Source organism: Perognathus longimembris, chromosome 1 (assembly GCF_023159225.1).
Source record: "Perognathus longimembris pacificus isolate PPM17 chromosome 1, ASM2315922v1, whole genome shotgun sequence".
NCBI classification, from domain to species: Eukaryota; Metazoa; Chordata; class Mammalia; order Rodentia; family Heteromyidae; genus Perognathus; species Perognathus longimembris.
The window spans coordinates 1,522,013-1,801,691 of record NC_063161.1 but is presented as its reverse complement, the minus strand read 5'-3'; the positions used below and the strand labels follow the sequence as shown (position 1 = coordinate 1,801,691).

At 61.5% G+C, this 279,679-nt stretch overlaps 1 protein-coding gene across 1 annotated transcript; it reads left to right on the top strand.

The window, feature by feature from the left end:
- Positions 1–63,474: 63,474 nt before the first annotated feature.
- Tafa5 (TAFA chemokine like family member 5) lies at positions 63,475–227,708 on the top strand. The gene is made up of 4 exons (XM_048349267.1): positions 63,475–63,586; positions 168,032–168,181; positions 216,115–216,242; positions 226,746–227,708. The coding sequence occupies exons 1-4, from the start codon at positions 63,475–63,477 to the stop codon at positions 226,752–226,754; spliced, it is 399 nt and encodes a 132-aa protein (XP_048205224.1). The 3' UTR covers positions 226,755–227,708.
- Positions 227,709–279,679: the final 51,971 nt, after the last annotated feature.

The following is a 279,679-nucleotide window of genomic DNA, read 5'->3' as shown; positions in this document are numbered from 1 at the left end:
CCCTAATCGTCTAACACTTGACAATTCGAGAAGTGCTTTCACATGGAATAACTCATTAAGCAAAGCAACCTTTCAGGCTAAGATCCCTCTCGGATGCCTCAGAAATGCCAGGGCTCCAGGAAACCACGTGACTTGATTAGAATCATTGAATATTTAAGGAAGAGCTAAACTAACAAAAGACAGCTTTCGGGGTGTAAGCTGTTACACACGCGCGCCGCGCACACACACACAGAGTTACCAGGGAAACTCTGTGTATATTCAAACGTGTGAGCATGAGGCGCAGACCTCTCCAGGATCTGGCCTTCGTTGGCCTCCGCTTTTCTTCTGCAGCATCAGAGTGTCCTCAAGACAAGGAACAGAACGAGGAGGATGAGAATCAAATCTGGAAGGCCGGCATGCCACCCTGCTCATCTTGGTTGTTCCTTGGCTTGGGTTGCCAGGGCGCTCAGTAGTTTAACTGTAGCTCGGCCTCCGCAGGGCAGGCCTCCGTGCCCTGCTTTGTAAACTTCCCTCTCCCTGTGCTTGGACTTTTATTCCTCGCTGCGTTCCCCATCATCCTTGCACTGTGTTCACGTAGCACCTAAGTGATGGGTTTTGCCTCTTTTGCTTTCTGGTGAATTCCCGGAGCCTGCAGCTGGGCCAGAATAGAGCTGGCGGACTGACACTGTGTCAGTCGCTTCTCCTCGTTGTGTGCATTGTGGAAGCACCTATGAAACCAGCTCAGAAATGCTGGCCCTGAAAAAACAGATAGTATGAGACACCGTCTGAAAAAAAATTACAAGAGAGTTCGGAGTGTGGCTCAAGTGGAAGAGTTCCCGCCTATCAAACATGAGGACCTGGGGCTGGGAATGTTGGCCCAGTGGTAAAGTGCTCGCCTCGTACACATGAAGCCCTGGGTTCGATTCCTCAGTACCACATATATAGAAAAAGCCAGAAGCGGCGCTGTGGCTCAAGTGGCAGAGTGCTAGCCTTGAGCAAAAAGAAGCCAGGGACAGTGCTCAGGCCCTGAGTCCAGGGCCCAGGACTGGCAAAAAGAAAAAAAAAAATGAGGACCTGAAATCAAACCTCAGTACCATCACAAGAAAAGAAAGAAAGGGAAAAGGAGGAAAGAAAGAAAGAGGAAGGGAGGGAGGGAGGAGGGACGGGGTGGGCAGGCAGGCAGGCAGGAAGGAAGGAAGGAGAAAGAAAGCAAGCGACTTAGCTATCTCTGTAAACAAAATTCAGGAGGATCTCACTTTCCATAAGTCCAGGATGAAAATATGTTCTAAGCAAATGTCAAGGTGGAAAATCTTAAGAAAACAGCTAAATTACACTATGGTGTACATGAACACTTCTCTGTTACATAATTGCACAAGTTGCATTTGTGTGCGTGTTACATGTGTCCTAAGTTCTAACGGAGATGCACGTTTGTAATATATGGTTCACAACATTAGGAAACGTGAGTTTCAATTCAGAGTACGCATAGACATTCATAAAATTTTGGAAATAGTATCACTACAATATACTTTCAAAAATCTGAAGAAAACATGATCCAGAGATTAAAAGTGGTGACACAATCAATGCCCCAACGCGAATATCCGAAGGAGAGGGTCAGTGGATTCAGAATACGTCCTGCTTGGCTCCCCCACGGCCCCCGGCCGCGAGAAGAGGCCCCCCGCCACTGAGGGGCGGCGGGCACCCCCGGTGGGCTGGCTGAGGCCGCGGGGGCTCTGCTCTGGAGGGGCTACGGCCTTCCCTGTATTATGGTTCCAAACCGATTGTGACAGCCAGCCCGGGGAAAGGGAGATGCCATGCGGCCCATGCGGCCGGCCCAAAGGCGACCCCCGTGAACGGGGCCGTGGGCGGGCGGGCGGGGGTGGGCGGGCGGGCGGTTCTGGGTTCTGCCGTCGCGGGGGAGGGCAGGCGTGCTGGCGGGGCGGAGGCAGAGGCGGAGGGGAAGGAGCGGGCTCGGCATCCGATCAACTCGGTGTAGGGCTGACACAGCAAGGGCGGCGGCCGCTTGGCAGGAGAGCTGTGTCAGGGAGCGCACCGCACCCGACAAGCAGCCTTGGAAGCAGAACCCGCACCTGGGTCTGACGGAAGCTTCCGGGCTCTGGTCCCGCTCCCCAGGGACACACGGCTGAGACTCAAGACAGATGTCGGTTGGAAGGCACAGACATGTGCAGCCGGGGACGAGCACCTGGCGAGGGGTGGGGGCCTTGGCCGGAGCGGGAAGGCCGGACCTGCAGCGGCCTCCCTTAGATCAGGCCTGGAAACTTCTGTAGGTGGGAATTAGGTCTGCTGTGCTCCTGGATATCTCATCAATGGATAAGGAAAGGAAAGAAGGGGTGCCCCGTTCCGGTGGCTCTCACCTCCCATCCTAGCTTCTCAGGAGGCTGAGATCTGGGGGACCACGGCAAGAAGACAGCCGGCAGGAAAGTCCACAGGCTCCATCTCCAAGCCCAGCAAGCAAGCAAGTGGCTCACAAACACCCCAGACTTCAAAACCTGGCACCCCACATGCATACAATTGGGGTCCTCTGAATGAATGGATGCATGGAAGGAACTTCTCCAGGGATCACCCAGGAGAGGAAAGCAGGGGGGCCTGCAAGCCAAGGAGCTCCCTCCCCCTGCCCCCCCCAAAGATGTGGGACACTGAGGGACAGGAGAGGCCTGAGCACCTGCGGCCTCCGAGAAGAGCTGAGGAACCAAGAGGATGACTGTTCCCGGATCGGGCCTTCCCGTGTCCCCACGGCTCCGGGGCCCCGTGGCTGGGCAGGGCCGCCCGTGGCCTCTGCTGCCTGGCCCTTCCCTGGCTGCGTGGGCTCCGGCCCCCCGTAGCTCCCCGAGGCGAGGCTTCGTTCTCACAGTCCACGTCCGGGTGGGCACACGCAGGTGACAGCTCCTGGCAGGTGCGTGTCGACACACACGCGTGGTGGGCAGGCAGGTGCGTGTCGGTGGGAGGCCCCTGGACGCAGGCTGTGAGCTGCGGAACGGCGCCAGGACCTCACCAGCGGCTGCTCGATGACGTTCATCTGGAAGAGGGTGCGGCCCCGCCTCGCACCCAGACCCAGGGAGCCGGCCGGAGCCGGCTGGAAGCCTCCCCTGGGGCTCAGGGGTGGAGGAGGCCTGGAGCAAGCTCACACAGGGACCTGCCACGAAGCAGGCCACGGGAGAGAGGCACCGGAGGGGGTTACCAGAGGGTGATGGGGACGAAGAGCGTTCCGTTCCGTTCCCATGATCCCCAAATTAGTCACCGGAACCATGTGGCTCTCCCTTTGTTGTAGACACAGGCACTCTGAAAAGTACGGCAGGATATTAAAATCACTTGCTGTGTCTCAGAGCCCTAATTTCTGTGATTAAACCTAATGAGCCTGAGTCACCTGAGCTGGAGGGCGTGGGAGAGCAGGGCTTTCCTGGGGAACTGTCCCTGGAAGCCAGGCTGGACCAAGGCAGGGATGGCTGCCGGCCCTGACCACAGCGGGGACGCCCCCTCCCCCCACCACAGCGGGGACCCCCCTCCCCCCACCACAGCGGGGATGCCCCCTCCCCCCACCACAGCGGGACGCCCTCCTCCCACCACAGCGGGGACCCCCTCCCCCCACCGCAGCGGGGACCCCCTCCCCCCACCACAGCGGGGACCCCCCTCCCCCCACCACAGCGGGGACCCCCCTCCCCCCACCACAGCGGGGACCCCCCTCCTCCCCACAGCGGGGACCCCCTCCCCCCACCACAGCGGAGACCCCCCTCCCCCCCAGCACAGCGGGGACCCCTTCCCCCACCACAGCGGGGACCCCCTCCCCCCACCACAGTGGGGACGCCCCCTCCCACCACCACAGCGGGGACCCCCCTCCCCCCACCACAGCAGGGACGCCCTCCTCCCACCACAGCGGGGACCCCTCCCCCCACCCACAGCGGGGACCCCTCCCCCCACCACAGCGGGGACCCCCTCTGAGCTGCAAGGATCTGAGGGGCTGATGAAAGGAAGCATGGAGATCTATAATGCCTATAAAAGTCGCAGCGACCTGCATGGCACACCTGGCATCCTGCATCCTCAGGAGGCTGAGATCTAGAGGGTGGCACCCAGGGCTTCAATGAGCAACCAGAACGCTGGACTGGAGGTGCAGCTCGGGTGATAGAGCGCTGGCCAAGCAAGCAAGCTGATCAGCAATCAAGAGGCCCTGAGTGCAAAAGCTAACTGCAGGGGGGGGAGGGGGCGGGGGGGGGAGAGAGGGAGAGAGGAAGGGGGAGGGAGAGAGGAAGGGGGAGGGGGGAGAGAGGAAGGGGGAGGGAGAGAGAAAGGGGGAGGGGGAGAGGGGAGGGCGCCGTGGCCCTCGGACGGACGCCGCGGGCCTGCAGTGTGGACGGGCGCCGTGGCCCTCGGGGGCCCGCAGTGTGGATGGGCACCGTGGCCCTCGGGGGCCTGCAGTGTGGACGGGCGCCGTGGCCCTCCGGGCCCGCTCCTTCCCTGACCCCGTACCGTCCAGCCACCCTGAGCAGCGGCAGCCCCACAAACTGACCCGCGTGGCGAGGGAATGCAAGCAACTCTCTAATGTGCGACACTAAAAGCACAGCCTTTTACAGCAACATTTAATAAACTCGGTATTATTAAAATGAAAGGGAAGCGGGCCTTGTGACAGTTACATTATCAACAGAATAAGAAAACACATCACAGACTGCAAGGAAGTGTTTGCTAAACACCTGTTTGCTGTCCAACGTATACAAAGAGTTCAACAATCAAAAACAACAACCACCACCACCCACGACTGAAAAGCAGCCATGAACGGGAAGGGGCCCCTCACCACGCGTGAAGAAAGCTGGACTCCTGCGTGCGAGAAAATGCCCCCTCCTCAGATGTCACCAGGAAAGGCAGGTTCAAAGAAAATCAAATACCTGAGCACACCCGCCGGAGCCGCCACCCTCGGACACCTGCGGCTGGAGACACCGTGGGAGCGAAGGAGCCCACGGGCCGCTGGCAGGCTCGCGGCGGGCCCGCCTCTGGGACGGCTCCGGGGCCAGGCATGCGCCTGACATTTACCCCAAACAGCCGCACCCACATCCATCCAAGACTGACACGCCGGTGTTCACAGGGCCTCACGCGTAGTCGCCCACGTCGGAAGCCATTTAGAGGGGGCTGAGGATGGGGGGTGGGGTGCGGTTCGGGCCAAGCAGGCTGCTCGGCCAGGGACCCCACCCCACCCTGGGGTCAGCAGAGCGGCGAAAGGAGGGACACCCCGAGCCTGAGCATTTACACATCAAAATAGGAAAGGTGGGCAAGGCGGCAAAGACGGTAAGAAGTCCCAGGAAAGCCCGGGAAATCCTCCATCACTTTCAGAGATGCCACGCCACGCTCCCTTGCTGGCAGAGCAAACAAGCTGGCCAGCTTCTCCGACGGGACTGGGGCCCCGAGTGGCTCTGTTTCACGAGGCTTCCACCCTCGTGGCAGAGAAGGGGTTCCAAGCGGAAGGGAGGAGGGGAGACTCGAGGCGGAGCTCAGGATCAGGCCACGTGCTCAGACCGCCGAGCGCTGTCACCGGCCCCTCGGTCAGGATGGGGGCCGCTCTCGAGTTCACCTCCATCACTTTCCTTCGTGGGTGACATGGAAATGACGGCCTGTGGCGGCCTTCTACTGTCACTCCAGGACATTCCCTTCTAGAAAACACAGACGTTGCGGGACTGGGGGTGTGGCTGAAGCCGTCGGGTGCCTGCCTAGCAAGCGCAAGGCTCCCAGCTCGACCCCGGTACCGTCGAAATACGCTCAGCCCATACACAAGTAAATCGAAGCAAGGAGAACCTCGAGCTTCTGCGTCTATGGATGCACCTAGAAGAAAGCGGAGGCGGTGCCTCTACACCCTGGTCCCCTCTGGTGACATCTTGCACGAGGAGGTGTCTTTGTTCTAACAGCCGAGGGCTGCTTCCCACCCGTGTTCCCCCCCCCACCCTCCTCTGCCCCTCCCCTCCACCCCCCGCCAGGGCCCAGCGGTGGCCATGACACACCGTGTGACCCGGCTGACTTCTGACCCCGGTCACACGCCGTCGGCAGCCGGGCTCCCTCCGGACCGATTGATTCCCTAATCTCACGTGAATGAAGCGCCTCTCGGTGCTGGGACGTCTGAAGTTTTGACCAACGGACGATGCCATCCAGCCCCAGAATCCACCGTCCCCGCACGCACCTGTAACGCCATTCATGTACTGTATTATGCAGAACAGGTCCTCTGCCTCCCCTCTCCTCCACCCCCAAATCCAGCCATTGCAGCTATTTTTTAGCGTCTAGAACTGCGCCTTTCCAGATGGCCGTGGGGGTGCGACCCAACGGGGCGCCCGCCCGGGCCGGGCTTCCTCCGCGTGGCGGCGTGGGGGCCCTTGCCTTCTTCTGGCTTGTGGCTGCGTCTGCTCTCGCTGCGGCGAGATAGGGAGCGCACTGTCCGGCTGTGCAGCCCCTGGGCCCAGGCGCCAGGCGAGGCCCAGCTGATTGATGGCTCGGATCTGGGGCCAGGCTGGGCGCGGCGGTAGCCACCGCGCACGTTTGCAAGCTTCCGAACTGGCTGCGTGAATTCCTAGAAGCTCGGCTGCTGGATCACGTGGGGGGACTATGTTTTAGTGCTGTAAGAAACTGCCAAAGTGTCTTTCATCAGGCTGCGCCGCTCTGCGCTGTCCAGCAAGGAACCAGAACCCCCGGGACTCCGTGTCCTCACCCGCGTTGCATATTCATTATTTTGCTCCAGTTCTTGTGTTTTTACCACCCTCACAGGTGTGTGCCGGTGCCTATTGTTATCTTAATTTGCAGTGATCCAATGACAAGCGATGTTGGACATCTTTTTATGTGTATGTGACATCTGTCATCTAGCTTTCTCTGGCAAAGTGTCTGCTCAGATTATTTTATGTGTGTGTGTGTGTGTCTCCTTTTGAACTGCGTGGTTTTATTACTGTTGATTTCTGGTTGTTCTTTGTATATTCCAGTGCAAATCCTGTAAGAGTTACGTTACTTGACTGTGAAACACTGTACACGTGTATGGAAATGCCACAGTGAAACCGCTCGCCCCTCTCCCCCGGAGAAAATTATATACCTCAAAACCATGTTTAGAAGTCCAAGTCAGAAGACAGTCCTGTGGGCCGACTCCCCCGCCGTGCTCTGCTTTCCCATGCTCTCCGCCCGGAGACGTCTTTAAGCACACATGTGCACACCGTGTCTGCATCCTCGTGAAGAGCGAGCAGCGTGGAGAGACCCACGGGTGGGGACATTTGTTTAACTTTTCCTTCTACTGGACCTGTCTTCCCAACCGCTGTGGCCTCATGGCTGCCCCTGCAGCCCCAGGCTCGGGAAGACGCCTCTCCTCTCCTCCCACGCCACCCACCTGGGCCTTCCCACCTGGCCGTCGGTAGCAACTCGGGTCACATTTTCACAAATTCCTAAGACCCTTTTCTCGCGATTCCATTTCCCAGCTCGTTTGAAATACATGCATTCCGAGGTGATTTTTTTTTAACTTCTCCTCTGTAGCACCCCTCGACACAACGGTCCCCTCGTTAGGTCAGCGCCCTCCGTAGCAGTGCGCGGTGCAGCGTGTTGGTTGCTCTCCCTCGTGGGCACCGTCCTTGCCCCTAGAAGGGAGCTCAGAGCCTCTCACCAGATTTCCCTTCCTGGCAGCAGGTCCGTCTTGCTGCGGGGACCCACTGAAGTGGCGGGTGAGCACAGCGTGTGATCGGAGCGGACGTGGTGGAGGAGGGGGAGCGGGCTTTGGAGCATGCTGGGCCGGCTGGAAGAGAGAGCCCGGGCCCCCCGTCACTCTGGAGGCTCGAGCCGCCCCTTCAGTCAGCCCCGGTCAATCCCAGAACCGCCCGGGGAAGAGCCTCGGCGAGGAAGCCATCCCCGTCCTGACGTTCCGCTTCAAGCTCCAGAAACGGGCTGGTCTCGCCCTTCGGGCAAAACTATGTCCAACGAAATCAAGTCCCTTGCTTGAGACCAGGGAAGAGGTGGAAACACACGCACTGCGGCCTGCCCCTGCGGAGGGGATGTGGGCTCCGCGCTCCCGCGGGAGCCTGGCCCCTGCCGGGGCTCAGTGGAGACACAGAGGACGAGGACCGCCCAGCAGACCCTCGGGAGCCGCCAGCCGGGCCCCTTTCCACCACGCCCGCTCTGCGCGGCGCAGCGTGCAGCCTCCCTTCCCCCGGAGCGGGCACTTCGCCCCAGATGCCCTGGCTGACATGCCTGAGTCTTTGGGGACTTGCCTGGAGCTCCGTCCTAGTGACTTCAGCAAAAGCCCCCATGGTCCCCTTCTCCCTTCCCTCCACGCACCCAAGGGCCCAGGGCCAGTGTGGTGTGTCAGTCTGATCCAGTTGCCACAACACAGGACCACAGACGGGCAGCTTTGATCAAAGACACTCAGTTGTCACAGCCCGGTAGGCTGGATCTCCAAGACCAAGGCTTACTCAGGGCTCAGGGCTGTTTGGTTCCAAGGTCTCCTTGGCCCAGGCGAGCTGGCCTCTCCCGGTGCGGAGGTGTCCCTCTGTGTGTCTGTGTCCTTTCCTGTGGACACCACAGAAGAGAGCCCCCATTAGAGGATGGACACAGTACCTTCATTACCTTCACAGAGACGGCCTCCTTCTCCAAACACAGTGACATTCTGAGCTCTTGGGTTTAGGACATGCGGATTTAGAGCAACACAATAAATCCATGACATTCGGATGTACAATTGCTACAGTTTTAGTATTCTTGTTAAGATTATGAATTCTCCATTGGTCATCTTTTGGTGCCTTAGTCAAGAAATCATTGACTAAAAACAGACAGCAGTGGCTCACACTGAAATCCTAGCTCTTTTGGAGGTTGAGAATGGGAGGGTTACAGTTTGAGGACATGCAGAAAAGTTCAAGAGACCCGTTCTTAACTCCTAGCTGTGATGGGCAGCTGTCTGCCCCAGCTACATGCGAAGACAAGATTTGGAGGATCAGAGTTCTAGGCCAGCCAGCCAGATTCCATCTGAATGAAGAAAATCTTGACCTAGAGGCCAATGCTTCTGATCCTAGCAATCAAAAGCCTAAAGCAAGTGCATCAGGCTTGTGCCTGGGCAGGAAGCAAGACACGGCCCTGAGTTCAAGTCTCAGCGCTGCCGAACACCAGAGTGAAAACAAACCAACAAAATGTCGGAGGTGGCCGCGCTTGTACGCATCTCCCCGTGGGCTCTGCATTCCGCTCCGTTCACCGCTCACGTGAGCCCCAGAGCCGTCATGGGAGCAGGAAGCTGGGATGCCGCTTCCAGCTGATTCCTTCGGCGTCATTTTGGCATTGAGGCCTCTCATTGCTAAGCACAACTTGACATCTGCCTGACGGTATCTGCAAGATGTGTTTCTGGAGTTTGATGGGGATTGCGCTGGATAGAGATCGTTTGTTGCACATCTTTCGCTGCAGATTGCAGGCTGGAGGCTCAGGGTGTTTCACCACGATTTCCTTCCCCATACCAGGGCCTCAGGGGACCCTGTGCCCACCCTCCACCCCCCCACCCCTCCCCCCCGCCACCCACCCCGGTGAGGACCACGTTGCGCTTCCTCAGGCAGGGATCGTGAAGGTGTGCAGCACCCCTGAGAACACAGGGCCCGTAGCCACTCCCACTCACGACGTCCGCTTCGTTTCCAGTCATTTCAGGAAGCTGCCATGCGATGTTCCTTCTGGGGTCCAGCCCGGGGCTTCCGCCAGCTCAGCCCCGGTCCCCTCCAGCCCGATGGTTTTCTCGTGGTCTTTGCATGAATCTCGTTGTACAGAGTGCTGTTTGAGATATTGTTTTCTTTTTAACTTCACAAGCAATGTGTTCTGTGTGTTTTTTTTTTTTAAATGTATCTCCAGTGTGATACATTGGGACTAATCCTTGTTATTTTGTGGTTGAACGTATAATCACTACATTGCAAATGTTTTGAAAAGATCAAGTAATGCGTTCAATGATATGATGCTGAATTGGAGAGTAATAAAGCAACAATTTTCGTTAGACTCCAGCCTCATTAGGTGATTAATTTATACATTGTCTATCTGATCAAAGCCTGAGAGACACAGAAGCTGCAAATGGGTCTGCCCACTCATAATTATGGTTCTAAAGGTGTTTTATTAGTCTATTTAGATAGGTATTTAGTGTGAAATGCTCGAGACTGCTACGCTGTCCTTGAGCAAGGAAACGGCACCTGCTTCCGTCGGTCCTGTGGCTGGAGCCCGGGTTTCCGCGGTGCTTGAAGTCAGCCGGACCAGCGGCCCTGCTCCCCCGCGGCACGGGAAGCCAGCAGCACGGCCTTTCTCCTTCCTTGCAGCTGCGACGCTCGGAGCTGGGTTTTCAGATGGTGGTGGTGTTTTGTCATCCATCTGGCCCTGGCTCCCCTTCTCCTGACGCACTCAGGAGACCCAGGGCCCCGTGAAATTGTTTAACCCCTCAGAGCCCGCCTCTTCAGCTGTAAGTGGGGGTCTGTGAAAACGATTCACAGGGTTGTTGTAGCACTCAGACGAGATAATGAATCTGGAATCCATTACTGAGCAAGTCAGCGATGAAAACCACCACTGCGTGCCAGGAGCTTCGGGGCTGGCCGAGAGACAGGCAGCGAGCGCGTGCCTGCCAGGGCCGCACGAGGCGTCCCCTGCTCGAGTCCCCGTGCAAATGAGCACGCGGCCCGCGAGCGGGCAAGGGGACAGGCCGGCCGAGGGCCAGCCCTGAGCAAGCAGGTCCCGGTGCATCATGGCCATCCCCTGGCAGCTTTGTCTGTACTGTAAGTCGCAGAAAGTCACCCGTGTATTTCATGTGTGTTTCCCATCGACGGGGGCCTGATCCAGAAGTCTTTGACACTTAACAGGGAAGTTTAGCTCGCCGTTATTTACTCTCACGAAGCTGTGCTCTTGTCTTCTTCATGCCTTTAAAAGACAAAGAGGACGTGAAGGAAGATATTTGCCGACTGTACGGCAAACTCTGACTCTCCTCCACCTGTAGGGAGCCTGCCGCCACCCCGAGGAGGCCCGGTGGAGAACTGAGTCACGGGGGGGAGCACGGAACGCACACGGGAAGCGCTCGGGCACACAAGCAATTCCGCAATGCAAATGGGAGTGATTACAGCGCGCGCTCGTCCATCTTTCAAGTTGGCAGTTTAGTGAGATAATCTTCGTGGAAATAGAAACAAGAATTGCCTCTCTCCAAAGCAACGTGTAAATCTGAGGGCGGACAGTGAGAATTTTATTCTCTGCAATGCCGTAATCACGCTTCCATCCTGCTGTCCTCGGAGACGCGCAGCGAGGTGACAGGGATGGCCATGCCGAGCGTTCGCGGCGGCTGCGTGGAGGAGGGCACTGCCCCCGTCCGGAGCGGGTTGGAGAACTCTCCCTCCAGCCTCTTGGCGGGGTGTCCTAGCTGCATGTCGGGGAGCCCCTTCCTCCAAAAAGATGCCAGTGTAAGAGGCGACCCTCCAACCCTTTGTAGAACTATTATCGTCTTTAAGTAGTTGAACAAAGGAGTGTGAAGAGTGTAGATTTTCAGAGATTGCTGGGGCTTGCGTCCTCCCAGAGCCCCACCGGCCGGTGGCCTGACTGTCTCCAGGGCAGCTCCTCCACACAGACAGGCTCGCGTCCACGGCTTCCCAGGGCCATCGGAGGCTGGGCCAGCCCAAGGTTCCCCGAGCTCGGGGCTCGTGGACCACGCTAGCGCTTGCTTCTGTCTGGGATGAGCTGCTCTTCTGGTTGACGTGACTTTCTTTCACCTGTGGCATGATCAGAGGTAGGAGCAGGCCTGCCCGTGTGAACGTGGCCGAGGCTGCCCCGCCCTGCTCTGCCGCCTCCGGTGGGCACAGCTCTGCCGCCCGCCGGCCCGCGTGTGCCACGGCTCAGGCTCTTACACGCTTTGGCACCTCACACGCCTCTCTTCCCCTGAGCACAAGGACCCCTGAGGCTGCAAGGAAGAGCCACGCGTGGGACAAGCAGCAGAACAGCCCAGGGCCAGCACAGCCCGCACGGACACACTTCTGCCTCATGTCCAGGAAGACTCCAGGAGGAAGCCGGGGCCGTCTGTCGTCCGACTGTGCCTGCCAGCGAGCTGGGGGAGCCCGTGAGAGGGCCGGGCTGGACTGTGTCCCACGGAGCGGGCGCTTAGCTCAGGTATTCAGCACGGAGAGAGTGGGCCTTCTTTTGTCCTCTTCCTCCAGCTCCCCCAAATGTCAGGGCCAGGCCTGCGTGAGCTTTCCTGATAATACGAAGCCCGACACAATAGCAGACATCTACTCAGATAAAAAGATATGAAAATTAAAGATCCTTTTCTATGTCTTTGTGATAACTACATTCCAAATTGTCTGAAAGAATACGTTGCTTTCATACCCTGCATTTTGGCAAGTGGGTTCTATTTAAGCAAAGATGGAGAGCACATTCGAAATCCTTTTGTTCATCTAGAAACTTCAGGTAAAAACTGAAACGTTCAAATTATGCTTCCTGGTGGCATTCTCTCACAGTTAGCATATCGAGTTGAGATTTTTTTTTCTGAGAAGTGAAACATGAAATTCAAAATATATCTCAAGTCAGAGCGAGATTTGTTTACTGGCTAAATTGAAAGAAAGATGTCGTTCCTGTGTTTTCAGGGATTGTCTGGGGATGAACTCACCCAGACTCTGCAATAAGATCTGTGTGGACAGAAGGCCGGAAGGCCTGCTCCCCCACCCTGAACCAGAGAAGGTATGCACAGAGAGCACAGGGAGGGAATTGGGGAGCTCAGGCTGGGGTGCCCTGAACCCCATGCTAAGCCATTTGTGTCCTGGTGTTTATTCCATCTGTGGGGTTGCTGTCTGAAAAGGTTTCTTTCCCCTCTAAATATAATTTGCTATATGAATTTATGTTTTTACACTAAGTGGTCAGATTGCTAACAACACAAAGAATATGTTATGCATTTTAAAAATATTTCCCTTATGTCCCGTCAAGTGGAATTATACATTGGGCCTAGAGCCAAGGCATCTCCACAACTTGCCTTGGTTTACTCTCCCAGCCTGCCATGCACAGGCCTGGTTGTGCAACTAGTTGGCAGATTGGTTAGGTGTGAACTCCAAACTGATAGCTATTCATCACCCAGCATCACAAAACTGTATCAAAGTTCCACCTAGAACAGTGTTTTTACGCTTCTCTTCGTCTTCTTTCTTACTTCCTTGCCCCAAGAAGAAGTTTTTATCACTTCTGTAAGGATTTTAATAGCTGTGAATTACAAATCCCACGGCTCTGCATACCTGTCTTAGCATCCACTAAAGAGCCAGGTTGATTGGTTTTCTTCTGTAAATTCAATGTCAAATGTCTACCACATCTCCAGTAACCATATCAGGGCTTGAGCAGCAACACTGCGGTCTTAGGAATCCAGAGTGGATCTGGGCCTTTCGAGATTGTTTGGCAGATCCTCCAGTGCTACAACTGATGTGAACTAATACTTTAAAGGGGAAACACACACACACAAATACACACACGCATGCATGCACACTCTCACACATGCGCACACACACCATCTGACTTGCCTTGTCTGTCACTTCTCTTTCCCCAGAGAAGAGATGGGGACATAAATGGGGCATACAGCGAAGACCTCTGTGGACTGGCTACTGTCATGGGCCACTGAATAAGAGACTGAGAGGCACACGGATTTGTCTGAATACAAGTTCTAACTTAATCCCTGCCTTTTGAATAAACGCACTGAACTCATTACCTGGTTCTGGTGGTTTTATTTTGAGACCATTGAGAGCAGGCAAAGGAACAACTTTGCCTAACAAGTATGGGGAGTGCCGGGCTAGATTCACCTCCCCTGGTGGGGGGATGCTAAGCTTACTCCCTTATCAGTGCTCCCCTTTTCACCCTCTCCCCTGGGCACCCAACCCGCGGGCAGCCGAGGTGGAGCGAAGGGACACGGGCAAGCCTAAGGTGCATGCGGCCGAACAAGATCCCCTTTTCCTCCCTCCTTACCCACCAAGGAAGCCAGGCGCACACGGATCTCGGAGACGCTTCGGAGAGCAATCCGGTTTATTCAGGAGGGGCTCACAGTAATATAGTAGTGATGACGAGGATTGAGCACGAGCTGGCGATAGGCTGGCGAGCTTGTCTATCCAAGAGCAGCTCCCAACGACCTCCCTCGTGGGCTAACGTCACTTCCCATAGTACCGCCCTCTGGGCAAAGGCCACAAAAAAGGGAGCACATGTGCTCGCTGGCGCAAGGTGGGGGATGGTCTCAAAGCTACCCCTTCTGGTTCTGGACCCAGGAGGAGATAGGTGTGGCTCACTTCCACACTGCCCCAGGGCTGGGGGAAGGGCGGCATCTCGGGGGCGCTCTCCTCGCCCTTTCCCCCTTAAGGCCAAGATGAATCCCCAACAGGGGAGTCCATCAGATAAAATACCAAATCATCCACAAATTCCTTGAGTGGATCTGAGAGCCAGGCCTGCCAGTCTCCGCACTCCCCAAAATACAGCTGTGGCTCGGGCAGCTCCACAGAGCCCTGTGAGGAAACCGGGGTCCTTGTCCTGGTTTGGGGTCCAGGTCCCCCCTCACTCCCCCTGGCTGGTCACTGAAGAAAGAGGAGAAACATTTCCATGGTGCTTCACAGAACTTGGCGTAAGAGAGAAATCTTCAGAAGTGAGAGTTCTAATCGAACTGCCTGAGTTCAGGATAGCCAAGTATAATTTTAGCAACAAGAGTAGATGGTTCCAGAAAAAGCGGTGCAGGGACAGTCAAATGGAGCCGCGGTGAGATAATTGGATGCAAGGTTTGGCTCAGCAGGCTTGGAGTGCGTGGGGGGAGGGAGGGGAAGATCTTTGGGCAAAATGATTTGGTCTGTTCTAAGGAATAAGATGGGAGGAAAAGCACATTCTTAGCGTCTCAAGATCAGAAAGTGTGGGCCATCCAGAAATGAGCATGACAATGAGCACCCAGAGCTCATAGGGCCCCTCAGTTCTGGTCCCGAGGCAACTTCCTTAAAATAGATGAGGGGTGAACATCCCAGCATAAATGGCTTTATCACCAGTTTTTGTGGGGGTTTTGTTGTTGTTGTTGTTGTTCACGGTACTGGAAGAGATATTTTGTCTCCACCTATTTCTGCTTTACTCCTTTTGTCCTAGGTAAGGTTAGGAGAAGGAAATTTGCATACAGAAATCCCTAGTACATTAGCTAGAATATCTATTATTTCATGATATACGCTGTAGCAAATGTGCTGTTTCAGAAATTCCTTTGGGGTAAGTTGACATCTGGGACTGAAGGAATCCACCTTCCATCAGAAGTGATGTTGATGGAAGCAGTTATTGACACAGGGTGTGTTTTCATCTTCGGGGTCCCCACGACAAATTAAACTGTGTGGTTCTGGAGCCCGGCAGTGTAAAATCAAAGCGTTGGTGGAGTGGTTTCATGGGGAGCCCGGGACAGCCAGGCCTTGTGCTCCTCCCTGGTGTCCGCTGACTCTGTCCCTGAGCGACTTGCTTTGTAGACACGGCCCTCATCTTCATGGGGACGTTTTTCTGTGTCTCTTCTCTCCCTTCTTTCATAAGGAGTGGATTTGAGAACATGTGCAGAACCTAGCGTGACCTCGTCCTGAGATTGTTAATGACATCTGCACCAATGCTTTTCCAAATACAGCCATGTGTGCGGGTTCTGCAGGAGGCCCTTTGTGAAGGGAACTACTCGAGCCATAGGACTCATTCACTGACTAAACTGTGATTTCACAGGGCTGTCTTCCCACCACCAGGCCCCAAATGATTGCGCTCGGTGACTGGAAAGTGGGGATTACTGTCTTACCAAAGGAAAGTAATTTCACAACTATGAGCACTGTGAGCAGATCCAAAGCAGCCTTCTGACTTGTGAGCTTCCTTCATGTCCTCGCCTGCTAAGCAACGAAGTCCTTAGTACACACAGAAGAACCACTGTGGCCCATTCCAGAGGCAGTGTGGGCCCCTGGTCCGTAAAGAAGCATCATCGACGAGGGTGATTCAGACCTGAATGCCGAGCTAGGAATGAGAGGAATTACTTTTCTTTCCTACCATATCACTGTGTTGCCCCTAATACAAAGGAGAGACAGGGAGTGGCAGAGCAAGTTTGGTTCAGTAAAAGCCCAGCGTTGGGTGTGTGTCTCCAATTCGGTGTTTATCCACAAGCCCACGGCCCACTCGGCCTCCCCACTTCCCATGGTGGAACCTCTAGTGGGTGATTATTTTTTTTGGGGGGGGGGCTTGGTTTTGCCAGTCCTGGGGCTTGGACTCGGGGCCTGAGCACTGTCCCTGGCTTCTTTTTGCTCAAGGCTAGCACTCTGCCACTTGAGCCACAGAGCCACTTCTGGCCATTTTCTATGTATGTGGTGCTGGGGAATCAAACCCAGGGCTTCATGTATACGAGGCAAGCACTCTTGACACTAGGCCATATTCCCAGCCCACTGGTGGAACTTCTAATTCTCACCATGTTCCAGATCCTAACGTGCTGATCATTTAAATCCTTTCTATAGTTTTCTCCGTGGTTTCAAAGCTTTTACAGAATGAATTAAGGACTAGCTGATACATTGGATCAATAAATGGATAAATGGATGGATGGATGGATGGATGATGGATGGACAGATGGGTGGTGGAAGGATAGATGGCTAAATTGATAAATGATTGGTGGGATCAACTGATGACAAATGGGAGAACGGATGGTGACAGGGTAAATGGTTAGATGTTTGAGTAGCTTGATTAATAGTGAGCTTTTAGGATTCAGATAATTAGACTCATGTAGATACCAGACTTAAGTTAAGAAAAATTAAGAGTAGAATTATAACTATTGACCAAGGTTGGTCAACATCTGACAATTAACTTAGTATAATACCTTGACATCGTATGTGTATGTGTAGGTGTGTGTACCTGTCTTGAGGCTTGTATTTGAGACCTGGGCGCTATCCCTGACTCTTTTTGCTCCAGGCTGGTGATCTACAACTTGAACCACAGCTCCACTTTCGGCTCTTTGGTGGTTAATTGCAGATAAGAGTTTCTTGGGCTTTCCTACCCAGTCTAGCTTTGAACTGCAAGCCTCAGATCTCAGCCTCCTGAGAAGCTAGGATTACAGACACGAGCCACTTCTTTTTACTCAAATTAATTTTTCTGTGAATTATTTTACAATAAATGCCCGATTCAAGCATCAGTGTGGTTGTATCCATTTTTCTGGATTAAACCAATGATGAATGCAGCTAGCTTTCTTTTTAAGTGCAGAGATTTCTACATCGCTCCATTTTTCCTAGCTGAATTTTCCATATTTAAATCCGTGAAAATGATAATATACTTTCCCATGTGAAGTTCCCCCCCACCACATTTATTTTGTGGTATTTCTACCAGCAATATTCATCATGAAGTAAATAAAATGGATGGTCCATATGTCTCTCTTATTGTGAGAAATTTTTCTCAGATGTTCCAGCCTCAGACTTGGTTCCAGATCTATTTGCATTCTTGGAAGTTTGAGTGTAGGGAGAGTTACTTTGTTCATTTGTTTTCAGGGTTGTTTGGGGTTGTTCTGTGCCTGCTTTGAGAAGAGCAGAGAGCCAGCAGAAGAGTTCAGCTCTGGTGACGACACAGAGGGTTGAGTTTGTCTCCGGGGTCAAGGTGAGGGCCCAACAAGGATGGCTTGCTGTGGGAGGCACAGCTGTTTCTGTCTCTCCGTGCCTGGTGACCCTGCGATTATTCACGACACGGGACAGGCCACACCGCAGGGCCAGCGGCCTGGGCCCGAGCCAGTGATGGAAGCGGGCCTGGGCCCTTCAGATGGAGTGGATAATGAGCAAGGAAAAAGAGCAAGGATTTATCTCCCTCTGACTTTCCAGCGCTGTCTGGGATGAAAAGGCGCTTGGTGTGGAGCCCCTGATTCATGACTTGGCCATTCTGTAGTGGAGTTCTCTAAATATTTTGTAGCCAGCTTTGACTTGGAAATGCAGCATTTGAAATATCTTGACTTGACCAAGAGGCCCCAGGTGACATTAAAATAATGATTATCACATAGTTTGCATCTCGTTGAAAAGCGTATTGGAATCATATCCGTCGCCTCCGTCTCGCGCGTGCCAGTGATTTAGGGGGAGGCGGCGATCGGGAATAGACTGCAGAGAACCCTCCATCTACCCTCATAAAAGGCCCGCGTGGAAGGGAGCTTCGTTTTTACGGCGCAGATCTCTGTCTGGAGGGAGCCTTATTTCTACTTTACGCACTTTGAGAAAGGCTGCGGTGTGCTGGATTTATGAACTGGAGAGCGGCGGCCCGCGTGTGCGCGGAGAGGCGTGACCCCAGAGCCCCACTCTGCTGCGCGACCCGGGAGCCAGCTTTTCAATTTGCAGAAAACGTCCTGATCGCGCACGCGGAAGGGGGCTGGGGGCTGTGAGGCCGCGGCCCCCTCCACCAGCCCCCCCACCCCCGCCGTGAGCCTCCCCTCTGGGGCCTTCGCAGGTGGGAAAAGCTTTCCCGAGCAGCACAAGGCAGACCCCCAGGGCTGCTCCTGGAGCTGAGGCCGCCCTGGAGGAGAGGAGCATGAGACAGCCCTAGTCTCCGCTCTGCTGCTGGGGTGAGCCCCACAGACGGCCAGCCAGGGAAAGGAGGACTGTGCACTGGAGGTGAGGGTCTCCCAGAGGCCATGTGCCAGAGGCTTAGTCCCTGAGGAGAGCTATTGGGAGAGGAGCCAGGAGACCTCACAGGCCCCCCCTGTGGGAGGAGCCAGGAGACCTCACAGGCCCTGGGGGAGGAGCCAGGAGACCTCGCAGGCCCTGGGGGAGGAGCCAGGAGACCTCACAGGCCCTGGGGGAGGAGCCAGGAGACCTCGCAGGCCCTGGGGGAGGAGCCAGGAGACCTCGCAGGCCCCCCCTGGGGGAGGAGCCAGGAGACCTCAGAGGCCCTGGGGGAGGAGCCAGGAGACCTCGCAGGCCCTGGGGGAGGAGCCAGGAGACCTCACAGGCCCTGGGGGAGGAGCCAGGAGACCTCGCAGGCCCCCCTGGGGGAGGAGCCAGGAGACCTCACAGGCCCGGGGGGAGGAGCCAGGAGACCTCACAGGCCCTGGGGGAGGAGTCAGGTGACCTCACAGGCCCTGGGGGAGGAGTCAGGTGACCTCACAGGCCCCCCTGGGGGAGGAGCCAGGAGACCTCACAGGCCCTGGGGGAGGAGCCAGATGACCTCACAGGCTGCCCTGGGGGAGGAGCCAGGTGACCTCACAGGCCCCCCTGGGGGAGGAGCCAGGAGACCTAACAGGCCCCCCTGGGGGAGGAGCCAGATCACCTCACAAGCCCTGGGGGAGGAGCCAGCTGACCTCACAGGCCCCCCTGGGGGAGGAGCCAGGTGAGCTCACAGGCCCTGGAGGAGGAGCCAGGAGACCTCACAGGCCCCCCAGGGGGAGGAGTCAGGAGACCTCACAGGCCCCCCTGGGGGAGGAGCCAGGAGACCTCACAGGCCCAGTGGGAGGAGCCAGGTGACCTAACAGGCCCCCCCGGGGGAGGGGCCAGGAGACCTCACAGGCCCCCTGGGGGAGGAGCCAGGAGACCTCACAGGCCCGGTGGGAGGAGCCAGGTGACCTAACAGGCCCCCCCGGGGGAGGGGCCAGGAGACCTCACAGGCCCTGGGGGAGGAGCCAGGAGACCTCACAGGCCTCGGGGGAGGGGCCAGGAGACCTCACAGGCCCTGGGGGAGGAGCCAGGAGACCTCACAGGCCTCGGGGGAGGGGCCAGGAGACCTCACAGGCCTCCCTTGAGGAGGAACCAGGTGAGCTCACAGCCCTGGGGGAGGAGCCAGGAGACCTCACAGGCCCTATGGGAGGAGCCAGCTGACATCACAGGCCCTGGGGGAGGAGCCAGGAGACCTCACAGGCCTCCCTTGAGGAGGAGCCAGGTGAGCTCACAGGCCCCGGGGGAGGAGCCAGGAGACCTCACAGGCCCCCAGGGAGGAGCCGGGTGACCTCACAGGCCCGGGGGAGGAGCCAGGAGACCTCACAGGCCCCCCCTGGGGGAGGGGCCAGGAGACCTCACAGGCCCCCCCTGGGGGAGGAGCCAAGAGACCTCACAGGCCCCCCTTGAGGAGGAGCCAGGAAACCTTACAGGCCCCCAGGGAGGAGCTGGGTGACCTCACAGGCCCCGGGGGAGGAGCCAGGAGACCTCACAGGCCCTGGGGGAGGAGCTAGGAGACCTCACAGGCCCCCCCCGAGGGAGGGGCCAGGATACCTCACAGGCCCCCCCCCAGGGAAGGGCCATGTGACCTCACAGTTCCTGGGGGAGGAGTCAGGTGACCTCACAGGTCCCTAGGGAGGGGCCGGGTGACCTCACAGGCCCTGGGGGAGGGGCCAGGAGACCTCACAGGCCCCCAGGGAGGAGCTGGGTTACCTCTCAGGCCCTGAGGGAGGAGGCAGGAGACCTCATAGGCCCTGGGGGAGGGGCCAGGTGATCTCACGGGCCCTGGGGGAGGGGTCTGGTGATCTCACGGGCCCTGGGGGAGGGGCCAGGTGATCTCACGGGCCCTGGAGAAGTCAGGCAAGTCTCTGTGGGGACCCTCTGCAATCCGTTTTGCCTCTGTCCTTGTTTTCTCCCAGCTCTGCAGTGCGATGTTTATTCCCAAGACCTGCAGGGAACAGGTCAATAGATCCCTGAACAAAACCCCTTCTGATGAAGGACCAGTTTCTCTGAATCTGTGAGCACCAGGCCTGTCGAAGCCTTGGGCTCGGCAGAAGCCTGGCTTCTTGGTGAGAGTAAAGCCAGGCCCTGCGGGCTTGGAGCCAGCGTCGACACCGGGTGAGAATCACGGCACGTCGGGTGGATGGGTTTCCTGGCTCTGGGAAGGCCAGGTGGCAGGAGAGAAGTGGAGGGTGTGCTGATAGCCCCGCCATGCAAACACCTGCTTATGGGAAACAAAGGGTCTGCAGGTGCCCCCGCTCTGCCTGACGGGGGCCCTGAGCCAGGTGCCCTGGCCTTGGGGGACACTGGTCCTGGAGGACAGGCGGCCTAGTCCCAGCACTGAGGGGTGGACCTTGCCCTCTCCATAGAGAGGACCCAGCCGGCCAGGGGCACCACAGCCCTGGTCCCACACAGGGGCCGAGTGTGGAACTGCCGGGCTGGTTCTTCACGCCCACTGCCCGTCAGGACAAGAAGCAGCTGCATCTGCTTCCGCTGTGGACTCCGGGCGCCCCACGCTGCGTCAGTCACAAACACTACCCGGCTGTGCATGCCCGCCAGGGCACGGCGGGGGGGGGGGGGCACGGCGGTGTGTGCAGACAGGACGGGGAGGCCCTCGGACAAGGCCCCCAACGGGAAGGTGGAAGACGGGAGACTGAGCGCCAGTCCCACAGCCCGGCTCCCCTCCGCCAGGCCCTGGCCCTTCCCGGTGGGACCCGCGTGGAGACCACGGGAGGCGGCAGCTCCCGGCTTCCCGCCCGCCTGCAGCTCCCTGGAAGGGGGGACTCGGTCGGACCTGAGAAAGGCAAACACGGGAATGGGCCCAGATCTGTCACGCGGGGTAATGAGTTGGATTTATAGAAAGGAAACACAATATGATTCGGCGTAATGGCTGTTGACAGAGATTCAGGCTGTTTGTTCTAGGATATTAAATTGACAAACAGTGCAGGGCGCTGGGCTCCCGTCCCTGATTTGCGGGCACCTGTCAAAGGTGTGTGTTTCCCTGCTCCTGTCGGGGGCACGGAGCGTTCCAGAGATCCTGAGAACAAGCCGAGAGGGCCTGGGAGGAGCGTGGGTGACAGTGAGCTGCGCTGCCAACGTCGCCCCAGAAACCCACGCGACCCCCCGCTAATTCACGTAGGAAGTGGGGTGGAGAAACCAAGCCCACTGCTCCCAGAGAGAACATCCCACCTTTGAAAATGTTTAATTAAAGCCGCAGGTCGGGTTTGCGTAACTAAATTGAGTCAGCGGGGTGACGTCTGGGCGCCCCGTGATGTCCTGTGAAGTGAGGGGGGGATGGGGGTCCTGGCCCCCGCCAAGGAGCTCCTTGCGCCAGCGTCTGACCCGGTGGCTGGCCCCGGGTGTGCGAGGAGCCCTCGCAGGACGTGGTGGGCTTTGTCTCCTCTTCTGATCCAGCAAGGGCGTCTCTCGGGGAGCCCCCCAGAAGGGCGGCGAGCGGGTCCTCTGCGGGAGCCCTCGGCGTCCACACGGCCGCCGTTCACACTCAGCGGGGCCGGGCCGCGGGGCTGGGGCGCCCATCATCCAGGAGGGCCACCCAAGGTCTCACAGAAGGTCACCAGTCTCCTGGGGACCCCCAGCGGGCAGGGGTGTGAGCCCTGTGCCCTCAGGACCCTCTGCCCCGAGGGGAGGGCGGGCGGCCTGTGCCAGGACCCGAGGGGAGGACGGGGACGCTGCTGGAGGAGTTTGTGTCCCGTGACGAGAAGAAGACGCGCATCCGGGATTCTCCTGAGGAAACACGGCCCGCGGCTCACCACGAGGCGGGCAGGGAGGACACGGAGCAGGGGAGAGAGCTGGCCCGGGACAAGGCGGAGAGGGAAGGAAGGGGCAGCGGAGGAGGAGCAGCCCCAAGAAGAGGGGCAGCAGCTACAGAAGGCGGTGGAAGCCCCTCCGAGCAAGCGGCCCTGCCTCCTCCTCCTGCCTCCCCCTGCCTCCCCCTGCCCCCTCCTCCTGCCTTCTCCTGCCTCCCCCTGCCTCCCCCTGCCCCCTCCTCCTGCCTCCCCCTGTCCCCTCCTGCCCCCTCCCCCTGCCTCCTCCTGCCTCCCCCTGCCTCCCCCTGCCTCCCCCTGCCCCCTCCTCCTGCCTCCCCCTGCCTCCTCCTGCCTCCCCCTGCCTCCCCCTGCTCCCTCCTCCTGCCTCCCCCTGCCTCCCCCTGCCCCCTCCTCCTGCCTCCCCCTGCCTCCCCCTGCCTCCCCCTGCCCCCTCCTCCTGCCTCCCCCTGCCCCCTCCTGCCCCCTCCCCCTGCCTCCTCCTGCCTCCCCCTGCCTCCCCCTGCCTCCCCCTGCCCCCTCCTCCTGCCTCCCCCTGCCTCCTCCTGCCTCCCCTGCCTCCCCCTGCCTCCCCCTGCCTCCCCCTGCTCCCTCCTCCTGCCTCCCCCTGCCTCCCCCTGTCCCCTCCTGCCCCCTCCCCCTGCCTCCTCCTGCCTCCCCCTGTCCCCTCCTGCCCCCTCCTCCTGCCTCCCCCTGCCTCCCCCTGTCCCCTCCTGCCTCCTCCCCCTGCCTCCCCCTGCCTCCTCCCCCTGCCTCCTCCTGCCTCCCCCTGCCTCCCCCTGCCTCCTGGGCTCCCAACTGGGGAGCCCCGGAAGCACATGTTGGCATCAGACATAGGTGCCGCTGTGTGTGTGTGTAAATCCAGGGGATGCCTGGCCAAATCACAGTCAGAGACAGCCAAGCCAGGAAGGCGGGCATGAGGGAGGGCCCCACCCGGCCCCTCCGCCCGGGGGGACTTTGGCATCCTGCACAGCCCTGGAGAAGGGTGTGGAAAGCCTCGGGTAGTGGTGGCTGTGGAAGTGGCCTTCCGAAGGAGAGACGCCCACAGGGCGGTGCTGTTCCCGCCTGCAGCAAGCTGGGGGCGGGGGGGGGGGGCTCTGAGCTGGAGGAGGGCTGGGCCGCTGCCCAGGGCCGAGCGGTGATCACACCTAGAACCTCACACCTGGCCTGGGCTGCCGGCATTGCAGGGCGGCCTGTGCCTCTTGGAGAACAGGCGTCTCAACAGGCTGGGGAGGGGGACATTTGCCACACCATCGATTGAACCCCCTTCTAGAATCATCCTTAGAGCAGAAAACCCTTCAATCAAATGTAGGGGCTACATTTTCACTGCCTTGACCCGTGTCTGGAACTCACTCCCAGCCACGTTCCCCACCCCTTCTGCTCCCAGCATGCTCTGCACCCCTTCTGCTCCCAGTCATGTGCTGCACCCCTTCTGTTCCAGCACGTTCTGCACCCCTTCTCCCGCTCCAGCCCTCTCTCACCCCTGCCAACCCTGGCAAAAATCTCTCTCGGGGCTGGCGGGAGGAATAATACATTTCACGTTTTCTGGCAGAATATTCAACTGCCTGCATGTGTACTTTGGCGACAAATTTGTACCCAACAAGCAAGCTGGGCCATCAGACCCATTAATCTGCTCAACTAGACGGGGCGCTGCCTGAATGTGGGTTCCATCCTCCGCATTCTGAAGAGCACAGATAAGTAAGCAGGGGGATAGGTGGGGCCCGGCCCGGCCTGCACCGGGGAGGCGGCCGCCGTGGAGTCTGCTGTCAAGGGGCGGGATGGGCCTGGAGAGATCATCAGAGCGGGAGGTCAGTGCCTCCCCTAGGCTTCGCTTCTCTCTCTCTTCTTGCTGATTAAACTTCGTGCCAAGGTTCCTTCCCTGGCTCCGTGCCTGGATGGGTCACTTCTGGAAGGGGGACAGCCGGTGACCTGGAGCAGGAACAGCCAGGGGTGGGACCGTTTTGGATGCTCTGTATTTTCCTTTTCTACACACAAAGTGGGGATAGTTACTGGCCTTCACCACAGCAGGCTGAGTGAGGAAACCACTCCAGAGAGGACACCCCCACAGGCCCAGCCACGCAGAGATGGAGACAGGAGGACCGCAGCTTGGGGGGGGGGGGAACGGACCCACCCACAAAGCCCAAGGCCCTGTCTGAAAAGACAGTCGCAAGCAAAGCAGGCTGGAAGTGTATCTTCAGTGGTAGAACGCTTGCCCAGCAAGCTCTAGGTCTCAAGTTCAGTCCCCAGTACTGCCAGAAACATGAAAATTAAATAATTTGTGATTCTAAATTACATAATGAGAGGTGATTCACACCTGCCATCCTAGCTGCTCAGGAGGCTGAGGTCCAGAGGACCGTGGTTCAAAGTCAGATCGGGCAGAGAAAGCACAGCATCACTAAAATAAACAGCAAAAAGCTGGGCTGGAGGCATAGCTCAAGTGGTAGAAAGCCAACTGAGCAAGTGAACTGAAGACATACGAGGCCCTGAGTTCACACTCCAGTACTAGCAAAGACCAATAAGTAAGCCTAGAATCCCTCTGCCTGAGATGGCACTTTCCCCTTCTAGAAACCATGTGCCAGTTTCCTACTTAGACTGCCCCCAAGAGAGTCACTGTAAGGGTCTTGGCAGACCCTCTTTCCAGCCGACGTGCTGAGTGACTTCTTTCTCCTTCCCCCCGCGGTCCTGGGAGTCGTCGGCTTCATCTGATGCCAGCAGAGCCAGCCTCTCCTCGGAGAAGTCTGGCAGTTTCCATGGAAAGCTCGGGCCCAGGGCACAGGCAGGCAGGAGCACACGGATTCTTCCAAGAGCTGGAAGGCCGGAATCGGCCGGCCGGGCCTGGAAGCCGCCTCCCTGGTCCTCAGCTCACTCAGTTGTGGGGTGATTTATGGTTGTATTATTCATAAATCTGTTCAGAGATGTAAACAGGGTGATTGTGCCTCCATACGATATTAATAACTTAATGAGTCTGTGCTATTTGTTTATGTAATGGATAATGGGATCTCTGCAGGGGCCAGATATAATATTACAATCTGGTAATTCAATGACTGCTATTAAATACACACGCAAATAGTATGCTGCTTGAGAAACTGAGTTCAGTGCCCTGGAGAATCGTGGGTAGCACAGGCACCGCTCCTTTCCCGCTCCAGGGAGGGCCCCGTGGACCCCTGGCCAGGCCCACCACGGGGCGTGGGGGGCCGCGGGCCCCCCTCCTCCGGCCTGAGCTGGGCTCCGCCCACATCCACACCCCGGGGCTCAGGGGTGACCCGGCCGGGTGACGGTAGAGCCCACCCCGACCGCACCGCCGACTCCGGCCTGCACAGCCACAGAGCAATACATTCATGTCTTAGCAGACCATTGTTATGATTCAGTGACACAATAGTTACCATCCTGTAGCTCTAGAAATCTGTCACCTGGGAGGGTGCCAGTACCCGTGGGCTCTCCCTCCCCCCACCGCTCCCCCCCCCCCCGTGCCCGTACCCCCTCTATCTGTAGAGCTTCTTTTTTTTTTTTCTTTCCATTTTGAACATTTCACAGAGCCGAGCCCTTTGATGTGTGGCTCCTTTCAATTAGCATAATTCCAGTTGCTACACTGCTCACCTCGTTAGAGGCTCAAGGCCTGGTCCATTGTGTCAGCGCCACACACTCGCTCGGTTCATTACCAGCCCGCGAATTCATTAGCAGCTGATGAATGCTGAATTGTGTCCACTTCGGTTATTATTGATGATGTTGCTATGAATATTCACAGGCAGGCTCTGTTTGTAATTGATACAAAAAATGGTGTGTATCCCTGGGCGTGAGTATCTGTGGGCCCTGTGTAGAGAGCACATGGCCATCTCTGGTTCTTACCACTCGCTCCGGGAGCACTGGAGATGGAGAGAGAGCTCACACTGGCCAGGCAGGGCCTCGACCCCTGAGTTACGCCCCGCTCTTCCTGTGGTGTGGGAGTTACTTCCCGCAGAGCCATGGTGAACTCGGACCGCCCGTGGAGCTGGGATCGCACACGTGAGCCTCTGTAACCAGCCAGCGTGACTCACGCCCCGGCCCAGGACACAAACTCACGCCAGCCTCGCTGCCTGTGTCCGTGGTGGGCCCGTCCCTCCGCCAGGGAAGCCGGGGGAGACTGCTCAGAGACGGCGGCTGTGCGCGCAGAGCACCGGTGGGCGTCGGGCCCTGTGCAGAAGCTCACCGCGTGGTGAGGACCTCGGCCTGGACGCCGGCTGGAGGACCAGGGTCTGTCCCAAGGCGGGAGGACTGCATCAGCCAGACAAGACGGGGGACAGAGGGCCACACGGCCAAGGACCCGGCCCAGCCTGCCCAGAGCAACAGCTCTGCGAAAGGCCGGTGTGAGGAGCCCATGGTAACCACCCTACGGGAGACCCCGGGGCCACAGCGCGAACCCCGGGACCTCACGCCGGCCCCTGGGCAGATCACATGACCTCACGCCGGCCACTGGGAAGATCACATGACCTCACACCAGGACACAGTGTAAGTCAGGTGACATCACACCAGCCACCGGGAAAATCACGTGACCTCACGCCGGCCCCTGGGCAGATCACATGGCCTCACGCCGGCCCCTGGGCAGATCACGTGACCTCACGCCGGCCCCTGGGCAGATCACATGGCCTCACGCCGGCCCCTGGGCAGATCACGTGACCTCACGCCGGCCCCTGGGCAGATCACATGACCTCACACCAGGACACAGTGTAAGTCAGGTGACATCACACCAGCCACCGGGAAAATCACGTGACCTCACGCCAGCCACTGGGCAGATCACATGACCTCACACCGGCCCCTGGGCAGATCACATGACCTCACGCCAGCCACTGGGCAGATCACATGACCTCACACCAGGACACAGTGTAAGTCAGGTGACATCACACCAGCCACCGGGAAAATCACGTGACCTCACGCCAGCCACTGGGCAGATCACATGACCTCACACCGGCCCCTGGGCAGATCACATGACCTCACGCCAGCCACTGGGCAGATCACATGACCTCACACCAGGACACAGTGTAAGTCAGGTGACATCACACCAGCCACCGGGAAAATCACGTGACCTCACGCCAGCCACTGGGCAGATCACATGACCTCACACTGGGCCACTGGGCAAGTCACATGACCCCACACCAGGCTACAGCATGATCAGGTGACCTCACACCGGACACTGGACAAATCACATCACCTCAACCAGACACTGGGCAAATCACACGACCCCACACCAGGGCACAGCGTGAATCAAGTGACCTCGCACCGGCCACTGGGCAAATCACATGACCCCACACGGGGCCACACCACGGCTTTCGTAGTCTCCTGTGAAGGGCGCCGGTGGGGAGCCCGGTGCCCGCACCTCCTCCCAGCTCCACCGTCCGTCTGGGGAACGAGCCAGTCAAGTGCAAGGGCCCCGAGGTCTCGCTCCCTCCCAGAGGCCCCAGGGTCTCCCTGAGCGGCCACGGCCCCCTGGCTGCCCTGCTACCCGAAGACCCCATTGCACCGTCCCCTCCCCCTGCCCTCCCTCCACTGCCAGGGGAGAATGGCGATCCCTTCCTTCAGCTGCATTCCTCTAAAGTTAAGAAAAGAAAGGAAAGGGAAAAAAGCAGGCCCCATTCACCATTAATCTCCGAATGACAGAGCTTCTTGTAATTAAACTCTGAAGATGTGTAATTCTTTATTGAGAGAGAATCCTTCGTTGCTCAGCTGCCCCTCGTCCCTGGTGGGGGGGGCGAGCCCCTCTCCAGGTGCCCTCCCCCCCCTTGGCCTGGGCCTCCCTGCCCCCCCCCAGCAGGGCCACCTCTCCTGGGCAGGGCGGGGCGGGGGACGGGGGTCCCCGGGCTCTGCTCACTCGGTGGGCACTGGTCAGACGTGGCCCGCCGAGCTGCAGGGCACCGGTGCCTCCACGCAGCTCCGGGGTCCGGGACGTGGCTTCCCCGCCCCCCTCCTCCTGTGCTAACCGTGGGCAGGATGGGCACAGTGCCTCCTCCGCGTCCTCCGCGGTGAAGCCGGGTACGAACCTGCCCGCACACCGTGAGGCTGAGAGGACGCCGGCCGACGTCACGCTGGAACGTTCCGGATGGTAGCCGGGGGCTGTCTCGCAGGCGCTGCCCGCCCCTGCTCGCTTCGCCTTTGTATTGAAAGCCTACGGGGTGCGATGCCCCTGGGACCCAGAGCATGCTGGGAGGTGGGAAGACCCGGGCCGGGACCGGGCAGGCGGCCCCGGCCCTGTCCGGGCTGCGGTGGGCGCGCCTCTCGGGTTCTCGCTCTTCCGCCGCCCCCAGGATGACCCGGCCCCAGGACCACGAAGCCGGTGCACGAGGCCCGGCTCCTCTCCCGGCTGCCCCGCCCCGGTGCCGACGGCCAGAACCGCACGCCGCCGCCAGGGCCCTGGTCCGGGAGCCCCTCGCGTTCCCTTCCCGGTCTGGGCTGCCCGGAGCCCGATGGCTTCCTTTCACGTTGCCGCGGTGTTGTCTTCTTCCTGTTTGTTTGTGAGCTGCAGTGTGAAACAGTTACTAATTCAGATTTTTACTGTGGATAAACAAATACAGAAAATTAACAGATGTGTTTTGCAGATGTACTTAGCAAAAATAACATCCCTCCCGATGAGCAAGCATCCACGGAGGACGGAGCCCGGGAGGCGGGGAGAAACGCGGGCCTGGGCGCCGCCGTGGGAGGGAGCCACATCTGGAGGGGCCGGGGGGGGGGGGGCGGGGGGCCGCGGAGCCCCCGGGGCGGCCGTGGAGCAGGCGGCACCGCAGGGGAGGGCGGCGAGCCTCGTGCTCGTCCTCGGGCCACGTCGGGAGGACGCGGGCCACTTCAGGTGGCTTTGAGCCCAGCAGAGCACACAAGATCCCCGGCCCGGCGCTCGGGGACTCTGAGTCCGAGGAGGAGGCTGGACCACAGCTCAGGCTCCAGGCTGCCACGGGAGGCCGAGGGGAGGAGGGACGCCCACCTCGTGGAGGGACGCGGGACCAGAGGCTGGACGGCAGCAAGGGACACGGCCACGGCCACCAAACGCCGTGCGTGCCGTGGGCGAGGGAGAGCGCCGTCTGCACACCCAGACCCCCACCTGGACACCCAGACCACACCTGGACACCCAGACCACACCTGGACACCCAGACCACACCTGGACACCCAGACCCCCACCTGGACACCCAGTCCCCCACTACCTGGACATCCAGCCTCCCACTACCTGGACACCCAGTCCCCCACTACCTGGACACCCAGCCCCCCACTACCTGGACACCCAGACCCCACCATCTGAACACCCAGCCCCCCCACCTTGACATCCCAGCCCCCCACATTACTCCTACAACACCCAGCTGCCCAGCCCCCGCCCACCTCTCCACCCCAATCCTGTGTGCTCCCCCGCCCCAGCCTGAGGGGAGGAGGTGGGCGGTGGGCTCCCCGCTCCTAGGACAGAAGGCCTGCAGAGAGCCTGGCAGGCTCCCCTCGTTTACCTGGGACGTTTAGAGGTAGACTTTCGCATTTCAGTTGCATTTTTACTCTATTTTTTCAAAATGGTTATGGCCTCCCAACGTTAACCAGTAAAGGTGTAGTCTTTGGCTTTCTTGCCTGCTTACAAGAAAACAAAGGCTGTGGGGCCTGGCTCTGCTCACCAGGCGTGGATTCCTGGAGCCCCTGGCGCCCCGGAGCCCCCGAGCTGCTCCACCCGGGCTAGCTCCAGCACGCGCGCGCTCACGCGCACACACACACACACACAGAGGCGCGTGTGCAAACCCATATGGTCACACATTCCTGCTCATAGGCACATGCACACGCAGAGGTACCGTGCACACGTGCAGGCTCGCGCACGCACGCGCACGCACACGCACGGGCTTGCACACACTCCTGCACATGCTCACACACACACACAGACACACATGCAGAAGTGCTGAGCACTCATGCGGTCTCACAGGTGCGCATGCGTGCCGTCCTACGTGTGTACATGTGCAGCCGTAGAATAGAGCGGTGCTGTGCACACACGCGGACACGCGTGCTCACACGCGTGCACACCAGAGCCAAGGACACAGCCGCCCGGGGGCCGCGGTGTGCGCTGAGGGCCGGCGCGTGTGGCCTCGGAGAGGAACCGCTCCGCGCGGATCTCATCTCCTAGGGGAAGGGAGGCACGGCCTCCCGGGTGAGTTACTTTACCTTTCCTTTCAGGAGGGACTGTCGTTCGGCGGGAATTCCTCTCTCGTCTCATTCGGTTCCAGAATGAGAGGCGAGGTGCTGGGAGCATCCCAACCTTACAGGAGTCCGCCCCGGGCCCGCTGAGCCGCGCCGGGTACGGGACGCGACGCGCAGAGGGACGGTGGACGCGGCCCGTGGTCAGGACCGGGGCCGTGTCGAGAACGGGCAGCACGGCGGCTCCCGCGGGAGAACTCACGAGAAGCCCGCCGGCCTCCAGACGGGGGGACATGGGCTGCGACCTGCTCAGTGCGTCGCTGGCCTGTGGCCCGACCACAGCCTCCACGGTGCCGCGTGGGTCCCTACCTCAGGCCCACGCCCCGGCCGGAGCAGGCCCGGGGGGGCTGGATTCCGATTTCACTTGGGATGGAATGTCCCGGAGAAGAGAGGACGCCGCCACGCCAGCGCCAACGGCTTCCCAAATAGTTATTTGCCAAATAAGACAGAAATCCAGCCCTGCAGTGTGTCCTGTGAGGGTGCCTCACCCCAACACGGAAAACATCCCACGTGGCTCAGGCGGGGCCTGCAGGAGACTCCCGCCTCGGGGGGCTGCTGTCCACACAGCCAGGGTGACCCCCCGCCGCGGGCCCCGTACACTGCCGCCCTGCCAGAGAGAACCCAGGGAGGAGCAGGTGGCTGTAGTCCCGGCCTGGGTTGGGCCACGGACCCCCTCCCCGTCCCACCAATTCTCCATCGTTCCCCCACCAGGGACCACGTGCCCGGTGACGCCAGGACCAACAAGAAACAGGATTGAGGGAGGAGAGGACGCCGAGGAAGGACAAGGAGGGGAGACGGTCTGAGGGCGGGGGCCTGGCGGTCAGTCCAGCTGTGGGCGACAGGTGAGCGGAGGTGTGGTGAGCAGAGCTCTGCACGGGGCCTCGCAGGGAAGGGAGCAGGAGGGGCGCACAGAGGCCCACAGAGCCCCAGCCCCTGCTGGCGGCTTCCTCCCCCCTGCTGGCGGCTTCCTCCCCCCTGCTGGTGGCTTCCTCCCCCCTGCTGGCGGCTTCCTCCCCCCTGCTGGTGGCTTCCTCCCCCCTGCTGGCGGCTTCCTCCCCCCGGCGCCCGAGCTGGTGCTTGCCACACCCCTTTGGATCCAGGAAGCGGCTCGTGGAAAGGGCAGAAGCGCTCTCCGGAAAGAACCACGTTTCTCTGGAAAGGGAAGAAACGATTTCTCGGCTTTGAGAGGGAGAACGCGGAGATACGATTAGAGAGAAAATAGAAATATTATAGAGGGAAGCAGTCCGAGGAGAGAAGGGACGGCGGGAGAAGAAAGGGGGCGGGGCGAGGGATGGCAGGTCACATGACCAGGCCCCATGGATTGGTGGACCGGGAGCGCTGGGGGTGGCCACGCCTGGGCCTGGGCGCTGGGTTGAAGGTGGCTCCTGCCGACTGCTTGAGCTCACTGGAGCCAGAGGGGGCCAGGGCACAAAGGCGCTAAGGTCTGGGAGTTGGTGCGGGTACGGGACGGGTGTCCAGGAGACACGCGTGTTTTCTTAGTTGATGTCCGGGTCCTACAACCAGACACCCCGACTCAGCAATTGAGGAAGGCCATGGCTGGGGGATGGGCCTCACTGGCTCTCCTGTGTGCAGGGACATCTGCTGCGTTCTCGGCCTGAGGGTGGGTGGACCCCTTCCAAGGGGACCCCTCCCCCCCCCCCCCGCCATGGAGATGGTTCTCCTCCCGGGGGAGGGGGCAGGCCTGCAGGCGGGGGTGGGACGTCCAGGTGTAGGTGGTCTCCTCCTGAGCTCAGGGTCCCGGCCTGGGCTTCTCTCAAGAGCTCGGGGCCCTGTCCACAGTGCCGGGCCCCGTGGGGAAGGGCGTCTTCCCTTCCAGGAGGCAGCAAGCAGCCAGGAGAGCTGCTTCGTGGTGCCGGGAGCGGCAGGGGTGGAGCTGGTGGCCTCTCCTCGCCGCAGGACCTGCGGCGGCCAGCCGCTGAGCTTGGTCACGGATGGGGAGCAGACATGTCCGGGGCTGGGTGCGGCCCTGGTCGCTCAGCCATACACCTGGTCAGAAAGCGTTCTCGTCTTCTCTGACAATCAGCCGTCCCGCCCTGCTCCACCTCGTTTCCTGAGCACCCAGACGTAGAGGCAGTCTCCCGGTCTGCCGGGAACCACGCCGCGGAGCCTCCCGCCCTGCCCGCAGCCCTAGGCAGGTGAGCACCCAGCCCGGCGGGAGGGGGGACGACGGGGGGCCCCCGCGTGGCAAGCCGGAGACTGGTCTCCTTCCGGGATCCACATTTGTATAACATGGTAAAACGTCCCAGGCCCTGTCCCTTATCTTCGTATTAACGCAAGCTAACTTGACCTTACAATGGATGTTTAAGGTCTCCCGAAGGACAAATGGGCTGTCCGGAGGATACACGGAGAAGTTGAAACTCTGGTCCGGGTCTGGCGGCTGCTGCCCTGGAGAGAAGCACGGGAGTTCATCCTGCATTCCTCTCCAAGTGGCTCTGAAGAGTAAAACAGACACAACGTACCTGGAGTCTCGTGCACTCCCCTGCTGTTTTATGATGTTCGGACCCGGCACCCGCTGGCTGTGCTCTGTGCTGTTTTAACAGGGTCCTCGGGTGAACAGATCACTGTGACCTCCGAAGAGTAAACAGGGCTTTCGACGAGGTCAGTTCAGTGGCCCGCCTAGACCTGGCATCCTTGGGCAGACTGGCCCAGCACCTGCGGGACACGGACAGGACACGCACCCGGCCGGACCTTTCCACGGTCTCCTCGTGGGCGCCTCTCCTGGCGTGGCCTCCTCTTCGGGCTACATCGACAGCCAGCCGTCCCCTCAAGCTGCAGATCGGCCTGGCTGTGGGCTCTACACCCCTGTGGGGTACCGGACATTGTCCCCAAAGTGCCGCACCAGTGCCGGCTGCACCCACCTTCGACCTGGGAGCCCCGACTCTTGCCACCGTGTCCTAGCTGAAAACCGCATGCCTGTCCCTCTTTCCTGATGGCCCTGATGGGCCCCATCTGCACAACTTCCCACAGGGGCACCCGGCATTGGCTGCAGGATCTGCTCAGCACTGGGGCAGGCCTGTTGCCCCCTGGGCTGAGGGTGGCCAGGGCAAAGCCACCAAGGAAGGCCACGGTGCTGGTCCTCTTCCTCCCATTCTGCTCTGTCTCTGCCATCTGGGGGTGGAGGGGAGGCCCTGTGCCCGGGGGAGGGGCCAGGGCTTTAGGGACAGGTCTCCCTCTCTCTGTGCCTGATGAAGACTCAAGTGAGACCCGCAGGGCGGATTGGTGCCCCAGAGCCTGGGGCCCCCAGTAGATGCAGCTAGACTTAGGAGGCCTGGTCACTTCCTTCCCTGAGGGAAGGAGAGAAAGAGGGAGGGAGGGAGGGAGGGAGGGAGGGAGGGAGGGAGGGAGGGAGGGAGGGAGGGAGGGAGAGAGGGAGGGAGGGAGGGAGGGGGGAGAACTGAGTCTGTCTCCCAGCATTCCCTGGGTGGGGGAAGGGGTCACAGTGGCATCCACCCCCACATACACATCGCCCTCGGTGCCAGTGAGGACCCCCCCAGCCCTGCACTCCAGGTGTGGTTAGAGCCGTGGCTGATGGCAGCTCAGGCCTTATTTAAACTTTTTCCATGTAAATAACCGATAGTCATAAAAAGGAAAATTGCATTTGCTTTGAGAGGGCAGAAGATACATTTAAGTCAAAATGAGGAATATTGTGTGAGCGGGCGTCAGCCCATGAATAACAACACGGCTTACGTGTTGTCCCCTCAGGCTTCCGGCGTGGCAGTGCCATTTGTCCCCGCATACCAATGCAGCAAATTATATTATTTAATGAAAAATGGCCCAGGCATGTTTCCAGACAAGCTCACCACGACTCACTGCGGGCCACATCATCACTGGCGCGCCAGGGCCGCGAGCTCACTTCAGGTGACGTCATCGCTGATGCGCCAGGGCCGCGAGCTCACTTCAGGTGACGTCATCACTGGCGCGCCAGGGCCGCGAGCTCACTTCAGGTGACGTCATCGCTGATGCGCCAGGGCCGCGAGCTCACTTCAGGTGACGTCATCACAGATCCACAAGGACCGAGAGTTCACTTCAGGTGACGTCATCACAGATCCATGAGGACCAAGAGCTCACTTCAGGTGACATCATCGCTGATGCGCCAGGGCCGCGAGCTCACTTCAGGTGACGTCATCACTGGCACACCAGGGCCGCGAGCTCACTTCAGGTGACGTCATCACTGGCACACCAGGGCCGCGAGCTCACTTCAGGTGACGTCATCGCTGATGCGCCAGGGCCGCGAGCTCACTTCAGGTGACGTCATCACAGGCCCACGAGGACCGCGAGCTCACTTCAGGTGACGTCATCACAGATCTATGAGGACCAAGAGTTCACTTCAGGTGACGTCATCACTGACACACCAGGGCCGCGAGCTCACTTCAGGTGACATCATCACAGATCCACGAGGACCGCGAGCTCACTTCAGGTGACGTCATCACAGATCTATGAGGACCAAGAGTTCACTTCAGGTGACGTCATCACAGATCCACGAGGACCGCGAGCTCACTTCAGGTGACATCATCACTGGCACACCAGGGCCGCAAGCTCACTTCAGGGGATGTCATCACTGGCACACCAGGGCCGAGAGCTCACTTCAGGTGACGTCATCACAGATCCACGAGGACCGAGAGTTCACTTCAGGTGACGTGATCACTGGCACACCAGGGCCGCGAGCTCACTTCAGGTGACGTCATCACAGATCCACGAGGACCGCGAGCTCACTTCAGGTGACATCATCACTGGCACACCAGGGCCGAGAGCTCACTTCAGGTGACGTCATCACTGGCACACCAGGGCCGCGAGCTCACTTCAGGTGACGTCATCACTGGCACACCAGGGCCGCGAGCTCACTTCAGGTGACGTCATCACTGGCACACCAGGGCCGCGAGCTCACTTCAGGTGACGTCATCACTGGCACACCAGGGCCGCGAGCTCACTTCAGGTGACGTCATCACAGATCCACGAGGACCGCGAGCTCACTTCAGGTGACGTCATCACAGATCCACGAGGACCGCGAGCTCACTTCAGGTGACGCCATCACAGATCCACGAGGACCGCGAGCTCACTTCAGGTGACATCATCACTGGCACACCAGGGCCGAGAGCTCACTTCAGGTGACGTCATCACAGATCCACGAGGACCGCGAGCTCACTTCAGGTGACATCATCACTGGCACACCAGGGCCGCGAGCTCACTTCAGGGGATGTATGTCTTCACAGATCCCCCAGGGCCGTGGATCCCCTGCAGCCTGGCTGGGCCCCGAGGAAGGAAGGACCCCCGGTCCGCGTCCCCAGAGGACACAGTGCAGATGCGCGTGTGCACAGACCAGCTTGGAGCTGGGGGAGGAAGCAGGACTTCCTGCGCTGGAGCAGCCATCCCCCAGCCTGGGGCTCCACTCTCACTGCCCCGGAGAGGCTGTGATCAGAGCTTCCCCTGGCCACCGGGCCACCGGGCCACCGGGCCACCGGGCTCTGCCGCCAGGCTGCGCCGCCTCTCCGGCCACCACGGAGGCTCACTCTGGCGTGCAGTGCCCAGCCGCAGCTCCCTGATGCCTGCCACGATCGGGCCTTTCGCCAGACTCTGCCGGAGGACGAGTGGGCTCTCAGCCCTGGGGCGCAGAGCCCGCCTGGAGCGGCTCTGGAGGAAGAGGCCGGTCCCCACGCACAGGCCGGCCTAGCCCAGCTGCAGGGGGCTCAGGTCAGCGGCAGGCCCGGGGCAGAGCCTGCTCGGGGCGGGCAGGACAGGAGCGGCAGACGCAGCTCCGGGCACGGTGGTCCCCACACCCACAGCCCGGCCCAGGACCAGCCAGGGAGCCCTGCGCCTCGCTGTGGACGCAAATAGAAGAAGGGAGGAGAAAGGCCCAGAAGCAGACAGTGACCCCTCGGGCCACACGGGGGAGGGGGGGTGGCGTGGGGGAGGATGCCAGCCCAAGTCCTTGGAACCCATAAGCCCATCTCAAACGCCTCTCACTGCCTCCTGCAGGGAGCGCCCACAGCTCCCGTGGCAGAGAGGGCTCAGCGCCCTGTCCTGGTAACATGTCCACAGAGGATGGTGGCATGGTGACATCCCCCCTTCAGAAGGGTTGACCCCCGTTAGGCAGGCGTGAACAGAGACCCAGCACGCTTCCGATGGCAGGAGAGAGACGGGCACACCTGTCTCCAGGCAGGGGGTCTGACGGCCTGGGCACACCTCTGCCCCTCACACCTGCACTCCGAGCCGTCCGCGGGAAGGGGGCCTCCGGGACGCGCAGGAACCCAGTCCCAGGCCGATACGTGGGCCAGGCTCGCGCAGAAGCACTTAGATGGGCGCGTGGAAGTTAGACGCGACCGGGAGCCAGAGAAGCCCACACGTGTCCCGGAGAGTCCTGGAGCTTCCGGGGGCCAGACTCCAGAGCACAGCGATGCTCTCAGCCCGGGGCGCCCCTGTGCTGCGCAGGGCACAGGCCCGCGTTCCCCTCCCCACACGTGGGAGGTGCTCAGCGCCCTCGTGATGCAGGGGTGGGTGCCCACCGTCCCCTCCCTGCACACAGGAGGCGCTCACGGTGCTCCTACTGCGCTGAGACGGTGCTCCCTCTCCCCTCCCTGCGCGCAGTCACTACCCACCATCCTGACTCTGCACACAGCAGGTGCTCTCGTGACTCCTCCTCTCCAGGGGCTTTGAGAGCCCCAGTGGGGACGGGACGGAGGCCTGGGACAGAGCCCTCGCTCCCGAAAGCCAGCACCTAGAGCCGCCTCGCCATTTCCGGTCAGCAGCGGCCACCGAGCACTCGGCCCTCTTCCCCACTTGGGTCCCAGGAGCATGGCACTGCGGACACACCCACTGGAGGACAGAGCCATGTGGGGTGTCCCCGGGGAGGAAGCATGTGACCCACCAGGAAGCGGGCCCTTCCCGGAGACCTCAGCTCTGGCCGGCTGAGCCGTGGGTGACACTGTGGGCCTCCAAGGAGCTGAGCCTCCGTGTCCCCTCCAGGGGCGGGGCCTGGTCTCAATGTCCCACCCAGGGGCGGGGCCTGGTCTCCGTGTCCCCTCCAGGGGCGGGGCCTGCCCTCCGTGTCCCACCCAGGGGCGGGGCCTGGTCTCCGTGTCCCCTCCAGGGGCGGGGCCTGGTCTCAGTGTCCCACCCAGGGGCGGGGCCTGGTCTCAGTGTCCCACCCAGGGGCGGGGCCTGCCCTCCGTCCCCTCCAGGGGCGGGTGGGGCCTGCTGGCCAGCCTCCGTGTCCCCCCCCCCCAGCCTCAGTGCCACAAGGAGCTCCAGGATGGGTGGGAAAAATTTACATGGTTCATCATAAATTTCCAGCATGGCTTTTTTTTTCTTAAATAAGCATTCAAATTTATGGGTGATCATGAAAATCTCTCATCAGATATGAGGCAGAGCTACAAAAATGATTAAGCAAGAATTCTAATTTCTAATGAAACAGCTGACCCGGGCCGAGTAATAAAACCACGTGTCATCCCATCCATTTGCCTCTGCGTCTGGTGAGCGTTCTCGGCGCTGACTCCTCCGTCCTCGCCGCAGGGCCTCATGCCTCTCCGAGAGATTGCCGCCCGACCACGGAGAACCCCAGGCAGTGCGGCTGCGGGGGCTCCGGACGGCGGTGGCCTGTTGGGGGGGGGGGCTCTGCCTTTCCCCGGGGGCCTCGATGCCACGGTGGCCCGGCCCGGGAGCACGGCAGCCCGGCCGCGTCTGTTAGCCGAGCTGCGTGGGCACTGAGGAGTCCAAGCGTGCTTCCCAGGGCATAGATGGTGAATGAAGCAAGCACTCGGGCTCCAGCCCTCCCTCTCCCCTCCCTCCCTCCCTCCCTCCGCCCCACCCACCCCTTCTCTGCATCCTGTCTCCACCATTAGTGGAGATGGTGAGGCCGGTGTGCCGAGGAGTTTCTTTCTTCTCCTCGCCACTCAGCGCGCTCAGGGCGCTGCCCGGCCTCCTTCCCTCCGTCCACGGGTGACCTCGGGGTCCCCTCCTCCCCGCAAGCCCACCACCCCGCTTCTGAGAAAGCCGCGTGTTCTGCCATCGGAAGGGCACTCGGCGGGGATGCGGGCCCAGGCCCGGGGCTCGGTGAGGGACTGACGACCTCGGGAACAAATGGCGAGGGCGAACCGGATTTCCGAAGCCAGCCTGGGGAGTCCCGCTCCGACCCTGCTGCTTTCTGAGCACGGCCCGCTGTGTGTGTGCTGGCGGGGCAGGGGGGGGGCGTCCTGGGAGCAAAGGCCCCGCGGTGGGCGGGCGGGCGGGGCTGGGGAGGGTGGGCCCGCCGCGTCCAGCCCGCTCCCTGCCCACCGCCCGCCGCCCGGGAGGTGAGTCCAGCGCTGTGTGATGAATGATCAGCCACCGCGCTTATTTTTGTCCTCTCTGTTATTCCGGGAAGCAGATTCCTAGATCAGCAATTAGAAATGTCACTTGTACTTTTGGGAAGGGGGGGATAATTTGCAAAGTCTATAATTGAGCATAGTAATCAAATCCGTTGACAACTTCAATGATCCGAAGATGGTAATTAATTTTAAATTTTGATGGAATGTATAATATTTATCTATTTTTGAGCTTTTATTTTTTTTACTGAGTAGCAACAAGCTCTGCTTTATTACTTCCTTTTTATCTGGTTTCTATACTTAGCATTGGTTCCTGGCTTTGTAACATATATATATATATATACATACATATATATATATATATATATATATATATATATATATATTCTTCCATCAAAAGTTTCCTTTGGGGAAGCTAGAGGCTCCTGAAGAGTGGACATCAGGGTCAACTCTCGCTCAGCACCTAATTAGAGGATGGTGGCCCAGCCTTTGGTCTCCTGGGCCTAGGGCTCTGCGGGGGAGAGGCCCGAGACCAGCAGATGGAGGGATGAGGAGCAGCCCCGCACGGCTCGGGAGCGGCGGAGGGGCACGGGGGGGGGCCCTGCAATTTCTGGGTTCCTCCCTGCAAGCCAGTGTCCTGGTTCTAACGTCTGTCTCTCCAACTATTACCTGCCTGTCGGTCAGTCATTGCATGCACACACACACACACACAAGCACATGTGCACGTGCAGACACACCTCTGCCTTCACGCGCATGCACGCGCGCGCCCACCCTGGTCTGCCGTGGCCCTCCCTCACATGCCTCCATCTTTCTTCGCCAGTGCTTGGCTGCTCTGAGCCCAAGGGCTGAGGTTGCAGGCTGCATTCTCTGTCTCGGTCCTGGGTCCAGAACATCCCAGCCTCCTTCAGAGGCCGGGGCGAGTGCCGAGGACGGGGTTGGGGGGGGGGGGTGGGGGGCTCTGGCCGGTCCTCTGAGCTGAGGCCCCCCCGAGGGGCTTGGACAGCAGCCCAGGGCCCGTGACCGCCCGGGTCCTCCATCCCAGCCCGGGCCCTGATGGAGCCTGTGCAGTGCTGGCAGGTGGTCTCCAGGAAGGAAAGAACGAGCGCAGACGTCAGTGTGCGCACACACTCGCAGGGTGTGGCCTTTCCACCACAAGCCACGTCAAGTGGGATGTTTGAGCATCACAGGTTAACGTTTTTCTCCATCAGACTCTTAATGACGTCATCGGCTCATATCACCGGCTTCCCAACAGAAATTTGGGATCGCCGACTTTCAGCTGAGAGGAAAACCCTACTAGGGTGTGCGGGGGCCCCCAGTGCCAAGAGCCCCGTGGTCACCGCGCCCGGCGCTGCCTTTCTTCCACGTGCCCGGAGAATGGGGTCTCCTCCAGGGAGCGCCCCACAGCCCCCACGCCCTGGGACAGAGGAGGGCAGAGTCCTCCACTGGAGCTGTGGGCTGTGTGCTCCTTCCTTGCTGTCCACATGCGGGCCTTGCACATGGGTGGGGGGGGGAGAGAGTCGCCCCCCCCCACCGCAGGACGCAGGAGGCAGCCCGGCAGCCGGACAGCGCGATGAGTTCTGGCTCCTCCTGACACCGAGCTCCCGGGGGCCTGGGCCCAGGCATCCAGGCCAGTGCCAGTGCACGAGACGGGCAGAGCGGGGTCCCCTTTCTCACGCTGCAGGATGGACAACTGGTCCGAGGACGCTGGGACTTCAGTGGACACGGCTCCCCTCTGAGCCTGGGGTCGGAGCTCCTTGCACCCCCCACGAATGGCCCTCGGGGGAGGCAGAGGGGGAGACGGAGGACACACACACAGGTCCTTCCTAGCCAGGCACCCCGGCCCTTTCCAAGTGCAGAGGAAGGGGCGCTGCGACGGACTGGCTGGGGGGCGCTTGGCCTCCCCTGCTGTCCGGTGAGCCCTTCTCCGTCTGGATGCTCCCCGCCATCCCCCCACCCGGTGTCAGTGTCCCTGCCGTGTTTGCAGCCGCTGGCCACACGCGAGGTGTGACCAGGGAGAAAGGCCCTGGGCCAGTGGCTGGGCGCTCACTGGTCACGGGGAACGGCCTTGCTCGTCCCGCCGGGCAGCAGGTGGGGAGCGAATGCCCCCGGCTCCGGGCAGTGCGAACCACGGCCGCTAATCACCAGAGCCAGACCTCGTGTTCCCGCAGAGGAGCAAACACATCCTAAATCCAATTGATCAGATGTAAAACATCGCCCGCTCCACCTTCTGTGCAGTCGGGTCAGAAGTAGGTGGCGTTCATTGCATTACTTGGCATAAACATGATTTTAATAATTACCGTCAGCCAGAACCATGCCTGCTCCTGAATAATGAGCGCTGAATTCTATTATCCTTCCGCATTAAATATCTTCCAGCTCGGCTCCTTCGGCAGGCCGGTCCCACGCAACGCCCGTGGCACAAACCACCCCTCCACGGCACATCCGGTCCAAGATGAAAAATCTCCGCTGCGTCCCGAAAATCTAATCACACGGCTTTCCACAGTCGCATGGAGCCTCATCCGCCGCGAAGCCCGTATCTCATAATCAGGAGGATGGGCTTGAATCTGTTATCATTTTAGGTAGATTTCTTGTTCACTGAAGATAATAATTATTCTCCACCCAAGACCCCGTACTTGTCTTATGAAAACATCTTTGCCTTGGCAATGGTTAATTCATAGTCCTTATCTGCTCCGTCAGCACCAGGACGCTTTGCGTCTGCTCCTCCGAGGTGACCCGCGCCCCACGTCACCCCTCCTCATCTCGCACGAGGAGACGGTGAGGCCCAGAGGGGTTAATTGACTCACCCAGGGTTACCTGAATAATTGAAGAGCCTTTGGCACCACAGATCAAGCCTGCATTTCAAACGTGAGCTCCCTGGGCGGACCGCACGGCTGCGTGTGATTCAGCGCCCTGCCTTGCGCCAGAGGAGGACGAAGGGAACCAGCGGCCGGCGACAGGTAACCGGGCATCAAGCGCGTGTTGCCGGAAAGGCCCAGAGCCCTCCTCCGCCCAGCAGGAGCAAGGGCACCTCCGGGGGGATTTCAGAAACCACAGAGCAGCCTTCCCTCCCAAGCAACCACGAGGGAAGACTGCCCACGGAGACAGTCATAGGCGTGTGCAGGACTCATGAACGTGCAAACGTGCAAGCACACACATTGCAACACACAAACATGTCTACATATACATGGCTGTGTGCAAATGCACACCTTCACACACTCAGGCACAGACACGGACGTGTGCACACACAGGGACACATTGTACACACACAAATCTGTCTGCATGCACAAACACACTCACACCGAGATTCTTCCGGTCGCTTTACCTTTGACCTCAGCTACGACACTACAGTCACGTTCATATGTGATCTCAGTGGCTTCTTTTTTGGAGGTGCTGGGATTTGAACTCAGGGATTCCTAGCGCTGATTCGAGGCAGACAGAGGGATCATGTAGGTTTGCTGCTAATCCTAGACTATTGATGGGGACAGACAGGAGGAGGGTCCTGGCCCCAACCGTCGGGTTCTGAGCAGGGACTGTTGATAGTTAGAGTGGTCCCCACAAATTGGGGGGGTGGGCAGGACATGGTTACATGAGTTGGGAATTCAAGACCTGCCCTGGATCAATGCAGAGTGAAAGATACAAAGTCTGTAGTGTCAAATAGCGACGTCTCAGGGAGAGCTGACGTCCTGCTTTCTCAGATCCACGGCCTGGCTGTTTTGGGGGGAGATGGGCTTGCAAGGGGAGCCGGCGTAGGGACATCTCCAGTGTTCGGTCTCTCTGTACGTGAGACAGTACTACAGCATGGTCTGCTGCGGGTGAATCCCGCGGGGAGCACCGAGTCTCCGTCTGACCGGTGACTCTAGGTGGCACTTAGAAGCTCAGCCCCACAGGGACGCAGTTGCCGCCCTGGCGGCAGAGGTGAAGCATGTCTGACAAACCACCACCTAGACGGTTAGCAGTGTTCTCCATGAAGCACAGTAGATTGGCCGCCCACTGACTCTGCTCGGAATCTGCGGACGCGGGGCGGTTCTAGGCCAAGCGCGCACGTCTGGTTTGAATCACCGGCGGCGGCCGTCCCTCAATCGATCTGCATGCCGACCCCAGCCAGCTTCTAGACTGGGGAGGGGAGGCTTTCTACACAGGGAGGGACGGGCCGCACTGCCGGAGGGACCCGCAGCCGCCGAGGCCCCCCTCCCGCCCGCCCCCCCGCCCCGAGGGATGCGTGGGGACTGCCGGAGGCGGGCCCTGCGCTGAGCTGGGTCCCAGAGAAGCAAGCAGTCTCGGGGCCTCCAGGCGGAGTCCGGTGTGTGGCGTGACCGCCATCAAGCCTTTCAGCGCTGTATGGATACAGTGTATCCTGACCGCCATCACGCCTTTCAGTACGCTCCCCCTTCCCGCCCCTGCTCCCCCCTTCCCGCTTCCTTCTCCATCATGCAGGGCGTCCAATGAATTCCTGACGGCACCCCCACCCCTCTTTTCTCCTCATTCATCTACCACTTTCCCTTGACCGCATCCCTTCCAAGTACCCACTGGATTTGGATGTGTCTAACCAGGTGAGTTCACAAGTTCTAATCTGGAAGTAAGGTGAATGGAGAGAGACAGAGAGAGAGAGGGAGAGAGAGAGAGAGGAGAGAGAGAGAGAGAGAGCGCGCACAGGGCACAGGGCACCTGAGCTCGCCAGCGTGGGTCAGAGCAGATGTGCAGCCTTGCAGCCTTACCGCACGCGCCTGCGGCCCCCGCTGCTGCCGGCCGCTCCACAGCGCCTCCCGCAGCTCAATTGACCGGAGGTTTTAGGAGCTCGTCCTACAAATGCAACCAGAAATGCCTTTGTGGAGACTTTCTAATGGTTCATGGGTGAACCAACCTGTTTCCTCTCTGAAGTGCAGCAGCTAGATGGTTTAGAGGCTCTCAATCTTAATAAAACCCAACGTGTCCCTTTCTCTAGTGTCGGTTTTGGGTAAGGAATGTCCTACTTTAGGATCCCAAAGACGTACTCCTTGAGAACATTCTCTTTGAGAACATTCTTGTTTTCCCATTTCAACCTGTAATCCATCTGAAATTGATTTTTCCGTAAGATGACGGGAAGGAATGGAGGCGATTCTTCTCTCCATACGGATACCCAGTCGCTCTCACCCTTTGCGTCACAGTTCTTTCCTACACTTCAGTCCTGGATCTATTTAACATCTTTCTTTGGTTTAACGATCATTTATTCGGCATTTCCCCAGTCTGAAGGAAGCCTTTGCTAATATCTCACTTGGAATTCTTCCGTAACAAAGCTCTGCTTCGTTTGCCCATTTGTTTATTTTTTTCAGCCTTTATTTATATCCATATGGACTCATGCATATTTATTTCTACATTGTCAAATCTTTTTTTTAAATTCAGTATTAAAGACAGAGTCATTGCTCACTTCTGACTAGGATGGAGTAAAGGGAGTGAATTCATCCAAAGAAAGCTGCATAAGGTGTATGAAAACCTGGCTTTCTTGCTCCTGCATGTCACACAGGGTAAGACGGGGGGCTCTGGATCATCAGAGACCATGGAGGTGGACGGGACTGTCCCAACTCCACGGCCACAGAGCTGCCACGTGGAGTCCTGGACTCCAGACCCAGGGACTGGGCAGGCACCACGGAGGTCAGCGCAGGAGGAGTTTTGCAGGAAGGAGCAAGTGAGATGTCACCCCCCCTTTACACACACACACACACACACACACACTCACACGGGAGGGGGGGGGAAGTGCTCGAGGGTCTCCAGAAACCCTGCTACTCAGCACACGTTTTGTCAGTGCACAAACAGGAAGTAACCTCCCACATCAGAGAATAAATGCCCCAAAGGACGAAGAGAACAGCACCCTCCACCCACACTCCACCCACACGTACAGGCCGCCTCTTCTCACAGGAGACCTTCTGCCCTGGGGAGCTCATTCTGAACGCCAGGCCTCCCTCCACAGGAGGAGACATGAGCCTGCGTGTAAATCTTCTGTTGCTCCCTAATAGGTGTCGAAAACGCCCGAAAGGAAAGGTGAACTCTTTCCAAGCAACGTGACTGCCGGCCGCAACCCGTCTCAAGAATCATTTGCCAAACTTAAATTTTGAACACTTAGCAAGGTAAAGGTCAGAATGTCTGCTGTCCAGTCCACAAACTCACAAGGGTAGAAAGAACTGGGAAGTGAAATTTCCGACGAGGAGGGGGAAAGTATCCATTAAGTCAAGGGTGAGTACAACTGGCAGGGAAGTGAGACTTGGCAGGAAAGGACAGAACATAGTTACTACAACCACATGCCGTGTATTCACAATGCCAGAGTTGGGGTTTGTCACGTAGAGAATGAAAGCCATTTAAAATTCCAAGTGGAATTTTAAAGCTAGAGCCAGGATCTGCAGTGCAAACCACAAAAAGTATATTACATGTGATGATTGGCACCTTAGACATCGTAGAAGAGAATATTAGTGAACTCGAAGGCAGCAGAAACTATCCAAACTAAAATAAGATTTAAAATAATTGCAGATCCCTAGTGAGCTACAGAGAAAAAAATGTTTAGCACCGTGGCATATGCGTAGTTGGCTTCCCTAGAGAGGCAGAAGAGAAAGAAAAACACATTAGAACAAAAAATGCTTGAGTTGCTTGTGAACTTTATGAAAACTATAAGCCCACAAATTCAGAAAGCTCAACGAACCCCCAAGATGAGCAAATAAGAAAACTACAAGGTGCATTCTCATAAAATGGTTCAGAATCACTGATAAGGAAAAAAAATCACAGAGCTGTCAAATAAAAAGTCCTATCATATCCAGAAGAGCAGAGATAAATATGACAGCAGATTCATCACAGAACCCATCCAAGCAAGGCACAACGGGGCTTCGTCTTTAAAGGAACAGCATGTCAACAGCAATGTTTGTATTCAGAGAAAGTATCTTTCAGAACTGAAGACAAAATAAAAACTTTCCCAGACACACCAAAGTGGAAAGAATAATTATCACTATAGAAGGAATTGGTAAACAATTTTCAGTTTTACTTTGAGTAATATACAGGTCCTGCAATGTTGTGGAATGTAACACACATCTACAAAATTGGTTGTCATTCTGTACATTGGGAAAGGACAATTGGGAGTTCAAAATTTTAAATGCAACTTACCTACCCATCAAATATACAAGATGCTTAGGGCTAACAACCCATGTGATAGATATGCTATACACAGAAAACTATAAAACGATGACAACAAAGTCTGAAAACTTGAGGGCTATGCTCTGTTCACGGGGTGGATGACTTAACATGGTAAAGACATCATTTCCACCAAGGGCTCAGTTTTCTATCAAAAGATCAAGAGAGGTATTTGTACCTAATCCTAATCTTATATAAGGAAAACCAGGAATCAGAATAGCTAAAACAAAACCTGGAAGAGAATGAAAGTTGAGTAACCACAGCACCTGATTGTAAGACGTGAAGACTTGCTCTGGGGATGGGGTATTGTGTCATTGTTAGTGAATCTGGTATCTAGTCAGCACGGGGCTCTGAGTTCACACCCAAATGAAAACAAGTCACAAAACAAAATGAACTTGCCTTGTGCCTACACAGTATTGTATTTGAAAAATCATATTTAAATAGATTCGTGGAGCAGGATAAGGTCTAGAATCAGACATATGCTGCGTGTCCTTTCACTGAATTGATGGCAAAAAATGTGAAGAAGATACAATGAAGGGTATTTCTTTAATGCCACTAAATGCAAAACTTCATTTTTGTACACTATAAAGTGATAAACCATGGCAAAATACGAACAATAGAAAGGAAGTTCTTTTTTTTTCTGCAATATGAATGAAAAGCAATAGCTCACCTTAATTTACAAGAAGCTTATGTAAGTCAGAAGGGAAAACTGAACTGCCCAAAGGAACACCAGGCAGAGACATCTGACAGGGTGGTTTTCAGAAATAAGAAAAGCAAACATCCACAGAACGCAGGAAAAGGCGCGCGCTCTTATTCATGACCCAAAGAATGCAAAAAAGGAGCCACCGTGAAGCGCTGTCTCTTCAGCCTGTGAGTCTCATTTCAAGGCGCACCAGGGAAGGAGAGGACAATGGTCAGAGGAGAATCTGTGTCTGGAGGAAACCACACCCTGGGTAATCACCACTCGCTAACAGAAGGCCCGTGCTAGAGAGTGTCGTGGCAGAATTTTATTCTACTTATTCTTAAACACACAATTTAATCATTTAAAGTCGTTATACCAAGTTTCCATTCAGCATGCCCAACGCATCTCCATCGAAACCGCCCCTCCCATCATTCTCCAGAAGCTTCTTCCAACCTCACCCATCGCCCCAAGCTGCCCGTGTGCGCTTTCCAACTTCAGGAAGGTGTTTTTCTCCGAGCGGAATGCCACCTTTGTTTCTCTGCTAAGCGGACACAAGCTCAGTTCTGCACCCAGCCGTGGCCTTGCTGGAGTTGGGCTGGGCTGGGTTTGGGGTGCTGTCCCCCCGGCTGTGGATGAAATGGATTTGGGGTGCTCTTCCCCCGGGCTGTCTCCACTTGGCTGCTCCTCTCTGTGACTCCAGTCTGGCAGCCAGGGGTCCCCAGGGCTGGTTACCAATCGACAGCACTTCATCTATCTTCTTCATTGCTTCTGAAGCGTTTGTACGTGCAATTTTACCTTCAATTACCTCTTTAACCACTTCAACCTACTTATTTTGAAGCCTCTGTCTATACATAAAGACATGAACAATTTTTAGCTCGAGTCAATTTATGCTCCGAAGGATTAGTTCATCGGCTGTGTTTCTTTGAATTACCTTTACTTAGGCTTTTCTTTGTTTTGATTTCCAGGAAAAACTGGAATGTGGAGGTTTGGAGATAATTTCTCCTCATTTCTGAGGCTCTCTCTCCTTCCCTCTCTCTCTTCCTACCGCCCCTCCCTTTCTCTCTCTCTCTCCCCCCCTCTATTTCCTTCTCCCCTTCTCTCCCTCTCTCCTCTTTCCCTCCCTCCTTCTCTCTTGCTCTCTCCCTGTCTCTCACCTTCTCTCTCCTGTCTCCTGTCTCCTTCTCCCTCCTCTCTCCCCCTCTCTTTCTTTCCTATCTTCCCCTCTTCCTTCCCTCTCACTTTCTCTCCCTTCCTCATTCCCTTCTCTCTCCCTCTTTCCCCTCTCCCTCTCTCCCTCTCCCTCTCTCCCTCTCTCCCTCTCCCTCTCTCTCTCTCCTCTCTCTCTCTCTCACACTCTCCCTCCTCTTGCTCCCCCCACCCCTATGGAGGGACAGAGCCTCTGCTCCATGCTTGGCACCGTCTGGATCCACAGCACACACAGAGCCACATCCTCTCCGGAGCTGCTGGAGACGGTCCGGCCCCGGCCCCGTGAGGCCCATCTCGGGAAGGCCTGTCTCCTGTCTGCTCCGGCCTCCCAAGCGTGCGGGGCTGGTGCTCGCAGCCCGGGAGGCCTCCCCTGGCCAAAGACCAGTGACCACCTCTCTCTCTGTCTGGCAGTGCTGGCCACCCCCCCCCCCCCGGGCAGGGAGGCGTCCACCCTTCTTCCCAGACCCCCTCTGGACTCAGAGCCCCTGGCCCTGCATTCGCCGGGGTCCTGGGCGCCCAGGCCTGGCGTCCTGCTTGGGGGGACCAGGGCTGTCGCCCCCTCCCTTCCCACGCTGTTCCTTCTCCCCAGGGGCACGGGACGCAGGATCACACAGTGCCAGCTCCCGTCCCCAGCTTGCCGGGAAAATCTTGTAATTGCTTTGAACTCTGAGGGGTTTAAATAATAAATACTTTTTTGTCTTGTGAAACCCTTGTAATTGGTTTTAACTGATAGGATTTTAAATAATAAATTCTTTTTGTCTTTGGTTCAGAAATTCCAAACAAAAACAGATTACAGAGATTACTGAACAATATGCAGGATGCTTATTTTTTTTTGTTGTTCAAGTAACCAGAAAAGAATAATACAAAATTAATGTGTGAGGTCCAAAGGTCGTATGCGCAGGAAGGTAAGTGATTTAAGACAACACAGAAATTAAGACGTTTAGTTTGTAAGTATTATGAGAATCAGGGCAAATTTATCTTTGATTTTAATTTTGACTAAAGTTACAATAATCACGAGCATAGAATGGTTCGGTGGATTGAAGAGAAAAAAATGAAGTAATCATGTTTAATGATTAGGTGATTTTTTTTTTCCCCTCTGAAAAAGTAGGTCATGTTCACAGGCAATGTGGACACTGATGAAAGAATCCTAGCAGCCATGCCAAAAATAAATAAATAAGCAAATAAATTAAAACGCATTGGAAGTGTAGGGGGGTGGGGGGGACTTTCATGACCGGACCAGCAAGTGAAGCCACGGGCGTGTTTAGAAAGTGCTGGAAGGAAGCGACTGTGGGCTGCTGGACACGTCTGGCTTCACCTGGCAGGCGGGGTGAGGCCCGCAGTCTCCCTCGGACACAGACAGCCAGGGCCACCGTGTAGCCCCCCACAGGAGAGGCCACCAGGCCTGGGGGTTAGACCCACCCACACCCAGGCCCCAAGGGAGGAGGGACGGACGGACGGATGGGCGGGCGGGAAAGGCAGAGGGGTCACCGGGGAGTCAAGATTAACAACAAACCAACCTGGGTCCCTTTGACGGTGCCCCTGCCCTGGCTCGGATTCCCGTCCTCCCGCGTAGACTTGGACGCGGGGTGGGGGGGTCCCCCCCCACTTAGTAAAGGTGACTAAGGCGTCTGGCTGCGGTGAGCCGAGCCTCCAGCCCTGCCTGTCTGCCTTCCACACACCACAGGCTCCACCGGTGCTAGGGAGGACCACGGCTGCCTTTTTCACCCCTTTGTCCCATTTCTGTGCTCATCTCAACACCTTCTAGCAGGTTCCAGAGGATGCTGGGCCCCCTGGGCTGGCCCTCTGCTTTCTCGGGCTCGCTTCCCAGTGGGCTGGGGCTTCAGGTCCTGGGCTGTGGTGGGACATCTCTCCTGGCTCCTGGGTTAAGGTGCCTCGGGCAGGGAAGGGCGGGGCCTGCCAGTCCCTGCTGCTCTGCCCACGGGGCGGGGGAGGGGGGAGCCACTGGGCTCCGCGGGGCGCCTCCTCCAGGTGCTCAGTCCAGGTGGGCCGTCAGCCCCGGCGCCCAGCACCGCGCGCGTTCCCCAACAGCCTCTTCTACAGCCTTTTACAAAGACTGTTTTAGTTTTAGGGTACACTCCTATGACGAGGCTGGGATGCTGGCATCTCCCCGCACAGGCCCCGCAGGCTGGCTGCTCCCCGCACAGGCCCCGGAGGCTGCTGGCTCCCTGCACCAGCCCTGACTTCTCACGCGAGCCCCCGAGTCCAGGGGAGGCCCCCACACCAGCACTGTGCTGCGAATGCCCCGCCCAGACGGTGCAAGAGGCGGAGCTTGGAGAAGGGCCGTAGTATCTTGAGTTTCTGTGTCTGACCAGCAACCCCAGGTCACCAAGGGAGCACGGGGACACAGAGGGAGGAGCGTCAGCCAGGAAGAGAGAAGGCCCGTCACAGCTCCAGCAAAGAAAATCCGCGGGTGAGCCCGCCCTGTGTGCGCACGCGCGTCACGAGCCGCCACCTCTGCCAGCCACAGCCCCGAAATAAAGCTGGGGACCTTTTGTGTCCGATGAAAGTTGAATGGGGGGCTGGGAACGTGGCCCAGGGGTACAGTGCTCGCCTCGTATACACGAAGCCCTGGGTTCGATTCCCCAGCACCACATATACAGAAAACGGCCAGAAGTGGTGCTGTGGCTCAAGTGGCAGAGTGTTAGCCTTGAGCAAAGAGAAGCCAGGGACAGTGCTCAGGCCCTGAGTCCAAGGCCCAGGACTGGCCAAAAAAAAAAAAAAAGAAAGTTGAATGAGGCACCCCGCGGCCCCAAATGCCCCCACATCCCAACCCGGAGCCTGACGCAGGACCTCATTTGCAAAATCAGGAGCCTTCACAAATATCACGCTCACCCTTGATGGTTCAGTGGTGCCCTAAACCCAGTGCAGCACGGACAGAGGAGAGGCCACCGGGCCCCTGAATCCAACTGGAGCGGCGAGAGCACGGGCCACGGACGCCAGCAGCCTCTCAAGCAAGCTTCGCCCCGGTGGGCGCGGGCTCACCCTGGACCCGGGGTCTCAGCTGGCCCGGGAGCCCAGGCACACGGAGAGGAGGTCCGTGACCTCTCGGGCCTCGCGGGGGCCTGTGGTCGGGGTGCCGCTGGGCATGTGAGCAGCCTGGAAGTTCTAGAACTCCTGAGCTCCACGCCAGGAATGAGGGCGGCCACCATCTTCCCCGCAGTTCACGTCCCCGCTGGTGTCCTGAGGCAGGGCAGAGGTTTGTCCCTGTTCTCTAGGGAAGTGGGTTTTGTGCAGAATTCCCTACAATTTACTTGCACCACAGAAAATTAATGACCATTCATAAATTCCTTTACAGCACAAGAGGAAAAGATGCAAACAGTGATTTAATGAAGTATTCCGCTCTCCACACTGTCTCTCCCATAACAAAAGGGCGTTCCTTAGCATTCAGAAGCAGTTGGACGGAGCAGAGAAGGTTCTGTAAACGGCCATTAGCATCTTAATTACATGATAACTCAAAAGACAGCGCCACTGAAAAAGCTTCACCCACCAATCCCTGGGCCTCCACTGCAGGAAAGGAGACGGGGGTGTGGCGTGGCCTGCATGGCGGGAAGGCGGTGGGCCAGAGACCCACCGCCTGCCTCTGCCGCAGGCCTGGCCTCTCAAAGCTGTCCCCAGCGCCGCAGCCTGAGAGCTCACCCCCAGGGCTTGTCGGGGGCCGGGGGGACCTTGGGACGGAGACGGTGAGCCTGGGCCATCCTACCGCTCTCTGACCTTGAGTCACGATGGCAGCCCGAGGCCTGGTCAGGACGCCCCTGCGCCGCTCAGCTGTGGGTCTGGATACCTCTCAGAGCCACCGGGTCCCGCCAGGACCACCCTGCAACCCGGGACGGGTGTGCGTCCCTCCCCTGGGGACAGGTGCTCGTCTGTCTCACCAGAGGCCTGTCTGTCCGCCGCCCACTCCCTCGGGGCACACTCTTCTCCGGCGGTGCCCTGCTCTGCTGTGGGGGTAAGCGGCTCCCTCCACCTCTGCCAACCCCTGGCGCCCCTGGACCGGTGAACGCCACCCCTCTGTCCCCCAGCAGTCCGGACTGCTCTGGGCTCTCCCCTAGGCTGGGCTGGTCACCCGGGGCTCTGTGCCCCGTGAAGCCCATGCTGGCCCCCTGAAGACGTCCCCAGCCCTGTGGGTTCCCCAGTGCAGGTCGGGGCCGCGCCGCGTCTCCCTGAGCTTCAGCAGGGGGACAGCTGGGCCCCGTTCTCTTGGACTTGTTGGTAAGAGGATCACGTGTTACCTGCTTTACCGAGTAATGTTTGGGGACGAGAGAATTAAGGTGTTCTGCTTCCAAAGACGATGGGACACCAGTGATCAAGTACGTCCTGCACCGGAAACAACTGAACAATGGCTGTTTGTGTCTATGGAGCAATTGTTTGCCAGAGAGTGGACAGTGAAGGCAGCCGTGCGGGGCAGGGGGAAGCCTGGGATGTCAGCCTCCTCCCTAGACCGAGGGGGAGAAGAGCCGGCAGCCTGCTGGAGCCCAAGTGAGCCCCGGGTCAGGGACTGTCAGGTGGCTGTGCGTACAGACTCCAGAGAGGGAGGACGGGGGCGAGCTGGCAGAGAGGACTCAGCTCAGGCAGCAAAGGTCACGCGCCTCACCCACTGTCAGGACGCGGTGGCGCATGCCCGTTACCCAAGCCACAGAGGAGGCGAGCGCTCCGGGCCGGGCTGAGCCGCAGGTGTGAGCCCAGCCCCGGTGATCACCGACGCAGAGGGGGCGGGCATGGCTCTAGATGCGGATCGCCGGCCGGGAACGCAGGAGGTTCAATCCCGCTCCAGCCGCGTGCCACCCGGAGAAAACGATGCTCTCCGTGATAAAATGCACACAATTCTATTTGTCCATTAAAAATAAACAACACCACAGAAAGGAAGATGAAGACAACGCTCTTAAAAACAGCGAGAGGAAAAAGGGCACGTGACCTCCGGGGGACTGGCTGTCGGAAGGGCGGCAGATTCCACGCGGGAAGCGGCTCCAGATCGCGGAGAGCGGAACGGCCTCTGTGGAGTGCCGGGCAGGCCGCGCAGCTCGGGGCAGCCCCGGCCTGGCAGGGGCATCTTTCAGAAACGGGAGTGAGAGACATAATCCCTGGATAGTCGAGGGATGGAATAATTTACTACCAGAAGGGCCGCTTTTCAGGAAGCATTAAGAAGTAGTCCTTTGAGCAGGAGGAAATCTGCAAATTGGATGTTCTCAAAGGAGTGAGAATTCTCCAAACAGTTAACATAAAATTGCTTACATCTACAGTGTAAGGAAGTGGTATATTAATATAACTTTAAATGGCATGAGGGTTTGTGTTAGACAACACGAATGTGAGGGAAACAAAGGGCTCTAGCTAATAAACTATCAAAAACTCCACAAAACGGAGCCATAAAGATATTCAATTAATCCATAGGAAACCATAAAAAGTGGGTTATATTGTTATTCAATTTTGCTTTGCGATGGACTGAAATGTAGCCATACAGATAACACATTAACTGTAAATTGTTGAAACAACTCCCTAAAATGAGACCTTCACTTTAAACAGTGACCCAACTGAAACCACACCTCAAAAATAAGGGCATGGCGGCATAATAAGCACAAGGCCCTGAGCTCAAACCCTATTACAGTACTACAGAAAAGAATAACACAAGTGTGTCAAGATAATGAAAAAAGAAAAATAAGCTGTACTAATGAGGTGAATATACTAATTTAAAGAAACATTTTACAGGGCTGGGAATATGGCCTTGTGGCAAGAGCGCTTGCCTCCTACACATGAAGCTCTCGGTTCGATTCCCCAGCACCACATATATGGAAAACGGCCAGAAGGGGCGCTGTGGCTCAGGTGGCAGAGTGCTAGCCTTGAGCGGGAAGAAGCCAGGGACAGTGCTCAGGCCCTGAGTCCAAGGCCCAGGACTGGCAAAAAAAAAAAAAAGAAATAAACATTTTACAACAAACTCTGAGGGACAAACGTGGTCATTTTATAAGGATACTAGGGTCTCTTTGACAAAGGACGGGACAATTACAAGCATCAATGTACAGAACTTCAAAATATTTGGAGCAAAAGTGGATGCTATCATAGGAAAGACATAGATAAATCTGAAGCTATAGTCAAATATTGGAATGACTGTCAATGATTGACAGGACAAATAAGTGGAAGACCAGCAAGGACACTGATAAATTGAACAACACCGTCAACTATGGAGTGATAGAAACTTAAAAGACCCCCTTCCCCGAGCCTGGGTATATGGGTCACAAGCTGGGCATAAAACATCTCTGATTATTTTGAAAGTCAAGTCCCAAGTCATGCAAAGCATGTTTGTTGAGAATCAAGTTAGGAATCAGCGACAAGAAAGGCATTTCTAAAGCTTAGAGCTAAGTAACACACGTGTCTAACTCCCGAGTAAGAACAAAGCAGAAAGGAAATTAAAAGCATTTTGGATGTAATGTAAAGCGGTAATGGGTGGAACAACGTGATGATTCTCTCAGGAGATACCAGAAAAAGACATGGAAAATTCAACATTCATTTCTGAATTTTTTTCAACCCTCTCTAAAAAGAGGCAGGGAGAGGGCTGAAAGGTTAGCTCTGCAAAACCTACAGTTAGCATCATGCTGAAGGTCAAATGCCTCCTTCTGAAGCACTTTGATTTTAGTAGACTTTCTTTTCCTTCCTTCCTTCCTTCCTTCCTTCCTTCCTTCCTTCCTTCCTTCCTTCCTTCTTTTCTTCCTTTCTCTCCCTTCCTTCCTTCTTCCCTTTGTCTTTCTTCCTTCCACTTGTTCTTTCTTCTTTTCATGCTTTCTTTTTAAAGTATTTTTAAGTGGCTGAATAAAGAGATTTTATTCAACACGTCAGTTTATGAGTCCAATACATCTTGATCAAGGTCACCCCTTCCATCCTTCTCCTTGATCTCTCCCAATCACACCCATCCTCTCAAGTTACCTGTAGAAGACTTGAACTTAACCATATAAACAACCACACTAAATATAAATGGCCTAAATAACTCACTGAAGGTATTTAAAAAATGCAAGATGACCTGCGACTTCAAAATTCACCTCAGAGGACACAAACCTGTCCTTAAGTCAAGTGCTATACAGTGTCTGTTCTAATTGCTTACAGTCAGCACTGTGTGGATGGCCATGGCCAAACGATATAGCAAGAAAAAGAAATGAGATGACTCTCACTCAGGTTAGTAAGAAAGGTGCCAAACTGTTTTTATCCAGAAATATTAAGTAAGATTCTTTATGTAGAAAGCTTGATGTAATCAACACCAAAAGTACTAGGCCTAGTAGCTGAGCTAATGGGGGTTATGGGATTCAGCATGAGTTTAAAACTTTGAAGGACCCTGAACCAATGAGGACATCGGAATCTATCTCCAAGTAAGACGGGACAAGGAAAGAAGCCTGACAGCAGGTTGTCAGGTAGCGCCTAGGCAGAGACCACGGGCTTCCTCTCAATGCATGCTGGGGACTGGGCCAAGGAGTACTATCTAGAAGGGAAGCTGGCTCCTGCCCACTGCCAAGTCACACAAAGACAAAGCAAACGGAGCTCAGTGGATCATGGCTTCTATTATTTAACGGGCCAGACCCCTCTCCCTGTGGCAGGCAGTGCGAAGCAAGGAATTCTGGGAGACCAGCGCTATTTATCCAGGTGCTGCCTCTGGGCCTTCAGCTGAGGCAGGAAGGAGCAGTGTGGAGAAGACAGGTTGCTGCTGGAAATGTCGGTGAGTATTGCTTCCTGCACGTTAACTCTGGTTGTTTTCTCTGGTCTCTGGACACCCATAGCCCGGCCCTAGCACAGCTGGCCAGAACCAAACGCTGTCCTTGTGACTTCACCATTTCCATACTGGGGACAAGCCAACGTGAGGATAAGTATTCTCTAAAATAATTACAGCAATATGTTTGAAATACTGCATGCAGAAGATAGGGTAAAAATGATAAAAATTGATAAAGATTAGTAAACTACTTCTGAAATAAATGAGAGGAGAGGAACAAATGGAGATGGACGAGGCCCCAGTGAGAAGACGCAATGCTGTTAAGGCGCCATTGTTCCTGAAAGTGAGTTATATATTTAATATTCTTATATTAAACCAGCTCCCAGGAGACAACCTTGCAGCAGTTTCTTATTTATGCAAATGGACAAGCTGACTCTTAACTAAGTGTGGAAATGGAAGTAACCAAGAAAGAGCAAAAACAAGGAAAAACAGAGCATTTCAAGACTATAATCTATGATGATCATTGGCATAAAATTAGAGAACTATGCAACAGGTACAAAACAAAGAACTGAAAGCCCATCCACCTGAATTTTGATAACTCATTTTTGACAAAAGTGCAGAGACAATTCCAAGGAGAAAGCATAATCTTTCAAACAAATAATGTGGGAATGATTGAGAATCCATAACTAAAAAAAAAACACTAAACTTGAACTCACAACTCACAACAGTGCAAAAATCTGAACTCAAATAATCCTAGGCCTCAGCATGAAGCCTTGACCTATAAAACCTCCTGAAGGTACCAAATGGCTCATGCCTGTAAGTTCTAGTTACCCGAGAGACTGAGATCTGAAGACCACAGTTAGAAGCAAGCCAGGGCAAGAAAAGACTGCGAGACTCCTATCTCCACGGAAACTGCCAAACATGCTGGAAGTAGAGCTGAGGCTTGAATGGCAGAATGCTAGCCTTGAGCAAAAAGAAGATCAGGAACAGTACCCAGGCCCTGAGTTCAAGCCCCAGACCCAGCACAAAAGAAAAAACCAAAGCAAACGACAACAACAACAAAAACTCCTTGCAGAAAAACAGTCTATGATGGTTTATGCACTTTCAGACTGGGTACTTAAATAGAATGCAAACAGCATGATTTTGGACAGATAATCCAGACCTCGTGGAAATGAAAACTTCTGCTTTCCAAACGGCATTGTGAGGAGAATGAAAGAGAGCAGTCTTAGGCTGGGAGAAAACGTTTGCACATTGTATCTTTGATAAATGCCTCGTATTAAGAACACATAAGAGGGGGCTGGGGATATGGCCTAGTGGCAAGAGCATATACTTGAAGCCCTGGGTTCGATTCCCCAGCATCACATATTCAGAAAATGGCCAGAAGTGGCGCTGTGGCTCAAGTGGCAGAGTGCTAGCCTTGAGCAAAGAGAAGCCAGGGACAGTGCTCAGGCCCTGAGTCCAAGGCCCAGGACTGGCCCCCCCCCCAAAAAAAAGAATACATAAGAACGTCCTCAAAAGGAAGGAAACAACAACTCCCTCCCCCCAAAAAAACCCCTAAAAATCTGTGGGAACTTCACCATGGAAGATACAATAAGCAAATGCGCCCTGAAACCACCCTTGGTGTCATTAGTCATGGGAGAAGCGCAAGACAGGAGGGGGAACGGCTCTGAGTCCAGGACTGAGCAAAGACAGCACACCCCAGGCAGGGCAGGGCAGGGGTGTGGGGAAGGCCGCCCGCACCTCCAAGAGCTTTCGCCGATGCGTCAGGTCGGAATCCGGGGGCTGTCCGGGTGGAGCGAGCCCGCCAAGGGCCGTGCAGATCTTCCTAGTGGAGACGCGTTCCTGGTGCCCGTTGCCCTCCGAGCCCACACCATGGCCCGGTTTAAACAGGTGCCAGCTCTGCCTCTGTTCAAGGTCAACAATGTGTCAGCCTGGCCGGGGGCCTGGGGGCATGGCCCTAGGGTGTGGTCGAAGGGCAGGCAGACTCGTTGTGTCTGTGGATAGGTTTTAAAGATGCAGTTAACATTTAAATCAATGGACTATAGAATGTAGGTGGCCCCCTACATCAGGCGAAGGAGGAAAGACAGAGGTCCCCCAAGGATGGAGAGCCTTGTACTGGAGCGGTAGCACTGAGTCTAATCCTGGGGCCACCGAGTTCTGGACTTGCCAGTTCCTGCCATCATGTGAGTTCATACGCCCCCCCCCCCACTTCCTATCTCTCTCTCTCTCTCTTTCCCACCCTCTCTCTCCCTCCTCTTTTGTCCCTGTTTCTGCCTCTTAATCTCCCATCCCTCCGCAGGGAAAAATTGACACATGGTACATTCAACAAAGAAACCACTGGAAGAAAAATGACGTAAAACATGCAAAAGACTGTCCGTTCTTGTTACTGCTTAACATCTTCGATTTTTAAGGTTCCATAACACTTGAAGAAATTAATTCCAGACACTGTAACCGTTCTACTGACCGACAGGACAAAGATGTATCCATCCTCAGGAGGCGGAGGGAAGAGCGCCGGTGATTCACTGACAGCGTGAAAGGCAATGCTTGCAAGCCGTGACCTCTTGCTAGGTCACAGAAATGCAGGCGAAGACACCGCAGAACGTCGTTCACCCCTGCGACCTTGCCCACACTCTGAGCGGGTGAGGACACCCGTACCTGCAGATCGGGGAGTCCGCACTGCCTACAGCAATGCCAACTACTGTTCATGCCTTTGGAAATCTGCCTGGCACATAGACGGCCAGATCGTCAATGATGTCCTGATTTTGGCCTAATGATTCTTCTATAATTTTTGCCTATAAATAACCATAACCATACAAAGAAGGCTTACTATGAACACGCTCATTTCTGAAGTGCTTAAAAAGAGTAAAGACTAGAAATAGTCTCCACTGTCCAAAAATAAGCATCGATTAAACAGAGGGTGAGGTTGACAAGTGACAGCATCACAGATTGCCACGACAGCAAGAATGTTCTGGAAGGATGTTGACGCTCTGAAATCATGTTCACCATGCACTCACCCGCTCTGAAAAACACCTGCAGGACGAGTATGTCTAAGGAAACAGGATGGCAAGGCTATCAGTGAAACCCCACACACAAGCTGTAGCAGTGAGGGACGTCCATTTGCTTGTCTACTAGACAAGCAAACAGAAGTTAGAAAAGGGAGGCAGGAAAGCCTGGTGCTCCCAAGCACATTTCGAAAAGCCAGATGGCTTGGGTTCCAGCCAGGAATGCCACCTCCCAGCTCGAAATTCTGAGCTCCTCCACCCAGGTGTTCCCGTCTGTACACGGGCACTGGCTAGGCCGCAAGTTTGTTAGAAAGGTCAAGCCCACGCGGGGGAGAATGTCTGCACGCAGGATGGGGTACGGGTGCGGCTACAGCTTAGTACATCACTAAGACCCGACACGGGCAATGGACAATAATCACTTACAGTGTCATCCTACCTGCTCAGGAGGCGGAGGCCTGAGGATTGTGGTCTGGAGTCAACCTGGGCAGAAAAGTCTCTGAGCGTCTTATCTCTAATCAACCACCAAAAATCCAGAGGTAAAGTTGTGGTTCCAGTGGTGGAGCCCCAGCCTTGAGCAGAAACGATGAAGGGCAGCACCCAGGCCCTGAGTTCAAGACCCGGGACTGTCACACACAAAGCATCCCTTACAGGAGTACGTTTTCTGCTTTGGTGGATTCTCTGCGGGCACGGGGAGCTGGCCCCTGCCCTCCCGAAGCCTGCAGCGGAGCTCGGCGGCTCACTGCCTTGTTTCCCGGCTCTCTGCCTCCTCTCCTCCTCCGTGCTGCCCCCTTTCCCAGCCCAGGGGCTCACTGCGGATGGAGCCCATGGAGGTGGCGTCAGTCCCCGGCAGCTGGCACAGTCTCTCGAGAGACCTCCTGCTCTCCCTCCCACTGTCCGTAGCCAGAACCTTGGAGTCGTAGAAGGCAGACGTGTCAGTCATGGAAGCATCCCGGGGAAGCCGCTAGGCCCGCCCAGGCCCCACACACAACAACCGCCCCCGTCAGTCCATCCCTTGAGCAGCTCTCCATCCATAGAAGCACAGAGTCGTCACAAAACAGGAAGATGGAGAAAATAAGAAAGCCCGGGCAAAGCGCGTGTCACCTGAAGAACAGCCGGAACCTGGGAGCGGGCCTTGAGCTCAGTCTGGGCACAGTGGGCCCTGGGCGGCCTCCGGGGCACCGCTCCACGGCTGTCCGTGGCCAACCCTGGCGCCCACCGGGCAGGGCGGCCATCTCCTTCCCATGGGTGGTTAGCGAGCGGCGGACCCTTGATGGGCATTGCCCTGAACTCCGAGGATTTCCTCAGGGTTAAACTAGTGCCATCTGCAGTGCTTTTAGGTTGCTGTCAAAGAAGTGATATGATACGCAAATAAACTCCCTCGAGTCTCAAATTTTAATGTCCTACTAATTCTGGCTAGTAATCAAAACCAGCCCATCATCAACAAAAACAAATTTTGTCAATTGGTAGCACACACTGGGATCCAGAACGGAGGCTCTGTCTCCTAGCAACAGAACTAAGCGCTCTGCTCATCCCCCCCCATCCTCAATTCCACCCTGGGCCTCTCACCAGGCCCTGGAAACAAGGCCCGGATGAGGCCCGCTGGGCCCGGCACCTGCTCTTGTCTCCAGGCTGCAGCTCTATAATTGGATCAGGGCTGTGGTCCATACTGAGGAGCCCCAGCTACAGCTCCCGAGGCTTCTCCCCGACCTCCCCGCCCCCCTCTCCCTCCCCCCCCTCCCACGTGTAGCGAGGTTAGAGACTGGCTGTCTCCAGCCTCCCTGGCTCCCAGTCTCAACCACAATCGGGGTTCCAAGTCCTGCGAAGGGCTCTGTGCTCAGTCCTGTCTAGGAATGTTTGGTGCACAACACGAACTGCACTCCAGCAGACTAAGGTTCCCCCACTAAGCCCCTGGTGTCGCAGCCCAAACACTCCCATCGGGTGTGTGCTGAGATCCAGCAGGCCTTGTGCCTCACCGTGCCCTTCCACTTGTGCTTCCCCTGCTTCTGCACCGCCCCCCCACCTCTACCTTAGACAGATGACTGTAAACCGAAGTACTGAGTGGGCAAGCAGCATCTGAAGAGCTGAATTAAGACAGGAAAGAAAATATCGGAGAATGATTGCAGACAAGTGTTGTTCCGTAAAGCTTTCATTTTATGTGTGTGCATGAGTGTGTGTACATAATAATATATATGCATGAGCGTGTGTGCAAGCATGTGTGCATGAAGTGTGCAGAAACACCTGTGTGTGAACACGGGCACAAATATGTGTGAGGCTGTAGGCACGTATGTGCATGTGATCACGTGCAGGCATAGGAACACATGTGCAAACCATGCGTGCACAACGGTGTAAACAAACACGTGCGAGTGTGCAAGCATATGAGCATCTATGTATGCAAATGAGTGCGTGTGAGCTTGTTTGGAGCTGGAGTATAAATATGCATGTGACTGAGCGTGTCTGTGCACACGTGTACATGCCCACGAGAGTGAGTGTTCACTAACACGTGTGTGCATAAACTCACATGTGTGGACACATGGGTGCATGAACATACATGTCCACACAGGTGTACATGAGCGTTTGCATACGCGAGCATGTGTACTGAATGGACGTGTGGGGGTGGTCATAAGGGTGACGCCCCCAACGTGACTGGCAGCACATCTCTAGGAAGTTCCTCCGCGCGCCCTGAAGTTGGTGGGGGGGCTGGAGAGCCACGACACCCCCGGCACTGCTGGGCTTGCTTCCCTCCTGTCTGCTTCTCCGAGCACCGCAAATGTCCGGAGGGAAGGGAGCGGAAGCCACTTGGCTCTCTGGCCTCAGGGCCTGTTCTCCAGCAGGCCCTCCATACACGCACGCCACAACGCGGAGTGGTGGCGCTGCACAGAGTTCCAGAATGGACAGGTGGCAGCCTCTTCCGGAGCAAAGGCTTTGATCGCAGGACAGAAGCTGGGAAGGGAGGGTCAGGAGCTCAGGGCCAGCTCCACAGAGTCCCACGGTGAGGCAGGGACACTGTCCCCAGACCCAGGGCAGACACACTGGACTGGAATAATCAAGCGGAAGAACGCTGCCTGGGTGTCCACGTGACGGCATTGGGAGCCCCAGCCTCTGCAGAGGGGCTCCCCACAGGGGCACAGACGGGGGTGGGGGCTCCACCTCTCCACAGGGGCAAAGACAGGGGGGCCTCCGCCTCTCCACAGGGGCACAGGCCTGAGCAGCTGCCCTTCAGAAGCTAGCTGGGAGAGCCAGTGTGTTAATGAAGTAGGAGTTGAAAATGCGTGAGCCGGGGTGTGTGGGGGTAGGGAGGTGGGAGATGGGGGAGGGGAAGGGGAGGAGTCCGATGGAGACCATCATATCACAGCGAGAACCCTGCTGCCACCTAGGTGGGCCAGAGTGTGAAGCCAGTCTTCTCTGCCTCAGTTTCCCAGAACAGTTCTGGACGTGTGTGTGCTCCGTGGTCGTGTGTGTGCGTGCAGACACGTGCGCGCGTGCACACGCATCTGGGTCGGCCCCTACGCGTCCTGCCACCGCCTCAGCCCCTCAGCAGCCTTCTCCACATCCCTGGACCAGGACTGGCAAAGTGAGAAAACACCTTCCAAAGACCGGCTTGTGTACGGAGACGACGCTGCTCTGAGATGATAAATACGCAAATCAAATGAGCCGTCCTTGTCCTCCTGCTCTCGAAACCCAGCTGGATCCCTGGCCCACCTGGCTGGGGTCAGCAGCCATGGGACTGAGAGCTGGAGAGACACCACTGGGCCTTAGTTCTGCTCACCAGAGAGCAGGGCCCTAATGGGACAGTGGAGCCAGGCACCAGCCGGGCCGCCTGTGATGGGGGGGGGGGGGGGAGGATCACCGTGGGAAGCCAGCCAGGCAGGACAAATCCATGAGACTCTTATCCCCAATTAACCCCTAAAATAAAGTGGAGCTTTAAGCTTGTGCCACAGGCTTATTAAGGCTAAGGGCAGCTCCGGGGCCTTGAGTTCAAGCCCGAGAATCAGATCCCACCCCCCCCCACGCGCGCGTGCACACACACGAAGTTCTGGAGTAGGTGTGAAGCGACATCTGTGTCCGCGCTTGGAGCAGGTGCCTAGGTCCTGGGGGGAACCGCGCGGAGGGGGGCCGGACCTTTGGTGACCAGGAGCCAGGCCGCACTCCCTCCCGTGGGCCGCGGGCATCAGTGCGGCCCCGAGCTGGGAGGCCGGCGGCGCCCAGCCTCTGCTCGGCTTTCACCCCGGGTCCCAGCCCACAAGAGCCAGGCCGGATCCGGGGCCTAGGCGCCGCGGGGCTCGTCCAAGCGGGCGGGAGACGCCGAGCCCCCAAGCCCCCAAACTTCACGCTGGCCAGGCCGGCCCCGCCGTGCGGTGCCCGGGCTGCGGGCGCGCCGGGCCGTCTCTGTCGCCATCCAGAGGCGCCGCGTCCCCGTTGCCGGCCTCCCGCGCGGGTCCCAGGCCGACGCGGGGCCCCGCCGCCTCGCCGGACGCGCGCATCGGGCGCGCCCCTCGCCCTGGTGCCAGGCAGAGCGCGCCGAGCCCGGGCGCGCAGCGACGCCGGAGCCGCGGGGCCCGCGTCCCCCCCGGCAGGCAGGCGGGCGGGCGGGCGGGCGAGCCGGCGCGGACGCGGCGGGCGCGGGCGCGGGCAGCGCGGGCGCGGCGCGGGGCGGGCCGGAGCGGGGCGCAGCGGGCCGGGGCCGGGGCGCGGCGGCGGCGGCGGCGGCGGAGGAGGAGGTCGCGGAGGAGGAGGAGGAGGAGGAGGAGGAGGAGGAGGAGGAGGAGGATGGCGCGCGCGGGTCCCGCACGTGGAGGCCGGCGCGGGGGCGCGGGCAGGGCCGGCTGCTGAGACGCGCTGCTGCCCCCCGCGCGGGCGCCGCGGCTTCAATGGCGCCATCGCCCAGGACCGGCAGCCGGCAAGATGCGACCGCCCTGCCCAGCATGTCCTCAACTTTTTGGGCGTTCATGATCCTGGCCAGCCTGCTCATCGCCTACTGCAGTGAGTACCGCTCTCCCGGCCGTGCGCGGCGCCCGGGCCCGCCCGGCCCGGTCCAGCCCTCCGCCCCGGCGGGGCGCCCGCGGGGCCGGCCGGAGTCGGCGCGGAGTTGAGAGCGCCTGGCGCGCCGCCCTGGCCCCCGCGGCTCGCCCGCCCGCTCCCCGAGCCGGGAGGGCCGGGGGGCCGCGCGGCTCCGGCACTGGGGGCCGGGCGCCTCCCCTCCTGCGCCTCCCGGGCTGGGCCGGGGCCCCGGGCCCGCGGTGGCGCGGCGCATCCCGGCTCGGCGCGGCCCGCCGCTGCCCGGCGTGCGGTCGCCTCCGCCGGCCCAGGCCGGGACCCGGGACCCGGGAGCAGCCCGGCGCCGGCGGCCCAGCGCAGCGCGCCCGAGGCGGCGGCGGCGGCGGCGGCGGCGGTGTCCGGGCGGGCGGGCGGGCGGGCAGCACCTCCAGGGCTCGCGGGAGATTCCCGCCTGGGGGTCCTGGCGGGGGCCGGCGGGGGGGGGGGGTGGAGATCTCGGCGGCGGAGGAGCCTGGAGCCTGGACCCCGGCTCAGGCCAGCTCGCCCGCCGGGCGCCTTCTGAAAAGGGCGAAGTGAGGGGCGGGATGCCCGCGGAGAGCCAGCTGCGGCCGCGGGCATTTCCGGAGTGGCCCGGGGGCTGAGCTGGGGCCCCCGGCTGGGGAGGCGCGGGCGCGGCGCGCTGGCCCGGCGGCCGGGTGCCCGTGGCCGGCTCCTCCGGGCTGCCAGGGGCGGGGGCCGGGGCTCGGAGTCCCGGGCGCAGCTGGCCGGGGTGGGTGGGGGCGGGCGAGCGCCGCGGCACCGGCTCTGCCCGGAGGAGGGGGACTCGCCGGGGGCGGGCGAGGGACCCAGGGTGCCCTTCCATCGCCGCGGAAAGAGGACGGTGCGCCGGGACACCTGTCATGGAGAGCGGCCAAGGCTCGGGAGGCGGGGGCGATGGGAAAAGACGGATTCTTTACAAAAAGAGAGAAAAAGAGGCCAACGCCGAGCCCCCCCCCCCCCCCGCCTCCTCCCCTCGGCCACCCCTGGGGCCCGGCCACCCACCGGCAGCCCCTGCCCGGCCGCCTCCGGACGGGACCCGAGCCGACCCGCCGGACGGAGTCTGGGACAGCCCGGCCCCTGCCTGCCAGGAGCAGAAACCGTCCACCGCCGTGTGGGCCGGCGGGGCTCTGCGTTTCCCCACAAGAAGCCTGACCAGGCCCGGCCCCAGAGGCTGGCCGAGCCCAGCAGGGTGCTGACCGCGGGCCAGACTCCAGCCAGGGGCCTGGGCCGCCGCTGGAGCTCCTCACCCAGCCCTCCGCGCTCCCTCGCCGGCCTGCGGGTGACGAGCGCAGGGTCCATGGCAGGTAACCCGGGGCGCAGAGCACCGCCACTGGAATGCACGTACTTGCCGTGTCTCTCCCCCCCCCCCCAATCTGTGTTGGTGCTGGGGAGAGTGGGAGAAACCAGGGCTTGGGGTGGCCCTGGTCCCCACCTGGCTGCCTTACCCGGCAGAGCCTCTCCGCCAGGGAGGAGCAGCTCTGCAGGTGGACACACAACTGCTGTAGCACAGGGCTCCCAGTCCAGGAGGGCAGCACTCTGCCTGGCAGGTGGGCGGCCCCTCGCCAGCCTGCCGTCCCCGGAGCCCGGGGGCCTGTTGCTTCAGTCACTCCGCCGCCATGCCTCACACCTCCCTGGTAGGCTGCCCACTCGGCAAGTTTGGTGTTGGAGCGCAAACCTCAGCCGGGGCCCGTGGTCAGAGTTCAGATGCAGCGCAGAGCGCCCAAGCTAAGCAAGGACAGAGCCCATCCTGCCAACAGCCCCACAAGGATATTTGGAAAAGACGTCTCATCCACAAGAGTCGAAATCCTTACTAACCGAAGCTTGGGGAAGCCACATTTGCATGGCTGTTTTTGTAATGTAATAGTTGACAGTAAGATAACATTTCTAGACATACCTCATTACTCCAGAAATGCACTTGGAGAAATTAAAACATTTCACTAAAATACAAACTAGACCTCATAATAATTGATAGGTTGAAACTGAAATCCGGGCAAGGGAGGGATACTTTTTCTCAGAATTACTAAGGCAAAGTAAACAGTAATGAAGCTTTTCTTAGGATTTCCATTCTCTCTTCAGTACTTCTGGGATGAAGGACGGAATTTAGCATCCTTGCTTGTCAATTGCTTTAGTTGTCAGTGAGAATTTTTATTACCCAAGAGGGTGTGTGTGTGTGTGTGTGCGTGCGTGTGTGTGCGCACAGGTACATAGACGCAATCGTATTAATTAGGGAAAGTGGTGAGCTTCGTACAGAATTCAAGGATCCTGCCTGTCAGTTCCCTGTGTTTCTCTGCAGCCCATGGGTCTTCACTTCCTGGCACTGCTAGGAAGACACGAGATGATTTCCTGGCCTGGTTTCTGTTGGGTTCTAGGCTCTTGGCCCAGTGAGAGCCCTTCCTGTGCATGGAGCTTTCATAGTTAAGGACATGGGCTCCACCCTCTGGCTAGAGCGAGACCTGCAGTCCACCAATTAGGCTGGTTGCTATGGTGACACAGCCTTGTCATTTTCTCCTATTGGGGAAAAATTGCCAGGAAAAAAAAAAAAAAAAAAAAAAGAAGGAAGAGGGCTGTGCCTCAAGTGTCTTCTTTTAAAATGTGAGCCCCGCAGTGCCCGTGCACCTTGTGGATGGCGGAATCAGCCTCTCGGCGGCCCGGCTGCCCGCAGAGGGCTGGGCTTGGTGGTGAGGGACGAGGGGCTTCTCTGCGAAAGTTGTCACGCGCTGGAGAAGCTCCCGGGTCGTGGCTCCTGGAAGGGCTGGCGTGTCTGATTTCTTCAGGGGGGCCTGGCACCCCGCACAGGCCCACTTTAGAGCCACAAGGGCCGGGGCTGTTGTGTGCCGTGACTTCTGCACTCTGGCTGCGGCGCAAGGCGCGTCGGACGTGGAGGATGGGCGCCGGGGAATGCCTTGGGATTCCTGAGCTTTCTCCCACAGCCCTGAGTGGTAGTCAGCGCGAAGGAGAAGAAGGCTGTCCTTCAGTGCCGTGCCGAAGGGGGGCTTGGTGGGCAGAGGTGCTGGCGTCTTGGGACATAATCATTTAACTTCTGCCCCCCCCCACAATAAATCCTGACAAAACGGAACTGTGCCTTTCAGTTAAACCTCATGTCCTCCGCTGCATCTATAGGAGGAATTACAAACAACTCCTGAATTGTTTTTAATCCATTAGAATACTAACCGAGCGTAGGCCCTCTGACGCTGCATTCCTCTATAAATACAATTTATGGCACATTATAGGAGAGATTAGACTATGCTGTGTTCCTGCTGCTTAAATTTTGTATCTAGAGATCTTGGAAACGTACCAGAGGCCTAATGAAGTGATGCCATTCAGAAGTTGATTCTTTTCTTTCTTTTATTTTTTAAAATCTCTCGTGGTTTTATTTGACTAATTTCTAGCATGAGATGTGATATTCTCCCAGTGATTTAGAGTGGCCTCCACTTTCGATCATGGAGGGAGAGGCACTGCGCCCCTCCAAGGGCATGTCCAGAGGTCTCCGGGGAAGGGGCTCGGGGCTGGCTTAGGACAGCACCCCTCTCCCGGGCCGGCCAGTCCTGGGTGGGCCCCAGCTCCGCCTGGCCTCCCGGCACACCCTGCGTTTTCCACCCAGAATCTCACTCGCATCCTCTGCAGGCTGGCTGACCCGGCGCCACCCCAGGCCCCGGGGCGTGGGGAAAGGCTCCCGTCACCAGACCGTTCGGCAGGCACCTGCCAGTCCACAGCCTCCCAGTGAAATATGGGCGGCAACTTTTGTGCGTGAAGGATTTTCAGGTGACTTTTTATGGGTGTAATTATGGGAAAATGTTATGATAATGGGGCACTAGGAAAAGGAGGAAAAGCAAAACATTAACATTCCCATTCTTTTATATGGCATCCCAGCTGCTGCTTTAGAAGGGCTCTTTTTTTGGATTAAAATATGGTGCTCGGGAGTCAATGACCTCTACGGATTTCTAGCAGTGCTGGTGACACCTGTCTAGTCCTGGCAATCAGGGGAGGAGTGGGCAGGAGGACCCTGACCAGAGAACATCTAGGGCTGAGTGAGCACCCAGAAGGGAGGACTCGTGGTCCCCTGGTGTTGGGGAGATGGGAGGACTCGTGGTCCCCTGGTGTTGGGGAGATGGAAGGACTCATTGTCTGCTGGTGTTCAGGGGATGGGAGGACTCGTGGTCCGCTGGTGTTGGGGAGATGGGAGGACTCGTGGTCCCCTGGTGTTGGGGAGATGGGAGGACTGGTAGTCCCCTGGTGTTGGGGAGATGGGAGGACTCGTGGTCTGCTGGTGTTGGGGAGATGGGAGGACTCGTGGTCTGCTGGTGTTGGGGAGATGGGAGGACTCGTGGTCCCCTGGTGTTGGGGAGATGGGAGGACTCGTGGTCTGCTGAGTTGGGGAGATGGGAGGACTCGTGGTCCCCTGGTGTTGGGGAGATGGAAGGACTCATTGTCTGCTGGTGTTCAGGAGATGGGAGGACTCATGGTCTGCTGGTGTTGGGGAGATGGGAGGACTCGTGGTCCCCTGGTGTTGGGGAGATGGGAGGACTCGTGGTCTGCTGAGTTGGGGAGATGGGAGGACTCGTGGTCCCCTGGTGTTGGGGAGATGGAAGGACTCATTGTCTGCTGGTGTTCAGGAGATGGGAGGACTCATGGTCTGCTGGTGTTGGGGAGATGGGAGGACTCGTGGTCCCCTGGTGTTGGGGGGATGGGAGGACTCGTGGTCTGCTGGTGTTGGGGAGATGGGAGGACTCGTGGTCCCTGGTGTTGGGGAGATGGGAGGACTTGAGGTCCCCTGGTGTTGGGGAGATGGGAGGACTCGTGTTCCCCTGGTGTTGGGGGGATGGGAGGACTCAAGGTCCGCTGGTGTTCGGGGGATGGGAGGACTCATGATCCGCTGGTGTTCGAGAGAGAGCCGCTGTTCTCTGCCAGCTGAGGACCTGTGTGGGCCCAGGGCCAGGAGCCTGGCAGTGGCTCTTAGCATCCCTTCCCGGACACACCCTCCACAGCCCACCCACCCGCCAAGACTCCTGAGCGGCTGGGGCTCCAGGGGTTTGAGGGGAGGCCCCTTGGGTGGACTGGAGGCTGGGAGACCCTCCTCCTCCCCTTCCCTCCCTTTCCTCCCATCCTCCCATGCATAATGTCCCAGGCTCATCCTGCCTTCTAGACTTCTCTGCTCAGGACTGCACTAAGCGGAGACCAGCAGCTGCCATGAGCTGTCCAGGTGCTGAATCTTCCAGAAACAGTAGCAGACAGCTGCCGTCACCCCAGGGAGCACGGCCAGGGTCTCCCAGAGGCTTTGGGATGTGTGTACTCGTTCAAATGGCCATCAGGAATGAGAAGTGGAGTTTCTTCCATTCCCACAGAGGCCAGGCTCCTGGGGCTCCTCGGGACCGCCCTCCTGCCGCCGGCAAGGAGGCCGAGTTCTGACCGCAGTCAGCCGCCCCTCCCTGTGGTGGGCCAGCGTCTGGCCAGCGTCTTCCTGGTCCAGGCACTTCCTCGCCTTGGGGTGAGCGGCGTCAACACTCCCCTTTGCAGGGACTCTCCTCCCCTGGCTGCGTGAGGGAGGAAGTGGAGGTGGAGGACCCGTTCCAGGCTCTTTGGTGAGGGCTGGGAAGCCCCCCAGCCTGGCCCTGGGGCACAGACATGGGCAAGATGGCACTCTCCTGGAGTTTGGGAGATGGGAGATGGGAGACAGGTCTCTGTGGACCCCAGGGCTGTCCACGCTCACCTTTCTCACCCAGAGCTTGGTGTTCAGGGCCTGTTCAAGTTGATTTGGCCCATGTCGGTCTTCAGCTTGTCTGCTTATTTGAAAATCTGTGGGCTTCATTCGCCAGCTGAGCTGTAGGGAGCTCGGGGATGGGCAGATGGGAGCCATCCAGCCCTCGGGGCGCCTGGACCCAGTAGGTTGTCACAAGAAATACGGTGTCCCCAGTGATGAGCCACCGAGCGTGGGCCTGGTCCATCCTGCTGGATGAATAAACGAGGACATGGAGAGAAGCCACCCATGGCATGGCGACTGGCTGCTAAGGCCCTGCCTTCCGCTCCAGAAGCCAGGCTGGGCCCTGGCTGCCCTCCCCAGGGGCCGGGGGCCTGGAGGCCCCTTTCCAGCCAGGAGGAAGGAGGCTGGCTTCCTGGAGTGGAGCCAGGCAAGGGCTCTGCAAGTCCACCCAGCTCGGGCCGGGCTTGCCTCTCAGATGGCCACGTCCCCCCTTTAGGCTTGGGGGAAGGGTGCTCCCCACCCAGGCCCATGAAAAACCCTGCCCCGTGGGCTACTCAGGTCCTTGCTTGCCCCCTCCCATCTTCCAGAGAACATCCTTCCCCCCCGCCCCCCAGTCAGCCTTGCCGGAGATGAAGGCACGCTGCCCTCTGCCCACAGGCAGCCCCTCCACAGCACAGCACCCTGGGCTGGCCCCTCTCCCCTGCCTTGGCACTAATAGAAAATGCTAGAAGAGGCGGCATTTCTATCACAGCACAGTAAGCGAAGAGAAGCAACTGAGAGTACCCTGAATTACTCAGACAGGATGAACTGGCCAAGCTCGGTATTGAACCAGTGGCTATGGAATATCTCTGGTTCTAGGATTGGCATTGGGGCAGGGCTGGAGAGCCAGGGGCGTGGTCACAGGGCTGGGGCGGGGCTGGAGAGCCAGGGGGCGTGGTCACAGGGCCGGGGTGAGGCTGGAGAGCCAGGGGGCGTGGTCACAGGGCTGGGGTGGGGCTGGAGAGCCAGGGGCGTGGTCACAGGGGCGGGGCTGGAGAGCCAGGGGGCTTGGTCACAGGGATGGGGCTGGGCTGGAGAGCCAGGGGCGTGGCCACAGGGATGGGGCGGGGCTGGAGAGCCAGGGGCGTGGTCACAGGGGCGGGGCTGGAGAGCCAGGGGGCGTGGTCACAGGGATGGGGCGGGGCTGGAGAGCCAGGGGGCTTGGTCACAGGGGCGGGGCTGGAGAGCCAGGGGGCGTGGTCACGGCGCCGGGGCTGGGCTGGAGAGCCAGGGGGCGTGGTCACGGCGCCGGGGCTGGGCTGGAGAGCCAGGGGGCGTGGTCACAGGGATGGGGCGGGGCTGGAGAGCCAGGGGCGTGGTCACAGGGCCGGGGCAGGGCTGGAGAGCCAGGGGCGTGGTCACAGGGCCGGGGCAGGGCTGGAGAGCCAGGGGGCGTGGTCACAGGGCCGGGGCAGGGCTGGAGAGCCAGGGGGTGGTCACAGGGGCGGGGCTGGAGAGCAAGGGGGTGTGGTCACTGGGTCAGGGCGGGGCTGGAGAGCCAGGGGCGTGGTCACGGCGCCGGGGCGGGGCTGGAGAGCCAGGATGGTGCCGTGTGTACCGCGAGGACTGGGTCAGTGTCCCGGGTCTGTCCCCACTCACCCCGCTGTGCAGGGTCTGCGTGCTGGTGCGGGCGCCTCCTGCCGGCGGAGTCCAGACTCGGGCGCCGGGCCCTGGCCGTGTGACAGCGACAGGTGCGCCTCCTCCCGGTGCTTTGCTTTCGGCGCCGCCCGTGGGACTGCAGCGCGGAGAGGGGGAGGACGTGTGGAGGCGGCCCACGGCGCCCAGCCCCGTCTCCTCGCTCACCCCCTCGCCTGCCCGGGCTCACCTCTCCGCGTGCCGGTGGTGCCCGGGCATGAGCTCCATGTCTGGGGTGTTGGGAGCCCCGTACAGGAAATTTCTTCAGGCCCTTCCCCAGTACGTCCCATCCAGGCTACATTGAGATCCGTTTGCGCTGCCACCCTGGGGGAAGCCCAGCTGGAAGGCAGGCTTCTGTGGGGTCCTCTGCAGGGAGGAGGGGCCCGGGTCAGCCCTCCACGCTGTAGGACACTCAGTCCCCCCTGGGCCCCCCCGACAGGCACCGGACAGGTGGTCCACTTTCATCCTGGAGGCAGCTCCTCCTGCCCCTGGGGCTGGGCCAGGGTTCACTGCCCCTTCTCTTAGGGCAGAGATAGATCGCCCGCCTGATTTCACGCTGGGGGGGGGGCATACTTCGGGGCCTGGACTTCCTTGCTGGGAGCGACTTGAACGTTCTCCGGAGGGCTTCCGCACCATGATATTTTAGCTGTTAAAATGGTAACGACTGCTCTGGCGGTGGAGACCAGGAGGACGGCTAAGGCCCAGCCCGGGCAACAGTTAGCAAGACCCCGTATCACACCCTAGGTAAGCGCAGCACTTTGCCTCTGTAATCCAGCTACTCGAGAAGCGAGAAGAGGCGAAGCATGAACGTGATGTTCACAAAAGCAAAGTTCGAGGGCCTGTGGGTGTGGCTCAAGCGGCGGCGCACCTGCCCAGCAAGTGCAAGGCCCAGGTTTTCAGACTCCAGTGCCACAAATGAAGTACATAAATGAATAAATAAACGTGTGTCGGCAAGTTCAAATCTGCCTTGAGTGCTGTGGCCTCACAGTGGGGGAGTGATCTCAGCCTGGAGAGAGGCACTGGCTCTGTTTTTAAATTATTTATCTCTGTACCATGACGTTACCTGATAGCACTTTCCTGAATATAGTTAAATACCGTTAATGGATTCTGGACGACTTGTGTTAATTAATTGGTGCCAATTTATGTTCCCTGGCTGCTGCACCGCGGCCGTCGCGGGATGCAGGCCACCAGAGCCACACGGGATGTCCCTGGGGCCCGCTCTGCAGCCGTCTGTGTCTGTGCTCGGTGGCTCCTTTCCGGGGGCCTCCTCCAGGGGTGGGGAGCCAGCGGGCGCCCCCCGTGCCCACATCCTCAGAGCAAGGCAGCCAGAAGGGCCTGGGCTTCTGCGCCCGTCTGCCAAGAAACCCGGAGGCTCCGGCTCCTGGGGGCTGAGAGGAGCATGGTGAGATGTGTTGCGGCTGGAACCCAGCCTGGTGTGGGTGCGCACTGCCTGCTGATGACCTCGGGCCCTGGAGGGCAGGGGCTCGCACACAGTCGATGCTGGACGAGAGGACCGCCCGCCCCGGGGGAAGCCGGGATCCATAGGCTTGGGAAGGTTTCACAGTCGTGCAGCCTGGAGACTGCGCTTCCCAAGCTCAAAGGACAGCAGAGCTCCCGGTATTAGTAAGGCGATGGTGGAAAGGCTGGTGGGCCCAGGGTAGGTGTCATCCTCCCAGAGTCCACGTCTAGTTGGACTCTTGTCACGTGCTGTGCTCGCTGAGAACAGCATTTGGGAGAGAGCGTCATTCTTCGTCCTGCCTTCTTGCTTTTCTCTGTGCCCTGAGGTTCCGCAGTGGGTGGGAAGCCATCTTGAAAGCAGCTGTGAGATCCCCGAGGGGGGGAAGGAGGGAGGGAGGGAGGGAGGGAGGGAGGGAGGGAGGGCGGACCCTCCATCCAGCTTCCCGCACGGCGACTTCGAGCCAGGCCCACGGCATCGTCACCGCCTACCCTGGTCACGTGGTCTGTTACTTCCGGAAGTAGCCAGGACACTCTGGGAGACCGAGAGTGTCCACAGAACACTGAGTGCCCTGTGACCTTGACCTTGACTTTGAGCCTGTGGGGCGGAGGCTCCGTGGACCGGCGAGGATGGAAGCTGGCTGGGCCATGCTGAGGTGAGCAGGGTCCCGGTCTCTAGGCCAAGTGAACATCACAGTTAAGCCAGCGACTTAAACAGACAAGTTAAACGAACACCAACAAACAAAGCAAGTGGATGTGGGGCAAGGTCAAGGGGAAGCTCTGAGTGTCCCCCCCCCGGGGGGGGGCCTGGGGAGGAATGAGTGGATCTCCTGTTGGGATCTCCACCCTGCTCGCCTTTACTGGCTGCAGCTTCCTGGCCGGCCCTTGGCGCCTGTCCCCCAGAGCCGGCCCTTGGTGCCCCGTCCCTCCTGTCCCTCCTGTCCCCCAGAGCCGGCCCTTGGCACCCCGTCCCTCCTGTCCCCCCGGAGCCGGCGGTGTGTTGTGGGATGCTGCGGTGAAGCCGCGGAGCCGCCTTTGTGCCGCAGCCCCCGTCCACCCCTGGAAGCATGGCTGTGGGGAGCGGCTGGGCCCGGGCCGCCCCTCAGCTCTGGCGGGTCTGCCGGCCTCCCCGATGCTTTCCTGTCCGCAGATGAGGAGGCGGAGGGAGGGAGGTGCCTGTTCAGGGTCAGCCGGAGGCGGCAGACAGGGTTACGTGGGTTCCGAGCTCTGAGCCAGGACCAGCTGCCCGTCCAGAGCCTGGGCTGGGGGCTGAGCGGAAGAGGGGCTCCCAGAAGAGGGGAGCCCGAGGTGCAGCCAGCCACGGTGGACTCCGTCCTCGAGGTGTCAAGCAGGGCTGGGGACAGCTGGGTGCCCCTCAAGACCCAGGCTGGGCCCAGACCCTCCCTGCCCTGGCTCTGCTGTGGTTTCTTTTTTATTGTCAAGGGGATGTGCAGACGGGTTACAGTTACATACTTGAGGTAGTGAACGCATACACATGTCTTGTGCTTCTTACCCCCTTCCTCATTCTTCTCCCCCCTTCCCCCCCAGCCCATCCCCTCTTGCTGTCATCATTTTTTTTTTTACCTTCCGAATGATGGACATCGTCATTCTAGTCCACAGTGCATATGAACTCTGTGAATATTAACAATAGAACAATTCCAGGTCGGGTGATTTGTACATTTCTTTCCTTTTGCTTGGTGCAGTCGGCTCCTTCTTTTCCCCCCGTTTCTTCTCTCCCCCTGCTGCCCTTGGGTTGCTTCGTTTGCTCTCATCAACGTCCGCTGCAGCTATTGGGCCCCCTCTACTGTATTTATTTCCACCCATTCTGTGCCCTCCTCCCGGCCTCCCTCAGATACGCCCTACGTGAGGTAAAGAAGAGAGGGCCCTCTAAATACGCTAAGACTCATTACGAAGAGGTCCTTTGCTTCCTTGTCTTCGGGGTTCTTCTCCGTCTGAATGTTGTTTTAGGTACCCGTGTGCCGTTGTTTCTTAAAGTTCAGCCTCGTCGCTTTTAAGATCAGGATTGCCACGAGTGGTTCTCGAGGGGAAAAGGCAACGAGAGCAGACGCGGCGGCGCACCGTGGGGCCGAGGCCGGAGAGCCGCGAATCCCAGGCCGGCCCGGGCTGCGGGATGAGACCTTGTCTCAACGATCCGCAGAATCCGTGCGAAAACAAACCTCCTTGTTGACGTGATCAGTGTCAGATTTGAGAGCCATTGGCTTCCTGTGTGCTGGTAGAGCAATTCCGCCCCTTGGGAGAAAAGCACTGCCTGGCTGACTCCCGCCCCCGCCCCCATGAGGTGGGACAGGAAGCCCCTCCTCCTGGGAGTCCCGCCTTGCCCCCCCCCCCCCCCCCGTTCCCCGCTCTCCACACTGTGAGCTCCCTGGGGAGGGCGGGACTGGCTGGGGCAGGGGGCAGGAGGGGCGCTGTGTCCTCTCAGAAGGGGACCCCGTGTTTCTGGCTGTTTGTGACCCTGAGGGCTGAAAGAAGAAGCTTGGTTGCGGTCCACATCCCCTCCTTTGGGGCCCCCTCGTATCTCCCCGGCTGGGGGAAAGGGTGCTCGGGAGAGTCCTGGCCACATCGATGCCGCCTCCGTCCGTGAGGCCGCGCCCCGGTTTGGGGGTTGGACGGGAGCTCCCCATGCTCTGGGGAGGGGGGCTGCAGAGCCCCCCGAGTCCTGAGGAGGAGCCCAGGGCCCTCTGGCTGGGGGAGGAGGGGGACAAGGGGGAGTCACTGCACAGGCCTGCGGCTGGGGCTGCCCTTGGGGTCCCCAGCCGGCCCCCCGCTCCCTTGATCTGGCCCCGCAGCTGCTTCTGCGACCCGCCTGCTCCGGAGGGCGCCAGCTTCTGGCCACCCCCAGAGAAGCGGCTGGCTTCCTGGAAGAGCCCACCTTCGCTGGCCCGGTCCCCGGTGGCTTCTGCTCCCCGCACACTGGCTCCGGTGGCTCTGCTTCCCGGAGGGGCTGAAAGGCAGCCGCCGCCACCCCCTTGAGCCCCTCCTGCTTGTCCCTCGCTCTCCTCCCCGGCTTCCTCCCCGCCCCCTCCTCCGCACTGGTGCCTGGACGGAGGGTACCTGTGTCGGTCAGTTTCGACAGCGGCGGACGGCTTCAGGGGGGAGGGATTTGCTGTGCCACAGTCTCGGGGTTCGGGGTTCCGGTCCACAGACCCTGCGTCCTGGGCCTATGGCAAGGCAGCGCAGCCGGGGGGGGGGGGGAGGGGAGCATGCGGCCCAGGCTGCTCCCCTCTGGAGGCCGGGAAGAAGGAGAATGCAGGAAGGGGCCCGGCAAGGCCAGGCCCCCCCTTCCCCAGGGCCACCGCCTCCCGGAAGAGCATCATCAGGTCATGAACTTGCGCAGTGACCAAGTTTTGATGAGACCCGAGCCCTCGGGACCCGGCGCGTCCCAGACCCCACCTGCCGCCCTCTGCCGCGCCCGGCCCTCCAGCGGGTGTATCTGCGTGGCGGGCACGCGGCTCGCGTTTGTACTGACGTTTCTGTGGGAAAAGTAGCTTTCCATCAGCACCGCGCTCCACGCTCTCAGAGGAGCTGCCGGACACGGCCCCCTCTGCCCTGAGCTCCTGCCCGGGCTTCTCACTCTCAGCCATCCCTGGGCCTGGCATGCACCGCCATCGCCCTGGGCCCCAGGGAGGGAGCCGAGTGCTCCAGCGATGGCGGGGAGGCCCTTCCTCCTTTCCCCGGAGAGCCAGGGGCAGCGCGCGGGAGCCGAGCGGGCCCCGAGCGGTACGTACACGGCCAGTTCCCCGTCAAGGTGGTTTGAAGGGCGCAGGGGCCCCTGGCTGGGGCGCAGTTGCTGCATGGGCTTGGTGCGGAAGGCCGCTCCTCCAGCCGAGGCTGGGGCCCAGCACGGGGACCCCGGGGACGGGGTCTGCCAGCACCAAGGCCAAGGAAGGAGGCCGCAGCCAGGCTGGGGTTTGAGGACCGTGGCCCCCCCCGTAGCCTGCCTGGCTGCCGGGGTGGTGCGGTGTCCCCAGGGTGACCTAGCGTGGCTGGGCATCCCAGAGGCGGCCACGGCGGGGGTGCGTGGGGCGGACAGGGCCCCTCCTCTCCTCGTGTCACAGCCCCGCGGTGGCAGGGAAACAGCCACGTGACAGCAGGGTGATACCCACACGGGGCAGGGAAGCAAGCACCTCGCAGCACCTGTAGGCAGGTGGGCATTTCACAGAGAGACTTTAGGAACTAGAGGAAAACGCACACGTCTGAAGGAGGACAGCAGAACGTGCAGACGGGCGTCGGGGACCGCGGTTCTGAGGCTGTGTGCGCATCTGCTCGGGGTTTTCCTGTGCTTCCGTCCTCCCTCCGGGCACAGTGCAGGTCCCCCGAGAAGGCCCCCCGCGGGCCGTCCCTCCAGTGGGCTGACCTCTCTCTCAGGGTGACCGGGCAGCATCTTGGTGCGTCATCCCGGGCCAGTGTGATCCCCCAAACCGCTCAGTCCACGTGCGCAGGCTCTGAACACGAAGACCCCGTGCCGTCCCGGAGTCCCGAATCACAACATTTCCACCTCAAGTACTGTAACCGTGTTTCAGGAGACAGCAGTGGGCACTGGAAAGCCAAATGACACGGGGCTGCCTCCTGCTGGTGAGGAGGCCGGCTGGTCAGCCGGTTACTTTTATATTATAATCCCCAGGCACTGTCGCCTTGATTGATAAGCTTGTGGAAAATCCAGTTGCCTCTTATTACATTTAATTTTGGCATTCGGGGTTGACGTGGCCGTGACCTCCGGGTCGTGGCTCTGTCTGGACGTCTGTGGGGTTAACTCTCTCGGCGAGGTGGCCACAGCCTCCCTCGGGCGTGGGCCGCGGGACGGGGAGCTCTCCCCGTAGCTGCGTCTCCACGGGCGTGGTCTCAGGTGGACTGTCCTTTCAGGTTGTCCTCAGGTGGCTTCTGTATTAGCAGAGAGGCGAGCCCTCTGGGTTGGCCCCCCCGTCCTTACCAGCGGCTGACTCATCCCATTTGACAACCACCCAGCCTCAGTTCGAGAGAGTGGCTGAAATTGAGCACCAGGTTTAGCTTTGAGCTTCCTGGCAGACAAGGCAGGAAGGGCAGAATCGTGTGGCTTTCATGGTGTGTTCTTAGCCGGAAGCGTCTCAGAATGCTAAGGCCGCACTAAAAGGGGCTGTTGCTGTGTGTCCCCTGTGGTGGCACGCTGACAGACGTCTCTGATCTCCAAACACGCAAGGTCTGCTCTGTCTGTCGCTCCACATTCACGGAACAAACCCACCGAGGCCCAGAGTTGAGAGGGCCTCGGTGTCGCAGCCAGGCCAGCCTGGGACTCCCTGTAGAGTAAGGAACAGGCCGGTGTGGCCTGCGGTCAGGAGCAGCGGAGCCCAGAGCCAGTGCTGCTCATGACAGCAGTCCCAGTGTAGGGCGGAGGCCCCATCCCCCCACCGCAGCTTCCGGTCCGTACGTCCAGCCTGCTCCTCCCACCACCGCCAGCTTCCCCGTGACCTTGGCTTCAGGCCACAGGGACTGTCACTGCCTCTCTGTCTCCTGTCTCCCCCTCCCCCCACTCCTCCTTTCTCACGGACCACTCCAGGGGGTCCCCGAGGCTCTATGCCCAGGACTGCTTGGCCCCTCTCCTCCCAGGCTGGCCCTCCTGAAGTCCTACCTGCACTGTCCCAGAATTACCTCCTGACCTTGGAGTCATTCAGTGGTGAGCATCTTCCTAATATCAGGGTGGAATCTGCTGTGGAGGAGCCAGAGCCCACCACGGAGGACCCAGAGCCCACCACGGAGGACCCAGAGCCCACCGCAGAGGGCCCAGAGCCCACCGCAGAGGGCCCAGAGCCCACCACCAAGGACCCAGAGCCCACCACCGAGGACCCAGAGCCTACCACGGAGGACCCAGAATCCACCACAGAGGACCCAGAATCCACCACAGAGGACCCAGAATCTACTTTGGAGGACCCATAATCCACCATGGAGGAGCCAGAATCCACCACGGAGGACCCAGAATCCACCATGGAGGACTCAGAATCCACCGCGGAGGACCCAGACCTCACAACGGAGGACCCGGAATTCACCACAGAGGACCCAGAATCCACCACGGAGGACCCATAGCCCACCACGGAGGACCCGGAGTCCACCACGGAGGACCCGGAATTCACCACGGAGGACCCGGAGTCCACCGTGGAGGACCCAGAGCCCACCGCGGAGGACCCAGAGCCCACCACCGAGGACCCAGAGCCCACCACCGAGGACCCAGAGCCCACCGCAGAGGACCCAGAGCCCACCGCAGAGGACCCAGAGCCCACCACCGAGGACCCAGAGCCCACCGCGGAGGACCCAGAGCCCACCACCGAGGACCCAGAGCCCACCGCGGAGGACCCAGAATCCACCACAGAGGACCCAGAATCTACTTTGGAGGACCCATAATCCACCACGGAGGACCCAGAATCCACCACGGAGGACCCAGAATCCACCACGGAGGACCCAGAATCCACCATGGAGGACTCAGAATCCACCGCGGAGGACCCAGAGCCCACAATGGAGGACCCAGAGTCCACCACGGAGGACCCAGACCTCACAACGGAGGACCCGGAGTCCACCACGGAGGACCCGGAATTCACCACGGAGGACCTGGAGTCCACCACGGAGGACCCAGAACCCACCACTGAGGGCCCAGAATCCACCACGGAGGACCCAGAATCCACCACGGAGGACCCAGAGCCCACCACGGAGGACCCAGAGTCCACCACGGAGGACCCAGAGCCCACCACGGAGGACCCACAGCCCACCACAGAGGACCCACAGCCCACCACGGAGGACCCAGAGCCCACCATGGAGGGCCCAGAATCTACTTTGGAGGACCCATAATCCACCATGGAGGAGCCAGAGCCCACCATGGAGGACCCAGAATCCACTATGGAGGATCCAGAATCCACTATGGAGGACCCAGAGCCCACCATGGAGGACCCAGAGCCCACAATGGAGGACTCGGAGCCCACCATGGAGAACCCAGAATTGGAGGGCCCAGAGTCCACCACAGAGGACCCAGCATCCACCACGGAGGACCCAGAGTCCACCACGGAAGACCCACCTAGAGGACCCAGAGTCCACCATGAAGGACCCAGAGTCCACCACAGAGGACCCAGAGTCCATCATGGAGGACCCAGCATCCACCACGGAAGACCCAGAGTCCACCACAGAAGACCCACCTGGAGGACCCAGAGTCTACCATGAAGGACCCAGAGCCCACCACGGAGGACCCAGAGTCTGGCTTGGGGACCCACAGAAGCAGGCAGGGCCCTGGCTGCACTAGGCAGCTGTCTCCCTGGACGGAGGGCGGCCTGGGTGGAGGGGTCATCAGGACTGTGGTCGGCAGGGGGTTCCTGCCGTGGGATGCCGGCCAGGCCCGTCGGCGTCTCCCTCCGCCTTGGACCACGCCGCTCCTGTCTCCACAGCACCGGCGCCGCCAGGCCACTGCGGACTGAGCCAGGGCCTCGCCCGCCCGCCTCCGGGTTCCCACCCTCTCTGTGGGCGCCCGGCACCGCCGCCCCTCAGCCACCTGCGGCCTTGACCTCCCACCCGAGGGTGGAGGAGAAGCCGGCCGCCCGCCTGGTGATTGGCCCAGCGGCGGGTCTGCCATCAGCTTCACGATGCATGCGCCACCCGAGGACTAATGAAAGCAGATGGCGGCGCAGCCTGCGTGGAGGCGCGGGGCTGCTTTTACATTTAAGTTGATCGGAATTAGGTGAACGACATATGCTGGTGGAGATTGAGAAACTTCTAACTACCTAGTAACGGCGTTCCTCAGTACCCTTCCTGGAGCTCCGCGCAGCCGGCCCCTCGGCCCCACACGGGGCCCCCCTGCCCGCCGCCCGGGTCTCGGGGGCCCCCCGTGAAGGAGGTGGTGTAGATCAGAGGAGTGGAGGCTTCTGGGAAGACGTCACCAGTGCCCCCCGGGACAGCGCTGAACAGAACACGGTGGTGGCCCAGCTCCCGTCGGGTCGGGTGCCGTTCCCGGGCGGTCTGGCCTCGCTGACCTCGTTTAGATGTGTTTTTCTGTAGTGAAGTAAAATGCCCGTAACAGGATCGACCACGATGTGACGCCTTGGCCACCTCCCACAGCAGCCCCGTGCAAATGTCCCCCTTTGCCGGGCCCCTGCTTTGAGCCGGGCTAGCCCTGGCCCCTGGCAATCCACTCCTCAGACGGGATAGCCCGGGGTGAGAAGCTTGCCCCCCCCCCGCCCCCCCCCGCCGGGCCTCGCGTCTTCCTTCCTCGGAGGGCGGGGCGAGGGCTCGGCAGGTGGTGAGGCCACAATCCGCGGCCCTCCACGTGGCCCTCCAGAGTGGACAGACAGGTGGGAGGCCCCCGCCCTGCCTCCCCGCTGCCCGGGTCCCGGAAGCAGGCCTTGGCTGTCACCCCGAGAGGCAATGCCGGGTGGGCAGGGACAGAGGCGGGGCTCTGCCCGCTGGCTCCGGGCACCGCTCCCGGGCTCCTCCTGGGTGCCCCGTGGCCCTCTGGGGGCCGGGAGGACGTCCCGGAGCCGGCCGGCCCCGTCCTGGGCCTGGAGCCGTAGCCCCGGCCTGTGGCGGATCCGGGGTGCGGGCGGCTGACCTGTCAGGGTGCCGGCGTGGGGGCGTCGGGCGGCCGGCTGGGCCGGGTCGGGTGTTGGCTTCGGCCCGGGCGGGCACTGGCTGCGGGCCCCGGCGCGGCCCCTCTGCCCTGTCCGGATGCTGACCCCAGCCCCGACGTCCCGCGGGCCGGGCGAGGTCTCGTGGTAATTTGGGGTTGGGCTCTCTGGCTCGGTGGGCACCTGCCGCTCCTGCCCGTTCCCTCTCCGCCAGGCCTCCCCCCCCCCCATTCCCCGGGCAGGCGAGGCGGGGTGGGAGTGAGATCCTGGCAAAGTCCACCCTGTTCTCCAGCCCAGTGACGCACCCATGTGACGCACAGGGCAGCCCCGCTGAAAAGCCCCTTTGTTCCCTCCGGCTAATTAAGAAATAGCAGCAGGCCTCGGGGGGGGCCCGGGCCCCCCGTCCTCTCTGGACGGCAGCCATGGTCAGCCAGGGCAGACGGCGCCGTCAGCCGCCGTCGGCTTCCGGGGAGACCCCAGGCCCACCCCGTTCGGTCCTCGGCCCCCTCTGGACCCGCAGTGCCTCCGTCGGTGCTCCAAGGAGTCCTGGGCCCCCACACCAGGGCAGGGGAGCGGCCTGCAGCGACCTCCGCCTCCTTCCCAGCCGGGGGCTAGTCCCCCCGGCAGGTGGGCCGCAGGGAAAGCGGGCATGTCTGCTCTGGGGCGGCAGGGTCCCCACATCCCCGGGCTGTGCGGGGGGGGCACTGCTCCCTGCGGCCGGGGTGGCCTCACTCCTCCGTCTAGGGCACAACTGGCTTTATCCCGGCCCCTGCCTCTGGCTCAGCCCGCCCCCCAGCCCCCCGGTGGCTCCCCAGGAGAGGACTGGGCCCGTGGAGGAGCAGAGGTCGTCTGGGACAGCTCCGCGCTCCCCGAGGCTCTGCCCACCGGCCGGGTTGCGCGGCGCGAGGTGGTGACACGGGCGCTGGATGTCTTCCTCGGTTTTCACCCGCCGGAAGCCAGGCAGACAGGGGAGCCCGGCCGCGTTCCCGGCGTCTGTGGCATCTCCACCGCTGCCCCGTGGGGGTGAGCGAGGACCCGGCTGCAGCGTGGCGGGATGGGCCTGGCGGGGAGGGGGTCGGTCTCCGCCTGCCCCCCAGGCCCCAGACGGGAAGCAGCCCCCCAGCGGCTGTTCCCCGGGCACAGAGCTAGAGGGTAGTTTAAATTTGAAAATTAACATGGAATCAAAAGAGACAGAGTAATTTTTTATTCAGCCTGAGAGGTTATTTGCTTTCTCAACCGATGCTTAGTGTACTGATACATGATGTCAAAAGGTAAATGATTTTAAACCAGATTCAATTTAAATTTCATTACATATTTGTAGCAGATAGAGGCTCCAGGAATCCCTCGCTTTCTCTTGGAGCATCCTTCACTTTTAATAACTCCGGTGCCTAATGCCCTAATCTATTTATTACGCGTCAGGAGAGCGGGGCCCGCTCCTCAGACGCGCCTGTCCTGTGTTCCTGAGCCGGGCACCCGGGCCTCCCCCGCAGCCCCGGTGGCACTCACGCCGGGCCGGCAGGCAGCGGGGGCCATCTTCTCATAGGACCGAGGGACGGCAGTCGGCACAGGAGGCTGGGGAAGCGGGTCCTTCCGGGGCCTCGGGCCTCCGCGTGGCAGCAGCCCCCCGAGCTCTGTGGGGCAGCCTGGCCCTCCCTGGGGCACTGCGGGAGGAAGGGTGACCCAGTAGCTAGCAGGCACTCGCCCGGCCTGGCCCCCGGGGCGGGAGTGGATGCGGGTTACGGTCCACGTGGGTCTTCAGGCCGTCACCAGCCCCGGGTGGCACCTGCACCATCTGCTTTCGTGTCCCCATGAGCCACCGCACCCCACCTGCCCCACCCGAGCCCGGTGCCCAGGGCCGCGTCCATGGCCACGGGGCGGCCTTGGTCCTGCAGGCAAAAGTGACCCGCGGAAGCGTTGGGGAAAGGTCCGGTGTGGAGAGACGGGTGAGATCACTTGTCTCCCGTTCGTTGGGGAGTCGGTCCTGAGCCCCCAAACATGGCGGTATGCGGGTGAGAGGCTGGGGAGGGGAGGCTTGGGTGGCCTGGGGTGCCCACCGTCAGCAGCGTGAGGGCTGGGAGGGGACCCCGGGGCCAGCGCGCTGGCAGAGACCCCGGCGGCATGGGCAAGCACGGGGGGGATACACGTGTAGGTGGATGAGGTCTTCATTGGGAGTTCATCGCCTGGTGAGCTCTTCCCACCACCGCGGGAAGCGCGGTGACAGCGCAGGCACAAGGCGAGCCAGGGCTGCGGGGGCCAGGGCCGGGCTCCTGGGGGCCCTGGGCTGCGGGGGCCGGGGCCGGTCTCCTGGGGGCCCTGGGCTGCGGGGGCCGGGGCCGGTCTCCTGGGGGCCCTGGGCTGCGGGGGCCGGGGCCGGGCTCCTGGGGGCCCTGGGCTGCGGGGGCCGGGGCCGGTCTCCTGGGGGCCCTGGGCTGCGGGGGCCGGGGCCGGTCTCCTGGGGGCCCTGGGCTGCGGGGGCCGGGGCCGGGCTCCTGGGGGCCCTGGGCTGCGGGGGCCGGGGCCGGTCTCCTGGGGGCCCTGGGCTGCGGGGGCCGGGGCCGGTCTCCTGGGGGCCCTGGGCTGCGGGGGCCGGGGCCGGTCTCCTGGGGGCCCTGGGCTGCGGGGGCCGGGGCGGGCTCCTGGGGGCCCTGCCGGCCCCCTCCGGCAGGTTCGACCCGGCACACCTGGACTCCCGACACAGAGCGAGGCCGGTGCGCGCGGGGGCTCTCTCCCCCCCCACGTGGGTGGCTTCTGTCCCCCACCGTCGAGCAGTGGGCAATGCGAGGGTTCAGACCACGGCCCAGAATCCCGGGGGGGGCCGAGTCTCTCGCCAGGCCCCCCAGTGGCTCCTGCCTGACTCCTCCCCTCTCCCCTCTGCCCACCTCTCTCCCACTCCCGTTTTTCTCTCTCCCTTTCTGCAATGCTAATGATATTGTTTGTTCCCAATGCCACGCACACAAAAAGCACAAGATAATCACCCGGGCATTAGTCATCATTAAGCTAGTGATAAAAACCAAAGGAGTTCTCAAGTGCGGTTTCCAGGACGGGCGTCGTGTCTGCCATGAATGGGTGTTTATCACAAAGGTGGGCTTGAGCGCGCAATCCACGCCGCGGCACCAGCCGGGCGGGGACGGCGGGGTTGGGGGCCGGCGGGGTTGGGGGCCCCACCCGTGGGCACCGAGGGCGGGCGCGGGCGGCACGCAGGTTAAGTTGCCCTCCTGGAATCACCCCCGCGTCGTTCCTGGGTGGCCGGCGGGGCCCCGGGCAGGGAGGGGGCACCGCGCGCTCCGCGCCCTCCGACGGAGGCGTGGCCGCCGAGGACACACCGGGGCATGGGGAGAGAAACCAGGAAAATGGAGCCGGTGCCTGTGGGCCCTGGACCCTCCAGGCGGGGGGGAGGGGGACGTGGAGGGGACATGGCTGGCTGGGCCCCCTCCTGGGACGCTTTCAGGCACCCACGTGCCTGTGGGAAATGTCTGCAGGTAAGGGAACATCTGACAGGAAGGGCTACCAAGGCGCTGGGGAGCTCGATCCCTGCCCCTCCCTGCCCCTCCCTGCCCCTCCCTGCCCCTCCATGCCCCCTCCCTGCCCCCTCCCTGCCCCTCCCTGCCCCCCCTCCCTGCCTCTCTTCTGCCCCTCCCTGCCCCTCCCTGCCCCTCCCTGCCCCTCCCTGCCCTCCCTGCCCCTCCCTGCCCCTCCCTGCCCCTCCCTGCCCCTCCTGCCCTCTCTCTCCTGCCCCTCCCTGCCCCTCCCTGCCCCTCCCTGCCCCTCCCTGCCTCTCCTCTCCCTGCCCCTCCCTGCCCCTCCCTGCCCTCCCTGCCCCTCCCTGCCCCTCCCTGCTCCTCCCTGCCCCTCCCTGCCCCTCCCTGCCGCTCCCTGCCCCTCCCTGGCCCTCCCTACCTCTCTTCCTGCCCCTCCCTGCCCCTCCCTGCCTCTCTTCCTGCCCCTCCCTGCCCCTCCCTGCCCCTCCTCTCTCCTGCGCTCTCTCCAGCTGCAGGGGAGCAGGTGCTGGTCCTGGGAGCCATGCTTGCCCGGGCCGGGGACTTGAAGAAGTGGCAGGCGACAGCAGCCCCCTCTGCCCTGGGAATAGGTGCACGAAGGCAGCGGCCCTGCGCACGGGCTGGCGGATGGACGCACGGAGCCCTCCCGGGGGCTCGGCGTGTGCAGCTGATCCCTAGCCGGCGGAACACCGGATGTCTCTGCGGATCAGCACTGGGCGGCTCCTGGTGCCCGGCTCCCCCTCTCCCAGAGCTCCGAAAGCTTTCACTCAGCGTGGGCAGGTAGACCTTAGTTCCCCCCCCCACCCCGACGGTGCTCCCTGAGGCCTCCTGCCGCTCCTGTCCAGGGATGAAGGACTCTGCGAGGAAGCACAGCAGCCCCCGTGGAAAGCCCCACCTCCTGACGTTTCCGGGCTGCCCTGGCCCGCCACCTGTGTGCTTCAGGCAGGGGCCTGCCCCAGAGACGGAAGACAAGCCGGGGGGCAGGGGGGTGCGCACAGCAGGGGGTGGAATCGGCCACGGGGGCGGGCTTGGGGCTCAGGGCCGTGGCTGCTGCCCCGCTCGATCCTCCGCTGCCCGGCCGGTGTCCGGGAGGCCCCGGGAGCCTGGTGTCTCCAGCTGAGCACCCTCCCCCGTCCTTACCGCCCCACTCCCATTCATCATCGTCTCCATCCGTCTCCATCCGCCTGGGCGCGTTCATCCGCCCTCTTCCTCCTCCCCTTCCTCATCCGCACCATCTTCTTCCTCCTCATCGCCGTGAGCCTCCCCCTCCGCCCCACCTTTACCTTCGTCGTCCTCATTGCTGTCTTCTCACCGCCATTGCGGTCCCATCGTCGCCGCTCTGGCACGGTGGGCGTTACCACCCTCCCCCTCCCCCTCCTCCCCTTCCCCGCCATCGCCGTCCATCGCCCTCCTTCCTGCGGCGACGTCGCCACGTCCCCCCCCCTCCCCGATGGCTACCACCATCGCCGTGACCGCATCATCGTTTTCACTGTAGCCCCTGTCACCCCCCCCCATTGCGGTCCTTTCCTCCCTCACCATCACCACGACCTTGATCACCCCCACCACTGCCGCCATCTCCCCTCCCCCTCCCCCTCCCCCTCCTCCTCCCAGCACCCCATCCGCTGCGTGGTCAACAAAGTTCACATCACCGCCGCCGCCGTCTTTGTCATCGCCGCCGTTGCTTCCCCATCCGCTTCGCCACCCTCCTCTCCCTCGTGGCCATCGTCCTCCGGGACGCCTCGGGACTCCCGAGCTGCGTCTTCCTTGCCTCCCACCTGAGGCCGGCCCGTCTGGGTTCATTCCGGGGTTCCGCTCTTGGCCCGGGGCAGGAGCAGGAGGGCTCACTCCACCGTCTCGCTGCGGGGAGCGGGAGCCGGGGAGACCCAGAGCCGCCCTGGCCCCGGGGCGTGACCGGCCCGTGGTGGACAGTTTCCCTCGGTGGGACTCCGGCCCTCCGGGTCCAGGGGAAGGGGGCCTGGGAGGCCTTCGCTCAGTCCCAGACTTTCCCTCCCCGCCAGGAGCTCCTTTGTCTCAGACCCACTGTACAGCCAGTTGTCCCCCCCAGTTCTGAAACGGGGTCTTTGCCCTCTCCTGGGGTCAGCCCATTTGGGTGGGGCAAAGATTGTCCCCAGGTTCTGAGGGTTGGTGAGCAGGACACACCCCTCCACCCCCCCACAGTCAGGCCCGAGGGGAGCCTGGCCCCCGCCATCCCTCCCCAGCTCCGATGGCTTCTCCTGAACCACGTGGCCCCCGCCGTGATGGGACCCGTGCTCTCTCCCTTCCCCCGGGCTCGGTCACATCGCTTCCCCGGCTGGGCTCTGTGCCGAGAAGTGCTGGAGGTATTTTTTTCCCGTGCCACCATTGGAGGCCATCCGAGCCGCCGCTGGTTGGGGGTGATTATGAACAGCGCCGCTGCTAACACTGGTGTACAGGTTTTTGCGGGAACGCAAGTCCCTCTTCCTCCAGGGATCACATTTTTTTTTGATGTATGTGAAATGAAGAGCCCAGCGTGCCAGTTGTGCAGTGCTCTGTGGGGTGGCGCGATGAATCTCACTGCCCGAAACCCTGAACAACTTCCGTGTGTGAACTGGGGAAGGGGTAGAAGGAGTTCCCAGGTGTCCCGGCCCTGGGGAAGGCCCGGCCATCACGGAGCAGAGCAGCCAGGCTGCGCCTCCCGCCTTGTTCGCGTGCGCGCCCCGCCCCCTCCTCACAGGCCCTGCGGTTGCGCCCCGGACTTGGCAAGCTGGAGAGCTTGGCCTCGGTCACTCAGTCACCGTCACCTCTGCACTGTTCTCTGCCCCCCAGGATGACCTCCTCCGGCTCTCCTGCTCACCACCCAGCCGGGCATGGGCGCTGCGTGGTGGGGTCCGCCCTGGATCTGGGAGCAGCCACGCAGGGGCTCACGGGGGTCCTTGGGGTTCCCCCAGCGCCCTGGGGACCCCGTATGCTGCTGCTCCGGCTAGCAGTGCCTCGGCTTCTCCGTCTCCCCTCGGCCCCTCTTGTGTCCGGTTGATTCCCGCCAGCTGCCCTTCCTCTGCCTCAGCACCTCGGCTCTGAGTGGCCTTCAGGTCCCCTGGGTGCTGGGGACGCCACAGGTGGCCGGGCGCACATCAGGGTCTCTGACCTCAGGGGCAGCGCTGGACTCCGAGCCCGATTTCCCGTGCACCCCGGGGCTCGCTGCGGCTGGCCACCGATGAGCTGACCCTGCGGCGGGGCCCTGCGAGAGCCGGCCCTGCCTCGGCCCCCACCCCCACTGGGGTTCAGCTGGCAGGGTGCGCGTGGGGCTTTCCCCTCCCCAGGACGCCCCCTGGGCTCCGCGTGTGTGGCTGGAGAGGCCTCTGTCCACCTCACTTCCCTGTGCCCTGCGTGGCTCAGAGAAGAAGGGTGTCTGGTCAGAGGGGTACCCTTGGCCCCGTTTCACAGAGGGGGAGACAGGGACACCCCCTGTGGCCTTGCCCCGCCCCCTCCCCCTCCCACAGGGAGCAGGACATGTGAGGACTGGAACTCCCTTCTGGCCTCAGTCTTGCTGCCCTCCCCCCCCCCGATGGACCATGATGCCTTGTCTTTGGTTGATTCCAGAAGCTTCTTGGTAGGTAGAGCGGCGGTAGGTGTTGCTGCTGAGCCTTGTGGAGCCGTGGCCCGGGTCCCGGAGTCCCCGGTGCTGAGGCCTTTGTCCTGGGGCGGCAGTGCCATGCAGGCCGCTCCCTCTCCTCATCCGGCTGCTGGCCACCAGTGCCTGTGGGCACATCCGATTGTCCCCTCCTTCCTGGCCCTCACAAGGAGACACAACGTCCTGTGAACTCATTTGCATGTTGATCACACTGCCATTGTGTATCTGGGAGTTTTTTATCGTGAGAAGAAAGAGATAATCATGTTGGTATAGACTGAATAGACTTGAAAAGATTGCAAGATGGCACTTTCATTGGAAGAGGGGAATTAGTTTAAAAATATGCTGTCAAAATATGTTGTTCTAAATGCTGAGTTGATGGTTCTTTTGTTTTGCTTTGTTTCTTGAATGTGTCATTAGGAAAAAACTAGCAGTGACATCAACTGTGAGCTGGGACGGCAGCCCTCTGGGGAGGGAGAAGAGGTGTGGCTGTCCTTGCGTTGTTCACCGAGTGTTTCCTTTCCTTTTAATATCGCCTCTCTCAGGACGCAGCCCATCTCAAGTTTGGTAGAAGTCAGATGGGGATTTTAGGCGGCAGCAGAGCTAGGGCGCTGTGCCAGGCTTTTCACAGCGTGGCCCCCACCTCTTCCCCTCCCAGCTGGGCTGTGTCCAGCTTGGGTAGAAGGTGGTGCAGAGTGAAGATGGCCAGTCGGGCAGGTCAGCGTGCCCCGGGCGTGCGGGGGGGGGGGGGGGGGCTGCAAGGATGAGGTAGGCCTTGCCTGGCAGTGGGTATGCACACGCGCCCTACATGGGCGAAGGAACTTCACAAGCGCTGTAGGGGTGCTGTCCAGGCAGCAGATGCAGGGTCCACTTCAGGAGACAGCCACCCAGGCAAGACCTGGGTGCTCAGACAGGACGTAAGGGTGTTCAGGCAAGAAGTGGACGTTGCCAGACAGGACACGGGGGTGTAAATAGGAGAGGCTGTGTCCAGGCAGGTAACAGCGATCAGACAGGTGGGGGTGACCAGACAGGTGGGGTGACCGGACAGGTGGGGGTGACCAGGGTAGGGGTGACTGGGCAGGTGGGGGTGACCGGGCAGGTGGGGGTGACCGGACAGGTGGGGGTGACCGGGCAGGTGGGGGTGACCTGGCAGGTGGGGGTGACTGGGCAGGTGGGCATGACCAGACAGGTGGGGGTGACTGGGCAGGTGGGGGTGACCGGGCAGGTGGGGGTGACCAGACAGGCTATAGTGGGTCTCTCCCAGGCTTGTCTGTGGCAGTGTTGGATTTTCCAGGCAGCTGTGGTCTTGGCTTGGGTTTGGGGTGGGAGGAGGCACAAGGTGATTTCCCATCCCTTGTCCTCCAGTCACTGACCCATAGCTGCACTCCTTCTGTCCCAGCGAGCCTGGTGGCCTCAGAGGGTAGCTAAGGGCAGAGCTGTCCCGGTGCGGGCTAGGAACCGGGCCTGCATGGCCTGCTGGTGCTCCTCCTGGAGGCCCTGAAGACGGGCAGCACCCGTGGGGTTGTGTATCCTGTGCGCACCGGCTCTCATAGGACCTGTCCACTGTCAGGCAGGGTCAAAGCTTGTCTTGCAGCCCCCCCCATGGGTGACCTGCACAGTCAGCTCCCTCCCCATGGCAACACAAGGGGGGGCGGTGAGGGCTCCATCTACACGTCTGCGTGCAGAAGAGATTCAGCCTAAGTTTCTCCCGCCACGGCATCCGCACACACTATCTGACAAATGGGGCCATCCGGCAGCTTTGAGCAGCTGCCCACCACGGCCCAGTCTTCCCGAGGAGACACAGGCTGGGCCAGCCTCCTCACTCAGCTGGGCCTGGTCCACACAGCCAGGACGCCCCTGAAGCCTGGCTGTCCACCACACCCCGGGCTGTGGGCGTCACATGCGGGTGATTCTCCCGTCCTGAGCCGGGGTCTGCGGATAGCCTAGCCCAACCTGTTGCTGTTTCACAGAGATGAACCGGGGCAGGGCTCCAGGGGAACCTTCCATTTCCTCTCCTGCTTGGGCTGAGACAAGAGGCCTGAGGCTGTCCCCTGCCTTCTGCCGTCCTCCTGTCCCCCGTCCTTACCACTAGAATCTTCTACCTTTGGACCGAATTTCCGGGTCCCCCGTCCCAACCTCCCTCAGGCCGAACCTCCACTCGACTGTGGTAGAGTTTCCAGAAATGAAGTCAAGGCTGGGAGAAGCACCGCAGTGGCCATAGGCCCGGGGACCCAGGAGCCAGAGACACATCCCCTGGGGTCAGGGTGCCCGTGCGCCTCCTAATGTCTGTCAGCCCTCATGGCTCCCGAGCAGCCCTCTCCCTTCACTGGGGAGAGTGGCTGTCCTCGTGGCGTGCCCAGTGGCTGTCCTCGTGGCATGCCCCGTGGCTGTCCTCGTGGCATTCCCCGTGGCTGTCCTCGTGGCGTGTCTCGTGGCTGTCCTCGTGGTGTGCCCCATGGCTGTCCTCGTGGCGTGTCTTGTGGTTGTCCTCGTGGCATGCCCCGTGGCTGTCCTCGTGGTGTGCCCAGTGGCTGTCCTCATGGTGTGTCTCGTGGCTGTCTTCATGGTGTGCCCCGTGGCTGTCCTCATGGCGTGCCCAGTGGCTGTCCTCGTGGCGTTCTCGTGGCTGTCCTCACGGTGTGCCCCGTGGCTGTCCTCGTGGCGTGCCCAGTGGCTGTCCTCGTGGCGTGTCTCGTGGCTGTCCTCATGGTGTGTCTCGTGGCTGTCCTCGTGGCGTGTCTAGTGGCTGTCCTCATGGTGTGCCCAGTGGCTGTCCTTGTGGCATGTCTCGTGGCTGTCCTCGTGGCATGCCCTGTGGCTGTCCTCGTGGCGTGTCTCATGGCTGTCCTCGTGGCGTGTCTCGTGGCTGTCCTCGTGGCGTGCTCAGTGGCTGTCCTCGTGGCATGCCCCGTGGCTGTCCTTGTGGTGTGTCTCGTGGATGTCCTCGTGGCGTGTCTCGTGGCTGTCCTTGTGGCGTGTCTCGTGGCTGTCCTCATGGCGTGTCTCGTGGCTGTCCTCGTGGTGTGTCTCATGGCTGTCCTCGTGGCTGTCCTCATGGCGTGCCCAGTGGCTGTCCTCGTGGCGTGTCTCGTGGCTGTCCTCGCGGCGTGTCTCGTGGCTGTCCTCGTGGCGTGTCTCGTGGCTGTCCTCGTGGTGTGTCTAGTGGCTGTCCTCGTGGTGTGTCTCATGGCGTGTCTCGTGGCTGTCCTCGTGGCGTGTCTCATGGCTGTCCTCGTGGCGTGCTCAGTGGATGTCCTCGTGGCGTGTCTCGTGGCTGTCCTCGTGGCATGCCCCGTGGCTGTCCTCATGGCGTGTCTCGTGGCTGTCCTCGTGGTGTGTCTCATGGCTGTCCTCGTGGCTGTCCTCATGGCGTGCCCAGTGGCTGTCCTCGTGGCGTGTCTCGTGGCTGTCCTCGTGGCGTGTCTCGTGGCTGTCCTCGTGGCGTGTCTCGTGGCTGTCCTCGTGGTGTGTCTAGTGGCTGTCCTCGTGGTGTGTCTCATGGCGTGTCTCATGGCTGTCCTCGTGGCGTGTCTCATGGCTGTCCTCGTGGCATGCCCCGTGGCTGTCCTCGTGGTGTGTCTCGTGGCTGTCCTCGTGGCTGTCCTCATGGCGTGCCCAGTGGCTGTCCTCGTGGCGTGTCTCGTGGCTGTCCTCGTGGCGTGTCTCGTGGCTGTCCTCGTGGTGTGTCTAGTGGCTGTCCTCGTGGTGTGTCTCATGGCGTGTCTCGTGGCTGTCCTCGTGGCGTGTCTCATGGCTGTCCTCGTGGAGTGCTCAGTGGCTGTCCTCGTGGCGTGCTCAGTGGCTGTCCTCGTGGCATGCCCCGTGGCTGTCCTTGTGGTGTGTCTCGTGGCTGTCCTCGTGGTGTGCCTAGTGGCTGTCCTCATGGCGTGTCTCGTGGCTGTCCTCGTGGTGTGTCTCATGGCTGTCCTCGTGGCTGTCCTCATGGCGTGCCCAGTGGCTGTCCTCGTGGCGTGTCTCGTGGCTGTCCTCGTGGCGTGCCCCGTGGCTGTCCTCGTGGCGTGTCCCGTGGCTGTCCTCGTGGCGTGTCTCATGGCTGTCCTCGTGGCATGCCCCGTGGCTGTCCTCATGGCGTGCCCAGTGGCTGTCCTCGTGGCGTGTCTCGTGGCTGTCCTCGTGGCGTGTCTCGTGGCTGTCCTCGTGGCGTGTCTCGTGGCTGTCCTCGTGGTGTGTCTAGTGGCTGTCCTCGTGGTGTGTCTCATGGCGTGTCTCGTGGCTGTCCTCGTGGCGTGTCTCATGGCTGTCCTCGTGGCGTGTCTCGTGGCTGTCCTTGTGGCGTGTCTCGTGGCTCTTCTCGTGGTGTGTCTAGTGGCTGTCCTCGTGGCGTGTCTCATGGCTGTCCTCGTGGCATGCCCCGTGGCTGTCCTCATGGCGTGTCTAGTGACTGACCTCGTGGTGTGCCCAGGGAGTTGGCAGGTATCCATGAGCTAAGGAATGTGGCAATTCTGGGGTCCCCTTGTCTCTTGCTGGGGCTCAGATGTGATGTGCAGGGAGCGGGGCCCAGGGCCTCCGCGTTGGGGTGAGGCTAGAGGTGTCCACTGTGGGAGTGCCGGGTGTGGTGAGAACACTGAGGCAGGCAAACTGCCCAGGGTGCCACCTCTGCTCTCTCCCTGGGAGAAGCAAGAGCCGTTTCCTTCTTGCAAAGTAAGCCCCGGCCTTGCAGTCCCGTGCCGATGGTCTGGGAGGCTGCGGTGCTGCTGTCCTGTGTGCTCGTGGGCAGATGGTGGGGGCCTCGGGCTTGCACCTGCTAGCTCGGCCGTGGGCAGGACGTGAGGTGACGTCCCATGGAGACAGCCTGGAGCCGGCACGCCTCCGGGCAGGGGGGAGAGGAAGGCTGTCCAGGGCAACCTGAAGTCCCCGGGTCCCCAGAGGGTCCCAAAGAAGAGCGACAATGGCTCCCCAGAAAGGACCTGCTCAGCAGGGCAGAGAGTGAGAGGCCCTACGCAGGAGTTCCAGACCCAGGAGGCCCCCACAGTGGAGCCATGCCGGGGTGTCTTCCCTTCATTCCGGAAGGAGGAGGGTCCCCTGCTTTTCATGTCCGTGGGGACATAATGGCTCTGACAGTTTACCTACAGAGATGATGCAAATGTCATCCGAACCTGGGGTCTGTCTGTTCGGGGTTCCGGAGAGACTGCAGGGAGCGGAGTCTAGTCTGGGGAGTCCTCACTTCACCTTCTGTACTCAGCCCCTTTCAGGAGGGGAGGCTGGTGTTTCCCACGGCTGGGGTTCTCCGGCCACCTCCGGTCTTTGGGGCGAGGCTTCCGTTTTGGAAACCTGTGTTTTTCGGCAGAGCTCGCCTGTGCGAGTCTCCCGGTGGCTTGCTTATTCGGCAGTGCTCGTCGCATCGCCGGAGAGGCCCCGAGGACTTGGGTTTCCTGTGTGAGCGACACGTGGGGGGGGCGTCGCTGGCGATGTCACCGGGGGTCACTCCTGACTTAGGAGGAGGCCGGGCCCTAAGGTACAAGCAGCTGAAGCGAACATTTGATCCACAGCAGGTGTGGGGCCAGAGTTATTCCTCCCTCCTGTGAGGCTCCATTAGCTCCTGGCTGCCGGGTCTCGATGAAGAGAGGAGGGAGGAGGAGGAGGAGGAAGCGTGCGGAGGGAGGGGTCGGGCCCTGCGAAGGCCGAAGGCGCGTGCCTGCGCTTTGCTCCCTCAGCTGGTAAGAAGCCAATGGTGCACGCCGTCGGAGAGCCCTGGATGTGTTCTCAGGCCCGGAGCCCCCATGCCAACGCAGGGCTCTCCTCAGGCATCCTGGTCCCCGGTCTGAAGCGACCAGAATGCACTGTGCCTGAGAGACGGCCCTTTGTCCTTGTCCCTCTTTTTCTTCTCCTTCCCCGCCTGTCCTGGCTGGGCACAGAAGCCAGGGTTCGGACGTGGAAGACGTTGGGTGAAGCAGAGTTGTGGCACGCACGCCCTCCTCCCGGGACGTGGGTTCCGGGGAGGTGGGGCGCTCTGCCTGGGGGCAGGGGCAGCCTGCGTGCACCGCCTGCTGCATGTCCTGTCCGGGAACGGGGGGTCCCCCAGGACGGGGCCTGGTCCGGGACTCTGTGGTGGGTCCCCAGAGAGCTGCAGCGCAGGGCTCGTAGACCGCAGGGCCTGGGTGAAGGGAGGACTCTGGGGCGAGGAGGGAGGCGGCGGGGCAGTGACGGGGAAAGCCAGGTGACCTGGGTCTCTGGGCCAGCACCTCAGGCTGGGCAGCGCCGACGTGGCTCATCACTCGGGCCCTCGGTCGGCCCTGTGCCCGTGGGTGCTACCAACTGGGCCTCTCGGGAACACGACCCCTAACCCACCTGCCTCCCTTCCTAGAGGCAGGGCCTGGGTCCCCCGAATCTCTGGCCCCTGGCTCCAGGGGGGCCAACCACCCCCACCAGAATCCAGAATCTGATGGGATCCCTTGGTGGCGATGGCCATGTGTGTCACAATAGGACGCAGGGGTGGGACACTAGTAGGTGTATGTGGAGATGCCAGCCACACCGTTACGTGTGAGGCATAGAGTGACCCTAGTGTGTCACCGACAGAGACGCAGACGTTCTGCCGTACGACGATGGAGCCCACTGTGATTCTCATTTACGTAATAGTGACACTGAGACCCGAGGGCACAGGTGGCCCCGGCGCCCAGGAGAGCACCTGATTTCCATATTCCAGGGTGTGCACAACTCACAGGCAAGTGCGGCTGATAGGTGTGTGCACTCATGTGTGGTGTGTGCTCACACGCACCTCCTGTAGTGCACGCTCATGGACACGTACATAACAGATACATCCATGCATTAGGTGCATCCTTTAACACACACACGCACGCACACACACACGCTCTTTGCCAAGCCTCCACCACAGGGATGACCAGCTGACCTAGGCCAACCTGGCACTAGCACCATTGCTCATCCTTTCTCTGAATACTAACTTGGCAGAGGCAATTGTCTATAGGTAGGCGTGAGACTGGCGCATCTGCTGTGTGTGCACGCTCGCACACACACGTGCATCCTCTGTGTGCGTGCCTGCACATGCACGCATCCTTCATGTGCAGGTTCGCACACGCATTTACACACTTATCTTCTGTACGCATGCCCACGTACATGCACACCTGCACACGCACACATGCATCCTCTGGGCGTGTACCTGCACACACACACATACACACGTGCATCCGTAGATTAGCGAGGTCCTGGACACGTGCCAGGCCTGGCTCGAGGCAAATGCCAGCAGCCCCGGCTTCCCTGTGGAGCAATGTAGAGTGAGCATTTGTCAGTCAGAAAGCTCTTCCCCGGTCAAGCCTGGAAACAAGTGGATTTCCTTTGTTCACCAACAAGTCGTATGTCTGTGGGCGCTCGCGCGTGTGCCGCGGCGGGCCGTCGGGCCGACGGCGCGTCCGTGCGGGGAGCGGCCGCGGCAGTGGCCCGCGGCGCGCCCTGCGAGGCGGACACGGGGCTCTGCCGCCGCCTTGACGCGTTGCCGGGAGCTCGAGGCACGGCTTGTTTTGCCGCACGCCGCGCCGTGGAGGAACGAGGGCTCCAGCCTGGTCATCAAAACTTGACATTTTGCAATCGCCTGAGGACGTTTTAACTGTTAGGTTGCCATGTCAACGGCTTGCCCGGCGGCGGCGGCGCCCAGCTTCCGGCCTGGCGCGCTCCCGGAGCCTCGGGGAGCACAGAGGGTCTTTGTGTGTGGCAGCTGAGGGCTCCTGCCGGCACTTCCCCAGCTCCAGGATGTGCTGTCCTGCTCAGAGCGGTGTCCGCGGTGGGCGGGCAGGACGCGTGGAGGCCGGCCAGAGGCCCTGGCCTGCCGCTCCCTGGGGACCGAGTGCCATCAGACCCGGGATGGACCGACCGGCACCCCGCCGAGGAGCCGCAGGGTACCCTGGCGAGGGGAGACGGTGCCCCCAAAGTACAGCCTGGGGGCTGGGAATGTGGCCTAGGGGTGGAGCGCTTGCCTGGCATACATGGAGCCCTGGGTTCGATTCCTCAGCACCACAGGTACAGAAAAAGCCGGAAGCGGCACTGTGGCTTGAGTGGCGGAGTGCTAGCCTTGAGCAAAAAGAAGCCAGGGACGGTGCTCAGGCCCCGAGTTCAAGGCCCAGGACTGGCAAAAAAAAAAAAAAAAAAAGTACAGCCCAGCCTGGCAAGGGGAGGTGTCCCCCCAAATGCAGCCCATCCTGGCTTCCAGTCGAGCAGGGACCAGAAGACCCGTGGGCTGGAGCCAGATGGCCGCATGCTTGCTATGAGGGAGGCAAGCTGGTGCAGACCACCACGCTCTGGAGCTGCAGCGGGCGTGGCCACGGTTAGACCCTCCCTCGGGGCCCCTTAGCTTAAGATCTTGGGCACCGGGAAGTGCGTCTGCCGTGGGCGCCCCGGGTGGCACCAGCCTCCCTTCCCACCCCCCTTTCGTCTGCGGCCAGGAGGCAGGGGGAAGACGGTGGGATTCGCATCTTCAGCCAGATGAGGGGCGGTCAGCACGAGCGGGCGCGCTGCCTTCGCCCCGGGGTCAGCGGCCGGTCTGGGGTGCAGTGGGAGTCGAGTCTCAGAGACGCGGCTCTCAGAGCCTGCGTGGCCATGGTGCCCCCCTCCCCCCGCCCGCCCCGCTGGAAGACTTAAGCGCAAGCTGTGCCCTGCAGGTGCAGGGGTCTGATTTGGCACTTCAGGAACCTAAGAAAGATTCTTACGCTTGTGAAGGGCAGAGTAAACCAAGAAAGGTGCGTAGGGACTGCGGGAGGCTCAGCCCAGAGCACAGAGTTAGGTCACTCCTGGATGCAGGGGACAGAGCCGCGGGACCAGGACTGGGCGGAGCTAGAATGGCCCTGGACGTGGAGGTGACCGCCAGGCCCAGGCCTAGCCGGCATGCTGGCTGTCCACTGGCGGGTTTCTCCAGGTCGCGGTGACTTGGGGTAATTAGACCGTAGCCGGTCGCTCTTTGAAGCACGGTGTGCTGTTTCCGGGGTGTGAGGGGCCGCGGGGCTGCCCCGCAGCGTGGCCGTCAGTCGCTGCCCCGTCGAGGCCGCCGGCCGGCCACAGCAGTGGGCCTCCGCGTCCCTGCTCACGGCTCTGAAGGTCGTCTGGGGCAGATTCCACGCGGCAGGCCGGTCCGCTCGGCCAGGCCCCCGGCTGCCTGCCCCCCGGTGCGGTCCGCACGTGGCCGTCACTTCTTACCCGCTGCCTTCCTGCTGGGCTCTTGTCGTTGTAGGTCACAGACACCCGAGGCGCCCCGTGAGCTCCATTAGGGCTCGGGGTGGACTGTGACGATGACGTTCCTTTGGTCAAAGTAGGTGACGGGCCGGTCCCATGGCCAGGTCGGGGGACCAGTCCTGCCTCACTTCAGGGACGACTGGGCCACAGGAGGGACTGGCAGTGAGCCCGAGAGCACCTGGCATGGAGCCACAGAGAAAGGCTAGAAGGCTGTAGCTTCTATCTCCTTGTTTCTCGCACCTGTTTCCACCCCCTTTGTAAAAGACATAAATGTATTGTTATGATTAAGGTGTGCAGAGAGAGCGTCATTTTGCAATTCAGGCCATGCCGTGCTTCTCTTTTGGACAATGTCACCCCTTCCCTTTCCTTCCCCCCAGCTTCTCCCTCCCGTCCCTGCCCACAAGCTCACGTCTGTTTGGAGTGTGTGGTTTGTACCGCGTGCAGGGGTGTACATTGCGGCCTCTGTGAAGGGAGGAGTGGACGTAAGCACGGACCGTCTGGGGGACTCTGGCTAGCTTCTGCTGCTTCCTCTTCCCGCTCCAACCAGGCCAGGCTGGAGTCCACCAAATAAAGTACTACAGGGCCTTCTGCTGACCTGCCCAGTAATTGCCATTTTCAGACCTTGCTTTCTTGGTGAATAACGACATTTCTCTGTCCAGTAGTCACTGCCGGCGGTATGGAAATGAAGAGAAGGTCGGTTCAGCCAGGACCCTGGAGAGGTGGCCACGAAGACCCTGGTGGGCTCCCAAATTGGGTTATTTGCCAGATAATCAGAGGCAGAGAAGACGTAATAAGAGGACACGGCCGGGTCTGCCGAGGGAGGGCGGCCCGGGGTCCCGCCAGAGCCATTCGCTGTGTTTTCTAGGTAGGAAAAGTACTTCCATTTGCCTCTTGTCACTCGCAGTGAGAGAAAGCGAATTACCATGTTGACTTTTCTGACAGACAGACTTACCTCCGACGGGCACAGCTCATCCAGACGACTTTGCTTTTCTCTTTCCTGGATTGTGTTTAAGCCGCAGGGCTGATGGGAGCTTGGCACAGGCCGGGAGGCCAGCAGGGATACCGTGGTGAGCAGCCAGCGCTCCCAGCTCTGCTTCTGTTCACTGCCTGCCCTTGGGGGGCGGGGTCTGTGCGCAGTGAGCGAGTCACCGGGTGTGCGAATCCACCATGGGGTCCGTGAGGAGTCACCGGGTGTGCGAATCCACCATGGGGTCCGTGAGGAGTCACCGGGTGTGCGAATCCACCTGTGGGGTCTGTGAGGAGTCACTCACCGGGTGTGCGAATCCACCTGTGGGGTCTGTGAGGAGTCACTGCGTGTGCGAATCCACCTGTGGGGTCCGTGAGGAGTCACCGGGTGTGCGAATCCACCTGTGGGGTCTGTGAGGAGTCACCGGGTGTGCGAATCCACCTGTGGGGTCTGTGAGGAGTCACTGGGTGTGCGAATCCACCTGTGGGGTCTGTGAGGAGTCACCGGGTGTGCAAATCCACCTGTGGGGTCTGTGAGGAGTCACCGGGTGTGCGAATCCACCATGGGGTCCGTGAGGAGTCACCGGGTGTGCGAATCCACCATGGGGTCCGTGAGGAGTCACCGGGTGTGCGAATCCACCTGTGGGGTCTGTGAGGAGTCACCGGGTGTGCGAATCCACCTGTGGGGTCTGTGAGGAGTCACTGGGTGTGCGAATCCACCTGTGGGGTCTGTGAGGAGTCACCGGGTGTGCGAATCCACCTGTGGGGTCTGTGAGGAGTCACCGGGTGTGCGAATCCACCATGGGGTCCGTGAGGAGTCACCGGGTGTGCGAATCCACCATGGGGTCCGTGAGGAGTCACCAGGTGTGCAAATCCACCTGTGGGGTCTGTGAGGAGTCACTGGGTGTGCGAATCCACCTGTGGGGTCTGTGAGGAGTCACCGGGTGTGCGAATCCACCTGTGGGGTCTGTGAGGAGTCACTGGGTGTGCGAATCCACCTGTGGGGTCTGTGAGGAGTCACTGGGTGTGCGAATCCACCTGTGGGGTCTGGGAGCGAGTTACTCACTGGGTGTGCGAATCCACCTGTGGGGTCTGTGAGGAGTCACCGGGTGTGCAAATCCACCTGTGGGGTCTGTGAGTCACTCACCGGTGTGCAAATCCACCTGTGGGGTCTGGGCGTGAGTCACTCACCTGGTGTGCGAATCCACCTGTGGGGTCTGGGAGGAGTCACCGGGTGCACAAATCCACCTGTGTCCCTCTGTGGTTGATCATAGGGCCTCGATAGCCTCTGGATGGGGTCTGGCCTCAGCTGGTCATGGCAGGTCACTCCTAGGAGGTGACATTTCAGGACAGCACTGGGTAATAAGAGTGAGAGGTGGGAAAGCCTGCGGGCTCCAATCTGCCCAGCAGACGGAGGATCTGGCCCCAGCGTGGAGGCCCGGAGCCTGGGCAGGGTGGGACCTGAGGGGAGGAAAGGCTCGGGAGCCGCTGTGGGGTCCTGGGTTGGGAGGGGGATCTTCCTGCTCCTTCCTCTCAGCCTCGCCTCCCCCACGCTTTCACTCCCCTGGGAGCCGAGCCCCCAAAATCCCCGGCAGAGAGGTTCCTGGTGGTTGGTGTGGGCGTCCCTGAACCTAGCCTAAAATCAGAGAGCCCCTTGGCTCCAAGCACCCAGGGGAAGGGCGGGTCCCCGACCTGGTCCTGCCCTGCCCTCCTTCCCTGCCCTGATGCCCCTGATACCCCAAGCCAGGCTGTGCACACTCCCTGGGGTCCAGGAGGCAGAGGGGCTTCCTGCTGGACACTCGCAGGACTCCTCCAGTGAAGAGCTGCAGGTTGGGAGTGGCCAGAATTCCCAGCCCACCACTGCCGGTGGGTGGCAGCGGGAAGCAGAATTCCCGGCCCTCCTCTATCTGGGTGGGGGTGGGGTGGGGGGAGGGAGGTGGCCAGCATTCCCGGCCCATGGCCGTCCAGGGGCTCACGTCCGCCTGGGAATCCGGTGAATGTGAGGGTGGGGGGATGGGGAATATGGCGACTTGTTTGAGGGTCGCGTGGAGCTGAGACACCTCGGACCCTTGAGAAAGACAGGAAGCTGGTCCGGCCCACGTGCTCCCCGGCCTCCTAGGGCTGAGTGGTCCCCGACCTGTGGAGTTGTCCAGGGACACCCCAGAGTCACCTGCCTCCCCCCCTGACCTAGAGTCGCCCAGCTCCAGGTTAGATGCACTATTCCTGTTCTGGGCAAGAAGCCCCAGGGCGCTGCTTTGTGCCAAGTTGCCTTCCGGCTGGAGCCTCACTGGCCGTCCCCTCAATCCTCCTTCCGTCCCCACCGCCTGGACTTCCCATCCTCTCTCCAGGCGTTTCCCTGAAACGGTCTTGCGGCTCACCAATGCGTCTCCCTTTGCACGGGAGTGTGCCTCTGCAAGTTCTCACTCACCAACTGAGAAGCACGTGAGCTTGCTGGTCGCGGCGGTTGCTTGGAGGAAGGCTGGCTGCGCGTGGTGTCACGGGTGGATGTCCCCCTTTGCCGGTGAGACCGTCTTTCACCGCCAGCGATGGAAACGACTGCTCTTGGGAAGACGCCCCACCTGCCCCAGTCTCGAAGGGAGTTTTCTGTCAGCCCCGGACTCTCTCCACCTCAGGGGCGGCTTGCCGAGGGGAAACGGGGCTCAGGCCACAAGATTCACCCAACGATTCGAGGGGGCCGGGCAAGCCAGAAAGATCAGGGGACCCCAAACCCTGGAATCCCAGGGCCCCAGGAACCCTCCTGGTGCCCCCTGCAGGGTGTGCACAGAACTCGGGATTTCGCCCCTGGCCTTTTTGGAGGTGTACAGGATGAGGCTCAGGGGTGACGCTGCCGGCCTCTGTGGGGCTGCGGGTGCACTCACCCAGCCGCCGGCCCTGAGTCCTGACGGGACATCCAGCCAGCGCCACTTCTAAGAGGCCCGGCATCTCCAGCCGCCCGAGCCGTGCACCCCGGGGCCCTGGGCTCTACCGCACAGGCCACGCCGTGAAGCTGGGTCAGCTTCCAGGGGGCTGGGAGGAAATGCGTGCGGTGCGTCACCACGAGAGCCTCAGTGAGCCCGTCCCCGCGTCCCCGGGGCTAAGGAGGAGCGGGCTCGGGCTGTGGCGGGGCGGCGCGCATCCCCACTCACGCTCTAAAACGTCCTCGGGATCTGCCGGGTCCCGGGGAGGTGCGGGGGCCTCAGTCGCACATTCGGGCCAAGGGCAGACGTCCTTAGGGAACTTCTTGCGTTCCAGATCCCGCCGCAATCTGTGGGGACCCCCACGCTGCGTGCCCTCCCTCCCTCTCTCCCTCCCTCCCCTCCCTTCCCCCCTTCCCCCGCCCCCCCGGTCTTCTAAGCTGCTTGCTGAAGCCCATCTTTCCACCACCCATCGCCACCGCCACCATCTTGCCTCAGTGTCCCAGATCCCAGCCTCCCCTCGTCCCTAGTGCATTTTCCTGAAGTGACTCGGTCAGCGGCTCGGCGGTCCACTCCCAGGGGAGGCCGCACCCGTCTCCCACGACGACAGCACCGTCCGGGATTTGTCGTCACCCTCGCGGCTTAGCAACTGTTTGACCCGAGGGGCCAGGCCCACGGGGAGCAGCCAGCGGACGCCGGTCCGTAGCCCCCACCCCGGGCCGCGGAGGGGACAGCCCGAGCACAGGGGGCCTGGGGGAATGTCTCAAGAAAGTTCACATGTCCCTGAGTCCTTAGCCGTCATCCTGCAACCCTTCCGGAGCAGAGCTCTGCAGAGAATCCCCTGTAGGTGGGAGGAGAGGCGGGGGCGGGGGTGGGGCGCCGGGTTCTCCCAGCTCCAGGGTTCCTGCCGCGGCCTGTGCTGGGCCCGGGGCTGGGTGGGCTGCCTGACTGACGGCCTCTGGGCAGGGCGGGGAAGGCCAGCGGCGGGGCTGTGAAAGGCAAGGAGAGAAGAGCCGCCCCCAGGGCTGGTCCCAGCTCAGAGACGCTTGGTCAGCCAACACCCCACATCCGGCCAGGCCGCTGCACCAGGCCACCGTCCAGCGCGGACGCGAGCACGCGTGCAAGCCGCACCCTGGCCTGCGCGGAGGGGCCGTTCTGCTGCTCCTGCCGGCAGGGCCCGGCGTTGGGGCAGGAGGACAGGAGCTCGGGCGGTGCCGGGGCCGGCGTCCCACGATCGCCGGACCTGCCCCGCGAGCCCCCGGGACAGCTGCCGGAGGCCTCTGCAGGCGGCGGGTCCAGAGCAGGCTCAGGAGACGTGAGAGGAGGGCCCGGCTGGCCCTCTCCCTGCCACGTCCCCCGTCCCATCCTTGGGACGACAGGGGCAGGGACGGTCCTGACGGCTCACCAGCCATGGACACAGAGGTACTTGGAAGGGGGGGTCCCACTGGCCGCCCAGTCCTAAGTCCCCTTCCTCATGCCCCAGTCGGAGCTACCAGGCCAGCTCCACAGAGCACGGTGGCCAACGGCAGCCCTGCTGGTTGCCTTGCCTCGCTTCTGCAAGGCTTGGAAGTCGCCAGTTGGCCAGACTCAATCTTTGTCTCCTTGGAAAAGAGTTTGTTTTTCCATATTCTGTCCAAGTCTGTTTTAATCCACCAAGAGAGGAGCTAAGTTTGATAAATAAAAGAAGATTCAAAATGGTAGAGGGGGGTAAAAATGTGTTCCCCCCCCCTCCCTCCCAGCCAGCTCCCAGGAGAACACTGCCAAAATTGAAGTGTAGAAACAAAAATAGAAAGGATCGAAAAGTCTGATGGTATCTCTACGTTCAAAGGGAAAGGCAGAGTCATCTATGAGGGAGATGGACGGGCCGCGGGCCTGACCGCCCCGCCCGCGTGCTGGGCAAGGGGACGGCTGAGGGGCGGGCTGCCCGAGGAGACGTCCGCCTCCCGCGGGTGGGACTTAGACCCGCCAGGGGTCCCTCGGGGCTCTGAGACCCTGCACTCGGTCTGCCCTGGGTGACCGGGCCCCTCGGTCGGTCGCGGTGGTCGTGAGCCTCTGCTGTGAGATCCACTCAGCGTGGAGCCCAAAGAGAGGCGGAGGAGGGGCGGGAACCCTGGGGGGGGGCAGCATGGCAAGGGGCGGGGCGCTTCCCTTCTACAGAGACCTCAGTAACAGCAGCCCTGTCGGCTAGACCCGGGTTTCCCGGTGTGTGTGAGCGAGCGAGCCCCCGTCCAGCGCACCAGCACGGCCTGGTGTTCACGGTGTTCACGCCAGGAGAGTCAGCTCCAGCCTCCCGGGCCTGTGGGGTCGCAAACTGGGAGCGGGGAGGACTCCGTTCCCCAGCGCCCTCCGGAGGAGTTCGACGCGGGCTCCAGTTTGCGTACCCCCTGCCGTTTGCACGTGGGAAGGAGAGGTGGGCCCAGGCGGCTTCCACCCAGCACTGCAGCCTCCCGCCCCGGTGTGTCGGGGGCCTTCCGGTGTCCTTGGGGCCCCCGCCCTGGGGCGGGCTGAGGCTCTAGGAGCGGCCGGGGAGACCCTGCCTGGACACGGGGCTACCCACAATCCCTTGGGCCTCCCGCGCCCCCCTCGGCGGGTCTCTTCCTCCTAAGACAGAGCGTTAGGGAAGATGGCTGGCGATGAGCGGGCCGTCCACCCTGCTCCCGAGCACGGACAGTGAGCGACCTTGGGCGCGACCTTGGGCAGCAGAAGCTGGGGCTCTCGCTCTGCGCCTCCCCCCGGCTCCACCTCACACTCGCTGTGCCGGGTGGCAGGGGGTGCAGTCTTGACGAGCCCCGCACCCCATCTGCGGAGCCGGGGTGGCCTCGGCCTAGGGTCCGAGCCGCCCGCCCACGGCAGGGTGAGGCTGACCCCCCCACGCTCCGTGCCTGGGATTTCTGGGGTTCTCCCGGTGGAGGCAGGAGGGGGAGGACGGGTGTGCGGTGCCGACCGCGGCTCCCGCCTGGGCAGCCGGCCCCGAGGTGGACGTGGCTTTCCACCTGCGCCCACCGGGCGGCCACGGGCCACACCCCACCATGCCCCGCGTCCCGGGGGGAGGGGTCGCCGTGGATAGCCTGTGGAATGGCGTCGGGCGCCCGTACCCCGTTCTCCGTCTCTCTGAGCCCCTTTCACCCGGGGCCTCACCGAGGCCGGGCGTGCGGCAGGAGCGTCGGGCACGCGCAGCTCCTCGCTGGACGGACGTCCGTTGTTTTCAGCGATCCGCTGCCTCGCTGGGAGCTGTCCGCAGGGCCGAGTGCTGGGGAGCCAGCGGACCGGCCTCCTGTGCAGGGAATGAAGTCACCCCCGGCTGCGAGACACACGCAGGAGTGCACCCCTCAGCGTCCCCGCCAGGTCCCCCTGTCCTCACACCGCGGACGCCGGGCCTTCCCGCCACTGCCCAGCCCCGGCCTAATTGGATCGATCACCTTCACCCCCTGGGGGGCTCCAGGCAGATGGGACATCTCATCCTCAGGTCCCCTGTAGATTAACTGGGCTTCCTTGATTCATTGATTTGTCAAGGATTCGTTTATCACAGTGGCAGCTGGATAAACCTTAAATAATATTTATCATCCTCTCCGGCCCCGGGGCTCCTGGGGGAGCAGGGAGGGGGCTCCACGCACCCCCTGTCGGGCTCCCTGCTGTCCTGGGGGTGGGGAGCTATGACAGGTCTCAGGTCCCCACTGCCTTGTTCCCTGGCAGAGTATTCTGGAAAGGAAGGCTTAGGGTTAGCCAAGGGAAAGGCTCAGCCCACCGCATTTGCTTGGTCAAAGGCAGCACTGCTGTCCTGCGGTGCCGTTCCTTCCCTCCTTCCTTCACCAGGCCCCGCCCTGCCATGGTGTGTGGGGGTCTCGCCCTGGCCTTTCCCGGGGAGACACCCAGCCCACACACTGCAGGTCAGTGGGTCTGTGGGGCTGGGGCCCAGGCCTGGGCTCCGTCCCCTCCCCCCGTCCCCTGCCCCCCTCATGGGTCACCACAGCCGCCTGGACCCCCCTCCTGCCCAGCCCCCCTCCCCCCGGCCTGGGCTGCTGGAGCCTCCCTCCCTCCCTCCCGCTCTCCCTCCGGTGAACGGGAGGCTGCTTGCCCTGCTCCTCACCCCGGGGGGGCTCCGCTTGTTCTCTCTCCTCCCGAGGCCTTGGGGGGGGGCCCTCTCCTCGTCTCCCACCCACCTCCCCTGTCTGCTCCCCTGCTCTTCCCAAGGCTCTGGACCCCGGGGGGCGGCCTCCTCCCTCCGGCCCGCTGGCCCAGGCCACACAGCTCACTCGCGGCCCTCCTGGGGCCCCGGGGCCCGTGCTCCCCTGGCTGCCCTGTGTGTCACTGCCCCGCCCCCCGCTGGGCTGCGTCCCCACGGCCTCCCGGGACCCTGGCCAAGGGTGGAACCCCGCCGCGCGTGCGGTGGGGGGCCCGGGAGGATGAGGAGGACGGGAGGGCGTGTCCTCAGCCCACGCTGGGGCACGGGAGGGCGGGAGCCATCCCGGGGGAAGCGCGTGTGTGCAGGGTGAGTGGGTGTGTTCCGGGTGCGGTGGGAGAAGGGGAGGTGCGCACCGAGCGTGAGCTTGCCGGGATAGGGCGGCGTCCGCGCGGGCTGGGGTGGGGCTCAGCCCGGGGCGGGCACCGCCTGGGGTTACGCCAGCGCTGGGGCTCCCGCCTTGGGAGCTGCGGGGCTCGGGAGAGCTGTAATGGGGGGGGTGGGGGGGACACACGAGACTGGCCAAGATCAGATGAAGAGACCCTTCCATCCTGGAATAAGGTCAAGGCTGGGCCCGCGGCCGGGGGGTGGGGTTGTGGGGGACACAGCTCACGGGGTCTTGGTGATCGCCATCCAGGGGGCAGATCCCAAGCCCCTTCCCTTCTCATTGTCCCTTCTGCCTGGGGGTGGTGCAAGGCTGGGCATTCTAGAAGGTTCCTGCGCTCTTCTGCCAGGCTCTGGGTGCAGGCAGGGCGCACGGGGCCTTGCAGGGGGTGGTGTCCGTCGATGCCCAGCTGGGGTGGGGGCCCTGGCCCATCGCCCCCCCCTCCGCTAGCATGGGGGAGCTCCTTACTGTCTCCGAGCCCTGCGGGGTTGGCCTGCCCAGGCCTCCGCCCTCCACATGCTGGCGTCAGAGCAGAGGTGGACATGCCTCCAAAGTGCAAAGCCGGGTACTAACTACAGCTTCCTTTCATCCTGCTGGAGGTCCCCCCGCCCACCCCCAGCCTTTGAAGAGGGATGGGGGGCCCAGCGAGCAGGCGGGCCTGGGGTGGAACGGGGGGCCTGAGCGGCCCTGTTGAGGGGACGGTATCTTTGTTACCTCCCTTTCATCAAACGCAGGATGGGAAAGAGATGATCAGAACCCCAACACAGACAAGGATGACTCCCCATTTACTTATCATTTCTGGAAGGTTTTCCTTCCCTTTTTTTTTTAAATCAAAACGACTTATGATTAGTACTGTACATATTAAAAGTTTTAACCTGGTACCTTAGTAAAGTAAAAAAACTGTTCCTAACATATTACATTTTTAATCACATGAGTTAATTACTCTTTAGGGAGGCTCAGGGAGTTCTGGGAAGGAGAGCATTATGGATTTCAAAGAATGAGACAGAAACTGTCATTTTAATGAGAATGCAAATGAGAATTGTTAAGGTTCAATGAAGGTCATAGCAGCTTAATCATCAAACTATTATGGCCATTTATTGCTAGTAACAAATGAATATTAAAAGCTATTGTTTTAACAGATTAGAACTCCAAATTATTATTATTTCAGAATCTCCCAGGTGTCTGGAGTATAATTTAAGAGTTATTAGCGCTGAGATTCTGTCCAGACCTGTGGTTTCTCACAGGGTTGGAAGGGGCGGTCCCGGGGTGCTTGGCCCGGCTGTGGGGTCCCTGGGAGGTAGCCCGGCTTGGAGTGGGGCTGCTGAGTGTCCTCAGGAGAGGCTGGGCAGTGCCCCGGCGTGGACGGGCAGCAGGCGAGGCCCTGGCCACGCAGAGTCCCAGGCCGGAGGCTGATATCCGACTCCCGCTCACCCTTCCTGGCCTTTGACTGCTCCTAGCCCAGCGAGCCGAGCATGCTCCCGGTCCTGACGCCCAGCAAGGGGCCCCAGGTCCTCCCCAGCCAGGGCTGGGGTGGCGGAGGCTTCTTCCCGCCCCGCCCCGGTGGGTTCCGAGCACTCTGCCTGTTACGCCGGCGCGTTCAGCGTGCCGCCGTCTTGAGACGTTCAGGCCTTTCCCGAGAGCCAGGGAGCTACCGGGCAGACGGGAAGCTTAAGCGGCCGACGGGGAGCTGGCCGCGCACCCCCACAGCGCGAGCCCCTCTCGTCGGAGGCTCCCTGGGCCCAGCCACCCACCTCCCCATCCCCATGGGCCGAGCCCAGGGCAGGGCGTTGCCAAGGGCGACCTCACCCCAGCCTCCCGGGCCCTGCCCCTGCCTAGGGAGCTGCCGGGGGCGGGCAGGACATTCAGAGGGCACCGGCTCCAGACGGAGGCCCCGGGAGGGAGGGAGGGAGGGGGCACCCGTGTCCTTGTGTGTGTGGTGGGGGAGCCCAGCGCCCTGCCGCTCCGCCCTGCCCCTGTCTTGGGCAAGACCCCAAGCTCGGAGGCCGCTCCTCTTCTCGGGTGACCGGCTAGTGCCTTCCCCAGCTCCGGGCCCGCGGGGCCGCGGTGTCCCCGCCGGGCAGGGGAGGAGCAGTGTGTCCGGGTGGGTGGGGGCCGTGGGGGCCGAGGAGGGCCGCCGCCTCTCTCCGCCCCCCCCCCCCCCCCGCAGCGCGGCCCTCCGGGGCTCGCCGGGCTCCCGGGAGAGCGCCTCCTCCCGCGTCTAGATCCCGTACACCACGGGGAAAAGTAATTAAATGTAATGGATGCGGAAGCTTCTGGAAGCACATTATTTAGGAGCTGTGGCGCGCACGCATACACATGCATGCTAAGCCGCGGATAATTAATAGGTGTATTTAAATCAGCCTCTGCCATCTGCATGCAGGCAGGAGAGGCTGTGGCTTCCGGGCGGCCCACACTGCCGCACTGCTGGCGCGTGCGTGCGTGCGTGCGTGCGTGCGTGCGTGCGTGCGTGCCGCCCCAGGCCCGGGGGGGGGCAGGCTGGGCCCCAGAGAGGCCCGGCAGGGGCGGGGCAGACGAGGCGGTGGGACCCTCCCAGGCCGCTCCGGGGCGGCTCCGCCCCTCCCTCGCCCGCGGGGGCTTCCCTGCAGGGTTGGCCTCAGGTCGGCGGGCACCGTCGGGGGGCTGCCGTGGGCGCCCGTGGCGGGGCGACCGGGAGGGGAGGGGGAGGGGCGGCTGCGGAGGGGGACGGGCAGAGGTGACCGGCTGTCCTGGGCGGCGTCCGCGTGGGCCGGCCCCCCGGGGGTCCGTGGCCGGGCTGGGTGCGTGGCGCGTGCGCGCGCGCGTGGCCCGCCGATGGCATCGTGTGCGGCTCCGCGGGATCGCCACCCTTGCCCGAGCCGGAAGAGCAAAGGGCGCGAACTCGCCCCCCTGAGCGCGGAGGGGTGCTCCCACTCGGACCCCCCGGCCACCTCCGCAGCCGGCCGCGGGAGGGGACGCGGCGCTCGGCTGTCCCCCAGGCCCGGGGCTGGCCCCGGGCGCGCGGGCCCCGCCGGGGTCCGCGAGGCCTTGGACAGCGGTGGACGGGCTCAGATCCACAGCACGGGCCGCGCCTGGGTTCCGGCGGCATCTCGGGGAGCCCTGTGGCCCCGGGGGGGGGGGGGTGGCTCACGCTACACACTCGCCTCACACTTACGCACGGGCGGTGAACAGCAAGACGAGCGGAGGGGCTGGGGAGGAAGCCACGCGCACACCGGCCCCGGACCTGCCTGCGGGCCGCTGGAGCCGAGTCCTCGCCATGCATGGGGGGGGGGGTCCTTCCGTGGCTGCGCTGAGTCCCACCAAGTGGGGCTCCCCCCGCGTCTCCAGTGGGGGACTCTGAGAAGTGGGCCCCCCCCCCCCAGCCTGAGCACCGACGTCCTCAGCACCGAGGAGGAGGCTGTGTTGGGGGCGGTCTTGGAGCGATGGGTGGATTAGTGAGGTTCTCAGAGGGGACCCTCGTTGACCCGTGACCTCGTGACGAGGGACCGCCCCACGAAGGCACGGGGAGATGGCGCTTCCTGCGAGGCGAGGAGGAAGCCCTGGGCCTCCACATTCCTCGGCGGGCCCCCCAGCTCCGCGCTGCGAGGAAGGAGATCCACTCCCGTCGCGTGTGGACTGCGGCTCTGCTTGGGGTCAGAGGGAAGAGCGGCGGTGGGGAGCCGGCTCTGAACATGGAGCAGGACGCCGGGCCGGCGAGGGAGCGTCACGCACGTCACCCACGTCTCCACGCCCAGGCCCGATGGCTCACCGACACAGACACCTGTCACGTGAGCGCCAGGGCCGCCCCGGGAGGGGAGTCGGGTCCCCGCGGCCGGGCCCGCCCGGCCCTTCCGCTCAGCCGGGCCTGGGCGCGCATGGCACGGAGGCGCGTCCCCCTCCCTGCCCCGCGCCCGCCACCTTCCGCCCGGAGGTGCGGCGCGCACCTCCGAGGAGCGGGAGAGGTGACAGGAACTCCCAGACGGATCACAAAGCGGGCCTGTGCCAATTCATTCGTATTCCGCGCCGCGGCCCGCCACATCCCAATGTAGTCATTATTGCGTTGGTGCTCTCTGTAGCTGCATTGTAATGGGAGCTTATGTTCAATTTGCTGGGAGCCGGCAAATCGCCGTCTGCTTTTCCTCCGCACACCCTCATTTGTTGCTTGCCCTAGGTGTCTCTGAAAGTCGAGGTTTTACACATAGACAAATTAAATCTTGTTTTCGAATGCGTCCCTCTCGGAGCTGACATAATATGTTTTAATCGCCGCCGACCCTCCTGGGGTCTCGGGGCCCACCGCCATCTGCATTTTCAAGCAGCAGATTATTTACAGGGACATGTCCTCCCCGCTAACGAAGCGGGCGAGGGAACGGGCCGCGCGGGGCCCGGCGGCCGCTCCCACCACGCGCGGGCAGGGGCAGGGCGGCGTGGGGTGGGTGGCTATTTACGAGAGGTCTCTCTTTGTCCCCGTGACTGTTTATTCGTTCTGCCGACCTGTCCCGGCATTTTCTCCTGGCGGGCTCGTGTCAGGAGGTACCGGCAGGTGGGCGAGCCCCGTTGACGGCGAGCCAGACACGGCGAGGGGCCGGGGGCGCTTCTCACGAGAGCCGGGAGCGTGCCGGGCGCTGGGGCTCAGGCCTGTCTTCCCCAGCTCCTCGGAGGATGAGACCCGAGGGTCGTGGTTCAAAGCCCTCCAAGACAGAAAGTCCTTGACGTTCTTACCCCCAATTAAACAGTAAAAAGCTGGAAGTGGAGGTGTGACTCGAGTGCTACAGTGCTAGCCTTAATTAAAAAAGATCAGGATAGCACCAGGCCCCTGAGTTCAAGCCTGGGCCTGGCGTGTCCACACACACACACACACACACACACACACACACGCACACACACCCCACTGCTCTCAGCAGGAGATCTGTTTCTCTCACTGGCTCTGACCTAGTTTGCTTGACGGGGTGGGGTCAGAGATGGCTACCATGTCTCTCCCTGTGGCTCTCCTCCGTTGGGGACCCAGAGGCTCCCTGGCACGGGTGGCCGGACAACCCACCCAGTGTTTGAGGGCTTGGGTTCTGGTCCCTCGAGGCCACACCAGGAAGCACGAGGGCCTGGAGGAGCAAATGTACCAAGGAAACAAGGGGTGCTCTCCCGGCCCGGGGATCCTGCACTTCAGAGGAGCTGAGGCGGGGACCTGGCGGGGCCGCGGCAGCCTGGCCCTGGACGGGGGCCGCGAGGCGTCCTCGGCTGGCACCGAGCGCACCCTGGGATCTACCTCAGGCTGTGACGTCTGGAACGCCACCCTTGCCTGCTCCTGGTGTCTGGCGACGAGCAGGTGCCCGGTGGGCGGCGGGGCAGACTCCCGTCTCTACCCGGGGAGGGCGAGTGGGTGACACAGGCCAGGCAGGGCTGAGGACAGGGTGAGGCCGGGCCCGGTGCACGCACACACGGAAGCCCGCAGAGGGGAGGTGCACCTCGCCTGTCCGGTCTGGAAGGTGGCCGGCCCGGGGGCGGCGGGGCTCGTGACGCTGCAGGAGGGGGCTGGACTCGGTGCTCTGTGTCCCGGCAGGACTGGCCCTCTCCTTCTTGTTGGAAGCAGGCTGTGCGGAGAGCCAAGCCAGGCCCCGCTCCGTGTCCCGGGGTCAGCCCTGGAGGCTCCTGGCCCAGTGGCCTCGGGGGGTTCAGGGTCAGCCTCCCACTCAGCTCTGTCTCCTGCGGGCCCTGTTGGGGTCAGAGCACTCTGATTTCCAGAACGTTCCCCATCACACACGTGCCCTTTGCTCACCCGTGGCTTCCGGGTCACAGGGCAGAGATGATTCCCTCCTGCCGCAACGCGGGAGTGACTGAACACGGTGCAAACCAGATCCCCATTAGAAAGTTCCAGATGCCGGCAGTCGGTCGGTACAGACCGACTTCACGCCGGAGCTCCCCGGTGGACTTTAAAATCGGTAAGCCATTTCCGGCGCGCGGGACGGAGCACGCGGTGGCGGGGAGCTTTGGCCTCCATTGGAAGCGGAGGGCCTCTGTGCTCAGCACGCTGCGCGTGGCGTCACCCCCGGGCCACGACGCAGGTCATTCCTTCCCACCGAGAGCGGCCAGGGAGGGACCCGAGGGCAGCCCCGGCCCCTGGCCCACGTGCCACCCAGGTGAAGATCCTGCAGGGCTCCCTGCCTCAGTTTCCTTTTCTGGATTCAGATTGCCACCTTCAACCCAGGGCCCCGCCTTGGCCTGAGACTCGCCCCGGCCCCTCGGGAGCGCTGAATACAATGGAGCTCGATGGACGCCGCCGTTGCCGTTCGTGTTCCAGAAAACAGCCTTTCCCTGGCCCCCTTCTAGAACGCCGCGGGCACTGCGCGGAGCCTGTCGGCCTGGCTTGTCAGCCTGGGGCGCGGGAGGGACACCGTGCCTGGGGAAGCAGGGCCGGGATTCTGTTCCTGTCAGAGCCGCCGCCCTGGAGACTCTCCTGACTCCTCCAGGAAGGAGTCCTGTCCAGCTGGTCCTCCACCAGCCATGCTTGCTGACAGACAGACAGACAGACAGACAGACAGACAGCGGGCCCCCACACAGCCCTCTCTCTAGTCGGGGTGGCCGGGCTGATGCCTCTTCTCTGCCATTGTGGAGAGGGGTGTCCACGGGAATGTGGCGGGGTGCGTCTGCTGCCTTGCCGCGGGTCGGAGGGCGAGGGCTGTGCAGAGGGGCGTGGACCCAGGGCCGTGCGCGGAGCCCCAGGGGAGCACGCAGACCCGCGCTGGGGACGGAGGGGGGCTGCCCTTGGCCTTCAACCATCCCCCTGGCGTTGAGCGAGCATGCCGGCTGGCCGCCCCACCCGGACCCCAGCATGTCCCCCGTGCCGGCCCCAGGAGCCTGCAGCCGGAGGACAAGAATGGGCCTCGAGGCCGGAAGGGTGGGGCGGGCGGTTTCCCGGCCTGGCTAGCAGCAGAGGGGCCTGGAGGAGCCGGCGCTGACCCTGCTCTCGGGCCCGTGTGCTGGTCCCCGCAGGGAGCCTGCTCCGCCCGCCAGGCAGGAAGGGCTCTGGGAGCCACGCGGTGCTGGGCTGGTGGCCCCTTGGCCACCTCCCTGGGCGTGGGAGCCGTCCCTTCCTGTGAGTGGCGTTTGTCCTGACCACGCGGACACGCAGGGCAGGCCGACGAAGCTCAGGGGGGGCTGGGGTGGGGACCCTGGGGCCCCATGGCCAGTCCCAAGCAGGTCTGGAGGCCAGGGAGGACTTGGGGGGCTCAGAGGGCGTTCGGAGGGGTGACGGCGGAGGGCAGGGGTGCGGGGCACAGGCCTGCCCCGCCCCCGCCCTGCTGCCTTCTGGGGAGGGTGCGGGGGAGGGGGATAGCTCCCTCCAAGTGTCAGGAGAAGCTTGCCTGGCTTTGGGGGCCCCGGGGAGCCCGCGAGGACCCCACTGTCACGGCCAAGGACCTGGCTTGGCTGAGGACAGACAGCAGGCATGCACTCCCCCTCCCCCCACAGCTTACAGCTGCGGGGGACAGGCGCGGCTCCCGGTTGTGGGACCTGCGTCCCAGACCTAGGCACCCCCTCAGCCGCGGCACGTGGAGGCGGTTAGCTCCGGTGAGGAGGTCAGCGGAGGCAGACCAACGCCATCGTCCCGGGTGTCAGAACGGCAGCGCGAGCTCGTTCCCGGAGCTCTGAATACGCGCCAGCCCAGAGCCGCTCTGCCTCTGCCCTTCTCGCCGGGCTTCGCCGAGCCGGCCGGTCCCCTGCCCCGGGAGCCTGGGTTCCTCCCAGAGACGGTTGTTAGGCGCCCACAGCGAAGCCCGTGGTTCTCAAGCCATTGCTCCGGGGCCCTGCATTACAGCCGTAGAGCTTTCCTTGCTCGCCAACTCGTGTGCGGTTTCTGGGGCTTCACTGTACCCGGTCTTCATGTTCCCCCAACCACAGAGCTCTCCCTGTGGGGCAGACGTGCTCTGAGCAGTGGATATTTCTTCTTCTTCTTCCAGGTGGCGGGGGTGGCTAGGCGGGTTTGGGTTTTATTTCCTCAGGAATGCTCCTAGCCAAAACCAGAGAAAGGGGAGCGGTGGAGGGTGTCAGGGTGCGTGGATGGAGGCTGAGTGGAGGAGGCGTGTCCGTGGGTGGCTGGTCTGTGGATGGAGGCTGAGTGGAGGAGGCGTGTCCGTGGATGGAGGCTGAGTGGAGGAGGCGTGTCCGTGGATGTCAGGGTGTGCGGATGGAGGCTGAGTGGAGGAGGCTGGAGTGGAGGAGGCGTGTCCGTGGATGGAGGCTGAGCGGAGGAGGCGTGTCCGTGGGTGGCTGGGCGCGGGGATGGAGGCTGAGTGAGGAGGCGTGTCCGTGGATGGCTGGCGCGTGGATGGAGGCTGAGTGGAGGAGGCGTGTCCGTGGATGGCTGGTGTGTGGATGGAGGCTGAGTGGAGGAGGCGTGTCCGTGGGTGTCTGGTGTGTGGATGGAGGCTGAGTGGAGGAGGCGTGTCCGTGGGTATCTGGGCGCGTGGATGGAGGCTGAGTGGAGGAGGCTGAGTGGAGGAGGCGTGTCCGTGGATGGAGGCTGAGTGGAGGAGGCGTGTCCGTGGGTGGCTGGGCGCGTGGATGGAGGCTGCGTGGAGGAGGCGTGTCCGTGGATGGAGGCTGCGTGGAGGAGGCGTGTCCGTGGATGGCTGGTGTGTGGATGGAGGCTGAGTGGAGGAGGCGTGTCCGTGGGTGGGTGCATGGGGTGGGCGGGTGGAGGAGGGCTAGATGGATGGGTGCCGGGCTGCTGCATGGATGCACGGAGGCAGGGGAGGGTGGGAAGAGGTGGAGGGGGCTGGGGAGACATTCTGACTTCTTCTGAGAGGTAGACCCAGGTTCGGCCCAGGCTTTTCTACCCCTTTGCTCTTCAGCCTCAGAACGCGTGGGCTCTGAGCCTTGCGTGGTCGTGGGGAGAACGGAGCAGGAAGAGACCTAGGAAGCAAGAGCCCCCCACCCCGGCAGCACCCCGCCCTGTCCCCGGCCATCCACACGCCCCCCCAGATGTGCTCACACCTCCCACGGTGTGCAGCCCACCTCCCGTCCCCCCCAGCACCCACCTGCCCGCCCCCCAGGTGTGCTCCCACCGCCCGCCGCTCTGCAGCCCACGCGCGCTCCGCTCACTGTGCGCTGAGGACTCACGTCTGCTGGCTGGGGTCAGCGGGTCAACTTCCTTCCTTCCCCGGGGTGCACAGTGTCACACCCCCCCCGCGCCCCTTCTCCCTGTGAAGAGGGCACCCCGCCATCTTCTGTGAGCAGCGCCGGGCCCCGCGTGCACAGGCCTTGCTTTGGGTGTATTCTGAGGCGAGACCTGTAGCTTCCAGGCTTACGACAGCTCGTATATGCGGGAAGCCACAATTTCTAAACAAGGCCGAGATTTGTGTGCGTCCCTGAGGGGCAGACCAGGCCCTGACTTGGGGTGACGGTGGTGGGTCGTGTCCCCCTGACTTGGGGTGACAGTGGTGGGTCGTGTCCTCCTGACTTGGGGTGACGGTCGTGGGCCTGGTCCTCCTGACTTGGGGTGACGGTGGTGGGTTGTGTCCCCCTGACTTGGGGTGACGGTGGTGGGTTGTGTTCTCCTGACTTGGGGTGACGGTGGTGGGTTGTGTTCTCCTGACTTGGGGTGACGGTGGCGGGCCTGGTCCCCCTGACGTGGGGTGACGGTGGTGGGTCGTGTCCTCCTGACTTGGGGTGACGGTGGAGGGTTGTGTTCTCCTGACTTGGGGTGATGGTGGTGGGTTGTGTTCTCCTGACTTGGGGTGACGGTGGCGGGCCTGGTCCTCCTGACGTGGGGTGACGGTGGCAGGCCTGGTCCCCCTGACGTGGGGTGACGGTGGAGGGCCTGGTCCCCCTGACTTGGGGTGACGGTGGCGGGTCTGGTCCTCCTGACGTGGGGTGACGGTGGCAGGCCTGGTCCCCCTGACGTGGGGTGACGGTGGAGGGCCTGGTCCCCCTGACTTGGGGTGACGGTCGTGGGCCTGGTCCCCTGACTTGGGGTGACGGTCGTGGGCCTGGTCCCCCTGACTTGGGGTGACGGTGGCGGGTCTGGTCCTCCTGACGTGGGGTGACGGTGGCGGGTCTGGTCCTCCTGACTTGGGGTGACGGTCGTGGGCCTGGTCCCCCTGACTTGGGGTGACGGTCGTGGGCCTGGTCCCCCTGACTTGGGGTGACGGTTGTGGGCCTGGTCCCCCTGACTTGGGGTGACGGTGGCGGGTCTGGTCCTCCTGACGTGGGGTGATGGTGGCGGGCCTGGTCCCCCTGACGTGGGGTGACGGTGGCAGGCCTGGTCCCCCTGACGTGGGGTGACGGTGGAGGGCCTGGTCCCCCTGACTTGGGGTGACGGTGGCGGGTCTGGTCCTCCTGACGTGGGGTGACGGTGGCAGGCCTGGTCCCCCTGACGTGGGGTGACGGTGGAGGGCCTGGTCCCCCTGACTTGGGGTGACGGTCGTGGGCCTGGTCCCCCTGACTTGGGGTGACGGTCGTGGGCCTGGTCCCCCTGACTTGGGGTGACGGTGGCGGGTCTGGTCCTCCTGACGTGGGGTGACGGTGGCGGGTCTGGTCCTCCTGACGTGGGGTGACGGTGGCGGGTCTGGTCCTCCTGACGTGGGGTGACGGTGGCGGGTCTGGTCCTCCTGACTTGGGGTGATGGTGGCGGGCCTGGTCCTCCCGGCACTCTGGCCCCACTGGGTGGACCCTGCGTGCACAGATGGAGTTTGAAGCCCACAGTCCACCACATGGCGTCCACTGGCCATGAGATTTCCTCCCAGCCTCTTTAGGAAGACAGTCCCCCTGGAGCTCACACTGCTAGACTTGGCTAGAGTGAGAGCCGACGTGTGCACAGAACAGATGAGGACGCTAAGAAGAGTCCAAGGACGTAGTTCAGGTCCAGAGACGAGAGCTGCTGCCGGGTGGGGACAAGCAGGCAGGGCTGAGGAGAGGAGGACGTGGCCCGCGTCTGCCCCGTCCGCTGGCCGTTGGCTGTCCTGGTGGCTGAGCCCTCTCTGGCACAGGCCGCAGGCGTGACGCGCAGGACCTTCCGGGAGCAGCCGTGCTCTCGGGGTGGGTACAGGGCTGGCATGTACCCGGGACCGGCCTGGGAGCATGGCGGCTGGCTTGGCACTTGGCATGGGTCCCAGGGATCTCCCAAACCTGGAGCACCACAGGGGAGACAGGAGGGTGGTGGACAGCAAGGCGCAGGCTTGCTCAAGTCAGGGCCTCTATGTTCTGGGGGCACCAGTGGCGTCACGGGAGAAATGCGAATGTAAAACACCCCAGCCCGGGTCTGCGAGTGGCCATCTTCAACCGTGAGCGGAGCCCACCGGCCTGCCCAGTCTCTGCCTGAGCTGCCCTGCGCACAGCTGGCCGGGGGAGAAATCCCACTGCCCCCCGAGGCCGTCCTGAGCCTTGGTCCTCGCCCGTCTCCTCCCTCAACTCGTGGTCTTTCCTCGGCTCCCACCTGTGCTTACTTCCTGCCGCCTGGGCCGGAGAGGAGGCCTGGAGCTCCCTCGCCCTGGGGTGGGCGCCCGGAACTGGGCCCCCTGAGGCCGGCTAGGGAAGCCAAAGGGTGAGCGGGCACCGTGTTCCTGTCTGGGGGCTCCAGGCGGTAGGTGGCTGGGACCTTCGGCTCCTCTGCGGCAGTGAACCCCAGAGTCCTCCCGGGACACGGTGCTGCCAATGCCGGGAGTGCACTACGGAAAAGAAGGGAGAAAACATGTTGGGGGGGGGGAGTGGTCATTGCCATTGTAATGGCCTTGCTTGCAGAGCAAGCAAGAGCAACATCGGGCCAGGGGCAAGTCACCCCAACTGCAGGGCAAGCGAGGGCCGTGACCCAGAGACGCAGCCCCTTCCCCAGCCCTGGCTCTGTTCTCAGCCCGGTGGCTGCGGGCCGCCAGCTCCGACGCCGTCCCGGCCCTACCGGGCCTCCCCGCCGTGCAGGAAGGGAGGCTCTGCGTTCCTGGGTGGAGAGGGACGAGGCGGGGCCATCATCTGAGGATGTACCTGCTGAGTGGGGAGGGCGGAACAGGGGGGTCATCCCCGAGACCCCGGCCCTGCCTGGCTCGGTGCAGCCTGGCCCGTGGGGTCCTCCTCTGCCAGCCCTTCCATTTCCAAGCCCGACTCGGGGCTCTCAGATGCGAAGCGCAGGCCAGAGCGAGACCCCCCCCCCCCGGCCCGCCCCCCGACTCCGCGCTCGGAAAGGCGAAGGCGGCGTCGAGAGGGAAGCCCCCCTGCTTTTGAACCGCAGGAGCACAAGCCAGAGCAAGGCATTGGCTTCCTGAAGAGGAAGACGTGCTCCGATTGGTCTTAAGAGCGGCGCTGGCGTCCCGCCCACCCCTGGTGCCCTCGGGGGGTGGGGGAGGTGGGGGGGATGCGGGGTCCGGCATGTGTGCCTTCCGGAGGGATCCGATCCCCTCCGTACCGTCCTCGGCTGGCCACAGCCCCATCCTCCCCCCACCGTCGTCTGCGGGCACGGGGTACCGCAGCACACCCCGCTTCTGGCCCCCCGCTGTGATTTTGTACCTGTGAACCAATCTCTCCCCCCCACCCCCCCCATCCCCCCCCCCCCCCCCCCGCCCAGCCAGTCCCCAGGGAGCATCAGCGCGACTTTACGACGTCCAGCAAGCGAGTGAGATCGTGCCGCGTCTCTCCGTGCTCAGATGATTCCGCCTGATCGCGCGTCTGCCGGGCTCCTTCCGTCCATCCCCACGGCGGGACTTCACCTTTGTAGAGGATGAGTAATATTCCACTTCGTGTACACACGTGTGCCCCGACTCCCTTCACCCGTTCACCCGGCTGCCGCGGCTGATTCTCCAGCTGGACGTGGGGAGCGGTGCGGGGCACAGACGGACGGACGTGCGCTTGACCAGGTGACAGCACTTCCCTCGGGCGCAGACCCCCCCGACGCGGGCGGGCCGACCACCTCGCAGAGCGGGGGGCTGGGCTCGGTGAGGAATCCCTGCCCCGCTCGCCGGAGGGATCGTGCTGACGCACGGGCCGGACATCGGACTTCAAACCAGAGGGCCGCACTCTGCCCCTCCTCTCGGCCCAGGGTGCGGGGCCACCCTGGAGGCACCGCCAGGCCGCGGGCACCGTGGGGGGTGCGGGGGTCTCGTCGCTCCCCATTCTTTGCTTTTGTCTGCATCCCTTAGGTCTTTAGGGCGGTGTGGCTGGTGACCGCCAGGCTGCCCAGCCCCCGACCACAGGGGCCTCGTGGTCCCCTGAGCACAGTGGCCGCGTGGGTACGTACCCCCACGGCCTGCTGGTGCCCTCGCGGGGGGGGGGGCTGCTTGCGAGGCCCTGAAGATGGGTCCCGGGGCTCTGAGCGGTGCAGACACTGGGAGTGGCAGTGCGGGTGAGGCCCCCCCCCCAGGCCACGGTGTCCCCGTCACACCCCTCCACTCGCCACCCGAGGGCGGGGCTGAAGGCCGAGGAGGGCCGTGGGAGCTGTGGGCCACGGCCGTGTGCAAGAGCGTGTCTCCTGTACAGTGTCCACAGGAGTCCTCCCCTCCCCCAGTGCCCACAGGAGTCCTCCCCTCCCCCCAGTGACCACGGGGGTCCTCCCCTCTCCTGTACAGTGTCCACAGGAGTCCTCCCCTCCCCCAGTGCCCACAGGAGTCCTCCCCTCCCCCCAGTGACCACGGGGGTCCTCCCCTCTCCTGTACAGTGTCCACAGGAGTCCTCTGCTCCCCCAGTGTCCACAGGAGTCCTCCCCTCCCCCAGTGACCACGGGGGTCCTCCCCTCTTCTGTACAGTGTCCACGGGAGTCCTCCCCTCCCCCCAGTGTCCACAGGAGTCCTCCCCTCCCCCCAGTGTCCACAGGAGTCCTCCCCTCCCCCAGTGACCACGGGGGTCCTCCCCTCTCCTGTACAGTGTCCACAGGAGTCCCCCCCTCCCGCCGTGTCCACAGGAGTCCTCTGCTCCCCCAGTGTCCACAGGAGTCTTCCCCTCCCCCCGTGTCCGCAGGAGTCCTCCCCTCCCCCAGTGACCACGGGGGTCCTTCCGTCTGAGCTACCTGGGTGCCAGGCTCCTTTTCACCTCCATGCTGGACTGGGCTGTGGCCCCCCATGCCTGCGTTGGCGGCCCATCTCCCCCTTCTGCATCAGGGGTGTCCCGGGCCCCTCCCCCTGGCTCCTCCCCCGCGCGGGCCCTGGGGCTCTGGGAGGAGCTTCACCCACGCTGCCTGCCGGCGACTCCGCCCTCCGCAGCAGTGCAGTGCTGTGCTGTCCAGCGCATGCTCCCTACCACGTTGGCTTGAGTCCCACCCTGCCACTGTCTCCCCCACATACCTTTGGGATCCTGTGTGCTCCCCACCCCCCCCCCCCCGGTCTCCCTGGCCTCCACTCATGTGCACTGCCCCGGGTCAGCCGAGACTTCGTGTCTTCTGCAGCCGCCGCCGCAGGTGCCCGAGACCCAACCACAGCCGGGTCCCCGACCCGGTACCCGCTTCTGCCCGTCCTCTCGCAGTGCTGGCAGCGGGGAACCCTCCTTCCCACCCCGCCGTGCCTCCCCCGTGGGCTCCTGGCACTGGCTACTGCCGCTGACCCGCTAAGCCCCCCAGCCACCGCCCCCCGGGGAGCCAGGGCTCTTCCTCGAGGAAGGATCTCTCCCCGCCCCTGCCGAGGGTCCATGCCGAGACCACTTTGAGAGAGCACAAGGGTGTTGGCCCCGGTGGCTCTGTCTGCTGAGCACCTGCCAAGCACTCCGCGCCAGGTGGCCGAGCTGGGCTGTCCACTCGCCCGGCCTTGTCAGCGCGGCGTGGGGCGGGCGGTGTGTGTAGGTCCGTGCCGGTTTCCATAACCCCGCCCCTTTCACACACACACACGGACGCATCTCATACACTTCCATCAGGGCACTGTCGCTACACCGTGTGTGTGTGTGTGTGTGTGTGTGTGTGTGTGCGTGGCTTAAACCCAACGTACATGCGCCATTTTCATGATTCTGTGCTCCCACAAATCACAGAACGTCACAATAGGCACTTCTGGCTTTTTTATTGTTTCAATTTGTATAAATCTGTGAATAAGTGTGAGGATGTTTGGTGCACAGTTGGGTTTGTATTTTGTGACGCATCAGCTCTGGTCAGCTCCTCTTTACTTTCTTTCTGTGGAAACATGAATTCTTTTTTTTTTTAACATCTACCTTCCTTCTGTTCACTGACTCCCATATGCACGCATATTAGTAACTATACATACATGTCAACGTGTGTGTGTGTCACGCAGGCACCTGCTACATTGCTCGAGTCAAACCTCCAGCCCCCCTTTTCTGTAGTTATTTTTGAGAGAGGGTTTTGCTTTTTGCCTAGGCTGGCCTAGATCTCAGTCCTTCTATTTGTTCTTCCTATTCCTGCCACAGTTGGGATGGTGGACGCATGCGACCGTGGGCAGCTATTGGTTGAGATGGGTTCTCGTGGACTTTTTGCATGCCCGGGCGACCAGCTGGATCTACGTTTTTAATAATCTAGGTTTAGCCATTTGCATTTGCCTGTCTCCTATAATTAATTTTCTGGGCTTTGTTTTCATACTGACTTTAAAACTTGGAAGGGAACAAATGACATTTACAGTCCTATTCCATAAGTGATGTTTACCAGAGAAGAGATTTGTGACTGCAACTGTGCAGGAAGAGACGTAGGTTTTATCGTACTGAATTTCCCAAAGCTGAAGGAGCGCATTTGAAGCACGTGGGCCCGGTGCATCTTTGTGCATATTCTTGACAGGTCCCTGTGCATCTCAGAAGTCAGAAAATCACCTCCAATCCTTCGTCTCCATGCCCAGTCCCTTGATTCCTTTCTCTGGTGGGGGGTCAGTGGAGCCAGCTCTCGGTGTAGAGCGCGGTGTGGGCTGAACCGAGCTGTCTTCAGCGTCTGCCCTGCTGACGGAGTACCCCGTCCTACAGTCGGCCGCCATGTCCTTTCCCACCAGACGACAGAGACTGCTCTGCCGTCTGGTGGAAGCCAGCGTGCTGAGCAAACGCCCGGAGTCCCTGCTCTTCTACTTGGTGGGAGGGGACTCATTTGGTTTTTGTTTGTTCATTTAGTTTCCCCCACCCCCATGGATTATTACGGCATAATATTCTAGAATGATCTTCCCGCCGGTGCTTCCTAAGTGTTGTGACTATAGGGGTGTACCACCCCACCCTGCACCCAGGCACCCAGAGTAACCTTCTCCTGCCCTGTTGAGGTGCTTATTTTGCCATAGTCTGAGATTAGTTTCTCGGATTGTGCGTACCCCAGATCCCTCCCATGAGGCCTCCTGCCGAAGCCCGTGGAGCCTATCTCAGAGCCAATGAAGGGATCTAAGATGACTAAGAATGCCGGTGACCTTAGAATGCAGTTGCCACACGCGACACGCCCCGTTTTGATCCAGGACCGTGTTTGCTTCTTTTTGTTTTGTTTTGTTTTTTGGCCAGTCCTGGGCCTTGGACTCAGGTCCTGAGCACTGTCCCTGGCTTCTTCCCGCTCAAGGCTAGCACTCTGCCACCTGAGCCACAGCGCCGCTTCTGGCCATTTTCTGTATATGTAGTGCTGGGGAATCGAACCTAGGGCCTCGTGTATCCGAGGCAGGCACTCTTGCCACTAGGCTATATCCCCAGCCCCTGTGTTTGCTTCTTTATGAAAGCATGGCTCCGAAGCGCTGGGCTGTGGGACGGCTGTCATTTGGAAGTTAATAGCAGACCGAGCCGTGGACCGAGATACCTGTAAGAACCGTCACAACAAAGGAAACAGCTCTGACTTTTGCTGGCGGGGAAATCCTGGTTACAGCCCCGCCGTGGTCTTCACTGCCTGAGTGTCTAATTGAAAGGGAAATCTTACCTTTGGGTCAGAGCTGTGTTCAAAAGCATCCGCGTGTGTCAACGCCCCGGGCTCCCGGTTGTCTGGGGAGCCTCCCCAGGCAGGCAGCCCCTCTCTCCGCACGGCAAGGCCTCCCCTCTGACACCCGAGGTGCGGTCCGGGGGCCACCTGGGCATCGCCGCGGCCCTTCCCTTCTGCCCGGCACTCATCCTGGGATCTCCTTGGCTCTTCGGGCCTGCACTGCCATACTTTTACTATCTATCTATCTATCTATCTTCATGCCCGTTCTGGGGCATGAAGTCAGGGTCTGGGTGCTGCCGTCCCTGAGCTTGTTTGCTCAAGGCAGGTGCACTAACACCTGAGCCCCACCTCCACTCCTGGCTTTTTTTTTTTTTTTTTTTGGTGTGTGTGTGTGGGGGCGGTAGTTTAGTGGAGATACGAGTCTCATGGACTCTGCTGTCCCGGCTGACTGCAATCCCCACATGTCAGCCTCCTTAGCAGCTGGGGTTATAGGAGGGAGACCCCAGTGCCTGGCTCCTATAGTGAGCGTTTTGAAGGGCCTTTCTCTTTGTTTACATGGGACCCTGGTTTCTCCCCCACCCCCACCCCAGCTCTGGGCTGGCTTCGTCTTGGGTGTGTGTGTGTGTGGGTGTGTGGCCCTCTTGAATTGCCAGAGTGCTTCTTTGGTCTACACACTGAGCTGGCCCCCTGGGTGCCGGATTCCGGGCTCTCCACAGTTTACCTGAGGTTTTCTTTAAGGGCACCGGCAATGCTGCCTCCCCTCCCCCCCCCGCGCTGGTACTGGAGGTCTTAGGATGCTGTCGGCCCTTACAACTAGGCAAGCCAGGCAAGCCCACCCCACCCAAATACTGTGACTGGCCCACACCTCACCTGAGCACTTTCTTTTACCTCCTACTCTTCAATTTTCTGCAGAGAAAGCTCATGCAAATGGTTGGTTGCTTGAAAAAGTCCCCCACAAGTGAGCTCCAGCTCCTGTTCAGTGTTCAAGATTCGAATCCTGCTCACTTGACTGGGGCCGCGGCGGCTGGTGGAGGTGCGTCTCCACTCTGCCCGAGGTCCCCCTGGGCCGGGCCCGCCTGTGTGCGAGGCGCTCGGGAGACCCCAGTGTGCCGGGCTGGAGCACCCCGCTCCCAGCAGGAGGCGAGCCAGGTCAGTGACCTTGGCGGAGGTCAGGCTTTGCAAACTGGGTAGGGTGGGGATCTGGAGGGCTTTGCTGAATGGAGCCCGGGTGTCGGGGGTCTAGGTGAAGGTGGGCAGGGCAGGCTCCTTACGAGAAGTGGGGGCCTGAGGGGGTCCGCACAGGGGGAGTCCGGCTCAGCCCCTCCCCGAGGCCCCAGCTGCTCACCTGCCGGGCTGGCACAAGGCCGGGGCGGCCTCTCCAGGCGGGGGTGGTCCTCACTGGCACCTGTCTCGGGGGTCAGGAGGGGGATGGGAGCCAGAGTCGCTGTCAGCCCTGGCGGGGACTCCTCCGGCCACTCCCCTGGGCGTGGGCATGGTGGCGAAGTGTCATCAGGCAAGCTGGACTGAGCTGGTTGCAAGTCCCGGCTCTGCCCTTGACCTGCTAATTAACCCCTCGGTGCTTGTCAACATGCCTCTGGAGGCCTCAGTTTCCCAGAACGCACACGGAGAAGCTCTCACCCCACCTGACCTCTGGGAGTCTTCAGGTCAGCCCCTTTCCACCACGCACATATAAAGGGGAGATGAAGGCACCGACGGGGAGCAGCAGGTTCAGGCATGATGAGCCGGGTCTGGTTTTCCTCCAAAGCCCTTGGCTGGGCCTTGGCAATTAATTACATTCTGATAAGAATTCCGAGGGCGGCCTAGCCCTCCATCCTGCTGGAGTGGGACACTGCCTCTGGCTCTGGGGTGCGGAATGGAGAGGGGAATGAGGCAGGGAGAAGCGCGCGCCCTTCCTGGAGGGGAAGCGAAGGCAGCGCGAGGGGGCAGGTGCCCACTGCAGCCCAGGGCACGACCGGCCCGGGGGGGCAGGGCGGCCGCCCTAGGGCTGGCGGTGGACCGGGGATGGGGCGGGGTGTTTCCGGCCAGACTTTCCCCTCCCAGGACCCTGCTCGTGCGCCCCCGGCGGCGACCGAGCTCCGGGGGTGTCGGCTCCCCCGCCTCTCCGGGGACCCCGGGGTGCCAGGGGTCCTGGGCGGACCTGCGGGGGGGGGGGGGGGCCCGCGGGAGGCCGGCGCGGCCCGCGCTGCAGTGAGGGCCCCGCGCGCCTAGGTGGAGCCCGACCCGCGGTTTTCGGGGCCGGCGGAGCCGCGGCGCGCCAGGCGGGGGCGCTGCAGGGCGGCCGGGCCCCCGGGGTCCCCTCCGCGGCCCAGTGCGCATCGGCGGCTCCGCGGGCCGGGCGGAGCGCAGACAGCGGCGGGCGCGGGGCCCGAGTCCGGGGCGACGCAGCCCAGCCCGGCCGCCGGCGCCGGCGGAGACCCGCGCGCGCTCCCCGCTCCCCGCCCGCCGCCCCTCCGAGCGGAACCCGCGCCGCGCCGAGCCGAGCCGAGCGGCGGGCGCGCGCCGCCGGGACCCGAGCCGCAGCCGCGTCCCGCGGGCGGCGTCGCCGGCCCCACCTGTCGGCGCGGCCCCCGCCGGCCTCGCCCGCTCGCGGAGGCGGCCTGCGGACGCGCGGGGCCCCGGCCCCGGTCCCGGCCGCGGCGGCGGAGGCCGGCCCCGTCCGGCGAGCACCGGGCCGCGTAAGTTGGGTCGCGGCGGGCTCGGCCGGGCGGCGCGGGCCCCGGCGGCGGCGATGGTGCGGCCGCCCCTCGGCGGGCGCGCGGCCCCGGCCCCGAGCCCGGCTCTCCGCGGCGGCAGCGGCAGCGGCAGCGGCGGCGGCGGCGCCCCGGCGGCCCCCTGAGCCCCGGGCCCGAGCCCGCGCGGGCGGAGGCGGCGGCAGGCGGCGGCGATCAGCGCGCGGAGCAGCGCCGGGCCCGCGCCGGACACCCCCCCCCCCCTCCCCGGCCGTTGCGCAGTCCGCGGCCCGCCGTCCGGGCCCTGCCGGCGGCGCGGGGCCGATTCATGGGGCCGCGGCGGCCGCCTCCCCGCGCGCCGGCCCCCGGGGCCCCGCAGCCCGCCAGGGCGGCCGAGTGGCCGGAGCGGCGGCCGCCGCGGCCCGAGGCCGGGCGCTGACCCCCCCCCCCGCCCGCCCGCCCGCCCCCTCCCCTCCCCCTCCCCTCCCCCGCTCCCCTCCCCCGGCCCGAAAAGACACCGATCGCCTCCCTCCTCCCTCGCTCCCTCGCTCCCTCCCTCCCTCCCGGAGTGGCGCCTCCAGTCGCGGCGATGGAGGGCGCGAGCGGGCGGCCGCGGCGGCTGCGCCGGGCGGCGGGGCGCTGATGCGGCGCCGGGACCCGGGCTGCGCGGCGGCGACTTCGGGGGCGTCGGCCGGGCGGGCGGGCGCTCCGCGATGCAGCTCCTGAAGGCGCTGTGGGCGCTCGCGGGGGCCGCGCTCTGCTGCTTCCTCGTCCTGGTGATCCACGCGCAGTTCCTGAGAGAAGGTAAGCACCCCCGCGGGCGCCCCCGAGGTCGCCACCCGCCGCCCCGTCCCCGGAGCTCCGGCTCGGCCCGGGCCTGCGGCGGCGCGAGGCCCCGCGCGCGCCCCTCCGGGCTTCCGGGCCGCGGGCGGAGCGCAGGTGCGGCGGCGGCGCCCGGAGCCCCGCGCCTCTCCCGCCACCCCCCCCCCCCCACCGGGGCCCCCGGACCCTGCCTGGGCTCCGGGGCAGCGGCGCCCTCCCTCCTGCTCTCCTCTCCGCGGGCCCTCGGTAGATGGCACCCGCGCTCCACTTCGGCGGGCCTCGCTTAGGGCCAGTGGCGCGCCGCTGGCCTGGGTTTGGGGGCCGGGCTTGGGGACACATGGGTGTCAGAGACTAGGCCCGGGCTTCCCTCATGGTGGAGTCCAAAGGGCGTTTTGGGGCACGTCCTGGACCCGCAAGCCCCGGTCGGGAGAGCTGGTACTCACCACCCCCTCACCCGCTGTCTGGTTCTGCTATTCGGGGCCATTCGGAGGTGCCACAGTATGGATATGGGGGCCGGACCCCTGTGCCGGAGGGCGGAGGAAGACTCTGCACCGGGCACACTCTCCCGGAAACTTGCTGGCCTACCCAGGCTCCTCCAGCGCCGAGTGCTGGCAGACCTGGGCTGAGTCTGGCCTGCCGGTGTGCTGGAGAGGTGGAGACGGAGGCAGTCCCCCTACCTGTGCCCCCCCAACCCTGCACGTAGGGGGCTGATGCCCCAGCCCAAGGGCCATGACGCTCCTGTGTGGTGCACTGACGGAGAACCCGAGCCCTGGGGGAGCCGGGGTGGCTGCTTTCATGCCGCGGCTCTCCCGAGCTTTTGGTTCCTAGGGAGGAAGGCTTTGTGGCCGTCAGCCCTTTCCCTGCCTGACTGGGGAGCAGGTGCAGGTGGCCGCCAGCTGCGCAGGCTCCAAGGCCCTCGGTGCGGTGGGTGTCCTGTCTGTTTTGGGGTCTGGGTGGCCGGGGCTGGAGCAGGGAGCCGGGAGAGGGGACCGTGGTGAGTTTGCGGTAGGCTGAGGCCTGCTGGGTGGCACTTGCTCCGGGCTCCCTCCCCAGCGGGGGCCGGGGCTTCGGCAGGCGCAGTGACCTACTTCACGAGTGGGTGGCTCTGCCGCGGGCAGGGGTCCTTGGTGGCCAGGGCGGCCGCCGGGGTCCTCTCCCCATGCTCCGGCTGCGGGAAGGGGGGCTCGTGTGGGCCACGAGTGCCCGGGGCGCCCTTCCCCTCTGGCGTCAGTCTCGGGAGGGGACTGCGCGTGAACACTTCAGATGGTGTTGGAGATGGCCTGCGTCCGCCTGTGTGTGCCGTTCAGGGTTGTGAAGCACGGGCGGTGTGCGCGGAGGCCGGGTCCCGGCCCTGTGGGGATGCGCTGGTCCCTGGTGGAATATAACGGCTCTAAACCTCGGGGTAGGAGAAAACGTGCCTAGTTTGGGTGTGGGGTCAGAGGCCGGGCAGACGGTGTGTACCGGGGGCCGCCCTCGTGGGGCAGAGCGTTTCCTGAGTGGTCCTGGGCAGCAGCTCCGACCAAAACTTTGGCACGGCCTTGGGAGACACCAGCATGGGCGGCGTAAGGGGAAGGCAGGGCGAGAGGAGCGTACCGAGCCCAGGCAACTTGGAAACAACACTCCAGGAAAAGCCCAGGCATCGACCCAGCCTCCGCACCCCCCCTCTGTTCACCTCACACCATCTCCCGCACTCCGGCACCCCTCAATGCGGCCTCTGTCCGGAGGATGACTTGCTCCTTCCGCCTGGGGGGTCAGGAGGCCCGGGGACAGCCCCGGGGCCCGGGTTGAGGAGGACAGGGCTGAGCGAGGGGAGTACCGGGCATGCAGAGGGAGCCGGCCAAGGGACCAAGCAGAACCGGCACCGGGACAATTCTGACTTGTTGCCTGGGGACGGAGTGGGAAAGAGCTGTTTAAATAGCCATTTCCATGAATCTAGGTTTTTCAGGGGTGAAGAATGGGGGACCCAGGGAGCCCTTTTTCCACACTTCCCCTTTTGTGTGGAGATACAGGCCGCCAGTCGCTAATCCGTCCCCCTCTGGCTGGTCTGTCTTCCAGCCATTTCCAAGATGAATAGGGCTGTGAACCCAGAGAGAAGGGAATTGTGGGGCTAATTGTACCTCTGCCTTAGCCAGTCTCTGTAATCGCAAGTCCTGCCCACCAGGCTGCCTGGCCCCCCAGGCCAGAGGGCGGTTCTGGGGGGAGCTTGCCCAGTGTGTGTGGTCCAGGGATCGGAGGAGCCCGGTCCACCCTTTGCAGTGGCCGTTCCTGGGGAGGGCAGCTGTTTCCTTCCGAGCGCAGCGTACACGCACCAGCCTTTCTGAGCTAGAGGAGGTGGGCGCCAGGGTGGGCGTCTTAGAAACCTGGCTTGGTAAACAGGCAGAGGACGAGTGCAGGGGAAGGAGCCGGGGACCAGCCGTGTGTGATCTGACAACACAACTTAAGGCAGCAGCTGGAGTTACCCGCATTCCCATCGCCCTCTCTTCCCCACCATTTCCCTCCAAGTCTTTGATTCTCTCGGTCCAGGGCATCGCAGCTCAGATCCACCGCTTTGGTGTGGAGACTGCTCCGAACAGGAGAGAGAGAGAGCGGTACTACAAAGAGCAGACAGACGCGCAGGCCAGACGGCGAGGCAGCCCCGGCACGCTCCCCAGGCCCGGAGGAGTGTCTTGCCTTTGGGACCCTGCAGCCCTTTCTGAATGGCAGTGACAGCCCCGTCCCTTTAGCTATGGATTCAGGGTTAACTCCACCGTAAACCCCTTTGGTGGCCAGGCCTGTGCTCCCCCAGGCAGAATGTGCTATGCGAAAGCCCCGTTAGCAGGTGAGTATTGAGAGCTTGCGGGGCGATGATCTGCTGCCCGCTGCCCCAGAATAATGTCCCCACTCTTGAAATCCCAGCCACTTCCAGAGCCGGCCACGAGGCCAGCTGTCTTCTGCGGCTGCTGAGAGGACAGGCCGTCCGTCGAGTAAGCAGGCTTCCACAGTGGTTTATCTGGTCAGCTTCCTGTTTGGAAGTCAAGTGTCCTCTGTGAACCTGTGTGTCTGGGAAGGGGAGACACACTTAACCTCATGAAGCCATATAGTGGCGGTGTGCTAGTTGTTGTGGCCTTCTGTGCACCCACTCCTCATGTGGGCCACTCTTCAAAGATTAGCAGCCCGTGTGTGGTTGGCTCACAGATCTGTGACACCCATCAGTTCATTTTTAAAAATGGACAAAGCACGTAGGAGAAAGTATTCCCGAACCCGGGAGTCCATGAAAAATAATTCGCGTTGTGACAACGTGCACGTGTTCCAAGACAGGCTGCGGGTTGGGTGAGGGTCCGGTAGACCCCTGAGCCGTTCAGACAAGCGAGGTTGTCTTCGGTGGAGGCTGTGCCCACGCTGGTGAGAGCCTGAGATCAGCGAGGAGGAGGACGGAGCAGCTGAGCCGAGCTCGGCCTGCCGGGCGAAATGAAGAGCAGGTCAGCAGCCCCGTCCCAAACTCCCATGCTCGGCCGGGCCGCACACAGTCGCCACCCGGGGCGGGCTGGGGGGCTCTGGGCCCCGCACTCGGCCCCCTGGGCCGCCCGGGGAGGAGGCTGGGCCTTGTCGGGGGTCCTGGGCCTCCGCAGCCCCGCCGGGAGCCCCGTGAGGGGCACGAGGGAAGGACAGGGCACCGGGCAGCGGCGCAGGGCTCTCGGCCCTCCCCTAACCCACCTGCCGCTCCCCAGAGGCCAGCCACGCGGGAATGGCTGCCAGGGCGTTAAAATAACCAGCTGCTTTATCATCATTTACTATCATTTCTGGTGTGACACAGAATCTAAATAAAACCCACACTCACCGTAATGGGACTCTCGTCTGCGGAGTGTCTGACAACTGTAAATGTGCGCCCGCCAGGGGCTGGGTGATGGAGCTGGCGGTAGACACCGGCTCCCGGCCTCCAGGCGGGGGGAGTTCCCCAGCCCCAGAGCCCAGGCCCCCGGGAGGCCGTGTGGGGTTCTCCGCCCACCCGGGACTCTGCATTGTGGGACACGCGTCTGTCTCTCCTGGTCGGCATGGAAGTTGGACAGTCACGGTGAAGAGGTTTTCAGACGCCCGTCCGCCGGAGCTTGGCTGCCCGTGGTTTCGGCCCATGTCGGGGAGCGCAGCACCGGGCGGGGCGCCACGGGGGTGAGAGGAGGGGGGTGCCCCCGGACCGGAAGGATCAGTCACCCGGCCCAGTGCCGCAGCCGAGGGCCCGGGAGAAGGGAGCCTTGCGGTATTGTGCGTCCGTACGTCATGAATATGATTATTCATAATTAAATACTGGTCGGTATTAATACTATGTGTGCAATCTACCTAAGACATAAAATTTATGGACATGTATAATGAACTTAATTTAAAATATAGCCTGTAGCCATGTAATTAACAAGCAGAGGATGCGTGTGGTGGCTAGGGGCTGGGGTGGGCACGCAGTTACTTTGTCTCATTTACGCATAAAGCGGTCGTGGGGTAACATGTAACTAGGAATGGGCTACTGTGGCCCAGACACACAGGAAGTACACGCTGTGGCTGTTCAGCGAGTGGGTTTGGGGTCCCCAGATGGCATTTCACTAGCTGCAGCCCCTACCCCCAAGTCCTCTGTCTTCTTTGTCCCTGATGCCGCCTGCTGCTGAGCTCACCTGCCTTCGGGAGCCAGCTGTCCATGCTGTAGCAGTGGCCACTGGCATAATACGTAGATCCCACTCCCTCGTGTACACAGCACACACCAGATAGACTCACACCAGATAGACACACGCACAGACGGCACACACCAGATAGACACACGCACAGACGGCACACACCAGATGGACACACGCACAGACGGCACACACCAGATGGACACACGCACAGACGGCACACACCAGATGGACACACGCACAGACGGCACACACCAGATAGACACATGTACAGACAGCACACACCAGATAGACACACATACAGACACCAGATAGACACACATACAGACAACACACACCAGAAAACACAGACAGCACACACCAGACAGACACACATACAGACAGCACACACCAGATAGACACACATACAGGCAGCACACACCAGAAATCACAGACTGCACACACCAGATAGACACTTGTACAGACAGCACACACCAGAAACACGTACAGACAGTGCACACCAGATACACACACGTACAGACAGTGCACACTGGATAAATGCACAACATAATGCACAGCACAGATACACATAATACATACCACATATGCACACCACATACTTCATGTACACAGCACACATTGAGTACACACAATTACAACACATACCACATATACATAGCACATACGAAGACACACTGAACATCCACATGTATGCTGCACAGACCACACACATATGCACAGCACACACGGAATACTCACACGTATACATGGCATACACCACATGTGCATAGCACATGCTGAATATGCCAGTGCCACCCCCCACGCAGCACATACTGCATACATGCATGCCAGATGTACATACGCTGGAGGATGGTGTACACACGCCACATAAACACCTATCACACACCACACACCTTGTATACACGGCACATGCCCCATATACACAACATACAAGTGAACACACCGCACATACGCTGTATCGTAGACATACAACGTGCATCGATCTTACGCTTACCACATCCCCCCCATACTGCACAGCTATAATCACCTATGCACACACTCTTTGTACACATACTAGATACCTACACCCCCCCACATGCACACACCTCTCCACATGCCACACACATCACACACCATGTATACACATGTGGCACACACAACGCCCATCACGTATGTACACAGCACACATTGACAGCAATGCAGGCCACGGGCCAACCACGCAGCACCCATGCACATGCTACAACCACCAACATTACACATGCGCCCACCGCCACATGCACACATACGCATGTATCCATGTGTGCGTGCATGTGTGCAGTGCACATGCGGTACATACACACAGTATGCACACATGCACAGCCACACCCACCTCATACCACAGACACGTTCGACACACACACGCGTACAGCCATAAGCACTTCCCCTGCCCCACCCATGGCACGGCGTCTCCTGGAGCGGGGCGAGCGGCCCTTCCTCTGCTCCCGCAGCCCAGCCTGCAGCTGACACCTGCAGCCCGGGTGTTCGAGATGGGTCTGCAGACTGTAGGGCCGTGCGTCGTGCAGGGGAAGGGCAGCCACGCCCTATTTCCACAGGCAGAGCAAGGGTGGTGCTGCGGGGGCGTGGCGGGGGCGTGGCGAGGGCGGGATGGTCGGCTCTGGAGGACCTGTGGGCACAGCAGCTGGGGCCTGGAGTCTGGCTGACTCTTATCACAGTGCTTCGGCGGAGCCCTGGCCCTGTGGCAGGGCTGGGTAGAGTGTGGGGGGTTACAGCAGCTCAGGGGCCGGGTCGAGCATGGGTGGTGGAGGCAGAGGAGGCTGGGCAGGTTGGCGGAGCCGGAGGCAGGCATGGTTCTGACGTGTCCTGTGTGTGCTCCCTCCACTTTGGCATAGGTGAGGCAGGTGCTTTGTCCTCCATCCCCTCTCTCCAGGGTGTGACCTGTGCCCCTGCCCGGGAGGAGGGGGTCGGGTAGGGCGTTCCGGGACTGGCTCGATCCCTTCCTCTAGTGCTCTGACAGGCTGACTGTCACGGGCTCTCCCTGAGCTGTGGCACCCTCAAGGGTGAACGACTCCTGACCTCTGTCCACGGGAGCTCCCACCAGGGAGGTGAAGCTCTGTCATGAGCAGCAGAGGGCCAGGCAGGCCCACACCATGCAAGACCACTTCCAGGCCTGGACATGGGGCCCAGAGCCTGTCCTGGGAGGCAGCCATGCTGGCCTGGGCACAGAGCTGGGGTGTGGCAGTGGTGAGCACAGCCTTTCCTCACTGAATCCGGTTCTCCCTGAGGGTCCCCAGCACCTAGTGGATGTGGGTCAGGTGGAGGGGGCTGTGGTCTCCATGGACGTGGGGTCAGGTGGAGGGGGCCATGGGTTCCATGGACGTGGGGTCAGGTGGAAGGGCCGTGGTCTCAGTGGACATGGTGTCAGGTGGAGGGGGCTGTGGTCTCAGTGGATGCAGTATCAGGTAGAGGGGGCTGTGGTCTCAGTGGATGCAGTGTCAGGTGGATGGGGCTGTGGTCTCAGTGGACGTGGGGTCAGGTGAAGGGGGCTGTGGTCTCAGTGGACGTGGGGTCAGGTGAAGGGGGCCGTGGTCTCAGTGGACACAGTGTCAGGTGGAGGGGGCTGTGGTCTCAGTAGATGCAGTGTTAGGTGGAGGGGGCTGTGGTCTCAGTGGATGCAGTGTCAGGTGGAGGGGGCTGTGGTCTCAGTAGATTCAGTGTTAGGTGGGGGGGGCTGTGGTCTCAGTGGATGCAGTGTCAGGTGGAGGGGGCTGTGGTCTCAGTGGACGTGGGGTCAGGTGAAGTGGGCTGTGGTCTCAGTGGATGTGGGGTAAGATGGGGTGCTGTGGTCTCAGTGGACGTGGGGTTAGGTGAAGGGGGCTGTGGTCTCTGGACTTGGGGTCAGGTGGAGGGGGCCGTGGCCTCAGTGGATTCAGTATCAGGTGGAGGGGACTGTGGTCTCAATGGATGCAGTGTCAGGTGGAGCGGGCCGTGGTCTCAGTGGACGTGGGGTCAGGTGAAGGGGGCTGTGGTTTCAGTGGACGTGGGGTCAGGTGAAGTGGGCTGTGGTCTCAGTGGATGCAGTGTCAGGTGGAGGGGGCCGTGGTCTCAGTGGATGCAGTGTCAGGTGGAGGGGGCCGTGGTCTCAGTGGACGTGGGGTCTGGTGAAGGGGGCGTGGTCTCAGTGGATGCGGGGTCAGGTGGAGGTTGCTGTGGTCTCAGTGGACGTGGCGTCAGGTGGAGGGGGCTGTGGTCTCTGGACGTGAGGTCAGGTGAAGGGGGCTTTGGTCTTCATGGATGTGGTGTCAGGTGAAGGGGGTTGTGGTCTCAGTGGATGAAGTGTCAGGTGGAGGGAGCTGTGGTCTTAGTGGACGTGGGGTCAGGTGAAGGGGGCTGTGGTCTCAGTGGACGTGGGGTCAGGTGAAGTGAGCCGTGGTCCCCGTGGACGTGGGGTCAGGTGAAGTGAGCCGTGGTCTCCGTGGACATGGGGTCAGGTGGAGGGGGCTGTGGTCTCAGTGGATGCAGTGTCAGGTGGAGGGGGCCGTGGTCTCAGTGGATGCAGTGTCAGGTGGAGGGGGCTGTGGTCTCAGTGGATGCAGTGTCAGGTGGAGGGGGCCGTGGTCTCAGTGGATGCAGTGTCAGGTGGAGGGGGCCGTGGTCTCAGTGGATGCAGTGTCAGGTGGAGGGGGCCGTGGTCTCAGTGGATGCAGTGTCAGGTGGAGGGGGCCGTGGTCTCAGTGGATGCAGTGTCAGGTGGAGGGGGCCGTGGTCTCAGTGGATGCAGTGTCAGGTGGAGGGGGCCGTGGTCTCAGTGGATGCAGTGTCAGGTGGAGGGGGCCGTGGTCTCAGTGGATGCAGTGTCAGGTGGAGGGGGCTGTGGTCTCGGTGGACGTGGCGTCAGGTTAGGTGGGTCCCTCCCACCCTGCTGCTCCCCTCTGTCGTCTGGCGGAAGTCTGGGCCTGCTGTCCAGCTGCTCCAGGCTTCCTCTTGTGCTGAGAAGAGCATCTTGGTCGCAGACTCGGCCCCCGGATGGGGCCGGTCCCTGCTGCCCGTGCCCCCAGATGTTCAAGGCGCCCGAGAGGCTGGAGCGGACCTGGTGCAGCCCCTGCTGTCTGCGGACAGGCTTGCGTGCCCTGAGGCCCCAGCCCAGCTGGGCGCGCTCGAGGTAAAGGAGCCCCGGCTCTGTCGTTTGCCTCCCCTGGACCTGCTGCCCTTCCGAGGCCCCTGCCCAGGGGGAGCCTCTGGCCAGTCCTTCCTGAACTCGGCGCCCTGGCCTCCCCTTGGCACAGCCTCTCCTGTGCGTGGTGTGTTCCTGTCATACGGCGCCAGCCGTCTGAGCCAGTGTCTGCCCGTGCCAGGCGCCCCCGCGGGGCTGGGCTTTCTCCAGGGGGACCGCGTGTTCTCTAGGGATGGTGTTTGCCTTGAGGTGCAGGTGGGGTCCGGGGCAGCAGGGCCAGGCTGAGAACCCTGGGGCTCTGTGGAGATGGCTCCGGGGCCCTCCGCGTCTCTCAGTCCTCAGTCTACCTTCCACGGGGCCGGCCCCTTCGGGGCTCTGCCCTTGAGGACAGGGGTGTGGTGTGCAGGCCGCAGACGCAGAGGTGAGAACGCGAGGCCCAGGCGGGCCTGGCGAGCCTGCCCAGTGTCCTCCTCTGACCTGGCTCCAGGTGTGGGGGGGGTATCTGGATGTACCCCGGGAAGCGGGTTCCATTAGTGGAGCTGAGGCGGAACGACACACCCTCAAAACCAGTCTCTGTGTGGAGCTGGAAGTGAGCCCCGAGGGGCTGGTGGTCTCTGGTCCCCGGCCTGGGGCCTGGGGCTCTGCTGTTGGGAACCTGCGCCTTTTGTGCTGCCCTTGGATGCCCCCCCCCCACCATCTACTTCATTGCCGGGCAGGGAAGCTTCTAGAAGGTTCGGGTTAGGGGGAGCCAAGTGCCCGACGGCTGTGACGACACTGCAGCGCTCTGGGAGCCTGTGGGGAGACCCCTCCCCCAGGGTGGCTCTGCCCCGTGGCAGCCGGGCCCTCGCGATCGGCCCCGGGGTCTATTTAGGAGAGGTCACGCAGACTCTAAAATACACACGCTTTTCAAAGCCAGCTTCTGCCTCCGAGAAGGTGGATTTTATTAGCCAATTACCTCCCTTCTCCCGATTACGGAGGCAGCCAAGCAGGCCCTCTGATTCGCCTCACCGATGGAGCTCAGACCTCCTTATAAATAAACCTGCCTCTGCGGCCCGGGCCCGGCCGTCCCCGAGGAACGCCCCCGCAGCGGCGGCCCCCCGCGTGTCCTGCCGTTGCCGTGGGGACAACCTTGACAGACGCGCCCGCCTCCGCTCGCCACGCCCACACGAGTGCCAGCTGGGCGGCTGTGTCCTGGGGAACGGAGGCGCCGGCTGCGGGGCCGGGGGCCGGGGGGCCGGGGGGCCGGGGGGCCGGGGGCGGCGCGGGGCCCGCCTCGGTGCGCACGGGCAGGGGGTGCCCGCGCGGGTCAGCCAAGCGTCCTCAGCCACAGGCGCGCCCTGGGCCCGTCGGGGCAGAGACGGAGGGTCGCTGGCGGCTGGGGGAGACCGAGGCAGAGCCAGCGCGGGGGGGTGGGGGGGGACGGGGTCCCGGTGAGGCCTCGGGCCCAGGCTTCTCGGGAGGAGACACGGGTGGCTTTACGGGGTGGGCTTGTGGTAAGACGGCGGGGCTCCCACGAAAGGATGTGGCGTGCACCGCCAAGCACCCGGAGCCACGCCGGGCTCCGGCCCCCGCGGGTGCATCTGTGCGGCGGCCGGGCCCCGTGTGGCCGGGCCCTGAGGCTCGTCTGCCGGGCTCCATCTCAAGAAGGACCTGAGGGGCAGGCAGGCGGCCCGTCGGCAGGGAAGGGAAGCTGGGGTGCCTCTCTGGGAAGCCGTGCCCCACCGAGGGCTGGGGTTGGAGGCGGGGGCCGTGTCTCTTGGAGACTGGGTTTGGGGTGCACGTCTTCGGGAGCCTCGCACGCCTTCCCTCATCAATTCAGCATCCCCTAAATCGAGGCCGCGCACTGCTGTTGGCCTGAGAGATGGCTTCACGCGGGACGGGGAAGGGCGTTTTTCATTTTAATGGCTGTGTATTTACTTTTATGGTTACCTTCTATTTATGGTGACGGTGCTGGCTCTATTTACAGGGTGATGGAAAGTGTCTTTTCCACACCAACGTGAGGCACAGAGGCAGGAAAGTCACAGGAGTGGCGAGATGGCTGACGTTCAGGAGTCTGGTGCTGCCGAGGGCGTGTTCACCGAGCACCTCCTCAGTGCTTGGCTGAGTCGAGGCTGGACAGCGAGGCAGGGCAGCTGGAGGGGGCGGGCATCGGGTCTGTGGAAGCCCGGGAGGGGTGCTCGGTCCTCCCCACGGGAGCTGACGGGCTCCGCGTGGCTCTGCAGCAGATGCACAGATGGGGAGGGAGCACCCGGAAACCACGGGATGGAGGTCGGGAGCCGGAGAGCCGAGCGTCCGCAGGGTTGGGAGCTTGTTGGGGCTCCGGGGAGACTCTGTCCCGGACGCCCTCCACCTCGCCCGGCGGGCCGTGGCCTTCCTGGCTGTTGGCCTCGTCCCTCTAGTCTGCCACCCTGTCTGCACATGGAGGTCTCCTCTCCCGGGGGCCACCCGCCCGTGGCGTTTGGGCTCACCCCAATCCCGGTGGAGTCATCGGCTGGTCCTGGTCAGCCCTCCACCCTGGCGTGGGGAACCAGTGCGCCTCCGCCGCGGCCGGCGTTCCCGTCCGCACTGGGGTCCCAGGGTCCCCTCAGTCCCTGGCCGTGGGTCTCTGCTCCCCCTTGACCCCCTGTGGGAGGGGCTACAGCCCCCTTGACTCCCCAAGGGCCGGGCACCACCAGCTCCGGGCAGGTGGTCTGCGGGTGCCACTCTGACCCCTGGCCTGGATGCTCTGCCCTCCCCCCGTCAGTTATCTGGGGGCTGAGCCCAGGGACCCCCCCCGCCCCCCGCCCGCTGCCTAGGCCCATGATGGGCCCGCTGGGAGCCTGCTGGCATGTGTCCATTTGCAAGTTAATTTCTCCTTTCTTTTTGTTTTTCCAGAGGAAATAGTGAAAAGCAGTTTGACATTTGTACCTGCCCTCCCCAAAGGCGTTTTGATTCTGATTAGAGTCGACTGTGGCCAATTTAGCAGTTACCTGGCATGCTATTAAAAGTGTGCTCCTAATGTTGACTCGTTTTGTTTGTGATTTGTTCTTAATGCATTAATTCATGCTAATTGAAACGGAGAGATTTCTCTTTTCCATTAAGTCTGTGGCTTGGCCCTGCGAGCCGCGCGCCGTGTCCTGTGCACTGAGTCGTTCTCCGTCTCCCCTGTGCGCGGGGCGGGGCGGGCGGCGAGCGGCCGCGGCCGTCTGCGCCTCTGCAGCCAGCCGGGGCTCCGGGGGCTCCGCGCCGGGCCCGACCTCCCCTCCCGACCCCCCCTCCCGACCGCCCCACGCCGAGGCGGCCCTGGAGACTGGGGCCAAGAGGAGGCCAGGCCAAGGCTCTGGGGACTGGCCGGTCTTCACCCTAGCCCTGAGGTGAGGCGGGGGCAGTGACGTCCCCCGCCCCGAGAGAGCCCCTGCTGAGGCGGCGGGGGCTGGGAGGGCCCCGGGGGGTGGAGAGGTCAGCCTCTGGCCGCCCCAACCCCGGAGGCCTGGGAGCCATCGCTGGGAGCGGCGGCGGCCTGGGTGCCCCAGGGCCCCGCGCGGGAGAGCGTCTCCTGCGGCCCACGACGGGGCGCCCCTCCCACAGGGGCAGGCGCCCCGGGCCCTGCGCCCCCCCCCGGGGGAGACCCAGCCCCCCGCTTCCTGCCTGTGGCCCTGGGCTTGGGTTCGTCTCACCCCGCCCCCCGGGAAGGCGGGCTGTGTCCTCGCGGAGCGGGAACGCGTGTGGGCAGCTCCTGCCAGGGCCACGTCCCGGGACCGGCGTCCCCCACCCCTGCCCCCCACCCCTGCCTTCTGACCCTGAGCGGGCACCGTGTGGAGGCCCTGCGGCCCTGACGCCCGCACCTTCCCCTCCTCCCAGCGACCTCTCCCTTCCAGGCCACATCTCCTCTCCGTGGCTCTCGGTTGCTGTGGGCGGGGTGGTTCCCAGGGAGGAGCGGGAGGCCCCCCGGAGGTCCCGGGAGGGGGGCGACAGGGCACTTGGCTGGAGTTGGGCTGAAGTTTGCCAGGCTGGGCCTGGTGAACCCTGAGCACTGCTTTGGCCCCATCTCTCGGGGCCCCAAGTGGCCATGTGGGTGCCAGCTGCTCACACTGTGCGCCTTCCTGCTGTCTGTCTGTCTGTCTGTCTCCAGAGCACCGAGCCAGGGACAGAGCAGTGTCGTGGCCACAGGAGAGAAGGACCGGCTCTGTCGTGGGCCACAGGAGAGAAGGGCCGGCTCTGTCGTGGGCCACAGGAGAGAAGGGCCGGCCCGAGGGTGTGGCCGCTCGGCCCCGCGTGGCCCTCCCTGGCCTCCGCCCCGCCCTCTGCCTCGTTGCACAGGCTGTGGTCTCCATGGCCAGGGCTGGCCCCGAGTTAGTGAGGCAGGGGCTGGGCCGCACGGTGGGCAGTGCCCTCAGTGTAGCGATACCCAGTCCCCGTATCTGGTGAGCACTTGTTGTGTTATTTCCCAGTTGCCCAAGTCCATTTCTTTTTTGGCCAGTCCTGGGCCTTGGACTCAGGGCCTGAGCACTGTCCCTGGCTTCTTTTTGCTCAAGGCTAGCACTCTGCCACTTGAGCCACAGCGCCACTTCTGGCTTTTTCTGTGTATGTGGTGCTGGGGAATCGAACCCAGGGCTTCATGTATACGAGGCGAGCACTCTTGCCACTAGGCCATATCCCCAGCCCCCAAGTCCATTTTTAAAGAGCCAGACGATGGGAATGCCAGACAGCCAGAGGCCCTGACGTCCGTGCTGGGCGGGGCAGGTGGGCTCTGTCCGTGGGGCGATGGGGGCCTCCCGTCTTGGGGTGGGGCGGGGAGCTGCTCAGGGCTGATCTACCCTGAGACGCAGCGCAGCCGGCCAGCCCTCGCTGGCTCCGCGTGTCTGCGTACCCCAGGGCGGGGTACGCACAGGGCGAGGGACCGGTGGGGCCTAAGGGCACGCGTGCAGGGAGGCTGCTGGACGTGTTCCCAGCTCTGAGCACGCCTGAGCTTGCACACGGGAGCCTACAAGCACGTGCGCACGGCCGCGCTGGGACCCGCGGGCCCTGTCTCCCCGTAGCACCGCGGTGCGGGTGCTCTGTCCGCGGGGTAACTGAGGGACACGGCGGGGCGGCAGCGGGGCTGGGCGGGGGACGGCACGAGGCTCTCGGCGTGGATCCGTGGCCCGGCCGGCCCCAGCGGGGGGGGTGGGTCCGGGCTGCGCGTGAGAGGCGGCAGGTGGGGAGCAGCTGGCCCGTCCGGGCTGGGGGCGCGTAGCGGGCGGGCGTTGCCGTGCTCGGGGTCTCTGCAGATCCGCGGCTCCCGGTCCACAGTGGCAGGCGGAGCCCCGTGTCGAGCAGTCCTGGATAGGAGTGTTTCTCGGTGACCCCCGAGTCTCGCCTCCGAATCAAGGCTTGGGTCTCAGCACAGCCCTGGGCCCGCTCTGCCTCCGTGGCCACCACGCCCCAAGAGGTCTCTCTACTCCCTCCTGGGGCTTCTGCCCGCGCGGCTGGTGCAGGGGTGCGGTCGCCCCCTCCCGTTGGCCCCAACTGTACGGGTGCGCCGTTTCTGGCCGCCAGCCGGGCCCTGGGCGGCGCTGATCACAGCCAGGTGCCCGGCTGGTTTTCTGGGAGCGGATGCAGCCGAGGGGGCGGCCCCTTCCCGTCCTGGGCAGAGGCTGAGGGGCGGACGCGCCTGACGGTTGGGCCGAGGGTGGCGTCAGCCCGGCCCTGCGGGGCGCGGGAGCTGCGCGGTGTGGACCGGCGGAGCCCGCCCAGGAACCGGCCGTCGGCTGGGGCGCCGCCGTGTCTCCCCCCCCCCCCCCCCCCGCGGGCGTCCGGCAGCGCGGGGCAGCGGGAAGCCCGGGCGGCAGGCGGCTGTCCGGAGCCCGGCCGGTGGGCGGCGTGGCCGTCCCGGACTGGTCCCACCGCGGCCGAGGTCCCTGCGCTGTTTAATGTGTGTGTGTGTCGGGCCACGCTAACATCTTTGTGCTCTAATCCTTTAAGAACTGAGATTGTCTCAGCTCCGGCTGAGTTACAAGCAGAATAAATTAAAACTTCTCATACATGAGATCTTGTAGCCTTATTAAGTGGCAAGATTATGCAAAAAAAATCGTTAAGTATGATAATGCAACTTTCCGTGTGATTTGTAAGAGGACATTCATTATCTCTCATTCTGCTCTACTTAAGCTCCATTCCGGGGGAATTAGTGGTATTACTGTTTAAATCTTAACTTTTGTGTTACACAGGCATGTTCCAAAGCTTTGAAATGGATCTGAAAGCGTGCCTGGATTGCACAGATTTGGGGAGACCGGGCGGGAGGGTTTCAAAGCTGGCCTCATCTGGAGAAAGGATGCCAGTAGACTGTCTCTGAATTAAAGACCTAGCTGAAGGAAGCGGTTCCTGCCTGAGCCCCGGCCAGCCACGCAGGAGGCAGAGTTAGGGAGGATTTGAAGCCAATCTGTGTGTGTGGGGGGGGGGGGGGGGAAGAGTTTGAGAGATCTCGGTTCACCCAATAGCAAGTGCGGAGTGTAGGGGCTCCCGTCTGTGTCTCCCCAGTTCTGTGGGATGTGCTAGTAGAAGCAGGGCCCGTAAGCACCAGATTAAAAAAAAAAAGTAACTATTAAAAAATATTTAAAGGCTAAAGGCAAGCGAAGGCTGGGGACGTGGCTCAAGCGTTTGCGCGCCTGTCTACCAGATGCGAGGCCCTGAGTTCAAACCCCAGTTCGCGCCATGCCCCCTCCAGCCCCCGGAGGAAAGAAAAAAGGAAAGTAAAAGAAGCCCTGAGAAGCCAAAACACTGCTTTGCAGAAGCTCGTCAGGTGCTCGGAGAAGCTGGGGACGGGGGGAGGGGGGCGGGGGGGAAGAGAGCAGTGCCCCCCCCCGGCCCCAGGGCTGAGTGTCCATCCCTCCCGCCCTCCCTTTGCCCACTCCACAGGCCTCTGGGCTCTGGGCCTCGAGCGGCTGTCCACACGCGTGAGCGTTCACCGGTGTTCACCACCTGCAGATAGTGGGGAGCCTTCCCGTGCGGGCCCCTCTCCTCCATCACCCCCCGTGGTCCCCGTCACTCACTGTGTTCCCGCCCCCCCCCAGGGTCCCCTGGGTACTTGGGTTCTGTGCATTGGTTACCAGGTGTCCTGTGGGTTTGCACACGTGTCCTGACACGCGTCCACCATGACCTTGTCACATGATGAGTAGTCACGGGGGGGGGGTACCCCCCTCCACCCCCGCTCCTCCTTGCTGCGTCTGCATGCTTGGGTCTGTTGCTGTGCTTGCCCAGGTTGTGGCTTCTGACTGCTCTGTCAGCCTGCAGAGCTGGGAGCCACCGTGCCGCTGGAGACCGGACCCCAGGGAGGCCCACTTCCTCTGAGGGTGGGGACCGGACCCCAGGGAAGCCCACTTCCTGTGAGGGTGGGGACCGGACCCCAGGGAAGCCCACTTCCTGTGAGGGTGGGGACCGGGCCCCAGGGAGGCCCGCCGTGAGGGTGGGGACCGGACCCCAGGGAGGCCCGCCGTGAGGGTGGGGACCGGACCCCAGGGGGGCCCGCCGTGAGGGTGGGGACCGGACCCCAGGGGGGCCCGCCGTGAGGGTGGGGACCGGACCCCAGGGAAGCCCACTTCCTGTGAGGGTGGGGACCGGACCCCAGGGAGGCCCACTTCCTGTGAGGGTGGGGACCGGACCCCAGGGAGGCCCGCCGTGCCGCTGGAGACCAGACCCCAGGGAGGCCCGCCGTGAGGGTGGGGACCGGACCCCAGGGAAGCCCACTTCCTGTGAGGGTGGGGACCGGACCCCAGGGAGGCCCACTTCCTGTGAGGGCGGGGACCGGACCCCAGGGAGGCCCGCCGTGAGGGTGGGGACCGGACCCCAGGGAGGCCCGCCGTGAGGGTGGGGACCGGACCCCAGGGAGGCCCGCCGTGAGGGTGGGGACCGGACCCCAGGGAGGCCCACCATGACACTGGAGACCAGACCCCAGGGAGGCCCGACCCCAGGGAGGCCCTGTGTCCTGGCTGGGAATGCCTACCACCGGCCCGCCCGCCTTGGGGTGCGTGTGGACGGGGGAGGAACTGGCGTCTCCTCCACGCTTCTTCAGGACCGGGGCTCGTCCCGCGCTGCTCTTCGTAAGGCACTCTTTATAACATGAGCAGGAAGGGGGGAGGTCCCCGCGTTTTATTTTATAATCCCATTCTATTAACACAAGGGATGTCTCGGTGACTTTATAATCCTTGTAAGGCGGTGCTGTCTTCGGGCTTTGAGAGGACGCCTGTGCCACGGCCCCTGCTCCTCCCCAGGCTCCAGCTCCCGGCCTCACTGCCCCTGGGACTGGGCCCCCCGTCTGCTGGCCCTCTGCAGTCCCTGGCCCATCTCTGTGGGAAGGCAGCCCCCCCACCCCCGTCTGCAACTCAGCCCCATCCCAGCTCCTCGTCCCCCACTTTATCCTTCCTTTAGGAAGGCCTCGGGGCCTTCCGACTGACAGGTCACCGTCGGACTGGGGGTGGAGACCGGTCACAGACTGGGGGTGGGGACGGGTCACAGACAGGGGGTGGGGACAGGTCACAGACAGGCTGGGGGTGGACAGGTCACGCTGGAGGTGGGGAGAGGTCACAGTCAGGCTGGGGGTGGGGACGGGTCTCCTCCAAGGACAGGGAGTGGAGTGGGAGAACAGTGCCCTCCCCAGGACTGGCTGGTGGGCTCCGGAGGCCGTCACTGGTGGCCCGTCTGGCGCGCGGGTTCTTCAGGTTTAGGTGGGGCTGTCTGGCAGAGCCCCTAGCTCCGCGGTGCAGGCTTCCTTCTCCAGCCCTCCTTCCACTGTTTGGCTGGGCCCGCCCGCATGACGGCTGGACATCTGTTTTGTCCGGAGTGCACAGATTGAGATGTGAAACTCATCCACACACACCAACCGCCGGACCACACATCCTGTCTGCACGGCGCGGCGGATTGGACCCGCGAACGCACCATCCATTTCAGGGCGGCAGTCGTGAAGGGCCGGCAGTGTTAGAGACCGGTGTCGGCGGCTCGGGGCTGGAGGGAGGCCATCTAGGGAGAGATCCCTGCCTGGTGCTGGCGCCAGGAGCCTAGCCAGGTCGCGTGTTGCAGCCTGGCTGGGTTCCGGTCCTCGGGCTGTCGTGGCTGGGCTGTCCCGGCCTGGCAGTGCCCGGTCCTCGGGCTGTCGTGGCTGGGCTGTCCCGACCTGGCTGGGTTCCGGTCCTCGGGCTGTCGTGGCTGGGCTGTCCCGGCCTGGCAGTGCCCGGTCCTCGGGCTGTTGTGGCTGGGCTGTCCCGGCCTGGCAGTGCCCGGTCCTCGGGCTGTCATGGCTGGGCTGTCCCGGCCTGGCAGTGCCCGGTCCTCGGGCTGTCGTGGCTGGGCTGTCCCGGCCTGGCTGGGTTCCGGTCCTCGGGCTGTCGTGGCTGGGCTGTCCCGGCCTGGCAGTGCCCGGTCCTCGGGCTGCCGTGGCTGGGCTGTCCCGGCCTGGCAGTGCCCGGTCCTCGGGCTGTTGTGGCTGGGCTGTCCCGGCCTGGCAGTGCCCGGTCCTCGGGCTGTCATGGCTGGGCTGTCCCGGCCTGGCAGTGCCCGGTCCTCGGGCTGTCGTGGCTGGGCTGTCCCGACCTGGCTGGGTTCCGGTCCTCGGGCTGTCGTGGCTGGGCTGTCCCGGCCTGGCAGTGCCCGGTCCTCGGGCTGTTGTGGCTGGGCTGTCCCGGCCTGGCAGTGCCCGGTCCTCGGGCTGTCATGGCTGGGCTGTCCCGGCCTGGCAGTGCCCGGTCCTCGGGCTGTCGTGGCTGGGCTGTCCCGGCCTGGCTGGGTTCCGGTCCTCGGGCTGTCGTGGCTGGGCTGTCCCGGCCTGGCAGTGCCCGGTCCTCGGGCTGCCGTGGCTGGGCTGTCCCGGCCTGGCAGTGCCCGGTCCTCGGGCTGTTGTGGCTGGGCTGTCCCGGCCTGGCAGTGCCCGGTCCTCGGGCTGTCATGGCTGGGCTGTCCCGGCCTGGCAGTGCCCGGTCCTCGGGCTGCCGTGGCTGGGCTGTCCCGGCCTGGCTGGGTTCCGGTCCTCGGGCTGTCGTGGCTGGGCTGTCCCGGCCTGGCAGTGCCCAGTCCTCGGGCTGTCATGGCTGGGCTGTCCCGGCCTGGCTGGGTTCCGGTCCTCGGGCTGCCGTGGCTGGGCTGTCCCGGCCTGGCTGGGTTCCGGTCCTCGGGCTGCCGTGGCTGGGCTGTCCCGGCCTGGCTGGGTTCCGGTCCTCGGGCTGCCGTGGCTGGGCTGTCCCGGCCTGGCAGTGGCCCGGTCCTCGGGCTGCCGTGGCTGGGCTGTCCCGGCCTGGCAGTGCCCAGTCCTCGGGCTGTCATGGCTGGGCTGTCCCGGCCTGGCTGGGTTCCGGTCCTCGGGCTGCCGTGGCTGGGCTGTCCCGGCCTGGCTGGGTTCCGGTCCTCGGGCTGTCGTGGCTGGGCTGTCCCGGCCTGGCAGTGCCCGGTCCTCGGGCTGCCGTGGCTGGGCTGTCCCGGCCTGGCGGTGCCCAGTCCTCGGGCTGCCGTGGCTGGGCTGTCCCGGCCTGGCTGGGTTCCGGTCCTCGGGCTGCCGTGGCTGGGCTGTCCCGGCCTGGCAGTGGCCCGGTCCTCGGGCTGCCGTGGCTAGGCTGTCCCGGCCTGGCAGTGGCCCGGTCCTCGGGCAGGGGTGCAGGATGCTGTCGTGGGGGCAGAGGCCTTTCTAGGTGGCTGGGCTGTCAGGGGCTACACTTGTCTCTCATACTCAAGACGCCACTTTGTGGGTCTCACAAACCAGCCAGTCCTCCAACCCAGACACCGACTGTTCCTTGTGTCCTGTGGTTTAATTCAGCTCCGTCACTGACCTCAGGAGTCGGGGCAGACGCTCCCTGCCAGCAAGGCTCCCTCAGACCCTGATCACCTGACCCAGGTCGCCAGCTGCCCCTCTGGCTGTGAGCTGAGCCCCAACCCGCCCTCAGCCTTCATCACAGAAGTCCTGAGAACGCAGGAAAAACTGCCAGCCACTACCCAGCTTCCAACAACAGGAGAGTCACCACTAGCCCATCCGAGAAGAGGTGGCAGTGCCCGGCGCCCTGGGCGGCTAGGTGCGGGGCACCCAGTGCTCTGGGCAGACCCCGTCCACCACCTCCATGGCCTGGCTCAGGAGTTTTACGGAGGGCCCAGGATGTGACCTGCCGGCTGAGCCTCCGGCACGGCGACTCCATTTCTAGCCTCTCCCTGGCCTGGACTTGGGCTCCTGCGGCCGGAAGTCCCACCCTCCCCTCCCCGCCTCGCTGTCTGCTTGCAGTCGCCACCCCCCCTCTGGCTGAGGGGAAACACGCAGGGTCCTGGAGCGAAGGAGGGGGTAGGCGCTGCTTGCCGGGACTGGGGCGCAGATGGAGGGACTGACGATGGCCCGTCTGTTCCAGAGGCCTTGAGGGGGCCCTGGGCCCGCGGGCGTGGGTCCCGGCCAGGCCAGGCCAGCCCAGAAAGCCTCGCAGACGTGGGTGGGAGCGTCCCGGTGTGTGTGGGGGGGGCGTGGCTGGCCCGGGCCCCGGCCTCCTCCCTGTGCCTCCCACGCCCCGGCGGCTCAGGCAGGCGGTCCATTTCTATAATGAGGACCTGCCCTCCTCACCCAGGAGCTCATGCACCGGATGCGAAACGGGCTTAGGGAGCGCAGAGGGAGCCCGGGTCGCCGTCGCTGGTCTCTACCCCCACCAGGCCCCCCAGGGGCGGTGGGCAGGGCTGAGTTGAGGCTGCCAGTACTGCGGGGTCGGCTTCGGGGAGTGCGGAGGCCCGCGCTCTGTGGTGTGAATGGGGGGGGGGGCCTCCCGCCCTGGGGTGCAGTTGGGGGGCAGGAGGGAGGTGAGGAGGAGGAGGAGGGAGTCACAAGGGTGCACGGGGGTGGGGGGGCTCTGCCTCCTCCCCACACGGTGACAGCCAGTGCCCCTCCCCCGGGGCTTCAGAGCAGGCACTGCGAGGGCTCCTGGTGCTCCCCTGTCAGTCAGCGTGCACCGGGGCCCCGAGGATGCGAGCCCCAGTTTCAGAGAGTTCTCTGTCCCTGGGGAGGGGGGCAGGGGTCGGAGGGCCGAAGGACAGGGGTCCTCAGGGAGAGGGGAGGGCCCTCAGCCAGAAGAGGGGGGCCCTCAGACTGTGGCACCCCTGGAAGTGGTGGGTGCCCCAGGTGCAGCGTGAGTCTGTCTCGGGGTCTCCTCGGGTGCTGCCTGAGCCCCGTGGAAGGTGCCGGAACCTGGGTGAGTCCGAGCCGATTGAGAGGCTGGGAAGAAGTGGGTTTCGACTGTGTCTGCGGGATGCCGGTGCCCTTTGTGCGTTTGTGCGTTGATATCGAGACCTGAGTGAGGGAGTGTGTGACACGAGCGTGTGCCGGAAGGTTCCCGGTGCCTGCCTGGGCGGTGGCATGATGGGACCATTTATTTTCTTTCCTTTCTCCTTTTCTCCTTTCTGCGCAGAAACGTGTGCCGCCGCACGCAGGAACGCGTTACGCAAAGCCCTTGCTGCAGCCCGGTCCCCTCCGCCCGGCCAGGAGCAGGGGTGGCGTCTGCCTTCCGCCGCCTCCGCCCGCGGCTGGGGACGGGGACCGGGCTCCCTGGGGGACGAGGGCCAGGCAGCGGTGGGATGACTGCCGGCCCCGTGTCCATGGGCTGGGGGCCGGTCCACGCCGGGCTGTGCGTGGCCAGGAGGAGCCGTGTCCTCACGCCGTGGTTCCGTGTCCGCACGAGGCGTGCGAGGGTGGCTGGGAGGGTGGACAGCGTCTCCCTCCGGCCCACCTGCCCCCCCCATCGCTCCCCTGGCCTCCGCTCAAGCCCACAGCGCGGGCTCTGCTCCTCCAGCCTCCTCTCTCCTTTTCCTTGACTCACCTTCCTGGGGTGCGTCTTTCCCAGGTGGTTGCTCGTTACTGTTACTAGAATCCATCCACCTGGCCTTATTAGCAACAGTGTTTCAGGTTGGACTGGGAATCTGTGACTCAGCGCCGGGCTGATGCTGGGGTCGATGAGGTTGGGGTCCTGTGGATAAAACCCCCTTGTGCCCAGTCCAGCTGTTCCCCTTTCCCGGAGCTCGCTGGAGCCTGCGTTGTGTCCTGCCCAGTGTCCCCAGGCCCGTCCAGCTGCTGTCTGCGGCTTGTCTCTTCCAGGGGGAGAAGCTGTTCCAGGCGGTAGAGCGGCAGCATGGGAGACTGAGCCATCGAGGGGGGACGCCCTACCCCGTGACGGGCCGTCCCACGCCTGGGGTGGGTGCCACCTCTGCGCGTGGCCTCAGAGACGTGGGCAGGCCGTGGAGGCCACGCGGGCCGGGCCCTGCCGTCCGTCTCTCCTGCCTCCGGGCCCTGGGACCCTGAGTCAGCCTCTGGCTGTTGGGGCTAGCGGCGCAGGTGACTCATTCCTGGAAGTCTTCGTCACACGCGTCCGATGGCCCTGCAAGGAGTGATCACAGCCCTGGTGAGCCCCAGCAAGGCGGAGACCATGAGCGGCACGCCCCCCCTTGTTCCGGGGGTCCCCACTGTCAGCGGCACGCCCCCCCTCGTTCCGGGGATCCCCACTGTCAGAGGCACGCCCCCCCTCGTTCCGGGGGTCCCCACTGTCAGCGGCACGCCCCCCCTTGTTCCGGGGGTCCCCACTGTCAGCGGCACGCCCCCCCTCGTTCCGGGGGTCCCCACTGTCAGCGGCACGCCCCCCCTCGTTCCGGGGGTCCCCACTGTCAGCGGCATGTCTCCCCTCGTTCCGGGGGTCCCCACTGTCAGCGGCATGTCTCCCCTCGTGCCGGGGGTCCCCGCTCCAGCAGATGGGTGCGTACGTATGTCTTAACGTGTCATCGGAAGCAGGAGTACCGTGTCCACGCAGGCCGGTCATGCTTCCCGGTCCGTGTACACCTCAGGAACTTGAAGCGGGTTACATCGTCCGCCATGCCTGCCAGCGGGGGCTGTCAGTCCAGAGCCGAGTAGGGAATTCTAGACGGATCCTTGAAGAATGTCCACCTGCTGCCTTCCCAATGGCGGCTCCCCCGGGGTGGCAAGTCCTCCCCACGCGGGGTGGCAGGCCCCCCTGGGGAATAGTGGGTCCCCCGGAAGGGCAGGTCCTCCGGGAGGACAGGTCCCCCCGCCCCCCGGGCCGGGCGGCGCCTTCTCTCCTTCCTCCCTGCAGTAAGTAGCTCCGCCTCCAGACCTGCCAGGGGCCAGCACGGGGTCAGGGAGAGAGGGCGGCCCGCCACCCCGTCTCGTTTGAGGTCTCGGTGTGAGACACGGGCTCGGGCCCCCACCGTGGCCACTCTGGTCCTGTGTGTGTCCCCACCACGTCCCGTGCCCCCTCCGCGCTCTGCCGGCCTCCCTTGAGCTCGTGGCTCCATCACAGGCGCCTTGGCTGCGGGCCCTTCGGCGTCTCCTCTAGACCGAGCCCGTCCCTGCCCATCCCCGGCCTGGGACGCAGTGGCGTGGTTGTCATATCCTTCGTGCGGATATCTCAACGGCACTTATCGTGTCCAGAGACGGACCTGGGCCTTCATCGGCCAGCCCGGCATGGACGCGAGCCTGGTCCCTCCGCCCGAGTCCTGCCTTGCGCGGTCTTCCTCTCTCTGCTCCTGCCGTCTCCCCTGGTCATGGGCACCTGTCTATTCAGACCCCGCCTAGACCCCCAGAGCATCCCTCATCCTGCTGTGTCGTCTTCTACCTTTGACCAACAGGACTTCAGTCTCACCAGGATGGACTACGGTCCTGGAAAAGCCCAAGGCCTGGCGGTACCCTGAGCGGGGGCGTGCTCCTGGTCCCCACGGCTGTGTCCCCCGCCTGTGCCTGCCCGGGGCTGTGGGGGGGGGAGGCCTTGGCACCCGCTCTCCTGTGGGTGCCCAGTGGCCCTAGTGCCCTGGGGTGTAGCGGGTGTCACAGAGCAGTGTCTGGTGTTGCAGGTCCACCTGTGCCCTGGGTGGCCCGGAAGCGTCCTGTGTGACCCTAGGCGCCGTGTCCCTTTGTGCCCTTCGTGGAAGGGCTGCTGGGGTCCGAGCTCACGGCCAGCTCGAGTCTGCGTTTCCGAGAAAGGGCAGAGCGGGCCACGGCATGTGCCCACACCGGGCATCCGGGCCGTCCGCACGTGTACTCTGCGTGGGGATTCCACAACTGTTTAAACCAGTGCGTAACTCGCTTCCGTCATAGATGCATCTCCAGCCACACGTACCCAGCGCGGTGCCCGCGTGCGCAGCCTTCGATACGCGATCGCCGATTTACACGTCTTCAGATACATTCCTGCGCCCAGGGATCTGTGTGTACGGGGAGGCCCGCTGGCCCGCGTCTTCTTGCTGGAGACTGGTAGGATCTACCTAGTATAAGGCGCAGGCAGAGCAGATGGATTCTGGGTAGTAGGAGAGCAAGCTCTCTGCACAGGGGAGGCCCTGGCAAGACAAAAGCAGAGCCCCAGGTCACGTGCCCAGGTCCCCGTGCTGTGTACCCAGAGCCGCACCGTCCGCAGCGGTGCCTTGGGGGACTTTGCTTCCGCCCCTCTGAAGTCCGCGCGCCTTGAGTGGTCTGCAGGAATCCCTTGTGCCGCCCCTCCCTTCGCCTTTGGCCGACAGGAGCCTCCGTGGGCGGCTGCAGGCTGGGTGAGCCCCGGGCCTGCTGGCAGGGTAAGGCTGGAGGCGGGTGTGTACCTGCAGAAGGCCAGCCCGGGGGGAGAGGGGTGCGGGGGGGAGGGAGGGTCCGGAAGTCCAGCAGGGCAGCCGGCCTTGGCGCTCTGGGGAGTGGGAGGGGCCTCACGGTCCCCACGCCCGTTTCAGCCTCCCCCTCCGTCTTCAACACGTCCACCGAGTAGGCCATGAGCTAGGATGCTATGGAGGTCGCCCCCTCCCCCCGCTGGCCTGTGAGGGGCTGCGCCCTGGCAGGGTGGACGGGTGTGTGTCTCCCCAGGCCTCCCCAGGTGACAGAAGCTGGAAGTGGTGATCACAGGGCTTCAGTAGCAGGGGTTTCCAGGCTGTTCCTCCATGCCCACAGCACTGGTGGGAACCCCTCTGATTCGACTGTCACGGCAGGTGGAGGAGAGAAGCGCCGTCCCAGGAGGCAGGTGGGGTGAGGTGTAGGCCCGGGCTTCTGTTGGGGGACCGAGCTTCCGGAGCCTTCCTTGACTGCCGTTGGAAGGCAGGGGCCCCGGCGGCAACCCTCGGGCCGGAGGGGGCGCGGGGCCCGGGGGTCCCCGGCGGAGCCCGCCAGCCCAGCGCTGCCGCAGGGTGGGGCGCGTCCCCCGCACCAGCGCGTGGCCGGCCCCGAGGGCACGCCTGGCTCCCCAGCTCCGAGACGCACCTGCGCACGCGCGCGCGGCCCGGCACCTTCCCCGAGGCTCCGCATTTAACCTTCGCAGGCTAAATTGGATTAGAAAAATGGCGATCCAGGCAGTTTTGAAACAAGAGACCTCGTAAATACTTTATTGGAACAAGTCGGGATTTACTTGCTCATAAACGAGGCTGGACGGCTTCTCCGGACTCCCGGGTAACGGATTGGCCCGGCCTAATGTTCATCGCGGGCAAGCGGGCACGTCCGCCGCGCGCGAGCTCCTGCGGCCTGCGGGGCGGGCAGCGTGCGCGGCTGGCTTCTGGAACGTTCCGCGGGGCCTCCGCCTGGTCCTGAGGCTGCGGAAGGGCTGGCCTCGGGATGGTGGGAACGCGGGCCTGGAGAGTCCTCTTGCCTTCACGGTGCTCCTTCACCTAGTTCTTCCCCCTGCTCCCCCTCCCTTTGGCTTCGGAGCCCCTGGAGAGACCCCCAGGAGCCCTGAGGGGACCAGCGGTGCTGGCTCCAGGGAAGGCTGGGGAGACCCAGGAGGAACGGACGGGCCTGTGTTGTGGGTGGGGGATGGATGGTGGCCAGTGGCTGTCTCCCCAGGGCCGTGCTGTGGGTGGGGGTGGCCGGTGGCCTGTGGCTGTCTTCCCAGGGCCGTGCTGTGGGAGTGGGGGTGGTTGGTGGCCAGTGGCTGTCTCCCCAGGGCTGTGTTGTGGGTGGGGGTGGCGGGTGGGCATGGTGGCCTGTGGCTGTCTCCCCAGGGCCTGTGTTGTGGGTGGGGGTGGTGGGTGGCCAGCGGCTGTCTCCCCAGGGCCGTGCTGTGGGTGGGGGTGGCCGGTGGCCTGTGGCTGTCTTCCCAGGGCCGTGCTGTGGGTGGGGGTGGCCGGTGGCCTGTGGCTGTCTCCCCAGGGCCGTGCTGTGGGAGTGGGGGTGGTTGGTGGCCAGTGGCTGTCTCCCCAGGGCTGTGTTGTGGGTGGGGGTGGCGGGTGGGCATGGTGGCCTGTGGCTGTCTCCCCAGGGCCTGTGTTGTGGGTGGGGGTGGTGGGTGGCCTGTGGCTGTCTCCCCAGGGCCGTGCTGTGGGAGTGGGGGTGGCTGGTGGGCATGGTGGCCGGCGGCTGTCTCCCCAGGGCCGCGGTGCCTGCGGCGTTGGCGTCCTCACAGGCAGGGTGCCCTCTGGTCTCGCTTCTCCTGGGTGGAGCCCAGGCTGCTCCCCCGTCTGCCCGGCGAGCGTGGCCTCTGGTCTTGGTCACTGGCTCCGTGCGGGGCGCCGCTCGTGCAGGGAGGAGCCGAGGAGAGGAGACTCCTGGTCCCGGGTCTGGCTGGGAAGCAAGCCGAGGGGCGCGCCGGGCTCCGCTGGGTCTCCCGCCGCCTCTGGGCGTCTGCCTCGCCGGCATTTGCGCGGGCTTCCCCTCGCCTGCCCTTTTCCCCAGACCTCACCCGGAGAGCATTTTGTCCTGCTATAGCCAGAGATCCCAGGCTTCCCTGGGGCCCACTGTGCAGGCTCTCAGGGTCTAGAAGGTTCTGCTGCGCACAGGCCCTGCGCCCCCCACACCAGCAAGCTGTTGCACCCTTTCAGCTCCTTAGACCCCGAGGCTCTCCCTCCCTTCCGTGCTGCTGTGGAGAGGCAGCGGCCCCCAGCAGAGCGGGGGGAGGGGGTGCCGGGCAGCCCCCTGAGTTTCCGCGTGCCTCTCGAGCTCCTCCGCCTCAGTGGGCTGCACGCTTCTGAGGGTCTGGGAACCGGGTTTCCGGGAAAGGAGCACTAGGGACTGGGGGGCTTTGGCTAAAACGTGGCGGTGCCGTCAGCCAGCTCCAAGCAGGCAGGGCCGAGTGGCTTTAGACAGGGGGGGGGGGGGGGGAGGGGGGCTGCGGCCCGCTGTGCTCCCGTCCGCCGTGAGCTGGGCGGAGGCCTTCTTCCCAGGCGCCCACGTGGCCGAGGGTGATCTCAGGGCTGCGCGGTGGGTTGGGTTGGTGTAACGGCTGGCGGGGGCCCTGCCCCGTCCCCCCTCTCGCTCCCAGGAGGCCCCCGCTGGGTTCTCGCTTCTCTCCGGTGACCTCCTGCCCCACCCCTCCCCGGTGCCCAGCCCCTCGTGATCTTTTCTGCAGAGTCCCAGGACCGCAGCCCGTACGGTCGTGGGCCTCGTCCACACGTGTCTGGGAGCCCTCCCCCCCGCCCCCCGCCCGGAGCCCAGCCTCCCCTCCCCACACGGAGGCAAACGAATGCACATATTTTGACTTCATTATCTCCACGCGGCCCGATTTGGATTTGGACTTCTCTGATGCTCATAAAATCCGGGAGGTGGTTTTTAATCAGTTCGCGCTGCCGCCACCGCCTCCTCAGGAAAGGGAACACTTTCCCTTGTTCTCCTGTTTTTGTTATTTTTTGCCGAGAACAATTTAATTTCATCTCCACATGGGAGCCGCGGAGCCCCGTTCTCCGCTTTCTAGTGGGTGTCCTCTCGCCACCCTCCCATCCCCCCCACCCTCACCACGTGTCCTGGAGCTCGGTCCCTCGAGGCCAGACCTGTGCTCCCCCACCATTGTCGCCATGGGTCTCTTGACGGGCAGGTTTACTGTGTCAGCTCCACGCTTGGGACGGATGGAGATACACCCGGGTGGCCTTGACCCTGCGCCTTGGACGGTCAGCTGCTCCCTTGTGCTATCTGTCTGTCTGTCTGTCCCACCACCCAATCACCCGCCTTCCCACCTGCCCCCATCTTCCTGGTCACCCACCTGCCCGCCCGCCCATCAGCCACCAAGTCATCCTCCCTCTGTCCGTCTGTCTTCCGTTGCCCATTCATTGTCCATCCACCCACCTACCCCTGCCCATCCACTCATCCACCCAGCCCGACATCTTCCCAGCCCTCATTCTGCTTTGCCCATCCATCATTCATTCATTCACGTATCCGTCATATGCACGTGTCCCTCCTTTCCCGGGTGCTACGGTGGGGACGGCACAGTGCCGTGAGTTCTGGGTGGGAGTTGGTTGTGCCGGGGTGGTGGGTGAAGGGTGATCTCTACCCCTGTTCAGAGGCTGCTGGGAGGAACCGGTTGGAGGCGGCTGGTCTCCCGACGTCGTGGAACAGAAGCAGTGACTTGCTAGGGTGGCTGTGGGTGTAAGACCGCAAGAGCCGGAGCCGCCGGCGTCCCCCGTGGCGGTTCCGTGGCAGTGGCCGAGCACTCGATTCCAGAGCCACCACCTCTCCACAGAGCGGACGCGGGAGATGGGGCGGTGGCTTCGACCTCAGACCTTCCCGCGCACACCTGCACGCCGGAGGCGCGAGTCTGGGTGGGTGGGTGGAGCCCCACGTGGTAGAGGGGGAGCGTTGAGCGGGGGCCTCGCCCTGGAGCAGAGGCGTATCCACAGACTCTGAAGCAGGGCCCGGCAGCCAGACTCAGACCCCTTCCCTTGCCTCTTTTCAGAAGGAAGAGAGAGGGAAGTGGGGCAGAGGGAAGTTGGAAGCCAGGGCCCAGGTATTTCCTGACGCACCCACTCCAGAAAAAGTCGGGCATCAACTCCATCTTCATACCCACTTTCTCCCTCCTAAGCTCGAGAACCCGGTCAAGCTTTGAAACCGTCACCCTAGAGCTAGTGTGTACCAGACCCTGGGGGGAGCACTCCGCCAGTTTCAAGAGAATGACCTTGAAACCGGCAATGATGGTTTCAGGTCCAGAGAGTCCAACATTCGTCCTGACTGCTCTGTGCCCCCGATACTTTCACAGGTGAGGAGACACCGGACAGTGTGAAATGGGCCTGGGCCTTGCACACCTACCAGCCTGTGTCTTGACATTGATGTTTATTCAAGACAAATTTGGTACTGTAGCTGTATTCATCAGCATCCGCTAAGGGAACCGAACTGGAAATATATACAAACATAGAGGCGCACACAAATACGTAACTGATTATAAAGAGGAATTGGTTTAAGTTATTGCAGACTGGAGAGCCAGAGAACCAGGACTGCCCAGTCCAAGAGGCTGGCTGCCTCCGACCAAGGGGGGCTGTGACCCAGCTCCAGTCTAGGGATGGGGGCGGGCAGGCCCCGGTGTCGCCGCCACTCACAGTCGCCACGGCGAGTCTGTGACCGAGGGCTGTGGGTGACCGCAGCGGCAGCAGCAGATGCTGGCTCAGAAGGAGGGGAGCTTGCCACATACACCTAAGCCTGGATAACCCAACTAAAGGGAGGCCGCTCCGGCTCCCAGTTCCGGTAGCGTCTGGTAGGCCGGGTACTCTGCCGGTGGCTGGGCTGCGTGGGACGCGGTGGTGGCTGGTTGAGGAGGCGGGGGGGGGGGATGGGGGGGCCTGCCGGGCGGGGTGAAGGAGAAGTCCCGTCAGACGTGTGGTGCCGGGCTGTGTGGCAGTGGACAGCCAGGTGAAGGGAGGCGAGAGGACAGAGGAGGGGAGGGTCCTACCCCTGTCATCCACCAATGGGCTGAGGCCGTCGGGCTTCGGGGTGGGGTCTCAGCCGGGAGACCGCCAGGGTCCGAGCTGGGAGCCCTCGGCGTCCCCCGTCAGCTCTCACGAAGGTGACCTCGGCGCGCCGGTCTGTGGCCGGGCCGGGCCGCTCACGTAGGCCCCGTCTCACGGCCCACGGCCGTGGGTGGGATCCTCGGTCCCTGGAAAGCCGGCTCCGCTCCGGGCGTGGTGCGGCGGAGCTCGGCGGCGGAAGGTGTCCTCCGCCGACCGCGCTGCCAGGGTCTGGGTGATTACCGGCAGAAGGTGAGCCCAGCCCCCCCGGAACACGCTCTGGGAGCTGCGTGGGGTCCGCCGCGAGCTCTGCCTGCAGCTGGCGCCTTTGACCTTGGAGCACACCCTGGGGGCGGCGGGCAGGGTTTTCTGCAGGGCCGAGCCAAGCCCCCGGCGGCCTGTTGCTCCGAGTAGTCACGAGGGCGGCCGCTGCTTGAGGGGGCGGGCCTGACAGGTGTCCTTCGAGGGGGGGGGGGTGTGACACGGCCAGGTCCCCCGGGGTGCACGGTACAGGGGAAGGAGGGCGGGAGTCGCTCAGCACAGGGCCCGCGTGGCGTTCCCGGGGCTCAGCGTCCTTCTGGGGAGGGCTGGGACAGGTGTGGGGAAGGAGCGGGCCCTCGGGCCCGAGCACGCTCCATTTCACCGTATCCGATGCTGGCACGGTCCCGGCCGCGGCAGCTGCTGGCTCGTCGGCTGCCAGCCCTCACGTCTTCCTGGATTTTTAAATAGACCTTGCTCTTCTTTTCTGGGGGAAACGGCTGAGATTCGTGGAAAGATAGTCGCGGTGGTTGAGAGGCCCCCCGCCATCCCCTGCACCCCGCCCCCCCAGCTTGTGAGAGCGAGTCGGCGGGGGTGCGGGACAGTCATTAACTACAAGGGACCGGCGTGGTCAGCTCTGGTCAGTGTTGGATACCGTCTCTGTGCCGGAACCCATCTAATAGCTGTCCCACGGTTAGAGCTGCGGTGTCGAGGGCCGGAAGACAACAGACCCAAACGGCCCTTCGCGTCCCGTCCAACTGTCCCCGCGGCTCATGGGGTTGCGGCCCCCGTATGTCATGTGCGTGTTCCAGGATTCTCCATTCCCAAGTTCTCCTGGCCCGTTCCAAGTCATCCCTGGAGAAGAAAGCCCCGCACAGCCTATCCCGGAGGGGCCCCGTTGAAGATGGAGTCTTTACCCCGATGCTCTCGAGTCCCGTGGGAGATTTATCGTCTGTGTTAATTGACTCCATCATTTGCTTAGGGGCTTAGGGCACTCTGCGCATTCTGGGTTATCATCCACCGCGCTGTCTTCATTAGCTCTGACTCCACAGAGTCTGCTCAGTGGCTCTGGTGTCTCCGTTTTGCTTCGTTTCTGACAGACCAGAAGCCCCAGACTCAACTTCTCCATTTCCTGCCCCGTCCTATCAGCAGCCCTTTCCCCGAGGGCCCTGGTTCAGGTCTTGGGGTCACAAGTCCTCTCGCCAGTGGCGTGTCCCCCCCCCCCCCAGCCCTCCTGGCGGTCAGAACAAAGGACTCGCGGGCACACACTGACCGAGGGGGCGTGTGCGTGTCTGTCAGTGGGTGACAGTCTGTGTGCGCATTACGTCACACGTGAGCCCGGATTGACCCTCTACCTTATCCCCACCTTGTCCATCGCCGCACACACACACCCCCCCCCGCTCCCGCCACCTGCCACCCATCCACCCAGTTACCCAGCCCCCTACACAGCCGTGTCAACACGGCCCGTGTGTCCCCAGAGAAACCGCTCTGTCGCCTCGCGTTCAGAGCTCGGACAGCGCGGTGCCCTGCGACACGGGCTCTGTGCCTTCCAGAAGGGCGTAGATGAGCACCTTCTCCCTCTGTGCCCTCCTCCGGGTGGCTTCACGCATTTCCAACACGGCAGGTGCCCTCCTGCCACCTGAACTCCACCTGGGACACAAGCCCCGTGTGCTGTTTGTAGTTGACATAGGCGGAGGCTGGTCCCTTCCGTGGCGCTGGACCCCGCCTCCCCCCGCGTCTCTCCCGGGAGAGTTACCGTCCTCCCTCTTCCCTTCAAAACCGTGGCGACCCCTGGCGCTTTTGCTCGCCCCGTGGCTTGCTCTTCTCTAGCGTGTCTTAGAGACCGTCCGCAGCCTCTCCATACGGGGCCTGGCCTGCTTAGCAGTAGGCACCCCAGTTTCCGCAGTTTTCTTCCGGGGGCTTCCTCGCTCCGTGTTTGTCACCGTCGAACGGCATCCTATTGTGTGGATGTGCTGAGGTCTGCTCACCCGTTTACCTACAGAAAGACATCTCGGCTGCTTCCGGTTTGGAGAGCGTCGTGGATGAATCGGCTCAAGCGTTCACGCGCGGTTTTCTGCGTGTGCGTGGGACTTTTCAGCTCGGCTGGCGAGGTACCGCCGAGTGAGGATTTTGGATCTCCTGGGAAGGGAATGTTTAGCTTTGTCAGGAGCTGCCAGCTGCCTTCCAAGTGGCTGCGCTGTTGTGCCTTCCCACAGGCACTGAGTGAGCTCCGTCATCCCTCGCTCCTGCCAGCCGGGGGCTTCTTCGACGTTCTTGCCGCGCGGATAGGTGTGTGACCGTTCCCGTTGTTCCGTGGGACGCGTCCCGGTGGCAGGCCTGGGAGCTAGGTCGTGTTATGAACGTGCTTGCGTGCCTTTGGGGTGGAAGTTCTGCTTGAGGTCCTTCACTGTCTCAGTGGGGCTGCCTGTAGTCTTACTTGGCAGTGGGTTTTGTTGTCGTTGTTGCTGTTGTGGTTTTGGGCGTATCGTGGATGCAGTTCTTCCTCAGATCTGTGGTGTGCAAAGGCCGTCTCCCCGTCCGACCGGTCCTCTCATCCTGAATCTTCACGCACCGTCTTCCCAGCGGAGTGGATGACTCTAGCGTTAGTGACGTGGGATGGATCACGTGCTTTCCTGTCCTCCGTGGGTTATGTGGCTGGTGTTTTATCCAAGACCGCACGGATGTGTCGCCCGCGGCGCTGCTCCTCCAAGTCTGGTGTCAGCGTGTTTTAGATCTGGCTTCCAGCCCCTCGTGAATGTCTCTGTGAAGGGCGACCCACGGGCTAGCACAGTTGGGTCATCGGTCACCATAGCACGCGTGAGTGTGCTCTTGACCCAGCAGAGGCGAGGCCTGCTCAGCCACTGGCCCTCAGTGTCTGGGGGACAAGAGGGTTAGTCCTCAGAGAGCTGGCCACGGGCTGGGCAGGCCAGGCTGCCCACGGATGTTCATCATGCACTGGCTTCCTCTGTTCTCCCGACTGCACAGGCAGAGAGAAACCGGCCTGGAGAGGGCGGCGGTCCCGGCCGGCGTGGGGTCAGAGCTCAAGCCAGGCTGCGGTGCCGGGATGAGACAAGAAGTCACACCCAAGGCCCGGCCGGGGCCCTCGGGGCCGGGCCAGCGTGGGAAACGCCAGGCGACGGCCAGGGCGGCTGTCGGCACGCGTTCCCACATTGCCTGCTCTGGCCTCGACGTCAGGAGGAGGGCCGCCCCCCTCGGGGGAGCACCAGTGGGCTCCGGCCCCCAGCGCCGCTTCTCCTCTGTGTTCCGATGCTCTCTGGGCACGCCCTCTCTCACCGTGGACCCAGCCGAGCACCTGCTCAGAACCGCCTGTGCCCACGTCCGGTCTCACCCTCCCGTGTGTGACCCTCGCCAAGAAAGAGGAGCCGGGGGTGAGGGGGGGAGCCCTCCAGACGGACGGGCCTCCTTGTCCTGGGGTGACCTTGGGGTGCAAGGCCTAGGGCCCGGCCTCCCCAGAGCCAGTCAGGACTGACAGCCCTCAGTTGCCATTCGGGGTCCCCGACCCCATGTTTCTTTCTAGAACGGGCACCTGTTACTCAAATCTGTGCTGTATAGCTAGCCTCCCCCGAGGCTGCCTGGCCCGGAGAGGAAAACCACGGAGCTTCCGTGAGGAGCCTCCCACCGCACGGCCGGGCCTGGTCGGTGAGCGTGGCCCTCGGGAAGGGAGGGCTGACCCAGAGCCACCCGGAGGAGCCTCCCCCCCACCCCCTCCCCGGCCTCCTGCCCCCATGTCGCTGCTTCCTGTCTCCTCCCAAACACTCTGCCGCTCTTGGCCTTGATCTTTGCTGCTGGCGGAGTCAAGTCTGCTTTATTCCCACACCCTCAGTGCCCAGAAAACAGTTTGAAAGACAAACGGATCCATTGACGAGCTAAGCGAGGATGTGTGTTATAAAGTGAGTGAGTCGCGGGTCTGGTTACTCTGCAGGGGACTGGTGATACTGGGTAGGCGCTGGGCATGGGTGTGTGTCTATCAGCACACGCTGGTCACACACTTGTGTGTGCACACACACACACTACCTGCCACCTGGCCTCTCCCCCCCCCCCCCCCCGCCGTGGCCTCAGGTGCCTTTTCTGTGTCCTGTGGCCGCTCAGGCCTCGCTGGGCAGAACACGATTAAGAGGAGCAGGAAGAGTAGGGACTCCCGTCCGCTCTGCGCACCCCCAGGGCTGGCTGCCTCCTGAACCTCCCTCCCGGCCCTGTGCAGGGGACCTGGGGACCCGGGGAGATGCAGGCTGCACCCCGCACCTTTGCTCTCCTAGGGTTGCCCAGGAAGCCCCGTCGGCAGGAATCCTGGGTCCTCCGTGAGGTTCAGTGCGTTCGTAGAAGGCGGGGCTCTGCGTGCGGGGCAGGCGTGGCCGTTCCAGCGGGAGGAGGGCTTGCAGGTGACCCCGTCCCCCTGCCCCCTCTGCCCCCAGTGTCCTCGTCCGGCGGCCCGCACGGCCCGGGCAGGAAGCTGCGGGACGGGGCGGGACGGTCTAGGAAAGGCCGCTCTGCCGAGGCCCTGTTTCCATGGCGCTGGGAGAAAGAAGCTTCCTGTCCCCGGCTGCCTCCGACCCCGGGCTGGCGGGGCCCTGGTTCCGAGCCAGCCGCCCGCCATGCTGGGAGAGATTCACTGGAAGAGCGGCCCCGCGGGGCCTCGCGGGGGCCTCGGCGCGGCGGTCGCGGTGCGGTTGTGTCAGAGGCGCTCCCGCGGCAGGCCAGCTCCGGACGGGCCCTGTGGCCGCCTCGTTAATACGCACACCGAGGGGGGGCTGGCCGGGAGCCAGCCGGGCTGGGGAGTGCTCGCCCACGCCGCCTGGGCAGCCCGGGCCACCGGCGGGCGGACGGCGAGGAGGAGGCGGCGCCCGTCTCCCTCACCCCCTCCCCGAGCCGCAGAGCCAGCCTTCGGGCCGGGGCCGGGGTGAGTGACCCCCCCGGGCCCCCAGCACCCGAGACGGCGGGGGCAGGGGCTCCCGGGCTGGGCGGCGTGCTCAGGCATCGTCCCCGGCCGGAGGGAGTTCCACCGCGCCTGCTTTGCTCACGCCGTTGGCGCGGGGAGCTCGTGCGCAGCGGGAGTTCTCTCTCTCTCGTCCCGGGAGAGCACATGGAGCAGGGCGGGGACCCCTGGGGAACCCCGGGGACCCCTGCCTGTGGCGAGGCTTGGGCTTGGGTCACAGGCAGAAAGCACAGCCAGGGCCCACACACGTCCCCCGGGGAAAGAACCGCACCCGGGGCACCCAGCGAGAAACACAGGGCCAGATGAAGGGCACTGAAAGGCACCGTCTGCCAGAGGCCGGGAGAGGTGGACCCTCATCAGTGAGTAATGGCTGTGCTGGAAGGTTCCGGGCCCAGCTGGTAGGGTCCACAGGCAGAACCAGCCCACACGTGGCCTGGAGAGGCTGGAAGGGGGACGTGGGGGGCTAGGGTCCCAGGCACTCGGCGCGCCCCATCTCTCCTCCTGCCCTCTCCCCCCCCCAGCCCCCCTGCTGCTGCTGGGTCACGCAGTGGCTCCGTGACAGGTGCCTTCCATCTTGCCCAGGTCACTGCTGGCCTCCCCAGCCCTTTCCTCCTGGCCCTGTCCCGCCCGTGCACCCGTGGGGCCGGGCTGGCGTGGGCCCCGGCTGGCGTGGGCCCCACCGCCCTGCCCTCTCTGGACAACTGAGTAAGAGCGTCCCCTCCGGCCAGGCTGGGGCCCAGGCCGCGTTCCGCTCGCTCCCGAGGGCCCTGCCCCTCTCCTGCCCCGCGGCGTGAAGCCACTGTTCCGTCCACAGGGATATTAAACGGTCAAACCAAAGAGAGGGAAGGACCCGCCGCGGTCCTTCATGTGATGGACAGACGAACGGGTGCCAGAAGAGGGGCAGCGGCCCCGGCCCTGCCGCCCGCGCCCTGCCCCTCGAGTCTGTGCGTCACGGGAGTGGAGGGCAGGCTTCCCTGGTAGGTAGCTCACCTTTGGGTGTGGCAGCCTGGTGTGGGGGGGGAGGCGGGCCCAGCTCGGCTGCCCCGATCCCGGTCCAGCCCCCCAGGGTCCCTGGCTTGTGCTTTCACTGCATCCGAGCCAGCGCTGTCCACGCAGGGCCCCCGGGCCAGGGTTCTGACCCGTGCCTGGGGTCAGCCAAGCCACGTTTTCTCCAGGGAGAGTCGGCCAGGCCCCGGGCCGGGGTCCTCTCGTGGAATAATGGACGGCTCCATCACCCGCGGCCTGGAAGGCCCGGTTCGCGTCTCTGGACCGCCCAGTGGGTTCCGCGCCACGCGTGCCGGCGTGGAGGAGGGTCCCTCTGCGGGTCCCTCTCCTGCTCCGTCTCTCCGCGGGCCTTGGCGATGCTCCCCAGCCTGCCCCTGAACTCCTCCTTGCCACAATTGGGTTTCGGGAGGCACGGCGTGCACTTAACTGGCTGCGGGGACGCTGCGCCGGGGTGGAGAATTTGATACTAGCATTTAATAGAGACTTGATTGCATTATAGCTCACATACTGAGGCTCTGACCCTTCATTGGATCTTAAAGAGCGCTTTTCCCGCATTAATCTTTGTACTACACGTCTATAGGATTGCAGATTAAACACGGATCGCTTAATCTGCGAGCGCGGTGCAGAGCTAGGAGGGAGACAGTTCCGACTTGCAGTGACGTCCGGCGTTACGCTGGCGATGGCATGGAAGGACCTCGAGCGCAGGGCGGCACACAGGCACCCTCCCCACGCCTGCCCGCCGCAGTTCAGAGCTCGTACGGGCACAGCCAGGAGACGGAGGTCAGGCTGGGGTGTGGGAGCCCAGCCGGGCGCCCCCGAGCCCCTGCGGCTGCCCCCAGTGAGGGCTTTCGGTCGATGATTGATTGGTTGACGTGTGCCAGAGCCACGTACGAAGGCAGAGTTTTTGTTCACACCTGGCGCTCTGCCCCGTGAGCCGTGTTTCCAATTCCGGCTTCGTGCTGGAGGTAAGAGTGTCCACGGCTGGTCTGCTCAGGCTGCCTCCCAGAACGCAGCCTCTACGGAGTTCTACCTAAGACACACCCCACCTCCCCCCGCCCCCCCCCCACACCTGGGGTGGTGTTAGAGGGGCAGCTTCATTCACTAAAATCTCTCCTGCATCTCAGGAACCGTGGCTGCTACCCAGAGGGCCCTGGGCACCCAGCTCACTCCCAGTAAAGGACAGACTCTCACTGGCTGCTGGCCCCGGGAGAATCCCACGTGCCCCCGCCCCACGGCCTCCCCCCCCCCGAGGCAGATACCTGCAGCTGCTCCTCTCTGGTCACCCACAAGCAGTCCTGCCTGTGTCCTCCACATGTCCCTCCAGGCTCCAGCCTTGTGCACCCCTGTGTATTACTTGTGGCTTCCTCCAGGGTCCTGGGGCAGCCCTGCTGGGTCAGAGGTGTACCCCGAGGCAGTGCCCAGTGCCCTGCGGACCAGGGGTCTGAGGGTGCCTTGGCCCAACCCCACCCACCCCTGGCTGACCCGGGGTGGCCTTCCTGGGATTGCAGGATGGCCCCGGTGCCGCCTCTCCCTGTCGGGCTCCTACTCAGTGCCCCCCCCCACAGCTCCCGAATGGCTTTGGCAACATGGCCAGGTGTGTTGACGGACGGTGGTGGCTCTGCTCGGGCTCTGCTGGCCTTCTGGGATCCGCCTTGTTTTCATTCTCATCCCGGCACCCTGCTGACATTTACAACAGCGAAATGCCATGCGGCGGGGCCGTGCCCGTCAGAGCCGATGCGAATCTTCGCTCTGTCATCCATCATATCAGGACACCCTTCCAGATTTGTGTCACAGCCTCGTCGGACTAAATGACCTGTCTGTCTGTGCTCGGATTGGAGGTAGGCCTGCACGGGGGGCCCGGGCCGCATCGATGCTGCACCAGGGCCTTCTCCCCATCTGCCCGGGGAGTCCTGGGTGCGGGTCCCATGCTTGGAGCTGCCAGCCTGGGCTCGGCCCACCTGAAACCCTGGCACCCTACCCCGCCGCCCCGGTGGGGCCGGCACAGCTTCCTTTCGGGGCACGTGGCACACTCCGTGGCTGAGGCCCAGCCTGGTGGGGTGTCCTCACGTGGGGGGCTGCTCAGCACACTGCACATTTGTGTTGAGCCATCCACCAGGCCGTGCCCTGGGCCCTGGGCCAAGCTCGCTCCTTTCGGCGCTCACGGTCGACTGGAGTGGACCGGTGGCCATTTTCAGGCTGCCTGCGGTGTCCCCGGGGCCGAGCCTGGCTGAGAGCCTGGCTCTGTGGCTTGGCTCTGGCGGCCTCGGCTGCGCCTTGGCTCCCAGGCGGGTGCAGGAGGGGACCTCGTGTTAGACCTGCAGAGGCAGCGCCTGGGGGAGCGGTGCTGGCCTGGTTGCCGCCCTCCGCCCTCGGCCCACTGCCCCTTCCCCACCGTGCCTGGGCTTCCATGAGGCCGGCACCGGGCTCCCGGCCCATGGGGCTGCAGGCTCCCGGGCCACGGTGTGAGCCGCCGCCCTGGGCTCCCTCTCCAGCAGGGCCGCGTGAGTGAGCCTGGTTACCATACAGCTGCACCAAAGCCCAGGCCCAGTGCCCAGCACTGAGCGCGGCGCAGAGCTGGCCGCGGAGCGGGCACTGGGGCGCGCCGGCCCGCTGCCCGCCCGAGAGTGCTGATGCAGGCATGAATGGGCCGAGGCCTGCGCCTGCGCACACCTGGCCCCAGGCCTGCGCAGGGCCTGCGCCTGCGCACCCGGCCCGAGGCCTGCACAGGGCCTGCGCCTGCACGCCCGGCCCGAGGCCTGCGCCTGCTGCCCGCCCCAGAGTGCTGATACAGGCATGAATGGGCCGAGGCCTGCGCCCGGCCTACGCCTGCATATCTGGCCTGAGGCCTGTGCAGGGCTTGCGCCTGTGCACCTGGCCCGAGGCTGCAGAGGGCCCGCGCCTGCGCACCTGGCCTGAGCCCTGTGCAGGGCCTGCGCCTGCGCACCCAGCCCGAGGCCTGCGCCGGCGCCGGCTGCCCGCCCGGGAGTGCAGATGCAGGCATGAATGGGCCGAGGCCTGCGCCTGGCCTGCGCCTGCGCACCTTCCCGAGGCCTGTGCAGGGCCTGCACCTGCGCACCTGGCCTGAGTCCTGCGCCGGCTCACCTTCCCGAGGCCTGTGCAGGGCCTGCACCTGCGCACCTGGCCTGAGTCCTGCGCCGGCTCACCTGGCCCGAGGCCTGTGCAGGGCCTGCGCCTGCACACCTGGCCTGAGTCCTGCGCCTGCGCACACCTGGCCCGAGGCCTGCACACGGCCTGCGCCTGCGCACCCGGCCCGAGGCCTGCACAGGGCCTGTGCCTGCACCCCTGGCCCCGACATATGGCCCAGCTCATTTGGCAGGCAAGGCCAGTAGTGATCCGGGCTGTCAAGAGGGGTGCGCCCTGGGGCGTGGCCCCCCAAGAGGGCCCCCTGCTGGCCGGAAGGCTGCGGCCCCGGGACGTTTGCGTCGGGAGTTGAGGCGGGATCTGAGGGTGCGGGATCTGCCCCGCGGTGGGCGTCTCGGGCTCCGCGCCCCGCCCGCCCTCCCGGGGCTTCTCCGGGCCCACGTCGTCGCCCGTCCTCCCACGGGGTGTGGGTAAGCTGGCCGCCCTCGGCTCGCGTCCGGGATGCGGGGGGACACTTCGTGCCCGGCCTGTCTCGCAGGGAGTGTCACGGCCCTCCGGGGGCGTGCATCCCCTCCATTCTGGTGACTCGGGGTCACTTAGGGTCACTTGGCTGCCACGAGGTGGTCTGCCCATCCCAGGCTGATGCCGCGAGGTCACCGTGGGCCACCAGGTCCCTGGGGGGGGGTGCTCACCCGATGCAGGGGCTGTGGTGGCACGGTGGCACTCCACCCTGGAGCAGCAGCTGCCGTGGCTGGTGGCACCAGTGGTAGTGGCGCTTACGATAGCGTGGCGACATTGCTCCCGGGGAAGGGCGGAAGAGCCACGCCAGGTGAGACCGGCAGCGCGGGGCGGGTTCCATGTCACCTGTAAGAAGAGCACTGAGCCAGGAGCTCGCGGCGGCGTTCCGGGCGGAGGCTCGTCCGTCGGGTGGAGCGCCCCCTGCTTTGAAAGGGTCTCTCGTCATCTGACACGTGTTGCGGGCATGCTACTGCGTTTCCCTCCTGACAAGGGAACACCCCGTGTCTGCTGTTCATCGCCCATCCCGCGCCTGCCCTTCATACGCGCGTGTGTGGCTCCTGGGACGCCCCCCCTCATGGCTTTGGGGGTCCTTCAGAACCGGATTTTCAGACTTGGACACCGGGAGGCAACGCTGTGGTCCTGGCTGAGCGCTGCTGACTATCAAGGACTTCCCAGCGTCCCGGAGCCCCCGGGGCCCGGCGTTGTGTGGCTCGTTGCGGTTCCTCAGAGCAGCCACCTTGAAGGCTTGGATGGGCCGGCTGGCCACCTGGACAGACTGTCCAGGGAATTGTCCCAGCCAGGCCCTACCCTGAGGAGTCTGCTGGCCAGAAGGTGGCCTGGGGCCGTGAACGTTTGCGAAGGTGGTCTGGGTGGGCAGGCAGCATAGGGCTGTGGTGGCATCTGTGGTCTGGGTGGGTGGGCAGGAGACACAGCAGCTATGGCAGCATCTGAGGTCTGGGTGGGTGGACAGAAGACACAGGAGCTGAGGGGTGTCTGGGATCTGTCTGGGTGGGCAGGAGATACAGGGGCTGTGGGGTGTCTGGGATCTGTCTGGGTGGGTGGGCAGGAGACACAGGGGCTGAGGGGCGTCTGGGATCTGTCTGGGTGGGCTGGAGACACCGCGGCTGTGGTGGCATGTGAGGTCTGTCTGGGTGGGCAGGAGACACAGGCTGAGGGGCGTCTGGGATCTGTCTGGGTGGGCTGGAGACACCGCGGCTGTGGTGGCATCTGAGGTCTGTGTGGCTGGGCAGGCGGTGCAGGGGCCGTGGCGGCATCTGAAGTCCCAGTGGGTGGGCAGGAGACCCCGCGGCTGTAGTGTGATCTCCTAAGAAGCTGATGCGTGGCCTCTGTACTCCAGATCCCGTCTCTGAGTCACCGTTCCCGGCAGGGCAGGCAGCTCAGTGTCCTGAGGGTCTTCGTTCTGTATGTGTCTGCTTGCTTATGTATGTGTTTGGTTGGTTTGTCTGGCTTTACCTGCTGCTCAAGTAGTATGTAATTTAGTGTATCATTTGATAATGGAGTCAAACTACGCAGCCTGCCGGGAGGCGGTGCTGGCCAGGAAGTGGAGTTTCACGTGGCTTGGGAGAAGCTCCACCCGTGGGGACGGCGGGCCCCACGCTTCCTTCCCCGGATGGGTGAGCCCACGGCGGGGAGACCTCACGGGCCCGTGTGTGGGCTCTGGGCCTCCGGGTCTGGCCACCTGGGGCAGCTCCTCCCAGCGATGCTCCGCGCGCCTGGGCACTCCCCGCCGTGTCCCCGCCACGGTGTCCCCTCCACGGCCCCGGGCACTCCTTGCCGTGCCTCCCACGTCCCCATCGTTCCGTAGTTCCCAGCGAGTGCCCCGTGCGCCGCTGGACCACCGCATGGCCGCCCTCCAGGGGGGCTGGGTCCCCACGCACTGCCCTCCCCGACCCAGGGCCCTGGGGATGCTTGTGCGTGCACACCGGCACATCCGTGGAGGCTGTGCAGACGGTGCACGTGTCCCTCGTGTGTGCCTGTGTGTACGGGGGCGTGTACAGAGGCTTGTGCCCGTGTGCACCCGTCTGGCCCAAGTGTCTGGCAGGCGTTGTGTACACACACGTACACACACACGTATGGGTCGTGCTCGTGGGTAGAGCTGAACGAACCTCTACCAGCTGTGACCTCTGAACCCAGTGACACCTGGGCCTCCCCCTGGAGCTGGGCCACCCCTGCGGCTTTCAGCACCCCCGGGAGGGTCTGGTCTGTTTGCTGACTCCCCGATGCCACGTCCCGGGGTGGGGGTTGGGGTGGGGGTCTGGCGGGCCGGCCCGTGGGGACTGAGACCCGGAGATGCCGCTTGGCTTTGGAGCCCCGTGCTCTGTGCGGTCGGTGTTTGTTCCCCTGTGGAAAGCAGGGGGGCGGCGGGCGGGGGGGCCCGCCGTCCTCTGTGCCTGGCTCTTTCATTTCCGGTGCAGCCGAGATGGGCCCCGTTTAATTTCCTGTCTGCTGAGCCAGAGCTGACTGGAGAGAACGCGGTCGCCGGCCCGACCCGGCGCGGCCGTCGGAGAGCCCTCCCGGCACCCACGTCCGTCCTCGATGTCTCCCTGGAGCTGGGTGTCCCCGCCGGTGGGGCCCCTCCGCGGGCGGTTCCCGGGGCGCGGGGAGGGCTGGGGCCGGGCTCCGGGCAGCGAGCGGGCAGGGTCAGCTGGGATGCCGCCGGGCCACTCAACCCGCAACCGCCCCTGTCTTGCAGGTCAGCTGGCCGCGGGCACCTGTGAGATCGTGACCCTGGACCGGGACAGCAGCCAGCCCCGGAGGACGATCGCGCGGCAGACGGCGCGCTGCGCCTGCCGGAAGGGGCAGATCGCGGGCACCACGCGAGCCAGGCCCGCCTGCGTGGACGGTAAGAGCCCCTCCCGGCGCCCGCCCGGCCGCGGAGCCGCCGCCAGGGGCGGGGGCGCGTCGTCCTCACCGGGCTGCCCCGGGCGCGCCCAGGACGGGACCCCGGGTCGCCCTCTCCCACGCAGTCGTGTCCCGGGCTGAGGGTGCAGCGTGACGGTGCGCTGGGCGGCGTGGCTGGCGCACACGGGGTTCCCGCCACACCGGCCGCGAGTGGGGTTTCCGCCCGAGCTCCGCCACCACCGGCGTGGCTACGGGGAGCGGGAACGGGCGGGGGACAGCAGCGTGGTCTCCCGGGCGCCTCCCGTCAGCCACACGTGGCCCTGGGTCCGGGCGGGGCCCTTGACTTCCCTCGCCGTCTGCACGTGGGCTCTGGCTCCCTGGGTTCAGCCCGCAGCTGACGTAGGCACCCCTGCTTGCCTGCCCGGGGCTCATCTGTGCTGCGGGGGCCTGGGCGCAGCCTGTGTGGGGGCAGCTGGCGAAGGAGGACCGACCGGGGGGCTGAGCACAGGCCAGGGCGTCGCGCGGGCGCAGACGGCGTGGGCTGAGGTGGGCTGAGGGTGTCGTGGTGGGGGAGGCGTCTCGCGGTGCACAGATGGGCCAGGTGCACAGGAGGGTGGAGACGTCACACAGGTGCAGTGGTGGCTGAGGCGTCGTGCAGGTGCACAGGCGAGCGAGGCATCATGGGGGTGCACAGGTGGATTGAGGCCTTGCACAGGTGCACAGGTGGGCTGAGGCGTTGTGCAGGTGCACAGGTGGGCTGAGGCGTCATGGTCGTGCAGGTGCACACACAGGTGGGCTGAGGCGTTGTGCAGGTGCACAGGTGGGCTGAGGCGTCATGGTTGTGCAGGTGCACACACAGGTGGGCTGAGGCGTTGTGCAGGTGCACAGGTGGGCTGAGGCGTCATGGCCATGCAGGTGCACAGGTGGGCTGAGACATCATGGTCGTGCAGGTGCACAGGTGGGCTGAGGCGTCATGTGCAGGTGCACAGGTGGGCTGAGGTGTCATGGCGGTGCAGGTGCACACACAGGTGGGCTGAGGCGTCATGGCCGTGCAGGTGCACAGGTGGGCTGAGGTGTCATGGCGGTGCAGGTGCACAGGTGGGCTGAGGCGTCATGGCCGTGCAGGTGCACACACAGGTGGGCTGAGGCGTCATGGCCGTGCAGGTGCACAGGTGGGCTGAGGCGTCATGGCCGTGCAGGTGCACACACAGGTGGGCTGAGGCGTCATGGCGGTGCAGGTGCACAGGTGGGCTGAGGTGTCATGGCCGTGCAGGTGCACAGGTGGGCTGAGGCGTCATGGCGGTGCAGGTGCACAGGTGGGCTGAGGTGTCATGGTCGTGCAGGTGCACAGGTGGGCTGAGGCGTCATGGTCGTGCAGGTGCACACACAGGTGGGCTGAGGCGTCATGGCGGTGCAGGTGCACAGGTGGGCTGAGGTGTCATGGTCGTGCAGGTGCACAGGTGGGCTGAGGCGTCATGGTCGTGCAGGTGCACACACAGGTGGGCTGAGACGTCATGGCGGTGCAGGTGCACAGGTGGGCTGAGGTGTCATGGTCGTGCAGGTGCACAGGTGGGCTGAGGTGTCATGGTCGTGCAGGTGCACAGGTGGGCTGAGGCGTCATGGTTGTGCAGGTGCACACACAGGTGGGCTGAGGCGTCATGGCCGTGCAGGTGCACACACAGGTGGGCTGAGGCGTCATGGCCGTGCAGGTGCACAGGTGGGCTGAGGCGTCATGGCCGTGCAGGTGCACACACAGGTGGGCTGAGGCGTCATGGCCGTGCAGGTGCACACACAGGTGGGCTGAGGCGTCGTGCAGGTGCACAGGTGGGCTGAGTTGTCATGGCCATGCAGGTGCACAGGTGGGCTGAGACATCATGGTCGTGCAGGTGCACAGGTGGGCTGAGGCGTCATGGCCGTGCAGGTGCACACACAGGTGGGCTGAGGTGTCATGGCCGTGCAGGTGCACAGGTGGGCTGAGGCGTCGTGCAGGTGCACACACAGGTGGGCTGAGGTGTCATGGCCGTGCAGGTGCACACACAGGTGGGCTGAGGCGTCATGGCGGTGCAGGTGCACAGGTGGGCTGAGGCGTCATGGCCGTGCAGGTGCACAGGTGGGCTGAGGCGTCATGGCCGTGCAGGTGCACAGGTGGGCTGAGGTGTCATGGCGGTGCAGGTGCACAGGTGGGCTGAGGCATCATGGCCGTGTAGGTGCACAGGTGGGCTGAGGTGTCATGGCGGTGCAGGTGCACAGGTGGGCTGAGGCATCATGTGTAGGTGCACACAGGTGGGCTGAGGCGTCGTGCAGGTGCACAGGTGGGCTGAGGCGTCATGGCGTGCAGGTGCACACACAGGTGGGCTGAGGCGTCGTGCAGGTGCACAGGTGGGCTGAGGCGTCATGGCGGTGCAGGTGCACACACAGGTGGGCTGAGACATCATGGTCGTGCAGGTGCACAGGTGGGCTGAGGCGTCATGGCCGTGCAGGTGCACACACAGGTGGGCTGAGGTGTCATGGCCGTGCAGGTGCACAGGTGGGCTGAGGCGTCGTGCAGGTGCACACACAGGTGGGCTGAGGTGTCATGGCCGTGCAGGTGCACAGGTGGGCTGAGGCGTCATGGCGTGCAGGTGCACAGGTGGGCTGAGGCGTCATGGCCGTGCAGGTGCACAGGTGGGCTGAGGCGTCATGGCCGTGCAGGTGCACAGGTGGGCTGAGGTGTCATGGCGGTGCAGGTGCACAGGTGGGCTGAGGCATCATGGCCGTGTAGGTGCACAGGTGGGCTGAGGTGTCATGGCGGTGCAGGTGCACAGGTGGGCTGAGGCATCATGGCCGTGTAGGTGCACACAGGTGGGCTGAGGCGTCGTGCAGGTGCACAGGTGGGCTGAGGCGTCATGGCGGTGCAGGTGCACACACAGGTGGGCTGAGGCGTCGTGCAGGTGCACAGGTGGGCTGAGGCGTCATGGCGGTGCAGGTGCACACACAGGTGGGCTGAGGCGTCATGGCCGTGCAGGTGCACAGGTGGGCTGAGGTGTCATGGCGGTGCAGGTGCACACACAGGTGGGCTGAGGCGTCATGGCCGTGCAGGTGCACAGGTGGGCTGAGGTGTCATGGTCGTGCAGGTGCACACACAGGTGGGCTGAGGCGTCATGGCGGTGCAGGTGCACAGGTGGGCTGAGGCGTCATGGCCGTGCAGGTGCACACACAGGTGGGCTGAGGCGTCATGGCGGTGCAGGTGCACAGGTGGGCTGAGGCGTCATGGCCGTGCAGGTGCACACACAGGTGGGCTGAGGCGTCATGGCCGTGCAGGTGCACAGGTGGGCTGAGGCGTCATGGCCGTGCAGGTGCACACACAGGTGGGCTGAGGCGTCATGGCCGTGCAGGTGCACACACAGGTGGGCTGAGGCGTCATGGCGTGCAGGTGCACACACAGGTGGGCTGAGGCGTCATGGCGGTGCAGGTGCACAGGTGGGCTGAGGCGTCATGGCCGTGCAGGTGCACACACAGGTGGTTGAGTCATCGTGCAGGTGCACACACAGGTGGGCTGAGGCATCATCCAGGTACGGTGGTGTTGTGGTGGGGTAAAAATTCCATTGTGACCACACGCAGCTGTTCTAACAAGTTGGAGTTTTCTGGTGAGACCCTCTGTTCCTCAAAGCCAGCAGGACCTCAGAAAGACAAAGACCCGCCAGCACGATGGCGCAAACTGCAATCCTAGCTTCTCTCCCTCCCTTCCTCCCCCTCCTCCTCTCCCCTCTCCTCCCCCCTCCCTCCTCTCCCTCCCCTCCTTTCCCACCCTCTCCTCCTCCTCTCTTCTCTCTTCTCCCTCCCCTCCCTCCCTCCCCTCCCCTCCTCTCCCTCCCCTCCTCCCCTCCTCTCCTTTCCCTCCTTCCCCCCCTCCTCTCTCTCCCTCCCCTCCTCTCCCTGTGGGAAGGTGGCTCTGCCCTGATAAGGACTTGGATCTGGGGCTGCCCGGCTGAGACTGTGGCCCCCTCCCGCCTCCCAGGAGGCCTGCGGAGCCGGGTCCCAGAGACACAAATTAAAGCCTCACAGTTTTCAAGGGAGGCCACACAAACGAGTTAGCGCGCGGTTTCTGCACAGTAGGCATTTTCGGGGCGGCTACCTAATTTAATTTTTGCCTTTCTGTCTCCTCGCTCTGCCTGCATTATGCACTTCCCGCGGCGTGGGGGTCTGCGGGAGGAACGGGCCTCGGTGGGTGGGCGGGCTGGTGTTGGGGGGCCAGCAGGGCCCCCCTGAGGAGACTCCTGCTGACCCTCGGGAGCTGGAAGGGCCCGGCAGCGCCGCCCCTGCCCTTGCTTCCCTCCTTGTTCGCTGACGCTTAGCCGTTCCTGAATTCTCCTCTCCTTCATTCTAAGAGCGCATGCGCCGCGGTGCCCGGGGACCTGGGGATAGACTCTCGATAAACACTCAACCCACCCGCCCCAGTGGGGGTGGGCCTGCCTCTTCCTGCCCCCCCCCCCGGGAGCCTCCCCGTGGTGGGGTGCTGAGGAACGGAGAGGAGCTCCATCTTCGGGCACCGGTGGTGAGGGCCGGAGCGTCAAAGCCATTTTGCATGAACCGTCCCAGGACCCTAGGGGAGCAGATCAGCGCGCAGAGCCCGAGGGAGAGACGCGAGACGGGGGGCCGCTGTGCTGTCTGTCTGTGGGCTGCAGGTCCTGGCGCCTCTCCCGGTGCCCTCCCCTTGGCGCCCGGGCGGGGCAGAGCGGCCGGTGGAACGCAGCCCTTGCACCCCGCCTCTGCCTGCCACCCGCCCGCTCACCTGTGGAAGAACGCCCGTGTCTAGAGGAGCGAGTTCTCACCCAACCCCTGGAGAAAGGAGGGAGGGGAGCCCCCGCCTGGCGGGGTGCGGGTGCAGGGCGCGGCCTCTGAGGGCTCAGTGGAGGGCAGACAGGTCAGGCCGGCCAGTCCCGGGTGGCAAGCCCTGCTAGAGGCAGGCTGGTCTTGGGGTAACGGGGCGCAGCGGCGTCCTCCGTGGACCGCAGACAGGAGCCCGGGAAGCCCTGTGTCCCCCCGCACGGCCAGCGGCCGGGTTCTCGGGTTCGGGAGACGCTCCAGGGCCCCGCCTGGCCGGCGCGACGGGCAGGTCGCGGCTCCTGCGGTGCAGGCGGACTCCGGGTGTCTGCCCTCTCAGGCTTCGGGGCGCAGTCCAGGAGGCAAACAGTCCCAGAGAGGAAGTCCAGCCTGCCGCCCAGCCTGGACTGGAGGCAGCTGGGGACCGACGGCGGAGCCCACGTCTCCCCCACCGACGGGCGGCCGCTCTTCGTCCGCGGGCTCTCAGGGAGCAGAGTCAGACTCGGCAGAGGCCTTGCGGTCCCCATCCCAGGGAGCCGTTCTTCCCGGGGACAGGGGCTCTGCTGGGGAGGAAGGGACGGGGGTGGGCACAGACCGCCCCCCACCCGAGGGCCGGCCGTGTACAGGCAGCTGGTTGAAGATGGGTCCCCCTCCCGGGGAGAGTTGACCCCGAAGAGCCCAGGAGGGAGAGGAGGCCAGGGGAGCGCCTCTCTCACAAGGGGGTCTGGGACCAGGAGCGCAGGAGGAGGAGATCCTTGATTCCCAGCCATCCCCAGCCATTCCCACCGATGGCCAGCCTACCACCAGGGGTGGGGGGTGTCCTCCGCAGACGACCCTGGTGTGTCCACAGGAAGGGAATAAAGTCAGGGCTCTGTCTCACATCTGTAAGGTCCACCCCGGGAGGGCTTCCTGCAGACGCCCCCCACCTGTTTAGTTCTGCGCCCTGCACCTGAGTTACCTAGGTAATCGGCACACCTGGAGGCCGTGACCTCCCCCTTCCCTGAGGTCACGTCCCATCCACCCGGCCACGCCTCCCGCCTTTTCCTGTATAATCTGGCTCAACGCCATCCCCACTCTCTTTTCTCTCTTACTCTCTTGCTCTTTTCCTTTTTCCCCTCCGTCTTGTGTGGGCTGGCAGTTGGCTCCCCCCTCCCCCTCCCCTCCCCCCCAGTAAGCACCTTTCCACCTGAACCATGTGGTGGGTCTCCTTTCTGGCGAACCTCACAACATCGTACACAAAGTTAATTCAGAGTGAGTTAAAGACCAAGGTGTTGACGATAATCCTGCACAACTCAGAGAAGAAAGTGAACAAAAACTTAGGGCCTTAGCCTTGGCAAAAGGCTCTTTGGACACTAAAAGGCAGCAGCAAAGCAGGAAGGAAAACCGCAGGTAAAACTGACTGCATCGGAGCGCAAACTTCTGTGCATTCAATCACACCATCAAGGTGAAAAATTCCAGAGAGTGGGAGAACATAATCCACCTGTTCCTTCAGTACCTTATCATGGTTACTGTGTGACCCAGAGTTCTAGGGCGTTGGACATCTCGGTATGTGCTCAGAGAAACCGAGATATATGTCCACACAGAAGCCCGTCCGGGAGTGCTTACGGCTCCGTTCATCATCGTGGGTGAACAGTACACATAGCTCAGACGTCTGTCCTTGTGCCGGTGGATAAATAGCGTGGGCCTCTGCGTCGTGGGTGAGCGCCACGGGGCCGTGCCGCCTCAAGGGTGACCTTGAAAGCCTGTACCACGTGGAAGAAGCCAGGCCTCCGAGGCCGGCGTCCGTTCCACGGATATGAAATGTCCAGAACGGGCAAGTCTGCAGAAATAGCCAGCGGCGAGTGGCGTTGAGCCGGCCTGGGGTGGAGGGACACAGGGTCGCAGCCGAGGGACACGAGGCCACCTCTCGGCCCCGAACTGCCCGTGCCCAGCCCCGATGGCGGTTCCCCGGGGGGGGGGGGGGTGGCCGAGGGAGGCCAGGAGAGGCTGTAGAAAGGCCCCACGTGTCACCTGCTGGTTTGGGGAAGGGCACCGTGTTTCTGACAGTCTTCCAGTTGGCAGCCAGACGGCCCTCACAACTGTCATCACAGCCCCCAGGCTGCCAGGCCCAGGACTGGCTTCGCCTGTGATGCCCTTCTGGCATGGATCCTCCGATCCCCACAAGGCCGAAGGTACGCCCGCTGCCCGTAGGGGCCGCCCCGGAGCCCTCCTCCGTGTGGCGGGTGCGACCGGCCGCCCCTGGGCCCGAGAAGGGCACGGTGTGCGCCTCCTGGCTGCCCCGGGCCTTCCCGCTCCAGAATCTGCGCCCGGGCAGCTTTGCCTCCCGGGAAGAGACATCGCCTCTGCAGGGCCTCAGGGAGCACCCGGTCCTCCCCCCGGAGCACGGGGAGGGGCCCCACGGTGGCTACAGAGCCAGCGTGGCCGGGCAGAGGATGGAGGCCCCGGGGTGGGCAGAGGCCGTGGCGGCACAGCCAGGAGGGCTTCCCGGAGGAGCCCGGCGCGGCGGGCGGCCGGGGGCAGCGTCGCCGCCGGCCGTGAGTCCTCAGGGGACGGTGGGCAGCGCGGGTGGCGAGCAGCCATGGGCCCAACCACCCCTGGGCCCTGACCGTGGCCGGTCCTGCGCAGGCTCGTGTGCTCAGGTCGCCCTCCCTGGAGAGAGAGGCTTAGTCCAGCAGACCCTCTGAAACTGGGTGGTAAATAAAGAATAGAGCCGGGTGTTGTTGGCTCCCGGCGGTAATCCTAGCTACTCAGGAGGCTGAGATCTGAGAATTGTGGCTCAGAGACAGCCAGGGCAGGAAGGTCTGTGCGACGCTGATCTCCAGTTATCCACTCAGAAGCTGGAAGTGGAGCTGTGGCTCCGAGTGGTAGAGCACCAGCCTTGAACAAAGATGCTGAGGGACAGCATCCAGACCGAGTCCGAACCCCACTACCAGCATGTGTGTGTGCACGCACACACACACACACACACACACACAGATGTGTTCCCCTTGTATGTCTGGAGTCTGGGAGCCCCCCAGCCCGGTGCAGCAAGTCTCCACCAGGGCAGAGGAAGGCTGTGTCTGTGTAAGGGCCCAGGGGCCTTGCACTGAGCCCTTTACCCACAGAGTTAATCTGTTCATGAAGGAGCAGACCTGACGACCCTCACAAAAGGCCCATCTCCCAGCGTGTGGAGCTGAGGTGGTTTCCAGCATGCGTTTCAGAGCATTGCCATTTGGAACTGTCAAGGCCCGCTGTGCGTGAAGCTGTGTGACCGGGGGCAGCTCCCCTGACCTCTCTGAGCGGGGCACAGAGAAGCAGCACCGTGCTGCAGGTGAAGGCTCCGCCTCCCCGCCTCCCCGCAGCCAGGAACCGACTTTGCTGCGTAGCGTCACCTGCTTCCCGGAGTCTGCCACACCCTCCCCGGCCACGTCCCACAGTCTCTTCCACTGAGTTACAGGGGTCACGGGTTAAACTGTACCAGCCGACTGGTACACATGACCATTGTTAATTAGCTTATGTAAACTTCCCTCTAAATAAAAAAGGACAAAGCTGCTTCCCGGCATGCTAGAAGGAAGGAAGAGCCAAGTCAGCCCAAAGCAAAGGGGTAAGGGTAATCCTGGGAAAAGTGTGGAGAGGAAACATTTACCAACGGTGACTACCGCTTAAGCCAAAGTGAGCTGGCTGGAAGACAAATGAAATGGCCAAAGCTGTAGTCAGGCGGAGAGGGGCGAGGAGGAGGGGAGGAGAGAAGGGACAGGGGAAGAGTCGCGTGATTGACCGGAGACAGCCGGCATGCCTCGCTGGGCCTCACGTAAAGGAGGGACTGCCGACATGGCGGCCGACCTCGATGGGACGGAGGGACAGCCTCTGGAGAACTACCAACCACCAGATAATCAAGAAGAAAGCTTCCCGGGAAGAACGCGGCGGAGCAGAGGCCCGCACTGACCGACTGTTACTAGGTCTGTAGAGAAGGATTGCCAGCGCTCCTTCTCAAGCTGGTCCACGGCGTGGAAGCGTAGAGAACCCTCCTTCACAGGGCTGGAGTCGCCCGGAGAGCAGGCACAGCAGAGGGACGCCCCGCAGGCACCCCCAGCCGGCTCCAGACCTCCCGGGGACCGGCATAGACGTTCTCAACAAAACCGCACGCGGGGGGAGCCCGGCAGGACGGCTGCGTGGAATCCATCCCAGGAAGGCAGGGTTGGTTCGGCAGGCGGAAATCAGCGTGCACGCTGCGCGCGGCTAACGCGACACGGAATAAAAACCGGATGATCGTGCCACTGGGTGGAACAACGAGCAGACGTCAGCCCCCTTCCTGAGCAGAGCACTCCAAGATGGGAGCCGGGGTCCCGGGGACCCGGGCAGCCCCACCGTCGGCCTGGCACCGCTCCGTCCGCAGGACTCCTTCCTGGAGCGGGAGTAAGCTGGGCAGCGCCCTGCGCATCCTGGGTAGCACGACAGCGTCGCTGCCTGGGGAAACTAGGTGCCCAGGAAGGAATCCCTGTTGGAGTGGAAGGAGCGCAATCATCCGTGTTCGTAGGTAAGCCGGTCACTGAGGAGGAGCGTCTTTGGATCGCACCAACGCGCACACAGCTTTCAAGTAGACCAGTCCGGCAAGGCTGCAGGACAGGCCGTTCCTGCACAAAGGTCACTTGTCCCTCTCGGCTGGTGAACGGCGACGTCAAGGAAACAGTCCTGTGTGCAGCAGCGAGGGAGAGGGCGGGAGGCCGGACGTGGGCCGACAGGAAGACATGCCGCGCCTGCGCGCTGAGGGAACAGAGCTGAGGCGCTCGGCACGGGGGCCCTGCCCTGGCCCGGGGGGACCCTCCGTCCTCCCGGGGTGCTCGAGCACGTCTCCTCCGCGACTATCTGCTCTCCAGCTCTTGCGGAGCCCCCCTGGAGGGTCACCAGGCATCAGTGGCACGGGGCTTACGCCTGGGCGCCACAGGTGCTCGGCAGGTGTCTGCCCTGAGGCGGACACGATGTGCTGAGCCCCCCCCCCCGCCCCCCCCCCCGAATGTGTGGCCCCGCTGGGCCCCGGCACCAAGGAAGGGCTGGGGTGCTGACGCTGTGCTGTGCACAGGGGCTCCGCGTGATGGCGGTGTGCGCAGGGGCTCCGCGTGATGGCGGTGTGCGCAGGGGCTCCGCGTGATGGCGGTGTGCGCAGGGGCTCCGCGTGATGGCGGTGTGCGCAGGGGCTCCGCGTGATGGCGGTGTGCGCAGGGGCTCCGCGTGATGGCGGTGTGTGCAGGGGCTCCGTGTGATGGCGGTGTGTGCAGGGCGGTGTGTGCAGGGGCTCCGTGTGATGGCGGTGTGTGCAGAGGCTCTGTGGTGCTGGGCGGTGTGCGCAGGGGCTCCGTGTGATGGCGGTGTGTGCAGGGCGGTGTGTGCAGAGGCTCTGTGTGATGGCGGTGTGTGCAGGGCGGTGTGTGCAGGGGCTCCGTGTGATGGCGGTGTGTGCAGGGGCTCTGTGTGATGGCGGTGTGTGCAGGGCGGTGTGCGCAGGGGCTCCGTGTGATGGCGGTGTGCGCAGGGGCTCCGTGTGATGGCGGTGTGCGCAGGGGCTCCGTGTGATGGCGGTGTGTGCAGGGGCTCCGTGTGATGGCGGTGTGTGCAGGGGCTCTGTGTGATGGCGGTGTGTGCAGGGTGGTGTGCGCAGGGGCTCCGTGTGATGGCGGTGTGCGCAGGGGCTCCGTGTGATGGTGGTGTGCGCAGGGGCTCCGTGTGATGGCGGTGTGGGCTCCGTGTGATGGCGGTGTGCGCAGGGGCTCCGTGTGATGGCGGTGTGGGCTCCGTGTGATGGTGGTGTGCGCAGGGGCTCCGTGTGATGGTGGTGTGCGCAGGGGCTCCGTGTGATGGTGGTGTGCGCAGGGGCTCCGTGTGATGGCGGTGTGGGCTCCGTGTGATGGCGGTGTGCGCAGGGGCTCCGTGTGATGGCGGTGTGGGCTCCGTGTGATGGTGGTGTGCGCAGGGGCTCCGTGTGATGGTGGTGTGTGCAGGGGCTCCGTGTGATGGCGGTGTGGGCTCCGTGTGATGGTGGTGTGCGCAGGGGCTCCGTGTGATGGTGGTGTGCGCAGGGGCTCCGTGTGATGGCGGTGTGGGCTCCGTGTGATGGTGGTGTGCGCAGGGGCTCCGTGTGATGGCGGTGTGGGCTCCGTGTGATGGTGGTGTGCGCAGGGGCTCCGTGTGATGGTGGTGTGTGCAGGGGCTCCGTGTGATGGCGGTGTGGGCTCCGTGTGATGGCGGTGTGCGCAGGGGCTCCGTGTGATGGTGGTGTGCGCAGGGGCTCCGTGTGATGGCGGTGTGGGCTCCGTGTGATGGTGGTGTGCGCAGGGGCTCCGTGTGATGGCGGTGTGGGCTCCGTGTGATGGTGGTGTGCGCAGGGGCTCCGTGTGATGGTGGTGTGTGCAGAGGCTCCGTGTCATGGCGGTGTGTGCAGGGGCTCCGTGTGATGGTGGTGTGTGCAGAGGCTCCGTGTGATGGCAGTGTGTGCAGAGGCTCCGTGTCATGGCGGTGTGTGCAGGGGCTCCGTGTGATGGCGGTGTGTGCAGAGGCTCCGTGTCATGGCGGTGTGTGCAGGGGTTCCATGTCATGGCGGTGTGTGCAGAGGCTCCGCGTGATGGCGGTGTGCGCAGGGGCTCCGTGTGATGGCGGTGTGGGCTCCGTGTGATGGTGGTGTGTGCAGGGGCTCCGTGTGATGGCGGTGTGTGCAGGGCGGTGTGCGCAGGGGCTCCGTGTGATGGCGGTGTGCGCAGGGGCTCCGTGTGATGGCGGTGTGCGCAGGGGCTCCGTGTGATGGCGGTGTGGGCTCCGTGTGATGGCGGTGTGGGCTCCGTGTGATGGCGGTGTGGGCTCCGTGTGATGGCGGTGTGTGCAGAGGGTTCTTACAGCTAGCTCCTCACCAGAGGCTTTCCTTGGTCCTGATTCTCTCATACGTTCTCTCTGGAAACTCTACCTTAGTGGCTTCCCGCTACAAGCAGGGAAACCAAGTCACAGGCCAAGTGGAGTTTGCCCCGAGCGCTCAGCTGGACAGCGGAACACTGTGGAAAGCCTCCTTTCTCTCCTCAACACGCTCCGCTCTGAGCTGGTCCTCAGCCGTGACGGGTGCCCGGCGGGTACGGACCGTGCGTGGTCTTGGAGACCTCGCGAGGCTTCAGGGGCCGAGAGGAAAGGACCCCGGCGTCGAGGACAGGTGGGGGGCTCGGGAGGAGGGTCCTGCGCTCAGCCCGGAGGCGGGCGCTGAGGACTGAGGCGCACCGTGCGCGGCAGGCATCCCGGAGAGGGCACCATCTTTGGGGGCAGGCGGCCTCACCAGGCCGTGAGCCCCGGGAACTTGCCTGCCCGGGACGGAGGGCCCGGTCCAGGGCCAGCGTCCGGGAGGGCTGTGAGGCCGGCTCCAGGACAAGACACGAGGACCCTGCTCCGTGTTTCGCGTCCTCCTTGGTGGACCCGAGCCCCGGCTTCTATGCCTGTGGCTGCCCAGCAGCCTCCAGGCAGGACAGCTTCGGAAGCCTCCCCCCGGCCCCGGGAGGGCCCCGCCGTCCTCTCGGGGGCCATCGTAGGGCGACGGCAGGCCCCGCCCCTCCAGCGCCGGCGCCCCCTCTGGTGAGCTTCCACCCCTGGTGCTGGCTTCGACGTGGTTTGCGATTCCAGACTAAGTAGTAGGCTGAGAACCAAACCGAGGGCGAGGAGGTTCCAGACGGGGCTTCTGGAGGCTGCGTTGGTCACGTGACCCGGCCGAGGGGGTGGCGCCTGTGTCCCTACCCCATCCCGCGGAGGGCGGCGCCCAGGCCGCCTCTGGAGCGCAGCTGGACGCGGGTCCCCCCTCCTCTTCCCGCGCGCCCGTCCCCCTCGCCTCGCTCCTCGCTGCTCTCCAGGTCCGGGCCCGTGCCGAAGCGTCCCGCCCCGCCTGGAGCATCCGCGGTTCACGGCCCCCCACTTACTGAGCACCCAGTGGGGGCGCCCCTGGCGATGGGCAGGTGCCGCTCGCACGCAGGGCTTGCGGGCGCTGGGCCCCCATCCTGGAGTGACTTTCACGTTTAGGCGGCGGTGGGAGGACAGAGGGATGGACGGTTCCAGCCCCGTTCAGAAGCCCCCGAGAGGGCATCATGGGGTTTGGAACGGAGGGGACCTTCCACACGGCTTTCCCCTGGGGGTGCTCCCTTCTCCCGCCCCGACGAATCGTGGGCTTTGGGGGAAGTGGCTGAGGGTGGAGCACTTCCTGTGGCGGCCCTGCGGTGGGTGGGTGGGGGGGGTGGAGAGCTGGGGGTCCCTGGGGGTGCGTCCCCGCCCGGCCCCTCAGCAGCAGTGAGAGTGGACACGGCCGTCCCCCAGGCCCAGGCTCGGCACTCACCGGGAAGTTAGGGTCCCCGGGTTCTCCTCCCTGTGCCCTCCTGGCCAGGGCCTGCTCTGGGCATCTCTTCCCTGTAGGGAACACACGCACCAAGCCAGGCCTGGGTCTAGGCAGGACAGGGAGATGGGCTTGCGTGGTGCCAAAGGGGGTGAGCTCAGCTCAGAAGGCGGAGCCCAGGCGGGGTCTGCGGCGCCCCAGAAGGCTGTCCTCCTCCACCCTGGAGCTCTGAGGGGGCGGGCGGCAGGGAGAGGGGGGCCTCCGATAGGAGGAAGGGACAGCCCACCCCCGCTAATGGCTTAGAGGTGGTGGCTCCCGCTGCTGACCCCACGCGTCGCCCGGACTCCATCGGTCAGTTGTTTTATTTTCTACCTTTTGAGCATTCTGTGAGCACTCACGTTCCCCCAGACGTCAGCTTGCAGCTTGGTCGGGTCTCACACTTAGGCACAGGCGCCAGCTTGCAGTCTGATGGTGTCTCACACTTAGGGACAAGGTGTCAGCTTGCAGTCTGATGGTGTCTCACACTTAGGGACAGGCGTCAGCTTGCACTCTGATGGTGTCTCACACTTAGGGACAGGTGTCAGCTTGCAGTCTGATGGTGTATCAAACTTAGGAACAGTGTGTCACCTTGCAGTCTGATGGTGTCTCACACTTAGGCACAGGTGTCAGCTTGCAGTCTGATGGTGTCTCACACTTAGGCACAGGCGTCAGCTTGCACTCTGATGGTGTCTCACACTTAGGGACAGGTGTCAGCTTGCAGTCTGATGGTGTATCACACTTAGGAACAGTGTGTCACCTTGCAGTCTGATGGTGTCTCACACTTAGGGACAGGTGTCAGCTTGCAGTCTGATGGTGTCCCACACTTAGGCACAGTGTGTCAGCTTGCAGTCTGATGGTGTCTCACACTTAGGCACAGCCGTCAGCTTGCAGTCTGATGGTGTCTCACACTTAGGCACAGTGTGTCAGCTTGCACTCTGATGGTGTCCCACACTTAGGCACAGGTGTCAGCTTGCAGTCTGATGCTGTCCCACACTTAGGCACAGGTGTCAGCTTGCAGTCTGATGGTGTCTCACACTTAGGCACAGGTGTCAGCTTGCAGTCTGATGGTGTCTCACACTTAGGCACAGTGTGTCAGCTTGCACTCTGATGGTGTATCACACTTAGGCACAGGTGTCAGCTTGCAGTCTGATGGTGTCTCACACGTAGGCACAGTGTGTCAGCTTGCACTCTGATGGTGTCTCACACTTAGGCACAGGTGTCAGCTTGCAGTCTGATGTTGTCCCACACTTAGGCACAGTGTGTCAGCTTGCAGTCTGATGGTGTCCCACACTTAGGCACAGGTGTCAGCTTGCAGTCTGATGGTGTCTCACACTTAGGCACAGTGTGTCAGCTTGCAGTCTGATGGTGTCCCACACTTAGGGACAGTGTGTCAGCTTGCAGTCTGATGGTGTCTCACACTTAGGGAAAGGCGTCAGCTTGCACTCTGATGGTGTATCACACTTAGGCAAAGGTGTCAGCTTGCAGTCTGATGGTGTCTCACACTTAGGCACAGGCGTCAGCTTGCACTCTGATGGTGTCTCACACTTAGGGAAAGGTGTCAGCTTGCAGTCTGATGGTGTATCCCACTTAGGAACAGTGTGTCACCTTGCAGTCTGATGGTGTCTCACACTTAGGCACAGGTGTCAGCTTGCAGTCTGATGGTGTCTCACACTTAGGCACAGGCGTCAGCTTGCACTCTGATGGTGTCTCACACTTAGGGACAGGTGTCAGCTTGCAGTCTGATGGTGTATCACACTTAGGCACAGGTGTCAGCTTGCAGTCTGATGGTGTCTCACACTTAGGGACAGGTGTCAGCTTGCAGTCTGATGGTGTCCCACACTTAGGCACAGTGTGTCAGCTTGCAGTCTGATGGTGTCTCACACTTAGGCACAGCCGTCAGCTTGCAGTCTGATGGTGTCTCACACTTAGGCACAGTGTGTCAGCTTGCACTCTGATGGTGTCCCACACTTAGGCACAGGTGTCAGCTTGCAGTCTGATGGTGTCCCACACTTAGGCACAGGTGTCAGCTTGCAGTCTGATGGTGTCTCACACTTAGGCACAGGTGTCAGCTTGCAGTCTGATGGTGTCTCACACTTAGGCACAGTGTGTCAGCTTGCACTCTGATGGTGTATCACACTTAGGCACAGGTGTCAGCTTGCAGTCTGATGGTGTCTCACACTTAGGCACAGGTGTCAGCTTGCAGTCTGATGGTGTATCACACTTAGGGAAAGGCGTCAGCTTGCAGTCTGATGGTGTCTCACACTTAGGGACAGTGTGTCAGCTTGCAGTCTGATGGTGTCCCACACTTAGGCACAGTGTGTCAGCTTGCACTCTGATGGTGTCTCACACTTAGGCACAGGTGTCAGCTTGCAGTCTGATGGTGTCTCACACTTAGGCACAGGCGTCAGCTTGCACTCTGATGGTGTCTCACACTTAGGCACAGGTGTCAGCTTGCAGTCTGATGGTGTCCCACACTTAGGCACAGTGTGTCAGCTTGCACTCTGATGGTGTCTCACACTTAGGGATAGGGTGTCAGCTTGCAGTCTGATGGTGTCTCACACTTAGGCACAGTGTGTCAGCTTGCACTCTGATGGTGTATCACACTTAGGCACAGTGTGTCAGCTTGCAGTCTGATGGTGTCTCACACTTAGGCACAGTGTGTCAGCTTGCAGTCTGATGGTGTCTCACACTTAGGCACAGGCGTCAGCTTGCACTCTGATGGTGTCTCACACTTAGGGACAGGTGTCAGCTTGCAGTCTGATGGTATATCACACTTAGGAACAGTGTGTCACCTTGCAGTCTGATGGTGTCTCACACTTAGGGACAGGTGTCAGCTTGCAGTCTGATGGTGTCCCACACTTAGGCACAGTGTGTCAGCTTGCACTCTGATGGTGTCTCACACTTAGGCACAGGTGTCAGCTTGCAGTCTGATGGTGTCCCACACTTAGGCACAGGTGTCAGCTTGCAGTCTGATGGTGTCTCACACTTACGCACAGGTGTCAGCTTGCAGTCTGATGGTGTCCCACTCTTAGGCACAGTGTGTCAGCTTGCACTCTGATGGTGTCTCACACTTAGGCACAGGTGTCAGCTTGCAGTCTGATGGTGTCTCACACTTAGGCACAGGCGTCAGCTTGCAGTCTGATGGTGTCCCACACTTAGGGAAAGGCGTCAGCTTGCACTCTGATGGTGTATCACACTTAGGCACAGCGGTCAGCTTGCAGTCTGATGGTGTATCACACTTAGGCACAGTGTGTCACCTTGCAGTCTGATGGTGTCTCACACGTAGGCACAGGTGTCAGCTTGCAGTCTGATGGTGTCTCACACTTAGGGATAGGGTGTCAGCTTGCAGTCTGATGGTGTCTCACACTTAGGCACAGTGTGTCAGCTTGCACTCTGATGGTGTATCACACTTAGGCACAGTGTGTCAGCTTGCAGTCTGATGGTGTCTCACACTTAGGCACAGTGTGTCAGCTTGCAGTCTGATGGTGTCTCACACTTAGGCACAGGCGTCAGCTTGCACTCTGATGGTGTCTCACACTTAGGGACAGGTGTCAGCTTGCAGTCTGATGGTGTATCACACTTAGGAACAGTGTGTCACCTTGCAGTCTGATGGTGTCTCACACTTAGGGACAGGTGTCAGCTTGCAGTCTGATGGTGTCCCACACTTAGGCACAGTGTGTCAGCTTGCAGTCTGATGGTGTCTCACACTTAGGCACAGCCGTCAGCTTGCAGTCTGATGGTGTCCCACACTTAGGCACAGTGTGTCAGCTTGCACTCTGATGGTGTCTCACACTTAGGCACAGGTGTCAGCTTGCAGTCTGATGGTGTCTCACACTTAGGCACAGGCGTCAGCTTGCACTCTGATGGTGTCTCACACTTAGGCACAGGTGTCAGCTTGCAGTCTGATGGTGTCCCACACTTAGGCACAGTGTGTCAGCTTGCACTCTGATGGTGTCTCACACTTAGGGATAGGGTGTCAGCTTGCAGTCTGATGGTGTCTCACACTTAGGCACAGTGTGTCAGCTTGCACTCTGATGGTGTATCACACTTAGGCACAGTGTGTCAGCTTGCAGTCTGATGGTGTCTCACACTTAGGCACAGTGTGTCAGCTTGCAGTCTGATGGTGTCTCACACTTAGGCACAGGCGTCAGCTTGCACTCTGATGGTGTCTCACACTTAGGGACAGGTGTCAGCTTGCAGTCTGATGGTATATCACACTTAGGAACAGTGTGTCACCTTGCAGTCTGATGGTGTCTCACACTTAGGGACAGGTGTCAGCTTGCAGTCTGATGGTGTCCCACACTTAGGCACAGTGTGTCAGCTTGCACTCTGATGGTGTCTCACACTTAGGCACAGGTGTCAGCTTGCAGTCTGATGGTGTCCCACACTTAGGCACAGGTGTCAGCTTGCAGTCTGATGGTGTCTCACACTTACGCACAGGTGTCAGCTTGCAGTCTGATGGTGTCCCACTCTTAGGCACAGTGTGTCAGCTTGCACTCTGATGGTGTCTCACACTTAGGCACAGGTGTCAGCTTGCAGTCTGATGGTGTCTCACACTTAGGCACAGGCGTCAGCTTGCAGTCTGATGGTGTCCCACACTTAGGGAAAGGCGTCAGCTTGCACTCTGATGGTGTATCACACTTAGGCACAGCGGTCAGCTTGCAGTCTGATGGTGTATCACACTTAGGCACAGTGTGTCACCTTGCAGTCTGATGGTGTCTCACACGTAGGCACAGGTGTCAGCTTGCAGTCTGATGGTGTCTCACACTTAGGGATAGGGTGTCAGCTTGCAGTCTGATGGTGTCTCACACTTAGGCACAGTGTGTCAGCTTGCACTCTGATGGTGTATCACACTTAGGCACAGTGTGTCAGCTTGCAGTCTGATGGTGTCTCACACTTAGGCACAGTGTGTCAGCTTGCAGTCTGATGGTGTCTCACACTTAGGCACAGGCGTCAGCTTGCACTCTGATGGTGTCTCACACTTAGGGACAGGTGTCAGCTTGCAGTCTGATGGTGTATCACACTTAGGAACAGTGTGTCACCTTGCAGTCTGATGGTGTCTCACACTTAGGGACAGGTGTCAGCTTGCAGTCTGATGGTGTCCCACACTTAGGCACAGTGTGTCAGCTTGCAGTCTGATGGTGTCTCACACTTAGGCACAGCCGTCAGCTTGCAGTCTGATGGTGTCTCACACTTAGGCACAGTGTGTCAGCTTGCACTCTGATGGTGTCCCACACTTAGGCACAGGTGTCAGCTTGCAGTCTGATGGTGTCCCACACTTAGGCACAGGTGTCAGCTTGCAGTCTGATGGTGTCTCACACTTAGGCACAGGTGTCAGCTTGCAGTCTGATGGTGTCTCACACTTAGGCACAGTGTGTCAGCTTGCACTCTGATGGTGTATCACACTTAGGCACAGGTGTCAGCTTGCAGTCTGATGGTGTCTCACACTTAGGCACAGGTGTCAGCTTGCAGTCTGATGGTGTATCACACTTAGGGAAAGGCGTCAGCTTGCAGTCTGATGGTGTCTCACACTTAGGGACAGTGTGTCAGCTTGCAGTCTAATGGTGTCCCACACTTAGGCACAGTGTGTCAGCTTGCACTCTGATGGTGTCTCACACTTAGGCACAGGTGTCAGCTTGCAGTCTGATGGTGTCTCACACTTAGGCACAGGCGTCAGCTTGCACTCTGATGGTGTCTCACACTTAGGCACAGGTGTCAGCTTGCAGTCTGATGGTGTCTCACACTTAGGCACTGTGTGTCAGCTTGCAGTCTGATGGTGTCCCACACTTAGGCACAGTGTGTCAGCTTGCAGTCTGATGGTGTCTCACACTTAGGCACAGGCGTCAGCTTGCAGTCTGATGGTGTCTCACACTTAGGGATAGGGTGTCAGCTTGCAGTCTGATGGTGTCTCACACTTAGGCACAGTGTGTCAGCTTGCACTCTGATGGTGTATCACACTTAGGCACAGTGTGTCAGCTTGCAGTCTGATGGTGTCTCACACTTAGGCACAGTGTGTCAGCTTGCAGTCTGATGGTGTCTCACACTTAGGCACAGGCGTCAGCTTGCACTCTGATGGTGTCTCACACTTAGGGACAGGTGTCAGCTTGCAGTCTGATGGTGTATCACACTTAGGAACAGTGTGTCACCTTGCAGTCTGATGGTGTCTCACACTTAGGGACAGGTGTCAGCTTGCAGTCTGATGGTGTCCCACACTTAGGCACAGTGTGTCAGCTTGCACTCTGATGGTGTCTCACACTTAGGCACAGGTGTCAGCTTGCAGTCTGATGGTGTCCCACACTTAGGCACAGGTGTCAGCTTGCAGTCTGATGGTGTCTCACACTTAGGCACAGGTGTCAGCTTGCAGTCTGATGGTGTCCCACTCTTAGGCACAGTGTGTCAGCTTGCACTCTGATGGTGTCTCACACTTAGGCACAGGTGTCAGCTTGCAGTCTGATGGTGTCTCACACTTAGGCACAGGTGTCAGCTTGCAGTCTGATGGTGTCTCACACTTAGGCACAGGCGTCAGCTTGCACTCTGATGGTGTCTCACACTGAGGGACAGGTGTCAGCTTGCAGTCTGATGGTGTATCACACTTAGGAACAGTGTGTCACCTTGCAGTCTGATGGTGTCTCACACTTAGGGACAGGTGTCAGCTTGCAGTCTGATGGTGTCCCACACTTAGGCACAGTGTGTCAGCTTACAGTCTGATGGTGTCTCACACTTAGGCACAGCCGTCAGCTTGCAGTCTGATGGTGTCTCACACTTAGGCACAGTGTGTCAGATTGCACTCTGATGGTGTCCCACACTTAGGCACAGGTGTCAGCTTGCAGTCTGATGGTGTCCCACACTTAGGCACAGGTGTCAGCTTGCAGTCTGATGGTGTCTCACACTTAGGCACAGGTGTCAGCTTGCAGTCTGATGGTGTCTCACACTTAGGCACAGTGTGTCAGCTTGCACTCTGATGGTGTATCACACTTAGGCACAGGTGTCAGCTTGCAGTCTGATGGTGTCTCACGCTTAGGCACAGGTGTCAGCTTGCAGTCTGATGGTGTATCACACTTAGGGAAAGGCGTCAGCTTGCAGTCTGATGGTGTCTCACACTTAGGGACAGTGTGTCAGCTTGCAGTCTGATGGTGTCCCACACTTAGGCACAGTGTGTCAGCTTGCACTCTGATGGTGTCTCACACTTAGGCACAGGTGTCAGCTTGCAATCTGATGGTGTCTCACACTTAGGCACAGGCGTCAGCTTGCACTCTGATGGTGTCTCACACTTAGGCACAGGTGTCAGCTTGCAGTCTGATGGTGTCCCACACTTAGGCACAGTGTGTCAGCTTGCACTCTGATGGTGTCTCACACTTAGGGACAGGTGTCAGCTTGCAGTCTGATGGTGTCTCACACTTAGGCACAGGTGTCAGCTTGCAGTCTGATTGTGTATCACACTTAGGGAAAGGCGTCAGCTTGCAGTCTGATGGTGTCTCACACTTAGGGACAGTGTGTCAGCTTGCAGTCTGATGGTGTCCCACACTTAGGCACAGTGTGTCAGCTTGCACTCTGATGGTGTCTCACACTTAGGCACAGGTGTCAGCTTGCAGTCTGATGGTGTCTCACACTTAGGCACAGGCGTCAGCTTGCACTCTGATGGTGTCTCACACTTAGGCACAGGTGTCAGCTTGCAGTCTGATGGTGTCTCACACTGAGGCACTGTGTGTCAGCTTGCAGTCTGATGGTGTCCCACACTTAGGCACAGTGTGTCAGCTTGCAGTCTGATGGTGTCTCACACTTAGGCACAGGCGTCAGCTTGCAGTCTGATGGTGTCTCACACTTAGGGATAGGGTGTCAGCTTGCAGTCTGATGGTGTCTCACACTTAGGCACAGTGTGTCAGCTTGCACTCTGATGGTGTATCACACTTAGGCACAGTGTGTCAGCTTGCAGTCTGATGGTGTCTCACAGTTAGGCACAGTGTGTCAGCTTGCAGTCTGATGGTGTCTCACACTTAGGCACAGGCGTCAGCTTGCACTCTGATGGTGTCTCACAATTAGGGACAGGTGTCAGCTTGCAGTCTGATGGTGTATCACACTTAGGAACAGTGTGTCACCTTGCAGTCTGATGGTGTCTCACACTTAGGGACAGGTGTCAGCTTGCAGTCTGATGGTGTCCCACACTTAGGCACAGTGTGTCAGCTTGCACTCTGATGGTGTCTCACACTTAGGCACAGGTGTCAGCTTGCAGTCTGATGGTGTCCCACACTTAGGCACAGGTGTCAGCTTGCAGTCTGATGGTGTCTCACACTTAGGCACAGGTGTCAGCTTGCAGTCTGATGGTGTCCCACTCTTAGGCACAGTGTGTCAGCTTGCACTCTGATGGTGTCTCACACTTAGGCACAGGTGTCAGCTTGCAGTCTGATCGTGTCTCACACTTAGGCACAGGCGTCAGCTTGCACTCTGATGGTGTCTCACACTTAGGCACAGGTGTCAGCTTGCAGTCTGATGGTGTCTCACACTTAGGCACAGGCGTCAGCTTGCACTCTGATGGTGTCTCACACTTAGGCACAGGTGTCAGCTTGCAGTCTGATGGTGTATGACACTTAGGGAAAGGCGTCAGCTTGCAGTCTGATGGTGTCTCACACTTAGGCACAGCCGTCAGCTTGCAGTCTGATGGTGTCTCACACTTAGGGACAGTGTGTCAGCTTGTAGTCTGATTGTGTCCCACACTTAGGCACAGTGTGTCAGCTTGCACTCTGATGGTGTCTCACACTTAGGCACAGGTGTCAGCTTGCAGTCTGATGGTGTCTCACACTTAGGCACAGGCGTCAGCTTGCACTCTGATGGTGTCTCACACTTAGGGACAGGTGTCAGCTTGCAGTCTGATGGTGTCCCACACTTAGGCACAGTGTGTCAGCTTGCACTCTGATGGTGTATCACACTTAGGAACAGTGTGTCACCTTGCAGTCTGATGGTGTCTCACACTTAGGCACAGGTGTCAGCTTGCAGTCTGATGGTGTCTCACACTTAGGGATAGGGTGTCAGCTTGCAGTCTGATGGTGTCTCACACTTAGGCACAGTGTGTCAGCTTGCACTCTGATGGTGTATCACACTTAGGAACAGTGTGTCACCTTGCAGTCTGATGGTGTCTCACACTTAGGGACAGTGTGTCAGCTTGCAGTCTGATGGTGTCCCACACTTAGGCACAGTGTGTCAGCTTGCAGTCTGATGGTGTCTCACACTTAGGCACAGGTGTCAGCTTGCAGTCTGATGGTGTCTCACACTTAGGCACAGGCGTCAGCTTGCACTCTGATGGTGTCTCACACTTAGGGACAGGTGTCAGCTTGCAGTCTGATGGTGTATCACACTTAGGAACAGTGTGTCACCTTGCAGTCTGATGGTGTCTCACACTTAGGGACAGGTGTCAGCTTGCAGTCTGATGGTGTCCCACACTTAGGCACAGTGTGTCAGCTTGCACTCTGATGGTGTCTCACACTTAGGCACAGGTGTCAGCTTGCAGTCTGATGGTGTCCCACACTTAGGCACAGTGTGTCAGCTTGCAGTCTGATGGTGTCCCACACTTAGGCACAGTGTGTCAGCTTGCACTCTGATGGTGTCCCACACTTAGGCACAGGTGTCAGCTTGCAGTCTGATGGTGTCTCACACTTAGGCACAGCCGTCAGCTTGCAGTCTGATGGTGTCTCACACTTAGGCACAGTGTGTCAGCTTGCACTCTGATGGTGTCTCACACTTAGGCACAGGTGTCAGCTTGCAGTCTGATGGTGTCCCACACTTAGGCACAGTGTGTCAGCTTGCAGTCTGATGGTGTCCCACACTTAGGCACAGGTGTCAGCGTGCAGTCTGATGGTGTCTCACACTTAGGCACTGTGTGTCAGCTTGCAGTCTGATGGTGTCCCACACTTAGGCACAGTGTGTCAGCTTGCAGTCTGATGGTGTCTCACACTTAGGCACAGGCGTCAGCTTGCAGTCTGATGGTGTCCCACACTTAGGGACAGTGTGTCAGCTTGCAGTCTGATGGTGTCTCACACTTAGGGAAAGGCGTCAGCTTGCAGTCTGATGGTGTCTCACACTTAGGCACACGTGTCAGCTTGCAGTCTGATGGTGTCTCACACTTAGGCACAGGCGTCAGCTTGCACTCTGATGGTGTCTCACACTTAGGGACAGGTGTCAGCTTGCAGTCTGATGGTGTATCACACTTAGGCACAGTGTGTCAGCTTGCAGTCTGATGGTGTCTCACACTTAGGGACAGGTGTCAGCTTGCAGTCTGATGGTGTCCCACACTTAGGCAAAGTGTGTCAGCTTGCAGTCTGATGGTGTCTCACACTTAGGCACAGCCGTCAGCTTGCCGTCTGATGGTGTCTCACACTTAGGCACAGTGTGTCAGCTTGCACTCTGATGGTGTCCCACACTTAGGCACAGGTGTCAGCTTGCAGTCTGATGGTGTCCCACACTTAGGCACAGGTGTCAGCTTGCAGTCTGATGGTGTCTCACACTTAGGCACAGTGTGTCAGCTTGCAGTCTGATGGTGTCCCACACTTAGGCACAGGTGTCATCTTGCAGTCTGATGGTGTCTCACACTTAGGCACAGGTGTCAGCTTGCAGTCTGATGGTGTCTCACACTTAGGCACAGGTGTCAGCTTGCAGTCTGATGGTGTCCCACACTTAGGCACAGCCGTCAGCTTGCAGTCTGATGGTGTCTCACACTTAAGGACAGTGTGTCAGCTTGCACTCTGATGGTGTATCACACTTAGGCACAGTGTGTCAGCTTGCAGTCTGATGGTGTCTCACACTTAGGCAAAGCCGTCAGCTTGCAGTCTGATGGTGTCTCACACTTAGGCACAGTGTGTCAGCTTGCACTCTGATGGTGTCTCACACTTAGGCACAGGTGTCAGCTTGCAGTCTGATGGTGTCCCACACTTAGGCACAGTGTGTCAGCTTGCAGTCTGATGGTGTCCCACACTTAGGCACAGGTGTCAGCTTGCAGTCTGATGGTGTCTCACACTTAGGCACAGTGTGTCAGCTTGCAGTCTGATGGTGTCCCACACTTAGGGACAGTGTGTCAGCTTGCAGTCTGATGGTGTCTCACACTTAGGGAAAGGCGTCAGCTTGCACTCTGATGGTGTCTCACACTTAGGCACAGGTGTCAGCTTGCAGTCTGATGGTGTCTCACACTTAGGCACAGGCGTCAGCTTGCACTCTGATGGTGTCTCACACTTAGGGACAGGTGTCAGCTTGCAGTCTGATGGTGTATCACACTTAGGAACAGTGTGTCACCTTGCAGTCTGATGGTGTCTCACACTTAGGGACAGGTGTCAGCTTGCAGTCTGATGGTGTCCCACACTTAGGCACAGTGTGTCAGCTTACAGTCTGATGGTGTCTCACACTTAGGCACAGCCGTCACCTTGCAGTCTGATGGTGTCTCACACTTAGGCACAGTGTGTCAGATTGCACTCTGATGGTGTCCCACACTTAGGCACAGGTGTCAGCTTGCAGTCTGATGGTGTCCCACACTTAGGCACAGGTGTCAGCTTGCAGTCTGATGGTGTCTCACACTTAGGCACAGGTGTCAGCTTGCAGTCTGATGGTGTCTCACACTTAGGCACAGTGTGTCAGCTTGCACTCTGATGGTGTATCACACTTAGGCACAGGTGTCAGCTTGCAGTCTGATGGTGTCTCACACTTAGGCACAGGTGTCAGCTTGCAGTCTGATGGTGTATCACACTTAGGGAAAGGCGTCAGCTTGCAGTCTGATGGTGTCTCACACTTAGGGACAGTGTGTCAGATTGCAGTCTGATGGTGTCCCACACTTAGGCACAGTGTGTCAGCTTGCACTCTGATGGTGTCTCACACTTAGGCACAGGTGTCAGCTTGCAGTCTGATGGTGTCTCACACTTAGGCACAGGCGTCAGCTTGCACTCTGATGGTGTCTCACACTTAGGCACAGGTGTCAGCTTGCAGTCTGATGGTGTCCCACACTTAGGCACAGTGTGTCAGCTTGCACTCTGATGGTGTCTCACACTTAGGGACAGGTGTCAGCTTGCAGTCTGATGGTGTCTCACACTTAGGCACAGGTGTCAGCTTGCAGTCTGATGGTGTCTCACACTTAGGGATAGGGTGTCAGCTTGCAGTCTGATGGTGTCTCACACTTAGGCACAGTGTGTCAGCTTGCACTCTGATGGTGTATCACACTTAGGCACAGTGTGTCAGCTTGCAGTCTGATGGTGTCTCACACTTAGGCACAGTGTGTCAGCTTGCAGTCTGATGGTGTCTCACACTTAGGCACAGGCGTCAGCTTGCACTCTGATGGTGTCTCACACTTAGGGACAGGTGTCAGCTTGCAGTCTGATGGTGTATCACACTTAGGAACAGTGTGTCACCTTGCAGTCTGATGGTGTCTCACACTTAGGGACAGGTGTCAGCTTGCAGTCTGATGGTGTCCCACACTTAGGCACAGTGTGTCAGCTTGCACTCTGATGGTGTCTCACACTTAGGCACAGGTGTCAGCTTGCAGTCTGATGGTGTCCCACACTTAGGCACAGGTGTCAGCTTGCAGTCTAATGGTGTCTCACACTTAGGCACAGGTGTCAGCTTGCAGTCTGATGGTGTCCCACTCTTAGGCACAGTGTGTCAGCTTGCACTCTGATGGTGTCTCACACTTAGGCACAGGTGTCAGCTTGCAGTCTGATGGTGTCTCACACTTAGGCACAGGCGTCAGCTTGCACTCTGATGGTGTCTCACACTTAGGCACAGGTGTCAGCTTGCAGTCTGATGGTGTATCACACTTAGGGAAAGGCGTCAGCTTGCAGTCTGATGGTGTCTCACACTTAGGCACAGCCGTCAGCTTGCAGTCTGATGGTGTCTCACACTTAGGGACAGTGTGTCAGCTTACAGTCTGATGGTGTCCCACACTTAGGCACAGTGTGTCAGCTTGCACTCTGATGGTGTCTCACACTTAGGCACAGGTGTCAGCTTGCAGTCTGATGGTGTATCACACTTAGGCACAGGTGTCAGCTTGCAGTCTGATGGTGTCTCACACTTAGGCACAGGCGTCAGCTTGCACTCTGATGGTGTCTCACACTTAGGGTCAGGTGTCAGCTTGCAGTCTGATGGTGTCCCACACTTAGGCACAGTGTGTCAGCTTGCACTCTGATGGTGTATCACACTTAGGAACAGTGTGTCACCTTGCAGTCTGATGGTGTCTCACACTTAGGCACAGGTGTCAGCTTGCAGTCTGATGGTGTCTCACACTTAGGGATAGGGTGTCAGCTTGCAGTCTGATGGTTTCTCACACTTAGGCACAGTGTGTCAGCTTGCACTCTGATGGTGTATCACACTTAGGAACAGTGTGTCACCTTGCAGTCTGATGGTGTCTCACACTTAGGCACAGGTGTCAGCTTGCAGTCTGATGGTGTCCCACACTTAGGCACAGTGTGTCAGCTTGCAGTCTGATGGTGTCTCACACTTAGGCACAGGTGTCAGCTTGCACTCTGATGGTGTCCCACACTTAGGCACAGGTGTCAGCTTGCAGTCTGATGGTGTTTCACACTTAGGCACAGGTGTCAGCTTGCAGTCTGATGGTGTCTCACACTTAGGCACAGTGTGTCAGCTTGCAGTCTGATGGTGTCTCACACTTAGGGACAGTGTGTCAGCTTGCACTCTGATGGTGTCCCACACTTAGGCACAGGCGTCAGCTTGCAGTCTGATGGTGTCCCACACTTAGGCACAGTGTGTCACCTTGCAGTCTGATGGTGTCTCACACTTAGGCACAGCCGTCAGCTTGCAGTCTGATGGTGTCTCACACTTAGGCACAGTGTGTCAGCTTGCAGTCTGATGGTGTCTCACACTTAGGCACAGCCGTCAGCTTGCACTCTGATGGTGTCTCACACTTAGGCACAGCCGTCAGCTTGCAGTCTGATGGTGTCTCACACTTAGGGACAGTGTGTCAGCTTGCAGTCTGATGGTGTCCCACACTTAGGCACAGTGTGTCAGCTTGCACTCTGATGGTGTCTCACACTTAGGCACAGGTGTCAGCTTGCAGTCTGATGGTGTCTCACACTTAGGCACAGGCGTCAGCTTGCACTCTGATGGTGTCTCATACTTAGGGACAGGTGTCAGCTTGCAGTCTGATGGTGTCCCACACTTAGGCACAGTGTGTCAGCTTGCACTCTGATGGTGTATCACACTTAGGCACAGCGTGTCAGCTTGCAGTCTGATGGTGTCCCACACTTAGGCACAGGCGTCAGCTTGCACTCTGATGGTGTCTCACACTTAGGGACAGGCGTCAGCTTGCAGTCTGATGGTGTCTCACACTTAGGCACAGGCGTCAGCTTGCAGTCTGATGGTGTCTCACACTTAGGCACAGGCGTCAGCTTTCAGTCTGATGGTGTCTCACACTTAGGGACAGGTGTCAGCTTGCAGTCTGATGGTGTCCCACTCTTAGGGACAGTGTGTCAGCTTGCAGTCCGATGGTGTCCCACACTTAGGCACCAGTTCATTGTTTCTGATTAATGTCTTGTGCAGCGGACTGATCTCGGGGTTCGCTTTTCTTCTGCATCCTGCCTCATTTATTGAAAAGTTCTATCCTTTCACTCGTCATTATTTTGTGTAAAGTCCTGAAACATTTTTTGAGGCCGAATGGAGGCGATGGGGCTCATCCTTGATTATATTACGTATAATTAGCTAATCATCTCGCCCTGTCTCATCAGCTGCAATCCGGGGCCGCCCTCACCCACAGAGGACCATGTGTATATGCACGTTCCCCTCCCCAGAACACGGACGGCCCCGCAGAACGCCACTTCCTCTTTCCTCTTCCCCCTTCATCCATGTCCCGGGAGGAGTCTGCCGTGGGCAGGGCAACCCAAGCTGCGTCCAGCTCAGCAGAGCAGGGCGGGCTCCAGCAGGCAAGGGATGGGCCACCCAGAGCGTTCCGGGCCTGCTGCTCTTCTCCTTGACACGTGGGAGGAGCCGGGTGCCCCTCCTGTGGCCAAGGCCACGTCCCCCTGCCCCGAGGGCCACTGACCACAGAGGGGGGCAACTCGCGACCGATGGCTGCCACTCTCCCACAGGGAGCCCAGCTGGAGCTGGAGAGCCTCGTTCCTTCCCGTAGACCTCGTTAGTGACATTTTAGATTTGGACAGGAGAAGGACAGAAAGCACAAAGGTTCCCCAAGCCCTCTGCCCCACGGGGACCCCGCACTGGGGAGGTCCTTGAGTTGCAAGTGAAGAGCCAGGACCCACCGTAAAGATGAGGTTCCCCCAGGTGTGGGGTGTACTCTGGGCTCCCCTGGCTCCGTGTGGATGGCCACGTGACCTCAGAACACTGCCCTGGTCCCAGATCGCGTGTAGGTCTAGGTCCACGTTCACGTTCACGTGTGCCGGCCCTGTGCATGGGGAACAGCCTTCGCTGTTCGCTGTGTGTGTGGCTGGTGTGTGCCCACTGGGGTCCTGGCGAGGCCCCTGGGAGACCCAGCTGCCGTAGGCCCCCAGCCCCCTGGGGTGAGGCTTGGGGGTCTGTGGGAGTGAGGAGACACCCCCACCCCCGCCCCATGAGCAGCTGCTTTCCCTGGGTCGTCTGCGGTGCAGCCCAGCTGGACGGTGCAGCGTGGGCCCCGACAGGGGCGAGTGCGTGGCGGGCAGCCCCTCCTGCTGCTGCCCGGGCATCTGCCTGGGCCTCCCAGCGAAGCCGGTGTGTGTCTGTGTGTGTGTGTGTGTGTGTGTGTGTGTGTGTGTGTGTGTCACTGCGAGCCCCACAACGTCCCGCTCGGTCCCCGCTGCCTGACGGTGTGATTATCCACCTGTCTCCTGCTGTCCACCCGAGAGACGGCCGCACGCCGCCGGAGGAAGGGCCGTGGCCAGCGTCGGGAGACGGGCCGGGGAGAGGAGAGGAAAGATTGGAGGACTTCTAATAAAATTACATTTCCTGAAATAGCCATAACTGTGACCGTGATGCATTTGCACCGTGATTGGGCCTGACACGGGCATCGCGTGGGGGGCATTAAGAGTCTCCCGCGTTAGCCCTCCCCTGCTCTGCGCCTGCTCCGTCCTGTTGATATTTATTTACCTCATGGGCTTTGCTCGAATACCGGCGCTCGGCGGGACTCCACACTGCATTATAACCACCGCCCGTTTAATTCAATTTCTCGTCCGCTCTGACTCCTGACGGGCGTCATCGGCCGCCGGCCGCCAGGGCTGGGAGTCGGCCCCGTGCGCCCGGGTCTGGGGGGACGCGTGTGCTGCACAGAGGCGGCCCGTCTTGCCCCCCGGAGGTGGGCACCTGTGGTGGGGCTCCGCGGCAGATTCTCAACAGGGGGTTCATCAAGCCGAGAGAGGAACGGCCGGATATCCACGCCGCGGCCCCGCGTGCCGCGTGTCCCGGCTGGCCGCACCGTGGGGCAGGATCCTCACCCTCCACCGCACAATCACGAGGCTGCAAACCCACACTCTGCGGGGCGGGGGGGGGGGGCAGGTCGCAGGACTGCGTCCGTGTTAACGGGGCCTCCTGCCACTCAAGGGCCCAGGCCCGTGGCGCCGTCCGTCCGCGCACAGGCAGGGAGGGAGGGAGGCCCTACCAGACCGCGGGCTTCGCCGCAGCGCCAGGACTGAGAGGCCGCCTGCCCCGCCTGCCCCGCTCCGACGTGGCCGCCGCGGAAGGATTGGGGTAGGCACGGCTAGCACGGAGGGGGACCCCGGTCACAGAGCAAGAGGTTTGCCCCCCCCGGTGGAGAGGCACCCCAGTCTCCAGTAGCCCCCTCTCTCCAGTCCTGGCGCGTTACCACTGGCTCCCAGCACGCGCGTGTTCATGCGGTAACGCCTCCGAGGCGCCGCACGCCCGAGGGGAGGGAGCTGTGGCCCCGGGCCTCTCGCCGCCGCGGTGGGGCGCGGCCCCCGGTGCGCTGGGCTAAGCTGGAAGTGGCGGGGTTCCCTGGGGTCCGTCGGAGAGACGCGCCTTCTTCTTCCCTCCCGGTGGTGGGCTAGCCTGCCACCCTCCCTCCCTCAACGAGGTCTGAAATGACCCGGACTCGGGGCGCCCTGGGTGGAGCACCCTTGGGGGGCATCCCGCCGTGGCCCACCGCTTCCATCCTCCCGTCTCCTTCCTTCTGGGCCCCGAGACCTCGGCAGTCACATGACGAGGCCACGACACCGCTGAGCCATTGAGCCCAAGGTCTCCCCGCCGCCAGAGCCGGGCCCGCCACCCTGAGCGCGCCTCTCCCTGCAGTCGCTGGAAACAGGAGACAATCAGACCCCGACCCGGCCCTCCCCGTGTTCCCGCTGCCGACCCTCGGGTCACAGGCCGCGTGGCCAGCCGGGCCCACGGGGAGGAGGCGGGGGGGGGGCGTGGGCTGGGGCGGGGTGGCAGGCGCCGAGCCCCGCGGAGGGAGGGGCAGCCCGGCCGCGCCCGTCCGTGTGCCCCGGGCCAACTCCGCCTGCGCCTGATCCTGTAATTGGCCACTAATCGCTCTGTGCACTTGTGCGCCGGCCGTCCTTAATAGTGGTTTTTATGGAAAATAAATGCTGTATTTATGGCGGTTCCTTCCGGAGGGGTCACCCTGATTCGGTTGGCAGAGAGGATCTGGAGGGCTCTTCCTGGGGAGACGCTCCCGACGCGGAGCCCGCCCGGGGCTCTGGGAGCCAGGCGTGGGGTTCCCTCGGCAGACCCCCCGCCCCCGCCCGGCCGGGCCGCGGCTGGAGCACCGGGCCCACATCCACCGGAGGCACTGAGGGCTGCGGAGCTCGGGGCGGCAGGGCCGGGAGGACGGCGGGGCGGCCCGGGCGGCGCGGAGCCCGCGCGGAGGAGGCCCCTGGCGGCGCAGAGACGATTTCGGGGCCGCTGGCCCCCGGCGCGGCGGTTCTGCTGCCTCATCGGGACGTGGGGGAAGTGCTGGGTCGGGGCTTTTTGTCACCGTCCTGACGGGCAGGAAGTGCTTGCTAAGTGGGATGAGGGCGATTTTACGTGATGGAGATCGTGAGGAGCCGCCGGGCCTCCGCGGCGGGCGGGCCGGGCCCCGGTGACTCCACGCCATCATAAATAAGGCCAGGAAACACCATTTCCAGAAGCCGGGACAGGTGGTGCTCACTTATCTATTTGAATGAGAATCCTAAACCTTGTTAAGTCAAACTGTCATCGCTCATTACCCATAAATTAGGAGGGGGGGCTGAGGAGGATCACACGCGGGCGTATATTAGAAAACGCCGGAGGATCCTTTGTATTCCGGGGACGCGGTAGCATTCACTGAGTCGTGCTCCCGCAGCTCACACAGCACCGAGGGCGGGAGACCGCCGGGCCACGTCCCCCTCTTGCCCGCCAGGACCCCCAGCGTCAGGGTCGGTGGGGTCACCAGCTGGAGGCATGCGGGCCCCAAGCCACGGAGCCTCCTAGCCGGCCAGGTGACACCAGAGAGCACGCTAGCCTGCGCTGGAAGCCAGGATCACACCCCCGGCCTTCCCCCGGGGTCGCCTTGTACTGCTGTGTGTCCACCGAGAGGCATGGGCACGTCCCACGGATGGGCCCTGGCTGCCCGTGGCGCGCAGGGTGGCACCCCCTTCTCCCTGGGGGAGTCCCAGGAACTTCCACCTTCTTCATCCACGCTGGGCCCGGCGCAGGGAGGCCCTGCAGGGGCCTCAGTGCCGGAGGCGGCCATCAGCCCGCTCGTTTCCTCAGAGGAAACCCTGCCCTGGCCCACAGGGCTATGGTTCACCATCTGCCAGTAGGCAGCCCTGCAGGGAGACCCCAGGCCTCCTGACTGGCACGGGTCAGCAGTGCAGACGGGGCACCCCCTCGTCTCCACGGTGCCCACTTAGAGTGGTCAGCACGTGCTGCTGGACCAGGCCCAGGTCAACACGGTCCAAGCCCAGGGTAGGGGCCACGTGTGCGGATTCCTTCCGTGGGGAGCTGTGCATTTCTGATGTGATCCTTTCAGCTTGCTGGAGATGACACCCACCGCAAGGGCCAGGGACACTTCAGTGCATGGATCAGCTATGCAGTGGTGGATCAACTCTGCAGTGCATGATCAGCTAGCTAATGCAGTGTGTGATCGGCTAGGCAGTGCATGATTGGCAAGCTAATGCAGTGTGTGATCGGCTAGCTAATGCAGTGCATGATCAACTAGGCAGTGCATGAGCAGCTAGGCAGTGCATGATCGGCTAGCTAATGCAGTGCATGCATGAGCAGCTAGGCAGTGTGTGATCAGCTAGGCAGTGCATGAGCAGCTGGCTCATGCAGTGCGTGGATCAGCTGAGGCAGTGTGTGGGTTGGCTATTGCAGTGAGACTTCCCTCTCTGGCTCTCAGATGGGAACATTTGCTTCTGTTTTGGCCTCCGGTTATTTGCACTTGACGGATGGGAAGTTTCTCCGTGAGGACTGGTCCTGTCTCACCCACTGTCTCCCTGCATTAACCCGCTACAGGATGGTCCGCCACATCCTTAGGACTGGCTCCCAGTATTAAATGTTTGCAGCAAGGGAACTTGACAGTAAAGAAAAACCCACCAGAAAGAAGAAAACAAGACCTTTTTATCACCTGAAAACCCTGCTATTAGCTATTGAGAATGTCTTTTCCTTGAATCTATCAGCACAAACCGCTGGCATGGTATATGCTGGGAGCATGGTTTGTGGAGGGGAGGCCTGGGCTGGGCATAGAGTTGCCACTCAGCTGATTGTCCTCCAGGGCTGAGACCCCATCGGGGCCTCCTCACAGCCAACCCAGCGGGTGCTGGTTCTTAGACCGTGTGATTGCCACACCTTTACCCCTCGCCGCTCGGGAACCCTCCAGGCCCTTTGTGAGGTATTCTCGGTCCAGGGCACGTTCGCCCTCGGGCTCAGAAGGTGTCTCCTTGGAATCCCTGTGGGGCGGTTGTTCTCAGTGGGAAGGGGGACATCAGCACCCTAGCGTGCTGGTGGATTTAACTGCTGTGGGGACCAGGTCTTGGTGCGGTTGTGCTCGGGACTGAAGGTGCCCGGTGCTGACGCGCTGCCCTGGTCAGCGTCATCCGGTTGAAGAGTCTGGTCCCAGGCAGGTCTCAGGCAGTGTGCACGCCGCCATTCCGGTCTTCATAGGCAGGGCTTTTCCTGATCTCCTAGTGTCCCTGCTGCGCCCAGTGACCCTCCTGGGGTCAGGGTCCCTCTCGCGTGACCTCTGTGTCCTCCGCCTCTTTCTGGATAAAGGAGAATGAGGGGAGGGTCCCAGTCGTGCAGCTCAGCCCCCTGCTCCAGTGCAGGCATCTCCCTCTGTCAGGGGTGACCACCGGGCCCTGATGTCCAGGAGCAGCCCAGTCTGTGCCCTGTTCCTACGGGGTTGCAAAGGCCTTGCGTTTCGCAGGAAGACTGCCCATCGCCCAACCTCTGTGTGCACAGGCCTGGGAAGAGGAGGGCGTAAAGACAACTGTTTGTCCCGGGCCAAAGTGGATTGTCCACAGCCAAGGTTATCCTGGGCTGTAGGAACCACCTTTGTGTTCCTGGCCACGCAACGCCCTTTGCTGACCCTCTTCCTTACACACAGGACACTGAAGGCCCCTCTTCTGCTCCCGCCTGGATTAGTGGTCATGTGGAGAGGGTGGCTGGGGGCCTCTGTGGCTCTTCTGCTGGCTTGTCTGGACGCTCCCTCCTTGTATCTCTGTGTTTGGACACGATGGCTGCACTCTGCCCCCAGCTGCCATTCAGTGTGGGTCTGGTGTGGGCGTCGTGGGTCTGGGTGTGAGCAGTGTGGGTCTGGGTGTGGGCGTTGTGGGTCCGGGTGTGGGCGTTGTGGGTCCGGGTGTGAGCAGTGTGGGTCTGGTGTGAGCATCGTGGGTCTGGTGTGAGCAGCATGGGTCTGGGTGTGGGCGCCATGGGTCTGGTGTGAGCAGCATGGGTCTGGTGTGAGCAGCGTGGGTCTCAGTATGAGCGTCGTGGGTCTGGGTGTGGGCGTTGTGGATCTGGTGTGAGCAGCATGGGTCTGGTGTGAGCGTCATGGGTGTGGTGTGAGCATCGGTCTGGTGTGAGCGTTGTGGGTCTGGTGTGAGCGTCGTGGGTCTGGTGTGGACGTCGTGGGTCTGGTGTGGGCGTCGTGGGTCTGGTGTAGGCGTCGTGGGTCTGGGTGTGAGCAGTGTGGGTCTGGGTGTGGGCGTTGTGGGTCCGGGTGTGGGCGTTGTGGGTCCGGGTGTGAGCAGTGTGGGTCTGGTGTGAGCATCGTGGGTCTGGTGTGAGCAGCATGGGTCTGGGTGTGGGCGCCATGGGTCTGGTGTGAGCAGCATGGGTCTGGTGTGAGCAGCGTGGGTCTCAGTATGAGCGTCGTGGGTCTGGGTGTGGGCGTTGTGGATCTGGTGTGAGCAGCATGGGTCTGGTGTGAGCGTCATGGGTGTGGTGTGAGCATCGGTCTGGTGTGAGCGTTGTGGGTCTGGTGTGAGCGTCGTGGGTCTGGTGTGGACGTCGTGGGTCTGGTGTGGGCGTCGTGGGTCTGGTGTGAGCGTCGTGGGTCTGGGTGTGGGTGTCGTGGGTCTGGGTGTGAGTAGCATGGGTCTGGTGTGAGCAGCGTGGGTCTGGGTGGGCGTCTTGGGTCTTGTGTGAGCGTCGTGGGTCTGGTGTGAGCATCGTGGGTGTGGTGTGGGTGTTGTGGGTCTGGGTGTGAGCAGCGTGGGCCTGGTGTGGGCGTCGTGGGTCTGGTGTGAGTGTTGTGGGTCTGGGTGTGAGCAGCGTGCGTCTGGGTGGGCGTTGTGGGTCTGGTGTGAGCAGCGTGGGTCTGGTGTGAGCAGCGTGGGTCTGGTGTGAGCAGTGTGGGCCTGGTGTGAGCAGCGTGGGGCAGGTGTGGGCGTCGTGGGTCTGGTGTGAGCAGCGTGGGTCTGGTGTGAGCAGCGTGGGTCTGGTGTGGGCGTCGTGGGTCTGGTGTGAGCAGCGTGGGCCTGGTGTGAGCAGCGTGGGTCTGGTGTGAGCAGCGTGGGCCTGGTGTGAGCAGCGTGGGTCTGGTGTGAGCAGCGTGGGTCTGGTGTGAGCAGCGTGGGCTTGGTGTGAGCAGCGTGGGGCTGGTGTGAGCAGCGTGGGTCTGGTGTGAGCAGCGTGGGTCTGGTGTGGGCGTCGTGGGTCTGGTGTGAGCAGCGTGGGTCTGGTGTGAGCAGCGTGGGCCTGGTGTGAGCAGCGTGGGTCTGCTGTGAGCAGCGTGGGTCTGGTGTGAGCAGCGTGGGTCTGGTGTGGGCGTTGTGGGTCTGGTGTGAGCAGCGTGGGTCTGGTGTGAGCATGGGTCTGGTGTGGGCATCGTGGGTCTGGTGTGAGCGTCGTGGGTCTGTGTGTGAGCGTTGTGGGTCTGGTGTGAGCGTCGTGGGTCTGGTGTGAGCATCGTGGGCCTGGTGTGGGCCTCTCGGCTCTCCCTGCAGTCCAGGGGTGAGTGCCGGCCCTTTGGGGTGAGCCTGCGCCGTGTGTTGCACTGGCCTGTGGGCTGTGTGCTCCCCACACTTACGCGGGGCTCCTGGGGACGCGCGGGGGGCAGAGCCCCTCTCCCTGGGACTGTCCCCAGCTTGCGGGCCAGGGGTGCGGGCCGCGGGGTCTCTGGCCCCGTGCTCACCACGCAGTGTGGGTGGGTGGTGGCCTCTCAGGAGGGCTGAGTGGGTCCCCTCCCCCGCAGGGCACGTGGGCTTTATTGGCTGAACTGCATCGTTTGCAAGCTGAGCTTTTGTTCAGGCGTGGCTATCCGTCTAATCTATATCCATGCGATTATGTGCTGCAGTGAGCCTTCTTGGTTTTTTTTTTTTACTCTTTTATTAGCATGGGTGGTGGTACAAAGGGGGTTCACTGTGATATTCCCACGTGCACACGAGGCGCCCTGATCAAACACACCCCCTCTACCACTCTCCCCTGCTCCTCTCTCCTGCTTCTGAACACAACTCCAACAGCGTTGTTGAAGCTCCCACAGAAGAACAAAGAACAAAGGCGACTGTCCACCCCGGGGGCCGGGGGCTCCCCCAGGAGCAGCAGCCAGGTGAGAAGGAGCCTTCTGGGGAGAGCAGAGCAGGTGCAGCCCAAGACTCCAGGCCCTCCCTCCAGCCCTGGGTGCCCACCCTCTGCCCCAGCCGACCCCTACCCGAGCGGGCCGGGAGCCGGCAAACCCAGCCGGCAAACCCTGCCCACTGCTCCGACACAGGCCTGAGCTCCCCTCTTCCTGCCCGGCCTCCCGGCCCTGAGCTCGGGGGTCAGGGGGCTTCCTCCGCCGAGGGTCTCCGTTCTCAGAGCCCCCGCCCTGATTGGTGGGAGCGGGAGGGCTTGCCGTCCGCGGGTCGCCGTCCTCGAGCTAAACCACCACTGGTCACTCAGGCGTGGCCTGAGGCCCCGCTCTGCTCCGGCGGGGTCGCCGCCCTCTTGGAAGGCTGTCCCCCTGCCCCACCCCCACCCCCACCCCGTGGCAGTCGGCAGAAACCACTCAGCACTGCAGAGCCAACTGACCCACCATGAGGATGAGTCCGCGTGACGGTGCGCCCGGCCCGGGCCCCGGGCTCCTTCCGGCCCAGGGTCACTTCCTGCCATCGGGAGCAGGGCTGGCCTGCCGTTTCCGGGAAGCAGGGGTACTCCCTACTCCTGCGCCGGTGTTGGGCAGACACGGCCGGCGCTGCCCCCGCCGGGACTCTGACTCGCAGGGTGGGAGTGTGGAGAGGAGCGTGGGGGAGTCGGTGGCAGACCGGGGAGGAAGGCTGGGGCCGTGAGCTCACGACCAGACGCGTGGACGCTGTCGCCGCTGCTGGAACCTTCCGCACGGCCTCTGGGCGAGGCTGCCAGGTGCCCCGTGCCGGCGGAGCCCTCGCGCCCGTGGGGGGCGGGCCGTGGGGCGAGGGCCGTTTTCCTGCGCGTGGCCCAGGAGACGCTGAGAACGGGGCCTGAGGGGAAGCGCAGCTCGGCGTCACGACCCTTGCTCCCAGGTGCCCCGGCCTGGAATCCAGGGGCCCCCCCCTCCGCCGTCACGGGGCTCTGATGAGGAGGGGCACGCAGGCGGCGGCGGGCAGCGGTGCGGGCGGGGGCCCGAGCCAGGCCGTGGCTGCCCGGGAGGGGTGGGGGGAAGGGCGGCGGGGGGAGGGGCACTGCGAACAGCCACCGCGTGTCCCCACGGGCCGGCTCATGTCCCCGTGTGCCTTCTTCTGTATCCCGTCCCTCTCCTCACCACTCGGCATCCCGCGAGGACCCGCCGTGGCCGGGAAGGGCCCAAGGCTGGACCTCCTAGTTATCCCGGCAGGCAGATGGGCTCGCAGGCAGCCCTGTGGCCTGGGAAGTGGGGGGGGGGCCCTCCGCTGTGGGTAGGCACTGTGCCCAGTATTCCAGGGCGGGGGGGGGGGAGGGGTGGTCGCTTATTTCCAAAGCCAGGCTCACGGCCACCGTCCGCAGCTCCACGTTTCCGTCTCCTGGCGTCTGAGGGAGGGAGACACGGGGTGCCGAGTCGTCCATGTCCCCCGCCGCCCCCCGTCTCCGTGGTCCCCAGCCCCGCGGTCGCGCAGCGCGGTTTGAGCTGTGAGTTGGCTTTTGCCGCACCTTTGCCTGCCGTCCGCGAGCCGTCCCGGGGGGAGCCGTGGGCGTCCCGGGGGAGCCGTGGGCGTCCCGGGGGGAGCCGTGGGCGTCCCGGGGGGAGCCGTGGGCGTCCCCGCCGAGGTGTAGTCAAGTTTCTCAGCAGCCGCTAGCGCACCTCCGGCTTCGGAAGGTGCCGGGCACGCGGGGCACGCGCGCGGCCCGAGTCACGTGACCGGGAACTCGGGATGGGCCCTGGATGTCTGGGCACCGCGGCGCGGGCCGGGGCGCCCCTGAGTACTCACAGGCGGGGTGCGTGCGCGTGCGTGAGCGTGCGCGTGCGTGCGCGCGCGCGTGCGTGCGCCCGGGCCGTGGCGGGAGGGCACCGGCAGGGCGTGGTCCCCGGGGACCGGCCCCCCGCGGCCCCGTGCCGTTCGCACCCTCAACGCGGCTGTAGGCCGAGAAGCAGAGCGGGGCGGCGCCCGTCACCGCGCTGCAGACCCCGTCCTCGGCCGGCTCCGTGGCTGGGGGACAGCGCCACCCCTCCCCCAAGGGCACCCCGGGCCCGGCTCCCACGGGGCGGTCGGATCCGCCCCCGCCGCGTGCCGCGGACGTCACGGCCCCCTCCACCCGCTCACCGTCCGTCTCGTCAGTCCCCCGAGCCGGAGCCCCCCGCCCGGCCGCCGGGCCCCGGGCGCTGAAGAGGAGGCTGCGTCTGCGTCTTCGGGAGGGGAGGGGCCCGCCCTTCTCCCGCTCCCCCTCGCCCTGCGACGGGGCCCCCGTGGGGACGGGGCCCGGGGCTCCCTGAGGAGGGAAGGAACGTGGGCGCAGAGCCTCCGAGAAGCCCGCGTCCGGCCGGCACCTGGGGCTCCGATGGCCGGGTCCCTCGAGGCTTGGGCGCCCCCGCCGCGTCCCGCCCCCGCCCCGTGTCACTCGCCGCGGCCCGACCTGCTTCGTGGGCTCCGGGGAAGCCAGCGGAACTCGAGTCCGGCTTGTCGGGTGTTGGCCGTGCGCGCAGGGCACCCCCAAAGGCTGAGGGGATCCGCGGGAGGCACGGATGCCATCGTGCTTCCGTCTTCTCTTTGCAAAGCTTGCCCCAGGGGGCGGGAGGAGGGACGGGACCCTGACAGAGCACGTCGGCAGGATGGTGTCGGTGCCCCCCTCCCAGCCCACAGAGGAAGAAAGGCAAACCCAGAGCTTCACAGCGCCTCTGGGCGGTCAGGCTGCTGTAACGCGATACGGTACCCTGCGCTGCTCACCAGCCACAGGAGCTCAGCGCCTGGTCTGAGAGCTGCGTGGACGGGCAGCCCAGGAGCCCACACAAGTTCTGAGGAGGACTCCGTTCCCCGATACAGGCTACCAACGCTCTGCACCTCACATGGGGAGCATCAGGAGAGCCCTGTTCCTCTTTCCTAAGGGAAGCGATCACCCTGATTACTTACCTGGTCACCTCCCAAGAGTCCCCCCTCTTGCTACCATCTCCCTCCCAAGAGTCCCCCCTCTTACTACCATCTCCCTCCCAAGAGTCCCCCCTCTTACTACCATCTCCCTCCCAAGAGTCCCCCCTCTTACTACCATCTCCCTCCCAAGAGTCCCCCCTCTTACTACCATCTCCCTCCCAGGAGTCCCCCCTCTTACTACCATCTCCCTCCCAGGAGTCCCCCCTCTTGCTACCATCTCCCTCCCAGGAGTCCCCCCTCTTACTACCATCTCCCTCCCAGGAGTCCCCCCTCTTATTACCATCTCCCTCCCAGGAGTCCCCCCTCTTACTACCATCTCCCTCCCAGGAGTCCCCCCCTCTTACTACCATCTCACCTCCCAGGAGTCCCCCCTCTTACTACCATCACCTCGTAGGTTAGAATTTCAACCTAAGAATTTGGGGGCCACACACACTCAGTCACAAACATGTGGTACTCAAGTGTTGGAATGTCTGGAACAGTAGGGAACAGTGGTTTGTTGGGGGATGAATGAATGCATGGTGGGTAAGAAGACAAGATGTAGGGTAGGTCAGTGGATGGTGAATGCATGGATGGATGAGTGACAGGTAGATGATGGGAGGCTGGGAGGATGAATGGGTAGATGAGCAGATAGGTGGATGGATGAGTGGATTTGTGGAAGGTGGTAGGCAGATGAGTGGATGGGTAGGTGGATGGATAGAAGACGCATTGATGGATGGATGGATGAATGGTCAGTAGATGATGGAAGGATGGGATGATAAGTGGGTAGGTAAGCAGATAGGTGAATGATGGGTAGATGCATAAAAGGTGGTGGGTAGATGAGTGGATGGGCCAATGGATGGATAAGTAATTGGATAGATAAGTAACTGGGTGGATGGATGGAAGGAAGGAAGGAAGGAAGGAAGGGTGGATGAATGGAAGGATGGATAGATGGATGGGTGGGTGGGTGGATGGATGGATGGGTGGATGGGTGGGTGGATGGGTGGATGGATGGATGGAAGGAAGGAAAGGATGGATGGATGGATGGATGGATGGATGGATGGATGGATGGATGGATGGATGGGTGGATGGATGGATGGATGGTTGGATGGGTGGGTGGATGGATGGGTGGATGGATGGATGGATGGTTGGATGGATGGGTGGGTGGATGGGTAGATGGATGGAAGGAAGGAAAAGATGGATGGATGGGTGGATGGATGGAAGGATGGATTGGTGAGTGGGTGGATGGGTGGATGGGTGGATGGGTGGATGGATGGATGGATGGATGGATGGGTGGATGGGTGGATGGATGGATGGGTGGCTGGGTGGGTGGATGGATGGATGGATGGATGGGTGGATGGGTGGATGGATGGATGGGTGGCTGGGTGGATGGGTGGATGGATGGATGGGTGGATGGATGGGTGTGTGGGTCCATGGATGGGTGGGTGGGTGGATGGATGATGGGTGGATGGTGCTACAATACTTCTGTGATGCTTAGCCATGGTACCTCATCGTCCCAGTGCAGAGCAGCTTCCCTAGGACAGCTGGTCCTCCATCTCAACATCTACTGGCTGTCACCGCTGTCTCCCCAGGGGTGACAGCAGTCTCCCTGCAGATGGGGCCACACTAGGCATGGAGGCTTCTTCACTTTCCAGAAACCAACCAGCTACAATCCTCATAGCCCTGTATGTACCCAGCCAGCGCCGGGTGACAACTCCCACGGAAGGAACTCTGCCCACGCCGCCCTCACGACGAAGACAGACCTTTCCGGGATGCCCCCCACTCCGGCCGTCTGCCTCCCCAGCAGGGGGCCCTGCACATCTCCTGGGAACAGACAGGAGGCGCTTGCCTTCGCTCCACGGGGTTCAGTACCTGCTGTCTCTCCCGCCTCCTGCCTTCCTTCTTAAGCAGTTCCTGTCATGGCATGGGAGGTGGCCCCAGGGAAGCGATTGGAGTAGGGTTTTTCCTGCCACTTACATGCGTGGATCCTAATGAAATAATGAAACAGGTAGCTCCTGACAACTGTGGGCTGTTTGGGGTGGTTTTTTTTTTCTTTTTTCCCCTCCTCCTCTCAATCTAATTTGATTACCCGAATGTGGAGTGCCTGGCACCGGTGGGGCACGGTGCTCTCATCACAAAGGGAGGCTTCCATTCTTGAGGGCAGCTAATGAATCACTCCAATCAGAGAGCCGTCGGGAAAATTAATACATTCCACCGCAACTATTTAAAGAAAAAAATAATTACCAAGACCGTCCTCACTAAATTACGCTGTCTAGAAGTTATAGAAAGAAAATGTTGTCTAATTTTAAGATGTAATCGGGTTCTTGCAGATTTTTCTTCCCTAACGTGATTAGAAGACTCCAGAGGACGCCACCCCTGGCGGGGTGTTTCCAGTCCCCTCGGCCCCCGAAGCCACGGCAGTGGCTGCTCCCTGGGTGGGATCTGCCCACGGGCGCCGTGTCTCCAAGCCGGAGCCCCCCCCCCCCGGTATTCTGGGGCCAGCGAGGGTCTCTCCTGCCAGGCTTCTGTGCGCGTTCGTCAGCGTGGGGTTGACAGGCGAGTCCGGGACCCCAAGTTCTAAACACAGAAGGAAACCCTTTGGGATGCGGGTGACCGTGAGGCTGGCGCGTGTCCTGCATCTCCTCGGTGCCCCGCCTGTCACCCGCCCCGCCTCCTGCCAGCGCCTGAGCTACAGAGATTCCGGCTCCAGTGTGCAGGGGTGGAGAGGGGGGCCGGCGCGGGAAGGGCGGCACCCGAGACCCTTCTCCCAGCCTCCTGCCTCCTTTTGGAGCGGAGCAGCCTCGCGGGTCCATGGTCCCAACGTGGCTGCCCACCCGCGCACGCCAGACCAAGATCTCGGGCACCGTTGCGTACTGCTGCGCCGTGTCCCCAGGACGCCACGCTCGGGGACCGGCCCCTCGTCCTGGTCTGCCGCCGCTCGGGTTCTCAGGTCGGGGGAGGCAGGGAGCCTGTGGGAGGGCAGCACGGAGTGTTCCCGAGCTGCTGCTTCCGGTGCTGCGACTCAGGGAGGGCTTTCCACCCCTCCCGTCCCCGCCAAGCGAGCGGGCGTAGCCTGTTCCCGGAATAGAGCCTCCCACGCCACACAGATACACAGATACACGCAGGTGCATCTGTGCACAGACACACACACGACCACACAGACGCGCATGCGTGCAGCCGTCGGTGGACACGCAGCGCACGGACACACACGGAGCCACGCGGACGAGTCCACGCCGCGCAGTCCGGGTCACTCACAGACGGCGGAACTCGGTGCTTCCGTTCTTCTGTGTCCATCAGCCACGGGGACCCCTGGCACTGGAGAGCCGGCTGAGCTGGGAGCCACTCAGACCCTCCCCCCCCCCCCCCCCCCGCCCAGGCCCCGATCAGTGGAGCCGAGCCCTGCAGGAGGACTCTCGCCCCCGGGTGTCCACGTCGGGAGAAGGCCCTGTGCCCGGTGCCCTCGCTGGGGCACGCTGGGGCCCTGGGGAGGATCTGACAGGCGGATCCGCCTGGCGTCGGGGCTCAGCTCGCTGTGAGCCACATCTGCTCATGGGAAGTGAGGTCACTAGAAGAGCCTCTGCCTAGACCCCCCTTCACCCCCCGCGAGGACACACAGGTGCGGCTGGTGGTGGTGTCGGCGTTACTGATGGTGACTGTGGTGTTAAAACGTGGTGCTGGTGGTGGTGGTGGAGGTGGTGAGGGTGATGGTGATGGGGACAGGGATAGTGGCTGGAGATCACGGTGGTCAGCGTGGAGATGGTAGCACTAGTAATGTTGGTGGTCTGGGTGTTGGTTGTGGAGATGGTAGCATTGGTGATGGTGGTGGTCTGAGTGGTTGTCATGGAGGTGGTAGCCTTGGTGATGGTGGTGGTCTGGGCGGTGGTGGTTGTGGAGATGGTAGCATTGGTGATGGTGGTGGTCCGGGTGGTCGTCATGGAGATGGTAGCATTGGTGATGGTGGTGGTCCAAGTGGTCATCGTGGAGATGGTAGCACTGGTGATGGTGGTGGTCTGAGTGGTTGTCATGGAGGTGGTAGCCTTGGTGATGGTGGTGGTCTGGGGTGGGTGGTCGTTGTGGAGATGGTAGCATTGGTGATGGTGGTGGTCTGGGTGGTGGTCGTTGTGGAGATGGTAGCATTGGTGATGGTGGTGGTCCGGGGGGTAGTCTTGGAGATGCTAGCATTGGTGATGGTGGTGGTCGTGGAGATGGTAGCATTGGTGATGGTGGTGGTCTGGGTGATCGTCATGGAGATGGTAGCATTGGTGATGGTGGTGGTCCGGGTGGTCGTCATGGAGATGGTAGCACTGGTGATGGTGGTGGTCTGAGTGGTTGTCATGGAGGTGGTAGCCTTGGTGATGGTGGTGGTCTGGGTGGTGGTGGTCGTGGAGATGGTAGCATTGGTGATGGTGGCTGTGGAGATGGTAGCATTGGTGATGGTGGTGGTCTGGGTGGTAGTCATGGAGATGGTAGCATTGGCGATGGTGGTCGTCGTGGAGATGGTAGCATTGGCGATGGTGGTGGTAGGAGTCGTTGTGTTGGAGATGAAGCTGTTGTGATGATGGGGACGATGGTAATGAGGGAGACGGTGGTGTTCCTGATGATAGTGGCGTTGCCGGGGGTGACTGATGGTGGCAGTGATAATGGCGCTGGTGGTGTTGGAGCTGGTTGTGGTGGTGGGGATGATAGTGATGGCGATGGAAATGGTGACTGTGATGATCATGATATTGGTGGTGATGATGGACATGGTGGGAAGAGGGAAGCAGCAGGGAACTGTGGGATTGAATGTCTCCTACGGGGAACCAGACCCAGGCTAGCGCGGCCGACAGGGTGGGCAGCCGTGGAGACCTGGCAGCTCGATCCCCGGGCTCTGAAGCCTGGGCACAGGCTGAGGAAGGGCACGGCTTCCAGACTCGGCCCGGTGCCCCGGTGAGCAGCCCATCCACCAGCTCCTCCCAGAAGAGGAGAACGAGGCAGCGGACCGGGCCCAGCTGTGAGCCGGAGGAAAATCAATGCTCAATCAAGTTCTGTGCCTTGATTACCTGAGACCAGCGGCTCGTTACCGCAGGAGGCTGCAGGTGACAGGATGTTCCGCACCTCAGAGGACTAAAATAACCGCAGGACACGCAGGAATCTCCCACGCCCAGCGGGGCGCTGGGCAGAGGAGCTGGACCGGCTCTGGTTTCACGTTGGGATTTTTGTTTGTCTGTGCGTTGCTTTATGCGGGTGCTGGGGCTTCGGTCCTCCCCTGTGCGTCCTCGTGGGTCCCGAGTGTGTGGCTGTGCTGGCCGGGGTCACCCCGGGCCCCCCACCTCTGCAGGCTTCCCTCCTGGGCTCCTGCAGGCCTGGGCAGCGCGGAGACCTGGCTCCTGGAGCGGCAGCTCTGGCCTGGGCCTGGGGCGGGCCCGGCGCTAGCTCTGAGCCCCAGCCGACCGCCGGGCTCAGGGACGGGGCGGCCTCGCCGGACTTCGGGGACGGGACCCTCCCCACCCACTGCTGGACCCGCAGGGTTTTATTGTCAGGTTTCAGCAGGGCGAGCACTTAATAAGCCAGAGCACCCCCTCCTTCCCCACCCCCCCCCCAGCTATTAAGCCAGAATAAACTGAAACCCATCTACAGATTAAGCACAACCCAAACTGCAACACCAATAAAACTGAAATTTACAGCATTCATTTTACATGGCGGATGTTTCTAGAGACACAGGCACCGGAGCGGCCCGGGGGGAGCCATCTACCTGCCAGGCATTCGCTTCCCTTCTGCATGAATTCCGTGGCGCCCGTTTCCACGCCCAGACAGGCGTGCTGCGTGAAATCCCGTTAATAATCCTGTGGCTTTGTTTGTTGTAATCACACCTTCTACTTAACCCAGAGCCATCCCAGAAGGCCCGCTTAATAGCGGGTTCCTGATAGCTCGTTCCAGCCGCCTCCCTCACGCGAGGACAGCCTTGCCTCGCAGGCTGACAGGAGCTGCTTTAAACGGGAATATAATCCAATTACTGCCGGGACGAGGAACAGCAAGAATCTTCAGCGCATATTTACTGCAGCACTTACTGCTAATGAACTGCTCCGAGGCGGGGAGGGGGAGGCGGCGCCCCGGGCTCCACCACCCCAGCCTGGGCTCAGCCGGCCCAGCCCGACCCTGCAGGGAACAGCGAGGCTGGCTGCTCTTCCTGCCGGAGTTTGCGGGGGGAACAGCGAGGCTGGCTGCTCTTCCTGCCGGAGTTTGCGGGGGGGGGGGGGGGGGAGGGGGGGTGGTCAGATGGACGGGCCTCCCCTTGATGTCAGTGCATGACTGGGCACACACAGAGGCCCGTGCGCACGCCCGCCCTGGCCTTGCACGCAGCTGAGGGGCCAGCGTTTGGACGTGAAATGCCCCCTCTGGACCATTTCCTGCTGCATGCTGAATGAGAACGTCTCTGAGATGGCAAGAAGAGCTCCGGCTCTGTCATTAACACGCGCCGTCCTGCCACGCCGTGAGCCAGCCCAGAGTCCTCCAGAGTGGAGATCTGAGACACACGCACACGCACACACACACACACACACACACACACACGCGTTGACTCCCGGCCGGCGGGGCCCCCGGGCGGGCCCGGCGCCCCCGCGCAGCGGTTCTCCTCTGCCGCCCGTGGCCACCGTGGGGGCGGGCGCCGCGCTGCCGGCTCCGCTGCGGGCCCTCGTGCCCGCCCCTCTCTGAGGCGAGCCCGCCAGGGCGCACGGCCCTCGGGACCCGACAGACGTGGAGGTGCCGGTCCCGCAGCTGCCTTCCCGCCACCGAGAGGCGGATCGCACAGGAGCGAGGGACGAGGGTGAGACGGATGTAAACACGCTGGCCTACTTTAATCGAGGGGGGGGGGGGCTTCCGCAGAAGGAGGACGACGGCCCTGATGGAGAGGAGGCCAGGCCGTGACCTCTGACCCGAGGGAGCTGCAAACCTCCGTAGCGTGGCCGAGCCGGGCTGGAGTTTGGCAACCCTCCACGCGTCTTGGGCACGGCTCCAGAAGGGTTCTCTGCGTGTGCACAATCATCCTGGCCTTGAGGTTTGCAGGCTGACGGGCAGTGACTTAATCCGGGAGTTGCTGAGTCCCTCCTGTCACTGACAGCATTATCTTGCACAGAAGGCCCGGCCCTGTGGCTGGGTTTGGGCCTCTGGCTAGGTCGGACGTAGTGCCAAGAAAACACAGGGCGGGGTGAGTGGACACCAGCTCCCGTGGGCAGCCGGCCGGGTGAACCCGATGTCCTCTTGTCCTGGACAGAGCCTCTCTCCGTGACCGGCAGGTCCTCAGGCAGAGCCGAGTGGCGTCCGGCGCCGCCTTGGCCGCCGGGGGATGGGCACGGTGTGAACCCAGCGGTGCCAAGCCCTTCATCCCACTGCCTCCACCATCAGACAGCTCGGGCCCCTGGGGCGGGTGGGGGTCCAGCTCGGGCCCCCTGGGGCGGGTGGGAGTCCAGCTCGGGCCCCTGGGGCGGGTGGGGGGTCCAGCTCGGGCCCCTGGGGCGGGTGGGGGTCCAGCTCGGGCCCCTGGGGCGGGTGGGGGTCCAGCTCGGGCCCCTGGGGCGAGTGGGGCTCCAGCTCGGGCCCCTGGGGCGGGTGGGGGTCCAGGCACGGCGTGGGTCGGGGAGAGGTCCTGGCCGTGGGAGCCAAGGCTGCTCCTCAGACCTCAGGACAGCCAGACACAGCGGGTGGCACTGCCGGCCCGGCCCAAAGCACGGCTCCAGGGTGCGCCGGTGGAGGGGTGGGGGGGGGCTGTGGCATAGAGGTGGCCTGTGCATGCGTGCGGGGTGTGACTACAGTGTGTGTGCACGTGTGGCGTGTAGGTGTGTGCTGTGTGTGTGATGCAGAATACACGCCTGCATGCAGGTGTCACCCTGACCTCTGGGGTGCTGACGGGCTCCGGCGCCCCGTGGACAGGGCCCCCCGCTCCTCCCTGACCTGAGGTGCTGACGGGCTCCGGCTCTGTGTGGACAGGGCCCCCCCATTCCTCCCTGACCTGGGGTGCTGATGGGCTCCGGCGCCCCGTGGACAGGGCCCCCCGCTCCACCCTGACCTGTGGGGTGCTGACGGACTCCAGCGCCCCGTGGACAGGGCCCCCCGCTCCACCCTGACCTGTGGGGTGCTGATGGACTCCAGCGCCCCGTGGACAGGGCCCCCCGCTCCACCCTGACCTGTGGGGTGCTGACGGACTCCAGCGCCCCATGGACAGGGCCCCCCGCTCCTCCCTGACCTGTGGGGTGCTGACGGACTCCAGCGCCCCATGGACAGGGCCCCCCGCTCCACCCTGACCTGTGGGGTGCTGACGGGCTCCGGCGCCTCGTGGACAGGGCCCCCCGCTCCTCCCTGACCTGCTGATGGGCTCCGGCGCCCCGTGGACAGGGCCCCCCGCTCCTCCCTGACCTGTGGGGTGCTGACGGGCTCCGGCGCCCCATGGACAGGGCCCCCCGCTCCTCCCTGACCTGTGGCGCGGGAGCCGGGCGCCTCCTCCTCCTCTTCGGGATGCTGAGCGCCGCTGTCCCGGCGTCCGGGCTCTCCCGGTGACTGCGGCTGAGCCGGCGTCGCAGGCCCCTCGAGGGCCTCAGGAGTCGGCCTGCGCTGGCGGCCCCGCTCCCCGGCCGGGCCGGGGGCCGCGGAGGGGGCCGGCCCGGAGGAGGCTCCCGGCGGGAGGGCGTGCGTGTCCGCCGCATCCCGGCCTGTGCCCCGCCGCTCGGGTGCATCCGAACCCCGCCTGTGCCCTCCCCGGCCAATCGCGGCGCCGGCGTCTCCCCTCCCGCCGGCCTGCGGGCGAGCCTCCCGCACCCGCGGTGGCTCCCGACGGCAGGGCCCCGGGCAGGCGGGCCCCCGCCCCCTCCTCCGCGCGCCCGCTGACCCTCCTCTCTCCTCTCCCCACAGCACGGATCATCAAGACGAAGCAGTGGTGTGACATGTTCCCCTGCCTGGAGGGGGAGGGCTGCGACCTGCTCATCAACCGGTCCGGCTGGACGTGCACACAGCCCGGGGGGCGGATAAAGACCACCACGGTGAGTGGCCCCTGCCCTCCGTGGGGCGTGGGGGGGGGCGGGGCTGCGTCGGCGGCGTCCTCGGAGCCCGAGTCCCCGGGCTGCTGCCCGGTACACGCAGGCCGCCACCCTGGTCTCCTCGCCTCCCCGTCTCAGCCACGTTCCCGAGGGCCCGCCTTCGGGGGGCCCCGCCTTCGGGGGCCCGCCCCTGCCTCCCGGGGCTCAGGCTCCCAGCGCAGCCCCGCCCTGGCTGCTGCAGGCTCGGGGCCCAAGCTCGGGTGTCGGGGCCTCTTCCTGCTCCCCGATGCATGTCACATCCTCGAGTTGCAAGTGTTGTATGGGCAGCCCGGAGAGTCTCTGCCCTGCGTGGCCAGGGGCAACGGGCCCAGGGGTGTGCCAGCCGTCCCGGAGCCCCCGGGGAATGGCTGGCCCAGGGCGGCCTGGGTGCAGCCGTCTACAGCGCCTGTCGGTCTCTTGAGCCAGACACCGTCAAGTTGGAACTTAAAATCCTGGCCCCACGATTGCATGGCAGCCTCTTTGAGAGCGAAGACGAGAGCCCTGGAGCGTCACACGTTGCCGTCAATCGGCTTTCGGAGGTGGCGGTTTCCTCATCGACAGACTTCAGAGCTGGGCAGTCGCACGGCGTCTGCGGACTCCTCTCCGGGGCCCCGTTCTCCCGCCCCGGTGGACCCTCCGTGCCCCATGCCCCGGCGTCTCCGTGAGCCTCAGCGTGGAGGCTCATCCGGGACAGGCTCCCGGCTCCGGCGTCCTGCCCCCCGGCCCCCCCTCGGGGCCCGCGGAACCCCGTGCGGCGAATGGATTACTTGATTAACTGAACCCTGACCCCAGGCTCCTGCTGGGGTTTGAACTTCCAAGATCACTGCTTTTCAAAGAGCGGGTCAGCACCCCGTGAGTGGGTCGTGAAATTCATTTAGTGGCTCACGGTCAGCGCTTAGAGGGAGAAAGCAAAAGCGGGATGAAAGCATTAGAGTGCTTCCCAGGCCATGGGGTGTGAACGCCATTTAATGAAACATGCACGCACACACACTCATACGCGTGCACGCGTGTGCACACAAATAACACCACATGTGCAACGCTCACACATGCACGCACACCCATACACATGCACGCACGCTTGCACACACACACACACACATCTACGCAGTGGCTTGTGGGTGTAGGTGTCACTGTGGGGTCACCATGGACAGTGAGGAGTGGATGGGGACCTAGAGAGACAGCGGGACTCTCGGCGGGTAGCGCAGGCCCTGCCTCCCGGGCTGGTGTTGCACAGGGCGGCATGGTCCGGTGGACACCTCAGGTCTGAGGAGCGGCAGCCCTCCTGCGCCCGGCGGGCGGGCCGCGGCTCCCCGCTCCCCTCTGGCCTCCGTCAGCCCCAGGAGCAGAGCTCCCGGGAGAGCGGGGGCTGGGCCGGAGCCCCACAGCCGGACCAGGAGGAGATCGCTGTGCAGATGCGTGCTCGCCGGCTGGGTCTGTGTTCTCCATGCGTTATTAGCACCTTTCAGAAACACTCTAATCAGTGTTTGCACATTCCCGTAATGCCTATGGATTGTAAGATGTTCATCTGCGAGCCATCCCATCTCCTGAATCAGAGTCGGTCGGCGAGATGGGAATCCATTTTTCAATTAGCGATTAAGCACCCCTTTAGCCCTATCCACTGGGCTGCGCCAGTTGTGGGGCGGGGACAAGTGGACGGCTCCGAGGGGCCTCTGGGGAGGGGGAACCAGAGCTGCGTGGAGGCTCCCCCCGACACTGCAAGTGCTCTCCTGGGCCTTGCAAACCCCAGCCGTGCTGACGAATGGCCCAGCTTTCTCCCAGCGTGCCGTGTGCTCTGCAGGGCCAGCCGGCCACCCGGGGCCCCGTTCAACATGGCGCTGGGAAGGATGGCCAGGTCTGCCGCACACCTGCAGACCCAGCTGACTGTGGTCTGCCTGACTGCCTCTCCCCTCCTCGTGCCTGAAGCTGGCTGTAGACCTGGGCCGGGCACTCTGTGCCCCCCCCACCCCCCCCCGGGGCATCTTGAGATGTGAGCTGGAGAGAGGCGGTCACAGGACGGGACAGCACCTCTGCAGAAAGGTAAGCCAGTCCGCTTGCCTCGTGGCCCAGTGCCTGGACCTGTGAGCTCCGAGACGGGCCGGCTTGAACCCTGGGAAGCATCCTTGGGCTCTGTGGTCCCCCCACAGAGAAGTGGGCTGCGTCCCCCGCTGGCGAGGAGTCACTGAGCAGCCCCGGGCCTGGCCAGTCAGCCGGGGACCCCACTGCTGCCTGCACGTGCTCAGAACGGCGCGTGCAGGAGACGGGACCTGCCCGGCCGGCACGGGAGAACGGGCCTCGGCAGCGCCCCCGGGGCGACGGCCGGCACCCAGGACCGAACCACCGAGGTGCCCTCGACCGCCCTCCGGAGGCCCCAGGGAGGTGACGGCGGCTCACGAGGGGCCATCGTGTGTTCCTGCGAGCACACTGTCCGCCAGAGACGGCCCGCGTGGGCGAGGGCGGCCGGATCTCGGGAGAGCTGGCGTCTGGAGCACGGCCAGTGTCGGCCCGCGTGGGAGGCCTCTCGGTCAGCGCTGTCCTCCTCCGGGGGAGTCGCCGAGTGCTCAGGACCCCGCCCCAGCGCCCCGGGAGTTACACGCGCACCACCGGGGACCCTGCAGCACCCACGCAGCCCGGACGGACCTTCGGGAAGGAAGACGAGGCGACGGGAGGCATGTTGGGGGAGACCCGCCCCGCCCCGCCCCGCCGTCAGCAGGCGCAGCCGGAGGCTGTCTGCTTCCCGAACCCTCTCCCCGTGGGAGCCAGCGAGCGTACCCTCACGGTTCCGGGGGCCCCAAGTCCAACAGCAGGTGTCGGCGCCCCCCGCCTCTGGAGGCCCCCGCGTTGGGCGAGGGTGAGGGACGCCCCCCGCCCGCTCCTGCCGCGCGGGCTCCTGGTGTCTGTGGCCAGCGGTGGCGACCCCGCTCCGTGTCCGTTTTCACACGGCCCCACCTGGGTGTCCGGTCTTCCCAGCCCCGCTCTGGCCCCCGCTGCTGGGTTTGGAGCCCACGGTCACGCAGAGCGAGTCCGTCTCCACCCGCCTGCCCGCATCCGGAAGGGCCGTGTGCAGGAGGGGCGGCTCTGCGCCTATGGGCCTCGTGAGCCTCGCGCCAGGGGCCTTTGAGAAACCCACTCACCACCCGCAGACGCCTCAGCGTCAGGGATCCTTGTACGAGAAGAGACGCCCAAAGAACAGCGTAAATAACGGGCATCGTGCGGGAGAAAGCGACGCAAACCCGCTACCACGTCGTTGCCGCCGCTCTCGGCCAGCTCAGACGACCTGTGTCCAGCATGCGGGAAGGGGTGCGCCGGAGCTGGCCACGGGCCTCGTCGCCTCCGGGCAGAGGGGCGGCCCAGTTGCCGGGGCGATTGCCACCCGAATGGATGTCACCAGCTCCTAGCTCAGATCCCAGGACACTGGCTCTGGGACTCGGAAACGACATCGAGGAGGCCTTGTCCCCCTAAGGCAGCCATGCTGGAGAGCTCAGGGCTGCGCCTCCCGTCCGTCCCCGGGACCCGGCAGGACAGAGAGGAGAAGCCCACACCTGCCAGCCTGCCCTGCTGACCAGACCACTCCAGCCTGGCCCAGTCATCCAGGAAGCCGGGGCCTCCCGGAAGCTGTCCCCAAGCCCTGACATACGGACAGAAAGAGGTCCCTCACGCGAAGCACTGTACTGTCACGTGGAAACAGCCTGGGAAGGGGGAGCTACTGCGCGGTGCTCACAGAGGGCAAGAACGCTCTTCTGGAGACCGTGTGTGTGTGCGCGTGTGCAAGAACGCTCTTCTGGAGACCGTGTGCGCGTGTGCAAGAACGCTCTTCTGGAGACCGTGTGTGTGTGCGTGTGCAAGAACACTTCTGGAGACTGTGTGCGCATGTGCAAGAATGCTCTTCTGGAGACCGTGTGTGCGTGTGCAAGAACGCTCTTCTGGAGACCGTGTGTGCGTGTGCAAGAACGCTCTTCTGGAGACCATGTGTGTGCGTGTGCAAGAACACTTCTGGAGACTGTGTGTGCGCGTATGCAAGAACGCTCTTCTGGAGACCGTGTGTGTGCGTGTGCAAGAACATTTCTGGAGACTGTGTGCACATGTGCAAGAACGCTCTTCTGGAGACCGTGTGTGTGCGTGTGTGTGCATGTCACATACCACTGTGAGTGTGTGCAGAGAACAGCAGAATTTGTTTAAAATCCAGCAGGTATATTTGAAGTGTGAAATTAAAGAAATCCATCAGAAACTCAGGGGGGGTTGTTGTTGTTTGTTTAAAGAAATGGGAAATAGAAGGGAAAAAAACGATAGGTAATTAGAAGATAAATCCAGAAGTTCTGAAGAAAAAAGATCCCCAGAGAGAGGAAAATGAAGTAGACATTATCTACGGGGTGTTTTCATGAACACCCTGAGCACTCAGAGTGGGTCTTCTGCGTGAGTATCCACCGTGGCCCAGGAAATGGACAAGCCCACCGCGGCCCAGGAAATGGACAAACCCACCGCAGCCCAGGAAATGGACAAACCCACCATAGCCCAGGAAATGGACAAACCCACCATAGCCCAGGAAATGGACAAACCCACCATAGCCCAGGAAATGGACAAACCCACCGCAGCCCAGGAAATGGACAAACCCAGCTCCAGCCCAGGAAATGGACAAACCCACCGCGGCCCAGGAAATGGACAAACCCACCGCAGCCTAGGAAATGGACAAACCCACCGCGGCCTAGGAAATGGACAAACCCACCATAGCCCAGGAAATGGACAAACCCACCGCAGCCCAGGAAATAGACAAACCCAGCTCCAGCCCAGGAAATGGACAAACCCACCATATCCCAGGAAATGGACAAACCCACCGCAGCCCAGGAAATGGACAAACCCACCATAGCCCAGGAAATGGACAAACCCACCGCAGCCCAGGAAATAGACAAACCCACCATAGCCCAGGAAATGGACAAACCCACCGCAGCCCAGGAAATGGACAAACCCACCATAGCCCAGGAAATGGACAAACCCACCGCAGCCCAGGAAATAGACAAACCCACCATGGCCCAGGAAATGGACAAACCCACCGCAGCCCAGGAAATGGACAAACCCACCGCGGCCCAGGAAATGGACAAACCCACCGCAGCCCAGGAAATGGACAAACCCACCGCAGCCCAGGAAATGGACAAACCCACCGCGGCCCAGGAAATGGACAAACCCACCATGGCCCAGGAAATGGACAATCCCAGCTCCAGCCCAGGAAATAGACAAACCCAGCTCCAGCCCAGGAAATGGACAAACCCACCGCAGCCCAGGAAATGGACAAACCCAGCTCCAGCCCTGAGCCACTGCCGCAGATTTCAGGCCACCAGATGGAAAGGCATCTGAAGTAGCAGAGGGAAGAACTAGGTCACACACAACGATGCTGCCCACGGAGTTTGCTGGGCGAGGAGCTGTCAGCCAGGTGCTTTGGCTCAGGTACTCAGCCAAGCCCGGGTGCCCCAGGCTCAGTACTCCAGTGCCCAGGAACACCCCTGACCTGGAATTGCGTAGCCACTGGAACGGTCCGTGGGGCGTAGGGGGAGCCGGCCTCCCCTGGACTGCCCTCCCCTCCGTGGCCAGCACATCCCAAGCATCCTCTGTGCCTGCCCGGGGCCAGCAGCCCCTGGGGGGGCCTGGGAGGCTCGTCAGCTCTGCTCGCCCATTACATGCACCCAGAGCCAGCTGTGAGTCCCTCGGCCGGCCTGTGTCCCTCGAATCTCTGCTCTCCAGTGAGTGCTCCCAGCAGCCGGGAGCCTTCATTACAGCCCCAGAACCCCAGCTGCGGCTCTGCTTCTCATTCAGAAAACCAATAAGAGAAAACCCGCTCTGGCCTGCCGGAGGGGAGGGGGCTTCTGATTGATTAAAGGCTCCCGCCGGCTGCCCCCACCTCCCAGGTCCGCCCGCTTCTCCCTGCAGCACAGGCGGCGACAAGCAGGTCCCCCCCCCCCGAGCCCCTGGCACCTGTACCGGCTGCGAGACCCCTGTGCTGCGCCCGCTGCGGTCTTTGAGCCTCGGATCCCACGGTCCCGAGCTGGCCCCCGGCCCCCAGGTCCAGCCATCCGCCAAGGAGAGACGGTGGCGGAGGGCACACTCGCCTGCGCCAGCCCCAAGGCCCAGGAAGGGGGTGCTTCACGCCCCGCCTCTGGCTGGGCACCTGGGATGGAGACGAGCAGCCCCCGGGTAATGGCCTCCGGCGGGGCGGGCCCTTCTCTGCCCCTGGGGTGGATCCACCGAGAGGCTGGGTCCAGGGATGATAGGCAGACAGGACCCATCAGAACGGGAGGAAACGGGTTAGAAGAGGACCCCACTGTGAGGTCCGCGCGGGGTCACCCGGTGAGCCGGCCCAGGGCCGGCCTCCAGCAGGAGTGGGCAACCCATCAGCCCTCAGAGGACAAGGAGTCTGTGGGTCCCCCGTAGCCAGAGGCCGGCCTGCCTCCCCGGCCCCAGAGCCGGGGCCCCGTGCTGGGGTGGGGCTGACTGCTGGAGCACCCTGGCCCCCCGTGCCCCCCGGGCCGACGGGGCCCGGCCACTGGACAGAGGGCAGCCGGGGCCACGCTGTGTGCAGGGAGAGGCGCTGGCGGCAGGACAGGAAGGGGGAGGAAGACTGCCCGCCGGGCGGAGCCTGCTGGAGCGGGGACGGGCGGGGGGTGGGGGGGAGCAGCCCCCCTTCCCGCCGCGGTGGGGGGCAGGGGGGACGGCCCCAGGCCCGGCACCTCACATCGATCTGGATCCGGATTCTGCCGGAACGTGGAACGTGACGTCCCCCTCGAGGACGAAGCCGGCTGGGGATTAAAACGCGGCCGGGAGCCGAGGGGGGCGACGGTGCTCGGCCCCCGGGAACCCGGCGCCTCAGCCTCGCTAATCTCTGCGCGGCACGAACAATGGAAGACACCGAGCCATCACTCGGCTCCCCGTCTGCCATCCATCCCGCGCTCCTTTGAATCGCGCTATTCATCACCGCCGTAATAGCCGGACGTTTTAATAGACTCCGCGTGTAAACAAAAACGTGTATGGCGGGGCCACATCGGCGCGTGTTGTGCGCCATGACATTCTTCATTTTCCCTGCAGAATTGAGTCCAGAAACTAAGATGGGTTTGACCGGGCCCACATTAGTTCTGCCGCCACTTTTTTTTATTTTATTTTAATAATAGGAGACATTACACGCGGTGGCTATTTGCTGTAATTGTGCTGCATTCGTCTGAATGTTCCTTAAAGCAATTGTTCTTGGAATCCTTTTAAATACATAAGTGGCAAATGGTTGAAATGGGACCAGGCCCTCCCGGTGGGCAGAGGGGAGAGGTTGCCCGGCCCCAGGGGGGGAGGGACCTGCAGGACGGTCTCCCGTGGGTAGTGTCAGAATGACGGAAGGCTGGGTCAGGGCCCTGGGGCGTCCGCTCCCTGACCCTGCGTGCCCAGCCGTTCCTGCCCCTCCTGCCTCCCTCCCTCCGTCCCGTCCTGGTGGCTGAAGCACATGACTCTTGCCTCCAAGCCCCTCAAGAACCCCGAGAAGGGGACTTTCCTGGGTGCTGGGTGGGCTGGCTTCCACGTCATTCAAAGGCCTCAAAATTGAAACTCGGAGCGGAGCAGAGCAGAGAAACGAGCAGAGCCCAGGCGAGGGGGGCATCCTGACGCCCGAGGACAGCCGGGTGGCCTTGGGAAGGGCTGCTGCTGAGCCCCACAGCCCCGCGAGGCCGAGACAGACACGCCGGGGTCGGAGCCGGAGCCGGAGCGGCCGGCGGGACAGGAGGCTGGGAGGAACGCGGGGCAAGCGCCAGGCTCCCCAGGGCCTCCGGGCGGGAGGCTCGCTGCAGGCAGGTGGAACCGTGCTGGGCGCCGTCCTAAGCCCAGAGATCATTCACAGAAAGCAGCCGAGAAATGGAACCGGGGGAGAGAAGGCAGTGGATATGGCGCGTGACACCGGACCCAGTGCCCTGCGCGTCCCCAAGGGAAAACTGGGGGTGGGGGCGGGGGCGGTCAGGAAGGGAAGGGGTGGGTGTAGGGCCAAACCGCAGTGTGGCCTCGGGAGCGGAGGGACCCCCCGGAGCTGGCACCACTGGTGTCCCACCGGGGAGCTTGGCTGTGGAATTGGGGGAGGGCCTCCGCCCGTTCTTCCCGGGGGCGGGGGCGGGGGCGGTCAGGAAGGCGCATGGCCACGCGTCTCACGTGGGCCGGCAGCGCCCGGGAGCGCCCGGGAGAGAACGGCAGTGGAAGGTCAGGTCAGAGCAGCAGGGACACCGGGCTCCTCTGCCCGGAGGCGAGCGTCCGCCAAGGCTCTCCCGTGCCCTCCCCCAGCGGGGAGTTCTGTGCGTAAAGGTCGGTGAACATCGGAAGGGTGAGCGGGTGGGTGGACGACTCGTGGGCAGCTCTGTCAGCCACACCAGGGCCTTCCTGAGAATGTTCCGGAGCCGCCGCAGGTGGCTGTGGCCCGGTGCGCCCCATCTTGCCTGGGTGATCGCATCCCAGTTTGGTTCATCTCGTTTGGGGGGGCCTGACGTTGTCGGGCAGGTCGGGGGCCCAGGCCCGGGGTTGCTCTGTGGTCTGGGGCTGCTGACCGCCTTGCCCACTGGGAGGGAGGCGGCCCTCGTTCCCCGATGCTTCCGGGGCAGCCCACCTGTCCCCGGCCTCCTGCTGCGGACAGTGGAGCTGTCAGCCTCGGGAGACAGAGCCGGAGAGCCGGGGCAGGGAGGTGGGGGGCCGGTCTCGGAGCCCCTGGCTCGCACGGCCCGACTCGGGGACGGTCCCACAGACCAGCGAGGCCCGCCGTGGCGATGGGGCATCTGCGGCAGGTTGGAGATCCCGTGGGCTTCTGGGAAGAAGGATGACCCCCCCGCCAGGCCACAGGAGTGGAGAGCGGTGGGCTGGGGGAAGGGCCCCCCTCCCCCGCGGCCGAGGGCAGCAGACCGACTGGGCTAGGGAGCCCGGACGGTTCTTCGCTGGGGAGTTCCCCCGGTGACCGTGGGGAGGGTGGGAACCAGCGTGGGGGAAGGGCGGGCGCCGCACAGATGGAGGGCTTCTGAGAGTCGCCTCGTTATTCTTTTCTAGAAAGTACAGAGACAGTGGCTTCTGAACGGCTATGGGGGAACAGCCCCCCAGATCGGATTTAGAGAACAGGGCGAATCCTTGATAATTAAACCAATATGTTTCCCTTGCAAACAGATGCTTACAAGTAACAGACATAGATGGTCTCGGTGTCTGCTTTGCGGAAGCTTCCAGACAACCCCCATCCCGTCCACTCACATCCCTAGCAAGTCACCTTCCAGAGGGTTCTGCCGGAGAGGACGGGGCATGGAGGAGCCCATGTCCCCGCAGTGCGTGGCCCTGCGGCCCCGCTGACTCCTCTGCCCCGCCCTCTCCTCAGCCAGGCCCACGGGGGGGGGGGGGGGGGAGACTTCCGGAGACTCTGTGCCCTGTCTGCACGAGGCTCCGCGAGCCCCGAGGGGTCCGACGGCCCTTAGGAAGAGCCCGGGGGACCAACCTTCCCCAGAGATCTGGGAGGACCCCACTTCGCCAGGGGTCTGGGTCAGTGGGGGGCCCCCGCCCCTTCTTGGACCTGCTCAGCGCCCTAGGCGAAGAGGGAAGGGGGATGGTCCCCCCAGGGGTCCCACGCAGAGTACGCTTCGCCCACAGGCTGGGGTGGCGGCCCAGGCCCCGAGGTGGGTCTCTGGTGGCGGCCCAGGCCCCGAGGTGGGTCTCTGGTGGTGGCCCAGGCCCCCCGGACGGCGTAGAGAAAGCAAAGCGGGGCAGGCGCCGCCACACCGCACCGTGAGGGCATCGTGAGCAGAGCTGGTTCGCAGTCGGCCCCGAGGTGGGATTCTCCCAGACGTTTTCTATCCAGGCTGGTTAAGAATCTCGCCTGGCCGCCAGGTGTGCTCCCCAGACCTACGGGTGGACGGGCTGCCCTCCTCCCTGCGGCGCGGCCCGCGGAGGACACCGGGCAGTATGGTCCTGTGGCTCCGCCCTACAGACATCAAACGTCCTGGAATCTGGCGTCCCACAGCCCGGGAGGCCAGCAGTGCTGCGGTCCACGGGGTGGGGGGACTGCCGGGCCCCATGCGCTGGGCGATTTCCTCCAGGACACAGGGTGGATGGGCACTGGGGGCCGCTCCCTGTCTGGCCACGGCGTTGGCGTCCAGCATCTTGTTTTCTCCCCCTTTGGAGAGGGTCTGTGTGTGTGTGTGTGTGTATGTGCGTGCGCGTGTGTGCGTGTGTGTCTGTGTGTGTGCGTGTGTGTCTGTGTGTGTGCGTGTGCGTGTGTGTGTGCGCGTGTGTCTGTGTGTGTGCGTGTGTGTGCGTGTGTGTCTGTGTGTGTGCGTGTGTGTGTGTGTGTGTGCGTGTGTGTGTGCATGCGCGTGTGTGTGTGTGTGTGTGTCTGTGTGTGCGCGTGCGCGCAGTGGCTTGTCCAGGGCCAGCAGCAGCCCTGTGTGGCCCTCAGGCGGCTAACGGCAGCTCCTTCGTCTTGTCCCTCAGGTATCCTGACGAACGCAGCCCCGCGGGGCTCGCAGGCGTGGGCTCAGCTCCCTGGAGAGTCCGCCTCAGCCACGGTCCTCCATCCTCCACGGACTCCGCCCGTTCTCCACGGTCTGCCTGCCGTCTCCCCGTGGCCGGTCTGGGACAGCCCGCCTCCACCCTCCGCATCCTGAACTCCCGTCTGCGGATCCCCGGAGGCCGGGACTCGAACACACAGGTGGGGGGGCGGCGCCGGGCGTCAGCAATACACGGCCCGTGGAGCCCGGCCGTGCCCGCCGGCGCCCAGCGGCCAGGCCCTCGTGGAGCAGGAGGCCCGGAGGCCGCGCCCCGGCCGGCGGGCGGGTGGAGCCAGCCCCCGCCCGGGCCGAGAAGCCTCTCCCCGCACCCGGACTGTCCGAATTGCTTTTATTTTCTTAACTCTCAGCATACTCAATAGACCAAAGAGCAGAATCTATTTTAACGTGGACGCCCTTCCCGTCCGGGTCCCGGGGTCACTGTGGGGCGGGGGAGGGCATGGCGGCGGCGCTGACCCGCGGGTGACGGCCGTGGCGGCGTGGCGTGGAGGCCCCGCCCCCCCCCCCACCGCGGCGCGCGCCGGGAGGATGACACAGGCCGGACAGACGCCGCGGCGCCCGCGGGACCCGGCCTGGCGTGGACCCGGCCTGGCGTGGACCCGGCCTGGCGTGGCCCGCGCCGGCGCCCCGGACGCCCGCGGACCCTCGGCTCCTCCGCGCACGCGTAGACCGACTTTCTCATACTAAATCACTTTCTGTTTTAACCAGTTAGACGCGCCTCCCCCGCAGCTCCGTTTTTGATAGTTGGATAATCCAGTCCTCGCCAAGAGCATGTTGGGTTTCCCCTGACTGTCATCCGATCCACCATTTAGCTCCAGAAAGCAAATTAAAGAAAACTGAAGTAACACTGTTTGAAAGAGATCATTAAATGTATTTTGCAAAGCCTAAAGTTATATATTTAACAGTTTTTATATGTTGTATATTTGTAGAAAATCCTATTTGACAATTAACGTGGCAGCCCGGGCTTGCCCCGGCAGTGGGGCCGCCCCCCCGCCCCCGTGTCCCCGGAGCCTCCGGGGTGTCCGCGGGGCACCTCGGGGGGCCGGGCCGGGGCGGGGCGGGGCGGCTGTCCCGCCCGGGTCCCGGGAGGCGGCCGGACGCCGCGTTCCTCTCCGCTTTGGTGGGGTCTGGCGGCTCGTTTCCGCCCTCCGGTCTGCGTCTCGGTGACCACGACGTGCGCAGTGCTCTCACGACGCCTCCTCGGTGGGTTCCGCGCCTCCTCTCCCGGCCCGGCCGCCCTCCGTACACCTCGAGGCCCACGTGCGGCCGTGCGGAGGGTCCCCCGTCCTCAGGAGCCCCCCGGGCCGCCGCAGGCGGGAAAGGAAGCGGGAGGCGGCCGGCAGGCTCCCCTGCACCAGGGGCCCGGGGTGGGGTACGGCACCCCCACCGCACGCCCCGCCCCTCATCCTCCTGAGTTCCCGCCGAAGCATTCAACCCACGAGTCCAATTAACACGAGTATTATGCTAGTTCTATGCTACTAAAAACAAAAAGTAAATATATACATAGATATACATACATATATATATATAACTCCAGTATATAGCTGCCGTGCCAGCAACCACAGACTAACGATAGGACAGGAGACCCGTGCGCGTGAGGCCCCATCCGGTAGCCACCGTATTTAATTTCCCTTCGGTCACAACTCATCCGAGGTGTCTGCGGCCTGGACGGGAGGAAGAGGCTGCCGCGGGGGCTTCTCGTCCCAGAGGCGGTGGAGCCTGGAAGGGCTCTGTCCTCGGGCGGCCGGCCTGCCGGGCTCCCCAGCACCTTGTCTCTTCGCTTGTTTCTTCTGGAAGCGAGTGTGGACGCCTTTGAAGGCGGAGGCGGGAGGCTTGGGATGTTGCAGCCTATTTTTCCTTGTTTTACAGTATTCGATTTTGTGTTGAATTCAGCTAAATTATGAAAATAAAGAGAGAATCCTTTGCTACCCATGGCTCTTGTTGCCGCGGTGTCCTGGGAGGGGGGCGGTCGTTGGCGTGCTGGCGGGGACAGGCGGAGGACGCGGGCACCCTGGGCGAGAGCAGCCCCTGGCGGTACAGACGGGCCCGGGCGCCGGGGCCCCCCCGCTTCTCCCTGCAGCGGTCGCCAAGGGAGCCTCTACGCGTTCCCGTTCCTGCCGGTCCTGGGCTCCAGTGTGCTCGCTCAGCACCCTCGGGGGCAACGCCCCTCCCCGCGAGGAAGCCACGCGACGGCCGTTGCCTTCCTCCCCGTCGGAGAAGGCCGGGCAGCCGGCGGGAGCCCGCCTGACCCCCGGGCGCTGCCTGGGAGCCGGCCCCACCCACCCCAGCACGGAGCCGCCCAGGAGACCGGGGCACAGAAGCCCGCTCAGGCCTCCCAAGAGCCGTCTCTGGAGTGGAGACCCCGCGTGGTGCCTGGAGCCGCGGCTAGCCCTCTCCCGGCTTCGTGACCGCCGGCCGTGGCCAGCGGCGGCCCAGGGCCAGCGCACGGCGTGTGCTTTCTCGCCAAGGCGCCTCGCTGGTCTTTGCAGCCACTGAGGCCGGTGGACAAGACGGCTTGCCGGAAGCCAGCTTGTCCCGGCCCGGGCGGCAGCTCCAGGACGCCCGCAGCCGCTCCGGGGGCCCCGGCCAGCTGCCCCCTCTCAGGTGAGGCCTCGGCGGTGTCCGCAGCAGCGAGGGCCATCCTGGGCCGCAGGACGTGGCGGTCCCTTCCACGAAGGAAGACCCGGTGAGTGGGGCTCTGCCGTCAGAGCCTGATCTGGATGGGCAGCGGGGGCGGAGCCGGGGCGGGCCCTGCCCTCCTCTTGGCACAGAGGAGCCGGGCAGCGGGGTGCCGAGTGGAAAGGCAGGTCCCCATCCCCAGGAGTGAGCTAGGTCCTGCTGTGTAACAAACAGCCCTACCCCAAGCGTGGGTGAGCAGGCGTTTGGTCTACAAGGACCCAGTGTGGGCTGTAGGGACATGCCACCCACCGGCTCCATCGCCCTGGTCAGGGAGGGTTTGGGGGTCCGGTGCGGGCTAGGAGGCCACCCCCGGATTGCCTGCGTGCCTGGAAGGTGACACGCGGCGCAGTCTTGTCCTCCTCGGCTGACCGTCCCTTGGGAAGCTGCACTCCTGCAGAGCCTGCTTCTCCCAGAACTGCCCCAGCCCGTGCGGACGCGGGTCCTGGCGGGCTGGGCCGCCCTCGCCCTCCCTCGTTTCCGCAGGGACGGTGGGGCAGTCCTTCCTGTGAGGCCGACCTGACCAACTCCACGTGGCTATGGAGAGGCCCCGCTGCGGGACTCGGAGTCCCAGGCAGCTCCTAGGGCAGATCCTGGCCCTGGTCCCTGACCCCTGGCCCTTGTTCTCCTGGTGGCCCGGGTCGTCCTGTCCCAGGAGAGGCCATCCTGGAATGGGGTGGGGGCAAGGGAGAGCGAGGGGAAGGGCAAGTACAGAAAAAGAGGCTCAGGCCAGAGGCGCCCTGTCCCGTGGGAATGAAGAAGCACCTGCTAGGCGGAGGAGCCGGGGCCTCGGGGGAGCACCGCGCCAGCCTGCCCTCCCTCACGCCTGTCCCGAGCCCGTGACTCCTCCCGGGCCCGAACAGCTCCCCCTCCTCTGCCACAATGGCCACCCCGCCCACCTGGGAACCCGGGGCCTTGTCTCCACGGCCGGCGGCTTCTTCCCCACGCCCGCGTGCCGCGCAAGTGTGCCGCGGCGGGCTGCAGAAACTTACCGCGAGTGCAGAGCGCTTACCGTGTGGGGACCGGCAGACCTCCGGTGCTGGCCCAGGCCCAGGTGGGTGCGTCTGGGGCCCCAGGGCGTCCTGGTCACCGCAGGCCCGGACGCGGGGCCTGGCCACGCCTCCTGGCCACGCCTTCTCGGGGCCGCACGTAGCGGGAGGCCGCCCATCGGGGTGCCCACCAGTTCTCCCTCCACCCTCGGGGACCCTCCCGCAGAGCCGGGCCCCCTCCCCCGCCCGGGCCCCCGTCCCCCTCCGCCCTGCCGGCCCCGCGCCGTGGCGCTGTCCGTCTTCTCTGTCAAGGACTGGGCTGAACCCCAAGTATGCGTCACTCCCCCTTCTGGGCCCAGGGTTCTGGAGTTCCTCGGGAATAATAGCCACATTTGTTTCCTGCGGCTCCTCGTGTCATCTCGTTTACTCCTCCTCCGGTGCCGCGGGGCGGGAATTAGTCTCCTTCGTGGGTGGCGGGGGGGGGGGGGGGGGGTCGGCGCGTGGCAGGTGCAGCCCCTGCTGGCTTTGCCGTTTCTGCCCCTCCTCCGTGGGCCTGGGCTGCAGAGGAGTCTCCGGGACGTTAGCGACCCCAGGGTTCCCAAGAGGGCGGCTTTGGAGCGGGAGCCGGCGGAGCGCTGCTGCAGAAGGAAGGAGGCACCTGGGCTAGCGGGGACAGCGTGGCGCCCTACCCCATCCCCACTGGATCCCAGAGGCCCCCGGCGAGGGAGGGCCCTCGGGAGCGGAGTCTGCGCTTCCCGAAGGAATCCCCGGCAAGTACCGGAAGTGCAGCGAGCTCACACCGCGCGTGCCGGAGACGTTCCGTCGAGCGGAGAGGGGCTGAGCCGCGCCGCGCCCCCGCGGCCCTTCGCGTGCCCTTCCACGCGCGCCGAACGGGGGGCGGGGGGGGCGGAGGCACCGACCCGCTCACTCCCCGAGCCAACACAGCGAGGGCACTCTTCTAGGAGCTTCCAGAAGCCGTGGGCCGGGGCAGCCATCCAGAGGGCCTCTGGGAGTTGCCCGGGGGCGGCCTGCCTGTTGCCCACTTACCGTGGGGCGGAGCACTGGACCGGGAGCCCGCCACCCGCCGCCGCGCGCAGGAGGCCACCCGCCGTGGGAGCCGCGCGCAGGAGGCCACCCGCCGTGGGAGCCGCGCGCAGGAGGCCACCCGCCGTGGGAGCCGCGCGTGGGAGGCCGCCCGCCGTGGGAGCCGCGCGCAGGAGGCCGCCCGCCGTGGGAGCCGCGCGCAGGAGGCCCTGGGGCCACCCGCCGCCGCGCGTAGGAGGCCACCCGCCGTGGGAGCCGGCCAGGAGGCCGCTGCGGGCCACCCGCCGTGGGAGCCGCGCGTAGGAGGCCACCCGCCGTGGGAGCCGCGCGCAGGAGGCCACCCGCCGTGGGAGCCGGCCCCAGGGCCACCCCGCCGCTCGCGCGCAGGAGGCCACCCGCCGTGGGAGCAGGCCCCTGACGGGCCCTCCGCCCGCCGCCCGGCGCCCCCTGGGCCTCTCCTCTGGTGTCCACCGCCCCACACAGAAGGCGCGACGACAGCTCGTGCCGCAGCGCTTGACTGGTGTTCAATGGAGTCGTCGGCTATCACCAGTTTGCACCTCAGGTGAACTGTGGGGGTGCAGAGGCTGAGGGGGACAGGCCCCGGGGGGACCGGGCCACCCGGAGGGGGCAGGTAGGCCCGGGATCTCCACGGAAGGGGGTTCAAGGCTAGCCCGGCAGACCTTCTTGTGGGTGCCTGTGCTCGACGCCCTCACACTGACCTCACGCTGACCTCACGCTGACCTCACACTGACCTCACGCCGACCTCGCGCCGACCTCACGCCGACCTCGCGCCGACCTCGCGCCGACCTCACGCTGACCTCACGCTGACCTCACGCTGACCTCGCGCCGGCCTCACGCTGACCTCACGCCGACCTCACGCTGACCTCGCGCCGACCTCACGCCGACCTCACACTGACCTCACACTGACCTCACGCTGACCTCGCGCTGACCTCGCGCTGACCTCGCGCCGGCCTCGCGCTGACCTCACGCCGACCTCACGCTGACCTCGCGCTGACCTCGCGCTGACCTCACACTGACCTCACGCTGACCTCACACTGACCTCGCGCCGGCCACGCAGCACAGCAGCCTGGACCCTGCTGGGGGACGACGAGGGAACACGGCTGGGGGGGGGGGAGCCGCCAGCACCCGGCCCCCCACGGCCGTCCGCAGCCACCGGCACAGGCTGGGGCCCGGGCCGGCGGGAGGGGAGCCGAAGCCCTCGGGGGGAACGCCGGCGTCCCGTGCCCCCCGCTGAAAGTCCTTCTCGCGGGAGCAGCACGGTGGTGTGTGGGCAACACGAAGATACTGGTACGGGAACTAAAAGGGGGGGACCGCACTGCCCCCAGGACGCGACTCCGGGAAGCACCGAAGGGGGAAGCGACGGCAACCAGAGCTCCCTGGTCCTGGGTGGAGCCGGCCGGAGCAGGTGGCAGCCATAAAACCCAAACACGCTTCTCCAGAGCCACCCTTCAAAGACACCCGGGAACGGGTCAAAGCAGGAAGAAGGGCGAGAGGGTCGAGCTCTGGAGGGAGGCGACCGCGCCCGGGGGGAAGCCGCGGGGGGGGGGGGGCCGCACGAGGCCCCGGGACGGCGGTAAGCACGGCCAGGCGCAGAGGGGCAGACCGCTGAACCCCGAGGTAAGCCTGCCCCCAGCCCCGGGCCGACCCCCGCCCAGCCCACTGGCGGGAGGCCGGCGGGAGGGGGGCAGGGGTCAGCCGCAGTTGCCCTCCACGTCGCCCTCGGGACTTCTGTCCACGGGTTTCTGGGGGGACGCAGAAGCAGCAAATGAAAATGTCGGGCAATCTCGGGAGCAAGGGACCCCCCCCCCCAGGAGTGGGGGAGCCGCAGATCTGAGCATAAATACTTCCCAACGCTAAATAGAAGTCACTACCCCATCTGGAAACGAAAGTAGCAGCAAACCGAGGCAGAACCACAAGCCGGGATCCACTCCAGGGGAGATGCCCCAAAGCGGTGAACCCACTGCCCACTGTAACAAAAAACACCCAGACCGCTTAGAAGAGCCAAAATTACCTCAGAGCATCGACGATGCGTGAGCCCCGGCAGCGTGGATTAGACACGCAACGGCGCAGGGAAACGTCGTCTGTGCTCAGGCCAAGATCTGGGCAAAGGAACCAACCTGCACGAGGTCTCGGGTTGGAGTTTGTAAGGGCTTCTAAGATATCATGACCCCAAGTATTTATAGCCATCTTTTTTTTTTTAAATCTGGATAATTAAAGTCGAAGGTGATATTAACAGGTGAACAGCTGGCGAGAATCAACAGAGAAATGAAATCTGTAACGCACAGAACGGTGGCTCTGGAGGTGAGCGAAGCAATATCAGAAAATAAATTGAAAAAATTACCAGATGGGCTCGGCCCTACAGTGCAGAGAATGGAAAGAGAATCAGCCGACCTAAGATAGATCGATAAAATTGTCCAATCTGAGAAACTGGGAGCAGACCTTAAAAGTTCCAGGCACCTTTGAGACTGCATCAAGAAGTTCAGCATGGATGTCATTCGAACCCGGCAAATAATGAAGAGAAGGGAAGACAGTGTGGAAGACGTTGAAGAAACAGCCCTCTCAGTATAGATGGGAAGAGTATGAATACACAGATTCGCCGAGGTCGCAACCAGGCGGGACAGTCCCACCTTCCAAAGAGGGCGACAAAGGTCACATCTTGAAACCAGCGAGAAGAACCTGTTTTTCATCCTTGCGTCAGGCATGTGAGCAGCAGGTTCTCATCAGCGGCGTAGGGGACCAGGGGGCGAACTCGGGGCTCGGTGTGAAAATGGAGCGGGGTGCCCCGCGGGCCTGGGAGGGGCTGAGAGGCCTGCGGGAGAAGGGCAGAAGGGACCCACTGAGGAAAGCCGAATAGAAGCATCGTCAAAGTGAAACCCCTTGCAGGCACTGAAAGATTAGCTCTTAAACAAGAAACACTGAGCTAAACGAACAGCAAGAAAGTAGCTACCAAAATATCTGCTAAGCAAAAACGATAGCCAGACAAATTGCACAAGGAAGATGGCACACAGGGTAAAGCAAGGCTGGTAAACTTCCTGGCGTCAGAACTCAGTGCGAGACAGTGCCAGAGTGTTCTTGAAGCAAACAATGTAAATATATGATGCGTGTGGTCCTATAATTTCTTTAGAATATGTATCGCTGCTGAAAGCAGAGGTTGTGTCATTGTGGTCTTGGATTTAAAGTGTATGGAATTTTTTTTTTGTATATCTCTCTATAAAAGGTATGTAGCCCAAGGAATGGATGGGACAAACAGAAAATATTCACTTGCAAGATTTCTGTTTCTTCAGAACCAATTTTACTTTAACATAAAGTGGACCAGAATGGCATATGTTCATCTGTAGCACTAGAAAATAATGCCAAAAGAGAAAAAAGGGGGTATGTTTAAAATCATAAAAATATGCAAGAGTATATAGAAGAATATGAATATAAAGAGGAATAAAAAGAGATACTAGAGAAGAAACACCTGAGTAGCATATAAATCTGAGCACATCAGTGGTTAAATTAAATAGCTTCACCAAATAAATATTGCAACCAAACACAAGAATCTATGGAGAGGCTAAAAGAGCAAGAAAACAAGACATGCTTTCAGCCAACAAACTTTATCATAAAGTCACTCAGAGGCTAAAACTAATGGGATGGCATGGTATCGTGGAAACAGCACGTGCAGGAAATTTAGAAGATTCGTTAATATCGTAGAACATAGACCTTCGGAAACGGACATTTTTGCAGGCAAAAGTAACATTGATGTAGCAAGATAATAAAAATAATAAGTATGTGCATGGATAGCAAGGCTCCAAGTGCAGGAAGCGAAACTGGAGCGCTGCAAGGTGCTAGGACAATCCCAGCCTTTAGAACGGAGCCTCCTTTGTCCATCCGATGCGAGAGCACCGAGAGCCGGCAGGCAGGGAGCACTCAGAGGACTGGGACAACGCCTGTAGCCACTGAGCTGGCCTCTGTACAACCCTCCCGACTTAGGACAGAAACCACACCCGGCAAGGGGAGAACGCCGGCGACCCGCCCGCCGCAGAGGTACAGTTACGCTTCTTACGTTTTCCCAACTCTTTCCCAAAGTGATTCTATTGTGTTGGATTGGTCTTTATTGATTCTGTCATCTTAAAAACCTGGTGTTAACTCTGCCCACAAACGTTTTAAGATGCAAGGAAGATGAACCCAGAAATACCAATGCTGGTTAGTAAAACAAATATCAAAAACTGAAAATCAGAAAGTATACATTTTTCTGACCAGAATAAAATTAAGTGAGAACCCAAGTAAGGAATAATAACCAAAAAAGTTCTCCAGATGTATACATACGTTTTAAGTAACCCATAGGCTAAGAAAAAAGAAATGAAGATGTTATGTATCTTACTGAATAAATGTAAAATTTTTGCTTGAAGGGTAATAAAATCGTAACTATTTAACCTGTGCATACAAATGGAAGGATAGGAGAATGGAAAGGGATATCCTACAGAAGTTGATGAAGAAAGATATCCCACAAAAATGACAAGCCTCAAGCCCTAAACTAATAGTTTCCTTCGCCCGTGGCAGCTAGAACTTGCCTCTGGATCTGTAAGCAAACATGGAGACGGGTATGCAAGTGGCTACAAGTGTGTTGGTGAAATGTGGTAGACTGCAGGGAGAACTCAAACGATACCATTCCTTAGAAAGACAAAGTCAAAGCCCAACAAAATGAGTGCCAAGAATTGAGTGCTTCCCAGAGGGAGACTGGGGCCAAGAGGAGGAGAGTGAATGAGGAAGGGGAGAAGAATGCAGTCGGGAATTCACTGGCTATACTACAGCATTAAGAAAAGCAAGGGGCGGGGGGAGGGGGGAGTGCTGAAAGGAGATGAGAACATCGAAAGGGCCGACACTGATCAAGAGGTGTCCGTGCCTTGTTAAATGGCAGCTCCTGTTCGGCACTACTTAAGGACTTTTTAAAAAAAGACAAAGTAGCTCACACTACATAAGGATCAAGGATGTGATTCAACAAGAAGATGTAGCAAGTGTAATTGTGTGCGCTCTTAATGCCAGAGCACCTGATTTTACAAAACTAGCACTGTTGGATCCCAAAGACAGACAGACAGTAGTGCAAGAACCCTGGGCAACTCTAGCACCCTGCTTTCATCAATGGTCAGATCGTCCAGACAGAAAATTAGCAAAGAAACATCAGCGCTAAGTGCATAGCCAGTGAGCCCAGCTGACATCGCAGGTGTGGTGCCCAGGGCTGCAGAATAGACGTGCTTCTCACTCCATTAGCGGAGTTCTCCAGGGCCACAAAGCAACCCTCGACAAGTGCAAAGCAGCAACACGCATCCAGTGCAATTTCATTCCTGACTGCAACGGAATGAAGGTAGGTATCGACCACGAAAGCAACTTTAGGAACCATGCAAATACATGTGGAATGAACAACATGACATGGAATTTTAAAAATGGGTCATTGATGAAATAAAAAGGAAAAATTAAAAAGTCTCATCAAGCATGAAAATGAAAAGGTGACATACCAAACTCTGTACAGAGCAAAAGCAGCGCTCGAAGGGCGTTTATAGAAAGAAACACTGACGCCGAAGACCAGGACTATCCCAATAACCTACTGATTTATCCCCAGGACCTCACAAGGTGAAAGCAAAGCAAGACCAGACTTAGTCAGAGGAAAGGAATAGCAATGGTTCAAGCAGAAATAAATGAAATAGCATCCAAAAATATGCAAAAAAAATTAAGAGTTGGCTTGTTGAAAAGTTGTTGTTGTTTTTTTAAATACAGATAAACAATTAGACTGGGAAAGGGAATGAAAGAGAATTTCCAGACAAATAAAATCAGGAATGTAAAAGGAGACATTACAACAGATATGATGGAAATACAAAGGATGGTTAGTGATAGCAACAAATTGGAAACCCAAGAGGAAGGGATAGACTTCCTGACACATGTATCCTTTCCAATGTGAACCAGGCTGATACAATCTCAGCAGAGCAGTCATGAGCAAGGATACCCATTCAGCAATGAGGTCTTCCCATGTAAAGCAAGAATCAGGGCGCTTCATTGCTGGAATTGACTAAACGATTAATGGAGAACTAGTGCCAATTGATTCTTCTGAAATGTTTCCAAAGACAGACAGGCAGAATGACAGAAGGAAAGAAGGAGCTGAGAGAGGGAGGGAGGGAGGGAGGGAGGGAGGGAGGGAGGGAGGGAGGGAGGGAGGGAAAGAATTGTTCCAAATGCATTTTATGGGACTAGCATTATCCTGATACCAATGTTTACCTAGAATGGTAAACATTGAAAAAGTAAACATTTAAGATCCAAATCCCTGATAAATAAAAATAGATGCAAAAATTCTCAACATACTTGCAAATCAGATCTAGCCGTGTGGAAAGATTATTCACCCTAGTAAAGCCGGATGCCATCTAGGACGCTTCCATATCCTCTGCAAATCAGTAAGCGTATCACACCAACGTAATGAAATAATAAAAATCATATCATTGGCAGGGGTGGGGGATGAGGGAGGAGGTAACAAACAGTACAAGAAATGTATCCGATGCCTAACGTATGAAACTGTAACCTCTCTGTACATCAGTTTGACAATAAAATTTTTTTTAAATCATATCATCGTCCTAATGGAGGCAGGAGGCGTATTCAACAGCCATCAACATTTTTTATGATAAGAATTGTGATTAAGGTATAGAAAAATTGTACCTCAGTATAATCAAGGACACACACATACACTCTCCTCAATATAATCAAGGATACATACCCATCACCAATATCATACTGAATGTGGAAGAGCTTAGAGTCTTTTTCTGAGACAAGACAAGGCTCTGAGCTGTCATGTCTGTCATTCAATATAGTGCTAGAAGTTTTATCTTGCAGCTAGGCAAGGGGAATCTACAGGAAGCGTACAAACAAGAGAATATGGTTCCATATAAAAAAAATCCATAAAGATTATACCAAAATACTAATCAGTTGATAAATTAAGTTACAGTGTGAAAATTCAGCATGCAAAAATCAGTAGCATTTTCCTAATAAACTTGCTGAGAAATAAATCATGAACGCAATCATCAATGCATAATAGCTAGAAATACATTTAATCAAGGAAATAAAGGGTCTCTACAAAAAACTACACAGCACTGATTAAAAAAAAAAAAATAGGCATTCCAAGTGGGAAAACCTTCCAGACTGTGGGCTGGAAAATCGAATACTCTTAAAATCCTCAGACTTCCTGACGTGAGTTATAGTCTCAATACAGCTTCCATGAAAATACAAAAGACATGCTCACAGAAGGAGAAAAAAAATCTCAGAGTTAATATGGAATCTTAAAAGATCCTGACTAGCCAAATGACAAATCCATAGACATCCAGCTACGCGGCGTAACCGTGGGGGCAGAAACAGCACTGCGCTGGCTTCGAAGCGGAAACGCAGCCCCGCCGAGCAGAAGAGATCTGCATCTACAACAGACCTGAGCATCTACAACAGACCCACTCTCGACAGCGGTGTCCAAAATCACACCGGACGAGGGGCGGCCTAGTCAGGTCGTCCTGCTGAAACCCGCCTCACGTCACGCAGAAGTGGAAACCTGTCCACTGACTCTCATCTCGTACAAAACCCAACTCCAGGGGGCTGGGGATATGGCCTAGTGGCAAGAGCGCTTGCCTCGTATACATGAAGCCCAGGGGTCGATTCACCAGCACCACATAGATAGAAAACGGCCAGAAGTGGCGCTGTGGCTCAAGTGGCAGAGTGCTAGCCTTGAGCAAAAAAGAAGCCAGGGACAGTGCTCAGGCCCTGAGTTCAAGGCCCAGGACTGGCCACCAAAAAAAAAAAAACCCAACTCCAAATGAATTTTTAAAACACGAAACATAAAACCTGGAACTATTAGAAGAAATCGTGCCCCAAGCAAAAGATAGGTATCACTTACTTTCTCTAAAATAAGATACCAGAAATCCAGGCAACGAAAGCAAATACAAGTCATACAATGTCAAACTAGTATGTTTCTGCAATGAAAGCAAATAGTCATCAGAACACGAGAAATGGCAGAAAATGTTTGCACACTGTTCACCCGATAAAGTCTTCTCTAGTAAATAATGTCCAGGACATTGAGGAATTGAAAAGAAACCCAACAAGAGAAAAATAAATGATCCAATTAAAACATGGGCAAATACTCTCAATAGACATTTCTTCAAAGAAAAATACATAATTGGCCAACAAATAAATAAGAAATATTTGGTATCATTATGCATCAGGAAAATGCAAATCAAACCCACAATGAGCCATTATTTCACCGCAGTGAGAACGATTATTGCCAAAAGCACAGAAAAATAAACAACACTTCAAAGATATGGAGAAAAATGTGTGTGTGTGGATTTTTATGCATGGATATAATATTCTTTGACCATACCCATGTCCTGTTATTATTCCCTCTTGACTTTCATATCCTTTCTTTCCTTCCCTCTGACTTCCACATGAGAGAAGGTGTGATGTTTGTCTTTCTGAGTCAGACTTCTTTACTTAACATAATGATCTCCAGTTCTATTTTCTTTCTGAACTCTTGACCTATTGCATTTTTCTTATTCTGATATAATATCTTTCTGACTTTCGGTTTATTCCCTTTTGACTCACGAGTTGTTCTTTATGTCTGAATTTGTGGGTATTTTCTAGATCTTTTAGCCTTACTGGTGCCTAAATTAATTCCACTGTGATCAGGTAAAGTTGTGTATTGTTTTCATACATTTAGATTTATTATATAGCTCAGTATTTTAAGAACTATCGCATGATCAATCACGGTAAATCATGAATGCACTGCAGGAACTTTAAACAAAAGTATGATGGGTGTTATGTTTTGTGAATATGCAGTGGATATCTGTACGTGGCTGCTGTTCAAATATCCTGTCTCTACTGAATTTCTGTTGACTTTTCTGTGAAGTGCTGAAAGATACTAAAATCATCTACTAGGAATGTAAAATTGACCATCACTTGATTCTTACAACTTGTTCTCAGTGCTTATCCGTATAGATTAGGTCCATGTGTTTTACATGCCTTCAATGTTTCAGTGCTTTATGAATTGCTGAGAAATGGGTGTTAGTTTCCTACCTTGATTATAAAATTGTGCATTTCTTCGATTAGTCTTAGTAATGTTTGCTTTGTGTAGTTAAATTTCCTGTTATTATTAGCATACAGATTTGATATTGTTATCTCTTCTCTAAAAAGTGACTCGTGTTTTGGTTGGTCCTGGGGCTTGAACTCTGGACCTGAGCTCTTCAGGTCAAGGCTAGCACTCTACCACTTGAGCCTCCGCACCACTTCCAGTTTTCTGGTGGTTAATAGGAGATAAGAGTCTCACGGACTTTCCTACCCAGGTTGGCTTTGAACTGTGATCCTCAGATCTCAGCTGCCTGGGTAGCTAGGATTACAGGCCTGAGCCACCAGTGCCCAGCTAGATCTAAAAATTTAAAAATCCTTAGATTCCCTCTTTCTTGGTCACCATGGTATTTTGTTGTATAGTTGACCTCTGCTTTACACTTTCATATTGTCTTATTAAGGGCCCATTAGAAATCCCTGCAGATAGGGAAGTCATTTAGGCCTTAACTGGTCTTTTCCGAATGCACCCAGATATTTATCAATTCAAATGATTTTCATATGTTCTTGGAAAATCTCATTTCCCCTTTCATATCATTCATATCACTTCATCTCAAGGAATTCCGCTGCGCAATTCCAACATCCCTTATGGAAAATATCTGAAAATATCTACTGACAATGAATTCTTGTTTTCCCTGATATGAAAATACCACTTGAGAAAAGATACCTGGGGAGGACTAGAAGCTTCTCGCCTCTCAGTTCCTTTCTTTTCTTCTCTTCTCTCCTCCCCTTTCCTCCCCCCACCCCGCCCCTTCTCATTGTTCCTTAGTTTTCTGGTCTCCACTGTTTATGATGAGAACAGCTTAGTTACTGAAGTTGTTTCTCTCTTGCTTTTTATGTTACTTATCTTTCACATTTTTCTCTTAATTTTTGCTTTTCAAACATTCATTTGACGTATCTATACATACTTTTCTTTGAATGTTTTCTATTTGAGGTTCGTTGAAATTCTTGAATCAGTTAACTTCATGTTTCACCAAGTTTGAGATGGTTTTGGTTATTCAGTGTTAAAATGTTCTCTTCTGTCTAGTCTTCTAGAAATTCGAAGATATTTATATTAACACTCTTGTATTTGGCTCTAAGTGTCTGTGGCTCATTAATTTTATGTTCATTTGCTTGCTTGCTTATTTATTTTACTGGGAATTGATCCCAGCCCTCACACGTGGCAGGCGGGCACTCTAGCTTGAGCCGTGTACACCCAGGCTGTTTGTCTTAACTTCATTTTCAAGATAAGGTCTAGTGCTTTGCCTACGTCTCTCCCTTACAGTCCTCCTACCTCTGTGGCATGTCCAGCCACATGGAGTGCCCTGCTAATTCTAAAGCGGTATTTGTGTATCTTCTTAATGTCTACTGATTTACCTTTACTACTTCCTTTTTTTGTTTTGTTTTGTTTTGTTTTTTGTTTTTTGGCCAGTCCTAGGCGGTGAACTCAGGGCCTGAGCACTGTCCCTGGCTTCTTTTTGCTCAAGGCTAGCACTCTGCCACTTGAGCCACAGCACCACTTCTGGCCATTTTCTGTATGTGTGGTGCTGAGGAATTGAACCCAGGGCCTCATGTATACGAGGCAAGCACTCTACCACTAGGCCATATTCCCAGCCCCTTTTACTACTTCCTTTAGCATCTCCTTCCTGCTATTGAACCCAGGCAGTGAGGTCTTTATTTTATAGCTCATAATTTTGTAAATCTCTGTCCTAGATTATATATATATATATACATATATATACATATAATACACATTTTTGTTTTACATTTTTCTGATAATATTTTCTGCCTTATAATACAAATATGTCTCCCTTTCCCATTAAGTTTTGGTAGAATTGTATTTTGTAAGTGCTCTTTCTGATAACTTAAGCATTGCACAGGTATTAGAGCTTTCATCCTTTATTTCCCTTGATAATCTGTCAGCTTTTCATAGTTCGTTCTTTTCATTTCAGTTTAAATTGGGGTTGCATTGTTGTAAGGTGAGAAAAGTGGAGAAGCCAAATTTTGAGAGGTGGAATCTTGGAGTCTTCATGAAAACACCGAGAACAGCACCCTGTGTCTCCTTGGGACGCCAGTGAGGTCTCTGGATTTGGGGGGTGGTTTTTGTTTTGTTCACTTGGTGGTACTGTGGTACTGGGGTTTGCTGTTTGGTTTGTTTGGTGGTACTGGGGCACTGGGGTTTGTCCTCTGGACCTTGTCACAGCTTGCAGGGTGACATTCTATTTCCTGAGCCATGCTTCCAGCCCCGGTTTCCTTCCAAGCTAGAAACGAGCCCGGTTTCATTCAGACTCCGTACCCGCCTTGGGCTTCTGAGGGCTGAAATCATCATTCCTGTGTCTGCAGTTCTGTGTGTTGCCTGGATTCTGGGCTGGGTCTGCCCCGCCCAAGGGTCTACTTGAGACACTACGGGGGCAGGCACGGAGGAAACTGCTAGACCTCTGTCTCAGACTCTCTCTTGCTCATGTTTTTTGCGTCTCATTCTTCGTCAGTGGCCAATTCCTTGTTCTTCCCTTACATCTCGGTCCAGCTGCCGGCTGTTTACCTGTCCTGATTGTGACACGTGACTATTTACAGGTATTCAGACTGACATAAACGAATATGATCAATCTCTCCATTTTTTGGTTATGCCTTCCTTTTGTCCTTTGGACCTCGAGTAACATTTTATTGTTTTGTTCATGAACAGATTTGTTTTGTGTTTTGCTTGCATTTATATATATATTTATTATCTTTAAGTAGTTATTCAAAGGAGTTGCCATTCAACAAAGCAATTTATGATTAAGTGCATCTTCATCAATGTCACCCTTTCACCATTAATTTCCTCCATCCCTCCCACCCCTGTCCCTTCCCTCAATGTTCTCAATTTCAGAGGATATGCATTAAATTTATAACTGTACTTCATGAACAGATTTTTACATCCTAAGGTTTTGTTCCATTTGTTTTGACACAGAAACTATGGAAATGTTTTACTAATCCTAATAACAACATTGAAATACTCAAGTCAACTAGCAATACTATCGGTTATTTTTCTTTTCCATTTTATTTATTTTTCTTGTCTTACCCCATCCGATTGGAGTGCTCTTGACTCATTCCAAACCTTGGAAACAAAAAGCCAAGACAATTATTCTGAAGAATGATGCTTACTGAAAACGTCGGTAGATGGCCTATATTTAGCTACGAACTATCTCTTCTACACATAGTTTCTCAGAGCTGTTATTAAGAACAGAGTTATTTTTAATGTACTTTAATGCAAGTACTCCAGTAATTATGTGGGGTTTTTGGAGTGAATTATAGCATGTGGCATTAAGGCATCTTTTGGCTTCTAAGAAAATCCAAGCTGGTCATGAGTAACTTTCAGTGGGTAACTCTATTTGAACTGTTAATCTTTTGAAGATTTTTTTCTAAATCTATGCTCATGAATTATATTGACCTATAATTTTCCTTCCTTCTGATGATCTTGCCTGGCTTGGAGTCAAGATTAGATCCATGACATAAAATGAGTGCTTGCATTTTTTATTGTCTAGAAAATTCTTTATGAATTGGAATGATCTGCTCATGGACTGCTTGGTAAAAATCACCCATAAAACCATCCATGCCTATGTTTTAAAAATTGAAAATTTATCATGGAGGGCCTTTAAAATACGGATCCCATTTCTTCAGTGATTATAGGATCTGTTTAGGTTTGCTCTTTCCTTTTTGGGTCACTTTATTTGAAGTTACAATTTTCAAGGAATGTCTCCAGTGTAAGTTTTCTCACTTATCGGAACAAATCTGTTTGTAAAGCTCTCTTATCGTCAATGTCTTTCCTGTGAAATGTATCACGCATTCAAAATTGTAGGCACAAAATGCAAAGGACGCGAAGACGAATCCTCCCTGGGAGCCGTGAGTGGAGGAGAGCCAGCAATCCCCCAGCAGCCCCCGGGTCCTCCCACCGCCTTGTGTGCGACCCCTCTCCCCGCCCACACGCTTGCCCTGAACGTGGACACGTCATATACAAAGGCTCAGGATGGCCTTCGGGTGCCTGACCTGGGCCGGCTCACATCTGCATCTGGTGACCGGCATCCCCGTGAGGGGTTTCTTCGCTACCCTTGAGGACGCCGTGGCCTCCTCTGCCTCCCTCCTGGGGCCTCCTCTGCCTCCCCGCTCAGGTCTCCGAGGTCCCAGGCCCGAGGTCGGCCTTCCGAAACACTGACCTTCGGTGTCCCGGAGCACACTCTCTGGGTTCCTCCAGAAAGAGTTCCTAGGAGGCCGTCTCTGAGGTAGGAGCCCGCCCATCCGAAGGGGAGGCTACACCATTTCCGCACGTATCAAGGGTGTGTTTGGGGGAAGCACTTCTGGTCGGAAACCATTTGCCTTCCAACAGTGGAGGTGTTGCCGCATCGGCATGAGTTCTGCCTTCTCACCGCGAGCTCTGGGAACCATCGCATGCATTGGAGCAGCTTGCCCACGTTCCTACGGGGGGGGGGGGTGTCCCAGGGGTTTCCCTGTCCTCCCGGCCGGCCTTTTCTCTGCATTCCGTGTGCTTCCCCGGCCTCCGTGCACTGTGGTTGAGGTCCCGGGGTGCTGGGGGCCCTGGCTCGTCCACCTGCCGGCCGCCCGCGGTTCTCCCCGCCTCCGCTCCGCACGGCTTCCTGTGGCCTCTGATAGTTGGGGTTGGCACCTTCCGGGCTAGTCTTCTTCTTGTCCTTTACCTGTCACCCTCTCCTCCTCTCCCCCGCCATCTTCTGCAGGGCGACCTCGCCGTGAGATTGTTTCCTGGTCATTGTCCTCATTCCCGTGGGTCTCTTCATTTGGGATGCCATGGCTTTAATTTCCAAAACCTGTTTCTTTTACTGTCTCTGGATGATCCTCTTATTTTCTGGGTTATTTCCTGCTCTTGGTTTATTGTTGCAGTCGTTTTCCTGTCTCCAGAGCACGAGGTGACTTTGGGGGACGCGTCTTTCGTCTGTCCAGCCCCTCCTCTGGCTGGCGTTGATGGAGGAGCGGCGGTCACACCCACGGCCGGAGAGCAGGGATGCACACTGGGTTTGGGAGCTCTTTGCATGTGGGGAACACCCCCCCAGCTTTTGCTTGCACCCCTTGGTGAGCATTGATTGGAAAGCCACCTCATGCCCTGTCTTCAAGTCTTTCCTCTGGAGCTCTTCAGACTCTACAGAAAATGTCTCCTTCCCGGGGGAAGCTGGGCCTGGCACCGTAGGTCAGAGGCTGCTGTCCAGGCTCCGGAAGCTGTAGGCGAGGATCTGTGAGGTGGGCATTCTTGGAGGGAAGGAGGGAGGGGGGAGGGAGAGAGGGGGGGAGAAGGGAGGGAAAGAGATGTCCAGGGCTGCCAGGTCCTTGGCTTCTTTAAGTTTTGTTTTGTTCATACCTTTCCTCCTCCTTCTTTCCTTCCCTCCTCCCTCCCTCCCTTCCTTTCCATCTCCCTCCCTCCCTTCTTCTCCTTCCCTCCTTTCTCTCCTCCCTTCTTTCCCTTCCTCCTTTTTCCTTTCCATCCCCCGTCCCTCCCTTTCTTCTTCCTGTCCCCTCCTTCTTCCCTCTCTCCTTTCTCCTCCCCCTCTCCTTCCTCTCCCTCCCTCCTTCCCTTTCTCATTCCCTCGGTGCTTTCGGGTGCTGTAAGATGACTCAGTTTCATTCTCAGAATTCCTGGTTGTGGCTTAGGACTCCAATTTTCTGTTTGTTTCACTCCCTTAGCTAATGTTCCCTTTCCTGTTTCTCAGGTTCCATGGTTCTGTTTCTTTCCTTTCTGATCCTAGGGGAACGAGGACAGGCGCGCTGACAGCGGTGAAGCGCCCCGTTCCCTTGCCAGGGCTCCGTCAGGTGAGGGGGGGCAACGCCACGGCAGGCAGAGGGCTGAGGAGCGCCCGGCCCAGGGCAGCGGGCCAGGTCCCCAGTCCTGGGGAGCGCTGGTCCTGGGGGGGGGGGCAGGCCGCGGTGGCACTGCACAGGTGCCGTCCGGGGTCAGCACCGGCTGTGCTCCTGTCCAGGGGGTCAGCACTGGCTGTGCTCCAGTCCAGGGGGTCAGCACTGCGTGTGTGGCCATCCAGGGGGTCAGCACTGGCTGTGCTCCCGTCCAGGGGGTCAGCACTGGCTGTGCTCCCGTCCAGGGGGTCAGCACTGGCTGTGCTCCCGTCCAGGGGGTCAGCACTGGCTGTGCTCCCGTCCAGGGGGTCAGCACTGGCTGTGCTCCCGTCCAGGGGGTCAGCACTGGCTGTGCTCCCGTCCAGGGGGTCAGCACTGGCTGTGCTCCCGTCCAGGGGGTCAGCATGCGTGTGCGGCTGTCCAGGGGGTCAGCACTGGCTGTGCTCCCGTCCAGGGGCTCAGCATGCGTGTGCGGCTGTCCGGGAGGCCAGCGGGGCTGAGCACTCTTCAGAGGGCGGGGCTGCTCTTCCAGCTGTGACAATGGACCCCTGATCTCCCGGGCAGCTCCGTGGGCCTCCTGTGGCCCCTGCTTGGTCTCCGGACCGGGAAGTTCATCTCCTGTCACCTTCCCTGCGGGTGGCTTTCAGGGAGCCTTCCCCCCCTCACCCAGGCCGCCTCTGCGTGGGTTCTCGGTTCTCTGGGCACCCACCCTCCGCCCCAGCGTGGTGGGCTGTGGGTGCCAGGTTTCCCAACCCTTACAGCGTGAGCAGTGGATCTTCCCTCTTGGATTGGAATGTATGCCCCCAGATAAAGCCATTGGGGGGGGGGGGCTCTCAGGGAAAGGGCTCCATCATGGTGGGGCCCTCTCCGGAGGGCGGCAGGCAGGTTCGGGGTGTGCCTAGAGTGTTTAGACACACATGCACCTCCGCTGGGGATCTTACTCAGAAGTTGGGGATTCGTGGGTTGCGATGGAAGAGAATACAGTGCGATCCTGTACCCTTTACCCTACTTTCCTCAGTGCCCAAACCTGGAAAGCTGTCGCCGGCTCAGCCCACTGGTCTGATTCAGGTTTTTGCCGGTGTCGCTTGTTCTCCGCGTGCATTCTGCGTCCGGCTCTGGGTGGCCTTTTGCCCTTCGTGGAGTCACGTGGCCAGCCTGCCTGCCGGGACATCGAGCAGTTCAGGGTCTCAGAGACTCAGTCCTTGCCTTTCCCCGCCCCGCCCACCGCCCGTCCCCCCTCCCTTCCACCCACCGACTCTGCACTTCGGGAACGCTGTCCTTGTCCTCTCCCAACTCTGCAGAGAGTCTCCGCAGCCCTCCCAGAGGGTTCGCTTCCGAGGCTGCGGAGGGCGGGCTCTGCGGTGTGGAGGACGCACCCTCTGCGTGAGCGCCACCTCTGACTCGCCCTTCTGCCATAGCGTGATGTTCACAAAAGATATCCCGCCTCGAGGCACGATTGCGTTCGCCTGGCGGTGCGCTGAGATTTGATTTATGGTCGCCTGCAGACTCATTTCCACGAGTTCTCGGTGTCTTCTTAGAAAAGGAAAACATCCTGCAATTTTGAGATACAGGGATCTACAGTCTGTGTTCTTGCTTATTCTATCTATTATGTTGTTTCAATATTTTATATGCTAAAAGTGTTCTGGTGTTGCGATTTTCCTGAGGAAGCTCCGTGGCAATCTTGCAGAATATTCATGGGTTCATTTGCTTCTGGAAGTGCTGTTGATGTTTCTCTTAGGCAAGGTGGCCCCAGGTCATGTGGCGTGCACACACACAGTGGGCCTGTATCGTATTTTGTGCACACAGTGGGCCTGTATTGTGTGGTGTGCACATGGTGAACCCTGTCATGTTGTATGGACACGGTGGACCCGTGTCGCGTTCTGTGCACGCGGTGGACCCGTGTCGTGTTCCCTGCGCAGGAGAGATTCTCCCGAGGGATCTGGCTTTGTTCATCGTGAAGTGACCCTCTCTGCTTTTGACCTGACTGCACCAACAGATCTTCCTCTCCCATTTATTCCCAAGACGTTGTGCTTCTCTTGGATTTCCCAAGGTGTTTTCTTATCTTGTAGATATGCCTCGTGTTTAGCATGTACACTTTTAAAATACTGACATTTGTATAATGAGTTGCATCTGAGTATTTCCTAGGCATGCAGTTTATGCTGGGGGAGTCTTTCCTGCCATGCCAGTTGATTCTCTCTCTCTCTCCCTCTCTCTTTGTGTGTGTATCTCTCTCCTTCTCCCTCTCTCTTTCCTGAAGGAAGAGCAGAGATAAAGCTTGAGCAGACCCTGATGGTGGGATCTTGGAGGGAAAGGTGACGGATGGAGCACACACCTGCAGGACAGTCCTCCCTTCTCCTAGGGAGCACGGCTGGGGAAATCCTTCTTTGCTGTCCCCATCATCTCTGATCTCTTTCTTGGTCACCTAGTGGCCCAAATTAACTGCGAACCAGAGGGCGGCAAGCCTGAGGGACGAGTCTATGGTGTCTGGGGGCACTGCCTACGCCCTTACCCCAGAGACGGTGCTGATCATCTCGCTGTCAGAACAGCACCGCCATTCATCTGTTAGCTGCTGTGTGGGCGTCTCCAGCGCCTGCCGGGCCCCTGCACTGAGACGTGGGGGCCGCTGCCCGCTCCGTGTCCTCGCCTTGCCCGCCTCCCTGCGGCTTAGTTCTGTGGGCCCCCCACCCCCCACCCCACGTCAGCCCCGCACATGGTCGCCCGTGCCACCGTCGGCGTCCTCGTGGTGTGATTTCCCAGGCCCTGTCAGAAGGCGTCCTCGTGTGATTTCCCAGGCCCTGTCAGAAGCTCGCCATCTGTTCGTCTGCTGCGGCTTTCCTGGGAAGCCCTCGGCTGCCGTCCTTCTGTCTCCTCATGAGCTCTTCAGGGAGCGGACGGGAGAGCCACACGGGAGGGAGACGCGGTCGCCCCGGTCAGCGGCCTCTGCTTCTGACGCGTGGGCCCCACCCCGGCCGACGCCGTCCTGGCAGACCCCAGCGGGGACGCTCTGCCGTGGCGCCCTCCGCTCCGGGGCCGCGCGGAGCCTCCCGTCTGTCCAGCGGCGGCCGCCCGTGCTTCTGGGGGGCCGCCCGGCATGGCCTCTCCCGCCACGGGCCCGCGGGAGGCACGGGAGGAGGTGAGCACCGGTGCTGGGGGCTCAAGGGGCGGCAGGAGGTGGGCCGGGGGAGGGCGGGCCGAGACACGGGGGGCCCGGCGGGCTCGAGAGCATCGGCTGCCGCCCGTCCGGGCTGGGGGCCAGCAGGGCAGGCTCAGGCGGAGGAGCGTCAGCTCTGACGGGGGCTGGAAGACCCCGCTGGCTGTCACGGGGCCTTCGCTTCCGAGAAAACCGACGCTGGGTGGAGGGGGGACTCTGGCTGGGCCAAGACTGAGGTGGGGTGGGGGCGGACTCGCTGTCAGATGTCTAGGAAGACGGCTCCCCAGGACAGAGCCTCCCTCGGGTGAGCAGCACCGGGGACTCTGGCCCTAGGCTAGAGTGTGGGCCGTGGCCCAGACACCGTGGACAGGGTGCCCGGGGCGGGGCCCGCCAGGAAGGGAGGGTTCTCGGGGAGTCGCGTCTCCTCAGCCAGGAGGGGAGGGTTTTCAGGAGATGTGGACACAGCCGGGAGGGCTGAGTTCTCGGGGAGACGTTTAGTCCACACAGATGACCGTGGGGAGCCTTGGATGTTGGCTGGTGTGGAATCATAAAATGCGCCATTTGCCTTTATTTTCCTGTAACCTTGGGCATCGCGCAGCGCTGAGCAGCTTGCCGGCAATGTCGCTGCGCGTCCGCGGAGCGTCTGGCCCGGGCTCTCCATCGCCGCGCTGCGCTGGGGGTTCTGGGGGGCGAGGACCGGGGACGGGGTGCAGCAGCGCTCGCTCGCACCCTCTGTGCCCGAGGCCGGTCCTGCGGGGTCCACCGGGGCGCTGGGCGTGGCGCTGACTTGCTCCGCCCCCCCAGCAGCGCTCGTGGCCCCTGTGCAGCGAGGAGCAGCCCCGCCCCCCCCCAGCGGCGCTCCCCACCCCGCCCCTGTGCAGCGAGGAGGCCCCCGCAGTGAGCGCAGCTCCAGTGGGGAGCCGCTGCGAGGCTTCCCCGTCCCGGGGGTCCCCACCGCCCGGGCGCTGAAGAGCAGAACGGGGCTTTGGGCAAAGCTCCACCTGGGCCCCAGTGCCCGAGGAGAAACAGAAGGACAGAGGGAAGGGCCAGGTCCAGTCCCGCGCGGGGCCGCCTGGGAGGCGGAGGTGGGAGGATGGTGGGAAGGCAGGACTGCGAGGCCAGCCTGGGTCACTGTGACACCCCGTGTCCCGTGGGATCAGGGGTTCGCCCCAGGGACCTCGGTTACCGGAACCACCTCTGTGCAGACCCCGTCTCCCAATCGTCCCAGGGTGGGGGCGGGGGCAGGGCGGAGGCGGGTGCCTGGGGTGTCCCCTGAGCCAGGGGACAGCTGCGGACTCCGGGGCGGAGCCGCGAGGCCCGGGGAGGGCGGAATCCCGCGGGGATGGGGACCGCGCGGAGGCGCCGGCCTCGCTCTCTCCGCACACCGTGTTCCAGCAGGCACGGGCATCGCCCCGGGGCCGGTGCTGCTGAGCCGGTCTCGACCTCGCTCCCCGTCGCAGTCCGCTGAGCGAACGCCCCATCGTTCCTAGAGAGCCCCAGAGAGAGCCGCCAGAGCACCCGCTGCCCCCCGAAACCGCCACACCCGGCCTCGAGTTTTAAGTTTACAAATTGGGCGCAGGAAATGCCAAAGAGCAGCATGGAAACAAAAATGTTCTAATAACATCCCGTAAAAACAGCTACTTAAAAGAGCAGCTTGCTCATTTCTGCCATTTAGCTCCTATGTTTCACGGGAAGGTTGCCCCCGCAGGCGAGGACCCAGCAGAGAAAACGGGGGAGCAGCGTGGGTGGCCAGGCAGGGCCCCCCTCCTACAGCCCCAACCCAGGGGGCTCCTCTGGGACTGGGCTGGCCCCGAGCCAGGGCCCCCTTCCCCCGAGAGCAGCCCCTGCCGCCGGGCATCTTCCCGTCTCCTCACTGTTCGAGCCCCCGCAGGGACCCGGGCTGAGTGAGCCAATGGGTGGGCGTGCGGTTGGCTGGGCAGGGAAGGAACCGCAGGCCGGAGCAAACAGACGAAAGCCACCGACCTGCATAGAAGGAGCACGGTGCCCACAGGAGCCTCCAAACGCGCTTTGGTGTTTCCGGAACTCAGGGGACAAAACACACTTTGCGGAATGGGAACCTAAACACCGGCTGGCAAGAGGACGCCCACGCACAGCGGCGGACACACCTGTCACCCCGGCCACTCGGGAGGCTGAGGTCTGAGGGTCACGGTTCAAAGCCAGCCCGTGATACACTGTAACAGTCGGTTACACTGTCATCTCTGGTTAACCAGCAGAAAGCTGAACACAGCTCTGTAGCGCACGCGGGAGAGGGCCACCCTCGACAGAAAAACGCGGAGTGCGACAAAGGCCCAGAGCCCAAGCCCCGTTACCAGCACGACACACGCACGTGCAAGCACACGCAAGCACACTCCCCCAGAGCAAGAGACCAGATTGCTTTCAAGAGAAAGGACCTGTGAGGAGGAAGAGGGTGACGGTGTCCCCTCCCCCACCCCTGTGCCGTGGGCAGTGTCCACGGTGTCCCCTCCCCCACCCCTGTGCCGTGGGCAGTGTCCACGGTGCCCACCGTGCTGCCCTCCACCCCTGTGTGTGGACTGGGCAGTGTCCACGGTGTCTCCTCCCCCACCCCTGTGCCGTGGGCAGTGTCCACGGTGTCCCCTCCCCCACCCCTGTGCCGTGGGCAGTGTCCACGGTGTCCCCTCCCCCACCCCTGTGCCGTGGGCAGTGTCCACGGTGTCCCCTCCCCCACCCCTGTGCCGTGGGCAGTGTCCACGGTGCCCACCGTGCTGCCCTCCACCCCTGTGTGTGGACTGGGCAGTGTTCACAGTGCTCCCAGTGCTGCCCTCCACCCCCCGTGTGTGGACTGGGCAGTGTCCACGGTGCTCCCAGCGCTGCCCTCCACCCCCCGTGTGTGGACTGGGCAGTGTCCACGGTGCTCCCAGCGCTGCCCTCTGCCCCCTGTGCTGTGGACTGGGCAGTGTCCACGGTGCTCCCAGCGCTGCCCTCCGCCCCCGTGTGTGGACTGGGCAGTGTCCACGGTGCTCCCAGCGCTGCCCTCCACCCCCCGTGTGTGGACTGGGCAGTGTCCACGGTGCTCCCAGCGCTGCCCTCCACCCCCCGTGTGTGGACTGGGCAGTGTCCACGGTGCTCCCAGCGCTGCCCTCTGCCCCCTGTGCTGTGGGCTGGGCAGTGTCCACGGTGTCCCCTCCCCAACCCCTGTGCCGTGGGCAGTGTCCACGGTGTCTCCTCCCCAACCCCTGTGCCATGGGCAGTGTCCACGGTGCTCCCAGCGCTGCCCTCCGCCCCCCGTGTGTGGACTGGGCAGTGTCCACGGTGCTCCCAGCGCTGCCCTCCGCCCCCTGTGCCGTAGGCCGGGCAGTGTCCACACTGCTCTGAAGCCCACAGGAGACTCGGGGTGTGAATCCCCCCCCCCCGAGCGTTGGCTCTGCCCGCCAGCGCCCCCGTGCCCTGCAGCCCTCGTGTGCCTTGCTCTCGTGCCGCCCGTGGACTCACGCCCGTGGTGGAAGGCGGGGGGACCGTGAGCGGCTGGCCGCACCCAGTTTCCGGGTCTTGAACCGGGTGGTTTCCTCCGTGTCCCCCCGCACCCCGGGGCCAGGCGCCGGCCCTCGTTTGGAAGCTGTGTTTTTGAAGAGTCCAGGGAGTGACGGTGAGGGCACCGATGGGCGCGGGTCTCGAGTCCACGGCCGCTGTCTCGTGAAGACGGTGATGTTCGGAACTTCCGAAGAGTCCGCCCGCAGCCGGCGCATCCCTCCTCACCGGCTGTCGAGGCGCTCCTTTCGTGGTTGCCTGACGGATGCCACGATGAATATAGGATGCCCGGCTCCATGCGCTCTGACTTCATAGCCTCCCAGGGACGAGCCCTCGGCGGCATTGTTAGGTGAGTAGACATGAAAGGCCCGCGGATTCCAGCCTCCCTGCCCAGGGCCCGCGGGCCCCCCGGACGCCGCTTCTGACCCGCCCGCCAGGCAGGCAGGAGAGCCCCGCGGCCCCACCGGGGCCGACCGGGGACTGTGGTTCTTTTTAATCTTTGCCAACTTGCTAAACAGATCAAGGTACCGCTCCCTTTGTGGCTTGAATTTGCATGTCTTTGATTACCTTTGCGTTTGAACATCTTCGTGGAGGTTTATTGGTCACTTATGTAAATAACTCCTGGACGTTTATGAAGCCATTTCAAATGCCCAGCTGCCTCCTGCAGTCAAAGTCAGAGGCCTGGGCTCGGATGACAAGGCCGGGGGAGGTGGTCCTGGTGCCTGGAAGCCCCCGGGGGAAGCCCTGTGACCAGCGGCAGGACGCTCCTGCTTCCTGCTCAGCCCCTCAGTGTTAGGGAGCCGTCCCCCCTTCTGGAGACACAATCCTGGGGTGTCCTCGGTGTTAGGGAGCCGTCCCCCTTCTAGGGAGACAGTCCTGGGGTGTCCTCGGTGTTAGGGAGCCGTCCCCCTCCTGGAGGCACAGTCCTGGGGTGCCCTCTGTTAGGGAGCTGTCCCCCTTCTAGGGAGACAGTCCTGGGATGTCCTCTGTGTTAGGGCGCCGTCCCCCCTTCTGGAGGCACAGTCCTGGGGTGTCCTCTGTGTTAGGGAGCCGTCCCCCTCCTGGAGGCACAGTCCTGGGGTGTCCTCTGTGTTACGGAGCCATCCCCCCTTCTCGGGGCACAGTCCTGGGGTGTCCTCTGTGTTAGGGAGCCGTCCCCCTTCTAGGGAGACAGTCCTGGGGTGTCCTCGGTGTTAGGGAGCTGCCCCCTTCTAGGGAGACAGTCTTTGTCGTCCTCTGTGTTACGGAGCCATCCCCCCTTCTCGGGGCACAGTCCTAGGACTTCCTCTGGGGGCACACACTTGGGGATGCATGGGACGACTTCTAAGGCCTCCCTCCAGGATATCTGCCTTTCAACAGAGAGCAAGGAACCCCGCTCCAGGCTGAAGCTTTAGAGACGTCCCAGAGAAGGAGGGGGCTTCGCGCGGGAGCCCTGACATCGAAACCAGCTACCAACAAACAGGGTGGTACCGCTTAGCTGTGCTTTCCCACAACGTTTCCACCCTTCTCCACCACCAGAGGGCTCGTCTGGGGAGTGGGGAAGGGAGACGCATGGCCCATCCTGGCGTGTTTGGCACATGGAGGGACCTATAAGTGAATCCTGTCCCCTTCTCGGGGGTGTTCTGGTCTGGGCCTGGGCCTCCCTGGGTCTCGGGACACAGCCTGACTGCCACAGCCCCGGCTTTCCCCTTCTCTCCCAAACTTGCTCTCACCAAGGACCTCGGCCACCTCCAAGGTCACCTCCGCCAAGGTCACCCCCAGGGAACGCAGCCCATCCGGAGCGGGGTCTGCCTCACCTCCCTCCGCGCTCTATGAGTGGAATCACTCCATTTTATGTGTTTTATTTTTTTGATTAGTCACGTGGAGCTCATTAAATGGAAGACAGAGTTTTTCATTACATGTGTAGAGGAATATTGGATTATTAATTTCAAAATTAAAAAATAATAATCCCAGTTATGAAATGCACTGTCTGTTCATAAAACTCATCACGTGGCTGAGAACAGACTTTCTGGCAGCGGGGCCTGGGGCACACACGGGGCCTGCCTCTCACCCTTGACCCCAGCGGCCCTGAGACCACAGAGGCCCCGCGGCACACAGACCCAGAGAGTCACCTCTGCGGGCCCCAGGGATGCTTCCTAGGGCAGGAGGCCATGAGCAGGGCCTTCCTTTGTCCTCACCCCCCCCACCCACCCCAGCACCACGTTCTGCAGGTGCTGCATGTTTGGAAGGCCATCGTCTGCTCTGATGATTGGAGATCCAGTCCCCTCGCACGCTCTTGTCCCACCACGGCACGCATCTGCCGCCCGAGGGACACCGGACTGGCCTCGGCGGGCGCCCCGGTTGAGTAAGGGCGGAGCAGCACCTGTCTGCTCTCAGTGTCACGGGGCCATGGAAAGGGCTGGAACGCCCAGTTTGTCCTTGTGTTCTGGGTCTCTACTTCAGGACCAAGGACAGAGCATGGTCGGGGCAGCGGGCGGGGGGGGGAGGGGGGTGACCTGGAGGAAACAGGCAGGCATGGCGGCTGCAGGCCCCCACCTTCTGTAGCAGAAGTGGCCCTCCACAAGCAGGCCGCCCCGGAAGCTCTCTCCAGATGGCTAGTCTCAAAGCTTTGGGGAGGCGTGGAGGGCCAGTACCTAGCATGGACAGTTAATTAGGGCCGGGAGCCGGTCTAGCTAATTATTTGCAAGCATTGGAGAGCAATGTCTTCCAGAACGAAAGTGCTGGGTATGGATTTTCTGTAACTGCACGGTGGCAGGCCTTCCTGCGCAGAGCTGAAGGTGAGCCGTTTATAGGAGACTTGCCTGGCGGCTGGGAGCGTGCGCGGTCCCCCTCCAGAGCGCCGCCAGAGGAGAGGCGTCTTCTCCATCGCCCTGCCTCCCTGCTTCATTTAACAGCCTAAATGGCCAGTGTCAATTAGCTGTGCTTAGCAGCTTTGCAGCTACAATGGGAGTCCTGACCTGCAGCTTGCAATGATGGGGGTGGCGGGGGAGGTGGATCAGTGGTGAGGGGGAGGGAGATGGGGGTGGTGGGGGGTGGGGGGGAGATGGGGGGGTGGGAGATGGGGGTGGGGGGAGGTGGGGATGGCGGGGGTGGGGGTGGAGAGGGAGATGGTAGTGGGAGGTGGGGGTGGGGGTGGTCGGGGGTTGGGGGAAGGTGGGGGTGGCAGGTGAGGGTGGCAGGGGGTGGGGGTGGCGGGGGATGGGGGTGGGGAGGTGGAGGTGTCAGGGGGCTGGGGGGTGGGGGAAGGTGGGGGTGGCAGATGGGGGTGGCAGGGGGTGGGGGTGGCGGGGAGTGGGGGGATGGGGCGGTGGAGGTGGCAGGTGGGGTGGCAGGGGGTGGGGGGGTGGGGAGGTGGGGGTGGCAGGTGGGGGTGGCAGGGGGTGGAGGTGGCGGGGGGTGGGGGGGGTGGGGAGGTGGGGGTGGCGGGTCTGAGTTGCAGGGAGGGAGGTGGGGGCGGCGGGGAGGTGGGGAAGGCAGTAGCCGCTGTAGGCTGGGAGGAGGTCTGTGACACCAAAGCTTGGACCCTGGGATCCATGGGGCCACAGGCTGGGTCTCTGCTGGGCAGTGCAAGGCCCCAGGATGGGGGCTCCCCCATTGTTCTCTGACTTTCCCAGGGGCACTCTGCTAGCAGCCCACAGGTGATGCCCAGCAGGGGGTGCCTGGAGAGGCGGGCCTTTCCCTGCTGACACAGTAGATCAGGAGGGCTTCTCTTCTGACCCTGGGACCAGAGTCGGGGGAGAATGATTGGGCCACGGGGAGCTGTCCTTTCTGAACATGCTCAGCTGCTGTCTCCTCCCCGATGGGGCCCCGTTGCTGAGATGGGGCCCCTTCAGGGTCTGCAGCTGCCCACACAGCTGGCAGTGCCTTCCACTGGAGCCAAGTCTCTCAGAAGCTCCTGGCCTTGATGACGCTTCCTGTCCCAGTGTCCAGGGATGGTGGCTTTGGTGTCGGGGGGTAACGGCAGCCCTTCCTGCTCACCCCGTGGAGTTGGAGCTGGCCCAGTTCCCCCATGGAGAAGCAGAAAGAATGCCAGACCAGCCTTGAGTTCTGAAGGTGCCAAGGCCCCACCCAGGCCCGGTCTCATGGGAGAAGAGGCTTCTGCCTTGAACTCCAGACACCAGTAAGTGTCAGTCTTTTCAGAAGCCCCCCAGCTGCCCTGGACATGGCCAGGGCTCTGAGCTGGTTCTGGTGAGACAGTAGCCAGTCTCCTGGGACAATGTCAGGTGGGTGTCCCACCAACACGTTCTTGACTCTAAGCTGATGAGTACTGGCAGAGAGCATGTACTGCCGACAGCCAGCCCCATGCAGAGTCACTGAGGCCTTAGGCAATGGTGCAGAGGTCTCAGGCGACAGTGCAGAGGTCTCAGGCAACGGTGCAGAGGTCTCAGACAGTGCAGAGGTCTCAGGCAACAGTGCAGAGGTCTCAGGCGATGGTGCAGAGGTCTCAGACAGTGCAGAGGTCTCAGGCAACAGTGCAGAGGTCTCAGGCAACGGTGCAGAGGTCTCAGGCGACGGTGCAGAGGTCTCAGGCAATGGTGCAGAGGTCTCAGGTGACAGTGCAGAGGTCTCAGGTGACGGTGCAGAGGTCTCAGGCGACAGTGCAGAGGTCTCAGGAGGTAGCGGGGGAGTCAGGAAGTGACTGGGTTGAGTCAGAGGGGGAAAGGTTGATGCCAGGCCTCGGAGCAATGCCCTGTCTTGGCCCTGGGAAGGGTGAGCCAGGGAGTGGCCAACGCAATGGGTTCCAAGATCCTTACTGCCACTGTGTTACCGAGAGGGCTGGAGTGAAGCCCAGAGGCTACCGTGCTTCTCCTGGGTACGAGGCCATGTCCAAGCTGAGGGGAGCAGGGAAAGGCAAAGCCCCCCTGAGAGGCAGCCCTGGGAAAAGGGGTGGTCCTCGTGCTGGCCGGGAAGTGGAGCTTGGGGGTTAGCCTTGGCTTCTGGAACCTGTAAGAATGGAGACGGTGCCCTGAGCTTGTAGGCAGGTGGTGTGTTCCGCATGGGAGGGCGGAAGTGTCATTCCTGGCTATGCTTAAGCCCACGGAGGCAGCCAGCGAGGTCCATGGCTGCTCACTGACCAACCTTGTATGTGCACATTTTTTCCTCAGTGTGTCTTTTCCCAGCTTGTCTTTCAGTGCTTTCTGAAGAGCAGCTCTTCTAATTTTAACACAGCCTGATACTTATTTTCATTCATGGACAGCTCTATCAGTGTTCTATCTAAATAGCCACAGAGTGATCGTGGTTTTCTACCGTGTTTTCTTACAGTATTTTTATGAGCTTTCATTTTATGTTTGGGTTAAATTATAAGCGGTGTGGTAAATGACATAAGGGCTGTGTGTTGGGTGAGCATGCCCATGCGTGTGTGCGTGTGTGTGCACACACACACATGTGCACACACACATGCACACACACACACACACACACACACACACACACACACACACCCCACCCTGCTGCTGGCACTCTAGGGCCCGGCACTCACTCCCATGTCTTCTATTCTCTGGAAGAGATGAATGCAACTTGCTACCTTGTTTTTCAGAGGGATCTTCCCATGTCACCCAGATAGTTAAATGATTGTCATTTTTGTAGTATCCTTTCTATTAAAAAATTCTGTTATTTGAGACAGGGTCTCTCTCCTGGGTATCCAGGCCTGACCAGATCTTCCTGCCTCTTCCCGTCGAGTGTTTATGGTATCGTTGTGTGGCTCCATCTTAAAATGCTCCAGAGCTCAGGAGGGAGGTGTGAGCTGTTGAGAGAGGGGGAGGGTCTGAATGAGAAGTGAGCCAGCTTCCCTCTGTGGAATTCGGACCGAGGGGCTTCTTCCACATGCGCCTGGGAGGGGCAGGCCTTCTCGTGTCCTTTCTCTTGCGCAGGGAGGCTTTGGATGGGGGGTCCGGTGGGGTGAGCTGGGCTGGGCGCTTCCTTGGGGCCCAGGTCCTCACCTAGGCCACCCCATGCCAATACCCCTGGCCCGTTCACCAGAGCGCAGCTCCACCCACACCAGCCGTCCTCCCCCGATCTTGACTTGCTTCTCGTGGAAGCAAATTCTAGATGGAGAAACGTGGGCCTCACGGTGCTGTGACACTCGTCACCATGTCACCTGCCTGCACGCAGAAGAGAGCTGGCGGCTGGCGCGGTGTGGCGAGGCCCTTTTACACCCCACTCGGGGCTGTGCCGGCAGGGCCTCCTGGTGCCCACACGGGCCCACCATGGTGTCACACCCACGGGGGGAGGGGGGCTCTGTGTAGCTCAAACCCTTGGTGCCCATCGCAAGATCAGAATCAGAGCCTCGGCGGTGTACAGGGCGGGCTGCGCCCACCTTCCAGAGACCCTGTGGGCACCCGAGTCTGCCGATGGAGCTTGCAGGCTTTCAGCGCTGTACTTCATGTTAGTGTGCTGTATCGTATTAACTCTTTCATGGGGTGCCTATTCATCCAGGATCTATTTGTCTCTAGCTAGCTAGCCAGCATCTGTCTGGCATCTTCTTACTATTTTTCTGTTTCCTCCTATTTGATTATCTACTTTTTTTTGTCGGTCCTGGGGCTTGAACTCGGGGCCTGAGCACTGTCCCTGGCTTCTTTTTGCTCAGAGCTAGCACTCTGCCACTTGAGCCACAGCACCACTTCCAGCTTTTTCTGTTTCTGTGGTGCTGGGGAATCGAACCCAGGGCTTCATGCATGCGAGGCAAGCACTCTACCACTAGGCCACATTCCCAGCCCTGATTTTCTACTTTTATACGTGCTTCCCAGGCTTGCCTTTGCCCTGAGGCTCCTCGCTGGCGTCGTGTTGTCGGCAGGCTCCGAAGCCACCCATTGTCCTCTGTGCATGCTTGTCTGTGTCCACCTCTTCTCCCTTTCTGAGGATCGCCCTGCTGTAATGGCCTCCGGCCCTCCTCCCTCCAGGGATGTCACTCCTCCTATCTGCCTGTCCTGTTTTCAAGTCAGGTCCCACTCAGAGGCCCTAAGGGGCGGGACTTCAACCTGGGGAGGAGATGGGGCCCCAACAACCCAGGACAAATGAGAGGGAGTGCTCCGCAGACGCATCCCATCCCGGGATGGGGTGCTCCATACTTCTGGGGGCCCGGGAGAGGCCCCACGGCCCCAGTGTCGCCTGATCCTTCAAGACCTGATGCCGGTTTCATTCCAGGCGTAGAGGGCAGACAGTGTAGGGGAAGGGTTGTGAGTGAGCCTGAGCAGAAGAGACAGGCCAGGACCGGGAGGAGAGGCAGGACCGCGGCAGAGCGGCCTCCGTGGCCTCCGTGGCCTCCGTGGCCTCCGTGGCGAGCCTGTTGCTGCCTGGTGTCCGGCGTTTGCGGAGAGCAGCTGAAAGCCGGCAGTGAGGGGCATCGGCTGTGTCCCCATGCCCACGAGAGATGATTACATTGAATATTAGTGGATAAATGCACTGGAGTATGTTATGGAGCGGAGCCTGCAATCTGTTATTGTTGCCTCGGACGCGCTCGATGGAGTAGGGCAAATGTTTATTTTTCTCTTCAGGAAACACGGTGACGCGTTGAGGAGATGTGGGGGACAGGTAATTGGCCTCAGCCGGGCTGCTGTGTGGAGGGACACAGTCACGTCGTCCCCAGCCCGCGGCCCCGGGTCCGCTGCCCTGCAGGCGGGCGAGGCCCTGTCTGGTAGGAAGGGAAGACCTCAGCTGAGCAGGGCTCTGCCGCTCCCGGAGGGAACCCCTGTGGCCCCCGGATCCATGCTGCCATGAAACCCGCCCCGTGCTCTGCACCGCGAGGGCCGGGACTCGGGGTGGAGCCTGGGGCGGGGCCCCTGCTGGGAGCTGCTCACCCAGGGGCCCAGTGTGGGGCCCCGCGGTCCTTGGACCTGGATCATTATTCCCGGGCCAGGCAGATCACAGCTCCTCACACAATGTCCGGATTAAGGACAAAGCAGCTGCTCACACAATGTCGGGATTAAAGCCTGGCACGGCCAGTTACGGGCAGCCGCCTAATCCAGCGATGACCGCGGACAAAGCTTCTTCTCAGTCCATGGTTCCCACAGAAGAAAAGCCCGTCACGGGCCCCACAATCCTATTGCCAGTCAGAACGCTCCCCGGTCCTGGCGCTCGAGGCTGAGCGCCGCGCGTCCCGTCCAGAAAGGACCTCGCCCACGTGTCCTTCCTGGGAGCCCACACCAGCCCGGGATGGCGGGATCAGGTGCCCCAGGGCACCCCAGAAACCCCACTGTCCAGACATCCCCACAGACCCTGTCCTGGCCCGTCACTGGCTCCAGCCCCGTGCCCAGATCCTACCCAGGTCTCCCAGCCCCTGCTCCGCGGGGAGAACGCGGGGCTGATGGGATTTCCAGTCTGCAGTCCAGGGAGGATCACAGGGATTTGGGTCCAGCCGGACGGCGCCAGGCCTTGGGCAGCTCTCCTGTGACTCCTGTGGGTTCCAGGATTCTGGACTCCTGCATGGGCTAGCTGGGGGGGGGGGGGGGGCGCCTAGCCACTTTACTCTGACAGTTGACCCAAGGCGACGGGAAGGAAGCTTGAGGACCAGCAGGCATGGCTGGAATTTGAGGTTTTCCTCCCCTCACCCCACGTGCCTAAGGCAGTCAGTCCTGTTCCCCCACCCCGCCCTGGCCGGCTTTCCGGGGGTTCAAGAGGCCAGCGAGGCCGGTACCCCCGGGGTGAGGGGCAGGCGGTGTGCTAGGCGCTCCCGAGGGCCCGTCCACGGCAGGCCCGGGTTTGGAAGGGTTTAGTTGGGAGCTGGCTGGTGGGGTTGGCATTATGTCCTCAAAGCCTCCTTCTTGGTGTTGAGCACAGCGGGGTGGGGAGGCCGGGGAGGGGGAGGGGGACTGGAGCTGGAGGGAGGAGGGAGGCCAGCCCCAGGGTTGTGCGGGAGGATTGGGGGCAAGAGGCGTGGGCCCCAGGGAGGACTGGCTCTGCCGGGGACCCGAGGGGCCGGGCACGCCGGCCAGGACGGCACAGGCCACCCTGGGAGCCACGGCGTGAGGCCCAGGCTGCCGCACACCCTGCGGGCGGGCGTGGGAAACCTCCGCCCCTCCACCCCCTCCGCCCCCTCCGCCCGCCTCGCGGCGATCCCTTCTCCACAGCCGCCAGTGCTGACAGAGGCCACGGCCTCTTCGGGATTTGGGGGGGGGGGCTGGATAAAGCGGGGCTCTGGGTTCAGGCGGCTGAGGGCATCGAGCAGCGGCGTGGATCTGCGTCCGGAGGGCAGGAGGCCGTGGGAAGGGAAGGAAGAACCGGCTCTGGGAGTGTGCGGCAGAGCCTGCGCGGGGCAGGGGGCAGAGGAGAGCAGACGCCACGGCCACGCACCCCAGACTCAGGGGACACCCCAACGACTCTCCACGCAGAGCAGCTGCGGTGTGGGGGTGGAGGACAGGCCCGGGAGACGCGGGGAGGGGTGAGAGGAGGCACAGGCGCGGCGCCTGGGTGGACGGTGAGGCAGAGCAGAGAGGGCTGTGCTGGGGGGGGAGGGAAGGGCTCCAGAGGGAGGGAGGGGGCGCATGGGGGGGTCTGCAGAGGGAGGGAGGACTCTGGGTTGGCACACGGAGGCACACACCCCCGCGCCGTGCTGGACGGGAGTGGACGGGCCCCCGGGAGCCAGGCCCACACTGCCCGCGCGCGCCCGGTCCCCACGCCTGTCACTGGGGCACACACCCAGGGGCGCCGTGTCCCTCGCAGTGAGTGGGGAAGGCGAACTGGAAGGCTGAGGCTGGAGGAAGTCAACTAACCTCCCGCACCACCTCCACACCCGCACCAGACCCGGCCCCCGCATTCACGCACAGTGAGCGGAGCCCGGCGTGGGGCCCGGGAGCCTGAGCCCCGCGGGGAACGGCCATGGTCAACGGGGCGTCTGTGTCGGGCTGGCTGGCACGGAGGCCTGCAGGCCCGGCAGCCCCCAGCTCGGTGGCCGGTGAGGGGGGGCGGGGGAGGGGGGGAGAGATGCCTCCAGGGCTTGGCGGGAGTGCAGCCGGCCCCCAGGGCGGGCTGCAGGGCCCCACCCCACCCTCCTCCTCCACCCCTCTTCCCCGTGGGCCTCGGTGAGCTGCCGGCCCCGCCCTCCGAGAGAGGAGAGCGAGGTCCACGTCCCAGCCGGCACCGCAGCGCACCAATCTCCCCACACCGCGCCCTCACCGCAGGCCGCCCTGGGGGGGGGCATCTCCCCCCCCCCCACGAGCGGAGCATTGGGCGGGCCCCACAGAGGAGGCCTGGAGTCCTAAGATAGGAGCCAGGTCCAAAAGCAGCCACCAGCAGACACGGGTGGCGAGCGGGAGACATGTCACGGGAGGACAGGCGGACCACGGGGCGTGGAGGCGAAGGAAGCTGCGGCCTCCTCGGGACCCGGGGCTCCACAGCCCGGGGCAGACGGGGGCCCCCAGAGAGGCCCACCCCAGCGTGGCCTCTTCTGAGCCACCTTGAGCAGCCTGCAAAGTGACCCCGCGCCGGCGGAGGCCAGCTGGCCCTCGTCTGGGCCAGAACAAGCCCGTTCCGTCGGACAGGCCAACAATGCCACCCTGTGTGACAAATGGACTCATTAAGGAGATGGATGGCCGGGGCCCGCCGCGCTGGCCAGCTTCCTGGGCGGGGGGGGGGGGAGAAGGCTGGCTCCGGGGGAGGGCAGCCTGTGTCCCAGGCCTGTGCCTCCCTGGCCTGGCCCCTTGGGGGCAGCTGGTACCCAGAGCTGCTTGGATACTCAAGGTGACCCTGTGAGCGTACCCCAGGAACGAGGAGGCGGGCCCGGCACCAGGGCAGGCCCCGTGCGTGGGGGCGGGGGGCGTCCTCGGAGTTGAAATCCTCCCTCCTTCCTTCACCCAGCACCCCCGCCTGGCTCTGAGCTGCTGGAGCCAGTGGCCTGACCACGGGTGGCTGTCAGGCGTGGCTGGGATGAAGGCACGGGAGGACAGAGGGACTGTCCGTCCTTGTTGGGGTCACAGTGCTGTGTGAGGCTCGGGCGAGGCCTGCCCCCCCCCAGCGCCCATGGCGGCGTGGTGGCCTCGCTGCTGGGGGAGGTGTTTGGGTGTCCTCTGCCCTCTGCCCCTGGGCACGGGGACTGGCGGATGCGTGTACTCATAAGGACTCCCCGCAGGTAGGGAGGGCAGCAGGCTGGGGGAGGGTGTCCGGCCAGCAGCTTGCCGCAGCTCCGGGTCTAACTCCACAGGCTGAGAGGAGGAAGGGCCCCGGGCTCGGCCAGTGCTGGGAGCAATGCGGAGGCCTCCGCTGACCACTGTTCCCTGGGGCTGGCCTGGTTTACTCTCCATGTCCAGAAACTTCCTGCCCAGGAGCCAGAATTACTTTCCTCCACCCTAGCAGAGCCTTGGCGGCTGCCCTGAGCCAAAAGACTGCCTGCTGGAGCTCCGTCTCCCTCCCCCTGGGCAGCCCCCCTACACAGAGCTGGTCACACCTGCTGGGCACCCCGGCCTGCATGCGGCCGCCTAATCAAGCCCCTTCTCAGTGGAGGAAAAGCAGAGATTGTCTCCTCAGGTGTGCTCGCAAGGCGCGCTCTCTGCAGAGTCCTCTTGGAACACATTAAAAGATTATCCTCCACTCAGAATGCCCATTAGCGTCCGTGCGCACTCTCAACCGGAGCCTCGGGCCAGGTATGGCGGTGCCCTGCTGAGTCTGAAGTGGAAAGCCATGCCAGGGGGCTGCCAGCCGTCAGCAAGGCCTGGGCATCTCTGAAGAGCAGACTCTGGAGCCTGGGGCAAGCCTACAGACCACCGCTCCCGCCCTCGCTGGCGGTGGCCGGGTTGTGTTGTGAGGAGTGAGGAGGGGTCTCTGTCAGATTCTCCACCTTCCAGCGTTGCCCCGGTGCCCCACGGGTCCCCCCAGCCCCCCCTCAGCCAAGCCTGGACTGCCTAATCTCATGCTGATGATGAGGCTTTCCTAGGAGCAACTGCAGACCGGAGGGACAGGCCACTTGGGGTGACTGGGGACCAGAGGCCACTTGGGGTGACTGGGGGGTGGTGGTGGTCGGGGTCCTTTCCAGGCATTTCCTTTAGGGACAGGACAGGGGCTGCTTACTCACCTCGGGTTATGGTGGGGGCTCAGGAAGCCAGGGAAGGCCCACGGTTGCTGCCCACCCACCCAGGCTGGGAGTGGGGTCTGTGGGGCCCTGACTGCCTGACAGCTGCAGCTTCCGGCCCTGCTGAGGAGCCCCTACCCGGGCCTCAGCTTCTCTCGCGTGAGCTTAGGCCCCACGCTAGAGTCTCCCGCAAATTACCCAGTCAGTGGGCATTCAGAGCATCAAAGTGTTCCGTCGACTCTGCAGGGAGAACAGCCAGCGCACGAGTTTGTGTGGCCCGCAGTGCAGGCGGCTGGAGGAGTTCCGGAGGAGTCACGGAGCACATGTCAGAACGATTGAAACTCGCCACTCCGAGGGCAGGAGCCTCTGGGGGGTTCACCCTGCACAGCGCCAGGCGTGTTCCACCGAGTCCTAGGCCACGGCGGGTCACTGTGGCCCTGAGGTGCAGATGGAGGGCAGGCAAGGGGAAACGCCAACTTCATTTGCCACCTTGGCTCTCGGAGCTCTGGGCTTAACCACGGGAGGACAGTGAGCATGGCTGTGAGAGCTTTGGAGATGTGGAAAGTTCCAGACCTGTGGGCGCCATCGCCTGCCAAGAGGGGAGGGTCAGACCACAGCGCGGTGAAGCTGAGCCAGCTTCCCCTGGACCTTCAACTCAACTGCAAAGCAATGTGGGCACTTAATTTTTTAACAGAGGGGTTGCAGTGACATGAGTCAGGTAATGAGTACATTTCTTTTTGAACAGTGTCATCTCTTCCCTGGTTTTCTCCCCATCTTCCCTCCCCACCAAGTTGTATCATTCATTTTCAACATAGCGTCCAGTGAGTATCATTGCTGAATTAGTTCACCATTTGTCCCACCATTTCTATGCTCCTTTTCCCCTCCCCAAATCAGACAAATTTATATACAAGACAAAGTATACATAAATCAAAAACACTGACAAAAGGGGAAACCAGAGACCAAAGGGGAAAAATAGAAAAAGAAAAAATATACAACAAGTAAAATGAACTCCTCTTCTTTTCATTTCTTGGAGTTCATTTTGATAAGCAACATTTTATATGGTCATATTGAGCTTTTGTGATCCTCTTCTGAGAATATCTTCTTTCAGTCTCACTGTGTGAATGTTTACAGTCCTGTTTAACTTATATCCAAGTGTATTTTTTTTTGTCTTTTACTACCCATTATGTTTGTTTGTAGCTTTATAGGTATATTCTAATTACTACAAATGAGGGAAACCATGAAACCTATGTTTCTTTGGGTCTGGCTTACTTCACTTAATATAATTTTTATCAAGTCTTTCCATTTCCTTACAAATAGGGCAATATCATTCTTTCTGATGGAAGCATAGAATTCCATTGTGTATATGTACCTCATTTTCTTAATCCGTTTATCCACAGAGGGGCATCTGGCTTGATTTCATGTCTTAGCTATGGTAAACAGTGATGAACATGGTTGTGCTGGTGGCTTTAGTGTGGCCTGGTTTGTGGTTGATTGAATAAATGTCCAGGAATGGAATTGCTGGATCTTGCTGTATTCAGTCTTTTGAGGAATCTCCATACTGCTTTCCAGAGTAGTTGAACAAGTTAGCCTTCCTTTATAAAGGCCACATCCCTACCAGTATCTGTTATTGTTAAGTTGTATTGATAATGGCCATTCTAAGCAGGGTGAAGTGGAATCTCAATGTTTTTTTTTAAAAAAAAAAGAATTTATTTTATGGGCAGAGATGTTGGACATCTCTTCATGTGTCTATTGGCTATTCTTACTTCTTCTGAGCAGTCTCTCTTTAAGTCTTTAGCCCATTTATTAACTGGGTTGTTGTTTCTTTGAGGATTCGTTTTCTGGAGGTTTAGTTTTTTGAGCTCTAAGTATATTTTATATATGAGGCCTCTGTCTGATGCATAGCTAGTGAAGGTCTTTTCCCATTTCTATTTATCTTCTAGCTATGTCCTTTGTCATGCAGAAGCTTCAGTTTGATGCAGTCTCATTTATCCAGTCTTTCTTTGATTTGTTGCCATTCTGGATCTTTACTTAGGAAGTCTGGACCTGTGCCAAGAAGCCCTAGTGTTTCCCCTATCCATTTCTATAATATTTTCAGTATCTGGTCTTTACTTTGAGGTCTTTGATCCATTTGGAACTGATTCTGGCGTAGGGTGATATATAAGGTTGTAACTTCAGTTTTCTGCATGTGTGCAGCCAATTCTGCCAGCACCATTTCTTGAAGAGGCTGCCTTTCTTCCATCCCGTGTTTTTGGCTCCCTTATCAAATATTAGGTGGTTATAGGCCTGTGGGTTCACTTTTGGGTCTTCTGTTTCATTCCATTGATCCTCAGACCTATTCTTGTGCAAGTACCAAGCTGCTTTTATTACTGAAGCTTTGTAATGGAGTTTGAAGTTTGGCATTGCTATTCCTCCAGCACTATTCTTCTTCCTAAGGATTGCTTTTGCTATTTGGGGTCTTCTCATTCCATATGAGGTTCTGGATTGCTTCCTCTGTATCATTGAAGAACATCACTGGGATTTTGATCAGTATTGCATTGAATTTGTAGGTAGCTCTGGGCAGCATTGCCATTTTCATGATGTTAATCCTTCCAATCCAGGAGCATGGAAGGTTTCTCCATTTCCTTAAATCTTTAATTTTTTTTTCATATTTTTAAGTTTTCATCATAGAGGTCCTTCATACCTTTGGTTAAGGTAATTCCTAACCTTTTTGAGGCTATTTCAAATGGAGTTGCTTTCCCAATTTCAGTTTCATTCTTCTCATGGTTGGCATATAGAAAAGCTACTGGTTTTTGTGGGTTAATTTTATACTCTACTACTTTGCCAGTTTGAGATCAGCTCATGTAACATGGGAGAGGAATTTATAGGGTTCTTTAAATATAGGAGCGTGTCATCTGCAAAGAGGAATAGTTTTAATTCTTCTTTTTCTATTTGTATCCCCTTTGTGTTTTTCTCCTTCCTTATGGCTCTTGCTAGGAACTCCAGTACTATACTGAAGAGAAGTAGAGAGAGTAGACATTCTTGTCCCCATGATTTTGGAGGAAATGGTTTTGACATTTACCATTAAGTATAATGCTGGCTGTGGGTTTGTCATATACAGCCTTTATCATATTGAGGAATGAACCATGGGTTTCTAGCCCCTCCAGAGCTTCTATGGTAAAAGGGTATTGGATCTTTCCAGTTGCTTGTATGTACTAAACCAGCTTTGCTTCCTTGGAATGGCTCACATCTGATCATCATGTATGAATTTTTTGTTTAGTCATTGAATTTGGTTGGCCAGACTTTTATTGAGAAGTTTTGTGTCGATGTTCATGAAAGGGACAAGTCTATAATGCTTTTTCTTTGATGAATCCCTCTCTGGCATATGGGTTCTTTTAGTCAGTATTTAGAAGTGACCTCTGATGATGTCAAACCCCAGTACTATCAAATAAAGAAAATGCTGCCTTTGGGACTGAAGTATACACACACACACACACTCACACAATTACACAAATATACATACATATGTATGTGTATATATTATGTATACGTATATATATATATAATACATACATATATATAACATATATACGTATATATATATGTATACACATACATATATATTATTTTTCAGCTTAAAAGTCAGGGGAAGCCGGGCACCAGTAGCTCATATCTGTAATTCTAGCTACTCAGGAGGCTGAGAACTGAGGATCACAGTTCAAAGCCAGCCTATGCAGGAGTCTCTGTGAGACTCTTATATCCAGTTAACCACCAAAAAGCCAGAAGTGGAACTGTGGCTCAAGTGGTAGAGCTCTAGCCTTCAGCAAACAAGCTCAAGGACAGGACCCAAGTCCTACGCTCAAGCCCCAGGACCAGCACAACAACAAAAGGGTCAGGGGATAAGACAGAGAGAGAGAGAGAGAGGCCCTGGGGTGAATTTGATTAGAACACTCTGTGTGCATGTTTGGAAATATCAAAATGAAACCTCTTTGTACAATTAATAAATGATAATAAAATATTTTTTAAAATTATCAATTCTTATGCTACTGAATATTATTTTAAGTAAGATATAGATGTTCAATTTTGTGACATGACTTTATGGGTTTTATGGTGATGATCATATTATTGTTTTCCACTGGATAGCTAATATGGTAAATCAATTAGATCAATGTGTCACTTAACATTGAATGACCTTTGCCTTCCTAGCAGTAAAATCCAGTTGACACCTTGTGTTTAATTTTTTACATGATTTGGATTTTGTATACTATTCTGTTGTTTACTAAATTCTAAATATTATATTAGACTATTTCATCAATATGCATGAGTGTTATTAATCTGTTATTATCTTGAGTCTTTTTCACAGTTCAGTGTAAAAAAAATACCACATACCTTGCTTCACAAATAAAATTTAGAAAGTAATATTTCCTGTAATGGGATTTTATGGGTGTTTTTATTTATTTATTTTTTTGAGGTATCAGAGTTTGAACTCTAGGCCTTGTACTCATTCAGCTGGTGCTTTACCACTTGAGCCATGTCCCCAACTCACTCTCTTTTTACTAGTTATTTTGAAGATGCGATCTCAAGGACCTTTCTGCCCAGGCTTGTTTTGAACTGTGACTCTTGGTTTCTAAACTTCCTGAGGAGCCACAGGCATGAGGCGCCAGCCTAATTGTAGTGAGACTTTAGGTACTAAAACAGACTGGTGGACTTATAATATCATATGCACTTACTTTGGATTATTTGTCATTAGCTGAGTTAAAAGGAAAAGGCAGGGATGGGAAAAATACTGCAGAGGAAAAGAATTAAAAGGGCAGCATCAGGCGTGTGGTAAATGCTCAGTAACTAGGTTGCTGTTTATCAGGAGTCCACCAGCTTTCTAAAATTGGATTCCTGGGCTCGGGTATGTATGTTTCTGAGCATTGTGGATAGTGCGGCTTTTTCTTAGGTCCATTGCTGTGGTGGGTAGGTGGTCCATGGTGTGGTGGGGTAGGTAGTCTGTGGCTATGGTAGGGGTAGGTGGTCTGTGGTGTGGTGGAGGTGGTCTGTGCTATGGTGGGGGTGGTCTGTGGTGTGGTGGGGGTGGTCTGTGCTATGGGGGGGTGGTCTGTGCTATGGTGGGGGTGGTCTGTGGCTATGGTAGGGGTAAGTGGTCTGTGGTATGGTGGGGGTGGTCTGTGGTTGTGGTGGGTTCGGTGGTCTGTGGTTGTGGTGGGTTCAGTGGTCTGTGGCTCTGGTGGGGTAGGTAGTCCGTGGCTGTGGGGGTGGTCTGTGGTTGTGGTGGGGGTAGGTGGTCTGTGGTTGTGGTGGGTTCGGTGGTCTGTGGAGTGGTGGGGAGGTCCGTGGCTGTGGGGGTGGTCTGTGGTTGTGGTGGGGGTAGGTGGTCTGTGGTTGTGGTGGGTTCGGTGGTCTGTGGAGTGGTGGGGAGGTCCGTGGCTGTGGGAGGTGGTCTGTGGTTGTGGTGGGGGTAGGTGGTCTGTGGTTGTGGTGGGTTCGGTGGTCTGTGGAGTGGTGGGGAGGTCCGTGGCTGTGGGGGTGGTCTGTGGTTGTGGTGGGGGTAGGTGGTCTGTGGTTGTGGTGGGGGTAGGTGGTCTGTGGTGTGGTGGGTTCGGTGTTCTGTGGTGTGGTGGGGGGTGGTCTGTGGTGTGGTGGGGGTAGGTGGTCTGTGGTTGTGGTGGGTTTGGTGTTCTGTGGTGTGGTGGGGGATGGTCTGTGGTGTGGTGGAGGTGGTCTGTGGTGTGGTGGGGGTAGGTGGTCTGTGGTGTGGTGGGGGTGGTCTGTGGTGTGGTGGAGCTAGGTGGTCTGTGGTTGTGGTGGGTTCGGTGGTCTGTGGAGTGGTGGGGGAGGTCCGTGGCTGTGGGGTGGTCTGTGGTGTGGTGGAGGTGGTCTGTGGTGTGGTGGGGGTATGTGGTCTGTGGTTGTGGTGGGTTCGGTGGTCTGTGGTGTGGTGGGGGGTGTTCTGTGGTGTGGTGGGGGGTGTTCTGTGGAGTGGTGGGGGAGGTCCGTGGCTGTGGGGTGTTCTGTGGTGTGGTGGAGGTGGTCTGTGGTGTGGTGGGGGTAGGTGGTCTGTGGTTGTGGTGGGTTCGGTGGTCTGTGGAGTGGTGGGGGAGGTCCGTGGCTGTGGGGGGGTCTGTGGTGTGGTGGGAGGTGATCCGTGGCTCTCGTGGGATGGTGGTTCTTCTGCACATGGGTGTCCAGTCCTTCTCCCCAGCACTCTACCTGCTCATCTGTGGGATCTCATGGGGGTCACGCCTAGGAGGAAGAGCATGGGCTCCCCAGGGATGGCTGCAGAAGCCGGCTCACCCCAGCACACACCTGCTGTCTTCGGCCCAGCTCTCCTCTCCCTGGATCAGATCCAGGTCTCCCCAGGTCTCCTCCTCCTCAGCATCCATCCCGCGGGGGTGACCAGAGGTCATGGCCTCCGAGACAGAAGACATGGGACTTAGGACCAAACAGATCTGGGTTCCAATCCAGCTGAGCCACAGCGGGCCTCGCAGCCTCTGTCTGGGCTGACAGTTGGTCACCTGCAGTGGAGTTAGCTCCATCCTTCCGGGGACTCTGAGGATGAAGTGGGATCCGTGTGCTTTCTTGGGGGGCACTTGGAGACGGACCCTTGAAGGTGGGGCTCCAGGGCTCTGCAGTGATGTGCGGTCGTCCACGCCGGAGGATGTGGGGGCCTGAGGGCTCCCCTCGCAGCACAAGTCCAGCTGCATCCGGGTCCCCAGCCCTCGGAGAGGCTGAGGCCCCCGTCTTCACGGCCCTCCACACTGGCTCCTGGCTTCTCCCTGTGGTGCTGGGGGGCTGCACACAGAGCCCCAGGATTTCTCCGCGGAGTCGGCCTCTCGGAGAGCGCTCCCCAAGCCTTACTCAAACCAGTAATCTTGTGTTGATGGACAAAATTAGTGTCTGAATGCCAATGCAACTCTGCACCCCGGAGACAGACAGCCCATCTGAACATTAAATGAGAAAAATTGCCACTTCTGCTGGTTCCTTTAGAGACTCATTTGCATTCTGTCAGCTTCCATTATGAAGGGGAGCACAGACACAGGAGGGTGGGGGGGCGGGGGGCCCTCTGCCTCCCCGTGGGCTGGGGTGGTGCTTGGAGGGATGGTGAGCTCTTGGCAGAGCTGAGCCCAGCCCTCCCTCCCTCCCTCCCTTCCTCCCTTCCTCCCTCCCTCCCTCCCTCTCTGGCCGTCACTCTGCCTGTTCCTTCCTCTTTCTCAGAGGCCCACACCGCAGCCTGCCCCGTCCCCCTGAGCCCCTGCTGAGATTGGGGTGCTGCCTCCCTGCTCCCTGTCCCTGCTCTCGAGGCCCCAGCTCTCTCTGGAGGGGTCTGAGCAGGAGGAGGAAGCCCTGGCATCGTGTCAGTGCTCGTGGTCTGCTAGCCGTGGCTGGGGAAGAGCCATTCCCACATGCGGTGCACTTAGACGGGAGTCTGGTCCTTCTGCATGGACGGGGCCCTTCTCCGGCTGCTCTGGCTCATGACACTGACGCCTGAGCCTCACCCGTGAGACTCCTTCCGTGCCACAGGGGTGTCCTGCACGCGGGGGAACCCCATCCTCGCGGCGTTTTGCTTGCGGGGCTCCACCTGCATGGCTTCTTTCCTTTCTGGTCTCGGGCAGTGACACGTTCCCCCTAATACTCTTGTCACAATGCGGCCTTGTGAAATGTGAGTCTCGCCCGGGCGTGGGGGGCAGACCTAAAGCCCCCGCACTGGAGAGACTGAGGCAGGAGATCAGGAGACTGAGACCAGCCCGAGCTCTGCAGTGAGAGGCTTTCTCAGAGAAAGAAAGGGGAGGGGGGCAGAAGAAGGAAGGAAGGAGGGAGGGAGGGAAGGAGGAGGGAAGGAGGAGGGAAGGAGGGAGGGAAGGAGGGAGGGGGGAGTAAATGTCATAGGGGTTCATTAAAGGCCCCCAAACCACATGTGCATCCTTCGGCTGGCTTTCTGCGTGGAAAGGTACTTTCCCCCTCTCTCCCCGTGGCTTGGAGGGCCTGGCTCTTTTCACGTGCTTAACCAGAAGTAGGGGGAAGGAGGCGCCACCCCTCTGTGCCACCCCGGGGCTCAAAAGGCCAGGGGCTTCCAGCCGCCTTCTGAGGGCTCCGCGTGCGCGGGCCGGATTCCGGGGTTTTCTCCGAGGTAGTCGGGCAGGCCCTCGTCCTCTGGCCCTATCCCCCCGGGCCGATCAGCTGCGCTGCCCGAGGAGGAAGAGGGGGCTCTCAGGGCCGAGGCCCCGCGCTGGGGACCCGGAACCGAGGCGCAAAGCCCAGTCCTGCGGCCCGGAGGGAGGGAGGGAGGGAGGGAGGGAGGGCGGAGGTGGGAAGGCGTCCCGGCCCACGCTGGTGCGAGGGAGGTCAGGGCCACGCTCGTCTCCATGGAGAGAGCGTCCCACGCCGGGCCACGCAGGCCTCCCAACACACGCACTCGCCGCGGCGCGCCAGGGACGGACGACCCGCGCGTTGAAGATGATTTCACCCACGTCGGGACCGCTGTCGGCCCCCGCGACCTCTCCCCGCGAGCCTCCCGTCAGAGGCGTCACGCAGGCAGATCATTAAGTCACCAGCTACGCTAACAGCTGACACGGGCACTAATTGTAATTAAAAATTAGCATAGAAATGTGCTTTTAGGAGATTAAAATGATCGGGAGGCCCTGACCCCTGCACATCACCCTAAATGATGGACAACAAATGAGCCTCCCATTAAATAAAGTCCATCTAATGGGCTTTCGAGAGAGAGAAGATGCAAATGCATCGATTTTCCTCTCTCCTTGATTTACAAACACGCCCCATGCATAGATAAACACCGCCCTCCGCCCTCCGCAGACTCCCCAGCCCTGTCCACACGGCTGGCACTGTGCCGTACGCATTACACCTTAGAAATATCACCTCCGTGCGGCGACCGTGAGCCGGGTGGGCACGGATTCCACACAGCGATTTCGGGGTGACACCGCCGTGTTTGCACTCTGGGCAGTGCTCCTGTGGCGGCGTCGGGGGGGGGGGGTGAGGTGGGGGCTGCTGTCGGTGGCGAGCGGCACCGGGATGGATAAGCCGCCGGTGCTCCTCAGCCCAGCCTGCCTCCTCCGCGCCCCCCCCCCCCCGGCCCGCGGCCCCCAGGTCCCCGCGGCTCTGGCCACACACAGGCTCCTGGACCGGGCGGGCCGCGGCGGGCGGCGGGCGTGAGGCCCCGCATCGGGCGTCCCCGGGATGGATGGAAGCAGCCCCTGCCGGGGCTGGGCGGCAGGGCGCCATGGGAAGCTGGCTCCTGCAAGGCATGCAGCTCCTCCCCGCACCAGTCCCTCCCCCGTCCCTGCTCCCCACTGGCCCCCGACCATCCCCCCCCCAGCCCCCGCATCTCCCCTCCCCACTCGCCAGCTCCGCCCTAGGTCTCAGGAAGGGCACGCACGCCTGCAGGCTGCCGAGAAATCCCCACTCCTTCCGTCCACCCCCAACGTGCTGGGGTCCCCACTTGACTGAAGGGCCCCCCCCTTCCATCTTGCCATCTGTGTTCCACTAAGCTGAGGCTAAGCGGTGCCTCCTCTGAGCCCACTGGGGTCCCCCTGCCCCCCCCCAGCCGGGATCTCCCGTATTCCGACCATCCGGGTCACTGCCGAGGCGGGGCAGGGCGCAGCCCACCCGTCCGGTCTCCAGCCCGCCCGGGCCCATGTTGAGCCCGCTCTTTGGGCAGGAAGGAGCGTGAGAGAGAAGGGGGAGCTGCTGACGGGCAGCCAGGGCTGGGGTGGGAAGCCGGGCCCGGGAACGGCTCTGGTCGTCCATCTCCTCGCCCACCCCACGGAGCGGCACAGGCTGTGAGAGCCCGGGTTTGGGGTTTGGGGGCTCGGAGCGCTATGGGCGTCCGCTCGGCGAGCAGGTGGTTGAGTGCCGAGTGTCTCGGGATTGTCCATGGAGACCCTGGTGGCCGCTGCCCCGGCCCATTGCTCTATGCGGCCGGCACCTGCGGTTTCAGCCCAGCGAGAGCCGGGCTGGCTCTGAGCCTGAGCTCCCGGAGATGAATGGAGAGAGCAATGGTCGTCCCTAGACTCGGGTCCTGAAGTCACAGGAGAGGACGAGGCGGGGGTCGCGGGAGGGAGGTGCGCGCGGGCGGTGGTACGAACCCCTCCGCCACCCCGGCGATTTCTCCGGCTCTGCGGGCCCGGTGCTTCCGGGGGAGGAACGAAGAGGCTCCGGGCCCTGCTTCCCGCGCCGCGATTGTGCCTGATCTTTTTGGCTGGTTGAAGAACCCCGACTGTTGCTTTCCGGTGTCGGAGTAAATTATTTAGCGGGGAATGGGAATCTGCCCTCCGAGTGCCTTTCAGAACACGGAGGAATTGGAGGGCGGATTTGTGTTGCTTAATATCCACCTTTGTTCGTCCTGGGAGGACCGGATCTCAGCTTAACGCGGTTGGCTAGGGCGGGCTGGGGTCTGCCCTCCCTCCCTCCCTCCCTCCCTCTGGGAGGCTGCGTGACCAGGGCCACCCTGCCCGGCCCGTGGTCTCTGGGGCTCTCACCCCCTCTCGTGGATGCCGCCCGCGTGGCCTTCTCTGCCACGCGGCCTCCGTCTGCCTCCAAGCTTCCGGGGCCTGGGGGACCTGCGGGGCGCAGAGCGAGGGGGAGAGGGGCCGAGTTCAGGAAGCTGGGGTGCAGGGGGCAAAGTCCTCCCACGGCGTGTCCAGGACGAGGCAGCCCCCGCTGGAGCCCCGCCCGCACACGCCATCCCCGTCCTGCGTGATCTCCGCGTGTGCGCCCCTGAGCCGCCGGGTCCCGGGGCTTGCTTTCTAAGATGGCCGGGGAAGGCTGGCGTGGAGGACACTCTAGGACAGCCGCCTGGGGCCCATCTTTCCCCTTATCACCCCAAGGCTCCAGACACCTGGGGGACAGCATGGCCTTCTGGGTGCGCTGCTCGGCTCTCCCAGCTCTGGGTGAGGGTGCGCGGTGGCGTAGCTCAGCCAGCAAAAGCCCTCCCAGCCCCGGGGCCCGCGGCCCAGGCGTCCGCGGCGGGACGGAGCCCTCGCCACAGCGGTGCGCGGTGTGTGTGGCAGCAAGGCCGCCGGAGGGGACGGGACGCCTCGCTGCGCTCTGGGGCGGACGGCGGCACCCGCGCAGGGCGGTGATGGGCCCTGGGGGTCGAGCCCAAGTGCTCACCTGCTTCTAACCCTCCCAAGCTCGCCTCCCCGTTACCCGCTCCCTGAGATTAAGCTCTTGCTTCGTGCCAGACGCTGCGTCGGGTGCTAAACCCCACCCAGGTAGGAGCGGTGCCGCCAGGTCCTCGCCGCACGAGCGGGGTACAGCGTCCGGGGCGCGAGCGCATCGGCAGGGGGCGGCCAGGCGCTGCAGCGGTGGGCGAGGGGGGAGAATCGATGCTCGCCCACCCGACAGACAGACAGGACAGACAGACAGACAGACGGGTGTGTTATCTGCCCTCCCTCTTCCTCCCCTTGTTCATTCGCAGAGCCCTCCTGGCTGCCCTTCCTGCAGGCCTCGGGGCCCTGCCAGCCCCTCCGCACCCTTCCCTGTGAGCTGTGCTGGTGACGGAGCCCCCGGGAGGGGGAGACGTGACAGCGGCGGCCCGGCGGTGGCCCGGAGCTTCCGACACAGCCACGGGAGGAAGCGTGCTGTGCTGTCCCAGCTGCTCCGCAGTGGCTTCCGTGCAATGCAGCACGTACACGCGGTTCCACGAGCCCGGAGTGGAGGCAGGGGCCGGGCTCCCGTCGCACCTGTGACCCCAGCCTGGACCGTCGGAGGCGTGGCCTTCCGAGGCTCCTCGGACACGCGCCTGGAACGCGGATTTGTGCGTCTGCTCTCTGGTGCCTGGGTGGAGACACGAGGGGTGGGTGGCCCACAAAGGGGCCGGTGGCAGTGAGCGGGTCCCCAAGCTCTCAGGCACTCCTGGGGCCTGGGGACCTGCGAGGCGGGCCAGGGACGCTGCTCAGTGCTGGCCCAACGGGCCAGGAGAGATGGGTGAATACAAACCTCCGTCAACTTGTCTGGCCCCGGAGGGGGCCGATACCCCTGTTTGCGGAGTGGAATTACGATCTCATGGATAGCATTTGCTATCGCGTGTGTGTCTCTCTCCATCGAGCTGCAGGAGGTGACCTCCAAATAAAGTTAATTTAATCGGCAGAAATAGCCCCACAATTGACTTTCCTGAAACCGATATCAGATGAAATCCCTGCCCCGCGGAGCCCGCCTGTCATTGGCGATCGCCGCGCAAGGCCCAGCCACGGGGCTCGGAGGCCCCCGCGGGCGTCAGGTTTCCTAAGGAATTGGCCCAGGTGGGGCGTGGACTGGGTGAACTGGCGGGTACCCAGCACCCCGCCTTGGGCTGCAAGCGGGGTCCTGCGTGCCCAGGCTGACCCCTGGACGCGGGCACCGCCGGGCGCGGGGCGGCATCGTGCGGAGAGGGAGGGGCCAACGCCCCCAAACCCGAGGCCCGCGTGGCTGAGCCCTGGACACACGCGGCCCGTCTCGGTCTCCCCCCCCACCTGCCGTGGCCCGGCTGCTGAGTGTCCCCATTTGCATCTGTGCATGGTGGGTGCCCGCCTTCCCTACAGGGCACCGCGGTGTGCGTCTCACACACGCACGCACACACACACACACACACACACACACACACACACACACACACCCGGCCCAGTGCTTACAGCCTTTGCAGGGTGCGTGTCCCCTCCCGGCAGAGCCTTTGCAGGGTGCTCCCGCCCTCCCCGCAGGGCACCCTGGAGCAGGTCATACCGGCCTCTCGAATGTCCCCAGACCCCGTCCACCATGTCAGGTACCACTCCTGGACACTGTGCAGTGCAGCGGGGGAGGGGGCGGGCTGCCCGTCAAGCTCAGCCACTGGGGCCAGGGACCCGGGGGGCCACCTCCAGACACTCCCCTCCACACCCTCCCCTCCAGAGCCTCCCCTCCAGACCCTCCCCTCCAGACCCTCCCCTCCACACCCTCCCCTCCACACCCTCCCCTCCAGAACCTCCCCTCCACACCCTCCCCCCCACACCCTCCCCCCACACCCTCCCCTCCACACCCTCCCCTCCAGACCCTCCCCTCCAGAACCTCCCCTCCAGACCCTCCCCTCCACACCCTCCCCTCCACACCCTCCCCCCCAGACCCTCCCCCCCACACCCTCCCCTCCACACCCTCCCCCCCACACCCTCCCCCCAGACCCTCCCCTCCACACCCTCACCCAGCTCCTCTAGAACCAGGGATCTGCCATCCTCTGCACGGGGAGGGAGGGCTTCTGCCCCGTTTAGATGATGGAGGACAGGGTGGGGGGATTTCTTCAGTGACCCCACTGGAGGGGTCCCAGCCCAAGCCGGGGCCATCAGGGACACAGATGCCTGTGTGCATAGGAAAGCACAGGCAACACCTACGTGCGTGTAGGCAAACTCCTGGACAGGTGTGTACATACATGTGCAAAGCTAACACACACACACACACAAGCCCACAGAGGCACAACTCAAGCACAAAAACATTCTCACAGACACACAGATTCCATGTGCCATGCCCAGGTCACACACGTGCACACTCACACCTATGTACCTCACACACTCAAGTGTGCACCCGCCCATGCACGGTCCACAACGCACTCCTGTGTGTGCACACACGGTCCTGCGTGCAGAACCAGCCTCAGGGCCTTTCCCACTCCTGTCTTTCGAATCCTGGGCCCAGCCCTGGCTTGGCTGTGCGGGACTGTCCCCTGGCTCCTGCGTCCTGTCCGTGTGGCCCGGTCTGGACCAAGGACAGTAGCTTAGTGAGGACGCTGACACTGGGCTGCTAGCCCTGGCCACCCCCTTCCCTCCCTCCCTCCCTCCCTCCCTCCCTCCCAGTCTTTCCTAGCGAGTCTCACGAGTATTTTTCCATGTGAATCGCCTGCACTCCTCTCAGAGAGAGAGCGAGCGAGAGCAGCCCATTAATATTTCCTTGTGATTGGGTTAAATTTACAAATCAACTTAGAATATGCCTCTTTGTGATGCTCTTCCTAACCAGGCGAATTTCTGTTCGCTCAAATTTACCACCGGTTTCCCCCATGAATGTCTTAAAGTTGTCTTCATGCAGGTCTTGCCCATTTCTTGTCAAATTTATTCATGGATGTTTTATCTCTTTTGTGGCGGTGTAAATGGGATCTTGCCTCCCTTTGTGTCTTCTAACGGGCTGTTGTACATTATCTCATTTTGTCTCCTCGAGTGGGCTCTCAGCACGGGCCTCATTCAGGCTTCACGATTAGATTTCTTTCTAACGCAGAGGCCGCGCTTTCTTCTCCTTCGCATCCCCCCGGCGTCGGGCTGGAAGTCTTGCCTTCGATGGAGGGAAATCACTCTGGAAGTGGATTAGGAATCACGAGTGTGGGTCTTGGACGGCGGGCCTCCCCCTGCTGGCTCGCCGTCGCGTAATCCCCAAGCCGCGGCCGAGGCACTGTGCGCACGGCACACCCGAGGACCAGGGGCCGCGCCGTCTCCGTGGGGGGAGGGGGCCGGCCGGGGGAGGGCAGCAGGGGGACGGCGAGCCCAGAGGGACACCCGAGGACCAGGGGCCGCGCCGTCTCCGTGGGGGGAGGGGGCCGG

Coding starts and splice junctions, on each gene's coding strand:
- Tafa5 (XM_048349267.1), top strand. CDS start 63,475: ATGGCGCCATCGCCCAGGACCGGCAGCCGGCAAGATGCGACCGCCCTG. Junction 63,587..168,031: donor CCTGCTCATCGCCTACTGCA/GTGAGTACCGCT, acceptor CCTGTCTTGCAG/GTCAGCTGGCCGCGGGCACC. Junction 168,182..216,114: donor CAGGCCCGCCTGCGTGGACG/GTAAGAGCCCCT, acceptor CTCTCCCCACAG/CACGGATCATCAAGACGAAG.